Genomic DNA, 288,358 nt, shown 5'->3' with positions numbered 1-288,358 from the left:
CAGATAATGTAAGCATCTTATGTATAACCAGGGGTATCGTCTGTAGGTCCATGATATAAAGTAAGATATCATCCGCATATAATGATATGCCATGGGTTTCCGTCCCCAGTGGTATGCCCTATTAAACCTGCTGAATGTCGCAAGGTTAGTGCCAGCGGTTCTATGGCTAGAGAGAATATTAGTGGGAAAAGAGGGCACCCCTGTCTAGTTCCCCTTCCAATCAGTATGGACTTTAAGAAGAGGGTTCCCAGGCGAACTTGCACAGTTGGCATTTCGTGTAGTAGTTTAACGAAACTAAGAAAATACGTCCCGAACCCAAAACGGCGTAGCACCGCAACCATAAATGGCCATTCCACCGTATTGAAGGCCTTCTCCAAATCCAGCACGGCCAGGCTTCTACAGCACCCCTCATCACCCGAAAGAGCATGCGAATATTGAGGGATTTGTTGCGCTCTGGGACAAATCAATTCTGGACCTGATGGACCAGCTGCGGTGTGATCGGGGCCAATCTACCCGCCAGGACTCCCACCAATATTTTATAATCCCCATTCAAGAGTGCCAGAGGGAGATAAGCGCCTGTGCGAGTGGGATCTCTGCCCGGCTTCGGGAGGGAGATCAGAGTGACCTCAGTAATCGCAGCTGGAAGGGCAGCACCTTCTAGTGCCTCCTCGTACACCCACAACAACTGTGGACCTAAAATGTCAGTATAAGTCTTATAGAATTTATGCGTAAGCCATCTGGTCCCGGTACCTTACCAGGAGGCAGTGCCTGCATGGTACCTTTCACTTTCTCCAGTGTGATAGGTGAATCTAGATCTCGGCGCTCTTCAGGCGTAAGTGTGGGAAAAGGAAGACAATCAAGGAAGGACTGTATATCTATGTCAGATATGCTCAGGGCGGAGGTATATAACCGAGTGTAGTGCGTGGTCAGTTTACTGAATTTCGCGCTGTGTGTACTTAAGTCCACCATCTAGTGACTGAAGTGTAGCAATGAAGTCCCTGGACTGATCTCTTATGATTAACCAAGCTAGCAAAGCCCCAGAACGATCAGCCCTCGAATGCGCTGACACTGAATGCACTGCATAATTTAAACACTGTTGTCTCTCTAAAAGTTCTATGTGTCTTTTACGTGCCTCCAACAGTGCCGCTGAGTCTGGGGGAGCCTCTATTGCTCAAATTTCTAAGCTCGTCAGATCTTTTTCTATTGCAAACAACTCAGTTTCTACCTGCCTCCTCATACCACAGCCCAACCCTAGGCACCTCCCACGTATTGTGACTTTCATAGCTGCCCATTCCACCATGCTAGATGAGGCAGTCCCTGTGTTATTTGTGAAATACTCATTGAGGGCTTCCCCTATCTTGTCCCTAAATAACGGGTCTTCTAGTGCCGACGGTTGAAGCTGCCACGTAGGAACAATAGGAGGACCATTCTCTCAGCACAGTGTAACATGTGGGTTGTGATCGGAGTTTGTGCGACCTTGATAATCCGAGTCCATTATATAAGGGAGTAGTGAGGGGAAGCTGAGAAACCTGTCCAGCCAAACGTGCAAGTCATGTGGTACAGAATTGAAAGATTATATCCATGTAGTAGGATTCCAATGTCTCCAGACATCTGTCAGGTCCCACCCGTTTACTCAAGTGTTCAGGACCACAAAATTGATTGTAGCAGCTATATTTCTAAGGGGGGAAAGGATCTGTCTAACCCAGTGTTCATGACGCTATTAAAATCTCCCCCAATGAGCCACCGCAAGTCGCACCATTTAGTTAATAGAGGGCAAAGGGAACTAAGGAACTGTTCTAGTTCGGCTTTAGAGGCATATACTTTACCCAATAGTATATTTTTATATTAAAAATTATGCCTCCGGAATTGTTTCACATAGGTTAGCATTCGCGGCGCCATTTTGTGTACCGGCACCATTTCTTATTATAATCTAAACTAACTCTCTGCCATTTCTCGTAAACGGCCTTCTCTAGGTTAGGTATCTTTGGAGCTGAGTTTTGCTACGCTGATGAATATACTGCTCTTATTAGTGCATACCTTTCCTCTCTATGTAGCCCTCTCCCGCTTGTCTAGTGGAGGCACAGGCAGAGTAACCTTGGGAAATAGATAATGCCCGGCCTCAGAATTGAAACTTACTCTTTTGTAAGTTACTGTTCAGTTACGTCCCTCTGGAAAATTCCATGATGGGCGGGTTTTCGTTGATTCTGAAATGTACATAATCTATTGTTATGCTTGCTTAAGTCAGACTCTCTCTGCAACACTCTTAGCGACTTGGCAGACAGGGCTCGCTCTGAACGAACTTTGAATAATCTGTTATTGGTTTGTATTCTCTTCTGTCTGACCGACTCTTCATTTCGTAGAAGGCAGAGAGGTGGTCGTGAGTGGCCTGAGTGACCCGAATCGGGCCATTTCCTTCAGTTGGCACCTGAACAGGGACTCCATCGGGCGAGTGGCCGTTCCCCACCAGAGGACGGGTGGGGAGGTTGAGGCTATTGTCAGGTCGGACGGGCGGACCAGGGATCCCTGCACAAGAGAGTTCCTGAACTCACAGCTGCCCCGTCTGTCTGGCCGGTCAGTGTCTCTCCCAGCGGTCATCCCAAATGGAGTCCTGAACAGCGAAAACCTTGGATCTGACCGTTTGGTCTGAAGAGTCAGCAGTGGAGAATAAATTTGTTTGACCTGTGTGCACCAGGTGAGTTTGTTTTGGTTCTTTGTGGATATGGTACCATTTTGGTTTGTATTTGGCACGGTCTGAGGACCGATTTTGGTACAAAGTGTTTGTGAACACTTTTCCAGGCCACATAACGAATTTGGCTCTCTTTTAAAAATGTCTGGAATTAGCTGATTCTTGGTTTCTTGTCGTCGTTGTTGTTCTGCTGATGCTTGACTGGAAGAAAGTCAGCCGGCGCCTCCAGAAGGCACTCCGAACTTTCATATGTATGTGAAGCATGGCATTGGCCCTAATATGTTTAGTACGTTATGGCACAAATATACGAGGGACAATGCCGAGTTGCAGTGGCCATTGACAGGCACTTTTCATGAACAAAAAATTGGGGTTTTACAGGAAAAACTGTTTACAAGGCCAAGTAGACAGTCTATGTTTGATTCTCTTCGAACGTGGCAAAATAAGGCTAAACAGAGACGAATGAAAGCAGAGAAAGAGGCCCAGAAAGGTAGAATGAAAACAATGACTCAGAAAGCTGTAGCACATGATAGAGAGAAACAAGAGATAGGGATTGACCGTGAAGATAGTAGATTTCGATTGAATATTGATAAATCTTATGTGGTCCAAGAAGAAAATTATAGGTTTGTGGAACAATTGTTAGTTACTCGACCCCCACCCCCATATGCCCTGGAGAGGATATATCTAGCTCTTCCCTTACAGGCCCAGCCTGGCCGTTTCTTCTGTCTCTGCTGTTTCTGCTTCTGTTACTGTCGATCAGACTGCTTTAGCCACGGCACCTTCTGTCCTTTCTTTGTCCTCGCCGTCATTGGCAACAATGACTGTCAGTACTCCAGCCACACCTATTGTATGTGAAGCATGGCCTTGACCCTATTATGTTTAGTACGTTATGGCACAAATATACGAGGGACAATGCCAAGTTGCAGTGGCCATTGACAGGCACTTTTGATGAAAACAATATTGGGTTTTTACAGGAAAAGTTTCTTACAAGGTGAAGTAGACTGTCTTTGTATGATTCTCTTCGAACGTGGTAAAAGGAGGCTAAACAGAGACGAATGAAAGCAGAGAAAGAGGCCCAGAAAAGGAGAATGCAAACAATGACTCAGAAAGCTGTAGCACACGATAGAGAGAAACAAGAGATAGGGATTGAACATGAAGGTAGGAGATTTCTATTGAATATTGATAAATCTAATGTTGTCCAAGAAGAAAATGATACGTTTGTGCAACAACTGTTAGATACTCGACCCCCACGCCCATATGCCCCACAGAGGATATATCCCGCTCTTCCCTTACAGCCCCAGCCACCCGTTTCTTCTGTCTCTGCTGTTTCTGCTTCTGTTATTGTCGATCAGACTGCTTTGGCCTCGGCACCTCCTGTCCTTTCTTTGTCCTTGCCGTCGTTGGCCACTATGACTTTTAGTACTCCAGCCACAGCTATTGTTTCAGCGTCCCTTTCACCAGCTCTTACATCTGTGACGCGACCGGCAGCGACGTTAGTGCCTGCTACTTCTGTTTCTACTTCCACTGTGTTCTTGCACCCCAACATTACCGAGTAGTGGGACACCAGTACGTGGATTCGAGGATAGAGACTGGACAAAGTTTAAAGAGCAAATGGGTCCCTATGTGCGATCGAAGATGGGAGATGCAGAGAAACAGGTAGTGGCTGATCAGGCTGCGCAGTGGGCCCGAAACCCCTTTTATGGTGTGGAAGATGTGTGGAGTGTGATGAAAGATTATGAGCCTTTTGTACAACAGCACGCCTTAAGCATATGTCAGCTACTTTGATCAGTCTTTGGGAGCAGTGTTTCAACGATGCAGCACCACACATTTTATATGATATAAAGGATCATGTATATGTTACTGATATGGCGCCTGGTCAAGTTTTTAGTAATGTTGTGACGTTGGTTGTTTATCGGGGTAGACTGCTTGAGAAGAGCCCCACCCTGGTATCTCAGTTTCCAATGTGAGAGGTTCATCCTATCTATCACCCTGAAATACCAGAGCTAAGGGATCAGCACAATGTTTTTACTAGACCAGGGCAGCGGGCCGTTTCCAAGAACAATGGATTTATACTCCATGGAAAAGGAGTGAAGTCTTGTCTCTTAAGACTCAGTTACCTGATCCAAGGAAGAATCCGACTGCTTATTATAAAGAATTGACTGAAGCTGCCTCTTCTACAGTGATGACACTTGCTGATATTGAAATGTTCTTTGGCTTACTAGTTCCAGTTGATAATGGAGTCAAGTACACACACAGGATCATGCTGAGGAATTGGGTGGTACCTGGGATCAAATTAAAGTATGGGATCAGGAATGGAAGCCAGGTGATAAGCCTAGACCAGAGATACTTGCTTTGTCCAGCCGTATCATTACGTATATGCATTCTCTTATTCCTACGAGAAAAGTTGATTGGGACAAGTTATCGGCTTGTCATCAGAAGAAAGATGAGAGTGTGTTTCTAGATTATAGTGGACAGGTTTTGTCGATTGAGTGTGGTGCTCGATTGTTTGTCAATAGATTTGTTTCCAATTTGCTTCCTGAGATTGCGAACCGATTGCAGGCTTCCAAGAGCACCTTTTACACGTCTTCACCTTCTGTTATTTTGCATATGGCACACTATTACGAGCATAGGGAAAATTAGGATAAGGAGAGGACGGAGAAGAAGCAAAAGGTTTTGAAGACGAAGGTTTTGTCGCAGTATGCTTCTAGGGGGAATGATAGAGGATGTGGTGGTTCGGCCTGACAGCTTCCACGCACTAGCAGGCTGCCAAATACCCTGCCTTTAGGGCTGAATCAGTGTGCGTATTGTAAAGAGGAGGGACACTGGTGTGGCTAGTGTCCTGTGCTTTTGCAGAAGGTGGCGGTCCCGTGAGGACGAGGTTCTCGTGTACGGGGTCGAGGAGCTGGTGGTCAGGACGGGGCTCAGAATGCTGTGGCCTCGCAGGGTCGTTCTGATCAGAACTATTTCGATGACCCTCAGGCGAACAGTATTATCATGATGATTTTGATATGGATGACGTGACAGAAATGTCTTACAGCTAGGACAGCCAGGGTCAGAGTGAGGGACCAGTTCCTATACCTGTAGATCAACACGGTCCGTATGTTAGTGCGGATGTGCATGGCTTGGCTAAGGAGCTTTTAGTGGATACAGATGCAACTAACCGTTCTATTTCTCGTTCCTTGGTCCCTGGGGTGGCTCTGTCTGTCCATAATAATGTTTCGGTAGGTTTTTCTGGTGTACCGGTGTGAGCCCCATTTCAAAACCTCTTGCATTTACTATTGGTCCTTTCACTGTGTTGACAATAGTTGTGGAGAAAATCTGATGGGTTTGGAGTTGTTGAAAAAATTGCATGCTACGATTTACTGCTCCCCGACGGGTGTTTACATGACAATGGGTCTGGATGTAGTACGCACTACGCAGTACCCGTCCAAAGATGGGCCTCATCCTAAAGAGTTTAAAGATGTGCCACCAACCCTCTGGGCAACAGGTGACACAATTGTGGGACTATTACAAATCTCGCCAGTTTCGATCCAAGTTAAAGACAATGCTATTTTAACTCTCATTCCTCAGTATTTGTATTGTACAGGACTTAATTGAGAAAGGAGTGGTTGAGGAGATGACGGCTAATGTTTGTAATAGCCCTATTGTTCCCATTCTCAAACGCACACCTTTGGGTTCCTCTGATGATCATGCAGACGTTTATCGCTTTGCGATTGACTTGCGTGAAGTTAATAAAATATTGATTCCCCAGTTTCCGGTGGTACCTGACATTACCACTTTTTTGACGATGATTCCTTCTTCTGCTACATTCCTTTCTGCCATTGATTTGAAAAATGCATTCTTCAGTATTCCCATTCATCCTGACAGCAGGTATCTGTTTGGGTTCACCCTAGATCACAGCTTTCCAAACTTTTCATGTTGGTGACACACCTTTTTGGCAATCATTTTTTATGGACACGGTAACGCGTGAGAGCGCAGCGAGCGCGCCTGAACCACCTAAGAGGGATTCTGGGGGGGTTGTAATCCCCGAGAAATTTTTGAAAAAGTAATGGGCAAATGGTGCATTTCCAAGCAAATTTGAGAAAGCAGGAAGGTTAATAAAGCAATTGTGAATCCGTTCTAACAAAGACAGTGACTGGCAAAACTGAGTGTAAGCAAGGTTAGGTTTGTGCATGAAACAAGAATATAATCATGCACACATTGACACATGCCCCAGTGATTTATGGCACAAAATGGGTGGGTGCACGTGCTGCAGCGTGGAATGCAAAATCCCTCCGTCCATCACAGACCAATGATATCACAAACACACACATTCAATACATTCGCTGGTGGAGCCCATAACACCAACATTCACTCACCATCAATCTGTGTTTCCAGGAGGCGATTATCTTCCAAAATGAAAGGAAATACCTCTTTTACCCCAATGAGCAACACATCTACATTACCTTCCGTAACTCATTAGGCCCTAAATTCCACTTTTGGTATTCTTCTCATAATTTTGGCGGTGGATCTGCTAGTTGCTGGTTTAGGTAATTTCTAATTCTCTATTCACTTTAAAGTCAAAACATTTTCTATGAATAAACAACCCAACTCATTTGGTAATTAATCAATTCAATCTTGATCTAAATAATGCAAATTAAATCATTAATTTATTCAAGCCGCCAATCATCATATTTACCTATTCTGGCTAATTGTTGTCCTCCAAGTCAAAATTTGGGCATCAATTCAGTCTGTCAAAGATTCAGGGAAACAGCTGTCCTGCTGTGTCACCGTCCTCTCCGTCAGCATAACGTCAGGAAAATGGAAAGCGCGCCGTAGAGGGGCTCTTCACCTCACCATTCTACTGTAATTTATAGTGAAATCATTGTTAAAAGTAACAAATTTTGTTTTCCAATCAGAGATCATCCGACAGGGTTCTCACGAAATAATGTCTCTTAGGTTATGACTTTTGCTAGTTCCGGTTCACATAACAGTCTTTGTTCAAAAGTAGCTGGCTGGCTTCCCAGAGCGTCCTTGAAGGGTACATGTTCTTCTAGGGTCAGGTCCAGGCCACTGTTGCTAGCGATGACGCATGCACACTTCACCCAGAACCTCGTGTAACGGCGTTGATCATGTTAGATTCAGAAGGCAGCCATTTTGTAGTAGGCCCAAATGGTCAACTTAAGCAAAGAAACACAAAAACGTAATTAATACATAGGAATGGCTAATAAAATGTTATTTCCTCGCTAATTCCCGTATGTGTGTGTATTTATCTAGCAGAAAGCAACACTCAAGCCGTTTATACTCACTTAATAAAGCACGAATCACAATTACATCACAAAAGCAACATATATCATGCAGTATTCTAATTGTCTATAATTAGTATGCATACAGAATTTGGTTTACATATTAATTAAGCCATGCAAATGCAATTCCCACGTGTAATTCTCTTGTTAATACAGTTGGTGAATTATCACATCAAACAGATTAATAATATTACAATTAATTAATTATTCGGATTAATATAAACATGCAGAATGGGGAGGTATACAAAAATTTGCATTCCCCGCTCCAGCAATCCCCCCTTTGGTGATTTTATCACAAAACAACCACATTTTTTGTTCTTTCATTTTCGGTATTTAAAATGTTTTCTTGCTCTTAATCACAATTCAGTTTCCCCTGCGTCTTCTCTTTTTGCTGATTCATACATACTCTCCTTCCACTCTTCCAATTCTATCTCCTCAAACTCTCTTTCTTGTTTCTTATCTTTTCTTAGTCTTTTCTTGTTCTTATTATTTCTACAACAGATACAACCTAATCTTATCACTAATATTATGAAAATCACACATGTTAATGGAAATAATATTTTACCTACAAATGTACTACCTAATTGAACTATAGAATTTTTAATAGCACCTATTTTCTTTCCGATCTTTTCCCAAACACCTTCAACCTCCAGTGGTGCAATTTCATCATGCAATTCTGTAATATTCCTAATATAAATTTTCAGATCTTTACTTTCGTCAGGAATGTTGCACCTTCAGCATTCCACAGACTCCACCCTCTTTTGCCAATAATATATCAAGTGCAAAAAACACCACTGTGGCGTAGTGGGCAAAAGAACGATGGATTTAACCCAGATCTCTTGACTGGGGGAGACTGTCTGCATTGTCAGCATTCCGTCCATCATTTGTTTGTTGTAACGCTTTTCGCCCTAAGTGGGATGGGTATTCCCAGACGTGGGACCCGTGCTCACTACGCCACTGGAGTCAAGCTATCCTGGCTGATGACGGCTGATAGCCAGAAACCGGTCCTAGGATGCTTGATTCCGGTCCAGGGAAGACATGGCTTGGCAGTTCGGGCTGGACTGTTCCCATGAGGCACAGGGTCAAGACTGATTTGCATATGGCCATGTCTGAACTGGGGTGGCGTAGTGGGCAAAAGAACGATGGATTTAATCCAGATCTCTTGACTGGGGGAGAATGTCTGCATTGTCAGCATTCCGTCCATAATTTGTTTGTTGTAACGCTTTTCGCCCTAAGTGGGATGGGTATTCCCAGACGTGGGACCCGTGCTCACTACGCCACTGGAGTCAAGCTATCCTGGCTGATGACGGCTGATAGCCAGAAACCGGTCCTAGGATGCTTGATTCCGGTCCAGGGAAGACATGGCTTGGCAGTTCGGGCTGGACTGTTCCCATGAGGCAAATGGTCAAGACTGATTTGCATATGGCCATGTCTGAACTGGGGTGGCGTAGTGGGCAAAAGAACAATGGATTTAACCCAGATCTCTTGACTGGGGGAGAATGTCTGCACTGTCAGCATTCCGTCCATCATTTGTTTGTTGTAACGCTTTTCGCCCTAAGTGGGATGGGTATTCCCAGACGTGGGACCCGTGCTCACTACGCCACTGGAGTCAAGCTATCCTGGCTGATGACGGCTGATAGCCAGAAACCGGTCCTAGGATGCTTGATTCCGGTCCAGGGAAGACATGGCTTGGCAGTTCGGGCTGGACTGTTCCAATCAGGCACAGGGTCAAGACTGATTTGCATATGGCCATGTCTGAACTGGGGTGGCGTAGTGGGCAAAAGAACGATGGATTTAACCCAGATCTCTTGACTGGGGGAGAATGTCTGCACTGTCAGCATTCCGTCCATCATTTGTTTGTTGTAACGCCTTTCGCCCTAAGTGGGATGGGTATTCCCAGACGTGGGACCCGTGCTCACTACGCCACTGGAGTCAAGCTATCCTGGCTGATGACGGCTGATAGCCAGAAACCGGTCCTAGGATGCTTGATTCCGGTCCAGGGAAGACATGGCTTGGCAGTTCGGGCTGGACTGTTCCCATGAGGCACAGGGTCAAGACTGATTTGCATATGGCCATGTGTTGTAATATGCTAATTTTGTGTTATGTCATTTCTGACATCTCTGTGAGGTGATGGGGTTCTAGAGTGCCAACTCATCATGAGCTGGTTGTAAGAATGTTGGGTCAGAGATAGAGATGAATCTGCTGGCAGTTGGGTGGCTGAGCTGTAATACCTGCATCTTCAATTAAAGAACCTGTTTCATCTACAAATGATCTCTGGATTCTTATTCATCCCTCCAAAGTGTACCTTTTTAACACTGGCGACGACTGGGATTCTACAGCTCAACTCCAGACTACAGCATGAAGCGTTAATCAAGTAACGGTTTTCATCCTCTCTACTTTGCTGAACTTTCAAGTAAGACTATCTTTGTACTTATCTTGATTTCTGACACACCTCGTCTGGCAACATCAGCATTCCACATCAAACACCTTACAGCCCATCATAACGCTTCTGTCCTGAACGCTAATTGACTTCTCTACTATCTCTTATAATCAAATTACAAGCTAGCGTTTCTATGTGAGACTTATTTCAGCTCAGGAACATATGGTGTAAGAACACATGCCTATCGTTTGACTTATTATGGATTTAACTTCGTAGTTTTGCTGGTCCGGCTGTCAAACGATTTAAATTTGCGACTTACAGTTTTTTTTGTGACTCGCGCCTTTCCTCGAGCAAACTTCCAGTTCTCGTGCAGCATTGTTCTGATGAGTGAATCGCCATTGTTATCAGCAGCGTCACAGCGTTGGCAGCGTCTTCTGCCGAGCTTGGTGGAACGCATCGAACGTCACAGCGTCACAGCTTCCTGGAACACATTTAACGTCAGCTGCGTCTTCTTCTGAATGGCTTCCTTGGCAACGGCAAAGCAGCGTTTTCTTCCGAGTTTGCTGGAACGCATCTAATGACACAGCGTCACAGCTTCCTGCAACGCGGTGTGAGCAGCGTCTCTTTCCGATTTGGTTCTGTTCCTTAGCAACGGCAAAACAGACGTTTAAGACGCACCTTCTTCCTCGTTGTTTTATCAGACGACTCCATTGTCTGATTTGTTTGCCACACTGTGAAAACGATTCCTCAGCATTTACAGAGCAGCGCTGACACGCACAGCTATTTTCCAGTACGTGTTGTTTTCATTTCGTTGTAGTGTGTCCTTTTGTCTAGAGCAACGCTGACACGCACAGCCACTTACCAGTACGTGCTATTTACATTTCTTTATAGTGTGTCCTTTTGCCATGTTACGCTGACACGCACAGCTTTTGAGAAAAGTTAATTACTTTAAACTTGCTTATAACACAGCAAAGTGTGGACCACGTCGTGGGATCATCTTTCTGTCACTCTTAATGCAATGCTGTTATGCACAGCTATTTTCTAGATGGTACAATTACTTTGTTACTGCGTGTCATTTTGGTAAATAACGCGGACGCACACAGCTTCTAGCATTGGTGAACGTTATCACTGAGCTATACATCACAAATTCCAGTAGGAACTATTACAGTTGGTACTGCGTGTCAATTTGTCAGATTACGCTGGCACGCACAGCTCAATACACTTTACTGATACATGTGTTTTTTTGACACAAATGATTTTGTTGTAAATTACTATGTCTTTACAGTTTGTTCCCAGGTTCATACTTAATTGATACCTATGATATTAGCATTTGGTGAGGTTTGAGTGGTTACAAAAGTTAAGAATATTCATAATTTTCGAATATTCATAATTTTTTTTGTTTCTCTTCAAAGTTTCTGAGTCATGCAAAATGTTACGGCTGCACCGTTTTTTTTACAATCACCAGGTGATCCACCTATTAAGTGGTCTAAATGGAAAAAGGTATTTGAGCGTTATGCTCGGGTATGCGGTACCTCTCTCAGTATTGAGAGGAAAACGGCTCTGCTTATGCACTGTCTTGGATCTGAGGGTCAGGATGTCTTTGATCATCTGCCTGACGTTCCAGGCAGTGCTGCTGCGGGTTTAAATGAATTTGAACAATGCATATACAAGCTTGATGCTCATTACCTACCTAAAGTTAGTACTATTTTGGAACGCTATCACTTTGGAAGGCGGATGCAGAAAGAAGGTGAAAGTATAGAAAATTATGTAACAGATCTCAGACGTTTAGCCTCCACTTGCAAATTTGACATCCTGATTGAAGAAAGGATAAGAGATCAATTTATGCTTGGTTGCATCTCTGAGAAAGTGAGAGATGAACTGTGGTTAAAAGATGAACCATCTCTTGATGAAGTCTTAGTAATAGCTAAAAGAATAGAACACTCCTTAGCGTGTGTTAAAGAAATAAAAAAGGATCTTGACAAGGTTGTTTCTGATGTTACAGTTGTTAATACTAATGTGTCCCACAAATCTCCTGAGTCTGTAGGGAAATCCCTGACTAAGGACAAGTCAAGTAATAAGGCTCCAACTCAATTAAAAAAGAGTGGTAAGTGTTATAGGTGTAATAGCACAACTCACTGGGCGAATGATAAGTCTTGTCCTGCCCTAAATATTATATGTTCTTTCTGTAAAAAAAAGGGTCATATGGTGAGTGCATGTAGAATCAAGGCTTCTAAAAGCGCAATAAATGAAATTTCTCAAGAAAATTCAACCGATCTACATGATTTTGAATGTGGACAAATTATAGTTCAGGTTGGAAGTGATGGACCTTTGGATTTTATACTAGTAGAAGGTCATAGAACTAAAGTATTATTTGATTCAGGAGCTAAGATTACAATTGTTTCTAATAAATTCTTTAATGACAATTTGAGCTCCAAGGTAAAACTCTTGAAACCTGACATTCGTCCCACCGCATATGGTGGTGATCCCATTGAACTGAAAGGTTACTTTGTGGGATTAATTGAATTTGAGGATCGTTTTACCTCAGGGAAGATCTATGTTTCTAAAAAGGGGGACAGTATTATTAGCTGGTGGCACCAAAAAGACTTGGGTGTCATGTTAGATCCCAATAGTACACCTCCCATCATTATCAAAGATAGGAATGTCATTAAGTCAATAGACAACACATCCCTACTGTCACAACTTATGACAGAGTATCCCCTGGTCTTTGGTGAAAAGTTGGGTTGCCTTAAGGGTTACTGTCATAGAATAAAATTGATCCCGGGTTCGGTTCCGGTTTCCAGCAAGGTGCGGAATGTTCCTTTTACTGTCAAAGAAGATATGCTCAAAGAAATTGACAAACTTAAATCTCAGGGAATCATTGAAGAGGTTGAAGGGACATCTTGGTTGGCTCCAGTTGTAGCTGCTAGAAAACCGGATGGCTCTCTGAGGTTGTGTGTGGACCTGAGACAGCTTAACAAGTGTGTACTGGTAGACAAATATCCCCTTCCAAACATTTCTGAACTATTGAGCTTGGTGGCTGGAGCGAAAATATTTAGTACAATTGATCTGACGTCCGCATATCATCAAATTTTACTTGATGAATCTTCTAGAGATTTGACTGCATTTGTTACGCCTTTTGGGACGTTCAGATTTATAAGGCTTCCATTTGGCCTGGTTTCTGCTGCTTCAGTGTTTCAACGAGTCATGGAGAAGGTTTTGGTTGATGTTCCGGGGATTTGTGTATATCAAGATGATATATTGGTGTATGGATCCGATGTAGTGGAGCATGGGAAAAGAGTGAGGCAAGTGCTTAGTAGGCTTACTGCTCACAATTTGACTATTAAGCGGGAAAAGTGTAAGTTTGGTTTGGATAAGATTGACTACTTGGGACATACCATAAGTGCTGATGGGGTTGTTCCAAAAGCTGAGCTAGTAAACACTATTAAAGATCTGATGGCTCCCACATCTAAGGAGGAATTAATGCGCTTTCTTGGTATGGCTGAATACTACAATAAATTTATAAAGAATTTTGCAGACGTAATGTATCACATAAGGAATCTTCTAAAAAAGGGTGAGAAGTTTTGTTGGGATGATTCTTGTGAGAAAGAATTTTGTGAGTTGAAACTCATGCTGCAAAATGCACCCAATCTTAGAAATTATGATCCCACTAAAACGTCCATTATTTCCACTGATGCAAGTTTGAAAGGACTTGGTGCAGTTCTATATCAGGGAGGTACTGCTCCTGAGAACACCATTATGTTCATTTCGAGAAGTTTGAAAGGGGCTGAAACCAGATATTCAGTCATTGAGCGGGAAGCTTTAGCGGTTTACTGGGCCGTTAAGAAATTCAAAAAATGTTTGTGGGGTACATCTTTTGTTGTTAAGACAGATCACAAACCATTGCGCGAAGTGTTAACTAGTAAAGGCATTGATTCTATTTCGCCGCGTATTTCGAAATGGGTTGTTGGTTTGCAAGGTTTTGATTTTGTTGTCAAATACATTCCAGGTAGTGAGAATCTTGTGGCAGATGCACTTTCAAGATTGGTTCCGTCTGCTGAACCAAATCTACTTGACTCTGAGAAGGATGTTGATTTTGGTCATCCTCATGATTTTGTATGTGTGGTGGATTTTGAGGTGATTTCTCACAAACGGTGGATAGATGCTTGCAAGGCTGATGCATCTATTCAGGAGGTACTAAAACTAATTTGCAATGGTTGGCATCACAAGGAACAGGGTGGTTCTTTAGTGAAAGATTTTTGGTTGGTGAGGGATCAACTTTCTGATTGTGATGGTTTATTGTTGAGGGGTCACCGTTTGGTTCCACCCACATCTCTAAGAAAGGAATTGTTGAATTTAGCCCATGAGGCGCATCTAGGTATTTCCAAGACGAAGGAAAGAATACGCTCTAGTTATTGGTGGCCAGGTGTGGATACTCAAGTTGAACATCTGGTTCGAGAATGTGTTCAGTGTACCTTAAGTGAAAAAGGCCTTAAGACTAGAACTCAACCTATGGAAAAAAGATCTCGCCCTAGTGGTCCGTGGAAAGATATAGCTTTAGATATTTTAGGACCTATTCATGGGGATGGTTCAGACTCGTTTGTTATTGTAATTATGGATTTGTTTTCAAGGTGGCCGGAGATATTTGTTGTGAAAAGTATAGACACTAAGAGTGTTATAGGTTGCTTAAAGAAACTCATAGCTAAGGAAGGTATTCCTGAGACTATTTTGACTGACAATGGGGTTCAATTAGTCTCTGCTGAAATGGAAAATTTTCTTAGTGGTTGTGGTATTGTACATAAGAAGTGTGCTCTGTATCACCCAGAGTCAAATGGCACTGTAGAGAGATTTAATCGTGTTCTTAAAGATAGTATCTCTTTAGCCAAGCAGAATGGACTTGACTGGAGAGAGGAAATATCCAAAAGAGTCTGTATATATCGTTTTGCTCCTCATTCTACAACTGGAAAGTCTCCTTTTCTTTTGTTTCGGGGAAGGAATCCTGATACATTTCTAGAACCCCCTTGGGTGAACAAATTTCTGTCAACCAAGGGTGAAGTTGAGGGTTCTATTTCCTGGAAGGACAAGGAGGATTCCATGTGTATCAAGAGTAAAGAAAACTATGATATGCGACATGCCGTCAAAGTGACAAAAGTATTAGTTGGCGACATGGTTAGGATTAAAAAACCTGGGTTTTGTGTTGCTGGTGCTAAATTTTCCAAACCTATTAAAGTGATAAAAGTTTTTAATAATGCAATAAGAACTGCTGATCACAGAGTGTGGAATTTGAGTCGGGTAGCTTTGTGTAAAGGTAATGAGGAAGTGTCTTTTTCTCAGGATTTGCCAACAAAGAATGCAGTTCCTCGAGGGGAAATAAGACCTACCAGAATTTCACGACCTACCAGAGTTTCACGCACACCTTCTTATTTGAAGGATTATGTTGTATAATGTTATGTTGTTGATTGTATTTTCAATGTACATGTAAGGAGGGAGATATGTTGTAATATGCTAATTTTGTGTTATGTCATTTCTGACATCTCTGTGAGGTGATGGGGTTCTAGAGTGCCAACTCATCATGAGCTGGTTGTAAGAATGTTGGGTCAGAGATAGAGATGAATCTGCTGGCAGTTGGGTGGCTGAGCTGTAATACCTGCATCTTCAATTAAAGAACCTGTTTCATCTACAAATGATCTCTGGATTCTTATTCATCCCTCCAAAGTGTACCTTTTAACACCATGTCTGAACTGGGGTGGCGTAGTGGGCAAAAGAACGATGGATTTAACCCAGATCTCTTGACTGGGGGAGAATGTCTGCACTGTCAGCATTCCGTCCATCATTTGTTTGTTGTAACGCTTTTCGCCCTAAGTGGGATGGGTATTCCCAGACGTGGGACCCGTGCTCACTACGCCACTGGAGTCAAGCTATCCTGGCTGATGACGGCTGATAGCCAGAAACCGGTCCTAGGATGCTTGATTCCGGTCCAGGGAAGACATGGCTTGGCAGTTCGGGCTGGACTGTTCCCATGAGGCACAGGGTCAAGACTGATTTGCATATGGCCATGTCTGAACTGGGGTGGCGTAGTGGGCAAAAGAACGATGGATTTAACCCAGATCTCTTGACTGGGGGAGAATGTCTGCACTGTCAGCATTCCGTCCATCATTTGTTTGTTGTAACGCTTTTCTAAGAAAAATTCACATAATACCTTAGCAAGCTTCACCTTGTTTAGTTTGTTAATAGCAGGCACTTGTGCAAAAATTTTATCTACATCTGAAAAATAATATTCTAATTTTCCTGTCTGACAAAATAAACTAGCTATTACACTACATGTTATTCCATAAGTTGCTGGAAGGTGATGATAAGTCACTCCTTCTGAAACAGAGGCAGGTAACTGCATGCATACGTAGCAGTCCCTTACATCCATTGTCTTTACATATTCGTACAATAATTTTGAAAACACATCATTTGAAAAATCATTTATAGACCTATCTTTATGTAAATAATTATCTATTCTAGTCAGAACTACCTTTGGAATCTTCCCTATATTAGTTATGTTTTCACTGTGTCCTTCTAGCGTGTCTATGGTAACCTTAAAAGAAATCAAAAGAGCAAGTATCCACAGAAGCATTAATAATCCTGTACAACAACAACACATTTTACACCATCTTTTCATGAAGGTACATCTACCTTTGCTACTATCTATGTTAGCCATCTTCGTTAAAATAGACCGTATCTTTTGACTTAGCCTCTCGTACTCCACAACTAGTTTTCTAACCCAGAGCTCTAAGCTCCTACTTGGTTCTACCGATATCTATCTTTTGGCTTAATTTATTATTTCTCCATCGACAGTTTTCAGGATCTATTCAGTTTGGCATCTCATTGTTTTTCACTTCCCTCTCGTTATCCAAATACAGAATTTCCTGAACTTCCGTTTCTTCTTCCCCAATATCGGACAAGATAACTCTCAGGATTTCTGATTCTTCTTCTTCTTTAACCATTTTCAGTACAGCCTCCTCTGGATTTCCTTGACTATCTGCCTCTTCTCCTTTTTCAGGCAGAGCCACGTACGTCCATTCGGGTGACTTATACTTCTGGTTAGGTTTCCTTGTTCTTTTACTTTCTTTATTTACAATTGTTTCTTCTTCTTTTGATTTTTCTTGACTTGTCACTTCATTCACCTGTTAAGCTCTTGGTGAATTCACTCGTGTCAGCCGATATCTCAGTTTCTTTATTTTATTTGGCCAAACGTCCTCCCTTGTGACTCTTTTTACCTTCCTTCCTTTGTCGTTCTTTTCATTCCTCCAAGCTCTCTTTCTCAGAACTCGACCTTCAGGTATTTCATTCTCGCTTTCCTCAGACTCTGTCTCAACTTTCTTTTTCTTTTTGACAGTTTCCTTTTCCACCCCTGGTTTTGTTTTCCCTATTTCTGTTCCTCCTCGAGTCTCCGACACGCAATCTTCCTGCTGGCTACTTGTCCCTTCACCTAACTGGGTGTTGCAATTCCCTACACCTCCCGGGGGTCTTCCGCAGAAATCTGTCCCTCTCTCTGTACCTGTCCCTTGTTCGCTTATATTGGTTATTTCAGGTGGAATTTCTCTCAGTCTTTCATCTGGTACTTCTTTCTCACGAATTTCTTCTATTGTCTCTTCACTGTCCTTTCCCCTTTTCTTTTTGTGTTCTTTTCTGGAACTTTGCGTTTCCTGTTCGTTTCCAGAATCTGAACTAGTATCAGAAATCTGCAATCTTCTTCTCAGAGAGCTACTTCTGGGGACCAATGTTAAGCTTGGTTCTGTTTCCCCCCTTTCAGAATTTTCTTTTGTTTTTGTCTCTTCTTCATCTGACTCAGTACTTGATTCTGATTCATCAAAATATTCCTTTTCTGTGCTGTCCACTGGATTTGGAATTCTCAATGTGTGACTTGCATGGATCCAGTTTTTCAGTCCAGCACACTTCACAGCTGTTGTCGTGGTCAGAATGACTTGTCTTGGCTTTCCCCACCTTGGAACCAAACAGTTTCTTCTTCTGTGGACCTTTATCCTCACCCAGTCCCCTGGGCTCAGATCATGGGCTGGCTTTTTTTCAAGAGTGGTGGCATCCGCTCCAACCTGATGAAACACAGAATGAACTGCGTCAGCCAGGTTTTTACAGTATTCCAACACCATGTCATCAGTTTTAGTCATCAGCTTGTTGACTGGTATAAATACTTGTCTCATGGCACGTCCCATGATGATTTCATGTGGACTTAACCCTGTAGTTCTGTCTGGAATTGATCTAATTGTCATGAGTACCAGAGGCAAGACATCAGGCCATTTCATACCTGTGGCCAAACACATTTTCCCTATTCTATTTTTGATAGTACCATTCATCTGTTCGACTACACCAGAAGCCTCTGGTCGGTAGGCACAATGTAGTTTTTGTTGTACATTTAATGCTTCACAAATTAATTTTACAATCTCATTATGGAAATGTCCTCCTCTGTCTGATTCAATTGTCACTGGTAACCCAAACCTAGGGATAAACTCTCTCAACAATAGCTTGGCTTCTGTCATCCCGTCATTTCCCCTTGTTGGAAATGCTTCCATCCACCTAGAGAATAGGCAGACCATAACCAAAACATACCTCAGTCTGTTACAGGGAGGCATCTCAATGAAATCTACTTGCATTCTGGTAAAAGACCCTCCTTCTCGGCCTATTGTTCCTAGACTCACTACTGTCTTTCTTCCAGGATTCTATTGCTGACATATTAGGCATTTCTGACAAAGACTTTCTGCTACAAGTCTGAATTTTGCATTGTACCAGGTCTGCTTAAATGATCTGATCATGGCATCTCTCCCTACATGTCCCTGGCCATGATACATCCGTGCCATGGTAGACATCATGCTATCAGGCATAACTGGTCTTCCATCTCGATAGACCCACACATGATCCTTCACTCTTGGTGCACATCCTGCTTTTACCCACTGTTTCACTTCTTCATCTCCTGCCTCGTCTTGCAACTGTCTTACTTCTTCCCAAGTTCCTACAATGTTAGTGAACATCAATGAGCAAGAAGACATTTCTCTTTCCTTAGCCCGATTGACTGAATTCTGATTACGTGCACAATACTGTGCCATGTCATTTGCATATCGATTACCCGTGGCGATATAATCACCACCTTGACTATGAGCAGCACATTTTACAACAGCCAACTGTCTAGGCAGCTGTATCGCCTCAAGCAATTTTCCAACCACTTCTGCATTCTTAATAGGAGTTCCACTCGAGGTTAGGAAACCTCTTCGCAGCCACTGTTGGCCAAAGTCGTGGGCAACTCCGAAGCCACACTGGCTGTTAGTTATCACAGTCACTTTCATACTTTTCCCAATTTTACATGCTCTAGTCAGGGCCACTAGTTTTGCTACTTGGGCTGATTTCACTCCTTTCAGATAAGATGCTTCCATTACTGCTGCGACTGTGCATACTGCGTATGCTGCACTCAGCACTCCTTCATCTGTTCTCAAACAAGACCCATCAACAAACATCACAACATCACTCTCTGACAATGGTACATCTTTTATATCTGGTCGTGGATTTGTGCAAAAATCAAGTACATCCAAACAATCATGATCTGCTTCATCTCTTAGTTCCACATTCTCAGCATCTGGCAACAATGTTGCAGGGTTCACATTCAAACATCTCGCAAGACTCACATTAGTTGCACCTAATATGACCTTTCCATACTTAGTCAGCCGACTGTGTGTCATATACTGCGTACGACTCCTTGTTAACAGGATCGCCACATCATGAGTTACAAACACTTTTAATGGATATCCCATCACAATTCCTTCACTCTGCTCCAAACTTCGGCATGTTGCAGCTACCGCTTTCAAACATCCAGGTAAAGCTACAGCTACTGGATCAAGCATTGATGAAAAATATGCAATTGGTCTCCTCATCTTTCCATGCTTCTGTATTAACACAGAAAGTGCACATCCATTTCTCTCACTGCAATACAACTCAAACTCTTTCTCATAGTCAGGCATACCTAATGCAGGTGCTTCACACAAACCATCTTTCAATCGCTAGAATGCTGCCAATTCCTCCTTGTTCAACTCAATAGGATCTTTCACATCACTTCTCGTCAGTCGCACCAAAGGTTTTGTGATCAAGGAGAAGTTGCCAATCCACTGACGACAGTACCCCACCATTCCCAAGAACATTCTCACCTCTCTCTGAGTCATGGGAGCTCTCATTCCTTTTATGATTCTGATTCTGTCTATTGTTATTTTTCTCAGTCCTTTCTCAATGTTGTGTCCTAAATACTGTACTTCCTTTTTACAAAATTGCAACTTCGATGGTGACACTTTAAGTCCTCCATTTGCCAAATAATTCAGCAAGGCCATTGTGTCTACCTCACAAGCTTCACGTGTTTTTTTGACGCCACAAGGAGGTCGTCGATGTACTGAACTAGTACTGAACTTTCGGGCATTTCTAGACTTTCCAAAGACTTCTTCAGTAGCTGATTAAATATTTAGGGACTTTCAGTATACCCCTGTGGAATTCGGCACCATGCCAAAATACGCTCGCCAAAACGAAACGCAAAAATTTGCTGACTATCATGGTGCAATGGGATGGAAAAGAAAGCATGGCACAGATCAATCACTGTATACCATTCTGCATCATGGGGAATCTGATATAAGATCCCTGATGGATTTGGTACAATGGGACAACACGATACAACAGTTTTATTCACCCTTCTCAGATCTTGCACTATTCTGAACTTTCCATTAGGATTTTTCAGTCCCATTATTGGTGGATTACATGGACTACTCATTATTTCTCTCAAGATCCCTTGCCTGATAATTTTCTCTATTACGGGAGTTACTCCTTCCATTATCTCGGGTGTCAATTTATATTGGGGAACGTTTGGATATGTTACTCCTTCCTTTACTGTTATTGTTATTGGATCTACATTTCTCATTAATCCTACATCTTCTCCAGTGAAATCCCAAACTTCTGCTTTCACAGATTGTTTTAATTCTTTAGGTAATTCATCAGGGTTAAATACAGCATATGTTTCAGTAACCTCATTTTCTCTGTTAGCTATGGTCATCTTATATAGTACATCATCATCTGGTGTTTCAAATGCTATTCCATCCGGAGTACAGAAAATAGTGCAATTCATTTTGCACAACAGGTCCCTACCTAATAAATTCACAGGATTCTGTAGGTTTGTCTGGGCAAGATTTGTTTCATCTGATTTTTTGTGGAAGAAATTCCAATTCAGTACGAGTTTATCCAAAGTTTTGTAGTTATTTATTTGCACTCTATTTATAAGAGAGGGTTCGAAAAAAAAGAAGAGAAGAGAAAGACACAGCCAACACGTGTTTCGCCCCCTACAAGGCCATCCGGCCTGGGGCTTCCTCACCGTATCGCTGATAAATACTGAAAACGAATTTACCCGCCCTGAGGAAGCCCCAGGCTGGATGGCCTTGTAGGGGGAGAAAATTTGAAAGCTGGCTTAGTTCAGCAGTAAACATGTTAGCCCCGGAAACCATTAAACAACTCCATAATAAATGTGTTAGCTCACCTTGGTATACGACTGAACTTCGGCAAATTAAAATGACCTGTAGACGCAGTGTGCGCATTTGGAGATCAGATTACAATGCCGATCATAAAAAAACTATAATTGCACCTTAGAAGACTATAAGGCAACCATAAAACTTGCCAAATCTGTCTACTTTACCGCAAAAGTCTGGAGGCATAAAATTCCTCCAACGAGTTGTTTAAAACGGTGACGGCGCAATCAAAATGTCCGGGCGAGAGAGCATTTCTGCCGAACCCAAATTTTGTGGAACAAATGGCCACGTTCTTTCAGAATTAAGTTCAAATGGTATACGATGGGCTAGCCGTTGCTGCATGTGTCCCAAAAATGAACAGTGCTGATTCTTTGGATCACCGGGCATCTCTGCAAAGGTTGTCACATTTTTCCACTCTGGAGGAGGACAAATTTGCCAACCTGTTGTTAAATACTAAATCGGGCTCACCTCTGGACTCATGTCCTCCTCACATATTACACCTGGCATCGCAAGAAGTAAGTTCCTCCTTGACCCCTCTATTAAATGCGATTATCATCTCCGGGGAATGTCCCTCCTCGTGGAAAAAGGCATGCATTAGACCTATTATAAAAAAGGCCTCCTTAGACCCCTCAGAACCAAAACACTATCGCCCAATCTCCTGCCTCCCACTACCATAAAAAATATTGGTGCGTCGATTGAGGGATGTGGGTACTGAAGATGTGGCTCTGACTCTACTTACATAATTTTTTACATCACAAGAACAACTGATCCACTGGAATTGCCTGCAATCGGGAATTTTCCATCTCCCATGTGGAGTCCCACAGGGTTCAGCCTTGTCTCCAACATTATTTAATCTATATGTCAGTCCCCTGGCTCGGGTAATCAAAGAGCATGGCATAATGTTGGTGTCGTACGCTGACGACACTCAACTAGTGGTCTCTGTGACACAAAGTGTGGGGTTAACAGCCGAGAGGTTCCGTAATTGCCTCACAGATGTAATGGCGTGGATGAATTATTCAAACACATTAAAAATCCTGCGGAAAATTCTGCCCTTCATTCCTCTGTCACTTCGGAAAACAGTGGTCGGAGCTCTGGTTTTGTCCAGAATCGATTATTGTAATGCCCTATATTTGGGAGTTGGCAAGGGACAGATCAAAAAACTTCAATTGCTTCAGAATGCAGCGGCTCGGGTTCTACTTGGCTTACCTAAACATCACCTGACGTTAGCGGTGATTAAGGAGCTACATTGGCTCCCAGTCCGTCAGAGAGTGAACTTTAAAGCCCTATGCCTACTGCACAAGGCTATATACAGAGAAGGGGCTGCGGACATTCAAACCTTGTTTTCTGTATACCAGCCCCAACGCTCTCTCAGGTCTGCCAATACAGGATTGGTTTGTGTCCCCAGAACAAAAAGAGTTAGATGGGGAGGAACGGGTTTCTCTTACCAAGCATCCATCTTATGGAAGTCCTTCCCTGTGACAATCAGGTTAGAATCCAATAGGGCCTTGTTTAGGAAAATGATAAAGACCTGGCTCTTTTCAAGGTCTTAAGATCTGTTGTTGTCTGCATCATATTCACCCAGCGCCAAGACGCCTCGGTATAAGTGCGCTTTATAAGCCCTTCAGTCAGTCAGTCAGTCAATAAAATAGTAAGTGCTGTTGTTTTTATTCAAGGTTTTTCATTTTTGCACATATTTACATATTAATACTCATAAAGGACATCATGTTTTGGAAATGTATGTGTGTGATATTACAAATCATATTTTGAAAAAAAATCAATGAACGGTTTTCATGAGATATGTTGTGTCCCCATACGTTTTGATATATACAATTTCTATGACATATATGTATTTGTCCTTATCTCTTATATGCAGTTAATTCTACCTCAAAGTGCTGAATGGAAAAACATATGACTCGTCTTATTTTCTGTTGCCTTTTGGCGTGCTGCGCGGAGGATAGCGGTCCCACCTGAGTTCTATGCGCAGAGACCCGCTGATAAGTTGCATGATTGTTTTATCACTCACAATTCCCCCTTCCTGTACGGATTTTTGTATAACTCATATTCAGCAAGGCAGCAGGCAGATTTTGTGCGTGGTTGAAAGGGTTGGCAGTGCGTGTGCTCGAGCGGGGAATGCAAATTTTTGTATACCTCCCCATTCTGCATGTTTATATTGATCCGAATATTTAATCAAACAAAGACAAGGAAAGTAATATTTTTGTCATTAACCTTCCCATCTACAAATGGTCCTGTCTGGTCTGTTTCTGGCTGAGGTATTAGAGTCAGAAGTCAACTCCGGGGGATTCTTCTTGTGGGAAGTTGGCCTGATATATGATGTCACTAATTCTAGTGTACACCCTGTATCAGTCCAAACAACCCTTATGGTGATTAGTTGTAAAGTCAACCTTATAGACCAGCTATCCTAGTGGTAGCATGGACAAGAGCAGTCTTAGGCTAAACTCTGTATGACATGTGAAGCCAGCTGTTATACCATTTGCAATCCCTTGAATATCAAATGAAAGGACACCACAACAGATATATATAAAATAAAGTGTATTTATTCTAGTCAAAATACCCTCATCACTCTTTATGAGATTCGAGGTAAGTACAACACAATCTTATTCAAGCATACATAAGTCACACAGGTAAGTAATACAGTTAGGCCCTAGGGGCCACGCAAACCATATACTAAGTAAGTGGTATAAGAACCACTGTCACGAACAAAGAGTAGGCCTAGGCCTAGTGAATCGCTGGGGCTACACTATCCTACCAATTGCTAGGGAGTGGGAGGCCCACGGGATTCAGGTGCAGAGTGGAAACACTCCCGCGTAATGCGTAAAAGTCGATAGAAATAGTGATAGTTAGAATTTAAGAGTTTTAGGACACTTCTGAAGTAGCTAGGAGTTCGAGACTTGGAAACTAGACCCTAGGATAGTCAATACCCTTGTGAGCACCGGAGTACTCAAGTTACCTAGCCCACGGGCTGCGGGTGCATAGGTGTGAACTTGCGTCGGGTTTCGTCATTGACTCCTATGGATGCCTGAAGAAAAGTTGCTGACAGGCTGTCAGTGAAGAGTGTCCGGTGGATTCCGGGGATGGAATCAAGAAGAAGGAGTCCTGCAAGAAGAAGAGACAGAGTCTAGGCCACTAGCCCAAGACCCGGAGGGAACCAGGAAGGAGCCAGGCGATGTCGTGAAGATGCAGGTGAAGAGGTGAAGCTTGTCTCAGCAGCCACGGGTACCAGGAGGCGTCGATGATGACCAGAACCAGGAGGCGAGCTGTCGCACGAAGGCTCTTGCTGTCGGCGGCGTCGATGGCGAGTTAGGACCCAACAAGCCTTGGCAAGCGTAACCCACGCAGGATGGAGGACTTGCTTCTGTTGCAGACCAGGAAGGTCTGGGGTGCTTCCCTTTCACAGGGGAGCGAGTGCCAATCTGGAGGAGCCGGACCGGCAAAGCAAAATAGCAGGTTCATCGTCACAGAGATCACTAGCCAACGGGCCAGCAACCGGACAACGTGTCGAGCAGCTCAGGTGCAGAAGGGCCCCACGTAGAACACGTGAAGTGTGGGGAGCTGATCTTCTTTGCAGATGGTGCTTGGGAGTGGGGCTTCTCTATTCCCCAAGCACAACCTCGAGGGAGCCTCAGAAGTCGTGCTAGTCAGTTACTAGCCACTTTTCCCAAGTCGCCGGTCCCACATCCCTCGTCACCTCCACGGATCTCAGCTTTGCTGTAGATGTGGATCTGGTTCAGAGGTGTCTGGAAGTCACGGCGCTGGTCAGTCTCTGCAGTCGTTCCTCGTGGATCAGTCACAAAGCAAGCAGCGGTCGCTGGATGGTGCCTGGTTGCCCAGGGTGGTCACTCCTTGGCCACAAGGGAGATTCTTCAGTCTTCTTCCTGAGGTCGAATGTCGAAGGTCCAGAGTTTCTGTACAAGTTGCAGATTTTCAGAAAAATCTAATTCTGCAGGGCTCAGCTACCTCCTAATATACTAGGCTAATGGGCTAGGCTACCTGCAAGGTCCCTCCTATGGGTGGGACCAGGAAGGGGAGTGGCTACACCCACTTTCCTTTGTCCAGTTTCATGCCAGAGCTGGGGCTGGAGTGCCCCAGGACCGGTTTGAACTGGACTATGCATGGGACACCTTGTGTGCCCCAGGCAGTGTCTCATTCCTTTCAGCCCTCCCTGCCCCAATACACTAAAGTCTGTCTGGGGAGGTGCTAGCACATCCCCAAGCAGGAAACCTATTGTCCAGGCCTCCCTGGCTGGGAGGGCTCCAAGCTGCAGGTCAGACTCGTGTCTGTGGCAGCAGCATCCATTTTGTGATGTTGGGGCTTTGGTTAGAGTTAAACAGCAAAGTAGGATTTTAACATGTCTCTCCCTCTAGAAGGGAGGAATAATATCCTCATCACCAGAAATGGTATGGGGGTATTATTCCACAGTGTTAGACACCTTACACGACATGTTTTGATAAAGCCAAACCATAGTTACCATAACCGTTTAAGATTATAAGGCACTTAAGAGTATATGGTAGGCGATATCATAGAACAGCTATAAGGACATGGTTCCGAAAGCTGCAGACAGGCTCAGCTCATGCTAGAGCACCATCTAACATGTTACCAAGCACTCTGCCTCCAGGATTGTTAAGGCCTGCCATAGGAGTGAATGATAGGTACACATGTGTCTATTGTAAGTATAGATATAGGTATACTATATCTAAGCAAGGGGTGATTACACGACCTTGCCCCAGCTGAGTGATCAGCCAGTTGTGTCTGATTGTGAGGCCAGGCCAGGGGTGGCATAATACACGCTGCAGCCCCTGGTAGGCCTAGGGTACACCTATGCCCTGGGTACCTATGGTACACTGTACAGGGGCTGATAAGGTGATCCCTCCCAATTGTGTATGTTCCTAGGGTACATGGAGTCCATTTTACAGAGAGAGCAGACATCCTGAGACCCTGAATGGCAGGATCTCAGGCCAACTAAGTCGAAAAACCAGCTAGACACTAGGCAAAAAGTTGGGGGTAACCATAGTCAGATATTCACCTTCCCACACTTCTCCAATGCGGTTACCAAATCACTCTTTCGGATGGATTTCCAAGGACAAGATTTGAATATGCCTGACCTTTGCCTACGACCACTAGTTGTTGGAGGGAGCTTTATGCAAAAATGTATTGCAGAGTGATCCGACCATGATAGGGGTTGCACGCTATCTTAAGACGTTTGTTGTTAGTAAAAATACCATCTAACGTGTGGCCTGCTGAGTGTGTCGGCTCTGCTACAAGCTGCCTGAATCCAAAGCTTGCAAGATTATCCAACAAATGTGATGTATCAGGGTTATTGTTAGCCTCCAAATGGAAATTAAAATCCCCCAAAACAGTAAATGTTGGAGTATCCGAACAAGACTCCAAAAACGTCTGGAGCGAACTAGAGAAAGGCGATCTCGCCCCTGGTGGCCGATAGGTTAGTAGCCCCCGAAAAAATTCCAAACTTTTGTAGTGAGGATTGTGGCAGAATCCAAACTGAGAAGCAAGATCGATATATAATAGCTATCCCTCCTCCTTTCCATTGAGATGAATGAGGTGGATAGGATGAACACAGCTGGTCAATATTTGGTGGAATATTAGATCAAGACACTCGCATTTTCAAGCTTCCACGTTTCAGTGTCATGTTTTATTTCAGCTAATTCGTCTTCAGAAAGTGAAAAGTTCCCAGTTGCAGTTGAAAGAAATGGATTTCTGATGCAATCATAGTCTTGGATTTCAACATTTGGAAAGTAATGATGAAGGTTGTCTCCGAGCAATGTTAAATGGTCAACAATCAGCCGGCTGATGTCACATTTCAGCGGGCACTCAGCAGTTTTGGAAAACATTTCAAAATTTCCTTTGTTCACTTTGCTTTTCCAAATTGCTCTTTTGTCTCTCATAGCACAAGAATTACAAAATGTGAATAAAAAAAACAGCACTTGTCTTACTATTTTAATGAGATATATGAGGCTAATAGGATGAACACAGCTGGTCAATATTTGGTTGAATATTTGATAAAGACACTCGCATTTCATCATCAAGCATTTTCAAGCATCCACGTTTCAGTGTCTTTAAGTTTGTCATCGTTGAAAAGGATACTTCACAAATGTATGTAGTAGAAAACTGCAAGAAAAATGTTAACACTTTTTTACCTTTGTGTGGATGCATTTTTGTAACACAAACCCAAAAGCTGTCTAAATCACCCTCTGCATGCATCCTGAACATACTTCGATCATTTTTTATTTCAGCTAATTCTTCTTCTTCAGTAAGAGAGAAGTTCCCAGTTGCAGTTGAAAGAAATGGATTTCTGATCCAATCATAGTCTTGGATTGCAACATTTGTGTTGGACAGGCCACATGAAGGGCTCGCTCCCTCCCCGCATGACACGGCCCAAGCCCCGGACTCCTAGGTGTTACCCACAAGAGCAACCCGCACCCCGTCTCCCGACGGAACTCCTGCCCCCGGACATCCATGTATCATGGGGCCGAACCCCTACCGGCTCCCCCGGCCGGATCAGCCGCCATCTTGGACACTGCGCCACGAGGCCGCGTGGCCTCAGCTCGACCCTAACCCTGGGCCTGGCCCGGCCCCGACAGCCCGGCACCACCATCCACCCAGGAGGTGAACGGACCACTTGGCAGGTCAATGGGAGAAAGAAGTGTCGATGGCTCTTCCCCGCCAGGTGCCGATCGCCCTCCAGCTCCCCCGGGCGCTGGCTCCACCCCCTGCTGGGTGTCTGGACTCCCTCATCCCGGACCCCCCGACCTCCAAGTGCGAGGGTCCGGACATCAAAGGGCGCCAGACCTATAACTAGGGCAGCTCCAGAGCAGGAAGGCAGTTGTATCCTGGAGTCGAGAGACACCGAGAAGAACTCAGCCTTGACGGACTACTGGCGCTGCCGTAGCCCTGCCTTGTGAATTATCGTCCTGCCTGCTGGCGCTGCCTTCTGCATCATCCATCCTCGTCGAGACCTGCTGGCGCTGCCGCGGACCGTTGTAACGACAACCTTCATCGGGACCTGCTGGCGCTGCCGCGGACCGTGTAACGACCACCTTCATCGGGACCTGCTGGCGCTGCCGCGGACCGTGTAACGACCACCTTCACCGGGACCTGCTGGCGCTGCCGCGGCCCGTCCAAGCTAGAACACCGAGCTCGAGGATTGTGAGCTACCCACCATACCATCTCAGCTACCAGACTGGTAACCAGACTGTCCCGCTACCCCCTTTTCCCAAACCAAGAGACTAGAATCGAGGGGACCCCTGAGTCCAGACCTCCTTGTACCATTTCATCGTACCTCAAGAAATCGCCTTTAAAGAACGTTAAATCCTATCCTTGTGTGGTGTGTATCTGTGGGGGGGAAGTTACTCATCTGTACGATCGCTGGAGACGGCTCTCCCCGGAGACCTCTCCCCTTGTCCTCGGCCGACCCTCCCGGTCCGTCTAACATTGGTGGCCAGCGGCGCGATCCGAATCAACGCGTAATCGTACAGAGAGTAGCTCACCCCACGACAAAACCACGATGTCAACCAAAGAGAGCGGATCCACCGAGAAATTCCAGATGGATAAATTGGAAGAGTATAGCCATCGTGAACTGAAACAATTCTGCATGGAACTAGGCATTGCTACCACCGGCCTGAGTACCAAAGACGATTTTAAGCACGCCATTGAGTCGTGGGCAGAAACCGGGGTCGCCGGATCCCCAGACCAAAACGGTGCAGCATCGGAGAGGAACGCCACGGCTCCCGAGGAGCGAGGAACGGGCCTCTCGCAGGAAGAGATCCAAGAAAGAGAAAAAAACAGATTACATGAGTTGGAAATGGCACGACTCAAAATGGACGGTGAACTAAAATTAGCCGAGCAAAAACTGAACCTAGAACATCTGCGGCTCCGAGAAGAACGGGAAGAAAAACAGAGGCAGAGAGAGCTCGAAGAAAAAAGACTAACATTCGAACACGAGCGCAAACTGGCAGAAATAGAACTACGGAAGCAGAACAAAGAACCGGAGGTGCCCGAGCGACCGCGCACCCCGGGAGCGACAGAAAAGAAAGTCCACATCCCCAAGGATGTTGTCCGAGAGTATGTCCGAGAGGACGACATACAACAGTGGTTCAAGGCCTACGAGATCGCCATGACCTCCCACCGGATCGATCGGAGTGACTGGGGAGCCGGCCTATGGGGGAGGTTCGTCAACGAAGGCCGCGATGCCCTACTGCAGCTCCCAGACCATCAGATGTCATCCTATGACCACATGAAGGCTGCCCTCCTCACCCGATATGGGCTCACACCCGAAATGTACCGCCAGAGGTTTCGGGACTGCACCCGGATCCCGGGTACAACGTGGGTGGAATATGTCAACTATTTCAGCCGAGCCTTTGAGGGTTGGATCAAGGGAAGCCACGTAACGACCTACGAGCAACTTTTTAACCTCATGGTGTGGGAGCACCTGTCTAACAACTGCTTCGTCGAGCTCAGGCAGCACCTCTTCGACAGTAAATTGACTGACCCACGGCAACTCGCCGCCGAAGCTGACCGGTGGGAAAGCACCCGAGTGGGCCGGAGAGGGCCACACGAGCAAAACCGGAACACCCAAGGTCAGCACCGTCCCCGAGGAGGAGGCCAGGGGCGAGGGAGAGACACCGTCCCGGCCACTCCCGCTGCCAGCACCCCGCCCCCGGCCGGCCGGGGCAACCCCCTGATGCGCCCGGGGTTCCGAGCCAACGTCACGTGTCACCGATGCCAGCGAGTCGGCCACTACGCCAATGACCCGAACTGCCCGCAGAACCAAACGCCAAAACCCCGCCAGGTAGCTGCCGCCGCCCTGGGGGGAGAACAAATCTCCGAGGAACAAGAAGAATATGAGCAGGCACAACAAGAGTGGGAACCGGCCGCCATGGTTCTAGCGTGCCTAGGGGGAAAAGACATGGTCCCGCGGGCTCCCCTACCCGCTAACACCAGAAAATATAGCCAGTGGGTGAACATTAATGGGCGCCGGGCCGAAGCCCTACGTGACACAGGGGCCAGTGTGACGGCCGTCCGCTGTCACCTGGTAAAACCAGAGCAGATCCTGCCGAACATTCTCTGCCCCGTCCGCTCAGCCGACAATTCCGAGAGTCTATGTCAAATGGCCTGCGTCCCCTTCGAATGGGGAGGGGTCTCCGGCATGTTGAAGGTGACGGTCCGGGATGATGCCCCCGTGGACTGTCTCCTGGGGAATGATCTTGAGAGTTCCCCGTGGGCCGCCGTCGAAAGAAGAGAGCACCTGGGGATGCTGGGCCTCCCGGACTGGGCGTGCGTAACCACCCGGTCCATGGCCGCCCGTGCCATCCCCCGACCAGAAGAACCAGAATGGCCTGCACCTCCTCCCCCGATCGCTCCAGTAGAGTATACCGACCCCCCCAGAGCCAACCCCCGAAGGGGTCACCCAGCCCCAGGACCTTCCCGGCCTGGCTCAGTGGCGTCAAGAAGGGGGGCCCACCCAGGAACAGTTCCGCCAGGAGCAGAAGACCTGTCCCTCCCTCGAGGGACTCCGCCAGCAAGCCATCGCCCAGAGCGCAGGGGACTCCACCGGAGCCCATTGGGTCTATTGGGATAACGACCTGTTATACAGTGAACAGAGAATCGTGGAGTTAGGGGCCAGTCGAGTGCTGGTGGTGCCCCGCCGTTTCAGAGACTTCCTGCTAAATTTGGCCCACGATGTCCCTCTGGCGGGACACCTGGGCCAGGACAAAACCTACAGTCGCCTGGTGACCCACTTTTTCTGGCCGAGGATGCGAAACGACGTCCTCAACCACTGCCGGTCCTGCCCCACGTGCCAGGCCAGCGGGAAGAGCGGCCGCAAGCTCAAAGCACCTCTGCAACCCTTCCCAGTTGTCACCACCCCGTTCGAGAGGGTGGGAATAGACATTGTGGGGCCCCTGGACCCCCGCACAGCACAAGGACATCGGTTCATCCTGGTACTGGTGGACCACGCCACCCGCTACCCCGAGGCTGTGCCCCTGCGAACTGTAACAGCTCCGGTGGTCGGCCGGGCCTTAATGGGGATCTTCTCCCGGGTGGGCTTCCCCCGAGAAGTCGTCAGCGACCGAGGCACAAACTTTATCTCGAAATATATGAAGTCCCTCTGGCAACAGTGCGGGGTCACCTACCGATTCACGACCCCCTATCATCCTCAAGGAAACGGACTAGTTGAGCGATTCAACCGCACGCTCAAGGCAATGATTGGGGGATTGGAAGAGCCCCTCCGTCGCCAGTGGGATGTACTACTTCCGTGCCTCCTCTTCGCCTATCGAGAAGTTCCCCAGAAGTCCCTCGGTTTTAGCCCCTTCGAACTGTTGTACGGGCACCCTGTGCGAGGGCCCCTCAGCCTAGTCAAAGAAGGTTGGGAGATGGCCCCCCTAAAGACCCCTCCAGACGTCTTCAAGTACCTCCTGGCACTACGCAATCAGACCCGGCGATTCAGGGAAATGGCAAAAGCGAATCTTGAGGCCAGTCAGGAGGACATGAAGAAATGGTACGATCAAAATGCCTCCTCCGTCGAATTCGAACCTGGTCAACAAGTGTGGGTGATGTCCCCCACCGAACCATGTGCCTTGCAGGACAAGTGGAAGGGGCCCTTCAAAGTGGTCGAACGCAAGAGCCCCGTCACCTATCTCATCGATATGGAGTCTCCCCGGAACCCCCTCCGGGTCCTCCACACCAACAGACTCAAACCCCACTTTGTGCGCTCGGAACTCAGCCTCCTGATGGCTACAGACAGTGGGGCGGAAGAAGACTCCGAGCCTCTCCCTGATCTCCTGAAGACTCGGGAGAAAGACGGTTCCGTGGACGGGGTCTGGCTCTCCGATGCCCTCACCCCAGAGCAACGCCAAGGCTGCCGGGACCTCCTGCTGCAGTTTGCTACTCTGTTTTCCCTCACCCCAGGGGTCACCCCCTGGTGCTTGCACGACGTGGACACGGGGGACAGTCCCCCTATCAGACACCGGGCATACCGCGTACCAGATCGGGTGCGGGCCTGCATCCAAGAGGAAGTGTTCAAGATGCTCACGCTCGGGTCATCGAGCCCTCGGACAGCCCCTGGGCCAGCCCGGTCGTGCTGGTCCCCAAAGCCGCTGCCGCCGGCACCACTCCTGAACTCCGATTCTGCGTCGACTATCGGGGCTTGAATGCTGTCACCAGGACCGACGCTCATCCCATCCCCCGAGCGGATGAATTGATCGACCGCATGGGGGCTGCCCGCTACCTCAGCATCTTCGACCTGACAGCGGGCTACTGGCAGATCGGTCCCACACCCCGAGCCCAAGAACGGTCCGCCTTTTCTACCCCCGATGGCCACTACCACTTCAAGGTCATGCCCTTCGGCATGAAGAATGCCCCAGCTACTTTTCAGCGACTAGTGAACCAGGTCTTGGCGGGGCTCGAAGAGTTCAGCGCCGCCTACCTGGACGATATCGCTGTGTACACCTCCACCACCTCCGAGAGGTCCTGCAAGCCCTCCAGCGGGCCGGCCTCACAATCAAGGCCGGCAAGTGCCAAATTGGTCAGGGGTCCGTGACCTACCTCGGACACCAGGTGGGAAGCGGTCTGGTGGCCCCTCTGCAACTCAAAATCGCTGCCATCCAGTCCTGGCAACCCCCAGTCACGCAGACCGAGGTCCGGGCCTTCTTGGGACTCACCGGCTACTACCGGCGGTTCGTGAGGGACTATGGCAGCATTGTGGGGCCCCTCACGGGTCTCACGTCCAAAAACCAACCGAAGAAGATTAACTGGACCCCCGACTGTCAAGCGGCCTTCGAGAAGCTGAAAGCCGCCCTGTGCACCGCCCCTGTGCTCCAGGCCCCCGATTACAGTCGGGAGTTCATTGTGCAAACGGACGCCTCCGACCACGGCATCGGGGCGGTTCTCTCCCAGCTGAACCCCGAGGGTCTTGACCAGCCGGTGGCCTTCATCAGCAGACGCCTCCTGGCCCGAGAACAGCGCTGGAGCACAATCGAGAGGGATGCCTTCGCAGTGGTGTGGGCCCTCAAAAAGCTCCGGCCCTATCTCTTTGGTACCCACTTCCGGGTGCAAACCGATCATCGACCCCTGCAGTGGCTAATGCAGATGCGGGGGGAAAACCCAAAACTATTGCGCTGGTCCATCTCCCTGCAGGGGATGGACTTCACTGTGGAACATCGACCGGGCCAAGACCACGCCAACGCAGATGGCCTGTCACGCTTTTTCCGCCTCGACGAGGAGAGTCCCCAAGAGGATGGGTGACTCTCCCCGCCTTCAGCTGGGGGGGACGCATGTTGGACAGGCCACATGAAGGGCTCGCTCCCTCCCCGCATGACACGGCCCAAGCCCCGGACTCCTAGGTGTTACCCACAAGAGCAACCCGCACCCCGTCTCCCGACGGAACTCCTGCCCCCGGACATCCATGTATCATGGGGCCGAACCCCTACCGGCTCCCCCGGCCGGATCAGCCGCCATCTTGGACACTGCGCCACGAGGCCGCGTGGCCTCAGCTCGACCCTAACCCTGGGCCTGGCCCGGCCCCGACAGCCCGGCACCACCATCCACCCAGGAGGTGAACGGACCACTTGGCAGGTCAATGGGAGAAAGAAGTGTCGATGGCTCTTCCCCGCCAGGTGCCGATCGCCCTCCAGCCCTCCAGCTCCCCCGGGCGCTGGCTCCACCCCCTGCTGGGTGTCTGGACTCCCTCATCCCGGACCCCCCGACCTCCAAGTGCGAGGGTCCGGACATCAAAGGGCGCCAGACCTATAACTAGGGCAGCTCCAGAGCAGGAAGGCAGTTGTATCCTGGAGTCGAGAGACACCGAGAAGAACTCAGCCTTGACGGACTACTGGCGCTGCCGTAGCCCTGCCTTGTGAATTATCGTCCTGCCTGCTGGCGCTGCCGCGGCCTTCTGCATCATCCATCCTCGTCGAGACCTGCTGGCGCTGCCGCGGACCGTTGTAACGACCACCTTCATCGGGACCTGCTGGCTTTTCCGCGGACCGTTGTAACGACCACCTTCATCGGGACCTGCTGGCGCTGCCGCGGACCGTGTAACGACCACCTTCACCGGGACCTGCTGGCACTGCCGCGGCCCGTCCAAGCTAGAACACCGAGCTCGAGGATTGTGAGCTACCCACCATACCATCTCAGCTACCAGACTGGTAACCAGACTGTCCCGCTACCCCCTTTTCCCAAACCAAGAGACTAGAATCGAGGGGACCCCTGAGTCCAGACCTCCTTGTACCATTTCATCGTACCTCAAGAAATCGCCTATAAAGAACGTTAAATCCTATCCTTGTGTGGTGTGTATCTGTGGGGGGGAAGTTACTCATCTGTACGATCGCTGGAGACGGCTCTCCCCGGAGACCTCTCCCCTTTTCCTCGGCCGACCCTCCCGGTCCGTCTAACAATTTGGGAAGTAATGAGAAACTTTCTCTCCGAGCAATGTTAAATGGTCAACAATCAGCGGGCTGATATCACATTTCATCTGGCGCTCATCTGTTTTGGAAAACATTTCAAAACTTCCTTCTTTCACATTCTTTTCCCAAATTTTTATTTTGTCTCTCAAAGCACACATTTGATCTACTGCTGTTAAGATATTTTCTCCTTTTCCTTGCATACTGGTGTTAATTTTATTCAAATGTTCAAATATGTCATCAAGATATGCCAATTTTGTGCACCAAAGTTTGTTTTGAATTAGACCGCAGAATTCGTGCTGCTTATTGTCCTCAAAAAGTTTAAGCATCATTTCCCGCAATTCGTATACAAGACAAAGCACACGACCTCTTGAGAGCCAACGAACGTCTGTGTGCAGGAGGAGCTTTTTAAACCTGCCCCCATTTGTTCACAAATATGAGCAAATATTCTTGATTTAAGAGGTCGGCTTTTAATCTAATTGACAATTTGCATCACTTTGTCCATAACTTCCCTTAATTCATTCCCAATGGTTTGCGCGACTAGTGCCTTGCGATGTAAAAAGCAATGAGTAAATAGGATATTTTCATTTTCTTTCTTTGCTAAAGCTATAAAACCTTTTGTTGAGCCAACCATTGAGGGTGCACCATCCGTGCATATCCCGACACAATTTAACCAGCGCAAATTATTTTCCTTCATGAAGCAATCTAAAGTTTGAAATATATCCTCACCTCTAGTTCTCAGTGGAATTTCTATGCAACACAGGAATTGCTCAATAATTTTGTCAGTATGAATGAAACGTATAAAAACCAGTAATTGAGCTAACCACTGACATCCGTAGATTCGTCTAATTGCAATGTAAAGATCATATTGTCGTCTTGAAAAATATCCTTCATTTGCAGCTTAACGTTAGCAGACATATCTTGAATCTGTCTTCCAATTGTGTTATCTGCCAAAGGGATTTTATTAACTTCAATCTCAAATTCTGGCCCAAACATTGTTCGAACAATAGCACAGCAAGATTGCCTTATGGTGGTTTCGGCAAGAGTGTGTGGGTCCTTGTTTTTGGCAAATATTTGAGCAACCAAGTAAATTGCCTTTTGAGCTTTCTCTGATGTCTTCATTCTCTTTGGGCCCGATTCACAGAACTAACTTAAGACAAAATCCTAAACTTACTACCATTTTGGTATTCACAGAAGGCACTTACTCATTTCGTTATTCATAGAAGTTAGGAGTCCTAACTTTAGGACTCCTAAATGCCTTCTGTGAATACCAAAAGTCTTAAAATTAGGTAAGCTGATTTTCTTTCACTACTAGGAAATGCATAACTAAAAGTATATGTCCCACGTTTTACTTACACAGCACCCTGCCCTATGAGCTACCTAGGGCCTACCTTAGGGGTGACATATATGTAATAAAAGAGGAGTTTAAGGCTTTGCAAGTAGTTTTATTTGCCAAGTCAAAATGGCAGTTTAACTGCAGATACAGGCTTTGCAGTGGCAGAGGCCTGAGACATGGTTTAAAGGCTACTTAGGTGGGAGGCACATTCAGTGCTGCAGGCCCACTAGTGGCATTTAATTTACAGGCCCTGGACAAACGTAGTGCACTTTGCTAGTGATTTAAAAGTTAATTAACTATGACAATTGTAGATACACCAATATTACCATGTTTTAGGGAGAGGGCACTTGCACTTTAACACTCATTAGCAGGGGTAAAGTGCACAGAGTCCTAAAGCCAACAAAAACGGATTCAGCAAAAAAGTAGGAAGAGGAAGGCAAAATGTTTAGGGGTGACCCTGTAGAGAGGGCCATTCCCAACCAACAACTATGAAATTTGTTAAAACAAAAACGTTTTCAAAACTTACGGAATCTTAACATGTTGGGTTCTGCCTGAATACCGTTAGAAAGTTTATTCCAAGTTTGCACTATAATAACAGAGAAAGCTTGTCCACCACTTCAGACCATACGAAACTTGGATATGGCTACCTCATTAGAGGACGAGGAAGGCAAAGCCTTAACTGGTTTGTGCCGTATAAACATGTCAGAAATATCGGTAGGAACTATAGACTTGTGCCAGGAACAAAGACCTTTAAAAAGGCTCCTCTTCAGGACAGGGCTCTTCATTTTGATAAATACCGTCCTGGATAGTAGCATCTTCCTTCCATGCCATGGTGAACAAGCAGAAATGTTGCATTAGCTTTGCGTCATTTTTAAAACTGAATAGTGATGAAAAAACCTCTTGCATGACGCAACGATGACATGTGGCATGCAAATCTTATTTGTAGCGCGCAAGGATGAATAGTGTCAGTGCACGTTGTGCTATGCAGTGACATCTTAAGGATTTTGGGCCCCCCTGTTTGGAACAGCTTTGAATTTATGATCCAGTTTCAGCTCTTTCATGCCCTCTTTGGCCAAGTCACTGACACACTTGTCAACATTCTAAATGCGTTTACATCTAATATTCAGGGATAGTGACAATATTGTAACACAGCAGCAACTCACTCATGTTACTGCAAATAAACCCCATAACAACCTCTAATTTCTTCTACGAGAGTTCCCGTTTTGCACTAAAAGAAACGTTTTTATGTATGTTGATTGAAACTTGAACACAACAAATCTGCAAAATGTCTATAATAGACTCATACATCACCCACCTTAAAAAAATTAAAGGAAAACGGTACGGTAAGGAAAACTTAGAATACACTTCCTAATGGTATTCGGGCAAGACCCAACCTGTTAAGATTCCGTAAAACGGTATTGTTTTAACAAATGTCATAGTTGTTGGAATTGGTCACCCCTAAACCTTTTGCCTTCCTCCTACTACTGTTTGCTGAATTTGTTTTTGTTGGCTTTAGGACTCTTGGAACTTTGTTTAAGAATTATTTAAGGTCATCAGGGCAAGACTGTCTGCAGAACTGAGCTGGCTGTATCTGGGGCTCCCCTGAAAGGCTGGGTCCTGGTGTAGAAGTGGGCCTCAGCCAGGCCTACCAGTGCTAGGGGTTCACCCTTCTCTGCATGCAAGTCCTCAGGCAAGTAAATAGAAGTTGGCATGGAAGCTGAAAGGTTAAAGGAAAGATTTATTAAACCTTATGAGGTGGAACTACATTCACACAACACCCTTCGGTAGTGTATGAAGTAGCACAAGGAGTAGAAGAACCATGGGTCTTTTATATCCACACAGGGGCTCAAAAGAGGGCGGTACAAGCACACATAGGAGAATTACATACATTGATGGTCATACAGAAATGCACAGTCAACAGTAAAGGAGGAGCTAGCAGTTGCTGACTCCGGTAGAAACAACCTGACAGTTGCAGACTAAAAACAGATGTATGGACAGCTACAGATTCATCTGCGCATGTGCAGAGTAGCAGAGTTTAAGTATAGCCAGTCCTTTAAACAGAGCACAAGGGTAAACAACAGTGAAGAAGGAAACATCATGTGGTGAGCACATGGCAGACAAAATGGCTGCCGGAAACAAGATGGCTTCAGCTAAATGCTAACACCGATCTCTGTCAATTTTCCAGACTGAGCCAGACCCCACATTGCCTATGCCTTAAAACATCTCTGGTGCTATGACGCATAGCTTAGTGAGCCACATAGTAAATATGGCGCATTCCTGGTCCTAAAATGCAGCACAACCTTTGGAGACTCTCCATTATTCTGCTCCACGTAGACATTTTGGTAAAGTCTGTCCTGACTGCGGACACTTCCATGACAGCATTCAACAACACATCTTTTACTGCCACCAACGTAACATCCTCCATAGGGACCTGTCGCAGCCATGAACTTTACTGATATTCAGAGCTTGTATAAGCAGCATTCCACATGTCAGTGGTATGGTAGGAGAACTGTCTTTAAAATCTCCATAGAAAAAAAAGCAAGTGGCTGTCATTTTCTTGATATCAGGTTCAAAGGAGAGTTTGGAGTCAAAAACAAGACCCGAATTCCATGCCTTAGTAACTGGGATAGAACATGTACCCAGAGATTCCGACCACCAAGGAGCGGAGGAACTCCACAACCTGAATCACTGACCCTGGAACTGAAAGGCGGCAATTGAATTTATCTGCTTGTTTTCTAGACTTCAAAAAAGGATTCAAACCATAAAAGTACATTATCTTGAATGCCCATCTCCAGTAGCACGGTTAATAGGGTGGGATGTAAGCCTGTGTCAAACGCTGTAGAAAGATGTAAAAGATTAGGAGCTGAGGAAATATGAATTTTGTGATCAGTTATGTCCCCTATCGTAGACCCCAACGGCTCCATGTACATGCTATAAGTACATGTATGTTCCCTCCTGCTCCAGTTTTGAAGACGCAAATATATGTGCGTCCACCGTCAACATGTCCTCTTTCAGATCCGCCATGAATGGGTCAGATATTCCATTCCTAAGTATGAAAGGCCACCGACTTTATGTGGTTCACTTTCCACATTTTACAGATTCAGGCGAGTAGGCCCCGAATTCTGTCATCAAGCCTTTTCCTGCCTTCTGCCTCTGAAAGCTCCAGTCTGAGCCTGCATCTGTATCCATGAACTTTGTCCTACTCCCTGCGCGGTTAACGGTGCCTGATCCAGCCTATTGCTTGCCAAAAACTGTATTTCACCTTCAAGATTATCTCCTCCGCTCCCCATCCGATGCATTCCTGTCTAGCAGTTTAGGTAAACATTCCTCCAGCTACCGTGCAAAGGGGCCAGGCCTCGCTGTCCTCACGCAAGTAATTCATAGCCCCGTTACCATGGAATATTCCTACTCCCTCGCATCTAGTGTAGACACTTAGACGCTTGTACACGCACTAACAGTCAGTATAGAATAGATTCTATCCTAGAGACCTTTCCTTTTGGATAACACAGTTCTTTAAACATAGGATATTAGATATGATTTGGGATTAGGTTGACATAACCCCAGACTTCTGTCTCCACATGTAGAGCTAAAGGTCAAGTCCCCTTCACCCTCTAGTTGCACGTCAATCACACGTCATGCGGCTGCGCGCGCATCTCTGCCGAATATTTCTGCTGACATTGCAGGATTCTTTTATGGATCCACCCACTTATGACATCATGTTTAATGACGTATTTTAGTTACACCCATGTTTACGCCTCTATTAGTTACGTATGTACAGTTTATCTGAATTATCAGCTGTCACGCCTCTTGCATCTGTTTCACTGTAATGTATTTTCTATAAAACTGCCTATCTGTCAATAATATATGCCCCCTTCCTTCCTGAACTTTCGTGGTGATGGAATAGAAGGCCCACAATTCGAATTGTATTCCTTTGTATAGGAATAAAGCCTTTTAAAACCTCTAATACCACGGATTCTGCCTCTTATTTTTACTGAGTTATTCTCACTAAGACTTTACCGCATAAAAAATAGTACCGGTAACGAAATATTTACCACATAAATTGGCGCCCGAACAGGGACACTTTCTCATCTCACGCGCCGGCGGTGCGTTGCAGGCCCGGTCTCCTGCCACAGCTGAACGGACAAAAACGCGTACCCGCAGGATTTCCTGTATCTCCCTCCGGCCAAGCGGGAGCGACTGAGGCTGTGATCAACACCCAGACGAGGCGGTGAGAAGTGCGAAGTATCCCGACCAGAGCCTAGCTGAGAGAGCAAGATCCGAGGTATACAGAGGCCCACCAGGTTCCAAAGTTCCGAGCCCAGTCGAGTCGAGTCCAGTCCGGTCCAGTTTCAGTTCCGTTCCGAGGCCTTCCGTTCCGAGCTACCCGGTGAGTACCATTACCGGGGAGGCATTTAACGTGCACATAGTCTGTGCCGGTCAAGGCGGGTTTGGGTACACAAATCCGGTCTGCACTGTTTCAGCAGTGTATCTGTACTGTTTAGCAGTATATATAGTAAGTCTTGCATATAAATAAGTATTATCTAGTGTCAGTATTATGTCAGTAACTAGTTTTCTATTAGTTATCATTGTTCGTTAAAACTGTTAAATGTTAAATGTTTTAATACGTTCTATATATTGTGGTGTGAATGACTGTTCATTATTGTGTTCATCGTATAAAGTGTGTTCTAGAAACAAGATCTAAAAATGCCGCTCTTTTCGAAACTAAGACAGATCAAAACTAGAAAAGGTGTACTCGAAGAAGCTGTTCCCATTCCACCTAGGGACACTCCAGGATTCTTTATGTATCATAAGCATGGTCTAGATGCCGTATTATTTCTTGATTTATGGGTGGACTACACAAAAGAATTACCAGAGAACCAGAGATGGCCCGCAGCAGGGACCTGGGATGCAGATTGCATCATGAGAGTAGAAGAAGAATTATGGAAAAAGAAAGCCAGACAGTCACAGAAAGATGCCATTGAATTATGGCGTAAAGAATCATACAGACGTACAGAAAAAGCACACAGACAGGAAGAGAATTCAAATAAAACTCGAGAAAATCTATTACTTGAGGAAGGTACCCGAGTAAACTCAGAACAAGTAGATAGACAAAGAAACACTCTTATGAATGGTATGTATCCTCTTCTGGCCGAAGGGTTACCTAAGGCTACACCGGAAATACCAAAAGATTTAACTCCTCCATTGCTCCCGATAAAAGCACATCCCAAAACACATCCCAAAACAGCAAAGGACGTTTTCCTTTCCTCCTATTTAGATGACGTAGCTCCCGAGTATGCTAATGCCATACCACACATACCGCTTGCCGATGGTGTTCAACACCAAGAGCATCCGTCTGTATCCCCGCAACTACAAACTCCTACACAAGTTCCCACAGGTCCGTCCGTTTCTGCAGTTTTTCCCGCATCTACAATCTCTATCCTACGCCCAACGAATCCTTTCGTGCCTAGCACCTCAGACGGTGCTACCGGAGGTACGACAGACATGTTTGCTACCCCGCCGCGAAATAAACAGACTCTTAGAGATTTAGCACTCCAACGTACACCCCAATTAGCGACATCCGACATGTTTAAAGAACAACTTGTGGATTGTAGATACGACCCAGTACCAGGTAGACAGGATAAATTGCTCATATCATCACTACGTATAAGACGAGCTACATTATATTTAATGACGATACCAGGAATGGGTGAACACCTAGACGAAATATATCGCTTTGTCCACACAGGGCGAGGTCCAGAAAGTATTAACGAAGCTATGGAATATCAGAAAGTGGATGTCCAAAGACAACTACTACGTTTTTTCATAAATTGTGTAATTAGGAATCAAGACAGGCCCGGGGCAGATCACGATACCATGCAAAGACTTGTCAAATGGGGTCAGAACATATCAGAAGAGAAACACGATAGACAGGCGTGTATAATCGCCATGAGTCGAAAGATCCGCAAGGAAGTAGAATGAATACATAAAGAAAGACGAGAAACAGACAGAGTAGAATCAGAGGAGGAGGAGGAGCAAGAATCAGAACAAGTCGAAACAATAGCTTATGTAGGTAGAGGAAGACCCCATAATAATACTAGAGACTTTAAGGACCCGATACGTCCAATACGTCCAGAATATAATAGACATTTTCCAAACCCTATGTTAAATACAAAATCCCCCGAACACCTATTCCAAGCCGTTGATAAATTACTCCGAGATCGAAGAGGGTACCATATGCTCGATTCCATGGACGAACAAGAATTAGCTAGGTCAGCAGTACAATGGGCTGACAGTCCCAGCGACTACAATGATGATGTACTTGCACACACGTTTCTGAATCTTGACCCGTACGAACAGCGTTTAGCTAGTATATACATGATTCAACACCTCCTTGTATTATATAAAAGCCAACACTCCGATCCAGGACCCTTACCTGACATATTGACCGAACTGCTCACGAATATATGGAGAGGGTCAAGTACTGATTTGATTAAAGAAATTCTAGAATTCCGAAACCAATATTTAAATTTCGTATGCCCAGAACACGTTCCAGTTCCCATCAGGGGAAGAAAAATGTATCACATAGATAGACAGAACCCGTTACGCGAAGTGCACCCAATTAGAGGTGCCGGTGATAATTTTACACGCGTATTTGTGTACACGCCTATAACTAAATTAGAATTATTAGAAATGAAGAAAGTAGTACCCAGCCATGACAAGGACCCAGCAGGTTTCCACCGTGAAATAAAGGACATGTTACTCATGGGAGAGTATACCTATCCCGACATTATGAAAATATTAAAAGTCCTATTACCCGCCGGTGTTTATGAGAAACTCAAAGAAAAAGAATGGGAGGTGGGAGACCAAAAGATAGATTGGACAGCATTAGAAAACGAAGAAAAGGCCCGAGCTGCAGGATCAGGACTTGGGGAAAAGACTACAGCACTAGCAGGACTATTAGTGCAGGTACTACCACGTTTATTAACTACGAAAAAGGAAGACTGGGGTGCAATCTCAGCCTGTAAACAAAAGCCAGACGAAGACACTAGTGATTTTTATTCCCGATTTGAAAAATGTTTTGGTATAAATAGTGGCATAAAAGCCAGTAGTGAGTCATATCCACATCTGTTCGTGACAAAATTAGTTGAAAATTCTCTGCTACAAGTTAAGAATAGAGTATTGAAATTCGAAAGTACCTGGCAAGGTAATACCCCATCACAGATGTTACAGATGTTACAATCTCATCACAATAGAATTAGAGAAGAACAAGAACACGAACAAAGACGTATGAAAGATACAAAAATGAAAATGCTTGTTGCTCAGTCAGTCCCAGCCGATGGTCATCAAAAGGGTAATTCCGCAGGTCCTACGAAAGGGACATGCAACTATTGTAAACAACAAGGTCATTATATACACGATTGTCCAGTCCTGAAACATAATATTGCTACAGGTAAAACTCAGGAGAGACCACGTCCACCTAGACAGGATCAGAATACACAACAAATCCCTCAGCATGCACAACCTAGGTTAGCTCCGCAACAATTAGCTCCGCAACAGGGAGCTCCACAACAGACCATAGCACCACCACAAGCGCAGCCTATTGCTGCAACACAAGCAACAACACAACAGATGTATCAGTATGCACAAGCAGATTATCCCGATTATCAGCGATACTCATGAGATAGCCTAGAGAGGGAAGTTGGCTTACCCCTTATCGAGGTTCCTGTAGACCAAGAGGGACCTTATGTACATAGTGAACTATTAGGGGAAGACAGAAAGTTTTTACTTGATACAGGGGCAAGCAGAACAACTATAAGACGCAGTGAAGTTCCAGGGGCACCCCTCTCAGGCTCACAGAATATTTCCCTTGGATTTTCAGGAAAACCCATAATTAATGACGTAACACAACCTCTTTCACTTACGATAGGTCCATTGACACGTACTACAGATTTATTGCTTACTAAATCATGTCCAGAAAACTTGTTAGGTATAAAAACATTGAAAGCTCTAGGAGCTATAATATGTTGTTCTCCGGAAGGAGTACGACTATTTTTACGTGACTTTAAAGGTCACTACGTGTCCAGAGACATGGATCACCGACTGCAGAATTTACCTACACATTTATGGGCACAAGGCCCCACTGATGTTGGTTGCATGAATATTACACCATATCGTGTCACACTAAAAACAGGAGTAATACTACCACGAATACGACAATACAAGTTACCACCCGATGCTGTTGTGGCTTTACTGCAAATCATTGACGAGCTCATTGCACAAGGAGTGGTTGTCGAAACCGACTCCAATGTATGTAATTCCCCGATAATTCCGATTCTTAAAAGAACGGATCCAAAAGCACCACCAGTATATCGATTAGTTATTGATCTGCGCGAATTAAATAAATGTATTGTACCACAATACCCTGTGGTCCCCGATATCTCTTCATTACTAACAGCTATTGACTCAGAAGCAACGTTCTTCACTGTAATCGATCTCAAGAATGCTTTCTTTAGTGTCCCAATCGATCCGGAAAGTCAATATTTGTTCGGATTCAGTTTAAATGGACGAAGTTTTAAATTCACACGCGCACCTCAAGGATTTACAGAAAGCCCCAGCATCTATAGCCAAGCACTGAAATGAGAACTTGACAGTATCCACATGCCAGTTAACACTGCCTTGCTACAATATGTCGATGATCTACTGATCACCGCCCGAAGCGAACCTGAATGTGAAAAAGCGTCACTGACGGTTTTAAAATTTTTGGCTGACAAGGGGCACAAGGTGTCCCCTTCTAAGCTGCAATTCTGTGTCCAGCGAGTTGTTTACCTTGGGCACTCGCTGTCCAAGGAGGGAAGGCAGCTTACATCCGACCGCATCCAGTTAATCGCTAACATGCCACCACCCAAGACACAAAAGGAGGTGCGGGCTTTTATAGGCCTCACTTCATACTGTAGGCAGTGGATCCCTCAATATGCATTTCTAGCAAAACCACTCATCCAGTTGACAACACAGGAGGCAGCCACATCGACTGTCCTCCCTTGGACTCAAGAACATACACACGCCTTTGAAAGTTTAAAGAAAGCTTTATGCCAAGCACCTGTTTTAGCAACACCATGTTACAGCAAACAGTTTACACTCTTTGTTACAGAACGCGAAGGTACTGCTTTGTCAGTACTCACTCAGGAACAAGCAGGATCACACAAACCATGTGCTTATTTCTCTAGTACATTAGATCCAGTAGCTCAGGCTCTTCCTGCGTGCCTGAAATCGGTGGCAGCAACAGCTTTAGCTATCAGACAAAGCGATGCCATAGTGTTAGGACATCAATTGACAGTACAAGTACCACATACAGTAGAGGTTCTCTTGAACCGCACACAAACACAACACTTGACTATAGCGAGACTCACCGGTTACGAACTGACATTGTTTCAGCCACACATAGAAATCAGACGTTGCAATACGTTAAATCCTGCCACACTGTTACCAGTGAGCGGAACAGATCCATTGGCACATGATTGTGTCGAAGTCATTACTATCACGACGAAACCCAGACAAGACTTGACAGATATCCCTTTGTCAGATCCAGACTTGACATTGTATGTAGATGGGTCATGTATGAGAACAAGTACAGGAGAGTTAGTGGCTGCTTACGCAGTCACAACAGACACTGAAGTCATTGAAACAAATCGTATTAACACTTTGTCAGCTCAAGCAGCAGAGCTCATTGCTCTGACACAAGCCTGTATTCAAGCCAAAAATAAGAAAGTCAATATATACACAGATTCACGTTATGCATTCGGAGTCGTCCATGACTTCGGCGTACTATGGCGAGAGAGAGGTTATTTAACTTCTCACGGTGCCCACATCCAGCACGGACCCCTCATTCAAGCCCTATTAGACGCGATTCATCTACCTACTGCAATATCGATTATGAAATGCAAAGCCCATACAAAAGTTACCGATATCATTTCTCAGGGTAATGACCTAGCTGACAGATCAGCTAAACAGACTGCTCAGAATCAGACTCTCACAACTGACATGACAAAGACAATAGTTCCGACGCTAACACATTGCATGACAGTTAAGGATCCCGCCCTTGATGTAATTGACATACAGACACATGCTACACCAGAAGAAATAAAGAAATGGACTGAATTAGGAGGGATCCAAACGGATCAAGGATGGATGACGAAGGAAAAATCTATATGGTTTCTTCCCGACTCAATGGTTCAAGTTATCATTAACACAATACATAGTCCAGCACACCTAGGAGAGAAAGCTATGCTAGACAGCATTCAACACATTTGGTTCAACAAGCACTTGCGAGCAGCAGCTAAACAAAAAGTTCGTACCTGTATGATATGTTGTCAGTTTAATCCAGGTAAAAGCATCCCCGTAGAGCAGGGTGGATTTCAAACTCCCGATCATGCTTTTGAAGTCCTCCAGATGGATTATATCCAGATGGAACGATGTCGAGGATTCAAATATGTTCTCGTAGTTGTCTGTGCTCTTTCCCGTTGGACAGAAGCATACCCGGTTTCAGATTACACTGCTCCGACTACTGCCAAACAGTTAGTTCGAGAATTCTTCCCACGGTACGGTTTACCACGTGTTGTCTACTCAGATAACGGCCAGCCGTTCTCATCCGAACTAATGAAACACGTTTCCCTTTTGTTAGGCTACCAATGGAAATTCCACTGTGTCCGGCATCCCGAGGCCGCAGGTCTTGTGGAACGCCATAATCAAACGCTGAAAATTAGATTGTCCAAAATATGTAGGGAAAAAGGTGTCGACTGGATAGTAGCCTTACCAGTTGCGCTCTTTTACATGAGAATGGTAGCACATTCTCGAACTGGGCTATCCCCGTACGAGGTGATTTTCGGTAGACCACCAAATATGTGGGGGACGCCTATACCTCGCAAAATAACTGATGTTGACTGTAATATGCTGACAGATTACCTGGCTTCCTTGATGTCTGCACTACAATCTTGTCGTTCACAGGTAACCGCAGCTTTTCCTGATAATACTGAGGTGAAGCCCCATGACGTGGTTCCTGGTGACCTGGTTTTGGTCAGGAATTTCGACCGGAAGACCCAACTGGATCCTAGGTGGAAGTCGCCTAAGTTAGTTCTACTGACTACAAGGACAGCCGTGAAGATCGAAGGACGGAAAGGGTGGTTGCACTCGAGTCATATCAAAAAATTTTATGGACTACCAACCAGTGTGATTACTCAACCCTGTATTCCCTCACAGACAGACTCAAAGCTCCCCTTGGTTGAATTAACCAAACCAGAACTTTATAAACTAAAATTGAGGTCTAGTAAGTCAGACAATTTGATTGTTTAAGTCCTCTCCAAGGTGAATCGGTTGAATTTGTTTCTGACATGTATCCTCTAGACCGGAATAGAGAAAGAAATCATCAGATGCAGCTCAAAAAGCATGCGTATTGTAAATCACTTCGTAGTCACTGTACAGTAACCTTATTAATTTTGTTTTTTCTAAGTCTTCTGATCATTATTTTTAGCATACTATTGCATATGTATTACCCTATTCTTAAGCATGCTTACAACATAACTGCAGAACATTCTTTTAGCGAATTACCTCCGCATGAGTTGTCATATAGATTTGCGCTGCGCAACAACACATTCATTAGTATGTTACATCATTCCCATCAGACCAGCAATGCCACAAATTGTTGGATATGTGGCCGACTCCCTCCCTATCAGAACTATAAGGGAGTTTTGCCCCTCTTTCCATATCCGTTCACACACAATGGCTCCTGTGGAGCATGGTTTAGTTTGATTAATTCCCTAGATTCAAATTCCGCAGTTTATCAAGACAACTGGGTTTGGGGAAACCTGAACCTAGTTTTACTTAAAGTCTGCTACCCTAACAAGGAGGGACTCCCCAAAAGAACAGGAACTGATCTAGAAAATGAAGTATATGGATTAGGTAATTTTACACTTAACCTCATGATCCTGAACGTTGAATCTGAAGCTACACCAATCTTGCCCGCTATGTCAGTATTCCCAGTAAAAGGGGAATTATGTATAAGAAAGAATGGTTCCATACACATGGGCCATAGTAAATGTACCACTGTAATAAAATTCAGTGATCAAGGCAAGTCTACATTTAGAGCTTCCCATCATTCCTACTTCATATGTGGCCAGACCGCATATATATGTCTACCTCTAGATTGGGACGGTACCTGTTACATAGCATTCCTTCTGCCACCTGTTTTCCTAGCTCCTCCTGATTATCATAGAAATACCCATTTAGTACACAATAGGCAACAGAGAGATCTCCCAATTGTCGATTACACTGAAACAGCGTGGGAAAAATACACAGATTTCAATAAAGGATTCTTTCCCTATATAGGTACAGTCACTAATAGTAAGCTGATACGTAGATTAACCAGAACCCTTGAAGCAGTAGTGAATGAGACTATTTCCGCCTTAGGCAATTTAACAGAAGAGCAGTCTGCTATGCGGATTGTTGTGCTTCAAAATCGTCTTGTCCTTGACGTCATCCTGGCCGATAGGGGCGGAGCTTGTAGGGTCATCGGATCAAGTTGTTGCATTTTCATACCAGAAAATTCGCCGTCAGTATACAAAGCCATAACACGCCTTCATAAGATTATAAGCCAGATACACCAGAGTCCAGGCACCTGGACTTGGTCCGGTTGGTTCTGGGGCGTGTTGTCAGCCTGGGGATGGAGAATCCTATCCTTCCTAGGTATTGGCTTTCTCATACTATTCAGTTGCTGCTTATGTCTACAATGCGGGCCAGCGATTTGTGGTCTGTGTGCCACATCGTGTATCCCACATCCACGTTTTCATTCAAGATCCCGGAAGAAGAAAGAAGAACAAGTGATGCTATATGAACAGATCGATGGATTGATGAAGATCGATATCTCCTGAGGGTCCGTAGGGGACAAGGAGGGAATGAGGAAATATGAATTTTGTGATCAGTTATGTCCCCTATCGTAGACCCCAACGGCTCCATGTACATGCTATAAGTACATGTATGTTCCCTCCTGCTCCAGTTTTGAAGACGCAAATATATGTGCGTCCACCGTCAACATGTCCTCTTTCAGATCCGCCATGAATGGGTCAGATATTCCATTCCTAAGTATGAAAGGCCACCGACTTTATGTGGTTCACTTTCCACATTTTACAGATTCAGGCGAGTAGGCCCCGAATTCTGTCATCAAGCCTTTTCCTGCCTTCTGCCTCTGAAAGCTCCAGTCTGAGCCTGCATCTGTATCCATGAACTTTGTCCTACTCCCTGCGCGGTTAACGGTGCCTGATCCAGCCTATTGCTTGCCAAAAACTGTATTTCACCTTCAAGATTATCTCCTCCGCTCCCCATCCGATGCATTCCTGTCTAGCAGTTTAGGTAAACATTCCTCCAGCTACCGTGCAAAGGGGCCAGGCCTCGCTGTCCTCACGCAAGTAATTCATAGCCCCGTTACCATGGAATATTCCTACTCCCTCGCATCTAGTGTAGACACTTAGACGCTTGTACACGCACTAACAGTCAGTATAGAATAGATTCTATCCTAGAGACCTTTCCTTTTGGATAACACAGTTCTTTAAACATAGGATATTAGATATGATTTGGGATTAGGTTGACATAACCCCAGACTTCTGTCTCCACATGTAGAGCTAAATGTCAAGTCCCCTTCACCCTCTAGTTGCACGTCAATCACACGTCATGCGGCTGCGCGCGCATCTCTGCCGAATATTTCTGCTGACATTGCAGGATTCTTTTATGGATCCACCCACTTATGACATCATGTTTAATGACGTATTTTAGTTACACCCATGTTTACGCCTCTATTAGTTACGTATGTACAGTTTATCTGAATTATCAGCTGTCACGCCTCTTGCATCTGTTTCACTGTAATGTATTTTCTATAAAACTGCCTATCTGTCAATAATATATGCCCCCTTCCTTCCTGAACTTTCGTGGTGATGGAATAGAAGGCCCACAATTCGAATTGTATTCCTTTGTATAGGAATAAAGCCTTTTAAAACCTCTAATACCACGGATTCTGCCTCTTATTTTTACTGAGTTATTCTCACTAAGACTTTACCGCATAAAAAATAGTACCGGTAACGAAATATTTACCACAGAGCCACAGAACCCCCTGGATCAAGATGCATGCGGATGTCATTGGAGGTGGTGGTGAGCATGGTCTCACTGCTCCAACATAGCCTGAAACCTGATTGAAAGAATTTGAGGGCATCCATCTCCTCTTGGTACTGAAACAGCTGGAGTTGACTCAACCCTCAAGAATGCCTGTGGCAAAAGGAAGAAGAGAGATTGGACAATGGTTTGCTAAAATATTAGGATTAAGTGAAGGCTCCTTTAGGAGGGGTGTGACAAGAGTCTTTTTAATGGGTCATCACTTGTGAAATACTTATTGCAACGAGCATTATTAGCTGGAGTAACTGTATAAGTAATAGATTTTAACATTATGGCAGTACAATGATCTAACAGAGTTAATCTTGTTAATTTTAGCAAGAGTGATAACATCTGTCAGATGAATAAAATTAGATCAGGTAGAAAAAACTGAATTAGCAGGTCCTGTTTGAGCATCCAGCGTTGGAGTCTGGGAGGGAGAAGATAACAAATTAGAGATCTTGTTAAGGAAAATATCTGCAAGATCCAAGAATAGTTTTTGGATGGGACGGGTTTTGGCTGTGTGAAATTATTCTCCATTTGCCAGCGATCTATAAACCAAAAAAACTCTTTTGTTGGATTTGGAGCTGATAAAATTCTCATTTGATAGCACTGAGCTCAGATAGTGCGAAGTAAAATCTTTTATCCCCTCAATTCAGCTTCATCTACTATTTCATCTTTGAGGCAAAAGTGAGCCTCCAGGCTCCTTCTAAAATGTTACGCTTTTTTTGGCAAACACTAAGGGCCTAATTACAAGTTTGACGGTCTAAGCGCCGCAGTCTCCAGGACACTGCAGCGACGGCTGGCTTCCTCCAGCCGTATTTTGAGTTGCCCGCCGGCCCGGCGGTGTGCTAACAGTGGTCTTGCTGCAACTCACAGAGTGAGCCTGAAGGCAATGCTGCCGCACTGCAGCTCCTGCACTGTTGTGCGTGCACTGTTACCATGCCCCATGTCATGCATGGCACACATTGCACACACAACAATGCAGGCATAGGGGGACACAACATGTGCCTCCAGCCACCGAGTCCAATGGGTGAAAACGCACAGGGCCCTGTTTAGGGCCCCCTCCCTGGCTTTCTGCCAAACTTTCCATGGTTGGATACCCACCATGGAAAGGCTGTCCGAAAGCCAACTCGTAATATGCATGGCGGTGCCAGCATTGGCACTGTGCTCATTGTGCCCAGTTTCCCCAACCATCGCCTCCATGGGATCCAGGATCCTGACAGTGGTGGTGGGACTGTTGCGGCCTTTCAGTTTTGCAACTGCATGTCTCATAATACGGAGGACGGACTGCCAAGTTTGCAGCAAATGGCTTTCTACAAACGGGTACAGCGGTCTCAGGAACTGCCAAACTCTTAATAAGGCCCTAAGTCCGATGAGTACAATGAAGTAGAGGAAGTAGTGCGGTGATAATACATGGTTCAAAAGGAAAGACTTCATCCAGAGTTCTGGCAATTTAGTTGTTAAAATGATCTACAGTGAGTTTATTATTCATATAAAATTGCATATCTGATTTCAGTGTTGCCAAATGATTGCTTATCATTGTTTGGCTTTACTGTCACTTTCATTGTCTTGCTTCTTGTTCAGTGTCTCGACTTGTCATTGTTATGCCTGTCCCGTTCCTGAAACAAACTCCAATTTACTTGTGCCCTTCCATTGCTCACTTTTAGGGAACTACTTTTTCGTTTGTCTTAAGCACTCCATGAGATTGTGTTAGTTTTCCAGCTGTCTCCCTAGCATGCTGCTCCCCTGCCCCCTCCGTGATGCGCTCATCCTTGTGTGAATCTGTCTCCGCATTGCCTTCTTACCCACGTGGTTCTCTCTCCAAGATTCATGTTTCTCTCTCTTACCAATTTGCTTTTCTTCCCCTGCACTCCATGTTGCTCTGTCTGTCTCATTTGTTTGCTTTATTCCACCTCCACCCATGCCCTCTGTGTTGCGTCTCCCCACCTGCACCCTCCATGTCGCTTCCCTCTCCCACGCCCCGTGTTGCTTCCACTCCCTTCCGGCCTTCTGTGTTGCTTCCACCTTCTGTGATGTCTCCTCCACCTGCTTCTAAAAGCAAAACAACTTTTGCACATTTTTTACTCTTTATTTATTGGTCCAAATCAGATTGGCGATTCTGTATAGTATCACTAAAAACATTGGCAAAGCCAGTAGGACGAAAGGCAAGACCTTTGTTTGCTAGTTTCGCTACAGACAGCTTCAGATATCCACATATGCCTAGAGTGGGTTTTGGATCATCTCCTTGCTCTTGATTGGATGGCCTCGCTGGGTATCTCAGGGCCCTGTTCCTGACTCTGAGGCAATACCCCATTACTGTGTCCGCCCAGGGAGCAGTGCTGAGTTGTATCATTCCTCTGTTGACATCAAGGAACTATTTTTCCTTTTGAACCTTTTTGTACCATTTTACTTTTAGCATTTGTTGCCAGTGCAAGTGGTTGCTCTCGATTTTGCATTGTTAGGTCAGATGGGCAACAGGCTATGTAAAAAACACACGCAAACACACCCACCCACCCACAAGCACCCACATGTACCATCTCCATCCATAATGGGGAAAGTAGTCATGTCCTCTGTATGTTACTGGTGTAGTAAGTCGAGGCCCTGTATGTTTTGAATTTTATTTTCTCACAAGGGATATAGGTGGATATTCAGAAAAAATAAGACGTACAACACGGTGAGCTGTCTACGGGTCAGGCCTCGAGTCTACTCATATTTTGTGCTACTAGCTGTATCGCTCCTTGGTCTGCCTGCTGGCATTGGGAGCATCATCATACCCTCTGGCTTACATCCTCCAGGAGGAGGATCAGGAAGCAGCAAGGGCTACTGCTGATGCTTCTGTGATGTCCTTGAATACTATATGTGAGGAAAGCTAAGCACTGCTTATGCTACGCGTGAAGCTTGCACATCAGCTGCCTCTGTTAGCTGTGCTTACTTGGTGCCTAAGGAAAGTTTGCAATGATCCTCAGTTTGTTCCTGGTGTGTTGCTGTGTGTTGGAAGCTTGACACCTTCCCTGTTGTCTTGATGTGAGTGGGTTCAGTGGGGCAGGTCCAGAAGCAGGTGACTGGATGGAGACAGGAGGCACAGCAGGGGCAGGAGGGCCCACACTGGGGGTGCAGGTGTTCACCGGATTTTCTAGCTTAAGTTAAATTGCTACTAACACTTGTTTATAAATAATTTTTTACTTATATTGTGCCAATTTGGGTTTATTAAAAGCATACTGACTACGAAATCAGGTATAAGACATATAAGTGGTTGTGCTCTGTAGTTTGTATATTACTAAGCTTCAGATCATGGCAAGCTTCAGTAGGGCAGTCAGGCATGGCAGCTTGGAACTGATAACGGCAACTGCAGAGAGAGCCAAGCATGTGCCTGCAGCACTGTAAGGGCACACCATCCGCAGGGGAGGCAGCGGCGGGAACCGAGCGGGCGGGGGAAACAGAAGGCAAGGGGGACAGCGATAAAATAACAGTGCAGAACAGGAATAAGGCAAAACGATTATCACATTTCTCTCGTCGTAATTCAGAACAATGACAATTGTTAGCTCTGACTTTGCACTAAAATTTTGAAAATTACATTTTGCAACTATGTACAGGTTTTCTTTGGTTATAGCTGAACCTTTTATTCAAGTTGGTTTTACTTGGATTTTAGAATACGATTACTGGAGTATGAATGTACGATTTTATTCCGCCGCCTTTTTCCCCGCTTGGAATCACAACGCGGTTGTTACAACGACCGCGTTGAGATTGCGCATACCATTACTCCGCAAGTCGGAACAACGACTTGCGGAGGGGGGGCGCTGGATGATGGGATAGTATAATTTACTTTTCCAACTATAGTGTGTGCGGACACTAGGGAAGGTGTTGGATTTAAAATCCAACACCTCCCCCCCCCCCCACCCCCTCCGCAAGTCGTTCTTCACACTTGCGGAGTAATGGTATGCGGAATCACAACGCGGTAGTTGTAACAACCGCGTTGTGATTCCAAGCGGGGCAAAAGTTTCGGGGTAAACGTTGTTTACCCTTGAGTATAGCTCCCATCAGTTACTCTGAAATTCTATTTGGTTGCACCGTACACGAGAGGATTGCTGGTGCCATTACAACTGCCTAAGGTATGTTATTTTATGCGCTATTCTGATTGTTTTAAATAAACGAGGAAAAGTGGGCTTTGCCCATCTTGCTCCTGACGAAAAACTAGTCGTAGTCCGCTCTCTATTCTTGAGGTAACAAACTTCGGCTTAGAGTCAATTCAATTAAGGACAAACTCCAGAGATTATGACTCTTTTTGTGCCATTGGCGTTGTCATAATACTACCCGGTATTCGCGCATATATAGATCATGTCAGATTATTTTGCTCATTCTCTGCTACTTTAGCCACAATTGATTATTTGTGACGCATAAACAAATCTTTCTTTCATTGACAGTTACTTTGTATGCGATATAAATGGAACTCTTGTACTGACCTAGTGTACTACGGATCCTTTGAAATTTCGGGGTCTTTCAAAGAATACTTTCACCTACTGTTGTAGGAATACATTGTGAGGTATGTTTCTCGTTCTCTTCTTTCTCTTGCAAAGCACTGTGGTGGGTCTATGTGGTTGAATAAATTCTCTACACAATTGATGCTTTGATATAATCACTTCTGTACAAACTTTGTTGGGATGCACAGTTCTTGCGGAGCACCAACTTCTTGACGGTTGTTTCTTCCCTCTTTTTTGTTTATATTTTTCAATTTTTTTCTATTTCTTCTCAAATTGCTTACACTTGGTTTTGTGCGTTTTTTTCTATGATGGATGATAAATTCTGGCTCTACACGAAGGCTATGATAACATTTCAAAACCTTACCTTTTTTGATTAACATTGTCTTTCTAGAGTGCAAATGACACGTTTTAGCTGGTCTCGACAGGTATCTTGCTGTTTTATTTAAATATGTTGTATTAAGATTTGTAGCCTACAAATTTGGATGAATATTATAGAAAGTCAAAAAACTGTATGCTGTTTCAACAGCCTTGAAAAAGTCGTATCAAACTGTGGAAATATGGATTTTTCTGATCAGTTATGTCCCCTATCTTGGACCCCAACGGTTTCATGTATGAATCACAAGTACATGTATGTTCCCTCCAGTTCCAGTTATGAAGACGCAAACTCATGTGCGTCCACCGTTAACATGTCCTCTTTCAGATCCGCCATGAATAGACTGGATATTCCATTCCTAAGTATGAAAGGCCACCGGCTTTATATGGTTCACTTATGCCATTTTACAGTCCAGGCAAGTAGGCCCTGATTCTGTCATCAAGCTTTTCTTGCTTTCTGCCTCTGAAGCTCCAGTCTGAGCCTGCATCTGTGACCATGAACTTTGTCTCATTCCCTGCGCGGCTCACGATGCCTGACATCAGCCTGTTGCCTGCCAAGAAACTGTATTTCACCTTCGAAATTATCTGCTCCGCTCCCTGCCCAATGCATTCCTGTCTAGTAGTTTAAGTAAACATTCTTCCAGCTACCGAGCAAAGGCCCGGCTTCTCTGTCCTTATGCAAGTAATTCATAGCCCTGTTACTATGGAAGATTCCTGCCCTCGCATCTAGTGTAGACACTTAGACGCTTGTACACACACTAACAGTCAGTATAGTCAGTATAGAATAAGATTCTACTCCAAGAAGGCCTCTCTTTTGGATAACATAGTTCTTTAAACATAGGATGTTAGATATGATTTGGGATTAGGTTGACTTGACCCTCCAGACATCTGTCGCCACATGTAGAGCTAAATGTCAAGTCCCCTTCACCCCCTAGTTGCACGTCAATCACACGTCATGCTGCTGTGCGCGCATTTCTGCCAAGTATTTCTGCTGACATTGCGAAATTCTTTCATGGAACCACCCTATTATGACATCACACCTGATGACGTTCTTTAGTCACACCCAGTTACACCTACTTTTGCTACGTATGTATGTTTTATCTACACTATCAATTGTTACGCCTCTTGCATTTGCTTCACTGTAATGCCTATTGTATAAAAGTGATTAATTATCAATAATGTATGTACTTCACTTCCTGAACCTTCGTGGTGATGGAACTTGGAGCAACCGATTCGAATCGTCCATTGGAATAAAGCCCATTCCGAACCTCTAATACCACGGATTCTGCCTCTTATTTATTGAGCTATTTTTATTATGTTTCTGTATCAAATTAAGTCCCGGTAATTAAATTATTTACCACATGAATGGCGCCCGAACAGGGACACTTTCTCATCTCACGCGCCGGCGGTGCGTTGCAGGCCCGGTCTCCTGCCACAGCTGGACGGACAACAACGCGTACCAGCAGGATTTCCTGTATCTCCCTCCGGTCAAGCGGGGGCGACTGAGGCTGCGATCAACACCCAGACGAGGCGGTGAGAAGTGCGAAGTATCCCGACCAGAGCCTAGCTGAGAGAGCAAGATCCGAGGTATACAGAGGCCCACCAGGTTTCCGATGTCCCGAAGTGTCCGAAGTTTTCGAGTCGAGTCCAGTCCGGTCCAGTTCAGTTCAGTTCCGTTCCGAGGCCTTCCGTTCCGAGCTACCCGGTGAGTACCATTACTGGGGAGGCGTTCTGACGTGCACATAGGTTGTGCCGGTCAAGACGGGTTTGGGTACACAAATCCGGTCTGCACTGTTTTAGCAGTGTATCTGTACTGTTTAGCAGTATATCTAGTATATCAAGTATATAAATTCAGAATAATTCAGTTAATGCCGAGTATTATGTTTAGTGATTAAGTTTCCTTAGATCGTCATCATCATCGTTGCTCAGTTAAATGTTAAATGTTAAATGTTTTTAATACGTTCTGCATATTGTGGTGTGAATGACTGTTCATTATCGTGTTTTATTGTATTAAGTTTGTTCAAAATCAAGTACCAGATCAGTTCTCAATATGCCGCTCTTTTCGAAATTAAGACAGTTCACAACTAGAAAAGGGGTACTCGAAGAAGCTGTTCCTATTCCTCCTAGGGACACTCCAGGGTACTTCATGTATCATAAACACGGCTTAGACGCTATATTATTTCTTGATTTATGGGTAGACTACACCAAGGAATTACCAGAAAGTCAGAGGTGGCCCGCAGCTGGGACCTGGGATGCAGAGTGCATCATGAAAGTAGAGGAAGAGTTATGGAAAAGGAAAGCCAGACAGTCACAGAAAGACGCCGTTGAGTTATGGCGCAAAGAATCTCATAGACGTACAGAAAAAGCACTCCGACAGGAAGAGAAAAATAAAGAGAATTCAAATAAAGTCCGAGAAAATCTATTAATTGAAGAAGGTACACGAGTGAAATCAGAACAAGTAGACAGACAAAGAAATGCCCTTATGAAGGGTATGTATCCCCTTCTGGCCGAGGGATTACCTAAGGCTACTCCGGGGATACCAAAAGACTTGCCACCCCCATTATTTCCAATAAAAGTACATCCTAAGGGGCATCCTAGAACCGCAGAAGATGTTTTTCTTTCCTCATATTTAGATAACGCAGCTCCCGAGTATGCTAACCCCGCCCCACATAGACCGTCGGCCGGGGAGGTTCAACGCCAAGATCCTGTATCTGTATCTCTACAACAACAAATCCTGACACAAGTTCCGGCAAGCACATCTGTTTCCACATCTGTTCCTACAGCTACTTCTATAGCTGTGTCCACACCTATAGTTGCTGTATCGCGTTCTACGAATCCTTTCACGCCCGATACCCCAGACGGGGCTACCGGAGGTGCTACCAACATTTTTTCTACGCCACCCAGAATAAATAAACTTACTTTTCAAGAGTCAGCACATCCACGTACCCCCAAACTCATAAATTCCCGCACGCTTAAGGAACTTCTTGTAGATTGTAGATATGACCCTGTGCCCGGCAAAGAGGACGAAATGATCATGGCATCATTACGTATCAGACGAGCCGCAGTATATTTAGGGAAGTTACCAGGAATGACTGCGCATCTAGATAATATATATCATTTTGTCCAAACAGGGCGAGATTCTGAATGTATTAACAGAGCTATGGAATACCAGAAAGTGGAAATACAGGGGGAACTGTTACGTTTCCTCATAAATTGTGTGATCAGAAATCAAGACCGACCGGGGGTAGACCCGGAAACAATGGAAACTCTTACCAGATGGAGCCAGAATATATCAGAAGGGAGACATGATAGGCAAAAATGTATAATAGCCATGTGCAGAAAGATCCGTAAAGAAATAGAACGCCTACACGAAGAGAGATTAGCGGTAGACCAGTTTGAACAAAACGAGGAGGAGGAAGGATCAGGACTGTCCACAGGACAGTCAGAAACCATAGCCTATGTAGGTAGAGGAAGATCTTGTAATAGTACTAGATGTTTTACTGACCCGATCCGTCCGATATGTCCAGATAATAACAGGAATTTCCAAACACCTATAATAAATATAAGGTCCCCCGAGCATTCGTTCCAAGCCGCTGACAAATTACTGCGAGAACGAAGGGGTTATCATTTACTCAATTCTATGGATGAACAAGAATTAGCCAGGTCAGCCGTTCATTGGGTTGACAGTCCCGGAAAATATGGTGATGATACAGTAGCACACACATTTTTGAACCTCACCCCAGATGAACAGCGTTTAGCTGGGATTTATATGATTCAACAACTTCTTATACTATATAAAAGCCAACATTCAGATCCTGGTCCCTTACCTGATATATTGACTGAATTACTCACGAATAGATGGAGAGGTTCAGGTACTAAGCTAATTAAAGAAATACTAGAATCAAGAAAGCAGTACATTCTTTTTGTATGTCCAGAACATGTCTCACTGCCCATCAAGGAAAGACCGATGTATTACATGGACAGACAGAATCCCTTACGAGAAGTACACCCAATAAAGGGCGAGGACAATCAGTTTAAACGTGTATTTGTATATACGCCCATATCGAAAATAGAATTGTTAGAAATGAAGAAAGTGGTACCCAGTCATGACAAAGACCCAGCGGGTTTCCACCGAGAAATTAAAGACATGTTACTCATGGGAGAGTATACCTATCCCGACATTATGACAATATTAAAGGTATTAATGCCTGCTGGCATTTATGAAAAACTCAAGGAAAAAGAGTGGGAGGTGGGAGACCAAAAGATAGACTGGACAGCATTAGAAAATGAAGAAAAGGCCCGAGGTCCAGGTTCGGGGCTTGGGGACAAAACTAAAGCACTACCAGGTTTACTAGTACAGGTACTGCCGCGTTTATTAACTACGAAAAAGGAAGACTGGGGTGCAATCTCAGCTTGTAAACAAAAGCAAGATGAAGACACTAGTGATTTCTATGCCCGATTTGAAAAATGTTTTGGTATAAATAGTGGCATAAAAGCAAGTAGCGAATCATACCCACATCTGTTTGTGACAAAATTAGTTGAAAATTCCTTGCCCCAAGTGAAGAATAGAGTATTAAAATTCGAGAGTACCTGGCAAGGTAATACCCCATCACAAATGTTACAAATGTTACAGTACCATTACAATAGAATTAGAGAGGAACAAGAACATGAACAAAGACGCATGAAAGACACGAAAATGAAAATGCTAGTCTCTCAGACAGTTCCAGCTGAAGGACATAAAAAGGGTACGACACATTCCGGTGAGTCAGCAGGACCTGTAAAAGGGACATGCAACTATTGTAAACAGCCAGGACATTACATACACGATTGCCCAGTCCTGAAGCGTAATATCGCCACAGGTAAAACACAGGAAAGACCACGGCCACCTAGACAGGATCAGAATGAACAAGGAGCCCCGCAGCATGCACAGTCCATGCCAGCTCCACAACAGTCTATACAGTTTGTGCCAGCTGCACCAGCGCTGCCGGTTGCTGCCACACAAACCACGACACGACAGCTGTACCAGACCGCACAGTATGACTACCCTGATTATCAACGATATGCATGAACCAGCCTAGAGAGGGAAGTTGACTTACCCCTTATCGAGGTCCCTGTAGACCAAGAAGGACCTTATGTACATAGTGAATTATTAGGCCAAGATAGAAAATTTTTACTTGATACAGGGGCAAGTCGAACAACAATAAAACACAGTGAAGTTCCAGGGGCACCCCTCTCAGGCTCACAGAATATTTCCCTTGGTTTTTCAGGAAAACCTATTGTTAATGAAGTATCACAGCCTCTTCCACTTACGATAGGACCCTTGACCAGAACTACAGATTTATTGCTTACTAAATCATGTCCAGAAAACTTGTTAGGTATAAAAACAATGAAAGCTCTAGGAGCTATAATATGTTGTTCTCCGGAAGGAGTAAGATTGTTTTTACGTGATTTCAAAGGTCACTATGTGTCTCGAGACATGGATCCCCGACTGCAGACTTTACCTACACATTTATGGGCACAAGGCCCTACTGATGTTGGTTGCATGAATATTACACCATATCGAGTTACACTAAGGGCAGGAGTGGTATTACCACGAATGCGACAATACAAGTTACCACCAGATGCTGTAGTGGCTTTACTACAAATCATTGACGAGCTCATTGCCCAAGGAGTGGTTGTGGAAACAGACTCCAATGTATGTAATTCCCCGATAATTCCGATTCTTAAACGAACAGATCCAAAGGCCCCGCCAGTATATCGATTGGTTATTGATCTGCGCGAATTGAACAAATGCATTGTGCCACAATTCCCTGTGGTCCCAGATATCTCGTCATTACTGACAGCTATTGATTCTGAAGCAACATTCTTTACTGTAATTGATCTCAAGAATGCCTTTTTCAGCGTCCCTATAGATCCGGAAAGCCAATACTTGTTCGGATTTAGTTTAAATGGACGAAGCTTTAAATTCACACGCGCACCTCAAGGATTTACAGAAAGCCCCAGCATCTATAGCCAAGCACTGAAACGAGAACTCGACAGTATCCACATGCCAGTAAACACTGCCCTGCTTCAATATGTCGATGATCTGCTGATCACCGCTAGAAGCGAACCTGAATGTGAGAAAGCATCACTGACAGTTTTACAATTTCTAGCCGAAAAAGGGCACAAGGTGTCCCCTTCTAAGCTGCAATTCTGTGTCCAGCGAGTTGTTTATCTTGGACACTCGCTGTCCAAGGAGGGAAGGCAGCTTACACCCGACCGCATTCAGTTAATAGCTAACATGCCAATACCCAAGACACAAAAGGAGGTGCGGGCTTTTATAGGCCTCACTTCATATTGTAGGCAGTGGATCCCTCAGTATGCATTTCTAGCAAAACCACTCATTCAATTGACAACACAGGAGGCAGCCACATCGACTGTTCTCCCTTGGACTCAGGAACATGCACAAGCTTTTGAAAGCCTAAAGAAAGCCTTATGCCAAGCACCGGTTTTAGCAACACCATGTTACAATAAACAGTTTACACTCTTTGTTACAGAACGCGAAAGTACTGCCTTGTCAGTACTCACACAGGAACAGGCAGGATCCCACAAACCATGTGCTTATTTTTCTAGTACATTAGATCCCGTAGCTCAGGCTTTGCCTGCATGCCTGAAATCAGTGGCAGCAACAGCTTTAGCAATCAGACAAAGCGATGCCATAGTGTTAGGACATCCATTGACAGTTCAAGTACCACATGCAGTAGAGGTTCTTGTGAATCGAACGCAAACACAACATTTGACTATAGCGCGACTTACAGGGTATGAATTAACATTGTTTCAGCCACATATAGAAATCAGACGTTGTAACACATTGAATCCTGCCACACTTTTACCCGTAATCGGAACAGACCCACTAGCTCATGACTGTATTGAAGTTATTACAATCACGACGAAACCCAGACAAGACTTGACAGATGTCCCATTGTCAGACCCAGACCTAACGTTGTATGTAGATGGTTCATGTATGAGAACAAGTACAGGAGAGTTAGTGGCCGCTTACGCAGTCACAACAGACACTGAAATCATTGAAACAAATTGCATAAATACCTTGTCCGCTCAAGCAGCAGAGCTCGTCGCTCTGACACAAGCCTGTATTCAAGCCACAAATAAAAGAGTTAACATATACACTGATTCACGTTATGCATTCGGAGTTGTACATGACTTCGGCGTGCTGTGGCGAGAGAGAGGTTATTTAACTTCTCACGGTGCCCACATTCAGCACGGACCCCTCATTCATGCCTTATTAGATGCAATACATCTACCCACTGCAATATCAATTATGAAATGTAAAGCTCATACGAAAGTTACTGATATCATTTCTCAAGGCAATGATCTAGCTGACAGAACAGCTAAACAGACTGCTCAAACTCAAACATCCGACATGACAAAGACAAAAGTCCCGACGCCAACACATTGTATGACGGTTAAGGATCCCACTCTTGATGTAATTGACATACAGACACATGCTACTCCAGACGAAATAAAGAAATGGACTGAATTAGGAGGGATCCAAACGGATCAAGGATGGATGACGAAGGAAAAATCTGTGTGGTTCCTTCCTGATTCAATGGTCCAAGTCATTATTAACACTGTACATAGTCCAGCACATCTAGGAGAAAAAGCTATGCTAGACAGCATTCAACACATTTGGTTCAACAAACATTTACGAGCAGCAGCCAAACAGAAAGTTCGTACCTGTATGATCTGTTGTCAGTTCAACCCAGGAAAAAGCATTCCCGTAGAACAGGGTGGATTTCAGCCTCCTGATCACCCTTTTGAAGTCCTCCAGATGGATTATATCCAGATGGAACGATGTCGAGGATTCAAATATGTTCTCGTAGTTGTCTGTGCTCTTTCCCGTTGGACAGAGGCATACCCGGTTTCAGATTACACTGCCCCGACTACTGCCAAACAGTTAGTTCGAGAATTCTTCCCACGATACGGTTTACCACGTGTTGTCTACTCAGATAACGGCCAGCCGTTCTCATCCGAACTAATGAAACACGTTTCACTTTTGTTAGGTTATCAGTGGAAGTTTCACTGTGTCCGACACCCCGAGGCAGCAGGTCTCGTGGAAAGACATAATCAGACCCTGAAAATTAGATTGTCCAAAATATGCAGAGAGAAAGGTGTCGACTGGGTAGTAGCATTACCAGTTGCACTCTTTTACATGAGAATGGTAGCACACTCTCGAACAGGGCTATCCCCGTATGAGGTGATCTTTGGCAGACCACCAAATATGTGGGGGACGCCTATACCACGTAAAATAACTGATATTGACTGTAATATGCTGACAGATTATTTGGCTTCCTTGATGTCTGCACTACAATCTTGTCGTTCACAGGTAGCTGCAGCTTTTCCTGACAACACTGAGGTGAAACCCCATGACGTAGTTCCGGGGGACCTGGTCTTGGTGAGGAACTTTGATCGAAAGACTCAGCTGGATCCTAGGTGGAGGTCGCCGCAACTGGTCTTGCTCACCACAAGGACAGCCGTGAAGATCGAAGGCAGGAAAGGCTGGGTACATTCAAGTCATATCAAGAAATTTCATGGACTACCATCGGATGTAAATACCACACCTCGTGTGTCTTCACCCATTGACTCAAAACTTCCTTTGGTTGAAATGAGCAATCACGAACAATATAAACTAAAACTCAGGTCTAACCAGTCAGGCAATTTGATTGTTTAAGTCCTCTCCAAGGTGAAGCGGTTGAATTTGTCTCTGACATGTATCCCTTAGACCTGAATAGAGAAAAAACCCGAAAAATGTTGAAACGACATGCATACTGTAAATCACTGCGTAGTCATTGCACAGTGACGTTATTAATTTTGTTTTTCTTAAGTCTTTTAATAATTACTGCAAGTATATTGTTGCACATATATTATCCTATTTCTAGACATGTTTATAATGTTACTGCTGAACATTCTTTTAGTGAATTACCTCCGCATGAGTTGTCTTATAGATTTGCGCTGCGCAATAATACGTTTATTAGTATGTTACATCATTCCCATCAGGTTAGCAATGCTACAAATTGTTGGATATGTGGCCGACTCCCTCCCTATCAGAATTATAAAGGAATTCTACCTCTTTTTCCATACCCATTCACACACAACGGCTCCTGTGGAGCATGGTTTAGTTTAATTAATTCCCTAGATTCAAATTCTGCAGTTTATCAAGACAACTGGGTATGGCGAAATTTAAACTTAGTTTTACTTAAAGTCTGCTACCCTAACAAGGAGGGACTTCCCAAGAGAACAGGAACTGATCTAGAAAATGAAGTTTATGGATTAGGTAATTTTACGCCTAATCTTATGATCCTAAATATCGAATCCGAAGCTACTCCAATTTTGCCCGCCATGTCAGTATTTCCAGTAAAAGGTGAATTATGTGTAAGAAAGAATGGTTCCATACATATGGGCCATAGTAGATGCACCACTGTAATAGAATTCAGTGATCAAGGCAAGTCGACATTTAGAGCTTCCCGCCATTCCTATTTTATATGTGGTCAGACGGCATATGTACGTTTGCCTCTAGATTGGGATGGTACCTGCTACATTGGATTCCTTTTGCCACCTGTTTTCCTAGCTCCTCCCGATTATCACAGAAATACTCATTTAGTACACAATAGAGAAAGGAGAGATCTCCCAATAGTCGATTACACTGAAACAGCATGGGAAAAATACACAGATTTCAATAAAGGTCTCTTTCCCTATATAGGTACCGTTACTAATAGTAAGTTGATACGTAGATTAACTAGAACCCTTGAAGCAGTAGTGAACGAAACTATTTCCGCCTTAGGCAATTTAACAGAAGAACAGTCTGCTATGCGGATTGTTGTGCTTCAGAATCGTCTTGTCCTTGACGTCATCCTGGCCGATAGGGGCGGAGCTTGTAGGGTCATCGGATCAAGTTGTTGCATTTTCATACCAGAAAATTCGCCATCTGTATATAAAGCCATAACTCGCCTTCATAAGATTGTAAGCCAGATACACCAGAATCCAGGCACCTGGACTTGGTCCGGTTGGTTTTGGAGTGTATTATCTACCTTTGGATGGAAGGTCCTATCCTTCCTAGGTATTGGCTTTCTCATACTATTCAGTTGCTGTCTATGCCTACAATGTGGACCAGCGATTTGTGGTCTGTGTGCCACATCGTGTATTCCATCACCAAGATTTCATTCGTCCCAGAAGAAAAAAGAAGAACAAATGATGCTATATGAACAGATCAATGGATTGATGAAGATTGATATCTCTTGACGGGCAAGTAGGGGACAAGGAGGGAATGTGGAAATATGGATTTTTCTGATCAGTTATGTCCCCTATCTTGGACCCCAACGGTTTCATGTATGAATCACAAGTACATGTATGTTCCCTCCAGTTCCAGTTATGAAGACGCAAACTCATGTGCGTCCACCGTTAACATGTCCTCTTTCAGATCCGCCATGAATAGACTGGATATTCCATTCCTAAGTATGAAAGGCCACCGGCTTTATATGGTTCACTTATGCCATTTTACAGTCCAGGCAAGTAGGCCCTGATTCTGTCATCAAGCTTTTCTTGCTTTCTGCCTCTGAAGCTCCAGTCTGAGCCTGCATCTGTGACCATGAACTTTGTCTCATTCCCTGCGCGGCTCACGATGCCTGACATCAGCCTGTTGCCTGCCAAGAAACTGTATTTCACCTTCGAAATTATCTGCTCCGCTCCCTGCCCAATGCATTCCTGTCTAGTAGTTTAAGTAAACATTCTTCCAGCTACCGAGCAAAGGCCCGGCTTCTCTGTCCTTATGCAAGTAATTCATAGCCCTGTTACTATGGAAGATTCCTGCCCTCGCATCTAGTGTAGACACTTAGACGCTTGTACACACACTAACAGTCAGTATAGTCAGTATAGAATAAGATTCTACTCCAAGAAGGCCTCTCTTTTGGATAACATAGTTCTTTAAACATAGGATGTTAGATATGATTTGGGATTAGGTTGACTTGACCCTACAGACATCTGTCGCCACATGTAGAGCTAAATGTCAAGTCCCCTTCACCCCCTAGTTGCACGTCAATCACACGTCATGCTGCTGTGCGCGCATTTCTGCCAAGTATTTCTGCTGACATTGCGAAATTCTTTCATGGAACCACCCTATTATGACATCACACCTGATGACGTTCTTTAGTCACACCCAGTTACACCTACTTTTGCTACGTATGTATGTTTTATCTACACTATCAATTGTTACGCCTCTTGCATTTGCTTCACTGTAATGCCTATTGTATAAAAGTGATTAATTATCAATAATGTATGTACTTCACTTCCTGAACCTTCGTGGTGATGGAACTTGGAGCAACCGATTCGAATCGTCCATTGGAATAAAGCCCATTCCGAACCTCTAATACCACGGATTCTGCCTCTTATTTATTGAGCTATTTTTATTATGTTTCTGTATCAAATTAAGTCCCGGTAATTAAATTATTTACCACAAAACGACGAAACACGTGTCAGCTGTCTGCTTCTTCGATTTGTACTTCGAGTCAACCACATCAAGACTCCTAAGGATTTTCTAGCTTATGTTAAATTGCTACTAACACTTGTTTATAAATAATTTTTTACTTATATTGTGCCAATTTGGGTTTATTAAAAGCATACTGACTACGAAATCAGGTATAAGACTTATAAGTGGTTGTGCTCTGTAGTTTGTATATAACTAAGCTTCAGATCATGGCAAGCTTCAGTAGGGCAGTCAGGCATGGCAGCTTGGAACTGAGAACGGCAACTGCAGAGAGGGCACACCATCCTTCAGTGGCAGACTCAGAGGAGCAAGTGAGACTGGCGAAACGGGGGAGAGCATCTAACAGGCACGCTTTCATTTCCCAGGAGTGAATGCCTCAGATTGACCAGAGTGCCTAGAGTAAGGCTTCTAACCACTTCTACTGGGTTTCTCCGGAAACTTTAGCTCTCTTATTAAGATTCTTAAGTGTGGCTTCTTTCTACTTTCCCTGATGACTCTGGATGATAATCACAGTGATAGAGGTCTCTTATTCCTAATTCTTGCCACATTTCCTGAACTACAGAGGAAACAAAATGGGAGCCCCAATCACTGGAAAGGTGGAAGGGCAGCCAGAATTGTGGGATTAGGTCGATCAACAGTTTCTTAGCAAGAGTTACAGCTTCAGCACACAAAGGAGTATGTATCAACCCACCCCAAGAACATGCAGACAATTACAAGAACATGCAGACAATTACAAAAACATGCAGACAATTACAAGACCATGCAGACAATTACAAGACCATGCAGACAATTACAAGAACATGCAGACAATTACAAAAACATGCAGACAATTACAAGACCATGCAGACAATTACAAGAACATGCAGACAATTACAAAAACATGCAGACAATTACAAGAACATGCAGACAATTACAAGAACATGCAGACAATTACAAGAACATGCAGACAATTACAAGAACATGCAGACAGAGCAGCTCTTAGGCATCTGAATGAAGTCCATTTGGAGATAGACCAAGGGCCCAAGGAGGCGGGTGGCCAGTGGGTGGTGGTCTTGATCTCTCTCCCAATATTATGGGAAAGAAGGGCACATACGAGAGGCTCACCACAGCATGAATAATGCCATCCCTTCTGCATGGGCAATGCTATTGAACAGGTATAATAAATTGGGGAGCAAGAATTTGGAGGCCACCACTCTCACAGTACTTTCCCTTCACACACCTTTGGAGGCCCCTTTTAAAACTCTGTTTAATCCATGTTTGCTAGTCAAAACCATAAGGCTGCATCAAAAACAGATATCTGAAAGTGGGCAAGAAACACATTAGTTTGGAAAATATACATAGTGACTTCACTGTTTGGGCATGCCACAGCTTTCTCAGCATCATGGTTGGCTGGTAGGTTTCTTGAGACACTTCATCTTGAGTAGATTGGTGAGCAGCACACTTTACCACTGCAATCCTGAAGGGAACTTAAGAGCATTCAACAGGTTTTGGATGGGCGTATTTATTTATTAATTATTAATTAATTTATTTATTTAGTGTTTTGTATAGGGCGAACGTGACCCGTTAGGGTACTAGAGCGCTTTACAGCAATAGCAAGTTATTTACAAGATTTAGCAAAAACAAGTTAAATATAAATTGGAGCAGGCGAACATGAGAAGACAGTGCAGAGATAACAGGCTAGTTTCAGGGAGTAGGAGTGGCGGTCAGGGGTACAGTTGGGGGAGATAGCAAGAGGACGTTGGCAGGAGCAGAGGGAGACTGCACAGCACCAGCCTCTGCCCTTAGACTGACAATGAGGTGAAAAAGATGCAGAGTGGTAAGCAACGTCAATGAAAAAGTAATCACGTGGTTTACATATATGAGAACAAAGTCGGCAACCCCGGTAGAGTTCAAGTACAGAACACTAGCAAATCGCTGGGCTGCTGAAACTGTAGAAGCACTGAGAGAGTTTAGGGTCCACGCAGAAGTTAGGAGTCCCATTGCATCCACAACAGCCCATTTAGTCTAGGCCATTTGATAAGCTTAGGAATATGTAAATATAGTTAAAGAACTTTCCATGGCAAGAACATATTCTCTGATTAAAGCCATAAGGTTGGCTACTTAGGGTGAACAGACCTGGGGCAAATGTCAACTTTCAGCAATTTGATGTAAATTACATACAGCATATCCAGGTACAAGTTCCCCATTATTTTGTCTTCAACAAAAAACATCCACAAGGTAAAAAACCTCAAGGTTGGGTATTTGCGCATCTGACAAATCAATCTGTGGTTTGGTCAAGTGTTTGGAGGCTAAAGTGCATTAATGGCGTTCATCGTCTTGAGCAGTCGGCATCAATGAAGCAGGATTCCTAGTGGGACAGTGGATCAGAGTTTATGCAGGAAGCAGACAATTATAAAATCTTATATCAGGCTAACCTGGCTGTAGAAAGGTTTTGCATTTTTGTTTAAGAAGAAGCATAGCTACAAAATGGAGCAACGCAACAATCAGGAGGTGCCTAGCACAATATTTTCTGATGCCACTACAAGGTGGGCTGCAGTGGCGACAGAGTGCAAGCAGGATGGCAGCCCCACGGCCATAGGTTCAGGAGCAGAGAAGTAATACACAATGGCCTTTTTCTGATCACTGTGCTCTTGCACCAGTCCTCCAAGAGCATATCCTTTGTGTTCATAAAAATACAATGTAAAGGGTTTGCTGTAATTAGGGAGCTCTAGCGCAGGTGTGGAGACTAGCACCTGTTTCCCCTGCATCATCAGTTTATTGCAAAGGCTCTGATGAGTTGTTTTTAACATACTCCAGGAGGAGTCGCATCATGGTAGTAAAGCCCAACATCCATTGTCTACAATATCCCTGCATTCCCAAGTATGTGTGTATCGGGGAGACTGTAACGGGAAAGGGTAACTTACGGATGGCTTCTATCCCTGCAGTCAAAATATGGCACTCTTCAGAAGAGATGTCATGACCTAAATATTGCACACAGGGGAGAAAAAAAATGAATTTCTCATTATACCCCTTTTTGACCAATTTGGTAAACAAATACGAGTAAACTGTGCATTGTTCTAAAGGGGAAGATGCAAACCACAAGTCATCAACATATTGAAACAATGTTGAATTTTCAGAGAAGACCAAATGTCTAGATTTAATTTCATGGCTTAGAAAAAGATGGACAGAGACTCTGTAAAGCCCTGAAGGAGTCTCTGCCATGGTATTGGCTTGTGCTTAATTTGAACACGAAGGAAGACTCTCTTTGTGAATAGGGATGGAAAAGAAGGCCGAACATAGGTCCACCATGGCAAACTATTGAGCAGTGGCTGGGATACGGGAAAGGATAGTGTCAGGACTGGCCATTACAGGAAAGCTAGGAATCATCACACTAATATTTGTGCAGAGGTTTTGGACAAAGCGATACACATTGTGCTTTCCCACCTTTTTGATAGGGAGAATCGATGTATTACATGTGCTCACAGTCAGCACTAACACATGTTGTTTGATAAGATCAGCAATAACAGGTTAAATTCCAAAATCTGCCTCAGGGCACAAAGGGTACTCTGGAATATTGGGTAATTTCTTTTTGGGATTCACCTTAATCTTGACAGGGTCTATAAAAAGTATACATCCAACATCATTAGCATGGGTGACCGCAAGGTAGAAGGAACCTTTCCAATCAGTTTAGTTACATTTTTACAAATTTGCATTTCACATTTAACTTTCCTACAATCTGATTCACGTAACGTAGCTACAATTTCGGTTTCATTTATTAGTGAGACATTCAGAAGGGCTCTATGACTTGTGCAATAGACAGTAGAATTCAATTTCCATATCAAATCTCAAACCAAGCAATTTGCAGGCAAAGCGCTGCTCAACAAGAAAGCTTCGGGATACTGATTTTGGGTAACATGGATGAATTAGGGAGGATCTTACTGAGAACAAACACCTCAGGTTAGATTGGGGTAGTCTCTTTTCCAATGTCCTAATTCCCCACAATGAAAACATGATCCACCTGGAAGGTTGTGATTAAATCTTTCCCTTTTATTGCTTCGACCTGCCCATCTACCTCTTGCCTGACCCCCTTCCTGAACAACTTGATCACATCCTGTTTGATGACTTTCCTTCTCTTCCTTTCATGCTTTGTTAAAATGATTGCATATGTAAAGCCATCCACATAGATTCCTTCGGCTCTGTCCTTTTTTCTGTACAGCCACACAGTGATCAGCCACTGAGAACAATTTGGCTAAACCCTTGGTCTTCCAACCAAAGCAGAAGGTATGCAATTGATATTGTATAACCTGTAAAATTCCCAGCACAAAAGCGGCCCCTACAGCTTGCTGCGGTAGTTCTGTTGGACAGGCAATGTTGAGTATCTTTCAAACACAACCTTTAGCTTGTCTAAGAAATCAGCTAGAGACTTTACTTTACTCTGCTTCACATAGAAGTTTTGGTACAGGATGTCCTAACTGGGGATACTTCCATTACAGCGTTCAACAACACATCCTTTCCCACTCCAAATCAACATCATCCACAGGGACCTGTCTCTACCAACCTGATCTCTCGCTTCATTTGGCACCACCAATCGTAGCAGTTGATTCATTACCTCCAATCAGCTGGTGACCACGAAACAAGATGGGTGCAGCTAAACTTGATGGGTGTTTGTTAATTGCAAGATAAAATCAGTGTGAATCAATACTAGCCACATCATTTTGTTTTTGGGTGGCTGCTGATTGTTACTAAAACTGGTGGTTTTGAGCCAACACCAATATTAACATTTTGATGTCAGACTAGTGGGGCTTTTTGGGGACTTTTTAAAAACTAAGACCCAATTTTGCCATTTCTTTCCTGTTGAGCTGCTGCTCTTTTTTAGTAGGCTGCGCTGCCCCTTTCACTTTTACTGTAAAGTTGGATTTATTTTGTGTTGTTAAACTGAGGTAAACTCCTTGGGGCCTATTTGGCGTTACTCAATTGGGATTTGTTGTCAAAACATGGTAGACATTCTCTCCACTGTTCTTAAAAAGTACCAAAGGCTATAATGCACTTATGATACGCTAGACGGCACGTTTGCGATGCAGTATCCCATCTGCCAACTTCTAAATGAAGGCCGGTTGTCTTTTACCGCTGTACGGCAGCATTGAACTGTGAGATTTATTCGGAATGTTTTTCCTATGGATTCTATTTTTAGATTAGCTATACACTTATTACGAACAATTATGTACACCAATAGTGACAATATAAGCCACTTACAAAGGTATCATCTGCTTTACAACGTACCAGTTTAAAGCTTTTGCTCCAAAAAACTTACGACAGCAAAATATTCTATTTATAGTTGAATTAGCTTTAAAGATATCGAACAACAACACCGTAATAGCAGACTCAAATGTGGCAATTCTTGTAGACTGTCACTGTATTTGGTTAGGCATGTTCGCTGCTGCTACGCCTTCATGTTTTATATCTGTGTCTAGGATGAATGGGGCAGAGCTCTGACATTACTTCAATTGAAGGTGGCAGAACTTGTTGAAGAGTTGTTTACAACCATCTTACATTAAGAAAGCATCATCCTGTCAATTTCCACACTTGGTATTTCTCCAAAAGGCAAGTGTGGCCACTCAGGTTATTGACAATGTCTAAACCTGCAAACCGTACTGAAAGGAGATGAAAATAGTGATGCACAGGAAGAAACTCCAGTTGTTTTGGTGCCTACTGGCAAATAATTAGTACGTTTTGTAAATAAAAATGGCATCAAAGAAACATTTAATCGTAGGGTTTCTGAGAGGATAACATTTGCATGATAAATGTACGCGTCCTGCCAGTAACATATGAAACTAAAATATCTAGTGCATGATGATGCGAGTAGAGATTGGACGTCTTCATGTCATAGGCGTGTGGTTCCCCAGGAGGAATCTATTATCGTAAGGTATGAATGGGCCTAGTCCTTGGTGTCCTCTGTTGCCCCCTCGAGGTCTAATGTTAACATAGATCTTTTATGTTGATTAAGTGCAAAAAAAAAAAACTTACTTAGGCGCTACAGTCTACAATTCCTTCACAGCACTATGCCAGCCTGAAACCTTCAATTGAATATGTTCCATAACCTCCAAACCATGGATGTACTTTTCTTTATTCTTATTTCATTTTACTTCTTTCATTTTAATTTTTTCTTAAACTCGGTGTGGTCAGTGCATCTTTGCTACTTCTTACTGTCATGTAATATTGGTTTGATTTGCACGCTGCCTACATTCACTTTCCTTGATGTTTGCCCTCACCCTCAGGCCAGGCTACCAACGGTGAGCCAAGGTTCCCCTCTTTGGAAGTTCTCTACAGGGACTCGTGTATTTCCTCATGTCTTCTCGTTCTTGCAGTTTAGTAACAAGACTAGAGTTCTTATGCATAAGTGAGCTGAAGCATTTATAAATAGACCTAAAAACATGTCCAGTAAGATAGGTAGTGTCGCTAAAATCTCTTCTGAGGTAACCCGCTTAAGTACAACCCTGTTCCCAGACTGCATCACGTCACTGATCTCAGGAGGTGACTAGAAGAGGAGGGGGTTGGTTGGAGGGGGTGGGGAAGTTAGTTGATCAGCACTTTAGGCATTGACATATGCTTTGCCTTCCCTTCCTCAGTGGGTAACAGGAGGGATCAAGTGAGGGACAGAGGAGGGTATGTGGATGAGTGAGGAAGTCAGTGGGAAAGGGAGTTTTGTGAGTGTGGAACCAACACAGGGGCTTCAGTGACTGAAAGGGATACTACGGAAGTTAGGCAGGGATTGAATGAGTGTGTTATAGAGTGAATGATCCAGGAAATGAGTGTGTGAGTGAACTGAGGGAGCAAAGGACGGAGTTGGATGAGTAAGGAAATAAGTGAGGGAGTAAAGAAGGTAGTTGAGTGAGGGAGTGAGGTTTTGAGTGAGTGAATGAAGGAGGCAGAGAGCAAATGAGGGGATTAAGTGAATGAGGGAGTGACGGAGAGGGTAAGGGAGCTGGGTGAGTGAGGGAGTGAGTGAACCAGTAAGTGATCTAGTGAGCTGGGGGGGGAGAGAGAGAGAGGGAGTTGGGTACCATTGTAAGGACATGAGTGAGCAACTAAGAGATTTGAATGAGTGTTTAAGTGAGGGAGTTCTCATGTACAGCTCATACTACAAAGTGTATGGCATCATGCTGCTTTGGCACAGCCAGGCTGTCGATCTGTCAGTGGGTGATTGAATCTTGATGTGCTACCCTGATCTTTGGTCAGTGGAGTCACCAGAAGTGGTCACCCCTAGATACCATCAAGGAAGAGAAATAAGTTATCTGGACAAGGACTGGAAATGGGTTAAAAGCAGAGGAAACTGGTCCTGGGGAGAGAAAACCCAAAACCAGCACCATGCTGACAAAGATACCATTTATTCACATCAATCATGTCCTTCTCAGTCAGACCCCTGTACCCTTGCTCTGTTATGTCTAGTCATTTTTTTGCCAATGATTGTCCAAAATGTCACCTAAATTGTATATCCAGGGCTAAATTCTTGATGTGTTTAGGCCTAGACATGTGATAACATGGGAAGGATGTGGACATGGCACATGTGTACTCTGACCATGATACTTGCTCTGTATATCACGGTTTAGCTTGACCTGTTTCTTCTCCATATCTGTTTGTTGCAGAATCTTGTTACAGAGAAGTTAAAGACCCAGGATTCAATCTGTATGAAGATGAGAACCTCCTCCTGGTCTAAGATGGATGCCGCGTAGCCAAGATGGATGCCAAGTCCATCACCATGGGAATGGCGTGTGGATGAAACTCTGAAAGACCATGAGCTGGATCTTTCATGATCCTCTGCTTCCGGCCAAGAGTCGTCATCTATTGGTGCATGCACCAAAGCACCGCCAGTGATTGGGCGGTGTTGTGGCCTGGGTCAGGATTAGTCTTCTGATTCAATCTAGTGATTGAGTTGACTGTTTTCCTAATTTTTGCCAAGCAGCATCAGATGGGCCCTATAGAGAGGCCTTCCTCTCCGTATATACTGTAAACGTAGGTATTTTAGAATGTAGAATGTGGAATGTTAAGAAGGCATATATATATTCGTACAGTAGAATGTTGTGGTGGAAGCTGGTGGGATTCATTCAGAGACACTTCTTCAGCGTGCCGCTGCTTCTCGCTTGTGGGCCTTATTGTATATGGCTTAATTTAATAAATACTACTTTACTATTCATCAAAAGCTTCTTTTCAACAGAATTGACGAAGAGCTTGATTGGAGAAGTAAAGGCCCACGAGATCGGGAATCGGCCGTTTTGGGGATTAAATGTGGACCGATCTGCGGCACCTGGCTACCATTTTTCACAGCAAGTATTGTCATCTTTGTGAAATTAAGTGTATTGATTGAGACTTAAGGCACGTAAATTTACGTTCATTGTAGCCTAACGCACAGTGAAGGATCGGTTGCCCTTACTGTTTTTTCAACGGATCCTAGCGTACACTGTGTTCACGCCTGACAGGAGCTGGATGAGTTTAAAGGCTTCGTTTGTGTCAGTGGAATGCATGCACCACGCAGGATTGACCCGTAGGTCACGTACTGTGCCTGTGCGTGCCGCCAGCGTTGATGCTCATTTGGTCTGCGGCAGGCATGTCAGTTTCTAGTCTGAAGGAAAAGAAGGGGTTGGGCCTGATAGCACACCCAAACTAGGCCTCAACAATAGTTTTATACAACAAAGTGTTTGGGTGTGTGACTCAAGTTGATAACATTTTTAACAAAACCACTTTAAAAACTAAGGTGGTTTGGTGTTTTTATCACCCTCATGATTCAGTTACTTTTTAGTATACACATATAACATATATATCATGTCAAAACCAAGAAGAACAGTCAGTGGAAAAATATGTGAAAACATTAAACACAACGTAAATAGCGTGAATGACAACAGCACATTTAACATAAGACAGTTACAAGACTAATTAAAGAGAACAGCACAGAGATGCAAAACAATAACCAGTCCTTCAGTTGTACAAAAAACGATGGCGGCACAGATTATTTACAATTATCACAACTACAACCTGCCACCGACAGCTAGTCATATCTGATATGATGCAGTTACAACAGGCAAAATGCCATGTTTGAACACTATATTACTAATTGTGACTAGCTGAGTCGGGACGACGCGTTTCGGAACCCCTCTTTTCTTTAGAGTTCTCCTCAGGACTAGGTCGAGCACTAAAACATATATAAAAATATGGAAAGGTATGTCAGATTGTTGTCCCAAAAATGTGCTAGCCCTACTTAACTTGTTCCCAATAGAGGATAAATCCTTCAATTCGTAAGAGTAAGGTTAGCACAGTCACGGTGACCAATTAAAGGTACTTAAGACCGCTGTGTTTACCGGGAAGTTCTGGAAAGTAGAGAGAAGATTGAAAGTTTTAACTAGCCGTAAGACATATGGCTTATGTTTTTGGGTCCACTCTATTAAAACGCAACAGTGACTCAACATATATGTGTGTCAATACAGTCTTATGTCTGATAAACTCTTAACTTTTGAACTTGCCTCATGTGTGGCTGATAAAGACGCTGTCGGGCCATGTGAATTCTTTAACAGCGGGGATCTGCATGGTAAATTGAAATGTCAACTTGCTGATGGCGAATACAGCAAGCATTGCATACAAAATAAAAACCATCACTCACTTATCGTCTTTATGTTTATGATGGAGGACTGGAGTGGAGTTGATCGTGATGCGTACTGTTTAAACCGACCTATGTAAAACAATGTTTGAAGCTGTGTCAGCGCTTATATGTGAAAAGCGCGTTGTTATATCAGTGCCAAAAGCTTTATCAGTAGGTGAATTACCTAACAAATCAATAGCCATTACTCACTATTTTATTGAGTGTTCGTGCACTTCAGGAGAAGGGAGGCTGTGGATGATTCCTACAGTGTTAGGCAGGATACTTTTCAACTCTATGTCTGGCAGTTCTGTTACAGAACTGCCAGACATAGAGTTGAAAGGTTTCCTAGATGCTAGATGCTGCGTTTGGGGCAATTCTGAACCTTCCATGGTCACACTTAAAGAAATATATTAGAGGCTTTTTCTGCTAGCTATCTCAAAAATTGATGGACTTTTTATTTGATGATTTCACTGCCGTCCATACTTTCAAAAACGACATCTCGATTCAAGCCAAATACAGTCAAAGAACGCAATGAAGTTTTGCACAGGGTTTGAATACACTGGGTGATGGAGACATGACAGTGAGTAAAATAAAGTGTACGTTTTTACAAACAACAATAGAATACTTGGGTCATCATAATTTATCTGCAGAGGGTATAAATCCCAAAATAGACTTAGTTAAATCCATTAGAGACGCACCTAATCCAAGCGATAAAGACATGTTAAAATCCTTTTTAGGCCTAGGTGAATACTATTATGGTGCTGAGAGTTTGAGTTGGGGTCAGATCACACATGGATGGATGTGGTAGAGGCACGGCTAAGGCGTCTTCAAAACCTGTTAGATTTGTATCAAAATTGCAAGAATATAATTTCAGAGTACGTTACATTGAAGGGGGGTGGAATAAAGGAGCAGATTGTTTATTCAGACTACCGATTACAGAGGTAACTGAAGATACTATGGATGACGAGTGTGAATGTGTGGTGGCAGTGTTAGACGCCATTGGGCATTGTAATGGAGGTGTTTCAGAGAAAAGATGGATGGATAACTTTAATAAAGACATGGTATTGCAACAAGTCAGAAAATATGTCACAAATGGTTGGCCACTGATAAGAATTTGGATACAAGTTTAAAAAACTATTTTCAAATTGCTGATGAATTGACTATGGAAGGAGGACTTGATTTATTTTCTCCTCCGAATGCTTTAAGAAACCAGTTAACGAGGTTGGCTCACAAAGGACACCCAGGTACTAAAGCCACTAAGAAACTGTTGAGAAGTCATTATTGGTGGCTAGAGTTGAATTTTGATGTTTCATGTTTATTGACAGATGTGCTGAGTGTATCAGATCAAACAAGCATTGGATACTAGCAAAGAAGAAATGCATTTGGTTGAAATCCCAAATGGACCTTGGGTTAAATTAGCCATTGATTTCTCATGTCCTTTTATGTTATTGGGTGGAGACATGCATTTTTTTAGCTGTACTAATGGATTATTACACTGAGTGGATTCACTATGCATTTTAACCAAATGTCACAACAGATGTAGTTATACAAATTGTAGAAGGAATTTTTGCAGTTGAAGAGCTGCCATACATTTTGGTATCAGACAACAGGACACAGTTAGTATCATATAAAATTACTGAATTCCTAAAACTATGTGGCATCAAACCAAAAAAAAATGCTTTTATAATCTCTCTTTGAATGGATTAGTTGAGAGAGCTAACAGATTCATGAAAGAGGGTATTCAGACAGCGTTAGATTCTGGTCTCTCTGTGAGTAAATTTTTCCTGAAAATATTTGCACTTATAACAACGCACCTAATTCAGTTACTGGTCATTCTCCTTTTTATTTATTAAGAGGACGAAAAGGTAATACGTTGCTAACTTCTAGGTTTGGTAATAAGAAAGTTCAGCAGGGAGAAATGGAAGAAATGAATGATGATAAGTTACATGTAAAACAATATTGTAAAACATCACTTAAAAACAAATATTTGTCTTGATTTAGTTCACAAAGGAAAGTTACAAACTTTCAAAGAGGGTGATTGGGTAATTGTGAGACAACTTGTTAAAGTACAAAAGAGGAAATCGGTGTATTAGTCTCCTGTACAAGTTTTATAGACAACAAATAGTGCTTTGCTATTGAAGTATAAAGGGTGGTGGAACCAAAAGTGCTGTTGTCTTATTCAAACCTGGCCAACACTTTCTATTAAATAAACAGGGAAACATAGAAAATAACAATTTCTATGATTCTGATGATGGTTCATCAGCACACAGGTTTAATGAGAAAATAGATGTTTAATCTGAATTTGAGGTGATGTTCCTTCACACAGTAGTCCTATGAGTACTCTGCGCACCACTCTCTTCCCTGACCATAAAGGATTTGGAACAGCAGCGCAGTAGGATGGTTCGAGTCCCTCGCTTATACACAACTTCTGGACAGGGGGAGTGGGTCCACTGTTTCGAGCTGTAGAACCATTTGATATGGTTCTTCTTTCAAGTATTCTGCTCAGGCTGCTCTGCACACTCAGCCTTTGTGCAGAGTGATACTTCTCACAACAGGTAGCACTGGGGATGTGTCCAACTTGGAGCACCCCCAGCAGAGGCACAAAGAGGTGTGATATTTCTGCACCTGACTCTCATCAGCTCAACTGAAGGAGTAACCAGGGACAGACAAAAGGGCTGGCCTCTCGTAGAAATGTCCCCACCTTGAACAACAGAACACAGCCCCACCCATCACACTTACCATCCGCGAAACAACAGTGCTCAAGAAGACAGCAGCTCCATGCCAACAAAAGGTCTTGTGCACTTTCTAAAGTTAGTCCTGTCTCCAGCCTCCTCTCGTCAGTGTTTGCATCACCCCCCTCCAGCTTTAGAGATGCATTAGTACTCTTCCACTACTTAGGAGTACAATCCTCACCCTCCATTTTGTGCTATACCAGACTATAGGCAACCAAAATGGAACCCACTGGCCTCCATGAATCAGAGTCATTCACACATACTGTCTATCACTACACCTATCGCATACACATATACACACAGGATGCCAGTGCGCAATTCTAGGCATTCACAGAATAATTGAACTTTAAAGGCAAAAAGTTCTGGTTACCCAACTGATTTCTAAAAACAGGGCATGCTGCCACCACAGCTTTATGTTCAGTACCTAGAAGAAGAAATAGTAGTCTGTTGCTCCCGCTGAACGCATGCTTGGTGTGCCCCACAAGGTCACGGGACAGGTCCAGGACCTCACATAGTCAGAGACAGGCTTTGACCTCTGCTTGCACACTTAGGTTAATGTGACAACAGGGCCAAAAAAAAAGTCAGGGTATCAGATATACATGCAATTAGGCACTCAAGGCAGCGGAATTCACCCATATACCATACAGGTGTGTGGTATCCTGTCAAACTCCAGCAGGATACATTATGATAGTGCAAAATACTGTAGTTTATTCCACAGATACGACCTCATGCATCACACCAAGATGCTGAGGGTAACTGAGGGCACTGCAGTGCCCAAGCAACCTTTGGCCGATGACCGGTGGAGCTGTTCCACGCAGCTATAGAGGAGTTTGGATCTGGTTCCCACCTCGGCCGTCACCTACCCAGCCGGACGTCGGACACTGTTTTTCCTCGTCGCCCCATTGTGCCTCCTACACCCTCCCACTCCTCTTTCCTCCATTTTTTTCCGTCTACCTCCCCTATTCCTTTCCCTCTCTCCCCTAATTTTCTCTCCCCTTGCCTATTTTTTTCCTCATGTTTATGCTATGCTTTTGTACTCATGTAATTCCTGTAACTATGCTCCAGTAACTGATGTAACTTTGTAACCATGTTCTGAAAAATGTTTCTTCCTCATGTAAAGCGCTCTGATACCTCCAGGTCTAGCCAGCGCTATATAAAACTTGTCAAATAAAATAACTGTCACAGTTCTAACAGTCTTCCTTCAGCAATCCTAGGACAACTCTAATGACATACTCAGTGTTCCACTTGTAGGATGGCCGATGACCCACATAGTGTTCTAAGATGGCCAAGCGCCACACACCTCCCTCAAATAAATCCACTGGAAAATATTTACATAAAATATCAGATTAAACATAGTCTTCAAGATACACAGGCTTTCTCACAACCCTTTTAGACTTCCTGGTACCAACATTCTCCCCATTATCAATAGACACACCACCTTTCTCCCCCCAAAACATCAGAAGAATCAGTTTTTCTTTTGAACACAGCAACTCTGTTAAGAATCCAAATACGTTAGTGCTGGATTTTAATCTCATTTTTAAAAATCTTAATCACACGTACAGGCTTGGGGAATTTAGGACCACCTCTACACATTGCAGGATGGTTTATCATTACCAAGTCCCCTACTGGAAACCTCTGTCTTCTTCACTGGTTTACTCTCATAAAAAAAAAACCTGCCTTCCACTTGTGTCATGTCTCTAGCTTGTCAGTTTAACCCCCCACAAGTTTTTCCCTTCATCATCTCATATTTGCTTATGAGGTAGGTTCAGGAGAAGGGTGGGGAAGCCTCCCTCAAAATAGTTGAACGAGAGTTTTCACAGTAGTGCTACGGGGTGAAAATCTGTCCATTTCTATTTTTTTAAGTACCTCTTTCCTCTAGTTCAATTACTTAAACTTGGCCATACCCATCATTTTTATTTAACCTCTCGACTATACCATTGGTCTCGGGTGATAAAGGGCACATTTTTATAGCTAAATGCCTTTTTTACTCAAGAACTCTTCCATTTCCTTAGAAACGAGTTTCACCTCATTGTCAGTCAGAATAGTTTCTGGAGCCTCTTCTCTAGACAGTAAGTACATCTAGAAACATGGTAATATGGTTGGTATCAATTGCACTTGTAAAACAGACTTCTGGCCATCGAAAGTACGTGTCTATGACCACAATCACATACACTTGCTGTCCATCCCCATGAGTGGGCCCCAGAATATGTAGCTCAATAACCTTCCAAGGGCCTGTGGGACGTCCTCTCACAATCACGGGTTGCACTCTGGAGCTCTTTGACTTATCGCCCCTGGCAGATGGAAAACAGTCATGTATGACCCTCTTAACGTGTTTGTCCATTCCTAGCCACCAATATGAAGCCCCTAACCTCTCCTTGATTTTGGTAATACACTGGTGGGTCTCATCATCTACATCTATTAACTCCTCTCTAAGACTACAAGGGGTCACCAGCCTTGTTTCATGAAACAAAACGTTAATTAAAGACACTCAGCTCATCTTTTGATACCCAAAAAGGTTTAAAGACCTCTGAGCCTTGTTTTCCATTATGCCAGCCTTTATGAACCAGTAACAACACTTCTGCTAATACTAGATCGGCATTCATTTCTTACCGCCATCTCTGCTCAGAGATGGCCTCGCATTCCAAAAGGCACACAAATTCAGCCTCATCCTCCAAATGTCTCCTCATAATCCATTATCACAGAGTCTCCTTTGGGAACGAGTCTTAAAAGAGTGTCTGCTACTCCATTCTCCGCACTTGGAATGTACTTTGCAGTGAAACTGTATTCCTGTAGAGCAATAACCCATTTTGTAATCCGCCCAGAAACCAAGTCCAATCCCTTTTTATTAAAAATGTCAACAAGTGGGTTATGATCTAAGACTAATTTAAAATTAACACTGCACAAACATTTTTTTACCTTCTTGATTGCCCAATAGACGGCAAGTGCTGCCCTTTCCACCACAGTGTATCTGCACACTACATCTCCGAAACTCTGTTAAACTAACATAATGGTACTCATGCCATCTGGATCTTCCTGTAGTAGGACAGCACCCAATCCTTTTACACTTGCACCCGTGGTTATGATGGGTTTCTTTTTTGGATCACAATTCTTCAAATTCAGTGCAGCCCTGATTTTCTCCTTTAAACATAAGGAACTTATTCTCACAACTACAACCCCAACCAAAATCCACACCCTTCCATAAAAGACTTTTATTTGTACTAAATTCTGCAAAATCCCGGCCAACTTGCTATAGTATTCCACCATTCTTTAGATGGAGAACTCCTGCTTGGAATGGTGTGAACTAGTTTGTCCTTTTGGTTTGATACCCTCACCAGTAATGTTATTGCCTAGGTAATTAATGGTATCTATGAGAAACTTGAATTTCTCTACTTTGATTGTGAGGTTACAATCGCTCAACTTCCCCAAAACGTCCCTTAGGTGAATGTTGTGCTCCGTATCATCTCTTCCAAAGACTTTGGGCCCAATTCACAAAGGTGAACTGAGATGAAAGTCTAACTTTACGACTTTTGGTATTCACAAAGGGCATTTACTACTTGTAAATGCCCTTTGTGAATACCAAATGTGGAACTTTACGACTTTCGGTATTCACAAAGGGCATTTACGATTAGTAAATACCTTTTGTGAATACCAAAAGTCGTAAAGTTAGACTTTCGTGTCATTTTTCCTTCATGAATTGGGCCCTAAGATATCATCATGATAGATGCATACACCATCTGTACCTTTTAAGACCCTCTCCATGACACGCTGGAAGACCGACATTGCGTACATCAATTCAAACGGAAGTCTAATGAACCTATAAGTGCCAAATGATGTAATAAAATCTGTGTAATCCCTCCAACCCGACTTGATGATAGGCCGAGGTGAGATCGATGGTACTGAATACTCTTGCACCTCCCAGTAATAATAACAACTCTGTAATGTTAAATAGAGGGTACCTATCCGCAATTACATTCTTATTGAGCTGTCTTAAGTCCATGCATAAGCGTAAGTTTCCATTGGGCTTTCGGGCTGCTACGACCAGATCTAACCATTTAGTACCCTTCCCCTCTTCTATGATCCCAGTTTTTCATTCAGCATCTCTTCTCATAGAGCAATGGGCACATTCCTGACCTTACAGCAAACTTGTTGAGCATTCTGTATCAGGCTTCTCTTGTGTTTGTAACTTCTTAGGCATCGAAGTTCCTCTCTAAATAAGTTTCGAAAATCGCTCTTTAATACATCCAAAAAATCATTCTCATTGTGTCTCTACAGCACACATCTTAACCCTCTCCCTCCATAGGGATCACTGTTGGATTTCAGCATAATCCCCTAATCACCTTGATGCACCCAACTGATGACGCTGTGAGATACCAATCATTCCCTATATTCAATTAACCCTACAAAATATGAATGCAACTTTATGGGTTCCCCACCGTATGCTCAGAGTTTTATGTCTGGTTTGATTAAGGGGATCTTGTCATGGAGTTTACGATTGAAGAATTTATCAGAAATAATGGTGATTTTGACACCTGAATCAAATAAAACGTGAGTGACCTCTCCATTCACTGATATGGTATCAAGTGAGCTAGACTTGTTTTTACTCTCATCAGCAACTTGTAATACAATTTGCACACACATCTGTGTCCAGTGCCATCACTCTCCTAGTCATCCTCCACACCAACTCTCCTGACTTTGGGTTTGCCTTTAATCTTGTATACTAAAGCAAAATGCCTCTTCTTTTTGCATTTCACATGTGTGGCTTTTAGGGCTGAACATTTTTTATTGTTGGCCAGGTGACCAATCTTGTCACATCTATAACATTTGCGTTTTACTCTTGCTAGCTTCATTCTCCCCTTGACCTCTCACATGTTTGTTTTTTTACTGCCCTTTCACAACTATCACCTTAATTTCTTTCTCACTATATTTCTTAATTATCGCCGCACACCACATGAAGTGTTAATCCTCTTAACCACTAACAAAACCTCATAAAATGTGGGCTCATCTCGTTGTCACAGTTCCTCTCTCACCTTTTCCATGTTACATCCAAACATGAACTGGTCACGTATTCGTTCTTCAACTAAACCTGCAAATTTACACAAAGATCACGTTTCCTTAAATCTGTTACAGAACCTCCCTTTGTTTTCTCTTGGCAAAATGGTGTCTCTTTAAGATGGTGCTCATTTTTGGCAGGAAATGCTTGTCCAATTTTTTAATGCATACCTCATATTCATTAAGATCTTCAGCCTCCAGCATTGGTAGATCTGGAAGATGATCAAACATTTCCTGGCTATCAGAACGAAGGCAGTGAAAGAAGTAAGGACGTCTTCCTCTCTGCACTTCGTGTGGTCCCACACACTCTGGCTTACCTATCAAATACTTTTTTCTATTGTTGCCACTTCATGGGAGGTGTGCCTGGACTAGACAGAAAGAAAGGTGGAGCTGTTATATTCTGCATGCTTGACGGAATAAAGACCTGTTTTTATGTCAATAATCGCGTTGCCTAAAGCACATAAAGAAACTCCCCAGTATAATGTGCAACTGCAAAAGTCAACTTGAAATCCTGTGTGGTCGGAGAGTTGCCCTTCTGAAGATGCGTACTTCTGCTCACAAATTCAATGCAGGACACGCCAGGCGCATCAGTGTGCGTGTCACTGTAATTAGCAATGCAGAACAGGCCAGGAGCATCAGTGTGCATGCTACTGTAATGAGCAATGCAGGACACGCTAAAGGGCATCAGTGTGCGTGTCACTGTAATTAGCAATGCAGAACATGCCAGGAGCATCAGTGTGCATGCCACTGTAATGAGCAATGCAGGACACGCTAAAGGGCATCAGTGTGCGTGTCACTTTTAATTAGCAATGCAGAACATGCCAGGAGCATCATTGTGCATGTCACTGAACGAACTGGACTGCCACGCTAACGCTGTTATTTAAAAATCGCTGCCGCTTGCTGTAATTGCTGCCGAGCTCTTACCTTTTTAAAACATTGGAATCTGCTGTGCTTTTAATTGTATTAATTACACCTTTCTGTTTTCCCCAACGCCCGCATTGCTTGCACATTAAAATTTGTTCAGCACTACTCACCATTTGGGTGTTTATCTCGCTGCCTCACTCCCGACCGCCATTTTGGGTGTGGGTCTGAGACGCTCCCGAGACGCTTCCGGGGCTGCACTCTAGTCTGAACAAGCGCTCCTTGGCAAACTCTATTTAGGGACCAGATGGTCGGCGTGCGGTCAACGGACTGGACTGCCACGCTAACGCTGTTATTTAAAAATCGCTGCTGCTTGCTGTAATTGCTGCCGAGCTCTTACCTTTTTAAAACATTGGAATCTGCTGTGCTTTTAATTGTATTAATTACACCTTTCTGTTTTCCCCAATGCCCGCATTGCTTGCACATTAAAATTTGTTCAGCACTACTCACCATTTGGGTGTTTATCTCGCTGCCTCACTCCCGACCGCCATTTTGGGTGTGGGTTTGAGACGCTCCCGAGACGCTTCCGGGGCTGCGCTCTAGTCTGAACAAGCGCTCCTTGGCAAACTCTATTTATGTTTAAAACGTTTTTATTGAGACAAAACAAACCATGGGGGAGGGGGATAGGAGGGCAGGATACATGGAATACAGTCAAAGAAAAAGGGTGCAACTCCAGAGGGTTGGCAATAGGTAGCGCGGTGGGTCAGGGGGAAAAACACAGTAAATGAAAGCTAGAAATACAAGCTGTGGAATCCCCGCACGCGTATCCGACACCCCAAATCTAAGCAATAAAAACCCCCCCCAGCAACACCTCAATAGAACACAATCCCCCCCCCTCCCATCCCCCATCCTCCCAGTAACGAAACAACAACACTCCCCCCCCCCCCCGTCCTATGGTCCCGCATTAGAGTAATCCTAACCAGGAAGCCCCGCACCCCCCCCCCCCCCTCCCCGGGGGGTCCCCGTCTCACACATAAGCTAGTCCGCCGGGGTCACCGGCGGCGTCAGCCTGAGAAGCCTAAGATACCTCGGGCAGGTGAGCTCCCGGAATTCAGTGGACAGCAGCGCTAGAAAGGGTTGCCATAGCTCTTCAAATTGGTCTAACTCCCCCGCAACCGTAAGCGACAGCTTCTCCATCCCCAGCACATGCCAGAGCCTATGCAACCAACCGGTGATGGAGGGGACGGTGGTTGTGCGCCAGTGGATTAGAATGTTCTGAACCGCAGACCCCAGCGCGATTGCGATCTGCCTACCCCTACGGGACTTCAGTGGGTACATTAGGTCATTGGGGAGGCCCAACAGGACATACGCCGGGAGTCGCGGCAGCTCTATCCCAAAGTGCTTATCCACCTCGTCCAAGACTTCCTTCCAGTAGGCGGTCAGCACTGGGCAATCCCAAAGAATGTGTGTAAGGGTACCTTCCTGCCCGCAGCTCCGCCAGCACCCCCTGTCAGTGTGTTTATGCATTTCATACAGCCTCTCCGGGGTGTAGTACCAGTATGTGGACACCTTAGTAAAGGTCTCCGTAAGGCCCGTGTGATATGCAGAGTGCCGCGCCCGATACGCAATTTTGTCCCATTCCTTGTGGCTGAGTGTCCTACCCAATTCCCTGTGCCAACGCTCCCTCCCCGGGTTGTAATAGTGAAACGGCGGGGGTTGTAGGTATTTGTACAGATCGGTGATCAGTTTAGCGTCGGAGGTCCGAGTAGCCAACCACCTCTCATACGGTGTAATTGGACGGGCGGCGGTGGCACGCACCCGGGGCTGGAGGGCCCAATGCCGAACTTGCATGTAGCGCAATCTGTCCAGCTCCGTCAGGCCGAACTCCTGGCGGAGTTGTGGTAAATAAAAATTCCTTTACCGGGACTGAATTTGATACAGAAACATTATAAAATAGCTCAGTAAAATGAGAGGCAGAATCCGTGATATTAGAGTTTCGGAATGGGCTTTATTCCAATAATCGATTATAATCGGATGCTTCAAGTTCCATCACCACGGGGGTTCAGGAAGTGAAGTACATACTTTATTGACAAGAAGTAACTTTTATAGTACATACATTATAATGAAGTGAATACAGTAGGCGTAACAATTGATAAGGACATTGACGTTTGGTCTGCGTAACCGAAAATGGGTGTAATAATGAGTAAAAAGGAACATGATTGGTTATGATGTAATACATAGGTGGATCTATAAGATAATAATTGGCATAGATGCGCGCGCAGCAGTATGACGTGTAATTGACGTGTAACTAGGGGGTGACGGGAACTTGACATTTAGCTCTATATGTGGAGACGAGAAGTCTGGGGGGTCAAGTCAACCTAATCCCAAATCATATCTAACATCCTATGTTTAAAGAACTATGTTATCCATAAAAGAAGGACTCTCGGACAGAATCTATTCTATACTGACTGTGCGTGCGTGTACAAGCGTCTAAGTGTCTACACTGAATGCGAGGGGGTAGGAATATTCCATGGTAACAGGGCTATGAATTACTTGCATGAGGACAGAGAAGATGGGCCTTTTTGCTTGGTAACTGGAAGAATGTTTACTTAAACTACTAGGCATGAATGCATCGGCTGAGGGGGAGGCAGATAATTCGAAGGTGAAATACAGTTCTTGGCAGAGAATAGGCTGATGTCAGGCTTCGTGAGCCGCGCAGAGAATGAGACAAAGTTCATGGTCACAGATGCAGGCTCGGACTGGAGCTTTCAGAGGCAGAAGGCAAGAAGAGTTTGATGACAGAATCAGGGCCTACTTGCCTGGACTGTAAAATGGCATAAGTGAACCATATAAAGCCGGTGGCCTTTCATACTTAGGAATGGAATATCCGGCCTATTCATGGCGGATCTGACAGAGGACATGTTGACGGTGGACGCACATGTGTTTGCGTCTTCATAACTGGAACTGGAGGGAACATACATGTACTTGTGATTCATACATGAAACCGTTGGGGTCCAAGATAGGGGACATAACTGACCAGGAAAATTCATATTTCCACATTCCCTCCTTGTCCCCTACTTGCCCTTCAAGAGATATCAATCTTCATCAATCCATTGATCTGTTCATATAGCATCATTTGTTCTTCTTTCTTCTTCCGGGATCTTGAATGAAAATCTTGATGTGGAATGCACGATGTGGCACACAGACCACAAATCGCTGGTCCACATTGTAGACATAGACAGCAACTGAATAGTATGAGAAGGCCAATACCTAGGAAGGATAAAACTCTCCATCCCCAGGCTGATACCGCATTCCAAAACCAACTGGACCAAGTCCAAGTGCCTGGGTTCTGGTGTATCTGGCTTACAATCTTATGAAGGCGAGTGATGGCTTTATATACAGATGGCGAATTTTCTGGTATGAATACGCAGCAGCTTGATCCGATGACCCTACAAGCTCCGCCCCTATCAGCCAGGATGACGTCAAGGACAAGACGATTTTGAAGCACAACAATCCGCATAGCAGACTGCTCTTCCGTTAAATTGCCTAAGGCGGAAATAGTCTCATTCACTACTGCTTCAAGGGTTCTAGTTAATCTACGTATCAGCTTACTATTAGTAACAGTACCTATATAGGGAAAGATGCCTTTATTAAAATCTACATACTTGTCCCATGCCGTCTCAGTGTAATCGACAATGGGGAGATCTCTCCGTTCTCTGTTGTGTACTAAATGAATATTTCTGTAATAATCAGGAGGAGCTAGGAAAACAGGTGGCAAAAGGAATGCTATGTAGCAGGTACCATCCCAATCTAGAGGTAGACGCATATATGCAGTCTGACCACATATAAAGTAGGAGTGGCGAGAAGCTCTAAATGAAGATTTTCCTTGATCACTGAATTCTACTATAGTAGTGCATTTACTATGGCCCATATGTATGGAACCAACCTTTCTTACACATAATTCACCCCTCGCTGGGAATACTGACATGGTGGGTAAGACTAGTTCAATTTCATTTACGACATTTAGAATCATGAGATTAGGTGTAAAATTACCCAATCCATATACTTCATTTTCTAGATCAGTTCCTGTTCTTTTGGGGCGACCCTCCTTGTCGGGGTAACAGACCTTGAGTAAAGCTAGGTTCAGATTTCCCCATACCCAATGATCTTGGTAAACTGCTGTGTCTGAGTCTATGGAATTAATTAAGCTAAACCATGCTCCACAGGAGCCATTATGTGTAAATGGATGTGGAAAGAAAGGCAGGACTCCTTCATAATTCTGATAGGGAGGGAGTCGGCCACACACCCAACAATTGGTGGCATTACTAGTCTGATGGGAATGATGTAACATACTAATGAAAGTGTTATTGCGCAGCGCAAGTCTATAAGACAATTCATGCGGAGGTAAATCACTAAAAGAATGTTCAGCAGCAACATTATAAACATGTCTAGAAATAGGGTAATATATGTGCAACAACATACTTGTAATAATTATTAAAAGACTCAATAAAAACAAAATTAATAATGTCACTATGCAGTGGCTACGCAGTGATTTACAATACGCCTGTCGTTTCAACATTTTTCGGGTATTTTCTCTACTCAGGTCCAAGGGATACATGTCAGAGACAATTCAACCGCTTCACCTTGGAGAGGACTTAAACAATCAAATTGCTCGACTTGGTGGGCCTAAGCTTTAGTTTGTAATTTTCAGATTTGTTCGGTTCAACAAAAGGGAGTTTTGTATCAGTCTGTGAGGGAGTGCAGGGCACAATGTCTATATCCGAGGATAGTCCATGAAATTTCTTGATGTGGCTTGAATGAATCCAGCCCTTGCGGCCCTCGATTTTCACGGCTGTTCTTGTGGTCAGCAGGACCAACTTGGGTGCTTTCCACCTGGGCTCCAGCTGAGTCTTTCGGTCAAAATTCCTCACAAAGACAAGATTACCCGGAACAACGTCATGGGGTTTCACCTCAGTGTTGTCGGGAAAGGCTGCAGCTACCTGTGAACGAGAAGATTGTAGTGCAGACATCAAGGAAGCCAAGTAATCGGTCAGCATATTACAGTCAATATCAGTTATTTTGCGTGGTATAGGCGTCCCCCACATATTCGGTGGTCTACCGAAGATCACCTCATACGGGGATAGCCCTGTTCGAGAGTGTGCTACCATTCTCATGTAAAAGAGTGCAACTGGTAACGCTACTACCCAGTCGACACCTTTCTCTCTGCATATTTTGGACATTCTGATTTTCAGTATCTGGTTATGTCTTTCTACGAGACCTGCTGCCTCGGGGTGTCGGACACAGTGGAATTTCCACTGATAACCTAACAGAAGTGAAACGTGTTTCATTAATTCGGATGAGAACGGCTGGCCGTTATCTGAGTGAACAACACGTGGTAAACCGTATCGTGGGAAGAATTCTCGAACCAACTGTTTGGCAGTAGTCGGGGCAGTGTAATCTGAAACCGGGTACGCCTCTGTCCAACGGGACAGAGCGCAGACAACTACGAGAACATATTTGAATCCTCGACATCGTTCCATCTGGATATAATCCATCTGTAGGACTTCAAAAGGGTGATCAGGAGGATGAAATCCACCCTGTTCTACGGGAACACTTTTTCCTGGGTTGAACTGGCAACAGATCATACAGGTACGGACCTTTTGTTTGGCTGCTGCTCGTAAATGTTTATTAAACCAAATGTGTTGAATGCTGTCTAGCATAGCTTTTTCTCCTAGATGTGCCGGACTATGTATAGTGTTAATTATAACTTGGACCATTGAATCAGGAAGGAACCATACAGACTTTTCCTTCATCATCCATCCTTGGTCCGTTTGGATCCCTCCTAATTCAGTCCATTTCTTTATTTCGTCTGGTGTAGCATGTGTCTGTATGTCAATTACGTCAAGAGTAGGATCTTTAACTGTCATACAATGTGTCGGCATCGGGACTATTGTCTTTGTCATGTCGGGAGTTTGAGTTTGAGCAGTCAGTTTAGCTGCTCTGTCAGCTAGATCATTGCCTTGGGAAATGATATCAGTAACCTTTGTATGGGCCTTACATTTCATAATTGATATTTCAGTGGGTAGATGTATTGCATCTAATAATGCATGAATGAGGGGTCCGTGCTGAATGTGGGCACCGTGGGAAGTTAAATAACCTCTCTCTCGCCACAGCACGCCGAAGTCATGTACAACTCCGAATGCATAACGTGAATCAGTGTATATGTTGACTTTTTTATTCATGGCTTGAATACAGGCTTGTGTCAGAGCGATAAGTTCTGCGGCTTGAGCTGACAAAGTATTTATACGATTAGTTTCAATGACCTCAGTATCTGTTGTGACTGCGTAGGCGGCTACTAACTCTCCTGTACTTGTTCTCATGCATGAACCATCTACATACAAGGTCAGGTCTGGATCTGACAATGGGACATCTGTCAAGTCTTGTCTGGGTTTTGTCGTTATAGTAATAACTTCAATACAGTCGTGGGCTAGTGGGTCTGTTCCGACTACTGGTAAAAGTGTGGCAGGATTCAATGTGTTACAGCGTCTGATTTCTATATGTGGCTGAAACAATGTAAGTTCATACCCTGTAAGTCGTGCTATAGTCAAGTGTTGTGTTTGCGTTCTATTTACAAGAACCTCTACTGCGTGTGGTACTTGAACTGTCAATGGATGTCCTAACACTATGGCATCGCTTTGTCTGATTGCTAAAGCTGTTGCTGCTACTGATGTTAGGCATGCAGGCAAATCCTGAGCTACGGGATCTAATGTACTAGAAAAATAAGCACATGGTTTGTGTGCTCCTGCTTGTTCCTGTGTGAGTACTGACAAGGCAGTACCTTCGCGTTCTGTAACAAAGAGTGTAAACTGTTTTCTGTAACATGGCGTTGCTAAAACAGGTGCTTGACATAAAGCTTTCTTTAAGCTTTCAAAAGCTTGTGTGTGTTCCTGAGTCCAAGGGAGAACAGTCGGTGTGGCTGCCTCCTGTGTTGTCAATTGAATGAGTGGTTTTGCTAGAAATGCATACTGAGGGATCCACTGCCTACAATATGAAGTGAGGCCTATGAAAGCCCGTACCTCCTTTTGTGTCTTGGGCATTGGCATGTTAGCTATCAACTGAATGCGGTCGGGTGTAAGCTGCCTTCCCTCCTTGTCCAGCGAGTGTCCAAGATAAACAACTCGCTGGACACAGAATTGCAGCTTAGAAGGGGACACCTTGTGCCCCTTTTCGGCTAGAAATTGTAAAACTGTCAGTGATGCTTTTTCACATTTGAGTTCGCTTCGGGCGGTGATCAGCAGATCATCGACGTATTGAAGCAGAGCAGTGTTAACTGGCATGTGGATACTGTCAAGTTCTCGTTTCAGTGCTTGGCTATAGATGCTGGGGCTTTCTGTAAATCCTTGAGGTGCGCGGGTGAATTTAAAGCTACGCCCATTTAAACTAAATCCGAACAAATATTGGCTTTCCGGATCTATTGGGACGCTGAAAAAGGCATTTTTGAGATCAATTACAGTAAAGAATGTTGCTTCGGAATCAATAGCTGTCAATAATGACGAGATATCTGGGACCACAGGAAATTGTGGCACAATGCATTTGTTTAACTCGCGCAGATCAATAACCAATCGATATATTGGCGGCGCTGTAGGATCTGTTCGTTTAAGAATCGGAATTATCGGTGAATTACATACATTGGAGTCTGTTTCTACAACTACTCCTTGGGCAATAAGCTCGTCAATGATTTGTAGTAAAGCCGTTACAGCATCTGGTGGTAGCTTGTATTGTCGCATTCGTGGTAGCACCACTCCTGCCTTTAGGGTGACTCGATATGGTGTAATATTCATGCAACCAACATCAGTAGGGCCTTGTGCCCATAGATGTGTAGGTAAAGTCTGCAGTCGGGGATCCATGTCTCTAGATACATAGTGACCTTTAAAATCACGTAAAAACAACCTTACTCCTTCCGGAGAACAACATATTATGGCTCCTAGGGCTTTCAACGTTTTTATTCCTAACAAGTTTTCTGGACATGATTTAGTAAGCAATAAATCTGTAGTTCGGGTCAGAGGTCCTATCGTAAGTGGAAGAGGCTGTGATACTTCATTAACAATAGGTTTTCCTGAAAAACCAAGGGAAATATTCTGAGAGCCTGAGAGGGGTGCCCCTGGAACTTCACTACGTTTTATAGTTGTTCGACTTGCCCCTGTATCGAGTAAAAATTTTCTATCTTGACCTAATAATTCACTATGTACATAAGGTCCTTCTTGATCTACAGGAATCTCGATAAGGGGTAAGTCAACTTCCCTCTCTAGGCTAGTTCATGCGTAACGCTGATACTCGGGATATTCATACTGTGCGGTCTGATACATTTGTCGTGTTGTTGTCTGTGTGGCAGCAACAGGCAACGGTGGTGCAGCTGGCACAAACTGTATTGGCTGTTGTGCGGCTGGCATGGCCTGGGCATGCTGCATAGCTCCTTGTTCATTCTGATCTTGTCTTAGTGGCCGTGATCTTTCTTGTGTTTTACCTATGGCGATATTATGTTTTAGCACTGGACAATCGTGTACGTAATGACCTGGCTTTTTACAATAATTGCATGTCCCTTTTACAGGTCCTGCTGAATCGGAATGTGTCATACCCTTTTTATGTCCTTCAGCTGGAACTGTCTGGGAAACTAGCATTTTCATTTTCGTGTCTTTCATGCGTCTGTGTTCATGTTCTTGTTCCTCTCTAATTCTATTGTGGTGGTACTGTAACATTTGTAACATTTGTGTTGGAGTGTTACCTTGCCAGGTACTCTCGAATTTTAATACTCTATTCTTTACTGGGTGCAGGGCATTTTCCACTAATTTTGTTACAAACATATGCGGGTATGATTCGCTACTTGCTCTTATGCCACTATTTATACCAAAACATTTCTCGAATCGGGCATAGTAATCGCTAGTGTCTTCATCTTGCTTCTGTTTACAGGCTGAAATTGTACCCCAATCTTCCTTTTTCGTAGTTAATAAACGTGGCAGTACCTGTACTAGTAGACCTGGTAGTGCTTTAGTTTTGTCCCCAAGCCCCGAACCTGGACCTCGGGCCCTTTCTTCTGCTTCTAATGCTGACCATTCTATCTTTTGATCACCTACCTCCCACTCTTTTTCCTTGAGTTTCTCATAAATGCCAGCAGGCATCAACACCTTTAATATTGTCATAATGTCAGGGTAGGTATACTCTCCCATGAGTAACATGTCTTTAATTTCTCGGTGAAAACCCGCTGGGTCTTTGTCATGACTGGGTACCACTTTCTTCATTTCTAACAATTCTATTTTCGATATGGGCGTATATACAAATACACGTTTAAACTGATTGTCCTCGCCTTTTATTGGGTGTACTTCTCGTAAGGGATTCTGTCTATCCAGGTGATACGTGGTTCTTTCCTTGACAGGCAATGAGACATGCTCTGAGCATACAAAAAGAATATACTGCTTTCTTGATACTAGAATTTCTTTAATTAATTTAGTACCTGGACCTCTCCATTTATTCATAAGCAATTCAGTCAATATGTCAGGTAAGGGACCAGGGTCCGAATGCTGACTTTGATATAGTATAATGAGTTGTTGAATCATATAAATCCCAGCTAACCTCTGCTCATCTGGGGTGAGATTCAAAAATGTGCGTACTACTGTCTCATCACTATATTTTCCGGGACTGTCCACCCAATGGACAGCTGCCCTTGCTAAATCTTGTTCATCCATAGAATCGAGAAAATGATAACCCCTTCGTTCTCGGAGTAGTTTGTCGGCGGTTTGGAACGAATGCTCGTTAGACCTTATATTAATTATAGGTATTTGAAAATTCCTGTTATTATCTGGACATATCGGATGTATTGAGTCAGTATGATATCTAGTCTGATTCCTATTACAAGATCTTCCTCTACCTACATAGGCTATGGTGTCTGACTGTCCTGTGGGCAGTCCTGACCCTTCTTCCTCGTTTTGTTCGAACTCGTCTACCTCTAATCGCTCTTCGTGTAGGCGTTCTATTTCTTTACGGATCTTTCGGCACATGGCTATTATACAATTTTGTTTATCATGTCTCCCTTCTGATATATTCTGGCTCCATCTTGTAAGAATTTTCATTGCTTCCGGGTCTACCCCCGGTCGGTCTTGATTTCTGATCACACAGTTTATGAGGAAACGTAACAGTTCCCCCTGTATCTCTACTTTCTGGTATTCCATAGCTCTGTAAATACATTCTGGATCTCGCCCTGTTTGGACAAAATGATATATATTATCTAGATGCGCAGTCATTCCTGGTAGCTTCGCTAAATACCCTGCGGCTCGTCTGATACGTAATGATGCCAGGATCATTTCGTCCTCTTTACCGAGCACCGGGTCATATCTACAATCTATAAGAAGTTCCTTAAGCGTACGATCACTTACGAATTTGGGTGTACGTGAATGCGCTGACTCTTGGAAAATAAGTTTATTTATTCTAGGTGGCGTAGAAAAAATATTGGTAGCACCTCCCGTGGCCCCGTCTGGTGTGAAAGGATTCGTCGAACGTGACACAGCAACTATAGGCGTGGACTCAGCTATAGAAGTACCTGTAGGAACAGATGCAGAAACAGATGTGCTTGCCGGAACTTGTGACTCGATTTGTTGCTGTAGGGATACGGGTGCTGGATCTTGGCGTTGGACCTCCCTGGTATGCGGTCTACGTGGGGCGGAATTAGCATACTCGGGAGCTGCGTCATCTAAATATGAGGAAAGAAAAACATCTTCTGCGGTTCTAGGATGCCCCTTAGGATGTACCTTGATTGGGAATAATGGGGGTGGCAAGTCTTTCGGTATCTCTGGAGTAGCCTTAGGTAATCCTTCGGCCAGAAGGGGATACATACCATTCATAAGGGCATTTCTTTGTCTGTCTACTTGTTCTGATTTCACTCGGATACCTTCCTTAATTAATAGATGGTCTTGAACTTTGCTCGAACTTTCTTTACTCTTCTCTTCCTGTCTACGTGCTTTTTCCGTACGTCTATGAGATTCTTTACGCCATAACTCAACGGCGTCTTTCTGTGACTGTCTGACTTTCCTTTTCCATAACTCTTCCTCGACTTTCATGATGCACTCTGCATCCCAGGTTCCCGCTGCGGGCCATCTCTGACTTTCTGGTAATCCCTTGGTGTAGTCTACCCATAAATCAAGAAATAATATAGCGTCTAAGCCATGTTTGTGATACATGAAGTGCCCTGGAGTATCCCTAGGAGGAATAGGGACGGCTTCTTCAAGTACCCCTTTTCTAGTAGTGATCTGTCTTAATTTCGAAAAGAGCGGCATATTGACAACTGATCTGATACTTAATCTTGAACACACTTAATAAAAAAAGCACACTTAATGAACAACCATTCATACCACAATATGCAGGACGTTTAACACATTAAACATTAAAACATTAAACCTTTAACTGAAACAACAATGATGATCGTCTGCATAACTAAATCACCATGCTTAATTCTTGACACTTACTAGATACTTCGGAATACTTGATATACTGCTAAACAGTACAGATACACTGCTAAAACAGTGCAGACCGGATTTGTGTACCCAAACCCGTCTTGACCGGCACAACCTATGTGCACGTCAGAAATGCCTCCCCAGTAATGGTACTCACCGGGTAGCTTCGGAAACGGAAGGCCTCAGTAACTTGAACTTGAACCGGACTGGACTCGACTCGACTCGACTCGTCGGACACTGGGCTTGACTTCGGACTGGTGGGTCTCTGTATACCTCGGGTCTTGCTCTCTCAGCTAGGCTCTGGTCGGGATACTTCGCACTTCTCACCGCCTCGTCTGGGTGTTGATCGCAGTCTCAGTCGCCCCCGCTTGACTGGAGGGAGATACAGGAAATCCTGCTGGTACGCGTTATTGTCCGTCCAGCTGTGGCAGGAGACCGGGCCTGCAACGCACCGCCGGCGCGTGAGATGAGAAAGTGTCCCTGTTCGGGCGCCATCATGTGGTAAATAAAAATTCCTTTACCGGGACTGAATTTGATACAGAAACATTATAAAATAGCTCAGTAAAATGAGAGGCAGAATCCGTGATATTAGAGTTTCGGAATGGGCTTTATTCCAATAATCGATTATAATCGGATGCTTCAAGTTCCATCACCACGGGGGTTCAGGAAGTGAAGTACATACTTTATTGACAAGAAGTAACTTTTATAGTACATACATTATAATGAAGTGAATACAGTAGGCGTAACAATTGATAAGGACATTGACGTTTGGTCTGCGTAACCGAAAATGGGTGTAATAATGAGTAAAAAGGAACATGATTGGTTATGATGTAATACATAGGTGGATCTATAAGATAATACTTGGCATAGATGCGCGCGCAGCAGTATGACGTGTAATTGACGTGTAACTAGGGGGTGACGGGAACTTGACATTTAGCTCTATATGTGGAGACGAGAAGTCTGGGGGGTCAAGTCAACCTAATCCCAAATCATATCTAACATCCTATGTTTAAAGAACTATGTTATCCATAAAAGAAGGACTCTCGGACAGAATCTATTCTATACTGACTGTGCGTGCGTGTACAAGCGTCTAAGTGTCTACACTGAATGCGAGGGGGTAGGAATATTCCATGGTAACAGGGCTATGAATTACTTGCATGAGGACAGAGAAGATGGGCCTTTTTGCTTGGTAACTGGAAGAATGTTTACTTAAACTACTAGGCAGGAATGCATCGGCTGAGGGGGAGGCAGATAATTCGAAGGTGAAATACAGTTCTTGGCAGAGAATAGGCTGATGTCAGGCTTCGTGAGCCGCGCAGAGAATGAGACAAAGTTCATGGTCACAGATGCAGGCTCGGACTGGAGCTTTCAGAGGCAGAAGGCAAGAAGAGTTTGATGACAGAATCAGGGCCTACTTGCCTGGACTGTAAAATGGCATAAGTGAACCATATAAAGCCGGTGGCCTTTCATACTTAGGAATGGAATATCCGGCCTATTCATGGCGGATCTGACAGAGGACATGTTGACGGTGGACGCACATGTGTTTGCGTCTTCATAACTGGAACTGGAGGGAACATACATGTACTTGTGATTCATACATGAAACCGTTGGGGTCCAAGATAGGGGACATAACTGACCAGGAAAATTCATATTTCCACAGAGTTGCTGAAAAGGAACCACTCCTTCCGGGCCATAGATCTGGAAGAGTGCCCTGCAGCCCGCCTGCACCCAGTGGGAGAAAACCCCCGGCTCCATCCCTGGGGAGAAGTCCGGGTTGCCCGCAATGGGCGTGAGCGGCGAAGGGAAGGTGGTAAGGCCCCGGGCCTCACAGACCGCGTCCCACACACGCAGGGGGACCCGCGTAACAAAGGAAGCGTAAAGATTAGGGGGGCGATGCGCGCGGCGCAGGAATGGAACCTCTTGTAAGGTGCGGCCCGCCACTGCCTGGTCTTGGAAGAGCCAATGTTTGTCGGACTCCCACCTGCTCCACTCCACCAGATAGCGGAGCTGTGCCGCCTGAAAGTACTTACGGAGGTCCGGAATGCCGAGACCCCCCGCTTCCGGAGCAAGCGTGGAGAGGACCCTCTTCATGCGTGGCCTGCGGCCCTGCCAGACAAAGCGGGAGATGTCAGCCTGCATTTGTCGTATCCAGCCCACCGGGGGTTGGAGCGGAAGGGCCCGGAAAAGATATAGTATCTGGGGCAACACCGTCATCTTGACCGCCGCGATTCGCCCCAGCCAGGACAGCAGGCCTTTGTTCCAGCGGCCAAGCTCGTCCTTGATCTTCCTGCTGAGGGAGGCATAATTGGCCGTAACCATCTCCGGTAATGTAGGCGCCAGCAGAATCCCCAGATACGGCACCGTGGACGAGGACCACTGCATGGGGAAGAGCCGCTGAAGATCCCTCCTGGTTTCCGCAGCCAGGGACACGTCTAATGCCATCGACTTGCTCATATTCATTTTGAAGCCGGCCATCCCCGCAAAGGCGTCCAGCTCTCGGAGGCAAGCAGGCAGCGACCTCCTAGGGTCGTCCAAAGTCAGCAGGACATCGTCCGCGTAGAGACTGACGGTGTGGACGTACTGGCCCATCCGGACCCCGACAGCATCCGGATTATTACGAATCCTCTGAGCAAACGGCTCCATGTAGAGGGCAAACAAGAGCGGCGAAAGAGGGCAGCCCTGCCGCGTGCCGCGCTCGATGGCAAAGCCACCGGAGCTACACCCGTTGACCCGCACCGACGCTGAAGGATGCTTATAGCAGTTAAAGACCATGGTGCGGAACTTATCGCCGATTCCCAGTTTCTTGAGGACCAGCTCAAGATACGGCCAGTGAACTCTGTCGAAGGCCTTCTCCGCATCAACGGACAGCAACATCCGCTCCCCCGAGATCCTTGAGGCCTTCTCCAGAACATGCGTCACCCTCTTGGTGTTGTCAACCGTCTGTCTGCCGGGCACAAAACCAGCCTGGTCCGCCTCCACCAGGTCGGGGAGGTGTGGACTCAGCCTGGATGCGAGAATCCCCGTGTACAACTTGAGGTCGACATTTAAAAGCGAGATGGGTCGGTACGAGCCGCAGAGGGCCCGGTCCTTCCCAGGTTTCGGGATTACCGCGACTGTCGCCCTCAGGAGATCCGGGGGGATGGCTCCCGGTTCGGAGAAAGAGTTAAATAGCCGAGTAAGGACAGGGGCCACGGCCGTGCAAAAAGTCTTGTAAAATAGCGACGTGTACCCGTCCGGGCCCGGGGCCTTGCCATGTTTCAGCCGCGGGATAGCTGAAATCACTTCCTCAACATGGATGTCCCGCTCCAGGTGGTCAGCCTGAGCCGGATCCAGTACCGGGAGGGTCACCGACTCCAAATAGCCGTCGGCATCCCGTGGCGAGGAGGGCTCCGCAGCATACAGCGCCTCGTAGAAGCCGCGGAAAGACTCCGCTACCTCCGCGTCCCCGGAGACAACCCCCCCGTCCGCGCCCACCAATTCTTTCACAACGCTGCGCTGTTGCGCGACCCGGAGCCGGTGTGCTAGGAGCTTGCCACATCTGTCCCCCCCAGTGTAGTAGGCATGTTTCAAGCGTAGGGCGGCGTACTCCGCCCTGTCAAGATCCAGAGCCGACAGGAGCTTCCTCGCTGCCTTCAACTGCCTCCACACCCTCGGCGCCCCCGTACGGCGGTGGACCTGCTCAAGCTCCCGGACTTGAGCTGTCAGCTCATCCCTCTTCAGTTGCCGCTCCTTATTCTCAGCTGCAGAGATAGAGATGAATTCCCCCCGGAGGACGGCCTTCAATGCCGCCCACTGTGTCGCCTGCGAGGTGTCAGTGTTGCTATTGTGGGTGAGATAGTCCTGTATGACCTCCCCGATGCGTTGCACCACCGACTTTTTGTGTAGAAGTGTATCCCGGAGGCGCCACACCCCCCGAGAGGGGGAGGCCGCCGGCCACTGGAAAACGCCGGTGACTGGGGAGTGGTCAGACAGGGTCAGGACCCCGATGTCCGCCGCCGTGGCAGCGGCACGCATCGGTCCACTCACCAGGAGGTAGTCCAGCCGTGAGTAGGTTCGGTGTGCGTGCGAGAAGTAAGAATAGTCCCTATCCGTGGGGTGTATGGAGCGCCAGAGGTCGTGCAGATCCATTTCCGCAATCCGGGCCCTCCCAGCCTGGGACAGTTCCCCCGTCTGCGGGAAGCGCTGCGCCGATCTGTCCATCACAGAGTCAAAGACAATGTTGAGGTCTCCCCCCAAGATAATGTGGCGGTCGGGGGAAGCAGTGACATCCACCAGCGCAGAATCTAGGAAGCGCTCTTGGTGATCGTTTGGGCTATAAACGGAGCCGACCGTAAATGCTATGCCTCCCAGGCGCATGCGATACGCAAGGAGCCTCCCCTTCTGTTCAGCACACTTATGCAACACCTCCCCCCGAAAGGAGCTCGCTAGGAGAATGGCTACCCCCGCCGTCTTGTTCGCTGCCGAGGAAAAGAACTGGGTAGGGAACTTAGCAGAGCGCATCCTATGGCAATCTCGGGGCAATAAGTGTGTCTCCTGCAAAAGGCAAATGTCCGCCTGCGTCCCCTCCAGCAACGACAGGATCGCTCTGCGCTTCACCGGGTTGTTCAGACCCTGAACATTAAGGGTCACTACCTTTAGGCCCGGCATTCCTCGCGGGGGTCGGGAGCGCCATGCAATGGGCAGAGAATCAGCGGGTGGGGCGCGCGGGGCCGCAGCGCAGGACAAGCCAAAACAAAGCGGGCATAGACAACATCGGACGGGACCTTCCCAACCCCAAAACAACCCCCTCCCCCCCCCAAAACACAACCCTGGCAACTAGCCACCCACAAACTCAAACACCCCATAGTCTCAGTCAAGCCCCAAAACGGGCAAGTCCGTAGAAAAGAGCGAAATGGACGTCCAGCCACTCACCTCCAACCGCTCCCCCCCAACCCCCCCGCCCCGTACCAAGCATGTAAAGAAGCTAAAGACATCTCCCCCCAGAGTGTGTGTTAGGCCGTCAAGGCCACGCTAGAGGAGCCGGTCGAGTCCCCGGCGGCCGCCCTCAGGGCGTCGGCCATGTCCGCTCTGATGGTAGGGGAGTCCGGGCGCCCCACACTGGTCGCTGAGCGCCGCCTCGTTGACCTCCGCCGGTTCCGTCTCTCCGAGGACCTCCACGACGGCGTAGCTCCCTCCTCCTCCGCCGCCGTGAGCCCCAGGACACCACAAATGTCTTGCAAGGAGCGTAGCTGGTGTAACACTCCGTTCCACCGAAAAATCAGGCGGAAGGGGTGACCCCAAGAGTACGGCGTCTCATGCTCGCGCAAAAAGTCAGTGGCAATCCTAAAGGACCTGCGTTTCTGCAGAGTGATGGCGGAGAGGTCCTGGTAAAGCGCCACCGGCTGATCCCGGAAAGTCAGGGGCTGTTTCCTGCGGGCTTCAGCCATGATGCGTTCCTTTAGTGGAAAGTCGGGCAGGAAGGCCAGAATGTCCGGTGGAGGTGCCGATGACTGGCGCTGCCGGCCAACCCTATGCGCCCTGTCAATGCTGATGGGAAAGTCCGCAGCTTCCCCCAGGATCTCTCGGAACAGGGCCCGCAGGTAGCTCCCCAGATCGGACCCCTCGTCCGCAGTCGGCACGCCACGCACTCGGATGTTGTTCCTCCGAGATCTGTTCTCAAGGTCCTCAGAGTGGGCCTGGAGCTCCACACACTGTTCCCGGAGGCGAAGAACGTCCTGCTGGAGGTGGACTATCTCCTCCGCTCGCTGTTGGCCCTCCGTCTCCACCGCTTCCACACGCTCGCCAAGGCCCTCCACCTCCCTGCGCACTTCTCGGACCTCGCTGGCCACCTCCCGCTTCAGTGTCTGGAAGTCCTCCCTGAGGGAGCTGAACAGTTCCTCCATAAAGGCCCTCGTGACGGGTGGCTCCCCTCCAGTCACATCCGCCGGAGCCCGGGAGGGCCCCGGTGAGGGCTGCGTCCTGTCCCGCAAGTGCTGGGCCCTGCCAAGCATGTCCGGCAGGGTACGGTCCCCTTTCTTCGGGCCTCCTCTTCCAGACATCGCTAGCTCCGCAGTCGGGCACCGATCCAGGCGCTCCAGGGATGCTCAGCCGCCGGCTAGCACTCGACCTGGGTATCCCCCACGAGTGAAGTCGCTGCGTCACAGGTGACAAAATGGCGGCCCAGTCCGGTCACCGTCAGCCGCAAGAGCTTGTGTGAGATAACCAAGGGGGCCGCAGCAGAGGGGTCTCATCAGCACATCCCTCCGGTAATCAGCCCAGCAGCAGCGGGGGTCGCTTGCATCCAGCAGCCAGGACTCCGGCGAAGGCTGCCACCACTGCTCCTTCGGGGACAAAATGGCGGCCGGGCGGAGCAGGCCAAAACGACCAGGCCCAACGACACCACCGGGGCCCCCGAGGCACCCCACAGTAAAATAAGTTCCACCCCCGGCCCCCGTCTGTCACGCACAGGGGCCCAGATGGTCCAACCCCATCAGGGAGTCCGCTGTACCTCGGCTAGGGTTAGGGCCTCCGCAGTGCGAGGTGTCGCCGTCACCAGTCTGAGTGCCGGGGCACCCGTCCCAAGCCTTCCACACCGTCGGGTCCCTTCCCGCAAGGCTCCTTCAGTCACCGTCGAACGGCGGGCCAGATCCCCTCCAGATCGCAACTTTCAGCACCAGGCCCAGCCGAGGCGCCGGGACAGCTCTCCAATGCGCTCCGCCCCTCGGGCTCGCCGTCGTCGTTCCTTGGTCTCGATCGAACTTTTGGGGGGGTTCCCCCGAGGCGATCCGAACCAAAACAGCACCAATGTGCACCCCTGATGCTCCGCCACGCTCCTCTCCCGCGCTGAGCCTCAGCGGGGGGAGAAAAGCATAAGAAAAGGGCTCTAGCTTGGCCGGGCCGGAGGAGCTACGGGAGGAAGCGTCCGCTCACTCCGCCATCTTGGCCACGCACCCGCAAACTCTATTTAGGGACCAGATGGTCGGCGTGCGGTCAACGGACTGGACTGCCACGCTAACGCTGTTATTTAAAAATCGCTGCCGCTTGCTGTAATTGCTGCCGAGCTCTTACCTTTTTAAAACATTGGAATCTGTTGTGCTTTTAATTGTATTAATTACACCTTTCTGTTTTCCCCAACACCCGCATTGCTTGCACATTAAAATTTGTTCAGCACTACTCACCATTTGGGTGTTTATCTCGCTGCCTCACTCCCGACTGCCATTTTGGGTTTGGGTCTAAGACGCTCCTGAGACGCTTCCGGGGCTGCGCTCTAGTCTGAACATGCGCTCCTTGCCACACGCTATTTAGGGGCCATGATGGTCGCGCGCAGCGTCGCGCCAGAGGAGCGCCAGAGGAAAGCCCGTCTGTGCCTGTCCGGGCCAGGACGGGCCCAGGGGCTGCTGGAGCAGGGTTTTCTATTTAAACCCAAACATCAGTTTATATTTTTGTATGTTATAATTAAAATTACTAATAATTAATTATTAAGTACTAAGGTTTTTTTGTTGAGTTTTCATTAACCAACCTTACTAATGAAAGAATTACACGTGGGAATGCAATTACATGGCTGAACTAATAAGTGAATTAAGTTGGTGAGCAAATTAATTAAATAAGTGTGGCTTATGTGATATTTGTTATGTGTTTGCGCTTTAAAATAATATGCTTTAATGCTTTTTTATGTCGCAAATGGCTAGATAAATACATACACATAAGGGTATTAGTGGGAATTAACACTGTATAATGAATACAATGTAGTAACGTTGTTTATGTTTCTTTTTTAATTAAGTTGTCCATTGTGGCCTGCTAAGAAAATGGCCGACATCTACAGCCTGCATTTGAGTAGATGAAATATGAAGAGAGGCCTCGCTGATTGTGACCGCGGCCTCTGCCTGAACTAAAAGTTATGAAAAAGATGACAACTCTGGGATGACCGCCAGTTATCCTTGGTAGAGAACATTTGTCACAAATGAACATTTTGATAAACTTGTGGTGGCTTTACTGCGAGTGATACAATTCCGGAGAAGAGCATCCATGGATGTTACAAATTAGTTTTGGACTTCCTATTTCCTTGTTTTGAATTTTTAGATATCCGAGAGCAAAGATTTTCCTAATGTTGCAAGCTAACATCCTTTCCTGCTCAACGGACGTTTTAGAGCTTTGTTTGTAACTTTTAGTATGTAAATTTCAGTATAAATATTACTAGACTAGAGAGGGTCTGCGCGCCACTTCTTCCTGAACTTATGCTCAAGAGGATCGATGCTGACTGAGAGGACGGTGACTCTACATGACAGCTTGAGAGACTTTAATTCTTTGCTGAGAGACCTGTCCTGCCTTAGAGAACGACATTTAGCCAGACTAGGTAAATATGAGAATAATGATCTTGCAATTGAATGGCTTTTCATATGAACTAATTTAGATAAAATAATTCTTGTTTGAATTACAGTGTCGGGTGGTTATTTCTTAGTCATGTTATTGAGATCTCAAATGTGTTTAGATTGTTTTTATCAAGACTCAAGATAATTCAATTTGGTTGCATTGACCTCAAATTAGGTGCAGATTGATTAAAGAGTTCTTTCTTATATTCAGTGTGCATAGAGTAATAGAATGAATGTTGGTGTAATGGGCCCCACCAGCGTATGATGAGTGTATGTGCGTATGACTGTAAAATTACTCTATCCGTGGAAGTAGGGAGAATTTATAAGCTCTGATCTGCAGCAGGGCCACCCCCCCTGGCCGACCACGGGTATACTCGCCCGCTACCCTTAGAACTCTTAGCGCAGGTAACACTGTGTTAGATGGGATAACCCATGCCAAATTACGGTCTGAAGCCTTGCTTGCAGGGAGAGGACGTACTCACCCATACCAGGACACAAGGCCTTATAATTGCAACGTTAAACAGACGCTCCCTGCACAAGCATCACTTAGCAGTTTTTTCACTTCTGGCTGAGGGCGAGATAGACATTCTTGCACTTTCAGAGACATGGCTGGGCACGTCATCAACACCGGACGTTTTAGCAGCCCTGCCTCCCGACTTTGATGCACTTTGGTATAATCGCCCTAAGGACAGCAGAGGGGGAGGTGTGGCCATTTTGTTTAAAAAGAGTCTCAAGGTGATACAGATCATAGCAGAAAATTGTGATTGCGCAGAACTGCTAGAGATAAAAATATCACTCAAATCCTCATGCATCCTGCTGTTGCTAGTATATCGCCCACCCCAGAGCTCACCTGATTTTAATGATATCTTTTTTGAACTGCTGACAGACTTGGTCTCTAGATATAAGTCCCTCATAGTGGTAGGTGATTTCAATTACCATTGGGATAAGGTTCCCAGGGGGCCCACTGAGACAGAGTTTGAAACTAATCTCTCTGCTCTTAACTTACAACAACTTGTAATGGGCCCCACCCACGTGAAGGGCCACACTCTTGACCTTGTCTGGTCCTCCCTGTCCCTCATGGAAATTATTGAAGTTAGCCCTTGCATCTGGTCAGACCATTCTCTGATCAAGTGCTGGGTTCCGGGAGATCCTTTGTCAGCTGTTGCAAAACAAATGCGGAGGAAAGTTCGGTCCTGGAAAAAGATTGAGGCCGACTCTTTAATCTTCTCCCCACCCCCAAGACGACGCAGACGAACCTGGACTTGTACACTACGACCCTGATGACCTGGATCCGGTCTGCTCTAGATTAGCTCACTCCTGAGCGACTGGAGATGACCCGAAAAAAAGGAAAGGGAGCTCCATGGTTTGACGCCTCACTTAAGGAAAAGAAGCAAGCCCTCCGCAAGGCGGAACGTAGGTGGAGACTCAATTACTGTCCAGCAGAGTCATTAACTTTTAAGTCACTTCTTGCCAGTTATAAGAGGGATATCCTGGCGAGGAAATCCGCCTTTTATGAAAATAGAACTAGGGAGGCCACAAACAAACAAAGGGAGACCTTTGTGATTTTAAGGGAACCTACGCAGCTAGGCGACAAAAGTCTTGCGGGTGACCAACCCGACTGTGATACCTTTCAAGGCTTCTTCCTTCAGAAGGTACAGGATATCCTGACGGATATTGCCACGCTCTCAGCTGGATTGTCTTTGCCATCCTGCCCAGATAGTCAGCTGCAAATTGGGACCTTGAATAGCTTCCCATATATCAATGGAAAGCGATTGGCGGAGCTTGTCGTCCATGTTAAATCAGGCTCCAGCACAGATCCCTGTCCCCCGAAAATTTTCAAATTGGCCTTGCCTGGTATTCAGCCTCAGCTGCTGCACTTACTGAATGCCTCAATAGAAGCGGGCTACCTTCCAGCCCAGCTGAAGGAAGCCAGAGTCTCCCCACTCCTCAAGAAAGCGGGAGACGATGCTAAGGTACTGAAAAACTATAGGCCTATCTCCCAGCTGCCACTTCTGAGTAAAATCTTAGAAAAACACGTCCTGAACACCTTAGCCAGCTATCTGGAGAAACACCATCTACTCCATGCCAGGCAGGCTGGTTTCCGGCCACAGCATAGTACAGAACTGGTTATGGCTACGGTTACCGATGAGTTGAGAGCCAGAGCAGACAAGAAACAGCCGTGCGCCCTGATTCTTCTAGACCTGTCGGCAGCATTTGATACGGTCAGCCATACCATCTTGCTGGACCGTATCGCTAAGCTGGGGATAACAGGACAGGCGCTCAAGTGGTTAGAATCCTTCCTGTCTGGACGCACTCAGAGGGTCCAGATGGGGGATCAGCTGTCTGGGATTAGGGAGGTGACATGGGGTGTGCCCCAGGGGTCTGCACTATCCCCCTTACTTTTTAACATCTACTTACAACCACTGATGGAGGAGCTCACGCGTAGGAATTGCGAAATCTTTAATTATGCTGATGATACTCAGCTGCTGGTGCAGCTGAAAGAAACAAGGGAAGGGCAAGAAATCAGTGTGGAATTTGCTCAGATTCACGGTCAATTGGACGACCAGCAACTTCCTGAAGGTGAATGCTGAGAAAACGGAGGTACTGGTGCTCACCAACCAGGCCAATCCCTGGGGTGATCTGTATTGGCCCCCAGAATTAGGAAAAACTCCCACTCCTGGGACCGTGGTAAAGAGCCTTGGTCTAAAGATTGATGCGGATCTTACCATGGCCCCTCAAGTCTCGGCTGTGGTGGGCTCCTGCACGGCCGTGATGCGGCAATTACACAAGCTGATCCCTATTCTTTCAGCCCCCACCTTACAAACCATCGTTTCAGCGACTGTCCTTTCGAGGCTGGACTACGGCAACTGTCTGTATCTCGGCTTGCCACAGAAGCTGCTGAGGAAGCTGCAGGTCGTGCAGAACGACGCAGCCAGATTGATTTTTTCCCTACCGAGAAACTCACATGCAACCCCACTCCTCCGGAAGCTGCACTGGCTGCCGGTGAAGTTCAGGGTTCAGTCCAAATGTCTCTGTGTGGCCCATAAGGCACTCTTTGGCAAAGCCCCAGAGTACATTAAGCAGCGCCTGAGGAGGTATGTTCCCGGCAGAACCTTGCGTTCAGGTCAGGCCTCCAATCTGACTCAACCCAGATTTAAATTAAAAACTAAAGGAGGCAGTGCCCTCTCAGTGATTCTTCCACAACTTTGGAATGAGCTACCGGCCAGTCTGAAGAAAGAATCACAGCTACTTTCCTTCAGGAAAAAACTCAAGACGCACCTATTTAAAAAGCCAATATTCCCGGCCTAATCAGAGATGGCGGAGGGTATCGAGGTGACAGTATGCTATGTTCTTTCTGTTGAGCGCTTAGAGACCGGCGGTGATAGGCGCTATATAAAAACCTTATAACATAACATAACATAACTGTAATAATATGCAGAACACTTCAGGAGTATCAGTGTGTGTGTGTGTCACTGTAATTAGCAATGCAAAACATGCCAGGAGCATCAGTGTGCGTGTCACTGTAATTAGCAATGCAGAACATGCCAGGAGTATCAGTGTGCATGTCACTGTAATTAGCAATGCAGAACATGCCAGGAGCATCATTGTGCATGTCACTGTAATAATATGCAGAACACTTCAGGAGTATCAGTGTGTGTGTGTGTCACTGTAATTAGCAATGCAAAACATGCCAGGAGCATCAGTGTGCGTGTCACTGTAATTAGCAATGCAGAACATGCCAGGAGTATCAGTGTGCATGTCACTGTAATTAGCAATGCAGAACATGCCAGGAGCATCATTGTGCATGTCACTGTAATAATATGCAGAACACTTCAGGAGTATCAGTGTGTGTGTGTGTCACTGTAATTAGCAATGCAAAACATGCCAGGAGCATCAGTTTGCGTGTCACTGTAATTAGCAATGCAGAACATGCCAGGAGTATCAGTGTGCATGTCACTGTAATTAGCAATGCAGAACATGCCAGGAGCATCATTGTGCATGTCACTGTAATAATATGCAGAACACTTCAGGAGTATCAGTGTGTGTGCGTGTCACTGTAATTAGCAATGCAAAACATGCCAGGAGCATCAGTGTGCATGCCACTGTAATGAGCAATGCAGGACACGCTAAAGGGCATCAGTGTGCGTGTCACTGTAATTAGCAATGCAGAACATGCCAGGAGCATCAGTGTGCATGTCACTTTAATTAGCAATGCAGGATACACAAGGTGCATCAGTGTGCGTGTCACTGTGTTAAAGGGCAGGACACACCATGAGCATCAGTGTGCGTGTCACTGTAATTAGCAATGCAGAACATGCCAGGAGCATCAGTGTGCGTGTCACTGTAATAATATGCAGAACACTTCAGGAGTATCAGTGTGTGTGCGTGTCACTGTAATTAGCAATGCAGAACATGCCAGGAGCATCAGTGTGCATGTCACTGTAATAATATGCAGAACACTTCAGGAGTTTCAGTGTGTGTGTCACTGTAATTAGCAATGCAGAACATGCCAGGAGCATCAGTGTGCATGTCACTTTAATTAGCAATGCAGGACACGCCAGCGGCATCATTGTGCATGTCAATGTAATAATAATATTCAGAACACTTCAGGAGTATCAGTGTGTGTGTGTGTCACTGTGAAACAATGCAGGACACGTGTGTAACTGCCCAAAAGAGGAATGTGAGTGTGTCACTGAAGGTAAATGAATTACAGGACATGCCAAGAACATTAAAAGTGTGCATGTCACTGTACACAGCCTGGAGTTGGGAACCCAGAGAAGAAAAGGGAGCATGTCACTGAAGATATATAAATTACAGGACACGCTAGTAGCTTTAATAGTGTGTGTGTGTGTGTGTGTCACTGTAAACAGCCTGGAGTTGATAACATGACTTCCAAAGCAACTGGAATGTAGACATCAAGGGTTAGTGCCCCAGCAGCCTGCATGGCCACATGTAGACCACACCCCTTTCAATCTAAACGAGGCTTCACAAATTGAAGCACAGCCGTCCTGACACACAGAAGGATGTTCCCGCACATAAGAGGAAAGTAAGTGAGGCAACATATTTGAGCGGCAGTTCCTGAAAACCAGGGTCTGATTAGAGCACGTCTCACCAGAGCAAGAGAACGCTTTTATAATGTCCGCGTGGCAGAGACCGCAAGACAGAAGTGTGCTTTAAAGTACCAGTGATGTAGTTCCCAGGAATCAGGGATGTAATACAGCGCGGTCTCCCAGAGTGCAAGAACGCTTTTGTTAAACCCGTGTGACAGTGTGTCCGTGAAGCAGCACAAGAGACACGTTCCCCCAGTGAGAGGCCAAGGCACTCGAGACAGAGCGAGATGCATTCCACAATGGGAGGCCACAGCACGCGTGCAACTGTCTTGCCACCTCGCACGCTACAGGCCACAAGTACAGCCGTTGGCTTCACAAGACCCTCATAACAAAACACTTGGTGAAAAACACGATAGGAACACACACGCAACAGCCGTTCCCTTTGTAAAGCGTGGATATTGAGGGTAAATCAGGGAAATGAGGAGACGTAGCAGGTAAGTTTCAGTGAAGCTTTATTCTGTCTCAGCAGCATATCACGGGAGCACAGCTGTCCTCGAAGAAGCGCAACTGTTGAATGGCTTATTCGACAGATGGAGCTTCAGTGGAGAACAGAACCACAAGCGATGCACCTTCAAACATAAACATGTTTGGAGGTGCGCACGCTGAGGTTGTTTCATAGGATGCATAACGTGGTGAGCAGAATTAACATGAAAAACGGACTAAACCATAACAGCGAACAGTGTAACACAATATAGGAGAATAACCCTTTACATCATCTCACTTTCCATGAAAATGAAGGAGTGACCTGTATGAAGAAAATAGTTAATTAAGACATATAAAAATCCTTAAACCCCACAGGAACAGAACAATTGCGAAATGTCCTATTTCACCGTGGAGCTGAAGTCATAATTGTCTGCAAAGGAATGCTTAGAAGAGAGAATTTCTGTTGGCTTGTTCAGGCAATAATTTGACTATAGCTCTCTTATTCCACCACCCCTTCTTATCCAAGAAGAGGGAACCGTCGGAAGTCTTTAGGACCTGAGTGGGTAAAGAAAATTTAGAAGCACCCTTCTTGACTTTGTGGGATTCTTAATTAAGACCCAATCTCCAATTTGGAAATCATGTGAGGCTGAGGAGTAAGAGGAATCAAAATGGACAGCGGGAAATATCGGACCGGCTGTTCATGGAGGAGGCTTTTCGCGGCCTTAGCTGATAATGCAAAACTAGGAACAAATAGATACTGTGGAGCGGTGGATTCTGTGGGAAACTACGTACGAAGACCGAATATGTATGTGTATATATTAAGGGTCGTTGGACTTGAATACCAAGGTAGCTGGAATAGAGTATAAGCTGATACAGCAATTCATAAGAATTTAATATTATTCTGGCTAGAATTGTCTGGAGAGCCAGATGAGGTTGACCGAATAATTAAAGATTAATATATATAATTAGAATTGTTCATCATTTAGACTTAATTGAATGGAGAACAAGAAGAAACCAACTGAATAATTATTAAGACTGCAATCTATCAATACTGGTTGTAATATTTGAATAAAGAGCCCTGATGACGTCCGGTATAGGACGAAACGCGTAGGCTGAAAAGACTTCATGAATATGTGACATATTGATTCATCTGCAACAATTTTGGAATAAAAATTTGAATATTTTATTGGAACTTGGCCTGCTGACTGTTTGCTGAAGAAATACAATCATACATTCATACATTTTTGAGAGCCCACGAGTGGATTGGGACAACTGGGCGCAAGGCAAGGTAGATCGGTCAGTGAAAGACGGGTTGCCTTTTTATAAAAACAAGGTATTCCTGCCGTCCAAAGAACTACAGAAAAAGGCATTCGAATGGTGTCACGTCTCCCCATTAACAGGACATCCAGGAAGAAAAAAGACCATGCAAATAGTACAACGCCACTTCTGGTGGACATCTCTCCCTAAAGACATCACATCCTGGGTGGCGCAATGTGAAGTGTGTGCGAGAGCAAAAACTGACACACGGGGAAGACAAGGAAGGCTCATGCCTTTACCCACTCCACGTCGCCCCTGGCAGAACATCAGTATGGACTTTGTTACAGGCTTACCCCAGGAGAAAGGAAACACCGCCATCATGGTGGTAGTGGATGGGCTCACGAAGATGGGGCATTTCATCCCTTGTGTTAACCTCCCCACCGCCAGTGCCACGGCACAACTCCTCTTAACCCATGTGGTCCGGTTGCACGGCCTACCAGAAGTCATCATTTCGGACAGAGGCCCGCAATTCATAGCGAGGTTTTGGAAAGGATGGTGTAAGGCCCTACACATCGAGTCATCTCTATCAACCAGCTTCCACCCTCAGACAGATGGACAAACGGAGAGGTTGATCCAAACCCTAAAAAAGTACCTTCGATGTTACGCCCGAGAGGCTCAGGATTCATGGATGGACATGCTCTGGATGGCGGAACTAGCCTACAACAATGCATGGCACAGCTCCCTTGGCCTCTCTCCGTTCCATGCCACATTTGGATTTGAAGCGAAGGTTCTGCCTATCTCCATTCCCGAAGAAGTACGAAACCAGCCCATGGTACTGTCACGAGCCAAGAAACTTCTTTCGGTACATCGTCAGGTGAGAAAACACCTAATGCAAGCCAAAGCAACTTACAAAAGATGGGAAGACCGACACAGAAGAGAGGAACCGCATTACCAGATCGGGGAACGAGTCTGGTTGTCAACAAAGAACATCCGATTGAAGATGCGAAGCATCTTTCATCCGCGCTACATAGGGCCCTACCAGGTACTCCGGCAAATCAATCCAGTGACGTATAAATTGAAGTTACCGGGTACGCTACGCATTCACCCGGTGTTCCATTGCAGCCTTCTAAAGCCGGCACGAGGGGCCCGCCAACAAGCACCACCTCCGGTACTGCAGGATGAAGGCCTGGAATACGAAGTCCGAAGCATAAAAGATTCAAAACTCAAGAGAGGAGAGTTGTGGTATCTCATCTCCTGGAAAGGATATCCTGCAGAAGATGACTCATGGGAACCAGGGAGCAATGTACACGCGCCCAGAGCCATCCGCTCCTTTCACCGCCGATTCCCTCTGAAACCCGGGCCTGGATGGCGCTAGGGGAGGGGGACCAACTGTCAGGATCCGACCGTGCCGATCCACCCGAGAACTACAATACCCATGAGCCTCGGGGGCTCACAGGATATAGGAAGCGCGGGCGCACAGGAAGCTGCGCGTAATTTTGGGACTCAGGATTATTCTCATCCTCGGCGGCGAGCGGAGGAGGGAGAACGCTGATCGCCGTTGGAGTCACGGCGCTGAGCAGGAAGAAGCCTACGAGGAGGGCGCGAGCGGAAGACGCGAACCGCCATTGGGAGGAGCAGACCGTTGGTGTGAGCAGCCCCGGAGGCATGCCCTTACTGGTCGAGGGCGTCTCCTTGAGAGGCACGCACTAGAGAGAGACAGAGCGTCTCGGCAGAGGCAACGGCATCGGCCGCCAGGTGAGAAGAAACCGCGGCTGGGTGCCCTCTTACCCGGAAAGCCGGCGCTAGAACCAAATAGGATTGCAGCCTGGGTGAAGCAACCGAGTGTATTTTGCAATCCGCCTGTCCTAGACCACATAACGAGACAATAGCCCAAGGGGAACAGGGCGCCTAGGGTGGAACATTGGAGTCACAGGTACAGGCTGGAAAGGGCCGACCTGGGGAATAAAGAATCAGGGAGAGACAATAGGGGGTGCAGCGAGGGAGAGCTTCTTCATCTCCAGTGGATCTTATGTTTGTGACTTTTTGAGCGGGACAAGGGGTGAGCCCTGAGAGGCATATCAGGAGGGTCTCCCATACGCTCGAACTATTCAGGTCCCAAGAGGGCATTAAGAGATCCGGCTGGTTTCTGGTGTTGAGATTTTGGTTAAGACAGGTATACCTCCTTCCTAGTGAGACCTTATTGAGAGTAGTGTGGTATTGTATGTTATCCCTGTCTGTTTTGTTGATTCAGATCCTTTTATCCACTGCTGTCCTTTCCCTTCCTTTCCCCCGCCTGATCTTTCACACACCCAGTTCCCTTTAGTGGTTGGGTGTGGGTCATATCTGGAGGTGGACCATTTTCTGCTGCAACCGGATCCTGCGAAGCTGGGCTTGACATATAGTGGAGTGGCGTAGAGTGGAGTGGTGTGGTGTAGAGCGGGATTGTGTGGTGTGGAGTGGCATTGTGTTAGTGTGGAGTAGTGAAGAGTGACACTGTGTGGAGTGGAGTGGTCTGGAGTAACATGGAGTGAAGTAGAGTAGAGAAGAGTAGAGTTGAGTGGAGTAGAGTAGAGTGACATGAGATTGCATAGAATAGCGCAAAGGGGCGTGAAATGAAGTGGTGTGGTGTAGCGCGGCATTGTGTGGTGGAGTGGTGAAGAGTGGCACTGTGTGGAGTGGAGTGTTGTGAAGTGGCGTAAAGTGGAGTGACTTAGAGTAGAATGGCATACAGTGGAGTAGAGTTAAGTGAAGTAGAGTGACATAAGGTGGCAGAGAATAGCGCAGAGTGTTGTGAAATGGAGTGGCATGACATATAGAGGTGTAGATTGTAGTGGCATAGAGTGGGGTGGAGTTGAGTGACATGGAGTAGTGGCATGGAGTCGAGTGGCAGAGTCGAGTGGCATAGAGTCGAGTGGCATGGAGTCGAGTGGCGTAGAGTGGCACACCCTGGAAATTAGGAGTCAGCAAAGAAAAGTGATAATGAAGCCAATGAATGGTAAACAATGGGCGCACTCCACACCCTTTATTGTAAACGATACTCGCAGGCAAGGGTGCAGCGAAAATTATTATGACAGGACAAGTGAAATTGAATGTCCATATATTCGAACAGCCTACAATACTTTTGGTTTATTAGCCATTTGTAGGGAAATGATGCCAAAGAAAAGTGCATAATTTTTAATACCTTTGATGTATTAGCTATTTTTTACAAAAATTGTACGGAAAAAGATTGCACTCGTTGGCCACTATATTTCAAAGGTTTCTCCAAGGGGGCAAAACCCACAATATCAGTCTGTGCTTGCATGACGCAACATGGCCATATTGGAGCATGTGATTTATACCTTTAGATATATTGCTTTGTTGCCAATTTATGTTAAGAATGTGACCTAAATGGATTTTTACAAAAGAGGTGTAGATTGGGGTAGAATGAAGTGGGGTAGATTGGGCAAGAGTAGAGTGGTGTAAAGTGGAATGGGGTAGAGTTGGAAGAAGTAGGATAGACTGTAGTGGAGTAGATTGGGGTAGAGTGGAGGGGGGTAGAGTTGGACAGAGTGGGGTACATTAGAGTGGGTACAGTAGGTTAGATTAGAATGGAGTAGAGTGGGTAAATTGGAGTTGAATGGGAAAGATTGGAGTGGGGAAAACTGAAGTGGAGGAGAGGGGTAGATTAGAGTGGGGTCGATTGGTACGGGTAGATTGGGGTCAATTGTTATGTTATGTTATAGAACTTGTAAAGCGCAACTGTTACCCGCAGGTGTCCTGGCGCTATAGCGGAAGTCCTCCTTTGATTGAGTCGAATATAAACGATACCAATTAAAGAGCGAATAGCCCGGTTTTCAAAGCCTTCCTGAAGCTAAGGTGGTTTGAGATGTCTGTGAGGTGTCGTGGTAACGCGTTCCAGGCCTTAGTTGCTCCCACCAAAAAACTTCGTCCTCCTCAGTTCATTTTTTTAGCTAGAGGGGTTGTGCCCAATTTAGCCTCAGCGGAGCGTAATGCTCTTCTGGGTGTATACCACCGAATGTGCTTAGTCAGATATGAAGGCCCCTTACCCTGAAGTGACCTGTGCACTATACACATGGCTTTAAACAGTATACGTTTTTTCACTGGAAGCCAGTGTAGTTTTGTTGATTTCGGATGAGATGGCAGCATATTTTGGAATCCCTGAAATCAGTCGGGCGGCTGCATTTTGTAGTAGTTGGAGTTTTTTCAGTAGCCCTTCCCTAATATTTAAATAAAGGCTATTACAATAGTCCAATTTTGAAAGGGCAAGGGCTGAAACCACTATTCTTAGACTCTCTTTGGGAAGCAGGGGCAAGATTTTTTTGCAAGACCTCAAAGTAAATGAGGTGGCCGAAACCACCGCATTAACTTGATCTTTATAAGCCAGCTGGTTATCTAACATTATCCCTAGGTTTTTAACTTTCCTACTGCGTGATGGAAGTGGTCCCAGTGAACCTGGCCACCATTCTGGGGTCCAGAAGTTTAGATCGTTACCAAAAAGAACCACCTCGGTTTGGCTGGAATTCAACTTGAGGCAATTTTGAGCCATCCAATTACCAACCTCCATCATACAATCTTTAAACCCAGAGATAATATTCTGCTGTCCCCCCGGGAGCAGAGACACCACAATCTGGGTATCATCTGCATAAGATGTAAGATAGAACCCGAAGGATTCTACCAAAGGGGCCAGCTGTTTTACGTAAACATTAAAAAGTGTTGGACTGATGGAAGAGCCCTGTGGAACCCCACAAGGGAAGGAGAAGGGTTTGGCGGAGAAATCTCCCTGAGTGACCGTTTGAACTCTGTCTTCTAAGAAGGATTTTATCAGGTTCCGGGCCTTGCCTCGAACTCCAATTTCCTCTAGGCGGTCCATCAGCAGCCCATGATGGACCGTATCAAAGGCTGCTGATGGATCCAACATAATCAGTGCAGCTTTTCCTCCTTGGTCCAGTGTGGCTCTTATCTCTTCCGTAGATTTAAGAAGTGCCGATTCCGTGCTATGTCCTGCCCGGAAGCCGTATTGAGTGGGATCCAATACCCGACCTTCCTCCAGATAACTACTGAGATGGGTGTTCATAATTTTTTCCGCAATTTTAGCGGGCAGCGGAAGCCTAGATATGGGCCTAAAGTTATTAGGATCATTGGTGTCCAGTTGAGGTTTTTTTTAGAAGTGGAAGAATGGAGGCAGATTTCCAATCTAAAGGGAAGTGGCCTTTTCAAACATAGCATTGATGATGGGTGCTAAGAGTGCCGTAACTGGTTCGTGAGCAAGTTTCAACACTGAGGAGGGACAGGGGTCCAAAGGAGATCCTGATCTAAGTTTAGCCAGTATTTTTCCAACTACTGGAACTGTGATAGGGGTCAAATTAAGTAACTGATCCGAAGAGGTTTCCAAGTTATTCTGATCTGGCAAGCTCAGTAGGGAATTTTTAGATGAATGTGAAAAGGAAGAAAATATCACATTGACCTTGTCAAAGAGGTGGTTGGCTATCTTATCGCAAAGCTCTTGGGAGACATTTAAAGTGGGGGGAACTGGGTGAGACAGCATCATTACTGTTTTAAATAATTCTTTGGACAAGTTTTTTGCCTCATTGATTTTAAGAGCAAAGAATTCTTGTTTCGTTTTGAACACCAGTTTCTTATATTCATTAAGACATTCTTTGTATAATGGTTTCCCTGCTTCCTCGTAGTTCCTTCGCCAGTTTCTTTCAAGAAGTTTGCAACAGAGTTTTTTTCTCTTAGTTCCGGCGAGTACCAAGGGGACGTTGGTCGTCTCCTAGTGTTACTGTATTTTTTTGAGGGGGCCAATTTGTTGCTGGCAGCTTCAACCCAGTTAAAATAGCATATAGCGGCTTTGTCTAGATTGGTAGGGAGGATAGGAAGGGTATCAGCTAGCAAGTTACTTAAGTCCTGTTCCCTTACCTTACTCCAGGGGCGGTTTAGCCGTTGTTTAGTCTTGCCTTGTATTGGGTTAGGTGAGGGAGAGGTAACCGAAAATATCACTGCGTTATGGTCTGACCAAATGACAGGATATGTATCAATAAAGTTAACATGTTCGTTGTTAGAAAAGATTCCATCCAGGGTATGACCCGCTATGTGTGTGGGCCCCGAGACCAACTGTTTCAGATCAATTGTGTTCATAAGATCAATTAGTGTACTAGTGTCTGAATCTACCTCTGTTTCTAAATGAAAATTAAAATCCCCTAAAATCGTGTAGGATTTTGTCCCTAGTTCATTCTCGACCCAGCTACTAGCTTGGGTGAAGAACTGAGATTTAGGACCAGGAGGCCGATAAACCAATGTACCTTTGAACGTATGGTGATGGGAGAGATAGAAACAAAAGTCCAATGTTTCACATTCTGGCTTTAGCGAATACTTAAACATAGCGTTCAAAGATTCATGAAAGATTATTGCCAGCCCCCCTCCTTTCTTGTTCACCCTGTTAAGTGTATGACAGCTAAACCCCAGGGGTGTGGCTTTAACCAAGTCTGGACCTGATGCCTCATTCATCCAGGTCTCGGTAATGAAAGCGATCTTAATCTCTTCATTTTCCAAGAGCTGCGCGCATTCCAGGCTGTGTTTGACTAATGATCTGGTATTAAGCAGGAGGCATTTAAACGTCTTGTTTTCATAAACTCCCCTACTTATTTTGGGCCGGGACTGTGTACTCACTGAGGCATGATGGTGATATAATGAAATCCTAGAGCTACAGTTAGGACAAATTAACTGGTCTAAACCAGGAAGTGTATTCGGGAAAAGACCGATACAGCCAGAGGTATGTAACTTACTATTTTATTCATGCAGCAGAGGGCTTGAGTATGTCCGCCGTATCCTTTCTATAGCTGTAGCGCCAACATTCGGACTGGCGCTGGTCGCGGATTGTGCGCGGATGGGCGCAGACGGGCTTGCCTTGGGCGCGCCGGTGGCGCGCCCGCTGCGCGCGTTCGCTCCAGCTTCCGGCTAAAATAGCCTGAAGGAGCGAAGAACTAGACCGTCAACCTGCCTCCCTCGGGAAATGGCGGTCGAATCTGCTAGCATACGGACCCCCGAGGGGCAGAAAGGTCTGTGCAAGCTAAAAGGACCAAAATACACTCACCATACGATGTTAGAATAAAGATTAAAAAAGGTTAAAATGCCTGTGTTGCGCTAAATACAAACGTCAACCCGGCTCAAGCCTCAGGTGACGACCAGACGCGTTCGCTCCAGCTTCTGGCTAAAATAGCCTGAAGGAGCGAAGAACTAGACCGTCAACCCGCCTCCCTCAGGAAATGGCGGTCGACTCTGCTAGCATACGGACCCCCGAGGGGCAGAAAGGTCTGTGCAAGCTAAAATGACCAAAATACACACACCTTACGATGTTAAAATAAAGATTAAAAAAGGTTAAAATGCCTGTGTTGCGCTAAATACAAACGTCAACCCGGCTCAAGCCTCAGGTGACGACCAGACGCGTTCGCTCCAGCGTCCGGCTAAAATAGCCTGAAGGAGCGAACATCTAGACCGTCAACCCGCCTCCCTCAGGAAATGGCGGTCGACTCTGCTAGCATACGGACCCCCGAGGGACAGAAAGGTCTGTGCAAGCTAAAATGACCAAAATACACACACCATACGATGTTAAAATAAAGATTAAAAAAGGTTAAAATGCCTGTGTTGCGCTAAATACAAACGTCAACCCGGCTCAAGCCTCAGGTGACGACCTGGGGTATAGGAATTGGGGTAAAGGGAGGTAGGGTGGAGTAGATTGGGGTACAGTCGAGTGAGGTAGATTGGAGTAGAGAGGGGTAGATTGGAGTAGGGTAATCTGGAGTGAGTTGGATTGGAGTGGAGTGAAGAGGGTTAGATTGGAGTAGGGTAGATTGTAGTTGATTGGAGTGAAGTGGGGTAGATTGGAGTGCTGTAAACTGGAATGGGGTAGATTGGATTGGAGTGGAGTGGGGTAGATTACGTTAGAGTGGAGTGGGGTGGATTGGACTAGACTAGGGTGGAGTGAGGTAGATTAGGATAGAGTGAACTTTTTTGCTAGCCTACACACCAATCAGCATCACCCGGGCACACATCATCAACACCTCCATCATGTCCTCCACTTTTCCGGATGACTGGAAACTTGCAGAAATCAACACCATCCTCGAGGAGCCCACAGCTAACCACATCAACTGAGCGACTTCCAACCCATCTCCCTGCTCCCCTACCCAGCCAAAGTGATTAAGAAAGCCATCAATAAGCAACTCCATGAGATTGGCATACTAGGATCTGCTCCTTCCTCATGGGAAGATCCCAAGGGTCACCCTTTACATCAGGCAAAAGACTTATATGGAGAGTCCCACAGGGATCCTCCCTCATCCCACTATCATCTTCTTTCCTGATGACACCCAACTCATCCGCTCCCTGATGGACAAGACAACCACCACCAGGACCAACTCCACCAACTGCATGACAATGGTAGCATACTGATTGCACCAACTATCTGCAGCTCAACTTCGACAAGATGATAGCACTGGTCTTTGGCAACAAGACCTCCCCATGGGACTCCAGCTGGTGACTGTCGGAGCTAGGACTAACACCCACAAACCACACAAAACATCTAGGGTTCCTCCTAGGCGACAAGCTCAACATGACGGCCAAGTCAACGCAGTGTGCACCTCCTGCTTTCACACCCTGTGCATGGAAGGAAAGGTCTTCAAATAGTTGCCTCAGAACACGACGGACCATCACGCAACCACTCATCGTCAGCAGGCTGGACAGTGGCAATATTCTCTATGCCGGAATCTCCAAACAACTACTACACAGACGCCAGGACATCCAGAACACTGCTGCAAGACTCATACTCGAACTCCCATGCCATGCTGCACCAATTCACAACGCACTTCAAGAAGCTTCACTGGCTCCCAATTCACTAGCTCAGCCTACACAACACAGGACCAGAATAACTGAACAGCTGCATACACTTTCACCAACCCACCAGACACCTATGCTCTACCTCACTCTCACTTGCACACATTCCAACACATTTGCAAAAGCAAAACTGTAAGTCGCTTATTCTCCTACACCCCACCCAAGACATGGAACAACCTCCCTCAACACATCAGATACTCCTCCTCTCTTCTTGAGTTCTGCAAGAAGTTGAATACCTGGCTTTTGGTATAAGCACCCAGGGGACCACACACTTGCCCAAGCACCTGGATAAACTCTTGGGTGATTAGTGTGCTATATAATTCAATATTATATGACATAACAGTGGAGTCAGTAGATTGGGGTGGATTGGAGTAAGGTATATTGAAGTGGAGTGGGTTATCCTGGAGTGGAGTGGGGTAGTATGGAGTGGAGTGGGGTGGAATGTAGTGAAGTGGGTTGGGGTATATTGAAGTGTAGTGGACTGTGTTAGATTGGAGTGGGGTAGATTGGAATGAAGTGGGGTAGATTGGACTGGGGTAGATTTGAATGGAGTGTGGTAGGGGTAGATTGGAGTGGGTTAGATTGGGTGATTTGGAGTGGGATAGATTAGAATGGAGTGGAGTAGATTGGGGTGCAGTTGGGTGGGATAGATTGGAATGGAGCAGCGTCGATTGGGGTACATCAGAATGAGAAAGATTGATGTGGGGTAAATTAGAGTGGATTGGGGTAGAGTGGAGTGGGGTAGATTGGGGTAGAGTGGGATAGAATGGGGTATAGTGAGGTGGACTGCTATTTTGGAGGGGAGTGGGGAATATACTGGAGTAGAGTGGGGTAGGTAGGATTGAAGTTGGATAGACTGGGGTAGACAGGTGTGGGGCAGATTGGAGTGGAGTAGGGTAGAGTGGAGTGGGTGGGTTGAGGTAGAGGGGAGTGGGGTGGGGTAGACCGGAGTGGAGTAGGGTAGATTAGGTGGATTGGAGTGGGGTAGATTGGAGTGGGGTGGATTAGAGTAGATTGGGGTAGATTGAACTGGGGTAGATTGGGGTAGAATGGAGTGTAGTGGGGTAGATTAGGTGGATTGGGGTAGAATGGAGTGTAGTAGGATAGATTAGGTGGATTGGAGTGGGGTTTATTGGGTAGAATGGAGTGGGGTAGATTAGAGTAGATCGGGGTAGATTGAACTGGAGTAGATTAGGGTAGAATGGAGTGGAGTGTGGTTGATTGGAGTGGGATAGAATGGAGTAGAGTGGAGTAGGGTAGATTAGAGTGGAGTAGATTGAAGTGGAGTAGATTGGGCGCAATGGAGTAGATTGGAGTGGAGCTGGATAGATTGGAGTGGAGTAGATTGGAGTGTGTGCAGTGGAGTAGATTGGAATGGGGTAGATTGGAGTGAAGTGCGGTAGATTGGCGTGACGTGGGGTGGAGTAGATTAGAATGGAGTGGGGTAAATTGTACTGGGATAGATTGGAGTGGGGTAAATTGGAGTGGAGTGGGGTAGATTGAATTGGGGTGGAGTGGAGTGGGGTAGATTAGAGTAGAGTGGGGTAGGTTATGTAGATTGGAGTGAATTGGGGTAGACTGGGTGGATTGGAGTGGTTAGATTGGAGTGGAGTAGGATAGATAGGAATGGAGCAAGGTAGGTTGGAGCAGATAGGAGTGGGATAGATTGGAGTGGGGTTGATTGGAGTATAATGAGGTAGATTGTGAGGGGAGTGGTGAAGAGTGGAGTGGATATGGGTAGAGTGTGGTAGAGTGGAGTGGGGTAGATTGGTTGAATTGGGGTGGAATGGAGCATATTGGAGTGGAGAGGGGTAGATTGGAGTGGGGTTGATTGGAGTGGATTGAGATAGATTGGAATGGAGTGGTGTAGAGTGGTAGGGGTAGATATGGGTAGAGTGGGGTGGGGTTGATTGGTTGATTTTGGGTGAAATGGAGCATATTGGAGTGGAGAGGGGTAGATTGGATTGGGGTAAATTGGAGTGGAGTGGATTAGGGGAGAATGGGGTAGATTAGAGTGGGGGAGACTGGGGTGGAGTGGGGTAGATTGTACTGGGGTTGATTTTGGTAGGTTGGAGTGGGGTAGACTGGGGTAAATTAGAGCAGAGTGGGGTAGATTGGAGTGGGGGTGGTATTGTTGGAATGGGCAAATATGATGTCAATGAATACTGTGATCTGTGCAGGCCCATCAACGGAATACCAACAAAGGCAGTATCAACGTGTGCCTGTGCCTGCACAATCCTGCTGATACCGACAATCCACATATGAATGACAATGCTGTTACCAGTAAAAGCAATGTCGATGTACGTCATGATCTAGGAATGCATAACTATGTCAATATCAGTAAAGACAATATCAATGAACGCTATGACAACTGTACATGTAGTGTTGAGAATGTTGATAAAAATGACACCAGGTATTGTCATATTATTTTCAGGAGTTCCAGTGAACTTTCATCATTGCTGCTGGATTCCCAAGGTGACCTCCCCATGGACCCTGAGTCAGAAATACGCGGTCAGGCAGGCCCAGCGACCCACACACACGCCTATTCAATAACAGGTCACAGGTGGGGCCTCTCTTAAGCCAAAGACAAACGCGCACCCAGGGAAAACCCTGACCGGTCCCACAGATGGATAGTTGCACCACAAATAAATCTGAGGCAATTGGTCCCAATAAAACACGTTTGGCCAAAGGCTTGCATTCCTCAAAAATACCACAAAGCTAGATACCACATGGAGATAGGAACACTCAGCCAATCAAGACACGACATGCACACCACACATAGTGATCATGTGTTCTTTATGCCAGACATCTGGACACATACACACTGGTCCCCAAGGTCGAGAGCCATCTGAGTCCTTATCAGATGGGCAAGCTTTTTCATTTATGGTTGAGATGCCTTTTCGGGAATGCAGAAATGATTTATTGTACCTCACAGGTGTATATAATGTCAGCCAAAACCTTTTACACTGAGAGACTTTCCTTGGACTCAGTTTAAGTTTATTGTTTCAGGTGATTAAAACCATAACAATTTTGCATCTTAAAACCATAAAATATTACAGTTAATAGCATAATGAAATAACACAACCTAGGAAAAAGTGCAACCAGTCATTTTACCCTAAGATTACATGATTACTGCTACACTATATTTTAAAACCAATTAGTGTACTTACAAATTTTTTTTTTTAAATATAGTCAACATCCATACTATTTTTATATCCTTGGACTCATTCTTTCAAGACTCTCCTGGCTGCTGCATTTAATTAAGCCAGTTTGTTCCTGTTTAGCCAAACGCCTCTTGTCTTTTCATTTTTTAAGGTAAATTCATATCCGAGCAACAGTATATTGTGGAGTTAAATAGTTTAGAGTGGAGATTGGAGTGGAGTAGATTGGGGTGGTTTACAGTGGGGTAGATTGGACTGGATTAGAGTACGATAGATTGGGGTGAAGTTGAGTAAATTGGAGTGGAGTTGGGAAGAGTGGAGTGGAGTGGTGTAGTTTGAGTGTAGTGAGGTAGATTGGAGTGGAGTAGGCTAGATTGGCGTGCAGTGGCTTAGAGAGGCGTAGGCTAGATTTAAGTGGAGTGGGGTAGATTGGCATTGGGTAGATGGGGTACACTGGGGTGGATTGGAGTGTGGTAGATTGTACAAGGGTAGATTGTGATAAATTTGAGTTAGGTAGATTGGAGTGAGGTGCAGTAGATTAGAGTGGAGCTGGGTAGATTGGAGTGGAGTAGGATACATTGAAGTGTAGTGGAGAATGGAGTGGAGTGGTGTAGGATGGAGTGGAGTGGTGCAGAATGGAGTGGGGTAGATTGGGATAGTTTGAAAATGGGTAGATTGGGGTAGATTGGAGTGCAATGGGGTAGATTGGGGTGAATTGGAGTGGGGTGGGGCACATTGGGAAAGACTGGAGTGGAGTGGTGTGAGGTACATTGAGTGGACTGAGGTTCATTGGACTGAAGTAGGGTATATTGGAGTGGAGTGGGGTGGACTAGATTGGAGTGGGGTATATTGGAGTGGGGTAGATGGTGTAGATTGGGATGGAGTGAGATTTGGATAGATTGTAGTGGAGTGGGGTAAGTGGTGTGGAGTGGAGTAGAGGGGCGTAAAGTGGAGGGATGTAGAGTAGACTGAAGTAGAGTGGAGAGGCATGTTGAAGAACAGTGTGGAGTGGCATGTCGCAGAATGGCGTGATATAGCGTGAAGGGGTGTAGAGTGACATTGCCGGCAGGGGAGTAAGGTGGCGTAGAGTGGATTGTTATAGAGTAGAGTGACATGGAGTGTTGTAGAGTGGAATGGCATGTCGTTGAGTGGAGTGGAGTGGCTCGAAGTGGAGGGGCCTAGAGTGGAGTGGTGGTGTGAAGTATGCATGGTTTGGTAGCACACACCTATTACAGACAACACATTTTCAGTTGAAATGCCCATTACATCTACACAGACATGCAGTTTTAATGTGCACAGATGATAATCTGTGGAAATGTCATCACCTAGTGTATTGGTGTCTTTTGATTGTATTCAAAAATATGTTTTCACCACATTTCAGAATTATAAAAAAAAAGTGCTTCATTTGTACTTTCCTAATTCTGATATGTTCTGAAATATCAGCACAGTTCTTTTACAGACATTTAAATGTTGTTGTGTGTTAGAAAATAGCCTTTCCTTTAACAGCAAGATTGTCACATACATTCTCCCACTTTGAAGTCAGAGAGATAAAAAAGTAAACACCAATCTCCCTTGGAAGACAGAGCTTGAAATGTGACCTGTGTCTTTGAATGCACAGCATATGTGACAAAATAAGAAAAAGATTTAAAAGTCTGGTTACAGAAAGCGAGCACTGTGGAAGAATACTGTAGATAAGGTATTCTCCAGGGGAGTGACTAACTCAAGCTGGACAAACTAAAACAAATAAAGCCAGCATATAGAAAGTAAACTCTGAGTTACAAACCGATAGTAAGCAAAACTCGGAGTGCCTTCCCAAGGAAGCTTTGAGAATAACACAGGAAGTTGTTAGCAAACAAGCTTTGACCTAAAAGGACCACATGTTGGAGCACAAGGTGGAGGGTAGGAAAGGCCAGAGTGGCACGTGGGGAGTGTGAGAAGGTGGCCTGATATATGCTGTCCACTAGTTCTAGTGGGCACCTTAGATCAGTTCAAACAACCCCTTATGGTGATAGGTTAAAGGCAACCTTATGTGAAAGCTATCCTAGTGGTAGCTATGGAGAGCAGCCTTCAGGCTAAGTCTTGAAGGAATGTAAAGCAGCTTGTTTTACCAGTCTATAATCTCTTGAATGATCAAATGAAAAGACAACCACACCAGGTATATATTCAAAATATATGTATTTAAAATAATACACACCCCTCTAGTCTCTTTATGAGACTGGAGTTCGAAGTACTTCAGTTACAAGTGTTTAAGCATCAGTAAAAGCACAAATACACGTTTGGGCCCTAGCGGCGTACTAAACCATATACTAAAATAGTGGTATAAGAACCACGACTGAAATAGGCAAGGTACCTATTACCTCTAGAATCGCTGGGACCCCAAGGAACCACCCAAGGTAGTGACACAGGGGACCCATGGGAGCCGTATGCAGTGTGGAAACACAACTGCGGGTTCCCATTACTTTCTATGGGGAATGTCGCAGTTGGAATTTTAAAGATTAGGGACACTTCTAATCGAACTAGGACCAAACCCTTTTGGACTTAGACAGTTCTAGGGCTAGCACCCTAGAGAGTACCGGAGTCCTTGTGTTACCTCACCCAGGGAAGCCGGTGCATAGGTGTCTTTTGGTGTCGGGTCACGTCGTCGATTCCAATGGAAGCCTGCAAAGAACTGCTGCTGCCGTGAAGAGGAGAAGTGTCCGGAGAGATCCAAGCCTGGATCTAGGATGTAAGGAACCTGAAAGCAGAGGGGACAGAGTTTGGGTCACTTGCCAGTGACCTAGGGCAGGATGGACCAATGCCAACAGATGTCGGGTGCTTCAGGTGAGTTGACGGGTGTCTTGACTCTTCAGCCACGAGGTCCAGGAGGCGTTGACGAAGTCCACGAGCCGGATTCGAGCTGTCCCACGAAGTCTGTCGAGTGCTGCGGTGTCGGCGACCAGGAAGGACCCAACAAGCCTTGGCAACGGCAAGACTCAGGAAATTAGAGAAAGGACTGCGGTGCAGACCAGCAAGGTCTGATGGACTCACCCAGCAAGGGTAAGTCAGAGCAAGTCTGGAGCAACCAGAAAAGCACAAGTAGATGTGGAGTTGCCTTCGTGGGGACCTGCTAGCCAACGGGCTAGTGATCGTGAAGGAGCCCCGAGCTGTCGCACTTGAAGCTGGCCCATGGGTCACTCGTGGAGTGGAGGCCAACAATCTTCAGTGCAGGAGGTGCTCAAGGCTGGGGCTACTCGGAGCCCAAAGCACAACTTCGAGGATGACCAAGAAGGTGTTGTTGCTGCAAAAGTTCACGGTGTCCAGGGGTCATGGTTCAACGTTACCCACGATAGCCACGGGCCTCAGCTTTGCTGTGGACTCAAGGTAGCCTCGGGGAAGTCTGGAAATCCACCTCTGGGGATGCAGAGACTTCACCGTCCGGCGGGAGCTTCAGTAATGCAGACCGGTCAGTTGCTTCTTTGGTGCCTGCCAAGCAGGGGAGTCACTCCTTGACCCCAACGGAGATTTCTTCCGTCTACTAGTCGTGAAAGAAAGTTGAAGGTCTAGGATATATGGTTCAGAGGTTCGTCCAGGGTAATCTAAAGTCCTAGGGACTGGATTCCTATACTTATACTAAGTTTAGGTGATGGACTAACTCTAAGGCTCCACCTATGGGTGGGCCTGGGGTGGGGGTGGTTACACCCCTTCCCCTTTGTCCTGTTTCGCGCCAGAGCAGGGGCTGAGTGCCCCTGCAACCAGTTTGAACCGGGCTATGCACAGGGACACCTTGTGTGCCCCAGGCAGTGTCTCAAAAGCATTCTGTGAATGCACCCACCATGCCCCAATACACATCTGCCTGTCTGGGGAGGTGGTTACACCTCCCTGTGACAGGAAACCTATTGTCCAGGCCTCCCCTGCCGGAGTTTCGGTCAGCAGCAGGAGGCCAGACCCATGTCTGTGGCAGTGGCATCCATTTTGTGATGCCAGGGCTTTGAAAGGATTTAACCGGGTTAAGCCAGTGTAAACATGTCTCTCCCTCTAGAAGGGTGGAATGCTACCCCCGCCGCCAGGACTGGCGGGGGGGGGGAGGGGGTAGTATTCCAAAGCGTTTAACACCAAATACGACTTCTTTTGATACAGCCATCCCAAAGTTAGCATTTACCACGACGTTATAATGCACTTAAGAGTATATGGTATGGCTGTATCACAGAACAGGCATAAGGAAGTATTTCCGAAAGCTGCAGAGGGGCTCCGCTCATGTTTGGGCACCCTCTTGCATAAAACCAAACACTCTGCCTTCAGGATTGTCAAGGCCTGCCATAGGAGTGGCTTATAGGTTTATATGTGTCTGTATAAGGTAGCGATATAGGTAGGCTGTACCACAGTAAGGGGTGCAAGCACACCCTTACCCAGGTTGCTGTGGTGTCATTTTGGAGTGCTTCCCAGGGGTGGCATAATACATGCTTCAGCCCCTGGTAGGCCTCTGAGGTACCTATGCCCTGGGTACATAGTATACCATATACTAGAGACTGATAAGGCACTCCAGAATCCAATTAGAGATGTACCAAATGTACATGGAAACCATTTTAGAGAGGAAGCAGCTAGGCTGTGGTCCTGATTAGCAGGGCCACAGCCAGACTAAGGTCGAAAAACAGTGAAACACCAGCAAAAAGTGGGGGTACCCATGTGAAGCAGATCCTACTCTCCTACAGGGAGGTGTGGGGGGCACAAGAGGGAGAGAACACCACAGATGAGCAGGAGAGTGCGAGAACATGGCGCGTGAAAGGGGGAGAACGAGAGAGCGCAACCTCAAGCCCTGCGATTTAAGGACACGTGTAAACAGTAAATACTTGTGGTGGGGCGGGGGGTGAAGATGGACACGGCAAGCCATCCAATAAGAAGTGTATCTAGAGCGAAATTTCGGGGGGTGGAGGCTAATTCTTCCAGCAATTTTTATTTTATGTGATTTTATATAGCACGAACATTACCCGAAGGTGTCAGAGCGCTTTACAAAAGAACCAGTTGCGTTACATAAGGACTTTGGATTACATGAGTTACATAACAGAAATAAACAGCAAAAGAATTGCAAATGTACAAGTGGACCGAAAGGAGGGACAAAATTGCAAATGTACAAGTGGACCGAAAGGAGGGACAAAATTGCAAATGTACAAGTCGTAAAGTCACTCATGGAAAAGATACAAACAGATAAACTCTAAAATCACATAGGAATGGTAGTAAGTACAAAGGTCTACTACATATACGAGTGGTTAGAAATCAATATAAATACAAAATGCAATCGGCAGAGCGGAGCTGCAGGGGCTCTAAGAAGGGGTGAAGGAACAACAAAGCCTCTTTACCAAGTAAATGGTCTTTTAAAGACGTGTGAAGTACCGGGTGCGTGCGGCTGTGTGGGTACCCGGGAAGCTGTCAGCCCGGGCTGACACACACGACGGGGGCTGAAGCCCCTTGAGCCCAATGGGCGTTGCGCGCCTGAATCCAACCAATGGAAGCAATGGGAGGGCTTCACGACCACTGTTGGTCTCGGGAAGCTGGCGATGGTCAGTCGCGGCCAGACAGCTCGCGCTGCCTGGTCCTCTCGACCCAAACAAACCAGGAGTGAGTGAGTTACTCCTGCATGGACATGGGGAACTCGAATGTGTTGCATTAGCCCGCCTCCGGTTGTGCTGCTGTCAGACCCCACGCTTCCCCTGACCCCCACCAGTCCCACCCCCTCAATGAGCTGTAGGTAAAGTTGAACGCGCTCCAGTTCGCCACTCCCAGGCACCAACATCAGCCAATGCAGGCGTGTGGCTTTGCACGCCGAAAGTTTTAGTCATGATCATATTGGAGGTTAAACAGCACTACAAGTCCCAGAATGCACCTAACACAGTCCTACACGTGCAACTCGAGCACGTCCTGGTGAACATGCACGTCTTGTGTTTGTCCCCCCTACTCACACCTCCCGCTGCTCTTAGAGGCCGCACCTCCGTGGCAGGGCCTGGACGGGAGGGGAAGGGCTCGCCTTACCACCTCTGGGGGTGTGCCCGCGGGGTGTACTTTCACTTCCAACATGGAGGAGTGAGCAGTAGTCCCTCCCCAAGAATCCCCGCCCACTCTCCGCCAGACCATTATAACAACTCTGCGGCTGCGTGTTCAGTGTCTGGATTTGTTGTGCACCGGGTGTTGGTGATCAATGGAGTCTAAGAACGCCCCGCAGGTACAAGCGCCAGCTGCAGCGCGGAGGGGCACAGCTGGGCTGATACAGGCGCCTGCTGCAGCGCGAAGGGGCACAGTTGGGCTGGTACAGGCGCCTGCTGCAGCACAAAGGGGGCCACAGCTGGGCTGTAGAGGCGCTTGCTGCAGCGCGGAGAGGCACAGCTGGGTTGGGACAGGCGCCTGCTGCAGCGCGGAGGGGCACAGCTGGGCTGGTACCAGCGCCTGCTGCCGCACGAAGGGGGCCACAGCTGGGCTGGTACAGGCGCCTGCTGCAGCACGAAGGGTGCCACAGCTGGGCTGGTGGAGGCGCCTGCTGCAGCGCGAAGGGGCACGGCTGGGCTGGTGGAGGCGCCTGCTGCATAAAAATAGTTTTTCACTAACAGGACATGTGAAACTTAAGAATACCTGTTCAACTCTTGAAATAAAGCAAACATAAAGAGATGATGGACAGAGCGCTGACATTTTTCAGACACTCGCCCCCAGTCACAGATCTGGCTTTAATCCCTCATCGTTCTTTAGCTCACTTCGCTGCCCCAGTTCAGATCCAGCCATATGCAAATCAGTCTTGACCCTGTCCCTCATGGGAACAGTCCAGCCCGAATTGCCGAGCCAGGTCCTCCCTGGACCGGAAATAAGCATCCTTGGACCGGTTTTGGGTAAACACCCCTCATCAGCTGGGCGAGCTTGAATCCGGTGGCAAAGTGAACAGTCAATCAGGGATTTGTGAAGCGTGCTACTCACCTGTGAGGGCCTCAAGGCGCTGTGGGGGGTGGGGGAGGGACTGCAGCTTAGTCAGCTGAAGAGCTAGGTCTTGAGGCTCTTCCTGAAGGTGTGCAGAGTGGTCGAGCATCTGATGTTAATTGGGAGCTGGTTCCAGGTCTTTGCTGCGATGTAGAAGGCTTTTCCACCAGTTCTGGCTCTGCGGATGCATGGGGTTTCGGCGAGGTCGGCGGACCAGAGGTCTCTTGGGAACGTGGAAGAAGACTTTCGTTGAGGTATTGGGGTCCGGTGTTGTGGAGGGATTTGTAGGCGTAAGTGAGTAGCTTGAAGGTTACTCTCTTCTCGACGGGGACACAGTGGAGGTCTCGCAGGTGCTGGGTGATGTGTTCATGTCGTGGTATGTCGAGGACGAGTCTGGCTGTGGTGTTCTGGATGGTCTGGAGTTTGCGGAGCAGGGATTTGTTGATTCCGGCATAGAGGGTATTACCGTAATCCAGTCTGCTGTTATGAGTCTGTGGGTGACAGTATTTCTGCCCTGGGGGGGGTTCCATTTGAGGGTGTTGAAGCAAGTGGAGGCAACGGCGTTGATCTGTTGGGTCATGGTGAGGGAGGAGTTGAGTATGATGCCGATGTTCCGGGCGTGGTCCGTAGGAGTTTGGGAGGTTGTTGCAGAGGGCAGTGGGCCACCAGGTGTTGTCCCATGCTGAGGGGGAGGGTCCCACGATTTCTGTCTTCTCTGAGCTGAGCTTCAGACAGCTGCTGCTCATCCAGATGTAAAGTTTTTCATTCCTTCCTGGAAGCTGAGTCTGGTGGTGTGGGGTCCTTTGTGAGGGAGCGGATGAGCTGGGTGTCATTGGTGTAGGATACTATGATGTGGCCCTGGTCGAGGAGAGTGCAGATGTCGTCTGTGCCGAGGAGGGCGGTCTTGGTGCTGTGCTTGCTGCAGAATACGGATTGGGAAGGGTTGAGGATGGAGTTGTCTTCAATGAAGTACATTAGCTGGATGTTGACGAGCAAGGGACCCAAGTCTTGGCATTGTATTGTATATAACATAGAGCGCGACAAACACCCCAAGGGTACCCTGGCGCTAAAGATACGTGAACACTAACCAGCAGGGAGCAAGAAAGACAGAGCCTAAGATGAACATTACTCAGACCACAAAATCAGTGTCTGGGGAACAGCCATGTTTTGATCCTTTTCCTGAACAGGGACAAGGTACTACATTGTCTGATTTCGAGTGAAAGTTCATTCCAGAGTTTTTCAGCAGCAAAACTAAAGGATCTTCCTCCCAGTCTGGCCCTGTAGAATCTGGGTACCTTTGCCAGATAGGCGGAAGAGGAACTTCGGGTAGTCGGATACCCTGCCAACTTAGGGCAAACATAGCAAACACAAGGAGATGATGGACGGAGCGCTGAAACTTTTCAGACACTGAACTGGGGTGGCGAAGTGAGCTAAAGAATGATGATGGATTCAACCCAGATCTGTGACTGGGGGTGAGTGTCTGAAAGTTTTCAGTGCTCCGTCCATCATCTCTCTGTGTTAACTCTTGAAATACCCTACCTTAGGGGTGACATATGTATTAAAAAGGAAGGTTTGGGCCTGGCATGAGGGTTACATTGCCAGGTCGAAATGGTAATTTAAAACTGCACACACAAGCTCTGTAATGGTAGGCCATAGACCTGTTGACAGGGCTACTTAAGCGGATGACATAATCAGTGCTGCATGCCCACTAGTAGCCTTTAATTTACAGGCCCTGAGCACATGTAGCACACTTAACTAGGGGCTTATAAGTAAATTAAATATATTCATTGCGGATAAGCCAATATTGCCGTGTTTCAAGTAGAGAGCACATGCACTTAAGCACTGGTTAGTAGTAAAAGTGGGGAGAGTCCTAAAGCCAACAAAAACAAGGTCATAAAAAGAGGAGGAGGAAGGCAAAAAGTTTGGGGTGACCCTGCAGAAAGGGCCATTTCCAACACTACCCCCCTCCTGCCTAAAGCCAGGGTAGACAAATTATTACCTTTATGGACTTCCCTGCCCAAGGCCAGACGTGCTGTAGCGGGTACCAGGCGTTTTACCAGAGCACTGGAAGGGTGGGGGGTGGTTTTCGATCAGTTGGGGCCGGTTACGGGGGGCCAGGTTTGCAGCAGTGCTGCACTATCACCCCCGTAACCGAAGCAGCACTGCTGCGCTTTTGACTAGCGACTCTGACCCTCCCCTTCCTTGTTTGCGAGTGGCACCCCCAGAAAACTGAACTTTTAGGTCACCTGTGGGGGTGCCCCTTCCTGTTCCCCTGACACTGGCGGCAACTCATTCCCCAAAATGCAGTCTGTGGGCATCTGGGCACTAACTATGACCCTCTTCTGAGTCCACCTTCCAACTAAGGGCTATCACCGCATGGTATGTGACCTGCCCCTGGGGACTACTACTACGATGGGTCTCGCAGCGTAGTGGACTAATGCATCAACTTTAGGGGCCCGTGTTTGCCCGTATGGTCACAGGTTCAAAGCCCAGCAGGCACACTCGGCTTATCATCCTTCCGAGGTTGATAAAATAGGTACCATTGAGTTTAGCAATAATAAACATCTGTTATTCGGCTCCAAGATACCTTTCTGTGTGAACCTGCGCTTTACAAATGCACATCATGTTACCTACCCCTAAGGACACAATGGCCACCCCTATAGAGGTACCACCAGTGGGCGGTTTCTTGGGACAGACCGTGTCCCTTGCCTGTGTCTTAGCTGGGAACAATCAAAGCAGCCGGGTTAGAAATGGGACGTCCTGGACCAGAGCCCACCAGAACCTCCCTCCTTTTCAGAAGCGACATGGGAACCCTTCCCTTCCCCCACCATACTCTGGGACCTTTCGGTTCTTCCCTTCACCTCCACTCACTCTGCTGGGGGAGCCTGCACCACCCTTCTTAGGGTCACTCCTAGGTACATTCTTTTGGACCCTGGTGCTGGCCCAGAGGTCCGCCTCCTTAGCAAGCTCGTTTTCGGTCAGAGAGCCTACTATGTTATGTTATGTTATTGGGGTTGCTTATATAGCGCACAGCTACTCCAGGGAGTGTCCCGGCGCTTTCTGACCCCAAACTGAGAAAGAAGATGGAAGAAAACACAAACATAACAAGTTACTGCTTGTAAAGCCAAGTTTTCAGGGCCTTTCTAAAGGCAAGCAGATTAGAAGTACGGCGCAGATCCACAGGCAAGGAGTTCCATAGTTTTGGGGCAAGATGTGTAAAGGAACGACCACCTATCCTGACCCTTCTAATGGGAGGAACCGTTGCCAGGCCAAGACCTTCAGATCGGAGAGATCTGGTGGGTTTATAGAAAAGAAGCCGTTTCTGAATGTACGAGGCCCCAACCAAATGGAGTGCCTTGTGGGCTAAAGTGAGAGCCTTGAAAGTAATCTGCTTCTTAACTGGGAGCCAATGAAGGGAAGAAAGCAGCTCTGAAGCCCGAGCTTGTCGAGGTAGGCCAAAGATCGCCCTTGCTGCGGAGTTTTGAACTACCTGAAGTTGGTGCAGGAGGTAGTCCGGTAAACCCAGGTAGAGGACATTTGAGTAGTCAATCCTGGAGCAAATCAAAGCCTGTACCGTCAGCTTCCTGTGGACTAAAGGGAGCAGAGGAAGAAATTTTCGCAGCATTTTTAACAGACCAAAACAGGTGCTGGAGAGACCTGTGATCTGTGTTTTCAGCGAAAGGGTGTTGTCGATTTTGATCCCCAAGTTTTTTGCAACCACAGAGGAAGAGGAAGGGGGTGACATACACACCGGCCACCATTCCTGCCACGGTGGATCTGCTTGACAGCCGAAGAAAAGCACCTCAGATTTATCAGGGTTGCATTTGAGGCTGCTTCGCTGAAACCAGTCGAAGACAGCCCCCAGGCAACCACGGATGCTCTCCCCGTCAAACTCCATGCCCTTCTTGCAGGTGAAGAGAAGCTGGGTGTCGTCAGTGTATGATATGATCTGGGCACCCATGGACTCCGCAAGTACCGCCAGTGGAGTCATGAAGATGTTAAAAAGGGTCGGGCTCAGCACCGACCCTTGTGGGACTCCAACATCCATAGGCGGCACCTCTGCGGAGTACGGCGGGGCCCAGACCACTTGTCGACGACCCGCTAGGTAAGATCTCAACCAGCTCAACACCGTTCCACGGAGACCAATCTCGTGAAGTCTTCTCAAGAGGGCCTCATGCGGGACGGTGTCGAAGGCCGCCGACAGATCCAACATCACCAGCATAGCTCTTCCCCCTGCGTCGAGAACTTCCTTAATGGCTTCGTTTACTTCCAAAAGAGCGGTCTCGGTGCTCAAATTGGAGCGGAAGCCAGATTGGGTAGAGTGGAGTAACCCCTGATCTTCCAAGAAGGAAGAAAGCACAGAGTGGACGTGCTTCTCGACGATCTTAGCCAGACTGGGCAGGAGAGATATGGGCCTATAGTTCGCGTGTATCTCTGGATCAAGGCCTGGTTTTTTTAGAAGGGGAACAACCATTGCCTTCTTCCATGCTGGCGGAACCATGCCACTGGACAGGGATGAATTCAAGACAGGGTAGATCAGGGAATTAAGAATCTTGGCATTCCTAGCTAGAAAACTCGCCGGACAGGGGTCAAGCGGAGAGCCTGATTTAATTCTGAGTAGGAGATCCAAAGAAGTAGATTCCGATAAAGGTGGGAACTCCGATAGAGTGGGGCACGTATCAGATGGAAAAGACAACAGATTTGAATCAATCATAGGTACATTGGGGACAGCAGGAGGAAAGGATTCTTGAATGAGTTTGATTTTCATATTAAAAAAGATGGCCAGCTCCTTTACCCAAGGTTCAGAGAACTTATGCTGGACTGAACTCGATTTAGGAGAAACAAACTCTTTGACAATGGAAAAAATTTCTTTACACGAGTTTGACGCAGCTTCAATTCTGTTGGCGAAATAATTCTTTTTGGCCTCTAGGATAGCCGCATGATAAGATTTGATAGATGCTTTGTAAGCGGACTTAGCTTCCTGATCGTACTGTTTCCGCCAGAGTCTTTCGGCTAACTTACAGTTTCGCCTAGCAAGAGTCAGTGATTTAGAGAACCAAGGAGCCGAGCTACGCTTAATGGATGAGCGAGGCGTAGAAAGAGGAGCAAGATCATCAAGCCTATCCGTAAGCCATTTCTGAAAAGTTTCAAGGTCTCTTTCGAGATGGCCGGATAGGATACAAGGATGTTCTTGATACGCTTGAACAAGGCTCTCCTGAGTAATTTTATGAAAGGGTCTACTGGGGTGCCTCAGTTGGTCAGAGTTAGTACAAGAGATTTTGCTTCTACCTTGAATTAGAAAGCTGAGCAGGGAGTGGTCAGACCACAAAACAGGAGTGGGACGGGACATAATGAGGGGAATGGTGGAGAACACTTGGTCAAGAGTGTGACCCTTATCATGAGTTGCACTAAAGATGTAGGGAGTTAGACCAAGGGGAGCAGTGATGTCCGTGATTTTAATAGCTTCACTCTCCGACTCGACATCCATGTGAATGTTAAAATCCCCAAGCATTATGCAGTGTTCCACCTTCAGGCATAGAGTGGAAATAGCTGATTGAAGCTCATCGAAGAAGGAACCACGCAGACCAGGAGGTCTATAAACTAGGAACCCTGAGAATGATTGGTGTGGGGAAAGTGTAATAGAGAAGGCGAGGGATTCGCAGCCAGAGATCGGTGAGGAAGGAATGATTGCACAAGCAAAGGATCTTTGAACTGCAAGAGCCACACCCCCACCTTTACCCAGTGCCCTATCCTGTCTATAGACTATATAGTCGGGAGGAATGGCTGCCGCAATATCAGGGTTAGAAGACTCATTGAGCCAGGTTTCTGTAAGCATTAGACAAAGTGGTTTCTCAACGGTCAATAGCTCAAAAATGTCCAGAGCGTGTCTATGCAAAGAGCGGGTATTTAACAGTAAACACTTAAAATTATTTACGGGGAGAGAGTGGGGTCCCTCAGAAACCCGGTAGATGTTAGGGTACCATCCACAGCCAGGGCAGCGACATTTACCTTTGTAACGGCCTGGAAAGACAGGCCGACAGGACGTAATATTCAAGTTATAGGATAATAAATCCGTTGCGGAGTAGGTAAGCCTATGGCCAGAGTCTGCCGCCGCGCCGGTCGCTGCCGTGACGCGGACGGGCGCAGACGGGCAGGACTCTGGCACGACTCCGGCACAGATCCGGCGCGTCCGCTGCTCGCGTCCGCTGCGCGGAGACATCCCTGCCCGTTTTTATGACGCTGCCAATCGCGTCACGAACCACAACCCGACCCAAGATGGCCGCCAAAACCGGTGCTCTGCTCTCGGCGTCAACACTCGGCCGAGAGCAGGACCGGAGCAAGAGGGGAGGGGGTGAAAGGGATCTGAAGCGCTACTGAGCGCAGGGGGACACAGCACATCAAATACTGCTCAGATGTAGCCACAGTGAAAAATACACAATTCGATTTTTAAAAACAGCTAAAATAGCTAAAATAAAGTGGAAAGGCAAGAGACCTCCCGGCTTCCGCCTCAGGAGGGGGAAAAGTGCGTTTGCAACCAGAGTTTGGCGTAGACCTGGAAAACAGAATGAACGTGTGCTCTTTTGTAAATTATACAGCCCCTGGTAATGCTTTGCCTCCGTGCCCTTCACCCGACCACCCAGTGCCTTGCTAATGGAATGCACACAATCCAGAAAGGTCTGTTGGGATAGCTTCTGACTCTCCCTGCAATTCTGTCTGTACTTCTCTGGGGTCAGACCAAACTTTATGGTTAGGGTCTCCTTCATGTGTGTGTGGGGGGCATGCCTCATCCTGTCACCCCCTTGTAGGGCCAGTAGGGTGTCCCTCACCCCCACTAGGGATGTGCCTCCACAGACTAGCTCCCCAATCCTCCTGAGGGACCTTGTCTATCTGTAAAGCAATCTCGTAGGCCTCAAACTGTCTGTCTGCCGTCTCTCACAACATATTCAGACACCAGACCCTTGGGTATGTGGACCCTCCTGTCTGAGGACACTGAAGAATTGCTGCTGCCACTAGACTCTACTTGCTTAATCTTTAAATCCAGTTCCTTTAGGCTCAACTCATGAGTCCACATGAACTTCCTCTCCTCTATGGCCAGTTTCGTTTCCCTGCCTCCAATGTGAGCCTAGCGAGCTCCAATTTAAATTTTCTTGTTTCATTGGTGTCGGTGTCGCTGGCCTGTAGGTTTTTGACACTGCCTTTGGGCTTCCGGGTGTCTGTATATATAATTCGGTGTATGTGTGCCGTTAGTTTCTAGTACTGCTTGTGAATTTCTGTGGGTGTCCGTGATTGTGTGGGATCATGGGAGAGTCAGTGGGACTGTCCCAGCCTCACAAGTTTTACACTTTCTGTGCCCACAGTCTTCCCTCCGCCCCCATGGAATCTCTTTAGTGGCGATATAGGCAACCTCCCCCGCAAGAAGAACATAGCATGCACAGCAATACAATAAACACACCAGACATGTTTGTTCGGATACATTTTGCTTCAGGTTTATTTCATACAAGAGATATGTGCCAACATGGTGGGTTAACTTATGGGCGATCCAAGGGCAGGAAGCGGTGACTAACCTAAGCTGCCCTACCCGTTTGAGCCAACTGCACCGTGGCCAACCCAATCGGTGCTACCATTTTGTGGGGATTATCCCCCTTAAATACTGTGGACCACCAGTCCATTCCTTTACTCACGCCTTTTTAGGGGCGGAGCGTGTCCAGGCAAGCCCCCGATTGCCCAGGCTTACAACCACCCGAAGGACTAGCGGGGCACCGTTACTTTCCTCCAGGGTCTTGCCGTAAAGTCTCCTGGGGTGGTATGGCTTCTGCACCACTAGTTTGCTCCTGAAGAGGGTACCCCTATGTACCATTCAGCCTTCGGATTGCCCTGTAACTCTGCAAAAGCCCTGGATGTGTCCGCCGTCATATCCGGGGCCCCCCTACCATGGTAGGCTCCATAACCTCCTGCAATCTGCAGACACCAGTCCTTCCAGCTGGACTAATTCCCTCTCAACCTCTGGCAAGTGTGACCCGTCCCTATCTGGGTACCCTGTTTGCGCTAAAGAGGCCATGCCTAATTTACCAAGCCCTTCTTATTTGACTTGATTTAGAATTCAGGTTGAACCAGGCCCTCCTGCTTGGTGGCTTGTACTAGGCTTAATTTACCGTTCTGTAGGAAAGTTCGATGGCCTCCCCGGAAGATGGGAACCGCTCTTCTCCTCATTAACCGCAGTTCCAAGATATGTCCCTCTGATGCCCTCTGTACTAATGGGCCTTCTGATTAGAGTTTGGCTGGGCCCCGAATATACCCCTCACTGCCCGACCCGACTTCAGGCTTCACTGGTAAATGTAGAGGTGTCCGCCTTCAAGGCCACAAGTATGTTTAATAAGTTATTGTTGTAGCCAACATAATACCCTTATCTTTACCCACTCCTCCATTTGTTTAATTGTGCAGCACCGGCCGGGAATAGAACCCCATGGGGGATATAAAACCGCTCTCTTCGTAACCACAGTTCTGTGTGATACCAAACATAACGCACTGTGTGCAAGTTTGTGCATCTTCTTTGGGGGGGGGGGGGGCTAAGCCCTTTTTGCCCCTTTACTTGGAGGGTCCCATATACGAGCGTTCAGCCTCATGACCAAGTGCCGCTCCAGCAAGTGAACATGTAGCCGTGCATTGGATTGAAACTGCGTCATGTCCTTTCGAGGACGCCTGGTGCTCCTCTTCCCCCCCTAAAACACGACAAAGGCGGATCTAAAAGGGGGGGTGAGGCTGAGGTCCCCCAAGTGTACTCCAAATATTCTGCTACACATCACGTCCATATTGCCTGCAAAAACCCATCAGCCTGACTGCGATCTGTAGATGCTGTGTCCGCATGCTGGCGTCCCCAGCGTATGCAGCCCATAGCCAGGCATTTGCCAAAGGTATACCAGTGTGCAGAAGAGATGCCGATGCCTTTGGATAGTGAGAACCAAGGGTAAAACGTATGAACAAATGTACCTGCACCTTCCTAACTAGGCATGCTAGGTGTGTTCTGGTGATAGTCCGCATATCTGCTCCAAGCCCAATTTCTCAACACTGTTGAAGCCACAGCACACCTTTTAGAATGACCAACAAACCCCTGCCCTGGCCTGAGTAGCCCAGGGCCAGACTCCTGCTGATGTATACCAGCATGCAGGAATGTGGATGGAAAAGCTGCTGCGATGGAGAGAACAATACGTGCAGACCACCTGCCCTCTCTTAAATTATGGGAATATTGAATGTCCAATACACTGTAGCCTTTGTGCTGTAACCGAGTCTTTTCCAAAACTTTCGAACCCCAACACACTTCTTAGACCAGAGGTCTTCAAACTTTTGGATGCCGAGACCCCCCTGTCAACATTTTGAGGCGTAAGGACCCCCTCTTGACAAAAATGTCTAAACCTGTTGACTAAATTGCGTGGGATAAAAATGTAAATAAGGTTATGTGATGCCGCGTATTTTGGGATAGCATTGCTTCATTATTTTGATATTTGTTACACACAGTAACGCTGAGGAAAGATTTCACCCAATCAGTACCCATTTATAACCAAAATACAGCAATTATCATCAGAAAGATTTCAAGTCAACCTTTGTGAAGGGCCTTCCACTCTGCAGCAATACGTGCTGCCACATTAGAAGCTCACCTGGCCCTGACCGGAAGAAGCAGGGGTCCCTTAAAACCCTGGCGGTTTTGTGTAGAGTTAAGCCTTTTACCCATGCAGCTTTCCTCTCACCCCCTCCCTTCCATCCCTCTCTCCTCTCCTAACCCCGGATCCCTCTCTCACTTTGCAGGTCATTTTCTTTCACCCCTTTTTACAACTTCTGAACTCTCCCCATTCAACCTCTCACTTCACCTTTAATCACCTCTTGCCATTCTGTCCTTTCACTGCCCTCATCTCTAACAGTCTCTCACATTTATCTCATGGCCTCTCTGGCCCCGTCACCTCCCGTGCCCCTCAGCACTTCTCATTCACCTCGTCTCTTCATTCAAATTTTTGTCTATTTGTATCTTACACCTCTCCAGTCCCCCCATTCCTCTTTCACATCTCCCCTTTGTTCTAACAGAAGCCCTCACCTTTGGATCACACTCACTTCTTGCGTGTCCACACTTCTCTTCGGCAATTCACATTTCTCCTCATCCCTGACCTCTTCAATCAAATTCTCTCACTCCCTTGCTGTCCTCTCTCATTTTGGGTGCGGATGCAAGTTCAGAATGGGATGAATGAATGTATGATTACTGATGGGCTTGTTTGAGTGAGTTGCATATTGAGTAGTGAGGGGGACAGGTGAGTGAAGTGTCACATGAGTGCAGGATGAGTAGTGTACTCGTGTGACTGCAGGTTGAGGTATAGTGTGAGCAGGACAAGTGCATTGTGAGTGCAGAGTGATCACTGTGAGTGCAAGGTGAGCGGGTGAATGGTGCAAGTGCATGGTGGTCAGTGTGAGTGCATTGTGTTCACTGTGAGTGCAAGGTGAGCGGGTGAATGGTGCAAGTGCATGGTGATCAGTGTGAGTGCATTGTGATCGCTGTGAGTGCAGGGTGAGCGGGTGAATGGTGCAAGTGCATGGTGATCAGTGTGAGTGCATTGTGATCGCTGTGAGTGCAAGGTGAGCGGGTGAATGGTGCAAGTGCATGGTGATCAGTGTGAGTGCATTGTGATCACTGTGAGTGCAGGGTGAGCGTTACAATGAAGGGCGAGAATGAGGAATGAGTTGTCTGAATGCAGGGTGCATTCCCAGACCCATGAAGTAACTCAGCATGTTATTGACGGGGGCGTAGACTTTAATATCCAAGTTAAACTATTGCGGCATTAATCGGGGATCGAGGGTGAAGGAAATAAATAATGTGCTGATCCTGCAACAAACTTCCAGTCCTATGGTTAGGGTTGCCAGCAGATTATTTTGGTGGCCCAGTCGGTACAAAAAAAAAGCAGTCACCTAAAGCGGTATTTTCAGCGCTTATCTGTGCATACTTCCCAGGGCCGGCTTTAGTGCTGGTGGCGCCCTGTGCGACAATGTTTGTTGGCGCCCCCACAATGACCACCCCCACCATGGATTCTCTCACTAGCACCCTTTAGCAGTGACCAAGTCTCCATAACCCCACACTCTCAGATGCATTGAATTAGTTATATAGCGCCACTCATACCAGTGTAGGGTGTCCGAGCACTTTGCATCACACACACATTACACAGAGACAATCAATCATAAGTGTGTAAATCAGTGTATAGGAAATGTTACATAAGCCAAAAGACTAAAAGTATAGGAGTCACATGTCATCCATACTGGTAGGCAGTATAGTTCAAGAGTGCTTGGTGTGGAGAAGCACAAACTCAGAGTCGAAAAAGAAACAGCATAGTTGGGAGTTTCCTTTAATAATAAGAATTGATTTCTAGCCAAATTAACCCTTTTTGCAACATTAATCAATGGTCTAATAATGTATTCTTTGCAGTGTGCATGCTGTTCTAGGATGAAAGTTAATAGCTCACTATTCTCTATTAGGACTTTAAGTTATAAATTGCAAGTAACAAAAGGATGTCTCTTTTGAAAGCAGTAACCTGCTGATCTCTTCACATCATACGCACTCTGTAATCTACTTGGTACACGTTCTTTGCAGCAGGCATATTAACCCTGTGCACTAACTTCACCTAAGTCAAAACCTCAACTATACAACATTCTGATCTCTCTCCAGGAAGATAATTAATCACACAAGTTATCTTGACATTTATGTGAGGCCTGGTAATTGCCGGGGAAAGAAACGCTGCAGCAGGTGCTTCAAAAGCACAATAAACTTTCACTCATGGCGCCCCCAGGAAGCCAACGTTGTATTCCTTTCCATGAAATGCATTCTCACACTAAGGCAGTGAATGTAAAATCCAAATGTAAGGAATAGGCACAGTGGGGACCCAGGGGGTACTGGAACCAGCAAAAACACCTAAGCCTCTGTAACCAGTTTACAAAGGCATGTTAAATGGTCTTTAAAGACCTGTGAAAAAACACGGGGGTGCCAGAGATAGGAATCCAGACACTGCCCAGCTGAGCCCCCAGCAGCTCAAGTTTCACTGCAGCAGCCCGGGCTGACTGGGAAGGCGCGACCCCCTTTGCATCACTCCACGGCCCCCCTGGGGGTCGCGCCCCACAGTTTGAAGACCCCTGTCTTAGACCGACACAATGACGCAACCCGCTGAACTGCAGTGTCGATAATGCGGGAGCATTCGGCTTCTCTACCATTTCTGGTGCAATGACCAGTCTGTTTGCACAGACAGTTTTCTTGATACTTTGACAAACAGATTAATGTCATATCCGGTTTCAGTGAATGTTGGTCTTATTTTCAACAATCCCAGGATGAGGGCGAATGTAACGCCAATAGCATTGAAACTACCAGCATGGCGCTACTAGGATGGTGAGAACAGGAGGATAACCGTATTTGCAGTTTACTTTTCTTTTCTTGTGAGTGCTGAATATTTTCTAATAACTGTGGCCATGTTGCTCCAACGCAGTGTTTCCCCAAAACTTTGGAACCACTGCATACTTTTAGGATGACCAACTTAAGCAACCCGCCTAGCTGCAGTGGGGGTAGGCGGGCAACCAGTAACTCGCACTCGTTTAGCGCATTTTTTGTTGAACTGAAAACTACATTTACACAAACCGGTTTCATTGCTAAACTATGGCGAACAAGTTATTGATGTGTCCTTCGGTTTCTTGAATGTTTGTCTTATGTGCATTTGCCAGTAAGTAAGCACTTTGCTTTGTTTGGCTGTAACTCGCACATTTACCGCAAGCACTTCTTCTGTAGCAGTGACATAAACATTTTTACAGACTGTTTTAATGACAAACTTTGGCCAACAAATGAATACTGTGTCAAGTCCGGTTTCAGTGAATTTCTGTCTAGGATTCATCTGACAGTGAGTCCCTAGATTTGTTTTTGCTGTGATAAAATATTTGCTTCCGTCACAGTTCAGGGTTACAAGACGTGCAAGATCTTTTAGCTTTGACTGCTGAGTGTGCCCAATCGGTTCACCGGTAGCGCGTTGCAACTTCCTAGACCGTAAAATAGCAGTAGATAGTCCGCCCCAAACCCCGTGCTAATATAAAATGTCCTGGCCTATTCTGTCGGGGGACGCAGCCCCATGTTCACTCACAAAGGTGTGATCTGGACTGCTTTGACTACGTGCCACTGAAGGCTTCGGCAAGGAAAATTGTACTAGATGCTACAAAACATATTACTCGGCATAATGCTGTCAGTCTTAAGGAGCCATCCCCCGTCCCGTGCCCCTTTAGAAATCGCCATCCATCTTCCTTGCTCAAGTGGCATTTTCCAAAGAACATGGTGGTCAACGACCTCAGCGGGGTGACCGGCTGAGAGAACCCAACAGGGTTTGATCCGTGCCCCAGAGGTCGATCCCAGGTCCCCGCAGTGGAAGCTGTAATCCACTGAGCCAACGGCATCCAACAATGATAGGTCCTGGTCGGCTGCTGGTAAAAGCTGAGTTGGATAACAGTTCTGTGTAAAAATCTGGTACTCCGCATTTTATCCACCATGGAGGCTCCTCTGAGATTAGAATAATGGGGCCTTAGTAGTGGAAGTCTATGTTCAATTACCATATGACCCCGATTCCAACGAGGAATTTCCCCACCTGCAGTAACTACTATGCAGATCTGCCCCCAATCTTCCCAGGCTGTTAACGTGTTAGTGTGAGTTGTCCATTGACATTGATGTTGGAATCTAAGATTCGCCGTGTATATTTAAATGCCCCTCGGTGAAGGGGATTGGAGTCCAAACGTACCATGTTCAGTGCAGCTAGAAGTCCCAGGCTACAATATATTAGTCGCCTAATACTGGCCATTGGTATTGCCGTGACCTATGTCGTTTGTGGCTGTGTGCTGCTTCTGTGCGACCAGGCTTGCTGTGCTACTCTTTTATTTTAACTTGCTCAACGCATTCGTGAGGTGGACCTCCAATGCCGTTACCGAGGGTGTACTCTGTGAGGGTGGCAGGGAAGTGAGTTTGTTTGCTGCTAATGCTGTTTCAACTCCAGATATTAAACCTTCTTGAAATGTTGCCCCCCGTAACTCGCAGACGAATTTGGAGAAGAGACGTTTAAATTCAGACACTGTAGAAATGGCCAAATGCAACCATATTATGGTATACCTAGCGCTACAGATCGTTTAATCTATCTCCGAGCAGAGTCTGGAGGTGCTACTATCTGTATGTGGTTCCTGTCGTTACCCCAGGAGGGAAGGTGGCATATCATAGGAGCTAGTGACCACCTACCAGAGTTGTGATTGACATTGGCTGTACCACCCCTAACATGAGTATTTGTGTGCACGCCCACCCGACAGGTACCGTGGCGCTGCACAACAGGTGCTTATTGCTGCTCACATAATGGTACTTGTTAGATCAACCTCAAGGATGAAAGGCTGAGTGGACCTGCTGAGGTTTAAACCTGTGACCATGAGGTCACCCACCGCCCCCTACTGCTCTTTGTATTTCTAAAGCCAGGAATGACCGCACACGTGCTCCATTACAACTGCGCGTTGATGATCTGCGCTGGCCAGCTGAAAAGGGAATGCAGCCAATGACGCCAGCTACGGAAGACCTTGCCTCTGAGCTGCAGGTCCTGAAAGCAGCCCAATTACTTCCCGGATATGAATAAATAAGACGCAGTGACTGCCCCCATTGCGGCACTCTGAGCCACTAAATTATGAAATCCTATATCGAAGCATTACTTTAGAAGCTGAAGCTAATGGCTTCCTATGGCACAATGTGAGTTTGTTGACTGTAGCCTTAAAGGGATGCCCCTAACAAATGCATATGGCTGCATTCCCATCGTAACCATGTGGAATCACCATTAAACTGGTGGCAATTGACCGTAATGATCTAAAACTGGGGTGCTAATCTACAATTCAATTGGTCCCTAGGAGCCGCTTTCCTAGCGGAACACCTGGGCCAGGCATCAGAAATTGTCACGTTGTGTTTGACAACCTCCGTGTCCAAACTGCAAATGAGCATCACAACCTCCACAAACAAATGTCCTCGGCTGCCTCCCCGTCGCAACAACGTGGGAACCGACACAAACCAACAGCAATCCTCCCTAGCAAACCATGGTTGGGATGCCAGTTCACAATTCAACTAGGTCCCCAACACCAATCAACCAACAACTCCGAGTCCCAAAATTCATTCAAAATGACACAGAAGGGAGGAGGAGCCAAGATGGCGACCGGGACGGCAGCGTAGACTCCCGGCTCCGTGAACCTCCGCATCCCGCACGGATATCCTGCCTGAGATCCTCAACCTGTGCTGCGTGGTCGTGTCTCTGAAGGAGAGGGGCTCCCGACTGTGTGACTCCGAGGTTTCTAGCTGCGGTATCGCCGGAGAAAACTGCATCGGAACTTTGCGGCCTGTGCGGCCCTGGAGCCGGGACCTCGAGTGGACGTCGTGGCCGGGTGGCAGTGCAACAACAGCGGCCGGTTGTGACTGGGTGGAGTCGGCCCACCGGAGCGGTGCCAAACTCGTCCTACATTTCGGCGTGGTCACTTCTACTGCCAAGCGTAGCGGACCGAGTGCATGTCCGGGGGTGCAATTCTTAGATCCTCCGGTGACTGCCCCTGCCTTGATGGTGAGCTGCCCGGCCGCCGTCCGTATCCTGCCCTGATCATTGCGGGCCGCCCCCGGATCTACGGGAGCTGGTCCGTGGTGGGGACGACTGTTGCCCGTGACCACGCAACGGATAGTTTTTTGCCTGCCCCCGGAACCCGGTCACCCGCGACGTGGACATCGCGACGCTTGTCCCAGGGTCCCGGCCCCGGTGAGGGTCGGGCATACTTGGCGGCCATCTTGTTACGATGAAGCCTACCATCCTGTCCGCTGGGTCGCAGCGGGCCTGTGAGGGTGCGACTTTTGGGAGTGTGGCGGCGCGATCGCAGAGAGCTGTGCTGGGGTACGGCGACCTCCTCGAGGCTCTTGGTGCTCTTCACTCCTCCTTGGTTCATGGTTTCGGGGTCTTGGGGAGTAAGCTCGACGGTGTTGCGTCAGAGTTGGGGCAGTGGCGGCCCGCCTGTCCGCACGCACACAGGGACTACTCACACTGCGCACAGGAGGACACGGTGGCGGCCACCCCTGAGGTTAGTGCACAGCTGTACGCTCCGGCCAGTATACTACAGTGTGTTCGTCCTGCTGAGGGCCTGATCTGTCCCGGAGGCGTTGGACCTGAGTGGGATGTGGTGGCCTCGTCCCGTACGTGCCCTCCTGCGACCCAGAGACAACTCCAGCAACTATTGTCTGCTTTGGCTGCTTCTGCCTTCCTGGACCTTGAGTGCAGTGCACATCCTAGGGCAGCACTGGGAAGCCTGTTTCTCCACGCGGCGGACTGTGTTGATGCTCAGAGACTTCCACCCCACCTGTGTGCGTCGCTTCTCGGTCGTTTTTGGACACTCCTCTACCGTGGAACATTGGATATGGTGCTGGGTCGAGGGGTTGACATGGGCAGAATTCCAAGGAGTGGTCAGGGATAAGGCTGATCCTTCAGGGGTGGTCATCTAGTGGACGGGCGGGCTCAGGGGTTGCGTGCTCTCCTGGCATGACTACTAGCATAATAGGTGCCTAATGCTCCCCATCTTGTTTTGAGACGATTGACTTTGTGCTGTTCATTGTTCACGCTGGGGGAAACTTACCGTGCGGGAGGGAGAAGCCGGGGGTATGTTTTTAAGGCCCTCCTCCAGTTTATTAATACTCTCTCTACCCCCCCGTCCGGGGGGGTTCTTTTCCTACTTCTTTTTCCCTATTCTCCTATATTTCGGGTCTGGTTCCAGGGCGACAGGCACACTGCTGGGGGGGGGCCATACTCATCTGCAGAGGTGCGGGGTGGGGGTTGGGGGAGGGGATTCTGTACTCTTTCATCTCTTTTTCCATGGCCTCCTTTTTCTTCTCTGATTCTTTTTGTTTTTCTTTTTCTGGGATCAGCGTGATACACCTCCTTTGCTATGATTTGTTGCCGTTTCCTGTGTTCCACAACTTCTGGGGTGTTCTCGGGGAGTTCGGCGGGGGACTGCGGGCGCAACTGTCTATGCTATTCTTCCCCATCCTGATGTTCTTGTGTTTGCGCCATTGACCTAATAGATTGCTGTAAATCGCTAACGTCTATTACTCTGCATACTTGTACTCGCTGTTTGAAAATTGTTTGTCACCTGATCCTTCTACCTTGTTTGATTATAAAATGAAAACCTTTTTCTCCTGGTGCCCTACTTATGCTGTCCACAGTATTAGCATTACGATTCTGCTCCCCGAAGTGCTGCCTGTGTTTATACTTGCCCGTTTTTGATCTGATTGCTTAGCGGCCGGCCCCGGGGGGTTGTAGGCCCATACTTGTTCTTATTGAAATGTCAATAAAGGTTTTCAAAAAAAAAAAAAAAAAAAGACACAGAAGGGAGGATCCCATGTAGGAGCCTCCACAAGAATGTCCACCCGAGCGGTGTCTGCACCACTTCTCCTTGCAAAATTCACTTCCATATGATTACTGCCTTTGGGCGCGATAATCGATGGTAACCACGCAAGTGACGAGCCTTAACTGTGCCCGCAGGCCAAAAAGAAACCGGATACCAGGCCTGCCCATGGAGACTCTGTCGACTAGAACACATCAGGGTGACGAATAGAGAGAATCCGAAGCAAACTCCAGAATCTTCAACAGTCAACGGTTGTCCCGGCTCCAGGGAGCCAGCAACTGGCGGACCCTGGCCTGCCAACCTTATTGTACTTGCTTAGCTTGAGACATACACCGGTGAAGGACGCAGTGTTGCGACCCATGAGTCAACTTGTTGCTAAATATTTTGACGCGTGGCCCCAGGAGCCCACTCAAAGAGCTCTCACACAGATTCATATTTGTGATTTGAAAAACCAGGTAAAATTCAGGCCGGTGGATGAATCAGTAGAGCAGTGCCGCCTTGTGGTCTGACACTTTATGCCGTCGGGGGAATACAACAACTTCCTTTACGGCAAATCTACATGTTGTGCCCTACCGCAAACCTGTAAATTATTTACAAACATTGCTTTCTCTGGTTGAGTTACCGTGTTTTGCAAACTATACAGACAATAGCCTATTTACGTATAAGCGATGTTATTGTCACTTCATTATGTCTGTACTGTGTAATAACATTTACGCTGGAAATATATAACCACCATTAATGCGAACAACAGAACTCAAGCGGTAGGGCTCCCGGCACTAGCGCACTAGGCGTATTCAATGTTAAAAACCGTTAAGTAATAAGGAAAAAAGTGCTCACTTCTATCGTGGTTTACCGCTAAACACCCACACTAACACATACTTAATTACAAGAAGGAGCAACACAGATTGGAATATAGAATAAGCTCCCATTGGAAATGAGACATTTGGTCGATCTCTTGCCTTTTTAGGAAGAGATTAATATGGTTATTCTAGCGTCTGCCCGAAACAGTAGTCTCTTAGTGCACGTATATGCCAGTGCCAGGATGCCTAATAGGTGATTGTGCGCTCTATAAATGCAAGAAATAAATACATTTAAATACAATAATGTCTATATTAGAATCAAATCTTCAAAACGAAAGTCATTAGGCAGATGGTTCATAATGTAGATCCATTCTTCTTTATTGTAATTCAAATCAAGTTTTTTCTTAGAAATGGTCATTCGATTTTTCAAATTAAAGACTTGCAGCTTTGTTGTATATATCAGATCTTTCTTTGTTGCGATACTTAATTCAGCCAACGCGTTTCGTCTTAAAAAGACGTCATCAGGCCATAGTAATTTAAGGTGAATCTCCTCGTTAAAAAGTTCAAATGCACCGCATGAATCTAATTTTGAGTGTGCTAGTACTCCTTGAGGAGTTTCATCTATTTAATCTGTTATTTTTGCGCGTCTATTTTTCAAGCAAGTGATCTTATTCAAATCTTTCTATGATGTGAAATTCTCAGTAATAGTAGTAGTTGACCATCAGCGTGGTGGCCCGATAAATCCCACTGCCATAAAATTCAGGCCGGTTGAGAAAACAGTAGAACAGCGCCGCCTTGTGGTCTGACACTTTATGCCGTGGGGAATACAACAACTTCCTTTACGGCAAACCTACATGTTGTGCCCTACCGCAAACCTGTAAATTGTTTACAAACATTAGTTACTCTGAGTTACCATGTTATGCAAACTATACAGACAATAGCCTATTTACGTATAAGCGATGTTATTGTCACTTCATTATGCCTGTACTGTGTAATAACATTTACGCTAGAAATATATAACCGCCATTAATACTGGTTAGAACATTTAAAAACGTATGGGCCAAAACCCTGCCACGGCCATATTTCCTCAGTTGGATAAAGGAATAAACCTATTGCAAACTAAAGCCCAGTGACTGCCCAAAACCGTGACTGCTCACGGAGCATGTGGCACCTGACTAAACAATCACCCAAGCTACCGTGCACTTACAAAACCGATGCAACATTGAAAGTGCCTCGGCCGTAGTGAACTGCAGAGCAATCCTCTGCCCTGGACAGCCAGGTCACCCCTCCCCATTGCCCGATAATACCTTTTGCTGACTCAAAGTAAGCTCCTTGGGTGGGATCGAACCGCCGGCACTACAGACTTTACCTGTCCATCTGCCTCCCTTCCCGGCCGTACTATCGACTGAAGATGGGACCCAAATATGTATGTGTACACTAGTTCACGCATTGTCCATCTGGTCTGATTCTCACCATCCACAGAGCAAGCTCGACCACTTGAATAAAATTAAGGTTGAGGGACAGCAGGGACTTTTAAAATTGGACTTTCTTCCCCTTGGACGGACTCGCATCCGGAGAGAAACAGTGCCCGAACAAAAGCACGAGGGGGTGGGGGGTGGGGGGGGGGGGGTTCAGGGGGAACATGGGAAATGCATTTTGGCAAGCCCTGAAACCACACGTTTATGTAACCCTCGCTTCAAATGTTACCCGATGAAACGCCTTTTCATGAAATGATGCTACGAAGTTCTCTTCACCAAAGAACTTGCTACAAATAACGAAGCTTGGCTGCCTTTATTCTGAATATAAAAAAAAAAAAGAATTGGTAACCTTGTTAAAAACAAGAGTCATAGACCCAGGGCACAAGTCGGGGGTACACGTTGCTGAACAGCGTCCACCCACTACTTTCACAAGAAGTTGGGGCCCCACTGAAAAATATGCTGCATTCGTCCCGGTGTAATTTGTAAACACCAGGATACTTTTTCAGCAGCGCCTGCACGTTGTTGTCTGCTTTCGATCTGCAACAATGTGCAGGTGGGGAGGGGGCTTTCTTAGTTCAGACTCCTGCTGGGCCCATAACAAAGGCCGAATCTAGGGGGACCACAGGCCTCCTCTTGTTTGAGTCTCTTGGCTGGGAGCAGTCAGGAGCCTCACACCTGATGCAAATGAAGCGGAGGGGAAACAAAGGCTCACACCTTGTTAGCACTTCACACATACATTAAGGAGACAGCTTTTCACTTTGTTCAGTCCCTGTTTAGGAGATATACATGCACTGCAAGAATGTCAGATGTGTTGCTCTTTCCCAGTATTTATACAAAATAAATAGAGTTTATAAAGTGCTTACTATCCCTGAGGCGTTACAACAAACAAATGATGGACGGAATGCTGACAATGCAGACATTCTCCCCCAGTCAAGAGATCTGGGTTAAATCCATCGTTCTTTTGCCCACTACGCCACCCCAGTTCAGACATGGCCATATGCAAATCAGTCTTGACCCTGTGCCTCATGGGAACAGTCCAGCCCGAACTGCCAAGCCATGTCTTCCCTGGACCGGAATCAAGCATCCTAGGACCGGTTTCTGGCTATCAGCCGTCATCAGCCAGGATAGCTTGACTCCAGTGGCGTAGTGAGCACAGGCGGCGTAATAATTTAAATATCACTGTTTGTTCTTGTAAAGCACTACGGGTAGAGGAAGATTACGCTGACAAAATGCAACACTGTTTTATGTGTAGCTTAGAGAAGTGCCCAGATTTAGGAGGGTTTCCCTGTATACTCTAAATGTGCTCAAATGTACTCCTGATAGAGAGGTTAAACATATATGTAAGGGCTTAAGATCTAATGCCACTTCCTGTGATGTCATGCACTGTGATGTCACGCTCAATGACACACGCCGTGATGCCACTTGCATACTGATTAACTAGGTTAGTGCCCCCCCCCCCCCACTTCTTTTTAGGTCGATGCGCTGCTCTAGGAGGTGACCTTTTGGAATCTGTCTGCACTTTTCAAGCATTCGTGCTTGTGGCGGCATCCACCTTGCGGGCACGAGCAGCGGCACGCAGGGCCATCTGTTTCCAGTTAACGTGGCCGCGCACGCGTCTGCACTTTTCAAGTACTCGTGCTTCTCTTAGCTGATGACTTCCTGTGATCAGGCTGGTTACTTCAATAGCCTTGGCTTGGAAGCAAAAGCGCTCCTCAGACAATGGGGGGGAAAAATCAGAAAGGTGTATGTAATTTATAAGAAGCATTTGCAAAGAGGTATTTAACTTACTCCGAGCTAAAACGTATTAAACGCGATGTCTGTATTAATATCCTTCAGAATTTTTTTAAAAAATCTAGAAGTACAGCCTTTATTTGCCGAATATTTATTTTGTGCACGAATGCCCTGAAAGGTTATGAATGAAAATTTTAGGAACCTTCTGCGACCGTCAGAATATCCGCCTCTTCATCTGCGCACAGTTAGCCTTCAAGCGTTGCCATCTGTTTAAACACAAAATAATGACACCGCTTCCTGTGTTTCAAGGTGAACAGGAAACGAAGTAAAAAAAAAAAACGGCCTCCTTGGCTTTACATGACTGTTTAAAGAAATAAATAAAACTCAAATTGGCTACTAGAAACTGATGCAGAACACTCCGTGTAACAGAACTGTCAGACAATTTAAAACATTAGCACCAAATGATAACTCACTGGACAAGTAAGTAAAGCATTAGAGAAGAAACACTAGAAACCACATCAATGTGCAAATTAGAATAACTGGAAATGGCAAGTGCTGAGCATATTGTAACACTTCTACGGATTATTTCCTGATGAAGTCCCATATAAGAGACGAAATGCGTTGGCTGGGCTAGCATCTACGACTGCAAGTAAAGAGAAGACAGAAGAATGGCGGATTGAAAAATACATCCGTCTTTGATGGCCTCTTCAATTGAATTGTCATAAAAATGTTCACAATCATCTTGAGAATGTAACGTGTTACGAGTAAGAAAATACCGGAAGCAGTATCTGTTGATTTACAGGTCATGTTCTCCCTTTAGCTGTGTAGCACATACTCACAGTAAGGAAACAGAACTTCAAATTGGTAGGAGACAAGATGTTATTGTTGGTTAATATGAACAAAGACAGACTGTTCTGCTTTATGGAAAGGGTGCAGTGCTTTCAGTTATGTAGAAGCTTTTTCAGTTTACAAGAAATGTTCTCCAGAGAACCAACTTTTATCTTGGAGGGCAGACAAAAAATAATATTTGGAGGGTGCATTACATTATCTCACCTGCTAGCATCGGCCTCCCCTTCTGTGCTGCTCATCCAGCCTCATAAGTATTTAGTTATGCAGCACAATATCCTTGGTGCAACATCAACTGTTGCAGGGCTAAACACTTATAAGGTCCCAAAGGCGAGACCCATTGGCTATGCCAATGCTTGTTTAGGTCTTGTGCCCTGCATAGAACAAAGAAAGGGCCTGCTGGGAAGAACATTGGCATGGGAGAACTAGTGAACGCATATGCTTTGCCACCCGGCAGGTCGAGGGAATGATGAAAGGCGGAGCGTGTCCCCTATTTCGCCTGCACTCAGGAAGCAGAAAGCGGCAAGTGCACCATCACTGAGATGTGAGCTAAAAGTATTTTTGAATTAATCCAGCTTCAGATGTTGAAGGGTTTCCTGTTGCATAATTTTGCTCCGGAGAAAGTGTCCCTCAAAGATTTTGAGTAAAGGTTCCTGAGGTAGTTTAAACTTGACAGCTATGCAGCAACCGGGATCGGATCGCACTAGAGGGGCCGATAGGTGATTGCTGCCACAACCGATCTGCTTGCTCCCTTGACCCCCGGTAACGTAGTTTAAGAAGGGGGGGGGGGGGGGGACTACAGAGAGTGCGGATTTTTCAAAACCCTTGGGGGCAGGGAGTTCAGCCCCAAAACACCTTTTCATGGGAAGAAGGAAACTGCCCAAAGAACCCGGACTCAGCGCGGAACGAACACCGATTCTATTACAGGACCGGAGGCTTCAGATTATGCTTCTCTTTCTATTTTATTGCCACTGACAGCAGCCAATTAAAACGCTTTTGTATGCAAAAAACACTACATGATGCTTTAGGTACACATCACTTCCTGTATGACACTATAAGAGCCACCATAACTATTATGTGAGCCTCTTTCTTTGCTGCTCACGCAGGAAGTTAAGTGCCCAAAGTTTTATTCATGATTAATGTGCTAGAGTGCATATGCTGATAATTGAAATGACTTAATGCATGTTACTATTGTACACGTACATCACGCTGCTGTTCATATTTCCATTTGCTGTATATTTGCGCATACCGCGCTAATGTCTTAAACGCTCCGTTTGTATGTACTCGCGACTTGCGCTGAGGTTATCGCCTCGTTGAAAGGTCAGTGCGTTCATCGCACTGGTGTTCTCAGCCCCCGAGCGCTCTGCCAACCTCCCACTAAGCAGCGGTAAGTAAAGTGTATGCGGGCGGCCCGGTCGGGCTGTTGTGTGATCCCACGCTAGATATTTAAGTGCCGTGCTGCCGTCGGCAGTGAATCAGCTTTAATATTAACGTGACAGGCTTTGCCTAATCGCCGGTGCGTTTTTTATGAGAGCTTTTCACCGATTCGACGTGTGTAGCCCAATTGGGCTAGTTTTTGGTAAGACTGGGCTATGCACGATGTATTGGTCCCTAAACTACTCCCAGAGCGCATTTGGAAAAGAGACCCTGCTTACGACTGATGTGGCTGAAAGTTATCTGGCCTTGGAGTGTGAACAAACTCCTTTGAAATCTTTGTTCTCTTGGCTCTCCCTACGCCCTGTGGGCTGTAAGAATATCTATACAGCTTTGTTGAGGACCTAAGCACTTTATTGGTGTGTATCGTGGGTCGGCTCCCCCTCTTACTCCTCTTTTCTGTCCAATATTGTTATAAGTCTGCCCTGCCATGGAAGATTGGGTCAGTTATGAGGATGACAACCTATATGAAGAGGAAGTGACAACCCCTTCCTTGGGGGATAATATTGTGGAGGCTCTGGACGCTACCGTCCAGGAGTCCGTGAATAAGACTGTGGAGAAGGCAGTCCCTGGGACTGCGCAGCAAGCGTTGGCTGCTGCGCTGAAGCCGATAACAAAACAACTAGAGCCATTTGCCAAACGTCATGGCTTTACTACCCCTGCTGAACCAGCTAAGGATACCACGATTAGTGGGTCCCAGTCTCAGGCTTGGCCTAATGCTGATGCTCTCTTCACTACCTCCTTCTGGTAAGACCAAGCGTCCTGACCCTGATACAGACACGGACACTGATACCACAGGGTCTCACAACCCTGATGAGGCTCCCCCGAAGAAGAAGGCTAGGAAGACAAAACATGTGGCGCAAGACCTATCTCAAACTATGTCTACCCCGTTTACTTTCAACCCTGCCGACATAGTCCATCCTAGGTCTTCGGACTGGGCTCCTGCGCCAGAAGTGGCGGCGTATCTGCATGACAATCTCCGACGGAGTTTTGATAAGGAGGTGCGAAATAGGTTACGCTCGGAATGCCCCAGGCCCGATATTCCGGACAAGGTTGCAGACACCCCGGATATCGACGCAAGTCTACTTACCTTCCTCAAGAAGCTCGCGAAGGACCCAAAGAAAGGTATTGATCGGGCCTGGCGAGGCTGCCAGGACAAACTCCTGGACGTGGCAGGCCATCTTGCCAAGATCCTAGAAATGGCCTTAGCTGCGCAAGAGTCAGGCACCGTGGTGGACCCAGATGTCCTTGCAGGGTGGACCCAGCGGGCCATATGTCTATTGGGCAACGCGAATTGTGCTATATCCACGGAACGGCGCAAGTCGCTTCTCATGCGGATGGACTCCAACCTTACTGAATTAGCTGCAGCGGAACCGGGCCCCTTGGAAGAAGGCAATGTCTTCTGAGAACGTTTTGTCAAAGATGTTTCCAAGTATGTGGGCACGTTCACGACACTTGATAAGGCTCAGTCTGGCATCAAGCGAGTCTTTCAGGCTGCCCTTTTTTACCGGGCCGGCCGAGAATGCTCGCCAGGCTGTCAATTTTTCCCAAGGTCCTCAGCAAGGAGATTACAGTAGAGGCCGTGGAGAGTGCGATTCCACTCCCGGGGGAACCTTCTACCCCACCAGACAGCGCTTTAATCGGAGGCGTTTCCACAGAGGTGGCCACAGAGTGGGCTTCCAAGCTCCAGACTCTGCTGGTAAGTGCTCCCGACAAATTTCTAATACCCTTCGTGGGACGCAGTAAGTTTTTCAATCACAACTGGTTTCAAATTTCACAAGATGCATGGATCCTACAGACAATTCAGGTTTTCAATCTAGATTTTTATCAGACTCCTTATCAGGACAAACGACCCAGACCGCTTTCTTTTTCCCAACTAGAATGCGATTTTATAGATTCCGAACTGGACGGATTGCTGCAGAAACACGCGATAGCGTACAGCAACGAGGGCCCTCGCCGTTTTTGCAGCAATATTTTCTTAGTACAGAAGAAAGGCGGAGGTCACAGGTTAATATTGAATTTGAAGGAGTTCAAACAATTCATGACCTACAAGCACTTCAAGATGGAGGGCATCCATCTTTTGGCGGATCTTCTGAAAGGAGAAGACTGGATGGTCCGGTTGGACCTTAAGGATGCATATCGGTCAATACCTATCTTTCCTCCTCACCGCCGTTTCCTACAATTTCAATGGCGGAACCAGTGGTTCGAGTACTTGGTCCTTCCTTTCGGGCTCTCCTCAGCACCATGGTGCTTCACCAAGGTGATGAAACCGGTGATAGCTCACTTGCGAGGACAAGGTATTCGCATGATAGTTTATCTGGACGATATACTCATCATGGCGCATTCTCCAGCGGTAGCTGTTCAGCATTTACACACAACCATAACTACTTTGCAAAACCTGGGGTTCGTGATCAACGAATCCAAATACGGTCTATCTCCCTCCCCGACTATGGACTTTCTGGGGTTCATCATAAATTCTCAGACAGTCCAGTTGAGTCTTCCCCGCTCCAAACTGAAAGTCATCAGAAAGGAGCTCTCCACACTGTTGTCCAAGCAAACCGTCTCACTGCGAGTGATTGCCAGGATCGTGGGTCTTCTGGCAGCCTCCATACAAGCAATCTTTTCGGGTCCTCTTCACTATCGGGCCCTTCAAAGACCAAAGATACAACATCTTCAGAAAGGTCTCTCTTACAAGGACGTTGTCCCTCTCTCCCAGGAAGTGCGGGAAGAGATACAGTGGTGGCTGAGCCACATGGAGGCATGGAACGGCAGAGCCATTTTCGGGACTCAGCCAGAGGTGGTTATAGAGTCCGATGCCAGCCGTTGGGGCTGGGGTGCGCACTGGGGAGACATCTCCACAGGCGGGCGTTGGTCCCTGCGTGAACTCTATCTTCACATCAACTGCCTAGAACTCTTAGCGGGATCGTTCGTGATCCGGACACTGTCACTCAAACAACTCTTGTGCTGCATCCTACTTCGGATGGACAACATCTCTGCAGTAAGGTACATCAACAAGTTGGGAGACACAAGGTCCTCCATGCTTGCAGAGATAGCGAAGGGCTTTTGGCATTACTGCCTAAGTTGTCAGATATCCGTGATAGCTGAATATATCCCGGGGCACTCAAACATAGTAGCGTACTGGAACTCCTGGCACCTCAAGGATTACAGCGATTGGCAACTCCAACCCCAGATAGTCAGTTGGTTGCAAGCGATCTGGGGCAGTTGCGAGCTCTACCTTTCTCCGTCCAGGCTGAATCGACCGATGGAGAAGTTCTTCAGCTGGAGGCCGGATCCGTTAGCTACGAATGCTTTTTCTCAGGACTGTTCCACGCGCCTGAATCATACTGATTCCCAGGGTGACAACACAAGTCACTCGCCACCTGGCAGAAGTGATTTTAGTAACCCCCATGTGGAAGTTGCAGCTTTGGTTCCCAATATTATTGGAGATGAGCTGCGACTCCCAGGATGATCCTGTCGTCCTTGACGATGCTCCAGGTCCCTCATGGAGAAATGCACTCTGTTATCGGGACAGTTGTCCCTGATGGCCTGGAGGCTTTCAGGCAAAGATGGGAAATGCCAGGATTTTCGGACGAAGTTGCGGCTTTCATCAACCAAGCCTGGGCTCCCTCCACCAGGAAACTATATTCTTCCTCCTGGAAGGGTTGGGTTCGTTGGTGCGTGGAACATGTGGATCCCGTGGGGGCTGACTTACACCATGTTGTACATTTTTTGTCTTAAGTAGCATCGGAAGGTCTGGCGTACCGTTCGATTAACAATTTTCGTTCAGCCATTTCGGCTGGTCATTCTCAGATAGACAAGCCAGTAGGTATGCATCTGGTGATTGGTTAGATATTAAAAGGTATTAGGGTAGCGAACCCCCCTCCCCATAACCAAATTATTCCTCTCTTTGGGATGTGTGTCTAGTCCTTTCGTTATTTCATAAATGACCACATAATAACATGATGACAAGGAAACCACTATTGTGTAAGTTAGCCATGCTATTATGCCTGTCGGCGACCTTCCGATGTTAAAGCCCTGGATCTTACAGGTAGAGTATTTACTCCAGAAGGAGTTCCTTTAATGTTATGGCCAGAACTAAGACTTTGTCAAGAAGTGTTGAGTACCATGCTTTTCCTGGTAATGCCAAGCTATGTGTATTTCAATGTCTAAAGGCTTCTGAAGAATGTACAAGCTCTATTCGACCTGATGGTGTGGATCAATTGCTAATTCCACTGCAGAAACCTTATAAACCAGTTTCGGCGGCTACTATAGCCAGATGGTTAAAGTCAGTCATGCAAGAAGCGGGTATATGGAGCTCATTCTGTGTGCGGGCCGTGGCCTCAAACCTTTATTTTGGGTTCTACTATTCAATATATTGTTCGATCTGCCGACTGGTCTTCTGAAACAACTTTTAAACCGTTTTATTATAAACCGGTGGGTGATATAGCTTCAGTTGTGTTTGCTAAGCGTTAAACTAGCATAATCTGAACCCTCCGGTCCTGTAATAGAATACAAAATTAGCTAGCATTTGCGCCAAGAATTTTCAATTCTATTAAGGACACGGGGCGAGGATTATCCCACCTGGTTATATTACAATATTTGTAATGTTTTTCCCACCCGTATGTATTGATTATTCTGTTTCAGCAGAAGTTACGGGTTACTTATATCTCCTTCCTTCCAGGTTCTGAGAAGAAGATGGAGTAGCCGTACTTCTGGTTAAGAAGAGGTTAACGTTACAGTTGGCTTCTTTCATGTTGGAGGATGTTTGTTTGGACTTGTATTATTCTTGGGACTAAAACGTTCGAGCAAAGAAAGAGGCTCACGTAATAGTTGTGGTTGCTCTTATAGGGTCACACAGGAAGAGATGTGTACCTAAAGCATCATGGGATGTGTAGTGTTTTTTGCATACAAAAACGTTTTGATTGGCTGCTGTGAGTGGCAATAAAATAGAAAGAGAAGCGTAATCCTTGCCTCCGTGTCCTTAATAGAATTGAAAATTCTTGGCGTGAATGCTAGCTAATGTTGTACTCTGCATCCAACCAGACACGCAACTAGGGGTCAGACGTCTGTGAATGGTGACAAACCTAATGCGCAATTGCAGACGTTTGGGTCCCGCACAGAAAACATGCCTGGAAACAGTCGCATGCATCGCTCCCCACCAAGAGCCACAAGGAAACTCCTCACCGCACCGGTGCATACAAGGTCACATACGCCCATATGCCATACCCCCACGCGTGGTCCCACTGGCCACTCGGACCGTGCTCTTGTCGGTCCCTCCACCAAAACGCCAACAACGAGAATGCGGCGCCTGTGAGGACCGCACACCTGCAAAATGCATTGACTCGCACCCATGGGGCTGTCCCCCACTGTGGGAAATAGGGGCCGGACCCCTGCAAACCAGAAGAGGCCGGCCACCGATCGCGAGATGGGGATGTAACCAGCACGCAGCCGACGCCAGACCAGACGGCGTGACCAGAAGGAACCAAAAGGACGGCCAGATGGGCGGGGGCAGGTATAAGTACCTCGTCCCAACCCTCTAATGCGCCGTGACGCGGAATCTGCGCCGGACTTTAGGGACTCCCAGGGGGGCCCCACGACTAGAAGTGGGGATGTGCCTAATGTGGCACTAAGGTGGCCATCCTTTGGAGCGGGCACACTGCCTTGTGCCCTGGGCAGCCTCCTCTCTCCCATCCTGGGGAAGTTTGTGATTTTCCTGAAGCAGTCAGTGTGGCCTCCATTGGTTTCCTCAAGTTGATACAGTGGATAGGGGGAGCAGTGGCGTCGGGCCAGAGCAGCCGACTCTGGAAGGGGTGGAGCTAGGCTCCTGACCCAGCGTTGACCCAACAACATCCAGTGATTCTGGGAATTCTCCCAATCTCCCCGCGCCAAATAAAATCCAGAAAGAATGAGACCTTTTGTATTGTAACTGGTGCGAAGGTAAAGCGCTGTAATGCCCTTGGCCGAGTTGGCGCTATGCACAACAGCAAACAATAGCGGTCTTCTGCGTGCCCTCGAGGCGTCTGCATTCCTGCACATGGGGGTGGTTTGTGTACAGAGTCTCTGGTTTCCTCGTCCAGTAACCAGGTTGAAGCTGCGCCAGGTGAGGTTTGGGAAAGTCCATCTTTGCACAATCTGAAATCGAGGGTAGACGACCAAACAAGTTAAACCGTGTCATCAGAACATCAAGCCTTGATAGAAGCAAATAGAAGTGATTTGTTTCGAAACAATAATTTTCAAAGCTTCTTGTAATGTCTCTAATCCGTAGGGGAGCCAGTGAGTAATGTGCCTCGTGCAAGGAAGAAACGGGTCTCCTGGCTGCTCTGTGAATGATAAGACAACAGTAATTAAAGAGAAGTGGGCCTCTCTGGGCGCCGGTGCCACTGCACCCGGTGCAACAATTGGAGCTACGCTCCTTCCCTTTTTTGCCCCCAAGAATATATGTAAAGTTTGTAATGGAACTGTTACGGTTTTGTGCATGATCGTGGCGCACATTTCATCAACCTCGAGATGATGAAATGGCGGAGCAACGTCCTGGGGATATGAACGTGTCACTTGGAAGTTACAGATGACCTTCAGTAGCTGGCCCTTGGCCCGTTGTTAACCCCTTCATAGAGGAGTTTTTAACCTGGAAACTCGAGGCCAGAGTGGAGCGAAGATTTGTGTTCCACCGGTGGGGACGAGTAAACTAACTAACTTTTTAGGAAAATATCAACCTTTTGCTGAATTTAGCATTACTGTAGTAAATATTTTGTCTTCAAAAAAGCCTCTAGAATCATCCTCGCGCCCCCTCCCGGCTCACGACCCAGCCTGGGTTACACCACGCTCCTTCCTTCGCCCCCACCCATGGCTTCATCCTGCAATATCAACACCATCGCGTCACTTGGCATAGAAGCAAAGAACGTCCGTTCCTTGCCCAAACCCCTCACAGCATGGATGAACTCTGACCCTGCCACTAACACACTGCACTGCCTCCAACCCAAGAGCTCCGCGACTAGAACGTCGCAGCAGGATGCTGAATGGATGAAAATCTCCTGTCCTTAATACCCCCAGCCCCTCCTCCGCTCAAACGGGAGCATGAACACCTCTCGCCCTCCTAACTAACCACCATCCAACCCAACCATCCTGAACCGAGACCTGCACCACGCCCCGCTGCCTGCCTGCCTGCCTCCCACGCCCCGCTGCCTGCCTCCCACGCCCCGCTGCCTGCCTCCCACGCCCCGCTGCCTGCCTGCCTGCCTGCCACCCACACCCTCCTGCCTGCCTGCCACCCACACCCCCCACACCCTCCTGCCTGCCTGCCTGCCACCCACACCCTGCTGCCTGCCTGCCACCCACACCCTGCTGCCTGCCTGCCACCCACACCCTGCTGCCTGCCTGCCTGCCACCCACACCCTGCTGCCTGCCTGCCTCCCACACCCTGCTGCCTGCCTGCCTCCCACACCCCGCTGCCTGCCTGCCTGCCTCCCACACCCCGCTGCCTGCCTGCCTGCCTCCCACACCCCGCTGCCTGCCTGCCTGCCTCCCACGCCCCGCTGCCTGCCTGCCTCCCACGCCCCGCTGCCTGCCTGCCTGCCTCCCACGCCCCGCTGCCTGCCTGCCTGCCTCCCACGCCCCGCTGCCTGCCTGCCTGCCTCCCACGCCCCGCTGCCTGCCTGCCTGCCTCCCACGCCCCGCTGCCTGCCTGCCTGCCTCCCACGCCCCGCTGCCTGCCTGCCTGCCTCCCACGCCCCACTGCCTGCCTGCCTGCCTCCCACGCCCCGCTGCCTGCCTGCCTGCCTGCCTCCCACGCCCCGCTGCCTGCCTGCCTGCCTCCCACGCCCCGCTGCCTGCCTGCCTGCCTCCCACGCCCAGCTGCCTGCCTGCCTCCCACGCCCCGCTGCCTGCCTGCCTGCCTCCCACGCCCCGCTGCCTGCCTGCCTGCCTGCCTCCCACGCCCCGCTGCCTGCCTGCCTGCCTCCCACGCCCCGCTGCCTGCCTGCCTCCCACGCCCCGCTGCCTGCCTGCCTGCCTCCCACGCCCCGCTGCCTGCCTGCCTCCCACGCCCCGCTGCCTGCCTGCCTCCCACGCCCCGCTGCCTGCCTGCCTCCCACGCCCCGCTGCCTGCCTGCCTCCCACGCCCCGCTGCCTGCCTGCCTCCCACGCCCCGCTGCCTGCCTGCCTCCCATGCCCCGCTGCCTGCCTGCCTCCCACGCCCCGCTGCCTGCCTGCCTGCCTCCCACGCCCCGCTGCCTGCCTGCCTCCCAGCCTCCCACGCCCCGCTGCCTGCCTGCCTGCCTGCCTGCCTCCCACGCCCCGCTGCCTGCCTGCCTGCCTGCCTCCCACGCCCCGCTGCCTGCCTGCCTCCCACGCCCCGCTGCCTGCCTGCCTCCCACGCCCCGCTGCCTGCCTGCCTGCCTCCCACGCCCCGCTGCCTGCCTGCCTGCCTCCCACACCCCGCTGCCTGCCTGCCTGCCTCCCACGCCCCGCTGCCTGCCTGCCTGCCTCCCACGCCCCGCTGCCTGCCTGCCTCCCACGCCCCGCTGCCTGCCTGCCTGCCTCCCACGCCCCGCTGCCTGCCTGCCTGCCTCCCACGCCCCCCTGCCTGCCTCCCACGCCCCGCTGCCTGCCTGCCTGCCTGCCTCCCACGCCCCGCTGCCTGCCTGCCTGCCTGCCTCCCACGCCCCGCTGCCTGCCTGCCTGCCTCCCACGCCCCGCTGCCTGCCTGCCTGCCTCCCACGCCCCGCTGCCTGCCTGCCTGCCTCCCACGCCCCGCTGCCTGCCTGCCTGCCTGCCTCCCACGCCCCGCTGCCTGCCTGCCTGCCTCCCACGCCCCGCTGCCTGCCTGCCTGCCTCCCACGCCCCGCTGCCTGCCTGCCTGCCTCCCACGCCCCGCTGCCTGCCTGCCTGCCTCCCACGCCCCGCTGCCTGCCTGCCTCCCACGCCCCGCTGCCTGCCTGCCTCCCACGCCCCGCTGCCTGCCTGCCTCCCACGCCCCGCTGCCTGCCTGCCTGCCTCCCACGCCCGCTGCCTGCCTGCCTGCCTCCCACGCCCCGCTGCCTGCCTGCCTGCCACCCACACCCTGCTGCCTGCCTGCCTCCCACACCCCGCTGCCTGCCTGCCTCCCACACCCCGCTGCCTGCCTGCCTCACCCCGCTGCCTGCCTGCCTGCCTCCCACACCCCGCTGCCTGCCTGCCTGCCTCCCACACCCCGCTGCCTGCCTGCCTGCCTCCCACACCCCGCTGCCTGCCTGCCTGCCTCCCACACCCCCCTGCCTGCCTGCCTGCCTCCCACACCCCGCTGCCTGCCTGCCTGCCTCCCACGCCCCGCTGCCTGCCTGCCTGCCTCCCACGCCCCGCTGCCTGCCTGCCTGCCTCCCACGCCCCGCTGCCTGCCTGCCTGCCTCCCACGCCCCGCTGCCTGCCTGCCTGCCTCCCACGCCCCGCTGCCTGCCTGCCTGCCTCCCACGCCCCGCTGCCTGCCTGCCTGCCTCCCACGCCCGCTGCCTGCCTGCCTGCCTCCCACGCCCCGCTGCCTGCCTGCCTGCCTCCCACGCCCCGCTGCCTGCCTGCCTGCCTCCCACGCCCCGCTGCCTGCCTCCCACGCCCCGCTGCCTGCCTGCCTGCCTCCCACGCCCCGCTGCCTGCCTGCCTGCCTCCCACGCCCTGCTGCCTGCCTGCCTGCCTCGCCCCGCTGCCTGCCTGCCTGCCTCCCACGCCCCGCTGCCTGCCTGCCTGCCTCCCACGCCCCGCTGCCTGCCTGCCTGCCTCCCACGCCCCGCTGCCTGCCTGCCTGCCTCCCACGCCCCGCTGCCTGCCTGCCTGCCTCCCACGCCCCGCTGCCTGCCTGCCTGCCTCCCACGCCCCGCTGCCTGCCTGCCTGCCTGCCTCCCACGCCCCGCTGCCTGCCTGCCTGCCTGCCTCCCACGCCCCGCTGCCTGCCTGCCTGCCTGCCTCCCACGCCCCGCTGCCTGCCTGCCTGCCTCCCACGCCCCGCTGCCTGCCTGCCTGCCTGCCTCCCACGCCCCGCTGCCTGCCTGCCTGCCTCCCACGCCCCGCTGCCTGCCTGCCTGCCTGCCTCCCACGCCCCGCTGCCTGCCTGCCTGCCTGCCTGCCTCCCACGCCCCGCTGCCTGCCTGCCTCCCACGCCCCGCTGCCTGCCTGCCTGCCTGCCTCCCACGCCCCGCTGCCTGCCTGCCTCCCACGCCCCGCTGCCTGCCTGCCTCCCACGCCCCGCTGCCTGCCTGCCTCCCACGCCCCGCTGCCTGCCTGCCTGCCTCCCACGCCCCGCTGCCTGCCTGCCTGCCTCCCACGCCCCGCTGCCTGCCTGCCTGCCTCCCACGCCCCGCTGCCTGCCTGCCTGCCTGCCTCCCACGCCCCGCTGCCTGCCTGCCTCCCACGCCCCACTGCCTGCCTGCCTGCCTCCCACGCCCCACTGCCTGCCTGCCTGCCTGCCTCCCACGCCCCGCTGCCTGCCTGCCTGCCTCCCACGCCCCGCTGCCTGCCTGCCTGCCTGCCTCCCACGCCCCGCTGCCTGCCTGCCTCCCACGCCCCGCTGCCTGCCTGCCTCCCACGCCCCGCTGCCTGCCTGCCTGCCTCCCACGCCCCGCTGCCTGCCTGCCTGCCTCCCACGCCCCGCTGCCTGCCTGCCTGCCTCCCACGCCCCGCTGCCTGCCTGCCTGCCTCCCACGCCCCCCTGCCTGCCTCCCACGCCCCGCTGCCTGCCTGCCTGCCTCCCACGCCCCGCTGCCTGCCTGCCTGCCTCCCACGCCCCGCTGCCTGCCTGCCTGCCTCCCACTCCCCGCTGCCTGCCTGCCTGCCTGCCTCCCACGCCCCGCTGCCTGCCTGCCTCCCACGCCCCGCTGCCTGCCTGCCTGCCTCCCACGCCCCGCTGCCTGCCTCCCACGCCCCGCTGCCTGCCTGCCTGCCTCCCACGCCCCGCTGCCTGCCTGCCTGCCTGCCTCCCACGCCCCGCTGCCTGCCTGCCTGCCTCCCACGCCCCGCTGCCTGCCTGCCTGCCTCCCACGCCCCGCTGCCTGCCTGCCTCCCACGCCCCGCTGCCTGCCTGCCTGCCTCCCACGCCCCGCTGCCTGCTTGCCTGCCTGCCTCCCACGCCCCGCTGCCTGCCTGCCTCCCACGCCCCGCTGCCTGCCTGCCTGCCTCCCACGCCCCGCTGCCTGCCTCCCACGCCCCGCTGCCTGCCTGCCTCCCACGCCCCGCTGCCTGCCTGCCTCCCACGCCCCGCTGCCTGCCTGCCTGCCTCCCACGCCCCGCTGCCTGCCTGCCTGCCTCCCACGCCCCGCTATCTGCCTGCCTGCCTCCCACGCCCCGCTGCCTGCCTGCCTGCCTCCCACTCCCCGCTGCCTGCCTGCCTGCCTCCCACGCCCGCTGCCTGCCTGCCTCCCACGCCCCGCTGCCTGCCTGCCTGCCTGCCTCCCACGCCCCGCTGCCTGCCTGCCTGCCTGCCTCCCACGCCCCGCTGCCTGCCTGCCTGCCTCCCACGCCCCGCTGCCTGCCTGCCTGCCTCCCACGCCCCGCTGCCTGCCTGCCTGCCTCCCACGCCCCGCTGCCTGCCTGCCTCCCACGCCCCGCTGCCTGCCTGCCTGCCTCCCACGCCCCGCTGCCTGCCTGCCTGCCACCCACGCCCCGCTGCCTGCCTGCCTGCCACCCACGCCCCGCTGCCTGCCTGCCTGCCACCCACGCCCCGTTGCCTGCCTGCCACCCACGCCCCGTTGCCTGCCTGCCACCCACGCCCCGCTGCCTGCTTATGAACTGCAGATAAGCCATCGAGCATGCTACTGATAAAGCCGATACCATCTTACAGCATAACACGGACATCTGCTTTCCAACAGAAACCTGGCTAAACGTCCACTTGTCACCTCCCCCGCCCCACCAAATTCCACGTCATCTGTCACCCTTCTGGCAAAAAAAATCACAATTCTTTGAAGACCTAGAAGGCCTAATATTGCAAACCTCACTAAAAGACAGTAACCGCATTATATTAGGAGACCTAAACTTGCACCTGAACTGCAATAAAGACCCCACAGTACAAGCCCACTCCACCCTCTTGGAAGCGAATGAGCTCACTGAAAACTGCAAGATGCAAACACAACAAGGGCTCCACCGTTGACGCAATCCTTTCCAAGCACGACACGCTGTCTCTGCTCTCTATAATACCATCCAACTGGTCAGATCTCTATCAAATTCTCTTCGATATCAATTCAAAGCAGTCGCCTCAAGCGCTGGGTAAGAAACCTCCACCAAATCCCCAAAGAGGAGCTTGAAGCACTAGAAAATACCCAAATCCTACCTCTACCCGACCCGAAGACGTCACCACCCACTACAACACACAATTTACAGCACGCGTGGAAACAATCGCCCCACTGAAAATCAAGAAATCCAGAAAGATCCCCTCAGGAGCCCGGCTCAAGAAAGACCTGAACAAAAAGGGGACAACTCCGTTTAGCTGAAAGACACTGGAGACAACAGCCGTCCGGATTCCAATCTCTCATTCCTTCAGGCTGAACGCCAAAAATACAAAACCCTTTTCAAAGAAAAATCTGACACTTTCAGGATCAACTTGACCTGTCTAGGAACAGACCCTAAATACCTTTTCACCATCAGCAAACCTTCTCCGGCATTCAAGTAACAACAATCCAGAGTGCTGTGAAGAATCGCTGCATTCTTTGCGGAAAAAATATAGAACATCCTACTATCTCTCAAGCCATCGCCCCACCCTGCTCTAAAAAGGGCAGGGCTCACCCCTAACCCTACTGTAAATGAATGGATGCCCCCCCCCCTCTCTCTCTCTCTCCAACTCAGCTCGTCAACCTCCTTCCCCTGCAACTGAAACATTGCACCCTGGTCAAAGTTTAACTGCACCCCTGAAGCAGAAGTACTCAAGTTACTCTCGAGCATGAGGTCGGCATGTCACATCTCTGACCCCCCCCCCGCCCCCCCCCTGCTGCGATGGTGAAAAATCTCAGGCACATCCTCTCTCCGATTTGGCCCAAAATCATCAACTCCTCTCTATCAAGCGGCTCTATGCCGGCTCCCCTCAAACTCTGCCAAGTCACCCCCTCATCGAAAAAACAAACCGACAATGACCTTAATAACTACAATCCCATTACCAACCCCCCCCCCCCCCCCCTCGCCAAAACCATGGAAAAACATGTGCTTCTTGAACTCCTCAACCATATCGAAAATTACAACCTGCTTGACACCTTCAATCTGGATTCAGGAAAGGCCGCAGTACAGAGACTGCTATACTGAACATCATGTACGACCTATACAGACCTTTGGTCGGCGGTCAGGTATGCCTCCTAGACCTCTCGGCCGCCTTTGAGACTGTCAACCGCTCATCCTCCTAAACACACGCTCTCAACATGCAGGCATCAATAGGACTGTCCTTAATTAGTTTACCTTCTTTCTAAACCAACGCTCGCAACTAATGCAGCTCAACAATTTTACCTAAAAAAATCCAGCCTCCCAAGGAGTCCCTCAAGGGTCGGTCCTGTCTCCTACACTATTTTACCTCTATATGGAACCCCTTGCACTGATCCTGAAGCGAGCTCGAATAGACTACCATCTATATGCAGATGACACCCCACTCTACATGAAAATCGTGTCAGTCAAATACATCCAGTATCTAAATAACACTCCTCGCAGTTCAAGCCTGGTTGACCAGTAACCAACTTAAACTCCAACCCGAGCAAATCTGAACTCCTCATTCATCCCAAAGAAAAATCCTTTCCCGTAGACTGCTGGCTCGGCAACCTCGCTGCTTTAAACTGCAAACTGACCATCTCCAACACTGTTAAATCCCTGGGGATTACACTCCAATCCCATCTAAGCATGAAAGACCACATCAGTGCCTAAGCAAAAAGCACATTCTACCCGCTGAAAAACCTGAAACTCAAACCCTTCATTCCCAGTGAAGGCCTAAAGACGGTGGTGCAATCCTTAGTCTTGCCCAAGCTCAAACCGATGGTGAGAGTGACGCTGGCGGTGAGAGTGACGCTGGCGGTGAGAGTGACGCTGGCGGTGAGAGTGACGCTGGCGGTGGTTCAGGGAGGGTGACGCAGGCGGTGGTTCAGGGAGGGTGACGCATGCTCTGAGAGTGACGCAGGCGGTGGTGCTGTGAATGATGCAGGCGGTGGTGCAGGGAGGGTGACGCAGGCGGTGAGTAACGCTGGTGGTGGTGCAGGGAGAGTGGCTGTGGTGGTGGTGCAGGGGGAGTGGCTGTGGTGGTGCAGGGGGAGTGGCTGTGGTGGTGGTGCAGGGGGAGTGACGCTGGTGGTGGTGGTGGTGCAGGGGGAGTGGCTGTGGTGGTGGTGCAGGGGGAGTGACGCTGGTGGTGGTGGTAGTGCAGGGGGAGTGACGCTGGTGGTAGTGCAGGGGAAGTGACGCTGGTGGTAGTGCAGGGGGAGTGACGCTGGCGGTGAGGGTAGGGGGAGTGACGCTGGCGGTGAGGGTGACGCTGGCGGTGGTGCAGGGAAGGTGGCGCTGGCGGTGGTGCAGGGAGGGTGATGCAGGCAGTGAGAGTGGGTGATGCAGGGAGAGTGACGCAGGCGGTGGTGCAGGGAGGGGGATGCAGGCGGTGAGTGAGGGACGCAGGTGTTGGTGCAGTTAGAGGTGCAGGAAGAGAGATGATTAGTGAGTAATGGGGCAAGGTGCAAAGGAGTGTCTCTTGTATTTACCCCCCCCCCCCCCCCCATCCCCACCCGATCAGAGCTCCTTGTCACAGGCCAACACATTTCAGTTGCTGAACTTTGTTTTTAAATATCATTGTAATCGGGTGTGTAGTCCTATTGGCTTTAACCAAGACTACAACTCCCAGAATGCATCGTTATGGTAAATCAAAACTCAAGACTGGTAATGTTATGACGGTCATCCGACGGAGGCTCAGGGACAGGCTCAGGCAGGTAGTGGCCTCGGGAGCAAGACAAACGAGCATTGGCATAGCCAATAGGTCTCGCTTTTGGGACCTTATAAGTATTTAGTTAGGCAGCACAATATCCTTGGTGCAACACTATCAACTGTTGCATGGCTAAACACTTATAAGGTCCCAATTGCGAGACCTATTGGCTATGCCAGTGCTTGTTTTTTAACTGAAGTAAAATAGTGTTCAAAAGTTGCCTAGGCTAAGAATCACTGTTTTCTGCAGACCAAAATTGACCTGCCGTTGCTATTTAAATGTGGAGTGGCGATGGTCAGGATCCAATTTGTAAAACAGTCGCAATTGAGCCAAATCGCGAATCTGATGACAAAAGTGACTCTTCTGTGAGGCGCAATCCGGCATGAATAAGATGACTTGAAACTTGTTGCACGTCGTTTTAATGCAGTTCAAAATGGAGCAGCATTGAGCTTTCTGACTGGGATTACGACATTCGCGCACATCATATAAAACTGGTCCTTGCTGTACAAATCTGTGTCAGTGGAGTTTTGGCTTTTTGTGAAAACGAGGGTGGTCTGTTAGGCCAGTGCCGCAGCAAGGCCAGTAAGGCTGCTAAAGAGTTAATCTCACCTCTGAAATGCTTGGTAGTTTTTGGAGCAGTATGTGCGACGCGCCATCGCCAGGCCGGTGTGCATGTTGTAGCAGCCAGTAAATCAAAAGTGTAAAGAGTTAGGAATAAAACTAATAAAATAAATAAAAATAAATATTGCAGCGCCACAATCCCAGGTGTAAAACAAGCAACGACATCACACCTATAACAATGTGAAGAAATGTAGATTGTCTGATTTCGTTTTAGCCCAGCATGTTACGCACAGTGTCTGCATCCTCTTCAGCGCGCATGCCGTTAAAAAAAGAAAAGACGGCAAAAGTTAAAGCAGGGGTGCGCGTGCGCCAGCAAACACGTGAGTGGTGCGTGCGCAGCACCACCAAAAGTAATCACGCGCTGAAAGCTGGCAGCTGTGCACGTAAGCTTTAGGCCAGCAAAAGCCAGTGGGTAGCACTTTTGAAACCCACTTACATAATGTCTCACAGAGCATCGCATGCATGCGCGGACTCGGCAAGACCTAAAAAGGAGTTCTGGAGGCAAAAGGTTTAAGGAGAACCACACCAAGAATGCCTGTTCTAACACTCCCACCCATATTTCTGTTGCACCCGTTGAAGCTTCTATGCTATAATGTGTTCACGACATGTACCTAAAGAAACTGTACAGTAACTATAACCAGACCTCAATGTCAGTGAACTGCAGCTTGATGGAAATGCAAGTGCACTTTGGAAAAGTATTGTGAATAGTCTGCCTTCTTGGCAGGTCTACTTACCTGTGGTGGAGTGTCCTTAAGTACTTACAGTCTAGTGAAGAAGCTGTGTAAATAAAGATAGCTGGATGCAGGATAGGATGTAATGAGGAGGCTAAACTGCACCCCATCAAGACAGACACTGTGCTTGGCTCTCCAATGATGTAGCACACAGGTAAGGCCAGGCCGCAGCTGAAGATGCTAAGCACTGTAGAGAGGGCAACACAAGTCTTGAACATACATCCCAACTCCTTTGGTTGAAGGTGGTTTGGAAGCTAGGGCCATGCTGATAAAATGATGAGCCCTTCACGTGCCGATGGTAAATAAAGGCTTTAGGGCCCAAAGACTAGAGATTTGCTGATTTTCAGTCTCTGGTTTTAGTAACTGCTTGCAGTGTCCTGAGAAATAACCCTAACCCCTCCCTTAACTGCCTGAGATAGTAAAATGTCCAATTGTTAGAAACTTAAATAGCCTTTAGGCATCAAGATCCTCGCCTCAGCCCACTTCCATGTGTGGCTGTCCAATCACATCCTCCACCTATTGTGGAAACAACAAGGTCTTCCAGCGTCGTTGGATGGAGATGATGACTATTGAGTGCAAGTGATTTCAGGAGAGCAAGCACAGCAGGTGCAGGCTGCGTTCAGAGGCAGCCTATCGAGCTGGAGAACGGGTGCAGTGGCAGGGGTTGCTCTAAAGGCAGAGGCGTAATGGCAAGCTGCATTTGGCTCCACCGTACCCCTGGGTTTGGGTCATGTTGAGGTGTGACCGAGGTACGGGTGGGGTAATGTAGACAGAGGGCTAGAAGAAGGCAGAAGGTATGAGCAGCCATTGGTTGATCTGGCCCTTACGCACTCTGTACACCCTAACATTACACCTAGCAGGCTAGACACATCTAGCCCTGCCCAACCGCAATGACAAGCGCAGAGTGGCCGCTTCAACAAACCAGCAGAAACCAGGGAGGCGAGCGTGGTTGGCCAAAGGCCGTAGAAGCCACGATGGGCCCTTAGGTCAATTCTGCTGCATTTGGAGCAAACATCGGCTTGAGAGCAAACCTAAGCAGCTGGACTTGGCACTATCCTTCCATGCTAGACGCAAAATGTGAAGGAACCAGAGTGGAGTTAATGTGCAACTCCTAAAGAGAGCTCATCGGAGAGCGAATCCAACCGTGTCCGCAGTGTACAGACTTGCGCTGCAATTCAAAATTTGAAAATATTCCACAGATTCTGGATTCCCCCGAGGCATGGCGAGGATCTGGAACCCGCAGCACTCCCAAGCAGGTAGTTATGTTTGTTGCCCTGCATTTAAAGTCAGTGACTGCTGCCATCCTGCATTTCCATTAGTGCTGGTTTAGGAGTGCACCAATCGTCTATGAAACATCAGGAGCGTTCACTTAACCAAACAAGCTGCCAAACGCCTGGGTCTTGTCCGTGAAAACGTGCAGGTGCTGGCTCTTGTTTCATTGTAACGCAGACACCCGTCATCGCACAAAGTCTTTAAAAATAAATGTGCGCGGGGCGTCCAAGCCAAAACTGAATAGAAGGGAGCAATTGTTTAAAAAATACGATGGAGGCTAAGATTAACGCGTAAATATTTTGTTGGCAGTGTAGGTTTTTTTGCTAAGGCACGTTAAAACATGCGGCCGCGAAAGTGATCGCGGGTGCGATCAAACATCAAAGCGGCAGTGCGGCCGCGAAAGTAATTGCGGTCAAGAGCGGCTCGCGCACCTGCGCACAGGCACTGTAGCTCTAGGCTGGCCTGGTAGCACTTTTTGGAGCCCTCAAAATGTCTCGCCAGACGAGTACATGCGCTGGGTCAGGCGAGACCTAAAAACATGGAGTGGCACTGGGAGAAGGGTTGCAAGCAGCAGTGTAGCACTGGGAGAAGGGTTACAGGCAGCAGTGTGGCACTGGGAGAAGGGTTGCAAGCAGCAGTGTGGCACTGGGAGAAGGGTTGCAGGCAGCAGTGTAGCACTGGGAGAAGGGTTGCAGGCAGCAGTGTAGCCCTGGGAGAAGGGTTGCAGGCAGCAGTGTGGCACTGGGAGAAGGGTTGCAAGCAGCAGTGTGGCACTGGGAGAAGGGTTGCAGGCAGCACTGTGGCACTGGGAGAAGGGTTGCAAGCAGCAGTGTGGCACTGGGAGAAGGGTTGCAAGCAGCAGTGTGGCACTGGGAGAAGGGTTGCATGCAGCAGTGTGGCACTGTGGCACTGGGAGAAGGGTTGCGGGCAGCAGTGTGGCACTGGGAGAAGGGTTGCAGGCAGCAGTGTGGCACTGGGAGAAGGGTTGCAGGCAGCAGTGTGGCACTGGGAGAAGGGTTGCAGGCAGCAGTGTGGCCCTGGGAGAAGGGTTGCAGGCTGTTAGACCTGGCACCTTGGCGTGAGTCTCCCTTCCACTTTTTGCTGATGTGCCTCAGGTGTTTTGTTGGTGTTGGCTCCTCAGGGCACTGTGCCACTGCCAATCAGTGCTACAGTGCAAGTGCTCCCTATGAAAAGTGTGCCTGTAATTGATTTCCATGATTGGCTTATTTGGTTTACTGTCAGTCCCCAGTAAAGTGCACCAGGAGTGCCAGGGCTTGTAAATACAAATGCTGCTAGTGGGCCTGCAGCACTGGTCGTGCCACCCACAGAAGCGGCCTTTTAAAAATATGTCTAAGGTCTGCCATTGCAGAACCTGCGTGCAGTCTGGTATTGTCATGCTGGCTGGGCAAGTGCACACACTTGCCAGCCCCTAAACCTTCCCTTTACTTCATGTGAGTCACCCCTAAGGTAGGCCCAAGGGCAGGGTGCATTGTAAGCATAAGGTAGGACAAGCGCTGATGTGTGTGGCATGTCCTAATAGTGAATTACCGCCATTTTCGTTTTTCACTATTGAAAGGCTACCTTTTCTCATAGGCCAGAATGGGCTGCTGGAATTATTACACTCTATAATCCCAGCAGGCTCAGGGAACATGGTAGAAAGTCAAGTTTAGTATGCCTGGACTCAGAATAATAAAATACTTATTTTAGTAAAGTTTATTTTAATATCCTGGGTTTGCAAATGCTATTTTTCGAAATTTAGCATTTGCTTGCCTGATTGTTTCAGCCCGCCTCTGCTGGGATGTGTATCTGCTGTCTGGTTTCTGTGAGTGACGGGGCTGGGGGATTCCAGAGGACAGTCTGGGCTGCCAGGTGGTGAATAGAGGGATTACCCCCAGGATAGGTGGGAGGAGTGCCCCCTGACTCTGAATAGGGCTGTGCTCTGCCACCTCAATGCTGGCTCCACCTCCTGCGGAGCGTCTGGTGTCCCTGCCCTGCACCTTGAAAGAAACAGCAAGAGGCTCAACAACAAAGTGCTCCAAAACTGGGTTGAACCAGGCTCAGGCCCCCTGGCCTGGAAAGACCAAAGAAACTGGGTATAAAGGTAGGAGCCCTGCTCCTAAACAGTAGATCCTGCTTGTGAACCAAGAACCCCCCCGCTATCAACACTGAGGAAGAAACCCCACAAAGACTTGCTGCTTTTGAAAGACTGGCTAGGCTCTAAAAAGAACTGGCACTCACATCGATCTCCAAGGGCCTGAAAGCGAGCTGGCCCCCTGACCTGAGTCCCAGGAACATTGGACTCTGCCTGCCTGCATCCGAGCCGCGAAGAAATCGCTGAACTCTCCCCCTGCTGCTGGAGCCGCCCAAGTGCGTACCCGTATCGCTGGACTGCCGTGCAGCCGAAGCGGACCCTCTCCCTGACGTTGCGCTACGAGGAAACAAAGCATTTCCCCGCTCAGACGGGCATCTACCGAGGTACGCGCCATACGCCTGAAGCGTACTACTTCGCACCTTGTCCCCGAGGCCGCGCCGCACAAAGGGAGCTGCGCTGTATTTATTTTATTTATTTTTAGCATTTATTAAGCGCGAACAATTGCCCGCAGGCGTCTCGGCGCTGTACTTTTGTTGCTCTCCTGAATGATCTTATGAATTTTTCAGAGGTTAAATAACCATGTCTTCAGTTTCTTCCTAAAGGACATGAGATTTGGGCTGGATCTTACGGTTTGCGGGAGTGTATTCCATAGTCGTGGGGCGACAACTAGGAAACGTCTGTCTCCCCAGTTGACCAGCCTAGTCCGTGGCACTACCAGGTCATTCTGTCTTGCTGATCGTAACGTTCGAGTGGGAATGTGTGGGACAAGATGGTCGCACAAGAATTGAGGCGCTTGATGGTGTAGTGACTTGTAAACGATGCATAATGTTTTGAATTTAATTCTATTCCTAACAGGAAGCCAGTGGAGACTCCTTAAGGTCTCAGCTATTGGCTTGAATTTAGGGATGTTAAGGAGAAGTCTGGCTGCTGCATTTTGGATTGTCTGCATTTTCTTGATAATCCTGACTTGAGCATTAGCGAACAAGCCATTGCAGTAATCCAGTGCTGATAGGACCAAAGCGCTGACCAATGTCTTTCCCACGTTTTTGGGAAGAAAAGAAAGGATCTTCCTGACGAGTCGTAACTTATAGAAGGCAGTGGAGGCCGTCTGATTGGCATGAGCCATGAAATTTAGATTGTCATCAAAGATGACACCCAAATTTCTCACTTTCGTGACTGGTTTGGGTACAGCTCCAAAAGAAGAAGGCCACCAAGTTGGGGACCAGCTAGGGCTGAGATGGCCAAAAGAGACCACCTCCGTTTTATCGGAATTTAATTTCAGACAGTTTGCTGACATCCATTTTCCTATGGCCAGCATACCTGTTTTGAAACTTTCCGCCACTGTTTCCCCATTTCTGACAGCCAGTATCAGCTGTGTATCATCTGCATATGAGGTAAGGTTCATCCCGTGCGTTTTGATGGTTTTTGCGAGGTCCGACACGTATATATTAAATAGTGTCGGACTAAGGGATGAACCTTGAGGTACCCCACATGGCAGTGATAACTCAGCAGATTCAAACTGGCCCAGTATAACTGCCTGGGATCTCTCTGCCAGAAAAGACGCCAGTAGATCTTTTGCTAGGCCTTGCACGCCCATCTTTTCGACACGGTTGACTAAGATCTTATGGTCAACCGTGTCGAAAGCAGCCGATAAATCTAGAAGCACCAATAGTGCTGTGCCACCTTGGTCTCTGATTAATCGGATATCGTCCGCCGCTTTAATGAGCGCTGTTTCCGTTCCATGAAACTTGCGGAATCCGAATTGTGTTTCGTCGAGCAGATGATATTGCTCGATGAATTCCGCAAGTTGGGTGTTCATGGCTTTTTCGACTATCTTAGCAAGAAAGGGTAAGTTCGCGATGGGCCTGTAATTTTTAAGTTCTGCTTTATCTAAGCCGGGTTTTTTCAGGAGGGGTTTGAGTAAGGTCTTTTTTAACTGGTTAGGGAAGATGCCTGTGCGAAACATTAGATTGCTTATTTGGGTAATAACTGGAATGACGGTGTCCATTAGTGAACAAAGGGTATTTAGAGGACAGGGATCCAGAGCTGATCCAGATTTAATAGTTTTAATAATATCCTGGATTTGATCTTCAGTGACCTCTGCAAAGCAAGAAAAATTATTGCTTGAAGATGGTATATTTATTTTTTCAATGCATTGGTTATCACCTAGGTTGAATGCTGAAAATATGTCATTCACCTTGGTGAAAAAGAAGGATGCCAATGAATCACAGAAATCTTGTGAGCAAGGGGGGTTAAGGTCTGGGACACATCCCGCAAGATATTTCAAAGAGCTTTTTATTTGAATTTTTAGCGCTTTCCTCAGTGTAGTACTTCTTTTTTGTCTCTGTGATCAAAAGTTTATATTGAGTTAACAATTCCTTACACACTTTCCTATTTTCATTATCATACTTTTTCCTCCAGTTTCTCTTTGTTTCTGCACTGCTGTTTTAGTTTTTTAAGCTCCTCGGTGTACCATGGTGCTGAAGGGGAGTTTCTATTCCTGGACAATATTTTTACTGGTACCAGTTTATTAGCAGCCTGGCCCACCCATGTGTGGTATTGCTCAATAGCAGTTTCTGGGTCGGTGGCCCATATGGGTGTTGAATTATGTAACGCCTCCTTGAACCAGGGAATGTTGATGTCTTTCCAGACCTTGAACAATTCTCGTTTGAGGGAGGATGTTGTGGCGGTAGATGTTTTATTAATTTGTATTGTAGCTAATACCAGGTGGTGGTCGGACCAAGTCATTGGCAAGACATCGGTCACTAGGATATTTTCCAAATTAGTAAAGATACCATCTAAGGTATGGCCTGCAGTATGAGTAGGTCCTTTCACCAACTGCGATAGACCAAAAACCTCCATTTCAGATTGCAGAGATATGGTGTCCTTGTCTTCACTACAGTCCAAATGGAAATTGAAATCACCTAACAGTGTTACAGATTTATCAGTAGCTGAGGTTTCTAGAATGGTGAGAATTTCTGTGAGGAATTCCGACCGGGTTTCTGGTCTTCTATATAATAGTACGCCTTTAAAGTTGTATGAGGGGGACAGATAGATATCAAATTGAAGCGCCTCGCATGTCGTAGAAGGAATTGCAGTAGTACGAATTTTAAAAGAGTCACGGGCAATTATAGCAATCCCACCGCCTTTTTTACCAGTTCTGTCTAGTCTATAGCATTTAAATCCTTGTGGAACGGCTATCACGAGGTCTGGGTCGGAAGCTTTATCCAACCAAGTCTCCGTCAGGAACATTATGTCTATGTTCCTGTCTGTGAGTACATCGGCTATCTCTTGCCTATGCTTGGCTAATGAGCGCACATTAATGAGGGCTATAGTAAACATTTGCTTTATCTGGTTAGAATTATCACTACGTACCCTTTTATTTAATAGGGGGATGGGCGTTTGACAGTGTTTACAATCCAGAGCCGTTTTAAATGATATGGAGTCAGGACTATACCTTGTGCATTTTTCCATAGTTTGTGGGCGGAGGTCAATCAGCGCAGAGCGCGGGTATGATGTAAGGCATGCGAGAGCAGTCTGACCAGGGGGGGTGGCCCTAGACCCGTGTCCAGCGCGGACGGGCGCAGACGGGCTTGCCTTTGGCGCGCCTTCGGCGTGCCGCCGGCGCGCCCGCTGCGCCCGCCCGCTGCGCGGACGGAATGGCCTCATCATTTTATATTCTGTAGAGGAGGGTGGGAGGCGTCCTGCCACTGGACCGCCAACCCTTCCTCCCTCCAAGATGGCGCCTTTCCCCGCGATGTTAGCCCCTATTCGGCCACGCCGGGAGGAGAAAGGTGAGCAGAATGTGCCTCGGTGCAATGTAGTCTTGCACACGAGAGCGCGGTGATACAGTGCTAATTTAAAAACGATACTGTTTAAAATAATTACAGTGTTTAAAAAACCGCTTTCATCACCAACAAAGAACAGAAGGTAGAACCCCCGGCTTTCCGCCTCAGGGGAGAGTAATCTAGTACAGGCCGCCCTGTGCCGTATTTGCCGCCTCTGGGGAGATCGGACCTCTGCCCTGTGCGCACCGGACCCGAGAGTCCGCCCGTGGCAGAGTCCCTCCTGTGGCTGCACTTTTAATCCCACCATGTCCCGCACAGTCAGGACGACGCGCACGAGCGCAGAAGAGCCGCTTTTGCTCCTAACAAAGACATGCCTATTCTGGCCTGAAACGAACTGCGGACATCTAAGGACGTTATCCATGATTTAGAGACACTGTTTGGAAAAGACACATATCCCGGCATAAAACGAGGTATTGTGTGCAACACGTTATTTATGGTCTTGTAATTAAGCCTGCATCATAATTCATATTTTTACATAAAGTCTACGTATTTTGTTACAAAGCACAGCCTGGTGCCCATTTGTGGTGGGGTTATCTTGATTACTGTATGTATGTTACAAATGCTTAGCCTATGACTCCCAGAGATTAGCCTTGTCTGCTTGCGCCACACTACCCAAAGGGTGAGCAGGGGTTATTTGAAAGGGTGATTCCCCTTATCCTGACTAGAGGAGAGGGTCCCTGCTTGTCACAAGTTCCCACCTGTGCCAACCAGAAACCCCCAACTCTAACATTGGTGGTCAGCGGTGAGGATTTCGAATTTGCATTTGTGATTTGTGTACAGTGATTATTTGATCACCACGTAGTGAGAGCAGACCTATAACGTAGCCACATAATGTCTGTGGTTATTTTTTTTTAATTTTTTTTTTTTTACTAAGATCTCCATTTTTAAAGAAAAGTCTTGCCTGGCCCAAACTCTGTAGAGAAGGCAGCATCCATAGTCTCTGATGGAAGTGAAATTGAATGGGAAGAGGAGAGACTGGAGAGCTACACCATGGCCCAGCTGCAAGGCTTCTGCAAAAAGTTTGGAGTTTCCCTGTCTGGATGTAGAACCAAACCACAATACCAAAAGGCGCTGAGGGCCTGGATTGAGTCAAGAGCACCAGAGAATAGAGGGGAAATTGTACCCCCAGACAGCATCCATGATGTTGGCAGAGTCCTGTCGCCAGAGGAGTTGGCAGACAGGGCAGCAACCAGGGCACAATAAGTGGAGATGGCAAAACTCAATGGACAGATGGAAATGGAGAAACAAAGGTTAGCAATGGAAAGCCAAAGGTTGGCAATGGAAGAGAAAGATCCAAATGGAACATGAGATGAAATTGAAGGAGTTGGAGCTGAAAGGCAAAAGTTTGGACAATACTCCTTCTGGTGGCAGCGCAACGCCGGTGCAGGTAGAATCAAGAGTGTACATGCCAAAAGATGTGGTGAAGGAATATTTTAAGGGAGATGACATAGGGCAGTGGTTCAAGCCCTATGAGGTAGCCATGTCCTCCCACTGGGTCCCTGAGCGAGATTGGGGAGTGGGGTTGTGGGGGCGGTTCCTTAGTGAGGGACGGGACACCCTGCTAGATTTACCCTCTGAAGATTATAATTCTTATCCCCACATGAAGGAAGCTTTGATGACCAGGTATGGGTTGACTCCTGAATTATATAGACAGAGGTTCAGGGGGTGTACAAAGATTCCTGGAAGTACCTATGTTGAATATGTAACCTTTTTCTGCAGACCACTGGATGGTTGGGTGAAGGGTAGCAAAGTGAATGATTTTCAAGGTCTCTTTGATTTAATTGCGTGTGAGCACTTGTCCAGTAATTGTTTTCCTGAGCTACGCCAGCACCTGATTGATAGCAAGCTGACTAACCCTAGGAAGCTTGCTGAGGAGGCGGACCGCTGGGTCAGCACAAGGGTCACGTGGGAGACTCCTCCAGGGGTGGGCAGGGTCCCCAGCAGAGGAGTGGGGGGGACAAGGGTAAACAGAAGGAGTTCCAAAGAAAGCCCCAAAGTAATCCCCAAGGGAACGGTCCTCCGTCTCCCCCACCCCAGAGGCAGACCGGGGCCCCAACAGGTAATCTTGTTCAAGGAGGGCCCATAAAATGTTTCAAGTGTGGTGAACTAGGTCATGTTGCCAGTAATCCCTAGTGTCGTTTTTTTGTTAAACCAGCACCCACTTGTGCCCCCCTCCTCGGCAGGTGGCTAATATAGCCTTTGGGGAGGAGGGATAAGTACAAGAAGGGTGGGAGCCAGTTCAGATGTCCCTAGTCTCTTTAGGAGACAGTGCAATGGTCCCTGAGAACTACCTGCCCTCCAACACTAAGAAATATGGGCAGGTAGTGTCCATCAACGGCAAGAAGGCAGAAGCTCTTAGAGACACAGGAGCCAGTGTGACTGCCGTCCAGCAGCACCTGGTGTCTCAAGAGCAGGTTGTACCCCATGCATACTGCCGGGTTGTCAATGCTGACAACTCGGAGAGCCAGTGTCCAATGGCTCAGGTTCCCTTTGAGTGGGAGGGGGGGGTCTCTGGTACTCTGCAGGTTGCAGTGAGAACCGACATGCCTGTGGATTGTTTGCTAGGGAATGACTTGGAGAGCTCCCCTTGGAAAAAGGTGGAGAAGACCACTCACCTGAAGATGGTGGGTTTACCTGACTGGGCGTGCGTGACCACCCGGTCAATGGCAGCCAGTAGGGGTGCTCAAGAGGTCCTGGAGCCTGAGGGAGAGGCCAGATACCGGCCTTAGAGGGAAGGCATGGGGAGCGCGGGAAACCGGCCCCTGAAGTTCCCACGGCCCAGTAGGAAGCAGACCTTGAGGGGGATGCCCTGGAGCCTACCGAGGAACAGATTGCTGAACTGGGGGACCTGCCTGAGCTGACCCATTGGCAGCAGGAAGGGGGCCCCTCCAGGGAAGAATTCTGCAGGGAGCAGAAAGAATGCCCTTCTCTCGTGGGTCTGCGGCAGCAGGCTGCAGACCAGGCCAATGGTTATCAGTCCGGTACACACTTCATTTACTGGGAGAATGAGCTCCTGTATTCAGAGCCTAAGGTTGCTGAACCTGGCTCAGCCCGTGCGCTGGTGGTACCCCAGAAGTTCAGAGCCTTCCTACTGGGGCTGGCTCATGATGTGCCTTTAGTAGGACATTTGGGGATGGACAAGACCTATGACAGGCTTGTCACCCACTTTTATTGGCCCCAAATGCACAGGAGCTCAGATGCTCATTGTAGGTCATGCCAAACTTGCAAGGCAAGTGGGAAGAGTGGGAGGAAGCAGAAGGCTCCTCTTCAGCCCTTCCCTGTGGTCAGTACACCATTCCAGCGAGTGGGAATTGACATTGTGGGGCCTCTGGACCCCAGGAGAGCCATGGGCAACAGGTTCATCCTGGTCCTGGTGGATCATGCCACCCGGTACCCTGAAGCCATCCCTCTGAGGACAGTGACTGCCCCCATGGTGGGATGGGCACTGATGGGAATTTTCTCCAGAGTAGGATTCCCTCTAGAGGTGGTGTCTGACAGGGGTACCAATTTCATATCCAAGTATATGAAATCCCTTTGGCAAGAGTGTGGTGTAACCTACAAGTTCACCACCCCTTACCACCCCCAAGGAAATGGGTTGGTTGAGAGATTCAACCGAACTCTGAAGGGCATGATTATGGGTCTGGAAGAACCCATGAGGCGTAAGTGGGACGTCATCTTGCCATGCCTTCTCTTTGCATACCGTGAGGTGCCACAAAAGTCTCTAGGGTTCAGCCCCTTTGAGCTTCTGTATGGCCACCCAGTGAGAGGAACTCTGAGTCTGGTTAAGGAAGGCTGGGAGCAATCTCCCAGGAAACCTCCCCAGAATGTATACAGTTACATGCTGGCCTTCAGAAACCAGACTAGGCGATTCAGGCAACTTGCTGAGGCAAATCTGGAAGCCAGCCAGGAAGAGATGAAGCGGTGGTACGACCAGAATGCCACCCTGGTAGAGCTGCAACCTGGACAAAAGTGTGGGTCTTGGCCCCAGTGGAGCCTTGTGCACTTAAGGATAAGTGGACCGGCCCATTTGAGGTTGTGGAGCGCAGGAGTCCGGTCACCTACTTGGTGGACATGCAGTCTCCCAGGAACCCCTTGAGGGTCCTACATGTTAACCGCCTTAAGCCCCACTTGGAGAGGTCCGAAGTGGGCATGCTCTTGGCAACCGATGATGGCATGGAGGAGGAGACCGAGCCTCTTCCTGACCTCTTGGTAGCCTCAGAACGAGATGGGTCAGTGGATGGAGTTAACCTCTCACCCACCCTGACTCCTGAACAACAGGAAGATTGCCGCCAATTGCTGGGGCAGTTTCCTGATCTGTTCTCCCTTGTTCCTGGTGTCAAAGATTGGTGCGTCCATGATCTGGACATAGGAGACATCTTGCCTGTGAAGCACAAGGCTTACAGAGTAACTGACCGGGTCAGAGCCTGCATCAAAGAGGAGGTCTCAAAGATGCTTGCTCTTGGAGTGGTTGAGTCCTCCAGCAGTCATTGGGCCAGCCCAGTGATCTTGGTCCCAAAGGCTGCAGCGCCGGGAGCCACACCTGAACTCCGGTTTTGTGTGGACTACAGAGTACTCAATTCAGTCACCAAGACTGACGCGCACCCCTTCCCCAGAGCTGATGAGCTCATCGATCGGTTAGGGGCTGCCCAGTTCCTCAGCACGTTTGATTTGACGTCTGGGTACTGGCAGATCGCCTTGACTGATGGGGCCAAAGAGGTCCGGATTCTCCACACCAGATGGGCATTTCCAGTTCCGGGTTATGCCACCTTCCAGAGGTTGGTCAACCAGGTGTTGGCCGGGCTGACTGAGTTCAGCGCCGCCTACCTGGATGACATTGCAGTGTTCAGTGGTACATGGGCAGAACACCTGCGCCACCTCTGGGTAGTGTTGATGGCACTGCGCAAGGCAGGCCTCATGATCAAGGCAAGCAAGTGTCAGATCGGGCAGGGTTCAGTGGTGTACTTGGGACACCAAGTGGGGAGAGGCAAGGTGGCACCCCTGCAACCAAAGATTGAAACCATCCTGGCTTGGGAGCCCCCCAAAACCCAAACTGCAGTGAGAGCCTTCTTAGGACTCACAGGGTACTACAGGAGGTTTGTCAAGGGGTATGGCAGCATTGTTGCCCCCTTGACAGAACTGACTTCTAAGAAGCAGCCCAGGAAAGTGATCTGGACTGACACCTGTCAAAGCTTTTGACACCCTGAAGACTGTCATGTGCACGGCGCCCGTGCTCCTGGCCCCTGATTTCTCCAAGGAATTTCTAGTGCAAACAGACGCTTCAGAGCATGGTGTAGGGGCTGTTCTCTCACAGATGACTGAGGAGGGCTGGGACCAACCTGTATCCTTCATCAGTAGGAGGTTACTTCTACGGGAACAGAGGTGGAGTGCCATTGAGCGATAAGCTTTTGCTGTGGTCTGGGCATTGAAGAAGCTAAGACCCTACTTGTTTGGGCCTCACTTCCGGGTTCAGACAGACCACAGGCCCCTCAGATGGTTGATGCAGATGAGGGGTGAGAACCCAAAACTGTTGTGGTCCATTTCCCTACAGGGTATGGACTTCGCGGTGGCACATCGCCCTGGTATAGATCACGCCAATGCTGACGGTCTATCCAGGTTTTTCCGCCGTAGTGATGAGGAACTCCCTGGGGTAGGGTAGTTCTCCCCACATTTCAGCTGGAGGGGACACGTGTTAGACCTGGCACCTTGGCGTGAGTCTCCCTTCCACTTTTTGCTGATGTGCCTCAGATGTGTTGCTGGTGTTAGCTGCTCAAGGCACTGTGCCACTGCCAATCAGTGCCACAGTGCAAGTGCTCCCTATGAAAAGTGTGCCTGTAATTGATTTCCATGATTGGCTTATTTGGTTTACTGTCAGTCCCCAGTAAAGTGCTCCAGGAGTGCCAGGGCTTGTAAATACAAATGCTGCTAGTGGGCCTGCAGCACTGGTCGTGCCACCCACAGAAGCAGCCTTTTAAAAATGTTTAAGGTCTGCCATTGCAGAACCTGCGTGCAGTCTGGTACTGTCATGCTGGCTGGGCAAGTGCACCTACTTGCCAGCCCCTAAACCTTCCCTTTACTTCATGTGAGTCACCCCTATGGTAGGCCCAAGGGCAGGGTGCATTGTAAGCATAAGGTAGGACAAGCGCTGATGTGTGTGGCATGTCCTAATAGTGAATTACCGCCATTTTCGTTTTTCACTATTGTAAGGCTACCTGTTCTCATAGGCCAGAATGGGCTGCTGGAATTATTACACTCTATGATCCCAGCAGGCTCAGGGAACATGGTAGAAAGTCAAGTTTAGTATGCCTGGACTCAGAATAATAAAATACTTATTTTAGTAAAGTTTATTTTAATATCCTGGGTTTGCAAATGCTATTTTTCGAAAGTTAGCATTTGCTTGCCTGATTGTTTCAGCCCGCCTCTGCTGGGATGTGTATCTGCTGTCTGGTTTCTGTGAGTGACGGGGCTGGGGGATTCCAGGGGACAGTCTGGGCTGCCAGGTGGTGAATAGAGGGATTAACCCCAGGATAGGTGGGAGGAGTGCCCCCTGACTCTGAATAAGGCTGTGCTCTGCCACCTCAATGCTGGCTCCACCTCCTGCGGAGCGTCTGGTGTCCCTGCCCTGCACCTTGAAAGAAACAGCAAGAGGCTCAACAACGAAGTGCTCCAAAACTGGGTTGAACCAGGCTCAGGCCCCCTGGCCTGGAAAGACCAAAGAAACTGGGTATAAAGGTAGGAGCCCTGCTCCTAAACAGTAGATCCTGCTTGTGAACCAAGAAGAACCCGCTATCAACACTGAGGAAGAAACCCCACAAAGACTTGCTGCTTTTGAAAGACTGGCTAGGCTCTAAAAAGAACTGGCACTCAGAACGATCTCCAAGGGCCTGGAAGCGAGCTGGCCCCCTGACCGGAGTCCCAGGAACATTGGACTCTGCCTTCCTGCATCCGACTCGCGAAGAAATCGCTGAACTCTTCCCCCTGCTGCTGGAGCCGCCCAAGTGCATCCCTGTATCGCTGGACTGCCGTGAAGCCGACCTGTGCCTGCCCGCCCCGTGTGACCCGCTCTGACCCCGAGCCGTACCCACACCGTGTCGCTGGGCTGCCCACACCCGCTTCACCCTCCTCTGAAGGGCGCACTGTTCTGCCTGCTGTATCCCCACTGGGGGGAGAGACCTTCAAAGATCAGCGCATCGCCCCAGAGACGCCTCGTATGCTGAAGCGTACCCTCTCCCCGACGTCGCGCTACGAGGAAACAAAGCATTTCCGTGCTCAGACGGGCATCTCCCGAGGTACGCGCCGTATGCCTGAAGCCTACTACTTCGCACCTTGTTCCCGAGGCCGCGCCGCACAAAGGGAGCCGCGCTGTACGTTGAGTACAGGCTGCCGCATTTGCCACCTCTGGGGAGATCGGACCTCTGCCCTGTGCGCACCGGACCCGAGAGTCTGCCCGTGGCAGAGTCCCTCCTGTGGCTGCACTTTTAATCCCGCCACGTCCCGCACAGTCAGGACGACGCGCACGAGCACAGAAGAGCCGCTTTTGCTCCTAACAAAGAGACACGCCTATCCTGGCCTGAAACGAACTGTGGACATCTATGGACGTTATCCATGATTTAGAGACACTGTTTGGAAAAGGCACATATCCCCACATAAAACGAGGTATTGTGTGCAACACGTTATTTATGGTCTTGTAATTAAGCCTGCATCACAATTCATATTTTTACATAAAGTCTATGTATTTTGTTACAAAAAAACACAGCCTGGTGTCCGTTTGTGGTGGGTTCCTCTTGATTACTGTATGTATGTTGCAAATGCTTAGCCTATGACGCCCAGAGATTAGCCTTGTCTGCTTGCGCCACACTACCCAAAGGGTGAGCAGGGGTTATTTGAAAGGGTGATCCCCCTTATCCTGACTAGAGGAGAGGGTCCCTGCTTGTCACAAGTTCCCACCTGTGCCAACCAGAGACCCCCCAACTCTAACACAGGCAGTGTGGCCCTGGGAGAAGGGCTGCAGGCAGTGACCAGTGACAGAGAACGATGCTTACACAGCGTCACTACCAGAGCCGGCCGCAGGAGGGCGCCAGAGCCTTAACAGAAGGCCCCGCTCCTCATCTTTCCACTTCCGGCTGAAGAAGGCAGCTGGACCTCGGCCACAAGCCCAGCCCACCTCACCCGAGGCTGACCCGAGAGTCTGAAAGAGACGGTGCCTACCCGAGACAGGGGAACACAGCCGGCAGAGGAGGAGTGCTGTGCAGGTGAGGGGCTGGCGGGGGTGTAAAGAGCAGTGCTGGTGACGTGGCAGATCCCTCCCTCCCTACCTCTGTTAGTGTGAAGAGGGGGGCGTGCTAGTGAAGGGGAGAACTCTGCAGGAGAGTTGGAGGGTGGGGAGGGATCCAGGTCTATAGCGGGAGAGCTGTGCAGGTGAGGAGGGACTGCTAGTGAAGAGCAGGATGGCTGTGTAGGTGTCCAGGTCAGGAGAGGGAGAAGTGGTCCAGAGAAAGAGCAGGGGAGCTGTGCAGGTGAGGAGGGGATCCTAGTGAAGAGCAGGAGAGCTGTGCAGGTGTGGAGGGGTCCAGGTCTATAGCAGGAGAGTGGTGCAGGTGAGGAGGAGTTCAGGTCAAGAGCAGGAGAGCTGTGCAGGTGAGGAGGGAGTCCAGGTCAGGAGCCGGAGAGCTGTGCAGGTGAAGGGCAAGAGAGCTGAAGAGCTGTGCAGGTGAGGAGGGTGCCCAGATCAAGAGCAGAAGAGCTGTGCAGGTGAGGGAGCCCAGATCCAGAGCAGGAGAGCTGTGCAGGTGAGCAGTGGTCCAAATCGAGAGCAGGAGAGCTGTGCAGATGAGCAGTGGTCCAGATCAAGAGCAGGAGAGCTGTGCAGGTGAGGAGGGGTCCAGGCCAAGAGCAGGAGAGCTGTGCAGGTGAGGAGGGGTCCAGGGAAAGAGCAGGAGAGCTGTGGAGGGGAGGTGGGAGTCCAGGTTAAGAGCAGGAGAGCTGTGCAGGTTGAGGGGCGAGTGCAGGTTAAGAGCAGGAGAGCTGTGCAGGTGAGGAGGGAGTCCAGATCGAGAGCAGGAGAGCTGTGCAGGGGAGGAGTCTAGATCAAGAGCAGGAGAGCTGTGCAGGTGAGATGGGGTCCAGGTGAAGAGCAGGAGAGCTTTGCAGGTGAGGAGGGGTCCAGGTGAGGAGGGGGAGAGCTTTGCAGGTGAGGAGGGGTCCAGATAAAGAGCAGGAGAGCTGTGGAGGGGAGGTGGGAGTCCAGGTCCAGGTCAAGAGCAGGAGAGCTGTGCAGGTGAGGAGGGGTCCAGGTCAAGAGCAGGAAAGCTGTGCAGGTGAGGAGGGAGTCCAGATCGAGAGCAGGAGAGCTGTGCAGGTGAGCAGTGGTCCAGATCGAGAGCAGGAGAGCTGTGCAGGTGAGGAGGGGTCAGGGCAAGAGCAGGAGAGCTGTGCATGTGACCAGTGGTCCAGATAGAGAGCAGGAGAGCTGTGCAGGTGAGGAGGGGTCCAGGTGAAGAGCAGGAGAGCTGTGCAGGTTGAGGGGCGAGTCCAGGTTAAGAGCAGGAGAGCTGTGCAGGTGAGGAGGGAGTCCAGATCAAGAGCAGGAGAGCTGTGCAGGTTGAGGGGCGAGTCCAGGCCAAGAGCAGGAGAGCTGTGCAGGTGAGGAGGGGTCCAGGGAAAGAGCAAGAGAGCTGTGGAGGGGAGGTGGGAGTCCAGGTTAAGAGCAGGAGAGCTGTGCAGGTTGAGGGGCGAGTCCAGGTTAAGAGCAGGAGAGCTGTGCAAGTGAGGAGTGGCCCAGATCAAGAGCAGGAGAGCTGTGCAAGTGAGGAGGGAGTCCAGATTGAGAGCAGGAGAGCTGTGGAGGGGAGGAGGGAGTCCAGATCAAGAGCAGGAGAGCTGTGCAGGTTGAGGCGGGAGTCCAGGTCTAGAGTGAGAGAGCTCTGCTTGTGAAAGGTTGTCAAAGTCAGAAGTGGGAGAGGAAACGACGAGGACGGGTTCGAGGTTGCAGGGGCCCCCGGCGATGGGTAGGATGGAGAGTTGGTTTGCAGAGGCAACTGAGGGTTTTGGACTGAAAGGAGATGGAGAGAAGCGAGGGTGCAGGCAGGGCATCCTCCTCTGGGGGGGGGGGCGGCCCAGGCGCCGCGAGCACTTCTGCCTTCAGCATTGTAGGAGCCCCTTTAATTCCTCCCAGTGGCAGGTCCAGACTACAACTCCCAGAAAGCGCCGGGAGGTCTTGGGAAGGCGTCTGTCTTGGCGGTGCACACCGCCGTTCAGGAGCAGCTCCGAGCTCTCTTGTGACGCCCATTCGAAGGCCTGACATGTAATATTCAAAACGCCTCATATTGGCCACACTTCAGCCCTCAAAGGTGCCTTCTGAGGGTGATGATCGGTGCACCTGGGAGACGGTAGGAGGCAGCTAGGACCAGCTGATCCTACATCCTAAAACAGCCGTGCACTATCACCCTGAGGTCACAAAGGCCACGGTTTGACAGCTGTAAGGTATTTTTTTTTTTAAAAGGGACGGGGCGAGCAGGGGTCGGGTATTTGTAAAAAAAAAAAAAAAAAAAAAAGGGCGGGGTTGCGACCAGGACCAGTTTTAGGGTTCAGGGCAGGGGGCTGGGAACACCTTTAACATGCATATGCCTTTAATATTAGTGCTTTTACAACGAACTTTGTGGTAAAGGCGTGCGTGGTAAAGGCATATTCGTTGTTATAAAATGTGTGGTAATGGTTATGCCTGGCAAAGGCATTTCCCGTAGCAACGCACGTGTGGTGAAGGCATTCCCGTTGCAATGCACGCGTGGTGAAGGCATTCCCGTTGCAATGCACGCGTGGTGAAGGCATTTCCCGTAGCAACGCACGTGTGGTGAAGGCATTCCCGTTGCAATGCACGCGTGGTGAAGGCATTTCCCGTAGCAACGCACGTGTGGTGAAGGCATTCCCGTTGCAATGCACGCGTGGTGAAGGCATTCCCGTTGCAATGCACGCGTGGTGAAGGCATTTCCCGTAGCAACGCACGCGTGGTGAAGGCATTCCCGTTGCAATGCACGCGTGGTGAAGGCATTTCCCGTAGCAACGCACGCGTGGTGAAGGCATTTCCCGTTGCAATGCACGCGTGGTGAAGGCATTCCCGTTGCAATGCACGCGTGGTGAAGGCATTCCCGTTGCAATGCACGCATGGTAAAGGCATTCCCGTTGCAATGGAATGCGTTGTTCCGTCATACAACCAATAATGGATATACTGGGAATGACCTATGCAGTGTCGCACGTCAAGTGAGACAGTAACCTGGAAAAATAGAAAAGCATTTTAAAGGCGTGTCCTAAGAATTGCCCAAGCGCTTGTCATTGGCCACCAACCTCTTTGATTGGTCCGGGTTTGCTTCGTTCTTTCATGTTTTTGAACGCAAACGTTGTTTTTGGTCTCAAGAAGTGCTCCTTGCCACAGGGGTCCCTGGCACTTAAGGCAACTACTTTGTGTGCGGATATCTGCACCTTGTAACGGGGCAGAATGCCCTCGCTCACATGGAGTTAGTCAATGGTTGAACCACTGACTACAGTGTAGTGGACAGATGAAGACCTATGATTTACACCACAGCAGACCAATGAAATAATATGCTTGGGTGAAAGCCCCTAATCATGCCAACCCCCCACCCACAGTCCTTCATAGAGGTTTCAGAATTGCATTGCCATTAGATACTCAACACACAAGCTTCCTTTCTTATGTTTAAAAAAAAAAAAATGTTCTGTGTGGTCATGGAGAGATTGAGTCTTTGAGCATTTCATGTTTCCACCATTGACAAATCCCCTGAGTAAGGCGAGGCTACCCCCCCCGTATGTTGTGCGCTACCCAAATGCACAGATCAGGGTCCGCCATCCGCCTTCCAGATGTTCACTCTTAAACTTGACTGCTCTGCTCTTCTCTGGGTTTGACTTGTGCTGGTGCTAACACCATGTGTTCATGTCTCCTCCTAGGTGGACGCCATGTATTCCAGTGTCCTCTCTTGTGCTAACACCATGTGTTCATGTCTCCTCCTAGGTGGACGGCATGTATTCCGCTGTCCTCTCTTGTGCTAACACCATGTGTTCATGTCTCCTCCTAGGTGGACGCCATGTATTCCAGTGTCCTCTCTTGTGCTAACACCATGTGTTCATGTCTCCTCCTAGGTGGACGCCATGTATTCCAGTGTCCTCTCTTGTGCTAACACCATGTGTTCATGTCTCCTCCTAGGTGGACGCCATGTATTCCAGTGTCCTCTCTTGTGCTAACACCATGTGTTCATGTCTCCTCCTAGGCGGACGGCATGTATTCCGCTGTCCTCTCTTGTGCTAACACCATGTGTTCATGTCTCCTCCTAGGTGGACGCCATGTATTCCGCTGTCCTCTCTTGTGCTAACACCATGTGTTCATGTCTCCTCCTAGGTGGACGCCATGTATTCCGCTGTCCTCTCTTGTGCTAACACCATGCGTTCATGTCTTCTCCTAGGTGGACGGCATGTATTCCGCTGTCCTCTCTTGTGCTAACACCATGTGTTCATGTCTCCTCCTAGGCGGACGGCATGTATTCCGCTGTCCTCTCTTGTGCTAACACCATGTGTTCATGTCTCCTCCTAGGCGGACGGCATGTATTCCGCTGTCCTCTCTTGTGCTAACACCATGTGTTCATGTCTCCTCCTAGGTGGACGCCATGTATTCCGCTGTCCTCTCTTGTGCTAACACCATGTGTTCATGTCTCCTCCTAGGTGGACGCCATGTATTCCGCTGTCCTCTCTTGTGCTAACACCATGCGTTCATGTCTTCTCCTAGGTGGACGGCATGTATTCCGCTGTCCTCTCTTGTGCTAACACCATGTGTTCATGTCTCCTCCTAGGTGGACGGCATGTATTCCGCTGTCCTCTCTTGTGCTAACACCATGTGTTCATGTCTCCTCCTAGGTGGACGGCATGTATTCCACTGTCCTCTCTTGTGCTAACACCATATCTTCATGTCTCCTCCTAGGTGGACGCATGTATTCCGCTGTCCTCTCTTGTGCTAACACCATGTGTTCATGTCTCCTCCTAGGTGGACGGCATGTATTCCACTGTCCTCTCTTGTGCTAACACCATATCTTCATGTCTCCTCCTAGGTGGACGCCATGTATTCCGCTGTCCTCTCTTGTGCTAACACCATGTGTTCATGTCTCCTCCTAGGTGGACGGCATGTATTCCGCTGTCCTCTCTTGTGCTAACACCATGTGTTCATGTCTCCTCCTAGGCGGACGGCATGTATTCCGCTGTCCTCTCTTGTGCTAACACCATGTGTTCATGTCTCCTCCTAGGTGGACGCCATGTATTCCGCTGTCCTCTCTTGTGCTAACACCATGTGTTCATGTCTCCTCCTAGGTGGACGCCATGTATTCCGCTGTCCTCTCTTGTGCTAACACCATGCGTTCATGTCTTCTCCTAGGTGGACGGCATGTATTCCGCTGTCCTCTCTTGTGCTAACACCATGTGTTCATGTCTCCTCCTAGGTGGACGCCATGTATTCCGCTGTCCTCTCTTGTGCTAACACCATGTGTTCATGTCTCCTCCTAGGTGGACGCCATGTATTCCGCTGTCCTCTCTTGTGCTAACACCATGTGTTCATGTCTCCTCCTAGGTGGACGGCATGTATTCCACTGTCCTCTCTTGTGCTAACACCATGCGTTCATGTCTCCTCCTAGGTGGACGCCATGTATTCCGCTGTCCTCCGAGTTAATGGGCTCGAGGTGACCTCGGGCATCTCGCAGCCGACAGTTATCAACATCAACATTAACCAGCCCTCTGGATTCTACAGTCTGTTCGAGATGGTGAAGTCCCAGCTGAAGGGGAAGACAGCCTCCCCAGCAGTACCCAAAGGGGAGCAGAAGGTGTTGGGGGTACGTATGACCATGGGTGGAATACGTAAGCATTGTTGTGAGGTTGAACCACCCAAGCAAGGTGCGTAAAGGATCACTCGGCAGAAGACTCTATTTTGCCATTCTATGCAGAAGAGGTGGTTTTAGGTGTATGGCTTTTAGGCGGCACATTGGCCTTCCATTGGACAATCTACGGCATATTAATCTATGAAAACTGTGTGTCGTCGTGAAACTGGCTGCAGAGGAGGTATTTTTCATCAGTGTACAAGGAGCACACATGGCTCTTTTAGATTTTGTAGAATTTCACATTAACCAGGGTTACTTCATATATGTAGTATATTGTTCGTCGTGCTGAAGTCTCGGATACACACTCTTCCTGCAATACATTTGAACTGTTGGGTAACATTCACCAAACACCAGGTGCTCAATGAATGGAGCATTTTCTTTAATTTTGCAGTTTCATGTAGCGTGAACTCGACCCAAAGTTACTGTAGCGCTTTACATAAGTAGCAGTTGCATTACAGACAGACATTTAGGCATTGAGAGATTAAGTGATTTGCCCAGAATCACAGGATGTTGAGCTGTTGCCTGGACTCGAACCAGGTTCCCCATAGTTGGCGCTCTAGCAGTTGCGCCACATCCTCCTCTGCAGAAACTCAATCCACTTGGTTTAAAAAAAGTACATTAAGTATGTTGCTAGCTACGTGTACTATGGCATGTAGCCTGCCAAAATGCGCCATAAACTCAAAAGGAGTGTTTGTTCACACGCAGGTAAAATATGTGCTTTAAAAAAAAAAAAAAAAAAAAAAAAAAAAAATATATATATATATATTATATTTCGCGAAGATTCTTCAATCGGCGCCAACGTTATTCCAAATAGAATGTTGCGGATTTCCTATGGAAAATAGGTCCGAACTATAACTACCTACTGGCAACTGCCAGTAGGTAATGTATATGAATTTTCTGCAATCATATCCTACAACCTAATTAAGAGATGTTGTTTCTAGCGGTCTTGTAAATGACAACCAAACGTAAACCACAAATTATAATAAATGCAACTGTCATGAGAATATTTCATTATTAAATCTATATCCCTGTGATCTATTGTATGCAACAGGCAAAAAAGAAAAACATAAGAGTAGAGACTCCCTTCTACGTGTTTCCAATTAGGAGGACTTCCTAAGGTCCCCCTTGGTGCTTGCTCTGGTGTTTGAACCTCCTGAGACAGACAATCCAATCTAGGCCTAGAGAAGAGGGAATGTTAGTCCAGAACACATGGCATATTGTATCTCTATGTGACCTATTGCAGATGCTTGAGAATGCATCTAAAACTGGTAGCAGCCTAGAGAATACACTGAGGGAGACTTTCTTTCGGGTTTAAAATTAAATGTAATCGGTTCTGTACCCCTTTAGTGGTTTTGATTCTGGAGACCTCACCTGACTCCAGTTAACACCGCAAATGACTGTATAAAAGTTTGGGCAGACACACAGATGTGTGAAGATCTAGTAACCGTGTATAAAAATAACACGGTGGCACCATGTGAGGCAAGTGCAACCAAGTGGTTAAAGTTTCCAGTGTCACTAATGGACACAGTTACTCTGAGCTAAATGATAGTAACTCCCGTAGTACTATATAATCAACACATGCCTATGTGAATCCCTTGAACTCCTTCACAGACTTGACTTATTGATGTTAGTTATATTGGGGAGCAGGTGCTAGAACTGCCCTGGGAAAGGTAGGAATGTTAACCCCTGATTTTTAAAGGTTAATTTACCCCTTGACTGCCCTACCAGGGATTCTGAAGGAGCTCGTTAGAACAATACCGGTCCAGAGTGAGTCAAGACAACTGTAAATACATGGATATACCACCGTTAACGTTATGCTGCATGATTCTGTGCCTAAAATGTTTGGCAAAAATTGGTACTGAGGAGGAAAAGCTGCAGGTAATGGAGGGCAATTAATAGGATTTTCAGAATTCTGCACGGACTGGGCCATCAGCATTGTCGGCTTCCTTACGTCTGCAAAAATTGCAATTAGTCATTCGAAAAAGCTGTTCCGCCTTCTCAAAACAACCAGCCATTTCTCGGGTCAAAAAAAGTCTAATCTGAGGGGGGCGGGAGAACGCCCACTTGTCTCCTCATTATATGAGGCATGAATACTGACTAGGTCAAATGTTCTACCGTATTAGGGAGCCGGGATACAAACACATGCGAAGAAATAAGGGCACAGAAGTGGCACTCAAATCAAATCAAATTTGTAACTTTATTTGATTGTGAATGAATACAATCATAAAAGTGTAAAATAACAACAATACAGTTCGTTATAAAAAGGAGATTATTAAAAAGACACATCATATGGAAAATACATTAACAAGAGAGGGAATAGGGAGAGAAACCATTTACACGATAATCCTATTTCTAATAAAAATCACTTTCTTTAAGTACAATGTGATAGTTGCAACACAAAGGCAATTGTCCAACCGTTGAATTTCATACATGGCCGGGCGACATTGCCGATGAGCAATCTCTCTTAAAAAAGGTAACAAATGGGCACTCCTCATTTGATGGTAAAATTTACAAAATAAAACAACATGCATTGTGCTTTGGGGAGAACTTCCATCACAGGGGACAAGGAGATAATATATGGGACCAGTTATTAACTGATGGGAAGCTTACCAATCTGTGAAATAGGCCCAGCCTAAAACGGGTTAATAAAAATCTGTCATAGTTACTTGTAACATGGATCAAATAGGGCTGAATATTAAAAGAAGTTAAGATTAAATGATGATTTAAAACAGTGGGTTTTGTAATCTCAGCAGTAATTCTTAGGGATTCTAGAAAGAGCAACCCCTCTTTTTTGAGCTCTTTCCGTGAAATATTGGACATGGTATGGGGTTTTAAAAAATAGTCCAATTTGCCAATGTCACTTAAGAATTTTTGAACATAATTCAACCACGGTATCCTCGAGTATCCATCTAATTTTAAAACATCTGCCAGTATGACTCTGTTAAGTTTGGGTTCTTCTTTTGTCCAAACCCTATGCCAAAGTAGCACCGGTTCCAACTTGATAAGGTCAGATATAAAAGAAAGACCCAGTTCCGAGTGGCAAATTGTTGGACCCGGCCTCGTGGCGTGGTCCTGACTTCCCTGGGGTTGGGCCCGTTCCCCTCCCTGGCCTCCACGGGCCACCCGTTCGAGCCGCACGAGGTCGCATACACCTCGGGGCTCCACCATTTTTGTTGCCTGCCACGTGACCCTGCACACCAGTCCACCGGACTCCGCTCAACCCAGCCTCGGCCCCAGCGAGGCCCAGACATTGAGGCACCAAGAACTGGCCAGGGGGTATCATGTGAACACCTCATCGCCCTGGCGGAGGGCGGTATCGATGGGACCCCCAACCGTCCCCACACACCGAGGTGCGATCGGCCTCCATCTCTCCTGGGCCCGGCGCCTCTCCTGCTGGGCGTCTGGCCGCTCCCACCCCGGCTTCTCCGCCCCTCCGGGCGCAAGGGTCCGGACTTCAAAGGGCTCCAGGCCTATATCTGGGGCGACCCCGCAACAGACCGGAGTTGTATCCCGGAGTCGAGAGCCCTGCTGATTGAATCGCGGCCGACCCTACGGAGAAGAACTCTTGCTTAAAACCACCACGAGCCCTGCAGACTGCGTCGCGGCTCCTTCTTGCTGAAACCTTGAAGCCCCCCGGAACATCGGGGCCCTGCTGACGCTGTCGCAGCCCAACCTCGCTGAAACCTCCCTCGGAGCCCTGCTGACGACGTCGCGGCTCGAGCTGAGCAGAAACCATCTTGAGAGCCCCGCTGACCTGGTCGCGGCTCCCCACGAACTGAACGCCAGAGCCCTGCTGACGCCGTCGCGGCTCGATCCCTCCGAGTTCCGGAGGCCCTCCAGCTTGAGGATAAGAACTGGGCCCCAGGTACCCTCGTACCAAGCTCCTGCCAAAGACTGTCCCGCTACCCCTTCCCTTCTAAAGAGACAGACTTTTGTGGATCCCTTGATCCCTTTTCGTGTAAATATTGATCCCGTAACCTTTAAGTGCTGATAAAGAATTGCTCGTCTTGAGACAACCTCCTTGAGTCCTGTGTGGTGGTGTTACTGTGCTAGTACATAATCGGAGAAGGATCTCCCAGGAGGCTTCTCTGCAGCGCTCGGCTACTTCGTGCAGTGTGGGGGCCCCCCCGGAGTGGTCTCGCCGACTTCTCGGGGTCCGCCTTCCAACATTTGGTGGCCAGCGACGGGATCCGAGCTGAACGCAGTACGTACAAGCCAGTAACCCACTAGCTACCCATCCATACAACCGGAAGTCATGAGCAACCAAGAGAACAACACGACCACGGAGTTCCAGCCCGAACGGTTGGAGGAATACACGCACAAAGAGTTGAAACAGTTCTGCAAAGACAAGGGCATTGCAACCACCGGCCTAGGTACCAAAGAAGAGATGCAGAAAGCCCTGAGGACCTGGCTAGAGGCCGGGGCAGGCCCCTCCCAGGACGAAGGTCCACTGCCCCGGACTGTGGCCACATCAACCGCACCGACTCCGGCAACCGGAGGAAGAAACAGCCTAGAAACCGGCCTCTCCGAAGAAGAGATACGAGAACGGGAGAAGGTCCGGAACCACGAACTAGAGCTCGCACGACTACGGCTGGACGGCGAACTCCAGCTAGCAGAAAAGAAACTGGCCCTAGAGCAGCTACGGCTACAAGAGGAGATAGAAGAGAAGAGACGGCACCGAGAGTTGGAGGAAAAAAGACTGACCCTTGAGCACGAGCGAAGTCTCAAAGAGCTCGAAATCAAGGCAAAGAACGGGGGGACCGACACCCCCAGTAATAGAGACACCCTACCGCCTGCCGAAAACAAGGTACATATCCCTAAAGATGTCGTCAAGGAGTACTACAAAAAATGACGACATCCAACAATGGTTCAAAGCATACGAGGTGGCCATGACCTCCCATCGGGTGCCCCGAAAGGACTGGGGCGCCGGCCTGTGGGGTCGGTTCCTTAGTGAAGGTCGAGACACACTGCTCCAGCTGCCAGAGGAGGTGATGACCTCCTACGACCACATGAAGGAGGCCCTGCTCACCCGCTACGGGCTAACCGCGGAAATGTACCGCCAGCGGTTCAGAGACTGTAAGAAGATCCCGGGCACTACCTGGGTGGAATATGTGGACTTTTTCAGCCGGGCCCTAGAAGGATGGATCAAGGGTAGCAAGGTCACCACCTACGGGCAGCTGGTCGACCTCATTGTTTGGGAACATCTCTCCAACAATTGCTTCGTGGAGCTAAGGCAACACCTCCTCGACAGCAAGATGACTGACCCACGTAAACTCGCCGTCGAGGCCGATCGATGGGTCAACACCCGCGTCTCCCGGAACTCGATAGGGGAGTACCAGAGGAACCCCACCGGACCTCCACGCCAACGCGGTGGAGGGCCGAACCGGAATCGGGTCCCCCCTGCCGGGTCCCCCAGGAGCCCGCCTCGAGGGCCGCCGCCGCAACACCTCTCCCCGAGCCTAGCCCGAAGAGGGGCAACCTCAGCCAGAACCGGACCACGGCCCCCAGTAACCTGCTACGGCTGTCAACAAACCGGACACTATGCCAGCGATCCGGTATGCCCCCTGAACCGAAGAAGCGGGGCCGGCGGGCCCCCGCCCCGACAGCTGGTGGCCGCCGCCCTGGGGGAAGGAGAGGAGGAAGAAGAAATCCTCGACCGAGGAACCACCGAATGGGAGCCGGCGGCCATGTCCCTGGTCTGCCTGGGCAGCCGAGAAATGGTGCCCCGCACACCAATCCCAAGCAACACCCAGAAATACCGGCAGCAGGTCACCATCAATGGCCGACGGGCCGAAGCCCTTCGTGACACCGGCGCCAGTGTCACCGCTGTCCGCTGCCACCTGGTGACCCCCGAACAAATCCTACCCGATGTGCTGTGCCCCGTCCGGACGGCCGACAACAGCGAAAGCCTGTGCCAGATGGCCCTGGTCCCCTTCGAGTGGGGAGGGGTGACAGGCCTACTGAAAGTGACTGTCCGGGACGACGCACCCGTGGACTGCCTCCTGGGGAACGACCTAGAGAGTTCCCCCTGGGCTCAAGTGGAGCGACGAGAGCACCTCCGAATGCTGGGACTATCCGAATGGGCCTGCGCCATTACCCGGTCCATGGCCGCCCAGGCCCCCCGCTCATCCCAGGCCCCCGGTACCGCCCAGCCCGAGGGGCTCGCACCAACCCCCGCCTGCAGCGAGGGGGAGGCGGACACCGACACTGGACCAACTGAACCCTCCCCCGAAGAGATTGCGTCCCTAGGCGCCCTACCAGAACTTACACAATGGCGCCACGAAGGGGGCCCCTCGCGAGAACAGTTTCAGCAAGAACAGCAGTCCTGTTCCCCTCTCGAAGGGGTCCGACGACAAGCGTCCGCCCAAGCCAACGGTTACCAGACCGGCACCCACTGGGTCTACTGGGCCGAAGGCCTATTGTACAGTGAACAGAAAGTGGCAGAACTCGGGGCCAGCCGCGTGTTGGTGGTCCCTCTCCGCTTCCGAGAGTTCCTTCTCAACCTGGCACATGACGTGCCCCTCGCCGGGCACCTGGGACAAGACAAAACTTACAGCCGTCTGGTGACCCACTTCTACTGGCCCCGGATGCGAAAAGACGTGGACAACCACTGCCGGTCCTGTCAGACCTGCCAAGCCAGCGGGAAGACCGGGGGTCAGGTCAAGGCCCCCCTCCAGCCCTTTCCAGCCGTCAGCACCCCGTTCGAACGAGTCGGGATCGACATTGTGGGGCCCCTGGACCCCCGGACCGCCCTGGGCCACCGCTTCATCCTGGTCCTCGTGGACCACGCCACCAGGTACCCGGAGGCTGTCCCGCTAAGAACTGTAACGGCCCCCGTGGTGGGCCGGGCCTTAATGGGAATCTTCTCCCGAGTGGGATTTCCCCGCGAAATGGTGAGCGACCGGGGGACAAACTTCATCTCCAAATACATGCGGTCCCTGTGGCAGCAGTGCGGGGTCACGTACAAATTCACAACCCCCTATCACCCCCAAGGGAACGGGCTGGTAGAGCGCTTTAACCGAACCCTAAAGGGGATGATCCAGGGCTTGGAAGAGCCCCTCCGGCGGAGATGGGATGTCCTATTGCCATGCCTCCTGTTCGCCTACCGGGAAGTCCCGCAGAAGTCCCTGGGGTTCAGCCCGTTTGAACTATTGTATGGACATCCGGTCCGCGGGCCCCTCAGCCTGGTCAAGGAGGGCTGGGAGACGAAGCTCCAGGGCGCCCCTCCTGACGTCTACCGATACCTCCTGACCCTACGTAACCAGACCCGCAAGTTCCGAGCCCTGGCCGAAGCCAACCTCGAAGCCAGCCAGGAGGACATGAAGCGGTGGTACGATCGGAACGCCTCGACAATCGAGTTTGAGCCAGGCCAGCGAGTCTGGGTCATGGCCCCTGTTGAGCCCTGCGCCCTCCAGGACAAGTGGACTGGGCCCTTCAAGGTGGTGGAAAAGAAGAGCCCCGTCACCTACCTAGTTGACCTAGAGTCCCCCCGGAACCCCCTCCGGGTTCTACATGCTAACAGGCTCAAACCCTACTTCGCCCGGACCGAACTGAGCCTGCTGCTGGCGACTGACGAGGGGGCGAGGACGACTCCGAGCCCCTACCCGACCTCTTGCAGAACGACGTCCACGACGGATCCATCAAAGGTGTCCAGCTCGCCTCCTCCCTGACCCTGAAACAGCGCATCGACTGTCAACAACTGCTGCAGGATTACGCAACCCTCTTCTCCCTCACCCCGGGGGTGACCCACTGGTGCGTCCACGACGTCGACACCGGGGACAGCCCCCCCCCCGTGCGACACCGAGCCTACAGGGTACCCGACCGAGTACGGGCATGCATCCAGGCCGAAGTAGCGAAGATGTTGGCCCTCGGGGTCATCGAGCCCTCTGACAGCCCGTGGGCCAGCCCTTTCGTCCTGGTACCAAAGGCCGCAGCCCCCGGCCATCCCCCGGAGCTGCGATTTTGTGTAGACTACCGGGCCCTGAATGCTGTGACCAAGACGGACGCCCATCCTATACCCCGGGCCGACGAACTCATCGATCGCTTGGGGTCCGCCCGCTACCTGAGCACGCTGGACCTCACCGCTGGGTACTGGCAGATTCAGCTTACCCCCGGCGCCCGAGAAAGATCCGCCTTTTCTACCCCTGATGGGCATTACCACTTTCGGGTGATGCCCTTCGGCATGAAGAATGCCCCGGCCACTTTTCAGAGACTCGTAAACAAGGTCCTGGCCGGGCTCGAGGCCTTCAGCGCGGCCTATTTGGATGACATTGCCGTGTACAGCAACCACTGGGTTGAGCACCTAGTTCACCTCAAAGCCGTCCTGGCCGCCCTCCAAAGGGCTGGGCTCACGATTAAGGCCAGCAAATGCCAGGTCGGCCAAGGATCGGTGACCTACCTGGGCCATCAGGTGGGAAGCGGTCAGGTGGCCCCCCTCCAACCAAAAATCGATGCCATCCAGGCATGGGAACCTCCCACTACCCAGACCGCTGTGCGGGCCTTCCTTGGCCTCACCGGATACTACCGGCGGTTCATCTGGGACTATGGGAGCATTGTGGGGCCTCTCACGGAGCTCACCTCGAAGAAACCGCCCAAGAAGGTGCACTGGACTCCCCGCTGCCAATCAGCTTTCGAGACTCTCAAGGCCGCAATGTGCACTGCCCCGGTGCTCCAGGCCCCTGACTACAGTAAAGAGTTTATCGTACAGACTGACGCCTCCGAATATGGGATCGGGGCCGTCCTGTCTCAGGTTGATGAGAAGGGACTCGACCGCCCGGTGGCCTTCATCAGCCGACGGTTGCTGCCCCGGGAGCAACGATGGAGCACCATCGAGCGCGAGGCCTTAGCTGTAGTGTGGGCCCTTAAGAAGCTCCGGCCCTATCTCTTCGGTACCCACTTTCGGGTCCAGACCGACCACCGGCCTTTGCGGTGGTTAATGCAAATGAGAGGCGAGAATCCCAAGCTGCTGCGATGGTCCATTGCCCTGCAAGGGATGGACTTTTCGGTTGAGCACCGACCCGGCAATGACCACGCCAACGCTGACGGCCTGTCCCGCTTCTTCCGCCTTGACGAGGAGAATCCCCAAGAAGATGGGTGACTCTCCCTGCCTTCGGCTGGGGGGGACGCCTGTTGGACCTGGCCTCGTGGCGTGGTCCTGACTTCCCTGGGGTTGGGCCCGTTCCCCGCCCTGGCCTCCACGGGCCACCCGTTCGAGCCGCACGAGGTCGCATACACCTCGGGGCTCCACCATTTTTGTTGCCTGCCACGTGACCCTGCACACCAGTCCACCGGACTCCGCTCAACCCGGCCTCGGCCCCAGCGAGGCCCAGACATTGAGGCACCAAGAACTGGCCAGGGGGTATTACGTGAACACCTCATCGCCCTGGCGGAGGGCGGTATCGATGGGACCCCCAACCGTCCCCACACACCGAGGTGCGATCGGCCTCCATCTCTCCTGGGCCCGGCGCCTCTCCTGCTGGGCGTCTGGCCGCTCCCACCCCGGCTTCTCCGACCCTCCGGGCGCAAGGGTCCGGACTTCAAAGGGCTCCAGGCCTATATCTGGGGCGACCCCGCAACAGACCGGAGTTGTATCCCGGAGTCGAGAGCCCTGCTGATTGAATCGCGGCCGACCCTACGGAGAAGAACTCTTGCTTAAAACCACCACGAGCCCTGCAGACTGCGTCGCGGCTCCTTCTTGCTGAAACCTTGAAGCCCCCCGGAACATCGGGGCCCTGCTGACGCTGTCGCGGCCCAACCTCGCTGAAACCTCCCTCGGAGCCCTGCTGACGACGTCGCGGCTCGAGCTGAGCAGAAACCATCTTGTGAGCCCCGCTGACCTGGTCGCGGCTCCCCACGAACTGAACGCCAGAGCCCTGCTGACGCCGTCGCGGCTCGACCCCTCCGAGTTCCGGAGGCCCTCCAGCTTGAGGATAAGAACTGGGCCCCAGGTACCCTCGTACCAAGCTCCTGCCAAAGACTGTCCCGCTACCCCTTCCCTTCTAAAGAGTCACTGAGACTTTTGTGGATCCCTTGATCCCTTTTCGTGTAAATATTGATCCCGTAACCTTTAAGTGCTGATAAAGAATTGCTTGTCTTGAGACAACCTCCTTGAGTCCTGTGTGGTGGTGTTACTGTGCTAGTACATAATCGGAGAAGGATCTCCCAGGAGGCTTCTCTGCAGCGCTCGGCTACTTCGTGCAGTGTGGGGGCCCCCCCCCCGGAGTGGTCTCGCCGACTTCTCGGGGTCCGCCTTCCAACACAAATAAAGTTAGAGGAACTCCTAGGAACAGCGAGAATGAATTTTAAGAAGGAATTTTCAAGAACCTGAAGCTGAGAAACATCAGCATTGCCCCAGATCCCACTACCATACATTGCGGCCGAAACACTTTTGGCTTTATAGATCTTAATTAATTCAACAGGTGGTCTGGTGCCTAAGGTGATCTAAGGGCGGCAATTGCACGACTCATTACCAATTTTTTAGCTAATATAGCCTCGCTCCAAGCATCCTTCGCGGTAAATAAAATACCCAGGTAGGAGAATTGCTTTGTACAAGATAACTGCTGACCCTCAATAAATAGTCTTTTTAACTTTTGCACTTCTACCACAGCGCATGATGAAAGTTTTTGATATATTGACTCGTAAGCCCAAATCTTTCATAAAAAGGGCAAAATTCTCAACCATGCGTTGTAGACCCACTTGGGTGCGAGACATTAGTGCGGCATCGTCCGCATACATTAATAACGGAATAGGACGACCAGCTGCATGTGGAGGATCAAAGCTTGTATTACACAGGGCGTTCTCTAATCCGTTAATATACAAGTTAAAAGAGTGGTGCCAGGACACAACCCTGCCTAACACCACACCTAATGGGGATTTTGCCCGTGCACTCTCCCGTTCGTCCAAAACGGACACGAGCAGATGCATCACTATAAAAGCATTTAAGAAAATAAATATTTTCTTCAACCCCAATTTGATCCAAGAGTGTCCATAGTTTAAAATGTACCACACAGTCAAAAGCGGCTGAGAGGTCAACAAAAGCCACGAACAGGTTCTCCCTCTTAGCCCTGGTATACTTCCCGGTGAGCATTAAAAAGTTAAGGCCCTGTTCCACTGTACCCAGGCCGGGACGAAATCTGTATTGTAAATCGGATAAAATAGAATTAGTCTCAACCCATGAAAGTAAACGGTCCAGGATAACACGTCCAGCTATTTTAGTATAGGAATCTAAAAGGGAAATAGGTCTATAGCAACCCGGGTCAAGTCTATCCCCCTTTTTGTAAATTGGGACTATAATCGACTCCACCCAGGTAGGCAATAAGTCCGTCCTACAGCTTTCGTTTAGCACCTGAACCAAAAGAGGGGCCCACAGAGATGGAAGAGACTTAAACACATCTATAGGCACGCCATCAGGACCGGGGGCCTTCCCACCTTTACTCATTAATATGGCTTTTTCAACCTCGTCTAAGCGAAACTGCATATTGCCAAAAAGCGGGTAATCCAAGGGTTTGCAAGGGGGATGAAACAAGCAATCACCCTTGTAAACATTAGAGAAGTGATCAATCCATTTATTCTCTGGGATGGCTATCTCTATAGAGGGGCAGGCTGCTTCTGTAAGAAAGGGGCTTCTAATGATTTTCCAAAACCTTGCGCAGTCATTGGTGACCGAAGCCTGATGGAGGGCATCCCAAGATTCTTTCCTTAACTCGTCTTTTCGCTCCTTTAAAGCTAATTTATAGGTTTTCCTAGCTTCACGAATATCTTCCATAGATCGAGGATGGATAGATAACATTTTCTTTAGATTTGAATATGCTCTAGTGCAACTAGAGTTAAACCAACCAACCATCCCTTCGTTCGGAATTACTTTTACATTTCCTCGTTAAGGAAGATTTAATTTCGTCACAGATTGTCGAAAAGGAAGCAAGGATATTAGCTGGTAGAGCATCCTCTGAAAGGCAAGTCTGGAATTCCGGGACACATTTACTTAATACAGAAGTTAGTACTTGAGATTGATCGACCATATCCCATATAAGTGTGTAACCATTGGTACAACCAATGGTCAGATTTTTCCACAATATATCCCTGGGGCTATTCTCAGAAACAGATCCCTTGGGAATAGAGATGGTTAAACATAATGGGAAATGATCACTCAACGCCATATCGGAAACGTTAACGTTAACAATCCTACCCGCATGGCGAATTGTGGTTAATGCAAAGTCTATGGTTGAAAAGCAACCACGACCGTTAAAACTTGGTGAAGAGGGAAGGGATTTGTACAAATGTCATTTAAAAAGCCCAGGTCAAATTGACCCAAAAATTAATTATAATGTTCTCCCAAATGAGTGATTTAAAATGTAAGGAGCTCGTGCCGTCTTCTCTCCCTATATTACATCTCTTGTCGGTAACCATATTGCACAAAGTACAATTAAAATCACCCAAAAGGAGGATCATTAAATTGTGGCCGAAGATTTTTCTTGAGAAGACACTAGGTTGGCCAGTTTGTTAATTATAATAGGAGCCTCCTCTAGGGGAAAATTATTATAAAAATTGATTAAAACAATCGGAGAGGTTGTAGTAAAAACCAATATCAGGAGTTGAAAGTGAGAATCTTTGACTGGCACAAGAACCTTTTGATATGAGCAGTTTATTGGATACATAAATTAGCAGACCTCCTTTTGCTCTGCCATGTGCAGAGTTTACTGCTGGAGTATGATATGTTATGAACCCGTTAATATGAACTGGATCCCCTGTCCATGTCTCTTGGAAACATAGAAGTTCTTGCTGGTAAATAAAATTCTGCCATAGGGGGTTGCCAATTTTGGATTTAATTCCAGCAATATTCCAGGAGCAGACGTTACAAATTAAAGTATCAGTCAAAGGACAAGTAATAGGAGCCTGGGATGTATCTGTCCTCAGTGGAGATAAACTACTCGCTCTTGGATCTTCAATAGGCTCTGCGGTCCTCACAACCCCTCCCAAGAAACCATCAATTCCGAAACACAAACTGTCCATAGTAAGTGCATCATTGGTAATGATCAGTGAGTCAGAAGGCAGCACAACTGGCATAACAGGTAGGCAGGAGTTAGGTAGGGCGTTAATTTGCTGTCGATCATTATTGTCCAATCCACTTAGGATATCAAAACGGTTGTAAATTGGGATAGCATAACTCCTGCCCTCTAAATACCCCCGAGTAGGGGGTAGAGGGCGAAAACCTTGCGTTCTTTCCTGCCGAGAGGATGGATAAAAATAGGCAAGTGGGACAATACTAACATAATCGGTGAGAGGTTGACCTAAAAACATGACTCTATGATATCATTAACCAGAAGAGGTGACCGAAATGAAAGTATCACGCAGTCACCTCTTAATGATTTGGGAGCTGGACCAACCCATGCAACTCTTGTGGCCATCTTAAAATTAGAGAACAAAGCGGTATTTAACCCAGATTTGACTGATAAGAAATGTAAAGATTTGTTTCTCAAGGTGGACCAATATTCACGTACATTAGGAAGAAGGGGAGGGACGTTAGTTAATACCACAGTGTAAGGTAAAGCCTCCGGGGGCAGATTGATGATGGGTAACCTAGGAGTGGGAATGGTCTCCCAAACATCGACTGCCCCTATAGCAGATGGAAGAATGTTTGGAAAAGATAAGGGAGGCCCTGGTAATGCTAGCCCTGTCGAATCGGTATTTTCCAATCTGGCAGATGTCTGCTGAACGGAAGGTTCAACCAACTGAGGTAGTATATTAGGGTTACAATTCGTTGTGAGCAACAAATCGTGTGGTACATGGTCATTCACCCGTATTGGATGTAATTCCGCCTTTATCACATCTTCCAAGTGGTCAACCCTGGCTTCCATATTTATTAATTTTGCCATAATGTGTTCCATAAGAGTCGTTAGTAATTTCTCCATTTTCCCCCAAAATTCCTCCTCCCCCCCCCCCCCAATAACGAGTCGCTAGTATTGGAAATAGGGGGAATAGCTGGGGTACTATTAGTGGCCTTTTTCCCTTTTTCAGTTGGTTTATTGGTAATGGTACGTGGTTTGTGGGGTCCCTTTCCCTTTAAGTTAATCGAAGGTGTCCCCTCCTTAATGCAATGATTATGTTTCCTTTTTGCCTTTTGCCCTCTAGTTGTCATACGTAATGGATAGTTATTAGTAAACTGTTCGGAACCAGAAATTTCAATTATGTTTGGCGGTGGTATTACTCCCTCCCCAACTGTGGGGTTCTCCTGTAAGGAATGTTCAGAAAGTTGGTCACTAGGAAAAATGACAGGGGACAAAGATAACCTAGGTTCCGCAGGAATAGGATCTGATTGTACCAGCGGAAGAGGAATTAAATTATCCCCGGGTATTTGCGTTGAACGAACTTCCGGGAGTCCAATAAAGGATGGAGCTAATAGTGACTCCTGTAGATTAGAAATAAAAGTGGATTCATTGTTGGCAGAAAGGGGGGGAAGCGTACCCGCTGGGAGAGAGAGACGCCTCTCAGTACTTTCAATGGCTGGTGAAACCACCCCGATGGTCTTTTGCAACATCCGATCGATGGCAGTCAAACTGGGAAGGGGGGTGTTTAGAGGATTTGCAGGTTGCGGGCCATTATGTACAAACCCGGACCTGGGCTTGCTCATAGTTAGAAAGAACAGTGCAAATAGTGACACAAGTAATTATACAACAACACCAAATGGGACGCAGCAACTAGTCACTAACTATAGGAATCAAGCTCACGTAGTGCAATATATACAGCCCAGAAGTATGGCCCAGCCCTGCCACGTCCTGCCTCGTCCTGCCCCGGACGGCCACAGACGGCCCGCCCTTTGCCCGGGCTTAGCCCGGCGCCACCCGCGCGCGGTCCCGTGATGTGGGGGGTGGAGTAGTTTTTGTAGCGCCTTCGGGCGCGAAATGCCGGGTGCCTGCTTCCACTGAGCTGGCACTAGGAAGCCTGGGAGTTGTGGTTTTGAGCTCCCACCACACAGCGGTCGCCAAGGTTACCAATGCGATGGCGGGAGGGAGCATCCAGTACAGCAACGAAGGGAGAAGACCCACCAAACGGGTAGGCACAGCGCCAGCAATGATGCGGGGAATGTGAATCAGACCAGCGGTTCATAGGCTTTATCGTTTTAAAGGATAAGAAGGGCGGTATGAACATTAGACGTTAGCGGCCCTGAAGGGTGGCACTCAGTATTTGTGAAATAAAGACTGGTCACTAGAAATACCAAATATAAATTGATCAACTTTGAATGTATACAGAGAGAGCATTTGATGCCAGAACCAATAAACACATTAAATTCAAATGAACCAATTAAATTCCAGGAAAAGTCCTCACTGCCCCAAGTGTAAACACTGGCACAATCAGACATGTGGTGGGAACGCATTGGGTTTGGAAAATTCTTCCAGGAAGAAACCCAAACTAAGCACACTCACTAGTATTACATTACAACCACCTATACTCCAGTTCCTACTAGGTTTGTTTACAGGTAACAAAAGGAACTCAGTAGTGTGGAAGGTTGTGGAGCTGGGCAGGTGCTGCCTCCCATAACGATGGTGAGCCACTGGAAAGACCCGGGTGCCGCAGAGGATGGGGGGCAGGCATGGCTGGATGGTGACCCGAAGAATGTAGGGTGAGGAAGGAACTGCAGCATCAAAGGGGAGGAGTTAATGAAGCCCCAATTTAATAAAAGGCCTTGAACATCCGAATGAATTCAAAGAAGCCGTCCGCACTCAGGCAGTGAGTCAGAGTGAAGCCAGAGACTGATCATGGGGTGGGAGGGGGGGTTGGGCGAGGAGGTAGCTGATGTTTGTGATTGTACATAAAATAGAAAACAATAAAATCAATCTAAATAAAGAGAACTTCCCTTGACCGCAGCGAGTAGCCGTCCATGACGGCAGAACTCGGCACTGAAAGTAAATTGTTTTTTCATTAATCGAAGTTCCTTGTTTGGGCATAAACCTCCCCCCGTCCCCTGCCCCCCCCCCCCCCCCCCCCGGGCGGAGCTAGACTGTTCTTTGTTTTTCTAGGGTTTTACGCATACCTTAATACATACAGGTCCCAAAATGGCTAATTCACGCCGGTTTTGAATGATGATAAGGAAAGCACATCACTTTATTTAAGGCTTGGCCTAAACTCTAGGTTGGGTGATCTCACAGACTATTACTAGCATGACGTTTAACTTGTGTTATCACGGAGACGCTCACTAATGTTGTAAAAATAAATGTGTGGCAGTGACAAGCACTCGATGCAGAGACGTTCCCATCACATTTAAATTTGTGTATATAGGAAGTGATGTCACATAAAAACGTCAGTGTTGTTTGAAACCATCTCACAGGATCTTTCTGCCCAGTGAAGCTTCCTTCCCCTGAATGCCATACGTTTCCACCCCATTGTGGGTTTGTACCGCCAGTTTTCTCTGCCCCTTTAGGAGGGGGGGCCTTGTTGCTAAGGCTTTTTAATTAGTTCGTGATTAGCATAGGCCCGGCGTGTCTTAAGTGGAATTACTAAAGCACAGCGTCTGAGTTTACTTGCCTTTACGTGTTCATGAACCTTCAGCAGAATCGAGGATTTACGCCCTTGAAAGACACAGCAGGAAAATAGCCCTTTCGTTTTTTAAGACGTGCAACTGGTTAAAGACTGCTGAAGTATTAAAGGTGTTCTAACTGGATGGGTCGTGTTCTAGTTAATAACATGTAAACAGTCTAGTGTAGTTATTAATAGCACAGGTCTCTTTTTTTGCATACTTGTCTGCGTAACAGATTCACTTAATGTGCACTGTTCGTTGCGTGCAGCATTGATGATTTGCTTTGCTTAGGTTTGTTCTGTTTCTTCTCCTTTTGATGCTTAGATTAGTTTGGGCGGTTGTGTCGGAAGAGCAGGAGGAATCCCTTTTACCTAACCGATCCCCTTTTACTTGTATCCTAACTTGCCTTCCATTGCCAGTTCTAGTACGTGTGCCAGTCCTTGTACCCGCTGGGAGTTGGCAAGAAGTACTAGCGGGCTGATGGCCGCCCTTTCCTTAGCCGCTAGTTTTAAGATTTCTCTTGTTGAACCCGACCCTCAAACAACGGACATTGAGAACTCTTCGAGTGGGGCCCTCGCTTTCCCTTGACAAGGCATGGCAAAGCTATGGTTTGAACTGCTTTGAAATGAATGGTTTTGGCACAAAAATCATTTTTAATGGTGTGAGAATGACCATTTTTGTGTGGTCACTCCCATTCTGCTCGCTGAATGTTATTGCTGGTTTTTAGACTCTGCACACTGGAGCGTTGTGGCGGTCCAGCACCCCGTGGTTCAATGTATGAAATACGTGCAAAGTTGCTGGTTCCTGATCGGGATGCTTAACTGTTCTGTAATGCTGTAATATATGGTGTAGAAAGTCCCATTGTGGCACGGGAAGTTGATCGTTCCCTATGGACTGCAGCCCTTATTGTGTCATCCGCTAGTATGGCGAGGCAAACATGGCTTCCATGCCTACAGTGAAGCGTAACTGCTTCCTTTAAACCAGCCATCTGACCTGTTAAAAGAACCCTTTCCATAGGGGCAAACTTTCCTTTTAAATCACAAGTGACCCCCTATGTAGGACACACAGCCCACAAGATGGAGTGTATGGTTTTTAAAAGTGGGAGCCGTAGAAATATAATGTTTCCCTGTCCCTACATTAACAAGCCACTAAAAGCTATTTTCACTGCAGAAGGCTCTGGCTGTCCTATGAAGAAATTTAGAGTGCAAATTAATATATTTTGTGATTTCTGACTTGAAACCAGCTAGATAACTGTTCAAACGCCATTTTTGATATTAAAAACCAAATTCTTTGGCGACGTTGCATGTTTAATAAAAATTTAGTAAGTGTCTTTTAGCAAATGACCTTCTCCCTGCCTGAAGTAATTTTCATTAGCAAGTCACCAGCTGCCCCACCAGTACTTGACCTTCACAAGCGGTGAGAACTCCTCCCAGAGTACACAACGCCGTCGTCCTGGCGACCGGATGGGCTGGGTGTGAAGAATATGATGCACATCCACTCGAAGGGTAACTAGGGAGGGTCCAGGAACTTCTTGAACGGCAAAGGGGCAAGGTGAGGTCTTCCCATTGTTAATTTAGTGTAAGGGAGACCTGAGGAAGGTCTTTTGTCTTTGGGCATTGGACAGCTAGTTGAGCACCCGCCCAATAGTAGGATGGCCTGTTCCCAGAAGGAGTTTGATGTATCTGAAGAGTAAGTATGGGGTTGCTGATTGTCCCTAAACCTCCCCTGGCTGGCTCACAACCAGAAGAAAAGAACAATAACTGAACCTGCTGTTTGAGACCTAAAGGGCTAGGCCTTCTCCATCTTGTAACTAGAACAAAGTTGTGGACTCTTGTGGCTACAGGAACATCCAAATCTACAGGAGTCCTTCATCTAAAAAGACCAGTTACAACTGGACCTGCTCTGGACCCCTCTGGTGGTCTCTGTTGGAGTGAGAGCTGGCCTCTAAGTGCAGTCCCCCTCAGAGCCGGGGAGCCTTAGCCGTGTACAGATTAACTTCTCCTGCAGTCTCTGAAAAGTTGGGACTTGAAAGGATTTGGACTTCTTAGACCTCCAGAGGACCAGCATCAACCACCCAGGCTGATCTGATCAAGGTGCAACCTTGGCGGGCAAGACAATCAAGTTGGTCCCCTTGGGGAGTTTTGTTGCTCCCTGAAAATTCAGTTCAGCGGATCCTTCTAGCCCTAAGTGCTTTAAATGCGCAGCAATAGTCAGGCACTGAGCACATTCCCTTCTTTAATTTTAAATGACCATTTCAGTCACTGCTGACACATATACTGGCACCTGGCCTGTGACGTTGCTTAGTTGCTTGTGAATTCAGGTAAGTGAGAGGCGGTGACCGCCTCGTTTAGTATCAGAGGTGTGGTAAGTGATGATGGTGAGCAGCGCTGTGTGCATGTGTTGAAACTCGAAGTCCTTTTGTATACGCTGTCCTCTCCACGGAGGCTGTTCAGAGAGAGGCTGGTGTGTTCAAGGGAGCTCTTGGGTGTGTGCACCTCCAAAGGTGTGACATGTTGGTTTGTTTTTAAAGAGGATACTTGGGACCAAGTGTTGAAGGACATACACAGGACCTGCGTTTGTAGGTGTAATGAGGGCAGCGAAGACCTGTTTAGAGCAGGCAAATGGGGTTGAAGTAAAGGGAGGCATTTCTATTACAATATGGTGCACATTTTAAAGTTTTCTAGGAGTCTGAATATAGTTACTGAGTCCTTTCTTGTGCCAACAGGCAGTACTGATCATGATTGGGCTTGTGTGTGTGTCCATCGGTGTGCTCCTCTGCTTCCCGGAAAGAACAAACATGTACTGGAGCGGCTCCTGCTTCTGGACCGGTGTTCCGGTGAGTATGTTCAGTCTTTTCATGCAGAAAGTTAAGAGGTGTTTATGGAGTCCACTGAAACAACCCTTGGCCAGAGAATCTCGGCCAGGAACAACCAGAGCTCTTCTTCCTGCTGAGTAGCCACCTTCAGACAGTGGTGGTAGCGTTGTGACCTGGGCTTGTATTGGGGATGGAGATGAAAGGGGCTTTCCCTGGGATGTACTGAACCCCCAAATCAAGCTCTTGGAGAGCTGTGTTTGTGCCTGATTTGATGGACTGGTTTCCTCCTTGTTTCTCCTTCAGCTCTGGTTCATGCCATGGATAATGTGTTGGTGGTGTTATAACCGTTAATAGATTCAGGTGATTCCCTGCGTAGACTGTGCACTGATAGCTGATGCTAACACTGGATTCAGGCTCAAGTTTGCATTCAGTCAATGAGTATTATCAATAATATATTAATCTTGCAGCAGAGGTCAGGTTTACTCAATACTTCTGTTTTTTTAAAAGTATTTCTTTCAAATGAACAAGTAAATTGTATACTTCCACGAGAGGTACATTTTTACTTTAAAAGGAAGTGCTCTCATCAGCAACATTAACGTCATCACACTTTCAACCAACATGAACTTCCACTCTAGTACTCATTCACTCGGAGATAATCGTCTGTAGCAAGCACACTTGTGTTACCCACTGAGTTCTCTCCGAATGTGACGAGTCCAATGGTTCCTCAGTCCATAATCATGTCATTGTTGATCTGCATCTCCATAATTTCCACTTTAGGAGTGATATCAACATGTTTCGTCTGTAGGTTGTTATTCACATAACCTTCTTCAGGACAATCAAGAATAGAACTTAGCTACTGTTTCCCATGTCAGCGCTATCCTGCTATGGTGGATGATACAGGATCCTCTGTCGTACTTCTCCAGAGGTTTCAGCTTGGCACATGCCACCCAATGGCTGACATACAATCTCCTGAATGAAATATTGGTTTGCCTATTAAAATACTCTGAAGCACTGTGTGATTTGGGCTCCGCTCAATCGGTCATAGATTTCCACTTGTCAAGTAAATAAAGAGTGCATCTATCGGCGTATAGTGATATTAGCTTGGGTTATAGCACCTAGATATTGAAAAAAAGTTGTTGGTATTACAATTTCATATATATTTAAATTGCATACTTTAAATTGACAAAACATAAGTAATCCATTAAAAATATTTAAAGAGCCACTTCAGCAACTTGATTCACTTAGTTTTGCTTAGGAGACAAGCCCAGCTCTTGACCAGCTTTCTCTAAAAGATTAAAAAAAAAAAAAAAGCATTTCAGCCCCCTCTGCTCCATAATGACTACTTGAGGCGTCAGCAGCGTTAGACCACGTGGACATGCCATGAGTAGTGGTGTTAATCACTTGAGCATGCCCCTGGCCAGACAGACCTGTGGAACTCCCCGCCAGGTTATGCTCTTATCCACAATATCTGAAATATCGACCTCAGGTTTTTACTTCTTATGCACTTTCTTCAAAGAGTCGTTGTACTTTACTGAGGCAGATATTTTCCAAATGAGCATTAAACCTACATCCTGCCACAACAATACATTCAACCATCAGTCTGACCGCTCATGAGCACGGAAGCTGAGCCCCGGGTGAGGCACACAGCTTCCCTCATCATTACACACTAGCATCTGCTTCGGTTTTGCATCTCGGCTGTGCACTTCTTGGGGTGTCCGACCAATCCTATGTGAAGCCCCTTTACTTCTTCACCACTAACCGTATTATAATAAATTTAACAAGAAGCGTCCAGTTGTCCTATTTTCTGGTCAAAGTGCCCCTGCAATCTTTGTGGCTAGTGTTTGTCCCTGGTGAGTGATGGGAGAGAATATAGTCCTGCACTGTGAGGGGGAGGTATTCAAGATATTCCGATATGATCAGCGCAGTATATCTAATGATAGTTTACCTCGTTATGGTGTATTAAACGGTTCGAAATCCCCGATTATGTTTAATACGACAAAAAGGGCCGAGAAACCGAACCGCCTCCATCTTGGATTGCGGCTCTCTCTCTCACTTGGGAGTCACGTGGTCTTTTCCGCACACCCTCTGCTTTCCCCTTTCCTTGCATCTAATTAGGAGACCGGCTGAGTTGCTGAGAAGCAAGGTCACATCTGCTAAAAGGGAGTATCAGGCAAATTCCTCTAGGCCTGGGACGAGAAGGGAGTCACCCTTTCGACCTTCTCTGTAAAGATAGTAACCCTTTGTATGTGTAACCGAAACTAGAAATAGGCATGAGCTCATTAGGGGCGCCAGGACTAACTGGTACTTTTCCACATATATGGTTTTGTATGCTGTACTGATAATGTATAAAAGTGTGTTACTGTCAAGGAGCCAGCAGTCTTCCTCGGCGCACCTGATGGGTGAGGATCGACGAGGCTCCTCTATATAGAGTTCTGTGGTGGCTAATAAACGTTTGAACCTTCCACGTTGCCAACTGCTCCTTCTTGCATAATATTTGCGGGCCAATGGTAAGTGTGGCCCTTGGAATAATTATTTGGACACAACAGGGGGCGGTGGGCCACAGTATGTCGATTTCACTACAGTCTTGCCCCTCTACTGCTTGGCCCTCCTCTGGAGTAATCTTGTTAAATCGATGTACAGCAGATGAGCAGCAGAGGCGCGTCCTCGGGGTGTCTGGGTGGCTCTTGTGCCTGCTCTGGTGCGGCTTCAGTTTCAACATCCAGCATCACTGCACAGGTGAACTGCTGCTGCCCCTTCTATGGGCAGTATAACCAGTCTGGCACTGAAAGCGTGCTCTTTCCACGTGCATGTGTTTCTCACATGTAGTCTGTTTCCCCTTCAGTTTATTGTCACCGGAGCAGTAGCTGTACTCAGTGAGAGACGTCCCAGCTGCTTATCGGTAAGTGTATGCCTTCACTGCTTGCTCCTTTCATCTGCCTGCGGATTCTTCCTAAGCCCTCGGGCATCTTTTGTTTCCCTCTGAGGACATTAACCACCTTATTTCCCTGCTGGCGTCTTCCACTGCTTCCTCCATCCTCTGGTGTATTTCTCTGCCTCTTTTGCTCTCTGGTATGTTTCTGTGCCCCCTTGCCTTCGAAGTCCCTGTGCTTGTTCAGCTCTCTGGTTGTGTATGCCCACCTGGCGGGTGTCTTTGCCCCCTAAGACCTCTGGCCTGTTTCTGTGCCCCTTTTGCCCTCTGCATGTTTATGCCTCTGTCTGTGTGTTATTTCTGGTGTGTGCCTGTCCACCTCTGGAGTGTGACTGTGTCCCATTGTCCTCTAGACTGTTTCTGTGAAACTGTCCTCTAGTGTCTGTGCCCCTCTGGTGTGTCTGGGCCCCTTTTGCCCTGTGATGTGTGTCTGGCCCCCCTTTTGCCCTGTGATGTGTGTCTGGCCCCCCTTTTGCCCTGTGATGTGTGTCTGGCCCCCCTTTTGCCCTGTGATGTGTGTCTGGCCCCCCTTTTGCCCTGTGATGTGTGCCTGGCCCCCCCTTTTGCTTTGTGGTGTGTGCCTGGCCCCCCCTTTTGCTTTGTGGTGTGTCTGGCCCCCCTTTTGCCTTGTGGTGTGTGTCTGGCCCCCCCTTTTGCCTTGTGGTGTGTGTCTGGCCCCCCCTTTTGCCTTGTGGTGTGTCTGCCCCCCCCCCCTTTGCCTTGTGGTGTGTCTGCCCCCCCCTTTTGCCTTGTGGTGTGTGTCTGCCCCCCCCCTTTTGCCTTGTGGTGTGTGTCTGCCCCCCCCCCTTTTGCCTTGTGGTGTGTGTCTGCCCCCCCCCCCTTTTGCCTTGTGGTGTGTGTCTGCTCCCCCCTTTTGCCTTGTGGTGTGTGTCTGCCCCCCCTTTTGCCTTGTGGTGTGTGTCTGCCCCCCCCCTTTTGCCTTGTGGTGTGTGTCTGCCCCCCCTTTTGCCTTGTGGTGTGTGTCTGCCCCCCCCTTTTGCCTTGTGGTGTGTCTGGCCCCCCCTTTTTGCCTTGTGGTGTGTGTCTGGCCCCCCCTTTTGCCTTGTGGTGTGTGTGTCTGGCCCCCCCCTTTTGCCTTGTGGTGTGTGTCTGGCCCCCCCCTTTTGCCTTGTGGTGTGTGTGTCTGCCCCCCCCTTTTGCCTTGTGGTGTGTGTGTCTGCCCCCCCCTTTTGCCTTGTGGTGTGTGTGTCTGCCCCCCCCCTTTTGCCTTGTGGTGTGTGTGTCTGCCCCCCCCTTTTGCCTTGTGGTGTGTGTGTGCCCCCCCCTTTTGCCTTGTGGTGTGTGTGTCTGCCCCCCCCTTTTGCCTTGTGGTGTGTGTGTCTGCCCCCCCCCTTTTGCCTTGTGGTGTGTGTGTCTGCCCCCCCCTTTTGCCTTGTGGTGTGTGTGTCTGCCCCCCCCCCTTTTGCCTTGTGGTGTGTGTGTCTGGCCCCCCCCCTTTTGCCTTGTGGTGTGTGTGTCTGGCCCCCCCCTTTTGCCTTGTGGTGTGTGTGTCTGCCCCCCCTTTTGCCTTGTGGTGTGTGTCTGGCCCCCCCTTTTGCCTTGTGGTGTGTCTGGCCCCCCCTTTTGCCTTGTGGTGTGTGTGTGCCCCCCCCCTTTTGCCTTGTGGTGTGTGTGTCTGGCCCCCCCCTTTTGCCTTGTGGTGTGTGTGTCTGCCCCCCCCCTTTTGCCTTGTGGTGTGTGTGTGTCTGCCCCCCCCCTTTTGCCTTGTGGTGTGTGTGTGTCTGGCCCCCCCCTTTTGCCTTGTGGTGTGTGTGTGTCTGGGCCCCCCCCCTTTTGCCTTGTGGTGTGTGTGTGTCTGGGCCCCCCCCTTTTGCCTTGTGGTGTGTGTGTGTCTGGGCCCCCCCCCTTTTGCCTTGTGGTGTGTGTGTGTCTGGCCCCCCCCCCTTTTGCCTTGTGGTGTGTGTCTGCCCCCCCCTTTTGCCTTGTGGTGTGTGTGTCTGCCCCCCCCCCTTTTGCCTTGTGGTGTGTGTGTCTGCCCCCCCCCCTTTTGCCTTGTGGTGTGTGTGTCTGCCCCCCCCCTTTTGCCTTGTGGTGTGTCTGCCCCCCCCTTTTGCCTTGTGGTGTGTGTGTCTGCCCCCCCCCTTTTGCCTTGTGGTGTGTGTGTCTGCCCCCCCCCTTTTGCCTTGTGGTGTGTGTGTCTGCCCCCCCCCTTTTGCCTTGTGGTGTGTGTGTCTGCCCCCCCCCCTTTTGCCTTGTGGTGTGTGTCTGGCCCCCCCTTTTGCCTTGTGGTGTGTGTCTGGCCCCCCCTTTTGCCTTGTGGTGTGTGTCTGCCCCCCCCTTTTGCCTTGTGGTGTGTGTCTGGCCCCCCCTTTTGCCTTGTGGTGTGTGTCTGGCCCCCCCTTTTGCCTTGTGGTGTGTGTGTCTGGGCCCCCCCCTTTTGCCTTGTGGTGTGTGTGTCTGGCCCCCCCTTTTGCCTTGTGGTGTGTGTGTGTGTGTGTGTCTGGCCCCCCCTTTTGCCTTGTGGTGTGTGTGTGTGTGTGTGTCTGGCCCCCCCTTTTGCCCTGTGGGGTGTGTGTGTGTGTGGGTCCAGCCCCCCCTTTTGCCCTGTGGGGTGTGTGTGTGTGTGGGTCTGGGCCCCCATTGCCCTGTGGTGTGTGTGTGGGTCTGGGCCCCCATTGCCCTCTGGGGGTGTCTGGGCCCCCATTGCCCTCTGGGGGGGGGGGGGTGTGTGTGTGTGGGCCCTCATTGCCTTCTGTGTGTGTGTCTGGGCCCTCATTGCCTTCTGTGTGTGTGGGCCCTCATTGCCTTCTATGTGTGTGTGTGTGTGTGGGCCCTCATTGCCTTCTGTGTGTGTGTGTGGGCCCTCATTGCCTTCTGTGTGTGTGTCTGGGCCCTCATTGCCTTCTGTGTGTGTGTGTCTGGGCCCTCATTGCCTTCTGTGTGTGTGTGGGCCCTCATTGCCTTCTGTGTGTGTGTGTGTGGGCCCTCATTGCCCTCTGGTGTGTGTGTGTGTGGTGTCCCCCATTGCCCTCTGGGTGTGTGTGTGTGGGTGTGTGGTCCCCCATTGCCCTCTGTGTGTGTGTGTGTGTGTGGGCCCCCATTGCCCTGTGGGGGTGGGGGCCCCCATTGCCCTGTGGGTGGGTGTGTGTGTGTGGGCCCGCATTGCCCTCTGGGGGGTTGTGTGTGTGGGCCCCCATTGCCCTCTGGGGGGTTGTGTGTGTGGGCCCCCATTGCCCTCTGGGGGGGTTGTGTGTGTGTGTGGGCCCCCATTGCCCTCTGGGGGGGTTGTGTGTGTGTGTGGGCCCCCATTGCCCTCTGGGGGGGTTGTGTGTGTGTGTGGGCCCCCATTGCCCTCTGGGGGGGTTGTGTGTGTTTGGGCCCCCATTGCCCTCTGGGCGTTGTGTGTGTGGGCCCTCATTGGGGGGGGGGGGTGGGCCCCCATTGCCTTCTGTGTGTGTCTGGGCCCTCATTGCCTTCTGTGTGTGTCTGGGCCCTCATTGCCTTCTGTGTGTGTGTGTGTGTGTGTGTGTGTGTGTCTGGGCCCTCATTGCCTTCTGTGTGTGTGTGTGTCTGGGCCCTCATTGCCTTCTGTGTGTGTGTGTGTCTGGGCCCTCATTGCCTTCTGTGTGTGTGTGTGTGTGTGTGTGTCTGGGCCCTCATTGCCTTCTGTGTGTGTGTGTGTGTGTGTGTCTGGGCCCTCATTGCCTTCTGTGTGTGTGTGTGTCTGGGCCCTCGTTGCCTTCTGTGTGTGTGTGTCTGGGCCCTCATTGCCTTCTGTGTGTGTGTGTGTGTGTATGGGCCCTCATTGCCTTCTGTGTGTGTGTGTGTGTGTGTATGGGCCCTCATTGCCTTCTGTGTGTGTGTGTCTGGGCCCTCACTGCCTTCTGTGTGTGTCTGGGCCCTCATTGCCTTCTGTGTGTGTGTGTGTGTGTGTGTGTGTCTGGGCCCTCATTGCCTTCTCTGTGTGTGTGTGTGTGTGTCTGGGCCCTCATTGCCTTCTCTGTGTGTGTGTGTGTGTGTCTGGGCCCTCATTGCCTTCTGTGTGTGTGTGTGTGTGTCTGGGCCCTCATTGCCTTCTGTGTGTGTGTGTGTGTGTGTGTGTCTGGGCCCTCATTGCCTTCTGTGTGTGTGTGTGTCTGCCCCCCCCTTTTGCCTTTTGGTGTGTGTCTGGGCCCCCCCTTTTGCCTTGTGGTGTGTGTGTCTGCCCCCCCCCCTTTTGCCTTGTGGTGTGTGTCTGGCCCCCCCTTTTGCCTTGTGGTGTGTGTCTGGCCCCCCTTTTGCCTTGTGGTGTGTGTCTGGCCCCCCCTTTTGCCTTGTGGTGTGTGTCTGGCCCCCCCTTTTGCCTTGTGGTGTGTGTCTGGCCCCCCTTTTGCCTTGTGGTGTGTGTGTCTGGGCCCCCCCTTTTGCCTTGTGGTGTGTGTGTCTGGCCCCCCCTTTTGCCTTGTGGTGTGTGTGGGTGTGTGTGTCTGGCCCCCCCTTTTGCCTTGTGGTGTGTGTGTGTGTGTCTGGCCCCCCCTTTTGCCCTGTGGGGTGTGTGTGTGTGTGGGTCTGGGCCCCCATTGCCCTGTGGTGTGTGTGGGGGTCTGGGCCCCCATTGCCCTCTGGGGGTGTCTGGGCCCCCATTGCCCTCTGGGGGGGGGGGTGTGTGGGCCCTCATTGCCTTCTGTGTGTGTGTCTGGGCCCTCATTGCCTTCTGTGTATGTCTGGGCCCTCATTGCCTTCTATGTGTGTGTGTGTGTGTGGGCCCTCATTGCCTTCTATGTGTGTGTGTGTGTGTGGGCCCTCATTGCCTTCTATGTGTGTGTGTGTGTGTGGGCCCTCATTGCCTTCTGTGTGTGTGTGTGTGGGCCCTCATTGCCTTCTGTGTGTGTGTCTGGGCCCTCATTGCCTTCTGTGTGTGTGTGTCTGGGCCCTCATTGCCTTCTGTGTGTGTGTGGGCCCTCATTGCCTTCTGTGTGTGTGTGTGGGCCCTCATTGCCCTCTGGTGTGTGTGTGTGGTGTCCCCCATTGCCCTCTGGGGGTGTGTGTGTGGGTGTGTGGTCCCCCATTGCCCTCTGTGTGTGTGTGTGTGTGGGCCCCCATTGCCCTGTGGGGGTGGGGGCCCCCATTGCCCTGTGGGTGGGTGTGTGTGTGTGGGCCCGCATTGCCCTCTGGGGGGTTGTGTGTGTGGGCCCCCATTGCCCTCTGGGGGGTTGTGTGTGTGGGCCCCCATTGCCCTCTGGGGGGTTGTGTGTGTGTGTGGGCCCCATTGCCCTCTGGGGGGGTTGTGTGTGTGTGTGGGCCCCCATTGACCTCTGGGGGGTTGTGTGTGTGTGTGGGCCCCCATTGCCCTCTGGGGGGGGGGGTGGGCCCCCATTGCCTTCTGTGTGTGTCTGGGCCCTCATTGCCTTCTGTGTGTGTCTGGGCCCTCATTGCCTTGTGTGTGTGTCTGGGCCCTCATTGCCTTCTGTGTGTGTGTGTGTGTGTGTGTGTGTCTGGGCCCTCATTGCCTTCTGTGTGTGTGTGTCTGGGCCCTCATTGCCTTCTGTGTGTGTGTGTGTGTGTGTCTGGGCCCTCATTGCCTTCTGTGTGTGTGTGTGTGTGTGTATGGGCCCTCATTGCCTTCTGTGTGTGTGTGTGTGTGTGTGTGTGTGTCTGGGCCCTCATTGCCTTCTCTGTGTGTGTGTGTGTCTGGGCCCTCATTGCCTTCTCTGTGTGTGTGTGTGTCTGGGCCCTCATTGCCTTCTGTGTGTGTGTGTGTGTGTCTGGGCCCTCATTGCCTTCTGTGTGTGTGTGTGTGTGTGTGTGTGTCTGGGCCCTCATTGCCTTCTGTGTGTGTGTGTGTGTCTGGGCCCTCATTGCCTTCTGTGTGTGTGTGTGTGTGTGTGTGTGTGTGTCTGGGCCCTCATTGCCTTCTGTGTGTGTGTGTCTGGGCCCTCATTGCCTTCTGTGTGTGTGTGTCTGGGCCCTCATTGCTTTCTGTGTGTGTGTGTGTCTGGGCCCTCATTGCCTTCTGTGTGTGTGTGTCTGGGCCCTCATTGCCTTCTGTGTGTGTGTGTCTGGGCCCTCATTGCCTTCTGTGTGTGTGTGTGTCTGGGCCCTCATTGCCTTCTGTGTGTGTGTGTGTCTGGGCCCTCATTGCCTTCTGTGTGTGTGTCTGGGCCCCGATTGCCCTCGGGTGGGTGTGTGTGTGTGTGTGTCTGGGCCCCCATTGCCCTCGGGTGGGTGTGTGTGTGTGTGTCTGGACCCCCATTGCCCTCGGGTGGGTGTGTGTGTGTGTGTGTCTGGGCCCCCATTGCCCTTGGGTGGGTGTGTGTGTGTGTGTCTGGGCCCCCTTTTGCCCTTGTGTGTGTGTGTGTGTCTGGGCCCCCTTTTGCCCTCGTGTGTGTGTCTGGGCCCCCTTTTGCCCTCGTGTGTGTGTCTGGGCCCCCTTTTTCCCTCGTGGGTGTGTGTCTGGGCCCCCTTTTTCCCTCGTGGGTGTGTGTCTGGGCCCCCTTTTTCCCTCGTGGGTGGGTGGGTGTCTGGGCCCCCTTTTTCCCTCGTGGGTGGGTGTGTGTCTGGGCCGCCTTTTGCCCTCGTGGGTGTGTGTGTCTGGGCCGCCTTTTGCCCTCGTGGGTGTGTGTGTCTGGGCCGCCTTTTGCCCTCGTGGGTGTGTGTGTCTGGGCCCCCTTTTGCCCTCGTGGGTGTGTGTGTCTGGGCCCCCTTTTGCCCTCGTGGGTGTGTGTGTCTGGGCCCCCTTTTGCCCTCGTGGGTGTGTGTGTCTGGGCCCCCTTTTGCCCTCGTGGGTGTGTGTGTCTGGGCCCCCTTTTGCCCTCGTGGGTGTGTGTGTCTGGGCCGCCTTTTGCGCTCGTGGGTGTGTGTGTGTCTGGGCCCCCTTTTGCCCTCGTGGGTGTGTGTGTGTCTGGGCCCCCTTTTGCCCTTGTGTGTGTGTCTGGGCCCCCTTTTGCCCTCGTGGGTGTGTGTGTGTGTCTGGGCCCCCTTTTGCCATCTGGTGGGTGTGTGTGTGTCTGGGCCCCCTTTTGCCATCTGGTGGGTGTGTGTGTCTGGGCCCCCTTTTGCCATCTGGTGGGTGTGTGTGTCTGGTCCCCCATTGCCATCTGGTGGGTGTGTGAGTCTGTCTGGGCCCCCAGTGCCATCTGGTGGGTGTGTGTGTGTGTCTGGGCCCCCAGTGCCATCTGGTGGGTGTGTGTGTGTGTCTGGCCCCCCTTTGCCATCTGGTGGGTGTGTGTGTCTGGGCCCCCCATTGCCATCTGGTGTGTGTGTGTGTCTGGGCCCCCTTTTGCCCTTGTGTGTGCGTGTCTGGGCCCCCTTTTGCCCGTGTGTGTCTGGGCTACCTTTTGCCCTCTGGTGTGTGTGTCTGGGCCACCCATTGCCCTCGGGTGTGTGTGTGTGTCTGGGCCCCCTTTGCCCTTGTGTGTGTGTGTGTGTGTGTGTCTGGGCCCCCATTGCCCTCTGGTGGGTGTGTGTGTCTGGGCCCCCATTGCCCTCTGGTGGGTGTGTGTGTCTGGGCCCCCATTGCCCTCTGGTGGGTGTGTGTGTCTGGGCCCCCATTGCCCTCTGGTGGGTGTGTGTGTCTGGGCCCTGTTAGACCCGGCCCTCGTAACATAGTCAGACCTGACCCCTGCACCTCACACCAGCCCCGAGCCCCTGGCCTGGCCGATCCTTCCCACCAGAACACACACACCCGACCCGGACTTCCCCCGTCCGCAGGCCTTCCCCCCCCTTCGGCCACCCCGGGCCCGCGTGCCCACTTCATGCACCAAGATGGCCGCCCGGCCCCAGCGCGACCCTAGCCTACAGGCGCCACTCCGGCTGGAGGACATCGCGCTCCCCTTGGGATGAGAAAGGGAGGAGCAGTTTCCATCACACCTCTGCGCTTCCCTGGGAAGGTGGGTTTCGATCGACCCACCGGCCTCCCCGAGGGCTGGCTCCACGCCTGCTGGGTGTCTGGGGCTCCTCCCGACCCGGCCCTGAACGGATCAAAGGACCATGGCAGGAAACCCCCAACAAGCGACCCCCAGGTGACAAGACCCCTGCCTGCACAGACTCCGGACATCAAAGGGGAGTCGCCCTATAACAAGGGGGTGCCCTGGGACTGTCCGGCAGATTCGCCTTGGAAACACCTGAGCCCTGCTGAGTGACTCGCGGCTCCCTGAAGATCGTAAGACCTCCGAACCTGTGCTTGAGCCCTGCTGAGTGACTCGCGGCTCCCTGAAGATCGTAAGACCTCCGAACTTGTACTCGAGCCTGCTGAGTATCTCGCAGCGCCCCCAGACTCCCGCCGGACCCCACGACGACAAGCGCATCCCCCAGCTCGAGGATTGTGAGCTGTGCGCCGGATACGCGCCTGCATTTGATCCATTCCCCCAAAGACTGTCCCGCTACCTCCTAACCCCCCTCCAAGACTTTGTGAGCCCGCGCTCTACTTGTATATATATTGCCTTGCTGATTGTGAGACCGGCCTCACGGCGTTGCCCTCTCCATCATCCAGCCAACCTGCAACCACCCTCAAGACACGACATCTCCGACTCCGGCCGCCCCAGCCACCCCCGATCCACGGGCCGGCCAGAGGCCTGACAGACTCAATACCCTACCACGCATGCCCAACCGAGGGAGCGGGAACCCTCGAGCCAGACCCAGAGGCGCCAGCCCAGTCACACCTCGGGTCGCCTTCCCCGGGAGGACTCAATCGGCCACCAGGCCCCTGGGGAGCAGGCACCTCCCCTACCGAGCGTCTGGGGTCCCTCCCAGACCCACCTGAAAAGACCAAAGAAGTGAGCGGCAGGAAATCCCGCCGAACCCCCTCCGTCACCCCAGTCCCCCCTCTGCGAGCACTCCGGACTTCAAAGAACCAGCGGAGTATAACAAGGGGTGCCGGAGAAACAAGGACAGAGAAGACCTGGAACCATCTGAGCCTGCTGACGCTGTCGCGGCTCCAGAACCCTGAAGTCACCTGGGCCTGCTGAGTGACTCGCGGCCTCTTGCTATTGAACCATCTGAGCCCTGCGGATGATGTCGCGGCTCCCGAACACTGAACCACCTAGGCCTGCTGAGTGACTCGCGGCCCCCAGCTATTGAACCATCTGAGCCCTGCTGACGAGGTCGCGGCTCCCGAACACTGAACCACCTAGGCCTGCTGAGTGACTCGCGGCCCCCAGCTATTGAACCATCTGAGCCCTGCTGACGGAATCGCGGCTCCCGAACTCCGACCACCTGTGCCTGCTGAGAGACTCGCGGCGCTCCCCTTGAGGACGACTCGGTAAGAGATCGCCCAGAGATACGACACCCTCCAGCTCGAGGATTGTGAGCTTCCGCAGGGTATTTCGCAGAGACACTATCTTGAAAGACTGTCCCGCTACCCCCATTCCCCACGACTGATTTGTGGTACGTTGTGCCACTGCTGTACTACTTGCCTTTTGGATCATAAAGATCCCTTGAAATCATCGATAAAAGAACCTATCGTCCTACAAAGAACACGTGTGGTGTCACTCTGTTCGTAGTGCATCTCAGGGTGTGCGCGCCTGGTTCGGCTTACTTGGGAGAGGTGGGTCAAAGGGGTGGGCAAGACTTGTATCGAACCCCCCTCCGGCGAACGCCTTTCCAACACTGATCATAAAGATCTTACCACTCCGACATGATAAAGATTTGTTCTTAAGAACTCTCGGTGTGGTGTCTCTTTGTCGTGTGGTGCCGAGTGTACGATCCTAGATACGAGATTCCTCCCCTGAGGAGTCTCCCGCCAGTGCCCGGCTACAATACCTCAAGGGTTGGTCTCAGGACAGTCAGGGCCCCCCTCCGGGCCCCTCTGAGGTCGCCTTCTAACAGGCCCCCATTGCCCTCTGGTGGGTGTGTGTGTCTGGGCCCCCATTGCCCTCTGGTGGGTGTGTGTGTCTGGGCCCCCATTGCCCTCTGGTGGGTGTGTGTGTCTGGGTCCCCATTGCCCTCGAGGTGTGTGTGTGTGTCTGGGTCCCCATTGCCCTCGGGTGGGGGGGTGTGTGTCTGGGCCCCCTTTGCCCTCTGGTGGGTGTGTGTGTCTGGGCCCCCTTTGCCCTCTGGTGGGTGTGTGTGTCTGGGCCCCCTTTGCCCTCTGGTGGGTGGGTGTGTCTGGGCCCCCATTGCCCTCTGGTGGGGGTGTGTGTCTGGGCCCCCATTGCCCTCTGGTGGGGGTGTGTGTCTGGGCCCCTGTTGGAAAGGCGTTCGCCGGAGGGGGGTTCGATACACGTCTTGCCCACCCCTTTGACCCACCTCTCCCAAGTAAGCCGAACCAGGCGCGCACACCCTGAGATGCACTACGAACAGAGTGACACCACACGTATTCTTTGTAGGACGATAGGTTCTTTTATCGATGATTTCAAGGGATCTTTATGATCCAAAAGGCAAGTACTACAGCAGTGGCACAACGTACCACAAATCAGTCGTGGGGAATGGGGGTAGCGGGACAGTCTTTCAAGATAGTGTCTCTGCGAAATACCCTGCGGAAGCTCACAATCCTCGAGCTGGAGGGTGTCGTATCTCTGGGCGATCTCTTACCGAGTCGTCCTCAAGGGGAGCGCCGCGAGTCTCTCAGCAGGCACAGGTGGTCGGAGTTCGGGAGCCGCGATTCCGTCAGCAGGGCTCAGATGGTTCAATAGCTGGGGGCCGCGAGTCACTCAGCAGGCCTAGGTGGTTCCGTGTTCGGGAGCCGCGACCTCGTCAGCAGGGCTCAGATGGTTCAATAGCTGGGGGCCGCGAGTCACTCAGCAGGCCTAGGTGGTTCAGTGTTCGGGAGCCGCGACCTCGTCCGCAGGGCTCAGATGGTTCAATAGCAAGAGGCCGCGAGTCACTCAGCAGGCCCAGGTGACTTCAGCGTTCAGGAGCCGCGACAGCGTCAGCAGGCTCAGATGGTTCCAGGTCTTCTCTGTCCTTGTTTCTCCGGCACCCCTTGTTATACTCCGCTGGTTCTTTGAAGTCCGGAGTGCTCGCAGAGGGGGGACTGGGGTGACGGAGGGGGTTCGGCGGGATTTCCTGCCGCTCACTTCTTTGGTCTTTTTAGGTGGGTCTGGGAGGGACCCCAGACGCTCGGTAGGGGAGGCGCCTGCTCCCCAGGGGCCTGGTGGCCGATTGAGTCCTCCCGGGGAAGGCGACCCGAGGTGTGACTGGGCTGGCGCCTCTGGGTCTGGCTCGAGGGTTCCCGCTCCCTCGGTTGGGCATGCGTGGTAGGGTGTTGAGTCTGTCAGGCCTCTGGCCGGCCCGTGGATCGGGGGTGGCTGGGGCGGCCGGAGTCGGAGATGTCGTGTCTTGAGGGTGGTTGCAGGTTGGCTGAATGATGGAGAGGGCAACGCCGTGAGGCCGGTCTCACAGCCCCCATTGCCCTCTGGTGGGGGTGTGTGTCTGGGCCCCCATTGCCCTCTGGTGGGGGTGTGTCTGGGCCCCCATTGCCCTCTGGTGGGTGTGTGTGTGTCTGGGCCCCCATTGCCCTCTGGTGGGTGTGTGTCTGGGCCCCCATTGCCCTCTGGTGGGTGTGTGTCTGGGCCCCCATTGCCCTCCGGTGTGTGTGTGTGTCTGGGCCCCCCATTGCCCTCTGATGGATGTGTGTGTGTGTGTCTTGGCCCCCATTGCCCTCTGATGGATGTGTGTGTGTGTGGGCCCCCATTGCCCTGTGTGTGTGTGTGTGTGTGTGTGTGTGGGCCCCCATTGCCCTCTGGTGGGGGTGTGTCTGGGCCCCCATTGCCCTCTGGTGGGTGTGTGTGTGTCTGGGCCCCCATTGCCCTCTGGTGGGTGTGTGTCTGGGCCCCCATTGCCCTCTGGTGGGTGTGTGTCTGGGCCCCCATTGCCCTCCGGTGTGTGTGTGTGTCTGGGCCCCCCATTGCCCTCTGATGGATGTGTGTGTGTGTCTTGGCCCCCATTGCCCTCTGATGGATGTGTGTGTGTGTGGGCCCCCATTGCCCTCTGTGTGTGTGTGTGTGTGTGTGTGTGTGTGGGCCCCCATTGCCTTCTGTGTGTGTGTGTGTCTGGGCCCTCATTGCCCTCTAGAGTGTGTGTGTCTGGGCCCCCATTGCCCTCTAGTGTGTGTGTGTGTCTGGGCCCCCATTGCCCTCTGGTGGGGGTGTGTGTCTGGGCCCCCATTGCCCTCTGGTGGGGGTGTGTGTCTGGGCCCCTGTTGGAAAGGCGTTCGCCGGAGGGGGGTTCGATACACGTCTTGCCCACCCCTTTGACCCACCTCTCCCAAGTAAGCCGAACCAGGCGCGCACACCCTGAGATGCACTACGAACAGAGTGACACCACACGTATTCTTTGTAGGACGATAGGTTCTTTTATCGATGATTTCAAGGGATCTTTATGATCCAAAAGGCAAGTACTACAGCAGTGGCACAACGTACCACAAATCAGTCGTGGGGAATGGGGGTAGCGGGACAGTCTTTCAAGATAGTGTCTCTGCGAAATACCCTGCGGAAGCTCACAATCCTCGAGCTGGAGGGTGTCGTATCTCTGGGCGATCTCTTACCGAGTCGTCCTCAAGGGGAGCGCCGCGAGTCTCTCAGCAGGCACAGGTGGTCGGAGTTCGGGAGCCGCGATTCCGTCAGCAGGGCTCAGATGGTTCAATAGCTGGGGGCCGCGAGTCACTCAGCAGGCCTAGGTGGTTCCGTGTTCGGGAGCCGCGACCTCGTCAGCAGGGCTCAGATGGTTCAATAGCTGGGGGCCGCGAGTCACTCAGCAGGCCTAGGTGGTTCAGTGTTCGGGAGCCGCGACCTCGTCCGCAGGGCTCAGATGGTTCAATAGCAAGAGGCCGCGAGTCACTCAGCAGGCCCAGGTGACTTCAGCGTTCAGGAGCCGCGACAGCGTCAGCAGGCTCAGATGGTTCCAGGTCTTCTCTGTCCTTGTTTCTCCGGCACCCCTTGTTATACTCCGCTGGTTCTTTGAAGTCCGGAGTGCTCGCAGAGGGGGGACTGGGGTGACGGAGGGGGTTCGGCGGGATTTCCTGCCGCTCACTTCTTTGGTCTTTTTAGGTGGGTCTGGGAGGGACCCCAGACGCTCGGTAGGGGAGGCGCCTGCTCCCCAGGGGCCTGGTGGCCGATTGAGTCCTCCCGGGGAAGGCGACCCGAGGTGTGACTGGGCTGGCGCCTCTGGGTCTGGCTCGAGGGTTCCCGCTCCCTCGGTTGGGCATGCGTGGTAGGGTGTTGAGTCTGTCAGGCCTCTGGCCGGCCCGTGGATCGGGGGTGGCTGGGGCGGCCGGAGTCGGAGATGTCGTGTCTTGAGGGTGGTTGCAGGTTGGCTGAATGATGGAGAGGGCAACGCCGTGAGGCCGGTCTCACAGCCCCCATTGCCCTCTGGTGGGGGTGTGTGTCTGGGCCCCCATTGCCCTCTGGTGGGGGTGTGTCTGGGCCCCCATTGCCCTCTGGTGGGTGTGTGTGTGTCTGGGCCCCCATTGCCCTTTGGTGGGTGTGTGTCTGGGCCCCCATTGCCCTCTGGTGGGTGTGTGTCTGGGCCCCCATTGCCCTCCGGTGTGTGTGTGTGTCTGGGCCCCCCATTGCCCTCTGATGGATGTGTGTGTGTGTGTCTTGGCCCCCATTGCCCTCTGATGGATGTGTGTGTGTGTGGGCCCCCATTGCCCTGTGTGTGTGTGTGTGTGTGTGTGTGTGTGGGCCCCCATTGCCCTCTGGTGGGGGTGTGTCTGGGCCCCCATTGCCCTCTGGTGGGTGTGTGTGTGTCTGGGCCCCCATTGCCCTCTGGTGGGTGTGTGTCTGGGCCCCCATTGCCCTCTGGTGGGTGTGTGTCTGGGCCCCCATTGCCCTCCGGTGTGTGTGTGTGTCTGGGCCCCCCATTGCCCTCTGATGGATGTGTGTGTGTGTCTTGGCCCCCATTGCCCTCTGATGGATGTGTGTGTGTGTGGGCCCCCATTGCCCTCTGTGTGTGTGTGTGTGTGTGTGTGTGTGGGCCCCCATTGCCTTCTGTGTGTGTGTGTGTCTGGGCCCTCATTGCCCTCTAGAGTGTGTGTGTCTGGGCCCCCATTGCCCTCTAGTGTGTGTGTGTGTCTGGGCCCCCATTGCCCTCTAGTGGGTGTGTGTATCTGGGCCCCCATTGCCCTCTGGTGTGTGTGTGTGTGTCTGGGCCCCCATTGCCCTCTGGTGTGTGTGTGTCTGGGCCCCCTTTTGCCCTGTGGGGTGTGTGTGTGTGTGTCTGGGCTCCCTTTTGCCCTTGTGTGTGTGTGTGTGTTTGGGCTCCCTTTTGCCCTTGTTTGTGTGTGTGTGTCTGGGCCCCCTTTTGCCCTTGTGTGTGTGTGTGTGCGTGTGTGTCTGGGCCCCCTTTTGCCCTTGTGTGTGCGTGTCTGGGCCCCCTTTTGCCCGTGTGTGTCTGGGCTACCTTGTGCCCTCGGGTGGGTGTGTGTGTGTCTGGGCCCCCATTGCCCTCTGGTGGGTGTGTGTGTCTGGGCCCCCATTGCCCTCTGGTGGGTGTGTGTGTCTGGGCCCCCATTGCCCTCTGGTGGGTGTGTGTCTGGGCCCCCATTGCCCTCTGGTGTGTGTGTGTGTGTCTGGGCCCCCATTGCCCTCTGGTGTGTGTGTGTCTGGGCCCCCATTGCCCTCTGGTGTGTGTGTGTCTGGGCCCCCATTGCCCTCTGGTGTGTGTGTGTCTGGGCCCCCATTGCCCTCTGGGGTGTGTGTGTCTGGGCCCCCCTTGCCCTCTGGGGTGTGTGTGTGTGTCTGGGCCCCCCATTGCCCTCTGGGTGTGTGGGCCCCCATTGCCCTCTGGGGGTGTGTGTGTGTGTGTCTCTCTCTCTCTCTCTCTGGGCCCCCATTGCCCTCTGGGGGTGTGTGTCTGGGCTCTCATTGCCTTCTGTGTGTGTGTGTGTGTCTGGGCCCTCATTGCCTTGTGTGTGTGTGTCTGGGCCCTCATTGCCTTGTGTGTGTGTGTGTGTGTGTGTGCGTCTAGGGCCCTCATTGCCTAGTGTGTGTGTGTGTGTGTGTGTGTGTGTGTGTGTGTGTGGGCCCCCATTGCCCTCTGGTGTGTGTGTGTGTGTGTGTGTCTGGGCCCCCATTGCCCTCTGGTGGGTGTGTGTGTGTGTGTGTGTGTGTGTGTCTGGGCCCCATTGTCGTCTGGTGTGTGTGTGTGTGTGTCTGGGCCCCCATTGTCGTCTGGTGGGTGTGTGTGTGTGTCTGGGCCCCCATTGTCGTCTGGTGGGTGTGTGTGTGTGTCTGGGCCCCCATTGTCGTCTGGTGGGTGTGTTTGTGTGTCTGGGCCCCCATTGCCCTCTGGTGTGTGTGTATGGGGGGGGGCATTGCCATCTGATGTGTGTGTGTCTGGGCCCCTGTTAGACCTGTCAGCCCTAGGGTGGTCTACCCCGTTTTTTTGCCCTTGTTGCCTTATTTTTGCCGCCGTCTTTTTGTTGGCCCTAGGCCTTTGGGCACCTTACTACTGCCAAAGAGTGCTGAGGTGCAGGTGCTCTCTCCTAATAACATGGCTGCCACAGGCCCCTGCTACTGCGGAGTGGCCATTGAACATACACGCATTAGTAGTTAGGAGCAGGCTGGGACATCCTGATACTGTATCTCCGCCGTCCCGCCTTTTTGTCCAATAGAAAGACATGTGGAAGCTCCTGGAACCTTCCAGCCCTGGGAGGGGTTATGCATTGCCGCCTTTACAAGAGGGTCACCTGACCTGGGGGTATAAGAGGAAAGGAGGGAAACTGAACTAGTCAGTTGGGGCACCACTGGACCTGGGGGAACCTCTGCCGGAGCGTAGGCGGTTGGGCCTAGGGGAGGAACCTACACTACTGGGACTGACTGACCTTGGGCCCTGCTGTACCCAAGTTAGATGAGGGACTCTGCCAGCCTGCTGATCTTGCCCAGTGAGGGGGAAACCCAGGGGACCAACTCCAGTGTGCTGCAGGGAACCATCCTGCCTCTCATGCCTGCCAACTCAACCCCCTTCTTCCCCCTCAGAAACATGCAACTAAGACCTGCCATCCCCCACCTCTTCCCCCCCCGAGACAAGCACTGTACTGAAGGCGTGGACTGCCTGCTGTGAGCACTGCTGATGGGGATCAAGAGGTAACCAGCATTGGCATAGCCAATAGGTCTCGCTTTTGGGACCTTATAAGTGTTTAGCCATGCAACAGTTGCATAACTAAATACTTGTAAGGTCCCAAAAGTGAGACCTATTGGCTATGCCAATGCTTGTTTCTGTTTATTACTGCTCTGTAGTAATGGTGGCGCATGGGTGTCACCATTACTACATAGAAGTAATAAACAGGAAACAAAAGCGAAGAGAACATCAAAGTGGCCGCTAAAGTGAGGCGCGCGACCGTGCACATGCACTGTTGCTCTAGGCTACTGTGCCCAATCTGCTGCACTCCTGCCAAGCGCTTTATTGTAGAGCCTGGCTCCTGTGCTAACCGAACTGCTGCAAGAACTGTACCCCCCAGTGCTGTGCTACTTAAGCGCTGTTATTCAAGCGCTATATCGCCGATCACCGCCGCAGCCTAGGACTGGTACGAACTGCTACTGGGCCCCTGCCTGCCGTGACTCCTGAGTGCTTGATTGCCACCAGTAATGTATCCCAATTGCGCTGGGCCATCTGCGTGCTAATTGGACCGAATTCGCCCCCCTGGTGAGCGCTGAGCTAGTGCGCTCGTGTTGTGCTCCCGACGGTGCCGAGGAATCGAGCGCGGGCTGCCCAAGATCACCGCCGCTGCCCGGGTACCTTAGGGTGGCGCTGGGACTACTTTGCGTGTTGTAAGAGGCGCTGCGGTCGAAGTCATCGCTGCGGTCCCGGGGCTGCCACCAACGAAGATCCGGCGGTCCAGTCCACCTCTGCGGCCCCCCCGTAGGCTGGGGAGGGCCGCCATGGCGGTAGAGAAGGCAGAGGGCGCGAAGAGCGCGTGTTGCATGGTAACCAGGGCGCTGGCCGTGTCATAGGCTGCGCCCCCGGAACGCCACGCTCCCATTGGTTGCCGCGCTGGGAGCTGTGGAAGGAGTCCGGAGCCCGGCCGGGCATCGCCAAGGCCCGCGTTGTGGAGAGCGGCGCCCGGACTGGCCCCGACCGGGCCTCCAGAGTGAATACTACAGAGAGTGAGGCCGCCTTCACCAGTCCTGGCCCCAAGGGTCGAAGGGGGCTGACTGGTGGGGGGGGGGGCGGCCTCCATCCATCAGGACAACGCTGTTGTGGGGCCTACCTCCTTCGACCTCCACAGACAGAGCAGTGAGTGCGAGGAAGCTGGGGCCTGCCCAGATGCCCCTATGCACTAGGTGCACACTGAATTGCCTCTCTGCCTGGGGTTTGTGAACTGTAACTGCCAACAGCCTCGCACATTGGACTGGGCCACCACTCCTATGCCCTCAGTATGCCTGGCTGCCTGTAATTACCATGTGAAGGAGGGCCGGGTACGTGGAGGAAGCTCCTGCCGGAAAAGTTAAGTTGTAGTATTTGCATTCCATCTGCGAATAGGAAGTGAGCCCCCTCTCCCCCCAGGGGACGTGCACAAGTGATGTCAACTGGATCAATATCATATAAGGAATGGTGCCTTTATTATTTCCCTACCTAGGGGATTTTTGCTGTCATGTTCATGCCTGATGTCCATGAATGAGTTTATTGTTGCCCTGAGATTATTTGCTTTGTTTACCGAAATTAATTTACTCTTGCCCTGAGATTCTCATTCAGGTCATAGCAAATAAATTCAGTTCAGTAATAGAGCAGATAAAGGGTCTTGTTTTACAAATCTGCCTGGTGTAGTGTCTCTTCATTGTGTGCGCATTACTGAGTCCGTGTGAGAGTGTGCTGCACAACTGCTTTACACATTGCCTTTGGGTGCCTTCCTGCCTCGCGCCAAGCTACCGTGTCGGAATTGGTGACCCCAGTTCTAACCGCCCCCATTGCCCTCTGTGTGTGTGTGTGTGTGTGTGTGTTTGGGCCCCCTTTGCCATGTTTATAAGCATGTGAGTATGGGGTTTCCCTTTGCCCGTGTGTGTGTGTGTGGCTGGGCCCCTTTTGCCCACGTGTGTGTGTGGCTGGGCCCCTTTTGCCCGCGTGTGTGTGTGGCTGGACCCCTTTTGCCCGCGTGTGTGTGTGGCTGGACCCCTTTTGCCTGTGTCTGTCTGGGCCCCTTTTGCCTGTGTGTTGTGTGTGGGCCCCTTTTGCCTGTGTGTTGTGTGTGGGCCCCTTTTGCCTGTGTGTTGTGTGTGGGCCCCTTTTGCCTGTGTGTTGTGTCTGGGCCCCTGTTGCCTTTTTGTGTGTGTGTATGTGTGTGTGTGTGTCAGTCAAAGCAAACACAAGGAGATGATGGACAGAGTGCTGAAACTTTCAAACACTCACCCCCAGTCACAGATCTGGGTTGAATGCATAATCATTCTTTAGCTCACTTTGCCAACCCATTTCAGACACAGCTATATGCAAATCAGTCTTGACCCTGTGCCTCATGGGAACAGTCCAGCCCTGTTGGAAAGGCGTTCGCCGGAGGGGGGTTCGATACACGTCCTGCCCACCCCTTTGACCCACCTCTCCCAAATAAGCCGAACCAGGCGCGCACACCCTGAACTGCACTGTGAACAGAGGGACACCACACGTATTCTTTGTAGGACGATAAGTTCTTTTATCGATGATTTCAAGGGATCTTTATGACCCAAAAGGCGAATAGTACAGCAGTGGCACAACGTACCACCAGTCAGGCGTGGGGAATGGGGGTAGCGGGACAGTCTTTCAAGATAGTGTCTCTGCGAAATACCCTGCGGAAGCTCACAATCCTCGAGCCGGAGGGTGTCGTGTCTCTGGGCGATCTCTTCCCGAGTGGTTCTCAAGGGGAGCGCCGCGAGTCTCTCAGCAGGCACAGGTGGTCGGAGTTCAGGAGCCGCGATTCCGTCAGCAGGGCTCAGATGGTTCAATAGCTGGGGGCCGCGAGTCACTCAGCAGGCCTAGGTGGTTCAGTGTTCGGGAGCCGCGACCTAGTCCGCAGGGCTCAGGTGGTTCAATAGCAAGAGGCCGCGAGTCACTCAGCAGGCCCAGGTGACTTCAGCGTTCAGGAGCCGCGACAGCGTCTGCAGGCTCAGATGGTTCCAGGTCTTCTCTGTCCTTGTTTCTCCGGCACCCCTTGTTATACTCCGCTGGTTCTTTGAAGTCCGGAGTGCTCGCAGAGGGGGGACTGGGGTGACGGAGGGGGTTCGGCGGGATTTCCTGCCGCTCACTTCTTTGGTCTTTTCAGGTGGGCCTGGGAGGGACCCCAGACGCTCGGTAGGGGAGGCGCCTGCTCCCCAGGGGCCTGGTGGCCGATTGAGTCCTCCCGGGGAAGGCGACCTGAGGTGTGACTGGGCTGGCGCCTCTGGGTCTGTGTTGAGGCTCCCGCTTCCTTGGTTGGACATGCGTGGTAGGGTGGTGAGTTGGTCAGGCCTCTGGCCAGCCCGCGGATCGGGGGTGGCTGGGGCGGCCGGAGTCGGGGATGTCGTGTCTTGAGGGTGGTTGCAGGTTGGCTGGATGATGGAGAGGGCCACGCCGTGAGGCCGGTCTCACACGCGTCCCCCCCAGCTGAAAGGCGTGGAGAACTACCCATCCACTGGGGGGTTCTCCTCGCCGAAGCGGAAGAACCGGGACAGGCCGTCGGCGTTGGCATGATCCGTCCCGGGGCGATGTTCGACAGTGAAATCCATCCCTTGGAGGGAGATGGACCATCGTAGTAGCTTGGGGTTCTCCCCCCATATCCGCATTAGCCATTGCAAGGGCCGGTGGTCCGTCTGTACTCGAAAATGGGTTCCGAACAAGTAGGGCCGCAGTTTCTTGAGGGCCCAGACTACGGCAAAGGCCTCTCGCTCTATAGTACTCCAACGCTGCTCTCTCGGCAGCAGCCTTCGGCTGATGAAAGCTATGGGCTGATCAATGCCCTTGTCATCGAACTGTGAGAGCACGGCCCCGATGCCATGTTCGGATGCGTCGGTCTGGACCACGAACTCTTGGGAGTAGTCGGGGGCCGTGAGTACGGGAGCGGTGCACATGGTGGTTTTCAAGGCGTCGAACGCCTGCTGGCACTGGGGGGTCCACTGCACCTTCTGCGGAAGCTTCTTGGAGGTCAATTCTGTGAGGGGCCCTGCGATACTACCATAATTTTTAATGAACCTCCGGTAGTACCCCGTAAGGCCCAGACCTCTGTCTGCGTGGTGGGGGGCTCCCAGGACTTGATGGCATCGATCTTCGGCTGGAGAGGGGCGACCTGGCCGCTGCCCACCTGATGCCCCAGGTAGACCACGGAGCCTTGTCCGAGCTGGCATTTGCTGGCTTTCACTGTCAGGCCTGCTCGGCGCAGGGCCATTAATACTTGTCGGAGGTGCTGGAGGTGCTCGTGCCATTGAGAGCTGAATACGGCGATGTCGTCAAGGTACGCTGCGCTGAACTCCTAGAGTCCGGCCAGGACCTTGTTCACCAACCGCTGGAACGTGGCTGGGGCGTTTTTCATTCCGAACGGCATGACCCTGAAGCGGTAGTGGCCATCTGGCGTGGAGAAGGCAGAGCGCTCTTTCGCCCCTTCCGTGAGAGCGATCTGCCAGTACCCGCAGGTCAGGTCGAAAGTGCTGAGGAACTGGGCGGCCCCCAGGCGGTCGATGAGCTCGTCGGCTCGGGGAATAGGGTGAGCGTCTGCCCGGGTGACCGCGTTGAGCCCCCGATAGTCTACACAGAATCTTAGTTCGGGGGCGACCCCTGGGGAGGCCGCCTTCGGGACCAGAACCACCGGGCTGGCCCAGGGGCTGTCGGAGGGCTCGATGACCCCTAGGTTGAGCATTTTCTGTACCTCGGTCTTGATGCAGGTGCGGACCCGGTCAGGCACCCGGTAGGCTCGGTGTCTCACAGGCGGGCAGTCGCCGGTGTCCACGTCGTGGACACACCAGTCGGTCACCCTTGGAATGAGGGAGAAGAGGTCTGCGAATTGTCCGAGCAGCTGGCGGCAGTCGTCGGCCTGCTGGGGAGTGAGGGTGGCCGACAGTGTCACACCCTCCACGGAACCGTCCAGTTCTTTCGTGCACAGGAGGTCGGGCAGGGGTTCAGTGTCTTCTTCTGCCCCCTCGTCGGTGGCCAGTAGTAAACTCAATTCTGTCCTTACGAAGTGGGGCTTGAGACGGTTTACGTGGAGGACCCGGAGGGGGTTCCGTGGGGACTGTACGTCGACCAGATACGTGACCTGGCTCTTCCGTTCGACCACCTTGAATGGGCCAGTCCATTTGTCTTGTAGGGCGCAGGGTTTCACAGGAGCCATGACCCAAACCTGCTGGCCCGGCTGGAACTCGACCAGGGTTGCGTTCTGGTCATACCAGCGCTTCATTTCTTCTTGGCTGGCCTCGAGGTTAGCCTGTGCAAGTTCTCTAAACTTCCTTGTCTGGTTGCGGAGCGCCAGGATGTAGCGGAACACATCCGGGGGTGTCCCCCGGGGGCTTGTCTCCCAGCCCTCTTTGACCAGGCTCAGGGGCCCTCGAACGGGATGTCCGTACAGCAGTTCGAAGGGGCTGAACCCCAGAGACTTTTGGGGAACCTCCCGGTACGCGAATAGGAGGCAAGGGAGGAGGACGTCCCATTTCCGGCGCAGGGGCTCTTCGAGGCCCAGGATCATTCCCTTCAGAGTTCGGTTGAAGCGTTCCACCAGGCCGTTGCCCTGGGGGTGGTAGGGGGTCGTGAACTTATACGTGACTCCGCACTGCTGCCACAGGGACTTCATGTAGCGGGATATAAAGTTCGTGCCGCGATCACTCACAACCTCGCGGGGAAATCCGACACGGGAGAAGATCCCCATGAGAGCCCGGCCCACCACGGGAGCCGTCACGGTGCGGAGGGGGATGGCCTCGGGGTAGCGGGTGGCATGGTCCACCAGGACAAGGATGAATCTGTGGCCCTGGGCGGTCTTCGGATCCAGGGGTCCCACGATGTCGATGCCGACCCCGCTCGAACGGGGTACTCACAACGGGGAACGGTTGTAAGGGAGCTTTGCGTTTTCCGCCACTCTTCCCACTGCCCTGGCACGTGAGGCATGATTTGCAGTGTGCTTCTACATTCGCTCGCATCTTGGGCCAATAGAAGTGGGTAACCAATCGCTGATATGTCTTGTCTTGGCCTAAGTGGCCTGCCAAGGGTACATCGTGGGCCAGGCCCAGGAGGAGGCTCCGGAACCGCAGGGGTACCACCAGTACTCGTGCTGCGCCGAGCTCGGCGGACTTTTGCTCGCTGTAGAGGAGGCCATTGTCCCAATAGACCCAATGGGTTCCGGTTTGGTCACCGGCGACCTGGGCTTCGGCTTGTTGTCTAAGTCCCTCGAGGGAGGGGCAAGTGGTCTGTTCCTGGCAGAATACATAGAAAGAAGAAGCAGCCGGGTCACAGAAGACTGCACCACCAAAGTCAGTCACTAGTAATGTAGAATATTGCCCACCTCAAACGTTCTGCTGCCTGTAGAACGTGAATAAATACTTGAAAACAAATTGGATGAGAGGCAATATAATGGCACAAATAGCTCAAATGCAACACAGAACAGATCAAAAATAGAGATGTATTATATCTTCCGTCTTTTATTGTTCTTGTTGTACTTCGTACAAAACAGTCAGCCAACGCGTTTCGCCCAAACACGGGCTTCTTCAGGGCAAAATTATTAAGAGTGTAGGATATTTCTTTGAGGATCAGCAAACAGAGAAACGTCAAATCCGTCAGTCTTGGTACGGGACGTGAAGTACGGAGACGGTGTCGGATACTCAATCTTGGACGTGGCTAATACCACCGTTCGAATTAAGACCTCAGACAAAGATCGCTTACTCTTGGGTCTCTGAGGTCGTTGTGTCTCATTGTCGTTACACATTGGCTTGACGGATTTGACGTTTCTCTGTTTGCTGATCATCAAAGAAATATCCTACACTCTTAATAATTTTGCCCTGAAGAAGCCCGTGTTTGGGCGAAACGCGTTGGCTGACTGTTTTGTACGAAGTACAACAAGAACAATAAAAGACGGAAGATATAATACATCTCTATTTTTGATCTGTTCTGTGTTGCATTTGAGCTATTTGTGCCATTATATTGCCTCTCATCCAATTTGTTTTCATGTTCCTGGCAGAACTCTTCGCGGGAGGGCCCCCCTTCGCAGTGCCACTGGGCCAACTCGGGCAGTTCTTCGAGTTCCATCGGGGCTTCTGGGGCGGAAGGTTCCGGTCCTTCCCCTGGGTTAGTGTCTCCTTCTTCCTCGGAAGGAGGGTTGTCTGCTTCTGGTAGGGGGTCCCTGCTCTCGGGGAAAGTGTTCGGTAAGAGGGCTTCACCGCCCTTGGAGGGGGCCACTCGTGCGGTCATGGAGCGCGTGGTGGCGCAGACCCATTCTGGTAGGCCCATCATCTCCAGGTGGGCTCTTCGTTCTACCTGCCCCCACGGGGAACTCTCCAGGTCGTTGCCCAGGAGGCAGTCTACGGGCTGCGAGGTCCGGACCGCTACCTTCAGTTCTCCGGAGACCCCTCCCCACTCGAAGGGCACCAGGGCCATCTGGCAGAGGCTCTCAGAATTGTCGGAGGATACGACCGGACAGAGGGCTCCGGCTAGGATCTGGTCTTCGGAAATTAGGCTGCAGTGGACCGCGGTGACACTCGCCCCGGTGTCGCGAAGGCCCTCGACTCGGTGGCCGTTGATGGTCACCCGCTGTCGGTACTTTTCTGTGTTGGCGGGCAAGGGTGTCCCGGGGACCATTTCTCGATCACCAAGGGAGACCAGGGCCATGGCCGCTGGCTCCCATTCCTCGGAGTCTTCCATTTCTTCCCCCAGAGCCACGGAGGCCATCTGCCGGGTCGGGGGGTTGGTCGTGGTGGTTCGCTGATACTGGGGACACTGGGGGTCATTGGCGTAGTGTCCGGGCTGCTGGCAGCGGAAGCAGGTGATCCTAGCTCGTGGACCTGGTCGTCCTGGGGCTCCGGTGCTGGCTGGAGACTGGGCCGAACCCGCCGTTGGTGGGCTGCTGGGGGGGCTGGTGGAGGACGCCCCGGCAAAGTCTCTTGGTCGGCCGTGGTTCCCTCCGCCCCTCTGGCGGGGGGGACCCTGACTGTGGCGGTCATAGTCCCCCACGGGGCCCCGGGTGGCCCGGGTGTTCACCCAACGATCAGCCTCAGCGGCCAGCTTCCGAGGGTCGGTGAGTTTACTGTCTAGGAGATGCTGGCGCAGTTCTATAAAACAATTGGCCGCTAAATGTTCCCAGGCGATCAGATCGAACAGTTCTTCGAAGGTGGAGACCTTGCTGCCCTTGATCCACCCGTCCAAGGCTCGGCTGTAAAAGTTCACGTATTCGACCCACGTGGTGCCCGGTATCTTTTTGCAATCTCGGAACCGTTGTCGGTACATTTCGGGGGTGAGTCCGTACCGGCCCACGAGGGCTTCCTTCATGTGGCTGTAGGAGTTCATGACCGCGGAGGGCAGATCGAGCAGAGTGTCCCTTCCTTCGCTTAAGAACCGGCCCCATAGGCCAGCCCCCCAATCCTTCTGCGGGACTCGGTGAGAGGTCATGGCGACTTCGTAGGCCTTAAACCACTGCTGGATATCATCGTTCTTATAATACTCCTTGACCACATCCTTGGGGATGTGAACTTTGGTTTCCCCGGCGGGAGCGGGCTGTGGATTCCCGTGCGGCTGTGACTTTTCGTGTCTAGCCCGCCACTCAATCTCCTTCAGGCCGCGTTCATGTTCTAGTTGGAGTTTCTTTTCGTCGTGCTCCCTTTGGAGTCTCTTCTCTTCGAGTTCCCCTTGCAGCCGTAACTGCTCGACGGCTAACTTCTTCTCTGCCAGTTTTATCTCTCCCTCGATTTTTAGTTTTGCCAGTTCCAGTTCGTGGTTGCGGCTTCTCTCTCGGTCCGCTAGTTCCTCGGAGGACAGGTTCCCCTCTGGCCCGTTGTTTGCCGGGGTGCTTGTTTGTTCATGGGCAGAGTCTTCTTCCGTTTGCATCGGGGGCGCCCCCGTCTCGACCCAGGCTTTCAGTACTTTCTGGAAGTCTTCCTTTGTGCTTAGGCCGGTGGTAGCGATGCCAAGGTCTTTGCAAAACTGTTTGAGTTCTCTATGCGTGTAATAGTCCAATTGATCCTCTCGGAACGGTGAGCTTATTTCGGTACCTGCGGCACCCAGGGGGGTTTCTCCTTCCATCTCTGTTTGGTAGTGCGTCAGTCGTTCACTGCACGCTCTCTTTCGGTGTCGGCTCGGATCCCGTCGTCTGCCACCAAATGTTGGAAAGGCGTTCGCCGGAGGGGGGTTCGATACACGTGCTGCCCACCCCTTTGACCCACCTCTCCCAAATAAGCCGAACCAGGGGCGCACACCCTGAACTGCACTGTGAACAGAGGGACACCACACGTATTCTTTGTAGGACGATAAGTTCTTTTATCGATGATTTCAAGGGATCTTTATGACCCAAAAGGCGAATAGTACAGCAGTGGCACAACGTACCACCAGTCAGGCGTGGGGAATGGGGGTAGCGGGACAGTCTTTCAAGATAGTGTCTCTGCGAAATACCCTGCGGAAGCTCACAATCCTCGAGCCGGAGGGTGTCGTGTCTCTGGGCGATCTCTTCCCGAGTCGTCCTCAAGGGGAGCGCCGCGAGTCTCTCAGCAGGCACAGGTGGTCGGAGTTCAGGAGCCGCGATTCCGTCAGCAGGGCTCAGATGGTTCAATAGCTGGGGGCCGCGAGTCACTCAGCAGGCCTAGGTGGTTCAGTGTTCGGGAGCCGCGACCTAGTCCGCAGGGCTCAGATGGTTCAATAGCTGGGGGCCGCGAGTCACTCAGCAGGCCCAGGTGACTTCAGCGTTCAGGAGCCGCGACAGCGTCTGCAGGCTCAGATGGTTCCAGGTCTTCTCTGTCCTTGTTTCTCCGGCACCCCTTGTTATACTCCGCTGGTTCTTTGAAGTCCGGAGTGCTCGCAGAGGGGGGACTGGGGTGACGGAGGGGGTTCGGCGGGATTTCCTGCCGCTCACTTCTTTGGTCTTTTCAGGTGGGCCTGGGAGGGACCCCAGACGCTCGGTAGGGGAGGCGCCTGCTCCCCAGGGGCCTGGTGGCTGATTGAGTCCTCCCGGGGAAGGCGACCCGAGGTGTGACTGGGCTGGCGCCTCTGGGTCTGTGTTGAGGCTCCCGCTTCCTTGGTTGGACATGCGTGGTAGGGTGGTGAGTTGGTCAGGCCTCTGGCCGGCCCGCGGATCGGGGGTGGCTGGGGCGGCCGGAGTCGGGGATGTCGTGTCTTGAGGGTGGTTGCAGGTGGGCTGGATGATGGAGAGGGCCACGCCGTGAGGCCGGTCTCACAAGCCCAAACTGCCAAGCCAGGTATTCCTTGGACCGTAAACCAGCATCCTTGGACTGGTTTCGGGTAGCACCCTTCATCAGCCTGGCTAGCTTGAGTTCAGTGCAAAGTGAGCAAGGGACCCACGTCTGGACATACTCTGCCAACTTGTGGCATACAAAGCAGACACAAGGAGATGGACGGAGTGCAGAAACTTATCAGACCCTCACCCCCAGTCACAGATCTGGGTTGAACCCATCATCGTTCTTTAGCTCACTTTGCCACCCTAGTTCAGACCCAGCTATATGCAAATCCGTCTTGACCCTGTGCCTCATGGCCTTTGGTGTGACTCTGCACCCCCTCTGTTGTGTGTGTCTGGGCTCCCATTGCCCTCTGGTGTATTTCTACAGCCCCATTGCCCTCTGGTGTGCTTCTGTGCCCCTTTTGCCCTAAGGTGTGTTTTGGGTTGCATTTCTTACACAACGTGTGTCTAGTACAGGAGGAAGCAATTAATTAACTTTGTCAGGTAGAATTGCAGAAACCATGACCTGTACTGAAAAATGTATACAAGTGTACTGTTGAAGACAGCATTTTTTAAAGTCTTCATAATTGAAATAGATTTGCAAGGAGGAAAAGAGTTTCATGAAATTGGGAGGTTACTCAAACTTGTTTTCTAAACCTGCAAGGTGTCTTGCGTGATTGTGTGCCTCGTTGGTCACCTGTGTTTCCTTCCTTCTCTGTAGCGCACGGCTGCCTTGCTGCGCCATCTTGTCAGCTTTGTTGTTCACCTGTTTCCTTCCTCCTCTGTAGCGCACAGCTGCCTTGTCCCTCCATCTTGTCAGCTTTGTTGTTCACCTGTTTCCTTCCTTCTCTGTAGCGCACAGCTGCCTTGTTCCTCCATCTTGTCAGCTTTGTTGTTCACCTGTTTCCTTCCTTCTCTGTAGCGCACAGCTGCCTTGTCCCTCCATCTGGTCAGCCTCGTTGGTCACCTGTGTTTCCTTCCTTCTCTGTAGCGCACAGCTGCCATGTTCTTCCATCTCGTCAGCTTTGGTGTGGCCATCGGAGGGATCACGGTGGCTTCAAGTGATCTAAGTCCATACGAGTGGTCAGGGGGGTGGCCTTGGAATGTGGATCGACTGTGCAAGTCTCAGCGCGACAATGACGACTACAGACGCTTCTATGGAACTACGACCCCGGAGCCTTATGACTATAGGGCAGAGGAGTGCAGGAATGCGTTCTACTCACTCTTGGTAAGTTGGGGCCTTCACTGTGTGTGGGGGGTGGCATCTTATCGCCTTATTCATAGTGCAGCTGAAGGCGGGCATGTTCATAGCGTTGTATCTGGCCTTGGGATGGGGCAGTAGTCCCCCACACTCTTTTCACTATTGGAAAGCAACTTTGATTGACTTTATTAAGGATTGGAGCATTGTGCCGCGCTGACTGCCTGTGCTGCGTCTCAGAAGCGGATCATGCGCATGTTCGTTGGTGGCATGGAGGCTGTGGGCAGTGCCATGGCACTCTGACATGCAGTAGGGCGAGGCTTTCCAAACAGCCCTGCTATACCTCTCTATACTGGGGTTGTGAGTTTGTAGACGTGAGCGTAGGGGTTGTGGTGAGAGTGTTGGAGGGAAGCTTTATTAAAGGTCAAGAGGGCAGGGGGCTGTGCAAAGAGACCCCTGGAGCCTTCAGAGTGAGAGAGAGGGAGTGAGTTAGGGACAAAAGGGGCACCTTAATTTGAGCCGGGGTGTCTGGGAATGCTCGCTCCAAAAATGAAGGAAACAGATATGTGAGCCATGGAAACTGAGGCTGAAAGCTTAACAGATTTATTTAGAAGGTGCAACTTCAAGAAACGTCAAGAAAAAGACATAAAAATACAAAATACAGAATCCTGATTGTACTGTCACAGAGAGAGGGAGACTAAATCTAAAACTACATCTATAAATGCACCATGAATACAGCATAAATGAAGTATAAATATGTCTCGGCATACATAACTCTTTTACCTAGGAACATTCACGTTTACCCAAGAGTGAGCAATCCTGCAATTACGATACGACATATTTTAAATGCAAAGGTGAAGAGAACAATGATATAACATGACATTTCATATAGGTTAAATAGAACAAGATACTTCAAGCAAAGCAGAGCAAGACATTTTAAGCAAAGGACGACAAGAGCTCTTAGCTCTTGGGGGGGAAAAACCTGCACAGCCTGTTACCTAACTACATACAGACAGCGAGGTAGTCCGCCGATGACGATGTGGGCTCCACTTTTATATCCTTTTTAGGCTATGAGAGGCATCCTCTCGCGCCACTTCTACCTACATCAGGCTACCCCAAAAAGCTTTGTCTGCAATTTTTACCAGACATCTCGTCATTTACCCACTTAATGCTGACCGTAAACTAGGTGAAAAGGTCAGTTTCTCAGGCCAATCGCTTCGCTTGTCGTAAGTTGCATATGCAAGCAGAAATATGGGTATTGTACGGGAATTCAATATATACATGTATAAATCTCCTCTGTTCTCTAACTTGACACATCTGTGGTGGCCACGTCCTTAAAAGCATGTACCAGCCCAGGAAGCAGTCTGCTGCATGTCGAAAGAACAGGGGATGTTGAACTTTGCGCTAGTGCACTTGGCACACGGGTAGGGTGGGGGCTACTAGTTTGGAGCAGGAGGCCTCGCAGAAAGAGGAGCTGGATATGATTTGGGTCAGACCTGCCTTCAGGCTGCTATACAGTAAAATGGCAGAACAGTGGTCAATTTAACAAAGAGGCCTACATATTGAACAGAAGGGCCTACACAGGGGTTTTATGCTGGCTGAGTGGTAAGCATGTCCCAGGGTATTTGTCATATAGTAACACAGGACCCGCTGGTCAATTTAATACGGCCTACAAATTAGGCTGGCAGGGCAAGGACAAGGGTCTCATACTTCAGGTGTGGACAGAACGGGCCTGGGGCCCCCTATGATACAAAATCTACCCTCTCTCAAGAGGAGACTGGTTTAAATGGGACATGAGGTCCGCTAGAGAATGAGGGGGGCTGGGTCATGTTTTCAGTTTTGGGCCCTAGGACCCTCCAGAATAGGCACCTCCCATCAAAAGGTGACCAGGTCAGGAGGGAGACATGTGGACAACGGCAGGATAGACGCGTCCCACCACGACGAGTCAAGATGGTAAAGCGTTGATCTTAAAGCGTCTTGGCACCAAGGTGCGGGGGTGTACCTGCTTTTATCACGTAGACTCTGAAGATAGCAGAGTGGAGAGGACAGAAGAAAGTTGGGTGAAATGAGGGGAAGTTAACCATTAGAGAACAGTTTGTGGTGAACAGGAGGAAAGTGAGAATTAGGGGAGACACAAAACAGGGGTGTGAAGGGCCAGGATTATACTGAGAAGGGAAGGACAACATTTAATAATTGGGAGGGGGTATGTGGAGAATGAAGGCACAGCGTGAGTAGACGAGACACACATTGTGATCAAGAAGCAGAGACACTGCACAGGAGGTGTGAAGAAGGCAGAGACCAGAATCAAGACAACAGACGGGCCAAGACCTTCTGTAGGCAGCAGAGGAAGACTTTTGAGCAAGCAAGTGCATTACTATGTTGGTTTTCATGCAGTGCATGTTGACGACCAAGGGTGCGCTATTACGGTCTGCGGTTCTTGTTTGTGACTGTCGTTACATCATATCTTATTCAACGCCAAGATACCCATGGGTGAACATGCGCTTTACAAATACATGTTATGCTACATTATATCTTTGATGTGCACAGGAAGGGCCACTAATGATCGGTGTCTGCTTATTCTGGCGTTTATGCACTGATGTTGCAGGGGCAAGAAAATTGCAGCCGAATATCACACAGTGACGCAACTACTAGTCTGGCTTGGGTCACGCTGCATTACCCAGACTGCTACCTTACACATTATAGACGATGCCCTCTCGACCACAGATGAAGACGACCGCTGCTCCCTGATATTGCTGGATCTCTCGGCTGCCTTCGACATAGTCGACCATCCCACCCTCCTATGTACTCTGGATTTGTGAATGGGATTCAATGTCAATGTCCTTCACTGGTTCTCCTCCTATCTTTCCAGCCACAACTAGTTTGTTTCTAAAGTCTCATCAAGATCTCAAAAGATCCCTATCATCTTTGGAATCGGACAGGGTTCAATATAGCCCTCCTGCCGGTTCGGTCTTCTAAAGAATGTCAAACCATTTCTTCCAGAAAGACAAACTTCATAACTGCAGTTCAAGCCATCGTACTCTCAGGCTTGACGTTCACCGGGGAACGGGTGTTATGACAATCCTCAGAAAGGGAGGGACGTCAAGGAGAAATGAGGACGAGGCCTTAACTCCATACAAGCCAGCCTTTCCAAGAGTGCAATGCAATTTTTTGGTAAGGGTGTACGTGCACTGGGGAAATCTGGAAGCCTGCAGCCAGTACCAGACGATGGTGGACAACGACCATGTAAATTTATCTTTTTTCTAATAGATGTACACTTCCTGAAACCAGGTAGAGCACGTGCCGGGGATCTGAGCAAAGAAACCGTGGGGAGATCGAACATAAATTCATAGTTACTTGGAGCTCGGAATATCTGGCCGTGAACATCTAAAGAATGTGGACCAGGGCTGTGAGCATGCTCAGTCTGAGACCCCTGGCACCATCACTCACCAGCTTCCATCCTGGGGGTCCTGCCCAGTGTGCCATGGAGTCATAGTGCACAATTTTGTCACACCTTTTCTGTCCGAGAACACAGGCTCCACAATCGTATTGTCTATCAGGAATTTCCTTTTTCTCCAGCCAAAGTACATCTGGGGCCGTATTACATAAGGTGCCCCAGGGGCGCAACGGGCATTTGCGCCGCCTTTGCGCCCCACCGGGACACTTTGGTATTATAGAAGGGGGCGCAGACTCTTGTGTTCCCTTCTATAATAACTATAGCGCTGGCACACTTATTGCGCCAGCGCTACCGTCGGAGGGTTCCCCTCATTTGCATAGGGGTGTGGCCTATGCAAATGAGGGAATTCCTTTGACTCTGCACCCGCGCCATATTCGACGCGGGCGCAGATTCAAAGAAACCCTCAGTAGGTGCACTGACAGTGCGCCATTTAAAAAGTGGCGCTCTGTCAGTACGCCTCCTGACAACAGCCCTCTGCAGGTGGTATAGGGGGTCCCATGGACCCCCCCCCCCCCCGACATCCCCTTGCAGGCGCAACATTGTAATTCTTGAAAGTGTTGGTTGTATGCGTGGCAGTTCAGGACTCTTCCTTAGCTCCGAAGTGGGAGTGACCTCAACGCGCTATGCAAATGCTCTCAACCTTGCAGTGCATTGAAGCTGCAGAGGATGCAGAATCCACTACCTCATTCTTACATTCGGATAAAGGACCCTCCCTCCCCAGCCATGGTTTCAGTACATGCACTTCCAGTTCAAAGCTAATGCCGAGATGTTCAGAGCTCTGCTGAAGTTAATGAAATGAGTGTTGGCAAATAATGGACCGTAATGGCCAGTGGTGCAACACTCCAAAGTTTCTATTTTTGTTTCTTTGTTTAATTCAGAATAGTCTTCCCTGACTGGGTCGAATGGTATATTCGTATTCTAGCTGCCATGTTGTCGGATGTAGTAGTTTTTGAAGAGTTGCTCTCAATTTAATGTGGTAGGGATTTGGCTTTCAGGAAGTAGTTTAATCGTTTCAGCCACCTGCAGTGAGTGATGACGCTACAATACCGCACTTGTACAATTCAGAGTGGGAAAGCTAATCTGTATCCTCATACTGATGTTTATCTGTGACCTCAGTCACCACAGACTGGTAAATTTGTAGAGGGTTGTGAGAAAGTGTCTAGAAAAGACACTACATTCATGTGCTTCTCGTGTTACACAGCGTGGCATTTGTCAGTAAGTAGCTATCATCCCTTACCCTCCTCGACCGCTCTGTTGTGGCTTCAGCCCACAAGTCATGCGAGGGCCAATAACCAGCACTTGTGATTCTCCCCCTCCCCCCTCTCCACCCCCACCCCGATATGTTCTTTGTCTCTATTAGGTTATCGCCTTGTTGAATGGCCCAGAACTTTGCTTTGTGCCAGCTGAGGCCGGCACTTGCCACACATAAGTGGTGGTAGGACCGTTACGTTCCAGCTAGCACACGTCTGCATTTCATTGCTGCTGTTCATAACGGCAACTGAGGAGAACCTGGGATTTTCTGAGTCACTTAAGATTGGTCACTTAAGCGTGTACAGCCTGGAACGACACTACGTGTTTTTCTCTTCACTAGACAATAGTATTTAATGATAAGATGTTGATTATATTCAGCCTTGCCTGTCCTACAATTGACGTGGGGGTCTTTGATTCTCTTAGGATTAATCGTCGTGATCTTCGAATCCCCCATGCTTTAACCCAAGGGTTTTGAGATGTCCTGTGTCTAGCCATGGTTTTGTCTTTTATAGCCTTAAAATCCTTACGTTCGATAGGCTTGGTTTAAAAACCTTGGTGTTACATCAGAGTGACCTTCAGAACCATGGCCTTTTGATCACTGGTATTGAAAACCCTCTGATTTGGTTCTCTGCTCTTGAACTCTTGCTCTCGCTTCTCGTGGTCTTGTAGGCCTCTTTTGATGGATCTGGTAGACTGGCTTTGTTGCTGTCATTACAACTAGTAATTGGTAGTTATTCAGAGCAATTACTTACTCTTCGATACTGTTGATATGGCTCACTCAAGCAGTAGATTTGTAGAGCGCTGCTTGTCACCTGTGAGTAGGTGCGGGCAGGGACAAGTTGATTAGCCGTATAGCCAAGTCTTCAGGAACTTTTGGAACTCTGTAAGGGATGGGGAGGTCCATAGATGAAAGGGCAGCTCGTCTAATGTCTTCGCTGCGAAGTAGGAGAAGGAGCAGCCTCCGCATTTGCTACGTCCGGTGGGGTGAGGGTTGGGAAGGGATGTGGAGTCTAGGGAGGCACATGGTGTGCTGATGGAAGTTCAGGTGTTGTTTCAAGTAGGTGTGTCTGCAGTTGTTTAGGGCCCTGTGTGCATGGGTCAGGAGCTTGAACTGGCATGGTTTCTGAACAGGGAGCCACTGGAGGTTTGAGGTAAGGTGTGATATAGATTTGTATAAGTAGATCCAGGACGAGTCCAGCTGCGGTGCTCTGTATGATCTGTATTCTGAGGAAGATGTGAGCTGCGATCCCTGCGTAGAGCGTCGCTGTAGCCCAGTCGTTTGGAGATGAGGTCGTGGGTGATGGTGCGTCTTGAGCTTTGAGATAGTGATTTGAATATCTTACAAAGCATGCAGAGGATGAAGAAGCAGGCGGAAGAGAGAGCTGACCGTAGTCGTCATGATTAGCTTGTTGTCCAGAACGATGCTTATGTTCCAAGCGTGGTCAGTGGGGGTAGGAGTAGGTCAGGGTTCTGAGGGCCCTCAGAATGCCTCCCATGGTTAGCTTATGTATCTGAAAATCAGTACCACTTTCTTGTCCGTGTTGAGCTTTAGACAGTTGTCGTGCAGTTGTGAAAGTTGGTCTTGGTAGTGTCTTTAGAGAAGGAGAAGACTAGTTGTGTTTCGTTGGCGTAGGATATGATCAGTCTGGGTTTTGTCGATGCGGGCTAGAGGTGCCATATACGTTTTGAAGAAGGTGGGACTGAGCGAGAATCCTTGGGGTACTCTGCAGATGATTTCCTTGCATTTGGCGGTGAAGGCAGACTGTTTACATTCTTCCGGTGAGGAAAGAGGTGATTCATCTGAGAGCAGCTCCTTGGATGCCTATGTTGTGCAGCCTTATGATGAGTGTGTGATGTGAGACCGTATCAAAGGCTTCTGAGAAGTCTTGGAGGATCAAAGCTGCAGTCTCTCCTTGGTCGAGTAGGGCTCGATGTTGTTGGTAGCCGCTAAGAAGGCTGTCCCTGTGCTGTGGTTGAGGTAGAATACAGATTGAGAGAAGTCGTGTAGGAGGCTCCCTTTAAGATGTGAGGAGAGTTGTTGGCTGATGGCTTTTTGTAATACTTTGCCAGGAAACGGGAGCAGGGAGATCAGTCAGTAGTTATTGAGTTTGCTGGGGTCTGTCGATGGTTTTGTTAGAAGGGCGTTTACTTCTGCATATTTTCAGTCCTCTGGGAAGGTGACCATGGCAATTGAGGTGGTGAACAAAGTGGTGAGTATGTGGCTGATTCTGGCTTCACCTAGGTTGAAGATATGGTGAGAGCTTGGGGTGATTGGGGTCCCCAAGTGGACCAGGTTTATGATGGAGACAGTGTCCTGTGGGGCGAGCCGGCTCCATTTGGTTGGTCTGTCTGTGGTGGTAGCAGGTTATTGTGTTGCTTTAAGTTGGTGGCCTTGGGATGGCGTTTGAAGTTTCAGTAGATGTTGGCGATCTTCTCATGGAAGACATTTGCAAGGTTGTCACAGATTTCCTATGAGGGGGTAATGTTTGTTTCAGTTGAGGGGTTGGCGAATTCTTTGACGATGTTGAAGAGTTCTTTGCTGGACTAGATTAACGTATTTCTAATATTGGGTCACAAAAATAGCAAATGGATGTGTGATGGGGTTAACATACGGTGTGCCGTTATTGTGATGTGGTGTAATGTGATCACTGTATTAGTTTGAACTCTAATGACACCTTCATGAACAATGGTAGAGCCCGTGCTTGCCATGCATGTGACCTCTTGTTTTGACTTGTGTTGGGTGTACTATTGGGTGAGGCGTGTAGAAATGAGGGTAATATCTGTCTGAAGTAGTGGTGTGTGTGTGTGTGTGAATGTGTACGGGGTGTGTGTTTCTTGCAGAATCTACACATCTATAATACACAGCCCATGAAGTTCTAAGGCAGTGGAGCTTTCGTATGAAAATCTAGCTTTTTTCGCAGGCGTTTTTGTAGAAGAGTGCAATTTGTGTAGTCACTGGTGGATCAGTCTAAGCAATGTATTCAGGAAAAGTGGGAAGCTCTACAAAGTACTGGTCGATAATCGGGAGCTACATGGGTCTGTACTCGCCTTTTGAAACCTTTGCACACTCCTTGTATAGCCCCCGCGTTGGAAGTGTTTTCCCTAATTTGTGACCTGAACGGAATCACATTTTCAAAGATGAATGCTCTTTGTTTCAGCTTTCCTTCCAGAGAGATGAATTTACTTCAAGCTAATCTTGTGTGAAACTCCCCAAAAATTCCCATGTGTTTCATCCAAGAAAGTAAGATTCTGTTCAAGTGTTTCTTTGTAATACAAAACATGATGCCCAGTGGAAGGCAGGCTGAGACCAAAAGTCTCATGTTACTAATGAGGTCACTGTTGTAATAATGTAATAATGAAACTACTGGCCTTTAATATTCTTATTCAGGCTCTAGTCACTGCAAATCCCTGTGTAGTTCTCATGTCCACTCTGAGGTACGTGGCCAGGGCTTCAGAGGGTCGGGGCACCAGAAGAGTCCACTCTGAGGTTTGTGGCCAGGGCTTCAGAGGGTCAGGGGCACATGAAGATCCATGCGCGCTGCGCACATGAGAATGTGGCTTATTTCTTGAGCTGAACCATGATCTGGCTCTCCTGTACAAAGGTGAAAGGCACGTTTAAACCCCTGAAGCTGGGGTTTCCAGAGAAGAGAATTTCCCTTGGAGAGAATTGCAAACCTCCATAGATTGGGTCAACATTTAGCAGGCTCGACTCTAGGGTTATTCTACTGTGACCTTCCAAAATATCCAGGCAAAGATGACGTTTTGCTTTCAAATGACCCTCAGTTCAGCTGTAGGAGGGAGTGCTCAGGGTATAGAAGGTCTGTTGATGCTTTGATTCTGAAGTGGGAAGAGCAACGTAACTGACACACTACCTTAAGGGCTTAAAATGTGACCCCAGAGGCTAGTTAGTGCCCAATGTGCCGTGGCACCACTCAAATGGGATGAAGTATATGGAATAGACAACCCCCCAACTTTAATAACCTGAATACTGCATCATCAGAGTTTTGACAACTTTTGAAAGAAATTGGGTGTGCACCCCCATGTTTATGATTAGGATAAATCCCTGGTAATTGGTGGTATTTGGGTTACCCATGTTTGGGGGCACATTATCCCATGTATGTTTATTCTGTGATGGATGATCCAAGTGCCCATTTATGGACCACTGCATGAGTGAAAGTAGTGTCCTCGGTGCTCTCCATTAATGTGAGTAAAGGTGTTGGAGTTGCTGCTCGCTTGATACTGTTCATTGTATCTTTTGCAGATCGTGCTTAATAGTGTGAAGGTGGTGGTGCTGGTGTTCACCTGCCTGGCTCTGTGCATTTCCCTGTACTCTCTGGGCTCTGGAATCAAGGGCCTCTGCTGCACATGTCCCCCTAAGAAGGTAACTATGAGAATGCAGATTGTTTTCCTATCATATCTGCACAATTGACTGCTGACAGTGAGACTGGAGAGCGCCGCAGAGTCTGGTAAATCTCTCTTGGGCACCTTGGTCGTACTCTGCGATGGGGGTGCAGGGTTTGTTCTTCCAGACTGCACTGCGCTACTTCGGCTCTGCACCTAACCCTGCCACCTCATTCTATTCTCTTGACCACACTCCTCTTTCTCCGTCACTTTATTGCCTGTTTACACTCCCGGCTGCTCCAAGGACTGAATCTCTTTAGCTCCCTGTCCCTGAAAATGTGGATGCGTTTCATATGGGACACTCGGATTGAACCGGAGTTTAATTCCATCATGGCTGCCAGAGTTCTATCTCCATATGCTCTGTTACCACAAGGTATTCTAACACCAGAAGTTTGTGTGTTCCACAGCTGTGTTCTCCTACTTTGCGTGCTGTTAGTGTTTCGTCATGCAACTTCTTCAGAGGGAGATGTTTGGCAGTACGTGTGCAAGGACCAGGAATTTGATGCAGTTAATTTCTTGTGGCAATTGCTGGTGATCCATTCCAGAAGAAGGGTCTTTTTGTCTGCCTCTTGCTACAAAGTTTCAGCAGCAGGAGGTTCTCCTACCAGCAGAGAGAGATGCGTTTATGTGAAACCCCAAAACATTCACATTCGCAAACTTTCTTAGCTAACGCAAAGTGATGGTAATACAAAAATGACTGACACTCCTTGGGAGGCAGACTGAGATCAGAATCCTCTTGTCCGACATCTACACAGCCAATGTTGGGTTTGAACCAAGCAGACTTTCATCAAGAACAAGATCCACACCAACGCTAAAGAGCTTTTCAACCTCATACAGCAATTCAACAAACCCCCAGCGAAGCAACAGACAGCACACCATCCCAGGAACTCTGCAACAAGCTCAGCTCGTACTTCCATCTGAAAATCAAGGCCCTCTACGACAACTTGTGTCCAGACCCATCCCCCCCTCACCCTTCACCACCAACGAGCCGACCATCACAACCTGGAATCCTGCCACCATTGAACACACCACCGCGACCATGAAGAACACCCACTCAGGAGCCCTCACGGACCCCTGCCCACCGCACATCTACCACAGGGCCGCCAATGCCATTGCACATGAATTGGGACAGACCAACGCCTCCTTCGAATCTGGAATCTTCCCAGGTGACTGTAATGACAAGCTTTAGATCTCCCCTGGACCAAGGAATGTACCGTCACTTTCCCAGGGAGAGTATCAGTTCCAAACTTATGGAATATAACATATACACAGCACTTTCTAAGATGGGCAAACTTTCAACACTCCCCCAAAGGCAAGGCAAGAAAACAATAATTTGCGCATCACTTGTCAGGAGTAAGTAGCACAACTTCCTGTAACACAATTACCTGCTAGAAGGGAATTCACCCATCCTTCTACAACATAATACTTGGACAAGAAGAGTCCACACCTCCTGCTACAAGGAAAAGACGAATTGGTATATCTGGGATGTATTTATTAGTAAATAGCATCACACAGTAAGCCAAATGCACCTATAATAGCAGACTCTAACATATCAATCAAATATATATGTAGAAATATGTGTGTGTATATATATATATATATATATATTACCTACTGGCGGTCGCCAGTAGGTAGTTATAGTTAGGACCACGTTTCCATAGGAAATCCGCAACATTCTATTTTGAATAACTTTGGCGCCGGTCGACGAATCCTCGCGAATTTTTCAAAATAGGTGGGGCGCTACGCTCCGCTCCTACCCTGAAAGTCTCGGGGGGATTCGTCAAGCGGGGGCTGAGATAAAAGGGGGGTCCCAAAACGCGTTTTTCCCATGCATTTTTCCATAGGACCTTTAGACAGGGCTACAGCCCGAACGGCTGAACAGAATTACTAGAAATTTGGCAGAGAGGTAGTCCTCAGGTCAAGGAAGTGCCTTTTGTAGGTTTGGTGTAAATCTGTTCAGTAGATTCTGAGAAAATAGCCTTTAAATCAATATATATATCTGAGCCAGCTTACGGTGCGCTTACAGTACGCTTACCGTACGCGTACGGTGGCGTGCGCGAGCGCGATTCTGATTGGCTCTTAGATCTTAGTAAACATTCGAATCGGCCGAAACCAGGAAGCGGCGGCCGGCATTTTCTCTCTCGCACTGAGTGATTTTTTAAATATAAAGCCCAAAAACATGTAAAGGGGCTGTTTAGACAGCTCCGACACACATAGCCATGTTGAGGGAGTCCCCAAAGATCCCCCAAGGCCAAAAACGGAATTTTTTTTTTTTCGGTAATTTCGCCGATTACGCTTACCGTACGCGTACGGTAAAAAATTAAAAAAAAAAAAAATTATCCACACTTTCTCCTCCCCGTGTGCAGTTGGTGCCCGAAGGGCACCAATTGTGCATGGCTTATTACACATGAGATAAACTAAAATATTTTTTAAAAAAAATAATAAAAAAAAAAATTATCCACACTCTCACCACCGCGTGTGCCAATGTTGCACGAAGGGCACCATTTGTGCATGGCTTATAAAATATACGAAAAATTAAAATATTACCTTTCAAAACGAAGTGCATCATATGTCCTCCATGTGAGCACGGTGCGCGAAGCGCATCGTGCGTACATGGCCCATCTAGCGTAACGTGGGCACGCGGTGTGCGTAGCGCACCGCGTGCCCATCGTGCGTGCACGGCACTAACTGCGTAAAGTGGGCGCGCGGTGCGCAAAGCACACCGCGTGCTCACTGTGCGCGCACGGTGCGCGTGCTCACTGTGCGCGCACGGTGCGCGAAGCGCACCGTGCGCGCACGGAACGAACTGCATTAAGTGGGCGCGCACGCCACGAATGGCGTAAAGTAACTTAGCATTTAAAAAAACGTACAAATTCACTGAAAAAACCATAGGTTTCACACACGTTATAGTTAGGAATTAGCATTTAAAAAAACCTTGCAAATTCACTGAAAAAACCATAGGTTTCACACATGTTATAGTTAGCGGAAATTTTACTGATAAAAAAACCAATGAAATTCCCCCGTTATAGTTAGTGCAGGCAACTATAACTCACGCGACCGCAATCTTCTGCTGATGACATATGTGTCTTTATGAAAAAAAAATATTTGTAATATATGTATAGCTAAAAATGTATGGAAGAAGACATGGGCAAATAAGTGTCTAAATACAGTATTAGCATCAGCAGAGGATTGCGGTCGCGTGAGTTATAGTTGCCTGCACTAACTATAACGGGGGAATTTCATTGGTTTTTTATCAGTAAAATTTCCGCTAACTATAACATGTGTGAAACCTATGGTTTTTTCAGTGAATATATATATATATATATATATATATATATATATATATATATATATATATATATATATATATATATATATACTCCAGTTGCCCCTCTCGGCAGGAACGCACTCACACACTGAACGGAAATGAATCCTTTATTGGTCAAAATTGCCTCCAATGTGCAGATCGCATTACACAGCAATGGTTGTCGTTTCAGCCTGACTCGTTTCAAAGCCGTGATGCTTCTTTCTCAAAGGCTCGACAGCCACGTGCATTTTCAGGACACACCTTCATTTATAGTAATACCACGCCCTTCAATGGGCAAAGACTTCTGGATCTCGTAGTATGTCTTGCATCAAACCCTGTATGGGTGCACTTATATCCGCTGTTTCTTGCACAGTTCAAAGCCCTCAAATGGGCCTCCGCACCGGGAGACAATTAAAAACCATAGTCAGTGTTCCATATTCGGAGCCAGGTCGAATACCAAGCCCCATGGCACCCAATCTTCACGGGTTGGTGCGTGCCTCGCGGCCATGGGGCTTGGTATTAGACTTCATTTCCGATCAGTGTGTGAGTGCGTTCCTGCCGAGAGGGGCAACTGGAGCTTGAATATATATGTAGATGTATATATAGATGTAGATGTGTGTGTAGATATAAGAATCAGAAATAAGAAGGAAAGGAAAGAATTCAGAAAAGAAACAAGAGACAGTAGCAGAGACACCTCACCTAATGCTCCATCATTTCACCCCGCTTTGCTCAAGGGGAGTCCATTGCTTGAACCGGGCGAAAGCTCAGAGGTGACACCACTTTTTCCATGACAGCACGTCTGCTCCATGGATGAACTTCCACCAGGCCAGTGTAGACTCCCCTTTTTAATACACATTCAAACACGCGAAGCTTCTAGCAAACTCCGCCCCCTAGTTCTCATGAGAGCCCGTACCAGCTTGCTTCAAGGTCACAGCAAATGGTTGATCAGGCCCTTGCTATGGCTACGAGTCAAACCATGTACATTCCTCTGATAAGAACCAGTTCTCTCTAGTCAGTAAAAACAGGAGGAAAGCAAAACATGCCCTCTTCTTCGTGCAGGCACAGAAAGTTAGTTAAGCCATGCACACAAAGTCCCAAAGCAAGATGGAATCAGAAAAGCAAGGCACCTATAATTCTCATCCACACAACTTACAAGCACCACTGTGCACACAGAAAAGTTTGAAGCAAGGTAAAGGCAGAATGACATTAGACCACGTCAAAGCCAATAGGTCAAAGTCATAATTCACCTAACCCAAATAACATTATACACTTAATCCCTCAGTATACAACATTGAGCACATGTGTGCACCACCACCCACAAGACTGCACCTCAACATCCCATACCTTTTATTCTTGGAAAGACTATTCCACTAAAAGACAGAAGAAAAGCGGGCATATGCAAACCCATCCTACATTAAGGCTAAGGTAACATAACACACTTAAGTCAGTACAAAATGGTGGTGGTTGAGGGTCATCATAGGGTGTCGGACCACAAAGGTGGCTCATTCACCACAATGACTGGAAGCGGGCGGAGGTTAAACCCCTCCTCAAGAAGCCCACTGCCGAACGGACGGACCTGAAAAACTACCGGCCCATCTCTCTCCTCCCCTTCGCTGCCAAAGTCACCGAGAGACTGTTAAACACTCAGCTGAACGCCTTGTTCGAAGAGAACTCCATCCTACACCCCTCCCAGTCCGGATTCCGCAGCAACCACAGCACAGAGACCGCCCTCCTAGCAGTCACCGACATCCGCATGTTACTCGACCAGGGTTACGCTGCAGCCCTCATCCTACTAGACCTCTCTGCAGCCTTCGACAACGTCACATCGCAATCTCGCAGCCAGACTCCACGATGCTGGAGTACGAGGAACCGCCCTCCACTGGATCCAATCCTTTCTCTCTGACATAACCCAGAGGATCAGACTCCCTCCCTTCCTCGCCGAACCCACACAGATCAACTGCGGAGTACCCCAAGGATCATCGCTCAGCCCCATGCTCTTCAACATCTACATGACCCCCCACCCCCACCCCCTCACCGCCATCGTCAGGCAACTTGGGCTCAGCATAGCCCAAGTGGAGAAGTGTGGCTCAGGGGTTAGAGGCGGCAGACCCGGAAGCTGAGATCGGTCCTGGACCAGGGTTCAATTCCCCGCCTCGGCGGGTCTTGGGCTAAAAATTCCACGGACTCGGTAATTCTCGCCCCGGTGCCTCCTCGACTCACGGGTTCACACTCTGCGACTCTGGGCAATAGCTTGCTTAATCTCCACAACGGCCCCTCGCGGCGGGATGCCTGACTTTCACCTTGTGGATACCCTGCTATCTCACAGGGGAATACCAGGACGGGTTCCCTAAGCAAGCGCCGGGAAACCCACTGCGGGTAGCTGTGCGCTATATAAGCTCAACTACATTTACATTTACATTTACATAGTGTCATACACAGGCGACACCCAGCTCATCCTCTCCTGCATGAAGAACCCAGAAGACACCAGACTCTGCTTCCTGGAAGGAATGAAGGATGTCTTTGCCTAGATGAAAAATAGCTGCCTGAAGCTCAACTCTGAGAAGACTGAGGTCCTCATCGTCGGACCCTCCACCTCTGCCTGAGAAAGCACCTGGTGGCCCACCGCCCTTGGGAGCCCTCCCACAGACCACACACGGAACCTCGGCATCATCCTGGACTCCGCCCTCAGCATGACCCGCCAAATCAACTCCGTCACCTCCACCAGCTTCAACTGCCTTTGCATCCTCCAAGACCTTCAAATGGATACCCTCGAATGGAGGAAAACCGTCACCCTCGCACTCATAACCAACAGACTGGACTACGGCAATGTCCTCTACGCCAGAATCAACAGACCTCTCCTACACAAGCTCCAAACCATCCAGAACTCCGCAGCTAGACTAATCCTCGGGACTCCGTGGCACGAACACATGACCCAACACCTACATGACCTGCACTGGCTCCTTGTCGAGAAAAGAGTAACCTTCATACAACTCGCCCACGCCTACAAATTTCTTGCCAAATACCTCAACGAGAGTGTCTCCTTCCACGTATCCAAAAGGAACCTCCACTCTGCCGACCTCACCCTGGCAGAGACCACCCCCCATCCCCCCCCCCCCGCCCCGCATCCGCAAAAGCAGAGCAGGCGGGAGCGCCTTCTCCTAGGACGCAGCCAAGACCTGGAACGAGCTCCATATCAACATCAGACCCCCCCCCCCCCCCTCCCTACCCTGCACACCTTCAGGAAGAACCTCAAGAGCTGGCCCCCTAGCTCCTTGAGACCCTCACGGGTGAGTAGCGCGGTCCATAAAATCCCTGATTTGATTGACTCTGTGCATCTAGTGGTGAAAGGCTTCCAGCACACCAGTGTTATGCCACAGCGGATTCTGTGTATAAATCATATTTTGGAATTTTACAACCATGCATGGAAACTAAGATGCCAAAAACCTATACCTCGGTGAGGAAATGCAACAGGAAGTGAGTGAGTGAGTGAGACCACATTGGGCTGGGAACCTTGAGCAGGCAATCCTGATTGGACTTCTCATCCTGTGTAGGGTTAGAGCTACTTTCCACCACCACCCTCCCCCCAAACCTCAGGCAGGTCTTGGCCAGTCCAAACTATCCCCTGTTCCCACTACAGGGGACTTCTAGGTCCAGTTCTCTGGGATTTATATTCCCCTCCCCCCCCCCCCCCCCCTCAAGTTAACCACCCCTGCCGTCTGGTTTATGATCCCATCGGCTCCTCTTCCAGATCTCCCCTTCTCTCTCCATTGTCTTCACATCTGCCTCCTGCACTTAACTTCCGCTCTGTTTTTTTACAGGAAGAGGGGGAGGAGCAGCCCGCCCCGGGGCAGTACAGCAAGCCGCTGCTGGCAGCCGAGCCCCCCGCATACGAGGAGAAGGGCTCAGAGGTGGAAACCGTTTAGACGCTCTGTTTTTTTGGATGCGAGTGAGGCAAGCGCTGACGGCAAGATTCTAAATGCTGGCAGAGGATGTCGCTTGCTTTCACCTTCGTCACTCTCGCCAGCTTTACCAATAATGATTTTAATTCATGATTCATGTTAAATGAGTGCCATGTATAACCTTGCAGTGCTGTCCCACAGTAGTTTGTACTTCCAAAAAAAATAAAGGATTTAGTTAAGCAGTTTTGTATTCTGATATTTATTTTCAGTTATTTCTTCTTTTGATGTAACTTTCTCCCTTTAGTCAATTCCAGGCTTTGAAAGCAGTGCTTCAAAGAGGATGTGAAAGAGGTGTTTGTGGCAGGGGGAGGGGCTTCTAGATAGGTCGTGGCCTAAGAATCTGATCCAATCCAGAGTCCAGGCCTCTGTCGCTAAGGTTGAGGCTTAAGAAACGTATTCAACAGTTTTTAGAACATTGGAATGTTGGGAGCTCCATTGAAGACCATGGAGTGCTCCCTGCTTCTTCGGCCCAAAAGTAACATTCCAATGTTTTCAAAGGCCTCTCCGAGCCCGAGGGAATTTAAACCACTCTAACTCCGAGAGGCCTTTGTTTTATTTGTTGGAACATTCTGCACTCTAGCGGCAGAATGGTCTAATGGCCTTATAGCCCTTTGTAGCTGGGCTATACCGGCTATTAAAGTCCCGCTCCCTTGTTAAAGTCCCTCCCCTTCGGCTCGGGCCTTTAATGCTGGAGCGGGCCTTTAATAGCCGGTATAGCCCGCTACGGCGGGCTATAAGGCTAGAATATAGCGCCATTTAGTCTGCTATAACTGAAAAGCACTTCTAGGGAGTGCGCCAGCTCCCTCCCTGTGATGTCAAGACCTCCTTAAACGTGACTTCAGGGCCCCCAAAGTGCATACAATAATGGGGTGTGTATGGGTGCACCCTGTTGTACCTCTGAGGTAGCGTGGTTGGATGGTTGTAGGATGCGAGATCCAGGAAAGTCTGCATACACCTCAGTGAAGCAGCCCCTATTGTTGCATACAGCTTGCATGGTGGTGTAGGTCCAGCGGTGTCTGTTGTGGAAAATGTGTGGTGAGGCCGCTAAAGCGCCATGTCGGTGAAGTTCAAGGCACAGACCCAATAATGGAACTGGGAAAAGGCATGACCTATCCTTGCCACCCTTTACGCCAGTGAGTGTGGCAAGTTTATAAACTGCTGCACTCTCTGAGGCGACTTAGTACCTGATGCAAGCATTGAGACCTGTGTGATACCAATGTTGTCATAGGCGACCCTCTGGCACACTCTTGTAGCCATGAAATGGAGTGCAGCCAGTCTCTTGACGTAGGCAGGATAGCCTGCGTGCTGGCAGTAGGGGACCCGGGTTCCTGCCTCCAGTCTGCAGCCATGTCGAGGAGCCCTCCAGGTGAGGAGCAGCATCTGGCAACGACGTGTTTCCTGGACATTCCAAAGATGTTGATCCTTTGCCCTCTCTCTCCTCTTGAAATGTCCCTCCAAATGAGTGACCAAGGAACAACCATGTCCACAGATGCAATGAAGGCAGATGGAAGTGTCTGTGAGTAAATTTCTGATGTGGTCAGCCTGGCTGTGACTAGTTGATGTTGAAATGTGTTTCACTCCTTGCATTACCAGGTGTCTCAAGTGTTGTATACCTTATTATAAAATGTAGCAGAAACTATGATAGTACCCAAATAAAATATAGCCTTGTTATAAACCTCTACAGTATTCCATTTGAAGAAGAAATGGACCTTAAATACAATAAGCCGTGTTATGCTTATTAACAGAATTTACTAACAAAAAATAAAAATTGTATAATTGATAAAGAGACATCACACAAACTTTCAGCTGTTAGGCTTTTGAAAAAGCCCAAAACTATTTTCCAATACACTACTACAGTAATTATTTTCTATAGGGGTTTGTTGCAGTACCAGTGCTTGGCCATGTGTGTTGCTGGGCTCACACTGAGGCTGAGCTGGAGTAGATTCACTACTGTGTGGGCCTTTTCTGGCTGCAGTAATTTTAGGAGTGCAGTTGGTGATTAGCAATGGTGTTTCTCTTTTGTTGGTGGGTGCAAGTCCCTCCTAAAACTCCCCCTTGTCCCTCCGTAATGCCTCCCTAGCCCTACCCAAACCTCTCTCCTGTTGTAGTAAGATTCCAAATTTTCCATCCAAAAGCTAGACCTAAACATATTTACTACAAAAACGTGTGTGTTCTTGTGTGGAGACTCCACACTGGGTGGGGAACTCCGCGTATCAACATATTAGCAGCGAAGGCTGAGACTTCCACACAAGATTGGTAAAAGTATTTTGTAGTGTGTGAGCTGTACTATGTTAGTACTACCAAATCTGCTAAAAAATTCAGTTTTTTAAACCGGCCCGAGTGCTGTTATATCGTAGGCGACACTTCAAGTCAAAACATCAAGGTTATATTTTTCCCCTCCCTCCCCCTCCTTCCATTCTCCCTTATGTTATCTAGGTATTCTTGCTAAATAATATTTTATGTGTTGTCTTTATTAGTTGTATAGGATCAAAAAATTCAATAAAATATTCTGAACACACAAACTATAGTGATAATAAGCTTTTTTTGATTTTTAGATGGGACCGTTCTGGCATGTGACAATATCTAGTGTCTCTGTTATCTCTTGTCGCTTTTCCCCGGCCTACTGGACAACGCCACAATGGTATTGTAAAGTTGGCGGATTGTAGAAAATATCCGTGCTCTTGTGTCCTGACAAAATCTACTTACACAAAACGTACTTGCAAGACTTTGAGTTCTTCATGAACTCTTGTTACTATGGGCCAGATGTACGAAGCCCTAGTCACAAAATACTGGTCGCAATTTGCAACCAGCATTTCTGGGACTACTGCGGTATTTTGCTAATCAACCAATGTACTAAAAGGTCGGTTCGCAATATAAACATTCCCAGTGGGCCACAAATCAACCTACTTCTGGGATATTATTGAGGTAGGTTGCAATTTGCGACCCACTAGGAATCGCAGCCATTGCAGGGATGGTGGCCTGCTGGGGTCAGCCGACCTGATTGCTTTTAAATAAAGCAATCTTTTTTTTTTTCCCCCCCTCCAATGCAACCCGTTTTCTTTAAAGGAAAAAGGCAGTTCTGATTCATGTGTCTTGGTAAAAGCAGCGATCGATTTCTTGCCTGAATACTTGCCTCCAATGCAAACAATTGTACATTTAATTGTAAATTTTTAACTTGCTGAAAGTCACTTGCCTGAATACTTGACTCCATTATGAAAACTGTAAATTCATAACTTGCTGTAAGTCACGTTTGCGTTTTTAAACTTAAACATTTGACTCGCTTCCTGTTAGCCGTCACTTCCGCTTTGGTTGCGGTCTAGTGCTGTGAGGGAGGGAGTTAGCAGCTGCTGCACAGCAGAGCTGATTGGTTGGAGGGCGGTAGGGAAAGAGATATCAGCGCGCTGACGCGGACGCGTGCAGCGGGCGCGCAGCGGGCGCACCAAAGGCGCGCCTAAGGCAAGCCCGTCTGCGCCCGTCCGCACCCTGACGGGACCCGGGGCCATAAACCCTGGCCCTACGCTGATATACTCATTCTGCGAGCTGTGGTCTCTTGCCACCTCGTCTTACCCTCCCAAGCCCTCTACCCTGGTGTTACTAGAAACGGAAAACCTCCTTAGGACCCCCGCCATAACCCTAGTCCACTCTGATGCTCCTCCAGTCCTCCCTTCACCTAGACCAGTGAAACCGCCGGGACTGACAGTAGCCCTCCTGAATACTAGATCCCTGCACAAGCATCGCCTTGAGATTTTTACCCTCCTCCAGGATGGTGATATCGACATCCTGTCTTTAACAGAAACATGGATGGGGGATGCATCAGCCCCTGACCTCATCTCTTCTCTGCCAGCTAATTTCGATGCCTTCTGGCACAATAGGCAAGATAACAGAAGAGGTGGGGGGGTGGCGACCTTCTTTAAATCTAGTTTAAAGGCCACCATGATATTATCAGAAAGCTCGGACAATTCTGAGATCTTAGGAGTCAAGTTCATTCTTGACTCCTTTTGCTTTGTTCTCCTGACAGTTTATCGCCCCCCGGACGCCTCACCAGGCTTTTGTAACCATTTCAGCGAAACTATATCAGATCTTAGTACGCGATATCAAAAGCTTATGGTTGTGGGTGACTTTAATTTCCACTGGGACAGCAGCCCCCGCGAGCCCCATGCCAGTCAGCTGGATAGGACTATGGCTAACCTAGGATTCCATCAGTTGGTAAATGGCCCCACTCACTCTAAGGGACACACCCTTGACTTGGTTTGGTCAACTAGCCAGCATGATAGACTTTTAAACTGTCTTCCATGTGTCTGGTCGGACCACTTTCTTATCTCCTGCTGGGTCCCCCTGGACTGTCCTTCCACCCGTCCACCTCCAGAGTGGAGGAGAGTGCGAAGTTGGCATAAAATCAAGTCGGACAATCTTACCGACTTCCTTCAGACTCTTCCCTTACATAGGCCAGAGGAGGGCTACACTAATATTGACTTAGCCAGCCAATCTCTTAATGATACTCTCCTCTCAGCCATCGACCATCTAGCACCTGAACGCAGGGAAAGAATTAAGCCCAAAAATAAAGGGGCCCTCTGGTTCAATGAGGCCTTACGGATACATAGACAGTCTGCGTAAGGTTGAGAGACAGTGGAGAAGAACATATAAGGCTTCCGACCTGGTCCTTTATAAAGCTGCTCTGGCCCTGTATAAGAAAGCTATCACGTCCAGGAAAGCAGTTTTTTACGAGGCTCGAATTACTGGTGCCCCTAATAAACCAAAGGAAACCTTCAAGATCCTAAAAGAACTTAGTAGAAAGGTCGATGTGTCATCAACCTTAATACCTTTTGACGTTGACACCCTGCAGTCTTTCTTCTTGAAGAAAGTGATGGACATTTTGCTTGAAATTAATAGATCTCATGCAACTGCTGCAAGTCAAGGATTGGCGTCACCTCAACCTTTACCAGCTCAATTCCTGGCCCAATTTCCTCCGCTGGACTCAGAAACATTGGCTCTCCTGACTAATAAAGTTAAATCCGGTTCGCCGGCTGACCCCTGCCCTCCCAGGATTTTTCAGCTTGCCTGCCCAATCTTGGAATGTAAGATCCTTCCGCTCCTCAACATCTCCCTGGCCACTGGTCAGGTGCCAAGTAACCTGAAAGAGGCCAGAGTTATCCCCCTACTAAAAAAGACAGGAGCTGATAAGGCGGATTTGAAAAACTACAGGCCAATTTCACAACTCCCTTTTCTGGCCAAAGTAATGGAGCAACATGTCCTAAAAAATCTGACTTTTTGGACACATTTAAGCTGCTGCACCCACGTCAGGCAGGTTTCAGAGCTTATCATAGCACAGAGCTTGTCATGTTGTCCGTCCTTGACGACCTTAGATTGAATGCTGATAAGAGACCCGAGCGCACTGGTGCTATTGGATCTCTCTGCAGCATTCGATACGGTCAGCCATTCCATCTTGCTGACCCGTCTGATGGATTTGGGACTTAGGGGCTCGGCCCTTGCCTGGCTAAAATCCTTTCTCTTTGATCGCTCGCAAAGGGTGCAGCTTGGTGACTGTGTCTCCAAGAGAGGTGTCATTCCATGTGGTGTACCACAGGGCTCTGCACTGTCCCCTCTGCTCTTTAATATCTATTTGCAACCCTTAGTGTCCGCTCTATCCAATATGGACTGTCGTGTTTTTAATTATGCTGACGACACCCAGCTTATTCTGAGGATCGACAATTCAGCCTATGCCCAAGAGACGGCTCAAAACATCTTAAGGTTCACAACTAATTGGATGACAGCTAACTCTTTAAAAATCAATCCCGATAAAACGGAGGTTCTCATTGTCCCTACCATTAATAACTCCTGGGGTGGCCTGTTTTGGCCCAAAGAGCTTGGGCCTCCTCCTTGTCCTTCCCCAGTGGTGAAAAGTTTGGGAATTAAGATCGACGCAGAACTCTCGTTAAGTCATCAAGTCTCCTCAGTGGTGGGCACCTGCTCTGGTATCTTGAGGCAATTGAGGAAGCTGGTCCCCATTTTATCCACCTCTTCCATGAAAACCATAGTCTCGGCCACTATTTTATCACGCCTCGACTATGGGAATGCGCTGTATCTAGGCCTTCCTCAGAAACTCACTAACCGGCTCCAGGTGGTTCAGAATGATGCTGCTAGGCTGATTTTTAGCCTTCCTAGGAGGTCTCGTGCATCTCCTCTGCTTTCAAAACTACACTGGTTGCCCGTTAGACAACGCGCAAAATTCAAGGTCCTGTGTATCGCCCACAAATCCCTCTATGGCCAAGCCCCTAGTTTCATTAGGGATCGCCTGACTCAGTATGTGCCAGGACGCCTCCTTCGATCTGCTGATGCTGCCCAGCTGATCTGCCCCCGAAGTAATCTGGTTTCCAAGGGCGGACGGGCTTTCTCTGTTATTCTGCCTTGTCTTTGGAACCAGTTGCCGGATACTTTACGAAAGGAACCAGGCTTACTTCCCTTTCGAAAGCTACTAAAAACGCTGCTTTTCAGAGACTCCTCCTAAGACCCATGTCATCTGGACTGTTTTGCCTGGCTTTTTTTTTGCTAATCTCCTTCGCCCAGCGCTAAGAGACCTGTCGGTATATATGCGCTATATAAATCCCCCTACAAATACAAATACAAATGTATCTTTTTTTTTTTTTTTTATCAATTTTTAAGAGCATACTCTTATAAAAATGTTTTGTCATTCTCAAAGGAGAAAGTGTCACCTGGGGACCCCTCTTCATTTGAGAATAGCTTATCAGTACATGTTTGTAGTTAGTAAAGTATTAATCTTTGCAATCCCATTTCGGTAGCAAAACAATAATACATACCATTCAAACTTGCTATTTGGAAGGGGCTCCCTAAACACTCTGCTTATAAATAATGAACTGGTATTAAGTTGCAAAATTGCAAATCAAAAGTTTTTCATGAATCATAATTTATGGTTTGCACATATCAAAAGGCAGTTTTACAAGTGCAAACGGCTCACATCTGCGAATTGGGCTCATGGTGACCCCAAAAGGCCTTCGTACATCTGGCCCTATGTCTTTCACGACCTTTCTCGTTATTCTGTCCACGCTGCTCCTCTGTTATCTATACTGCCCCTCCGTGAGGTCAGTATAGCCCAGGATCCACCTCCTTGCATCTCATGTTGTGTACAAAGCTCTGCTGGCCACATGGCTACATCTAAACTACACAAGCTGATGGAACTGATCAAATGAACACATTGGATGAATGCATCTGTCTTGTAGGGCAAACGCAGCCTCCCCAGTTCTACGGAGGCAAATCTAAGCGTTGCATAATGAGCACCATGTACAAATAATCTCTATTCATTGGTCTTGGGAGCAGGGATTAGAAAACGTTAAATTCGGACACGGACAAACAAGCAAGTCTTGGCAATCACATTGGGACATTGGCTGGTGTCCCCTTGAAAGACCGGTTACACCAGCTATTGCACCACACCGGTGTGATATTCAGTGTCAACAAATAAAGTTCGCCATTGTAGCTTCATTTCCTGTTACTACAATATTTAGGAGTGTTCACTCCAGTTTATTATGTTGTTAAATGTGCATCTCTTTATTGCCATGGGTATGACGTACATTTGCAGTCCCAAGGTCAGTGTACCTTTTGAACAGGAGCCGAGCCACAGTCCTCTCCTGTCGGCTCCTCGCAGCAAAAAGCTCCCAGGTCATGTCTGCCAGAGAGTCCTGCCCTGTGTCCCAACTCTTCCCATTATCCGCCGTGAAACAGCGATGCCTCCAATCCAAGGCGGAGGGCGGGGTTTACTATTCTAACCCAGCCCCTTAAACGCTACATAAAGATCATATATTTGATTCGGTTTACAATTCTGACTCCAATTGCAGATACATTATGGAAAGTGCTTGGGGGGGGGGGGGGGGGGGGGTTGGGTTAGATTGTCTATTCTAACGAATGCCCTACAAATAACAGGGAAAGTGCATCTATTTTGGGTGGGGGAGGGGTCAGAATAAATATTCCAACTCTAGTCCTTCAATCATTGTGATAAGGGGGCGGGCATATTTAATATTGTAACTGCCGTCCCACCCATGATGAGGACAATGCATATTGAGGGGTTGAGGTCAGCTTTAGTTCACTTCCATAAGACTATAGAGAATACATGTATTGGGGAGGGTTCGATTTTTACTTCTCTTATTTCAGTTCCGCTGACATTGGATAGAGATTCTGCATTGGTGTGGTGTGACAGATTAACTCTTCCAGCTCCAGTTAAACCTATATTAGAGAAAGTTCATATAGAAGGGGTGAGGGTAGATATATATATTATACTAACTCCAAATATATTGTTTTTCAAAGTCGCCAAAAAAGCGTGGCTCGCTTTCGTGACTGGTGCCGCTACTCGCGGAGGCAACGCTGCGTTCTATTCTAAAACTTCCAACAGAGATCGTAGCGCACTCCATGGGGGGGGGGATGGGGGGGGGGGGATAGGGTTGGTGGTATGTTTTCCAAAATTCTTTCAACTTGACAGAGTTGCATTCTTTGCTACATTTGGGATCCGAGATGAGGGGAGCTTTACAAAGAAAAGTCAGGGAGTTTAATATCTTCAATAAATTATATTGAAGAGGAGAATGTTATAAGTGAGTGAAAGCTATGATCAAGACATTTTTGGCTCAATAAAATCCAGAGATTTCCATATGACGAATCAGAATTTGATGGAAATTGCAATCTAAATTATTTATTGAAGTCCATATAATTATTGTAAAAAGTTATTTTCCCAAATGAATTTCTACAAGACAGGATGAATGTCTCCCATTTTCATTCAATTTTACAAATTCCAATGGTCATTCAGATTCATTGTTAGAAACGACTATCGTTAATTTTTGTTGGTATTGTAGGCTTCTTTCAGTTCCGTTCAGCATCACACACAGTAGTTTAGGCCCTGTGGTCTCCAGCTTGATCCGGAGTCCTGTATTACAGGCTTCCCTATTTAGGGAAATTAAATGTGCCCGGGATAAGGCAAATGTATCAGTCCGATCAGTATTGCTGCACAAGATCCGAATTAACCCTTGCATTCTCAACCGGGCATTCATTGTATGTTTTTTGCATCTCCGTTAACTCCTTTACACTGCTAAAATCACAATGTTTTACTTAAGCCTTCAATACACCCCATCCCAATCATCCAGGTTAAAAAAAGAAATCTCGAACTACATTAAATCAAACCGGGGCCTTCACTATGAATACCTAATGCAATTCAATTACACAAAGTCACAGAACCAAGTCCTCGTTTGAACTAAGACCGCAGACCTCATCACAGCATGCTTTGGACCATTTATTCACCAATATCCAACACCGTCAACGTCCTGCGACATACAGATCCCAGAAATCTACACTCTGAACCACAAAGACTGGCCCAATAAGAATGGTGATGGAGTAGCTATCATCGACAGGAAACCTGTTCTGCTTATCCATTGGCTCCCACAAATTCTCTTCAGTAGAACACACCTCGCGATCCCTCAGACCAAACTCAAAGATCACATACTTGTTTACACATAATCTACTGCCTGCTCGGCCATGATTTTAACTTCATCAAACCCTTCAATTACGTGACTTTACCATACTTTGGAAAATGAATCTCTCTTCAAACTTAAAAGAAATGTTTGATGTAGATGATCTATGTCAATTGATCGCATCGCCAACTCACAAAACGCCAATATACTTGACCTGATGTTTTCAACCCTTACCTCACAAACATTGAAGACCCAATCAAAATGGACTTGCCGTACCACTTCTCACTACTTCCTCACTCTGGCTCTAATCAACAAAGGTCGAAGCCAATAGAAGACTTGCAGCGACCTCTGAATGATGCAGCCGACGGGAAACCATTTCAGGAGCTCAAAAGATGGTCAATGATTTATAGATTCATAGAGGATCTCACAAACTAATACAATCAGGCACCCTTAAAATTAATGGGTGGAGCACCCCCGTACAGATTGAAATCAACCACTAAAAAATCCTTCCCTCATGCTGCAATTCTAGTAAAAGAGTAATGTGAACACTTAAAAAACGTATCTATTATCTAGACTGTCAAACAGAACTGAAAGATCATTCATTATCACAACAACTGGATATTTCACATTCAGGCTGCATTCTCACAAAAAGACATTAGAAGCCCTGAACTACCATAGAACCTTTTTTATTTCAAATGCTTTATTGATTTTGAGATAGAGAGAGAAACGGGAACAACCCATGGGTGTGTAGCAATGTTAAGATAAGGACATGGTGTGCAGACGCCAAAAGATCGACATTGGAATGGCAAAAACACGTAGTCTGCGCAAAATTTAAGCCTGAGCGATACCTCTAACAATCGTTCCTGAGAGAGAGAGAGAAAAGTTGAAGAAAGGAAAGAATAAAGAGAATGAAAAGAAATATGAGCAGAGGAGAAGCAAGAGTTCATACATAAGAAATTTCCTTGAAGTTCTTGTCAACAGGATAATCCAGCTATAATATAGAACCATTTTTAAACCAGTGAAACATTCCATGAAGCCCGTGTCGACGATGAATACTCTTAGGTCGACGCCAATGTCTAAAAATGTTGGCAACTTAATCGCAGAAAAGGTACTAAAATATACAATAATACAAAGCAAAACACCACAACTTTTCCCTGACCCCTCATCCCTGGAAGAAATAAGCCCATTTAACCCATCGATGCCGACACCCTGATGAAGATACAAGCTGCAACAAAACCATCATGTTACACGGATACCTCTATCCCAGCACATCATATACAATGCACCTCTGGTTCTCAGCATCATCACTAGCTCGGTAAGATTAAAAAAGAATGTTTTTTCCACTCTCTGATAATTGGCTAGAGCACAGTAATGATGGAAAACCCCAAAAGAAGATTCCAAAGACCTGAAAAATCCTGGAAAAAGCTGTTTCATTGCAACTTCATGCGACAACTTCCTGCACCTATTCTAATCCAGATGGTGCCCTGACGCCGATAGGAAAGCCGTCTTCCTGCAAGTCCAGGATGATGCTGAATGCCTACTAGATCATAAAGAGGATTGCTTGTTGAGACCAAGTAGCTTGGGCACATTCAATGATAATTATCCTGGCTCTCTAGCAGAATGCTGATGGCCAACACGGCTATAAATGTTGTGTGTCAGACAGAATCCAAATGGTGAAATTGGACCTTTTTTGGACAAAGGGATTTAAACTCGGCAATGGTGTCTCTTGGGTAGACTATGGCCGCTTCTTTTTAATGCGTGCATGGATACCCTGGAGGAAGGTGAAGCACTGAATAAATGATAATATATCAATACAGCAAAGATACCCAACTCTGTCAAACTTTCCAACTCAGCAGACATTGATACCATAAAAATATTCTTCCTACTGCTCTATTCCATCGCACCATGTCTCCTGTCAAAAAGATTGGTTCTTAAGCACAAAAGAATTTGGATTCATCCCAAAACTGTTCTCTTCAGTAAAGTTTTTAGGTTTAACATGATATATACTTTATTTCAGTCCATAGGAAGTTACATTATAATTTAATATTTGTAGTGTGTAAGAGAAAATGTACATACTTAGTAACTTTTTTATGTTTATGAATTAAAGGTGTGATCTAAATTGGGCATAATGACCTCAATTTGAGATAGGCTTGCGGAAGCCGAAATGTGTCACATTACAGTGGAATACATGAGATTGTCTGGGGTGCCGGCAATTGTCTCCTTTTTTAGGGGGGCTGCACCCATGGATGTGCCCCAGCACTTCTGGTGGAAGTGGCAGCTCTTGCAGATTACAGTGGATGGATGAATCCAAAGCTGCCTCTGCCACTTTCATTCAACTTCGCTATGAAGAAGTAGATACATTGTGAACTGAGCAACAAGTAAAGGGAACGCAACGGGAGGTTGTTCGAGCACACCGTGCACGGGGCCAGAGGACACCGAGACCTCAGCTAACTCCCACCCACCTGTGTCCCACTTGGCTCCCTGGACTGACAAACCCCGGCAAGACCACCGAATGAGCGTACTCAATTTACTTATTTATTTATTTATCTCACTTGTAAAGCGCACTATCACCTAGCAGGCATCCTGGCGTATTTACATTTACATGTGCGTGCTATAGTAAGCTATAATAACATAACATCGTTACTCGGATCTGGATGAACAAGTCGGAAGGAGCACTTTGGGAGAAGAAAATCCCCCAAGTTACTCTATTCTTTTTGATATATTCAGGTTAGTAAGATCTGAGCGCACCACAGACCGATGACCACGAAGAGGCAGGTCAAGAAATCGAGGCGCAAGCAGTGGAAGAGGTAACACCAGAAGGGGTGGCCATGGCAAAAGTCAAAGACCAAAATCCTTGTTGGAAAAAGAAGGTGACAGAAGCAGGACAGTTATGGGGGAAGGTGATCATGAGTTAACTGTCACCAACCTCTCACAACATAGACTAACAGCTGATTAAGTTTAGTGTCTTGAAATTGGGGTTATCTTTTGTCAAGAAATGGGTTTTATTTATGGCGCGTGCTCAATTACTCAAAGCAGACAAAGGCGCCTAGAAAGGAAAATTTGAAACCATTTGAAAAAAAAGACAGAGGACCAGAATTATGCATAAGTGATTCCGGACTCCTGACATCATTACTGAGTCTAAATGAATGATTGGGAGAACGAGAGACGCCAATAGAGTTGGACATAAAAACTGATCAATCTCATTGTAGTTGTTTCAAGGCCACTTACAATCCCAGCATGCCCCATGGCAACTTGGTTGTCTTTTCAGACTTGGACCCAGAATTACAAAGGGATTGCAGTGCCCTTGTATCCCGCAAGGTGAAGCAAGGCAACGTAGGCCCTTTAAGGGGATTTATGAGCCACGCAAAGCCACCTCGCGTGGCTTAGTAAACTGTAATATCGTCAGGTAATGCAAATTGCTGCCTGCATTACCCTGTGTTGCGAAGGCATTCCATGGGTGGAGCATGGGTGTTTCTATCCATTCACCCATGGATTTTGGCGCATTCCCAGATTTAGAAAGACTTGTAAATGCGTCAAAATGGTAAGCATAATGAGGAGAAATATCTTTCTTTTTCTATGTTTTTTACTCTTTCTACGTGTGCTACGAGGATAGCACTTCAAGGGATTGTTTTGTGCAGGAAGGTGTCCCTTCCTGCACATAAACAATCCTGCCCATAATACAGGCACCCTTGCACCATGGCGCAAGGGTGCCTGCATTGGCGCTAAGCAGCACTCAGTTTGCCAGTGCATGGAAAGAGCAGGAACAGGTCATATCTTAGTAGATACAGCGCATTATTTCTCTCTCTGTCACGCAACACAGGGAAACCTGTGTTTGCTCAATTTTCAAAACTCCTGCCATGCAGGAGCAAACACAAATTCTACTCCCTGCGGGCAGGAACTTTGAAAATGCTCACGCCGGCCGGGAGCAGACCTTTGGCCTGCTTCTCTGCCAGCACTGATTCAGGTGTGGAAACAGATCAACATATTGCTCCTGCCTGGAGAAAGCAGCACAAATAGCAGAGCAGCCCCCCTCCCATTTTTTTGTGTAAAATTCATAGGATCCTGGGAGTAGGGTTCGCAGGTCCTAATGAGTCACGGGGCAGGGAGCATGCGGCCCCCCTCCAATTAAAAAAAAAAAAGGCTCTGGGATTTGGGGTCCCTAGGGCCTAATAAGGCTGGGGAGGGGAGCCCTGTGGCCACCTCCCGTTTAAAATGCACAGGGCCCTGGGTGATTGCATACCCAGGGCCTTATGAGCCAAGTGGCCCCCCAACCCGATTAAAAAAACAAAATACAAAAAAGGGAATGGGGTGCACAGAGCCTAATAAGGTTTGGAGAGGGGAGAGCCACGTGGCCCTTCCCCTTTTTTAATATATTTGGCCCCACAGGATCGGTTTCCTTGGGCTTAATAAGTCTCGGCGGGGGGAGCTGCACTACCCTCCCCTTAGATTTTGGCCCCAGAGATGGCGTTTATGGGGCCTGAAAATGTCCCTCTACCCTTTTTTCTGGTGTTCAGCCCTGGTGGGGTCCCGGGGCCGGAAGGACAACCTTATGATGCACACTGGAAAGGCTGTGCACAGCTGAGATTGGTTGTCTACTTCTTTTACACACACTGCTCTATAAACTAGTATGGCATTAGAAAGTAAGTACAAAATAGCTCAGAATAATATGAAGCATATTTAATATCATCCCAGACACAACTTCCTTGGGTGTAGCAATGATGGGTTATGTGCAACACTGACCCTATGCCACACCCTTCACGGGTAGCCTAGTTCACGTTAACTATTAGCAACAGATATATGGGAAACCCTCATTGCACATTGTGCTCAATCTGTATATAACTGTTCGTAGAAAGATACTCGACATCTGTTCCAAAATTAATGCCCTACTATGCACAGCTTTTATCTGTATCAGACTCCTCACAGTCACGGAACCAGCATGGAGAAATGAAGTTCAGATAAGTAGAAAAGTGGCAACTGTAAATAGTGTTTATTCTATGGAGAGAGTTTACTCTGTTTGCAGAGAGTGACCCTCTCATTGCGAAATACTCCACAGAGTATTAAAACGTATCTACCAAAAACAGTGTACGCTCTACGCAACACTTGTCACAAAATACACTAATCACCTAAAATGACCAAGGTCTGAAGTTGATAAAGACGAAGCGACCTGCAGCCTTCATACTGTGGTGAAAACGTGTCATATAGCCCAAATTCTGAAGCAAAAGAAGCCCATCACATAGGTTATTAACTGGTGCACACAGTCTTCTATGTTTTTAGAACAAAAGCACAGAGTACAGCGGCAGAGCTTCCTCCAATACAGCTGTATTAGAGGAAGCTCTGCTGCTGTACTCTCTCATCGATCGTGACTACTGAATCACGGTCCAGTAATAATGTCATGAATAATTTAGATATTTATCTTACGAACTTGATGATTTCATTAAGATCTTATGTGCGATTGACTTCATGAAGATTTTTCTGAATGGGACTATGATATTGAGATTATCATTTCTCTTTTATCCTCCTTTACTTATGAAGATATTTTGATTTATATACAGTGCCCTGAAGAAGTCCTGTAACAGGACGAAACGCGTCGGCTATATGCGTTTCTATGTCAACATTATATGAATATGGCATAAAGAGATAAAATTAAAGAACTTTCATCGCTTTTATCGACTGGACCTGGACTTTATAATTGTTCCAATTAACTTGTTTGTTGTAGCATGGTGCACCTGTGCTTTTGTTCTAAAATCATAGAGTTCCTGTAGGAACAAGCATTGTGATGGTGGGTGCTGATCGGTGTGCACACATACCCTCGAAAGTATAAAAGGGATATGAATCTGGGAGTAATATTTTGATTAGGTGCTGGCAGTTAGAAGGCTCCACTGTCATTTTCAGATTTGTTCTTACAGTGTTCTATGTTATGTAGAAATTGTCAACCGAGACAATTCTGTCTAATAACTCCAGGCTGCTTACAATAGTTAGTATCTACTACGTAGAATCTTTGCCCTATTGTAAATGTTTTCCGCAGAACCCAAAACCTTGTATGGAAAATACTGGACACATGTCATCAACTGGCATCTGCACACAGAGTTACTCTTCAATGCAAAGGTTTATAACATGTTCATTAATTCTGCACACCTATGATGCATTAACAGCACATGCGTATGGCAAACACTTACACCCATTAGCTGAACACCGGCTGTACAAAATAAGATAGAAAAGTAATATGGCAGTTACCCACCACTATGTAAACTATAAAACAAAGTAGCACACTCATTGGATGATATAATCAGTGATGTCATAAATGATGGCATAGAACAGGTCATGAGTGATGTAATATGTGAGGTCATAAGCAGTGCATGGTGGGGGCACAAGTTATAGTTGGCTCTGCTAACTATAATATTGTCACTGATATATTCACCTAACTATAGTGTTACTTAAAAAAAACCTCCGTGGATATATAAATTCTGCTGCTGTTTCTACAGGCTGTGTTTTGACGAGTAGGATCAACGGTGATCGTAATGGTATTGGGTCCTATGAGAACTGAGTGGTCCTGTGGAGATGATGCTCTTTGTAGCTTGGGGCTCATGTGGCTGTTTAATCGCTCTATTCATGTGCCATTTTGTCTTTTAGAAGTAGACGGGTTTGATGTATGAGTTTACCAACATTGGCCATGTCCTTCACTGTGTCCACGATGTAGAGCTGACGGACGGCTTCCTTTGCTGTGCGAATTCCCTGTTGGAGGAAGATGGGCCTGAGATGGATTTGGCAGGCTTTTCGCAGTGCTGGGCAGCATAGTAGTGTGTGTACCAGAGATTCCCTTTTGTATTTGCATAGTCTGCACTCTGTGATGCCTGTGAGTGATTTCCAGGTTGGGTAAAATTCTTTTAAGGGAAGTGGGTGTTGTCTTGCGGGAAAAATCTGGTTTAGTGCCTATCTCCCCACGGCTTAAATGAGGTGAGGCTTAGTTGTTTGAAATATTTGTGGGAGACATGAGGTTTCGTGAAGGTCCCTTGTCGCGAGAGAATCCACATCTAGAGTGCGGAACAAGAGGCACAGTTGTTTTCTTATTGATGTTTTGACGGTTGTGTAGTCAATCAATCAAAGATATGTTTATTGAGACCAATGGCCTTTAAACAACACAACATTAAAAAATGATCGCAAATACATATATAATGATACATTTCATCTAATAAAACCATAAAAAATTTCCCATATAAAATATATGTTCCAATAAAATCTGCAGGTAGTCATATAAAATACATCAGCATTCCTACTAATTCTCAATAAACACTGCACTTGCTGCCCTCATGAGTCTTCCAATAGCACATGCCATGTCTAAAAAGCGCATATCGGTTAAAAATTCTACAGCGTGCCCACGAGTCATAATTCCATATTTCAGGAATATTGGGCATAACCACTATCTCCGCTGTTGCTTAATTTTTAGACAATCCAACAAAATATGCAACATATCACATTTCTTATTCAACCGACAAGTACAATTTCCTCCTATGCAGATCATTTTTGCTTTTACCATATCACTTATCTTGCACGGGTTGAGTCCCATTCTTACTCTCAACACCTTATTTCCTATCAGCTGATTTGATAGAATATCCACATATGGATAACTCACTTTATTCCGCAACGCTTTTTATCATAAAATGCCCGATTGTTTTCTCTCTTGATAATCACTTTTGTTGGGCTGTTCTTTGCCTAGCGCTTTTAGCTCACTCTTGGAGATTTCTATTTGTAAAGTTTGTGGGAGCAGCATTACATTCAGATCTTTACAGACGGCAACCAAATTGGTCTTAACCCTTTTTGCCCATTTTAATTCACTTTGCACAATTTCATTCTTGCACCACTGAGAAACTTTCTGTCCACCCTCCCCACTCAATTTTCCTTTTTCCTTTTGCAGCCAAAATATTCCATGGAATCATGCCAGTTTCTAATCTTATTGCTTGGATGATGGCAGAACTTGGAAGTGAAAGTAAATACTTCAGGCCCTTCCCCTCCACGGCATCCCACCTGTTTTTGCCACTGATATATAACAATTCACTCTGTATTGAAGTTGCGGGGATCATTGCTACATAGGCTTTTAGGGCTGGTCTACATGACATTTCTCCATAGGCCTCATTCCTTAACCACGGTTGTGTATTCAATAATATTTGGATCCCAGTTCTCGATAGCCAGTTGCAGTGATTCTTTGGCTGTTGTAGGTTTTGCAGACCAGGGGTTGTTTGGTCTAGCAAAAATGTTTTTTATAAGTGCCTTCAAGCAGTTATCTGGGGCCGCGTTTACCAGGTAGAAGTAGTTCGCTAAAACAGCCAGTCCTTCTAGTTTTTGTTGAATGAGGTCGAATTCAAGACTGATCAAGTTGTTTCTAGTACAAGCGGGCAGATGGAATAATTTTTTGTACGCTGCTCATTGTATTTTTTCCAGGTACTCAGCTAGCATTCCTGGGAATGCCTACTTGGTGTAGTTGAGTGACCGGAGCAGTTTAGCCCGTAGTACCCTTTGAATTGCTGCTGTCGTTGGGCTGTCAAGGGTAGCATGTAGCTTACAAAGGGAGTGTATGATCATCTTTCCTTTCAGCCTAATTTGTGTAGGTGGAGTGAGGGGCGGCCAGTTTCACTCAGCTAAGCACCTAGAAATTGTAACTTTGTACACAGTCCAGGCTAAGTGTGCCCAGCTCCACTTTGTCAATCAATCAATCAGGGAATTGTAAGCACGCTACTAACCCGTGAGGGTCTCAAGGCGCTGGGGGGGGGGGGGGGGGGTCCTCAGATCTGTTTAGCCAAAGAGCCAGGTCTTGAGGGTCTTCCTGAAGGTGTTCAGGGAGGTGGTGTGTCTTATATCTGCCGGTAGGTTGTTCCAGGTCTTGGCTGCAATGTGAGAGAAGGATCTTCCGCCTGCTCTGGCTCTGTGGATGCGCGGGGTTTCGGCCAGTGCGAGGTTGGAAGATAGGAGGTTTCTTTTGGGTACGTGGAAGTTGATTCTGTTGTTGAGGTATTTGTGTCCATTGTTGTGTAGTCATTTGACGGCATGAGTTGGGATTTTGAAAGTGACTCTTTTCTCCACGGGGAGCCAGTGGAGACTTTGTAGGTGTTGACTGATGTGTTTGTGTCGGGGGATGCCGAGGACGAGTCTGGCGGCGGTGTTCTGTATTGTCTGGAGTTTGCGGAGTAGGGACTTGCTGATTCCGACATAGAGTGCGTTTCCATAGTCCAGCCTGCTGGTGATGAGTGTGTGGGTGACTGTCTTCCTTGACTCAGGGGGGATCCACTTGAAGGTCTTGCGGAGGATGCGGAGGGTGTTGAAGCAGCTGGAGGTGATGGCGTTGACCCATCGGTTCATGGTGAGTGATGAGTCGAGTACGATGCCAAGGTTCTTGGCGTGGTCTGAGGGGGTAGGTTGGCTTCCTGGGGCAGTCTGCCACCAGGTGCTGTCCCATGCTCGGTGTTGAGCTTCAGGCAGCTGTTGGTCATCCAGACTGCGACGTCTTGCATTCCTTTCTGGAAGTTGAGTTTGGCAGTGGTGGGGTCTTTGGTGAGGGAGAGGATGAGCTGGGTGTCATTGGCGTAGGATACGATGTTGAGGCCGTGTTGTTGGACGATGGCTGCGAGGGGGGCCATATAGATGTTGAAGAGGGTGGGGCTCAGGGATGAACCCTCTGGGGCTCCGTAGGTGATTATCGTGGGGTCAGAGAGGAAGGATGGGAGTCTGATACTTTGGCTTCTTCCGGTGAGGAATGATCGGATCCAGTCCATGGCTGTTCCTTGTATGCCTACGTCGTGTAGTCTAGCGACTAGTGTGCAGTGGGAGACAGTGTCGAAGGTCGCTGATAGGTCGAATAGGATGAGGGCTGCGGAGTGGCCTTGGTCCAGGAGGGTGTGGATGTCATCTGTGGCAGTGAGTAGGGCGGTCTCTGTGCTGTGGTTGCTTCGGAATCTGGATTGGGACGGGTCGAGGACTGCGTTCTCTTTAATGAATCGTGTCAGTTTCCTGTTGACTGTTTTCTCTGCAACTTTGACTGCGAAGGGGAGGTGCGAGATGGGCCGATAGTTCTTGAGGTCGGTGGGGTCAGCTGTGGGCTTCTTGAGCAGAGGTCTGACTTCTGCACGCTTCCAGTCGTCTGGGAAGGTGCCTGTTTAGAAGGTGGTGTTGATGGTGCGTTGTAGTTCGGGTGCGATGGCGGCCGCGGCACTGTGGTAGATGTGAGAGGGGCAGGGGTCGGTGGAGGCCCCCGAGTGAATGCTTTTCATGGTCGAGGCGGTGTCTTCTGCCGTGCCAAGATGGTGGGCTGGCTGGTGTTTCTGGGGGGCAGGGGCCATCTGTGGCACCTTATGGATGGTCGATGAAGTTGTCGTAGAGGTTTTTGATCTTGAGGTAGAAATAGGTTCCAAACTTGTCGCAGAGGTCTTGGGATGGGGTGATGTCTGTGCCTTTGCTGCGTGGGATGGTGAATTCTTGAATGACACTGAAAAGTTCCTTGGAGTTGGTGGAGTTGGCCAGGATTTTGTTGTGGATGAAGTTCCTCTTGGTGGCTCTGATCTGGTTGTGGTAGTCCGTCATGGCGTCCTTGTAGGTGGTGTGGTTTTCGGTTGTCTTGGTGTTTCTTGAGTTCTTCTCCAGGCGTCTGCAGGTGCGTCTGGCTTCTTGGAGAGTGGTGGTGAACCAGGCGGCTTTCCTGGGGCGTTGTCTGTCGGGGTTGCGTAGCGGGGCGAGCTCGTCTGCGCAGTCGGAGATCCAGGTGTGGAGTTCTCTGGCTGCGTCATTTGCGTCGGTTGCCCATGTGTGGTTGTCTCGGGTGAGGGTGGAGTTAAATTGCTCGTTGGTAACCTTGCTCCAGTTCCTTCGTGGTGGGCGTGGGGCTGGTTTGGGTGCTTTGGGTTTGTTGATGGCGAAGTGTACACCGTGGTGGTCAGTCCATGGCAGCTGCGTTGTATGGCTGAATTAGACGCTGTTTCCTTCTGCGAAGATGGAGTCGAGGGTGTGTCCTGATCTGTGGGTTGGTGTGTTGATGAGTTGATTAAGTCCGATGCTGGCGAGGTTGTCACGAAGGAGAGTGGAGCTGGGGTCGCTGAGTTTGTCGAGGTGGAAGTTCAGGTCTCCAATGAGTATGTAGTTTGTTGAGGCGATGGCGTGGGGTCCGATGAAGTCGGTGATGGTTGTGGCAAAGGGTGTTCGGGGGCCGGGGGGTCTGTAGATGAGGGTTCCTTGGAGTGCGGCTTTGGGGGTGGTCTGGATCTGGAAGTGCAGGTGTTCGGCAGAGAGGAAGGTTTCGCTGGAGGTTTTGAGGCGGAGGGTGCTCTTGTGGGTGACGGCAAGGCCCCCTCCTGGGTGTTTGGGGAAGTCTTTCCCCTGGATCTTGTATCCATGTGGGATGGCGGTGCTGATGTCGGGGGCGGAGGATTCATTGGTTCAGGTCTCTGTGAAGAAGGCGATGTCGAGCGAGAGAGAGTCGAGTAGGTTCCAGATTTCCATGGCGTGTTTGTGTAAGGAGCGTACGTTGAGGAGGATGCATTTTAGGGTGGCGTCGGCGGTGTTGGAGGCCGGGGTGGGGGTGATGGTCTGGTGGCAGTGGCAGTGGAGGCAGGAGAACTGGCCGTGGTTCGTGTTTGGCCAGGCCTGTTGGCATTCTCTAAGTCTTCCAGGGTTGAGTGTGAGGAGGGTTGTGGTGTCGTAATGATGGGTAGTGGGAGGTCCAGGGTTCCTGGCGCTGGTCGCGGACGGGCGCAGACGGGCTTGCCTTCGGCGCGGCAGCGGCGTGCCCACTGCGCGACCGCGCAGCGGCCGCCATTAAGTAGGGGAGGTGGGAGGGAGGAGAGGTTGGGTGGTGGGTGCGGGGGAATTCCGGGGGAGAGGGGCCGCAGGGGCAGCAGCTGCGAAAAGCCAAAGGAACAGGCAGGCACGACGAGAAAATAAAAACAGTGGTGGAATTAGAGCAAGACACAGATGGGCACAATAACAGTGGCACAACTGGGAAAAAATAAGAAAAAAAACGGCTGAGAAAGGTTACGGCGGTTGCAGGCAGTGTGGCCCCAGTTGCAGCGGGCAGCAGGCGCAGGAGCGGACAGCAGCCTCGAACCTCCCAAGGAGCAGGTCTGGGACTTGAGGCAAGAAACGGCACAGCAGAGCTGCTGGGAGAGAGTGGACTTAGACCGAGGGTCGGAGGTCTTACTCCGACTTAGTGAGCCTTTTTTTTTTGGGTGGCTGCCAGAGATCACGATTTTGGATTTACTCGTTTTGACAACCAGCTCATTCTTGATGTTATATTCGGTCAGTGCAATAAGGGCTTTTTGAAGACCTATTTTTCTGTGGTCTAAAAGAACTAGGTCGTCAGCATTCTGCATCAGGTTGATTTTTTTATTTCCAGTTTTTGGTGTGATGAGGGACTCCCCACACAGCACCGGGCCCAGATCGGCAGGGTACAGGTTGAATAATAATGGTGCCTGGACACACACCTGCTTTAGCCCTCGATCTGTAGCAATTGTTTCCGTGGCAGACTCCCTGGTGAATTTGATCCTTACCAATACAGCGACCTGATGGCTGGCAGTAAATTCGGGCAGATGTTCCACCCCTCCAGTTTCTGCAAGAGGATGTTGCAGACTATCTCTTCAAAGGATGCTGAGTAGTCAATAAAACAGGCGAAGACTGGGGGGGAGCAGCGGACTTCTGCTTGTTGGGCTAAATAAGAGAGGACTGTGATATTATCGACTGTCGAACCCCCTTGTCTGAACCCAGTCTGATAGGATGGTAAGAGACCTTGGGTATGTGCCCAGTCCGCTAGTTCCTGCAGGAGTGTGCTTGCATAGGTCTTTCCCTCAATATCCAGCACGGCAATCATCCGATAGTTTTTTGGGTCGGTATTTGCCCCTTTCTTAAAAATTGGCTGCAGAAGTGAGCCCCTCCATGAATCTGGTGCATCTTCCAGGAGCCCGCATTTGGCTTACATCAATCTGAGGTGTGAAGCCCAGAAGTGTATATCCTCCCTGAAGAGGGAGCTGTGCAGGCCATTAGGGCCTGGGGCTCAAGATTTTCAGATCCTTTTTAAGGCGATGCGTACTGCTGCTGCGCATGGGCCCACGTGTGCCGCTGGAGATCTGGGCACCTCAGCTTTAATTTTTTTCTGATATGTTCTGCGGGACTTATCCATTTGGCAGATGGTTTTCTGATCACTAGTATAAAGTGACTTCACGTGTGCAACCCATGACTCTACTGGGACCGAGTTCCCTCTGTTTGAGGCCCCGTGTATTGGGTTGTTCCAATATTGCCAGAATTGCTGCATTTTACTGGGGGCCAGCTTTTCAAAGATCTCTATCCATTTCTCCTCGTATACTTTCCGTTACAGTTTCCGGATGAGTTGTGTGTGTTGCTTTGCTGCTGAATTTAACTGCTTTTTGTGGACTTCAGATCTTATTTTCTTATGTGCCCTTTGTTTTATTTTTAAAAGCTGCGTAGTTTGTTTGATCTCCGGAACTGAACCAAGGGTGTGGGTTGACGTGCTTGTTTTCATGCATGGCATCTTTCCTTGGAGCAGCGTGCCCAGTCCTAGTGCAAGCTTTTCCCAAACCCCTATAATGGCCAACTTATTTGTCACTGTCTGCCAGCCTATCCAGGTGGATACCCATCTATCGAATGTGGTAATGGTTGTCTGTGCCCATTTTATTCTCCTCAAGCGTCTGTGTTGTTCCTCCCTATTTGACCTCCTGAGGGGGCCGAAAATATGGCGTGTTCCAGATGTGGCCTTTAGGTGGAGCAAAAGAGCTGCTGGTCACTTTCATTCCGTGGGAGCATGTCGTAACTTAGCGTGATTTTGCCTAAACGCTGGCTCTGTAGGATGTAGTTGATGGTTGTTTGGTTATTAGGTCTCGCCTGATCCAGCGCATGCGCTGGTCTGGCTGAGACATTTTGTATATGGCTTTTCAAAGTGCTGCCTGTGGCCTAAAGCTTGAGTGCACGTGATCGTGCACGCGCGCAGCACCATGTGTCTTTCCTCCGCCGCGCTCGCAGCGCGTAATCGCAATCGCGATCACTTTCACGGCCGCGTAGCCAAAGTTTGTTTATTTTAATGCTTTTGTCATTCGCGGCCGCCTCACTTTCGCGGCCGCGTGGCCAATGCTTGGTTGCAATTTCCATTCATCCCCTTTATTGCATTTAATGGGCAATCTGCTCAAAATAAACGCATTTTGTTTCTGCGTATGTCTCTCTTTTTTATGTGAATTGAATTGTTTTGTTGGTGGTAGTTTTTTGGGTATCTGCATCTTTAAGTCACAATATTCATGCAGTTTCTGTTTTTCAGGCCTGACGATTCAGCTAGCTGCGGAATCTTCTATTTGTGGGAGACAACTTGTTCGTTGAAGCCCGAACATTAAACTCCACTGTGAAAGTAGCACAGCCTGCGATATATGTACAAACTTTGCATTTCAATTCTCAACCCACACCGAACAATCCTTTTGTTTTGACAGTCAATTAAATGCCGACTTTCGAGTGGTTTTGTCAGTGAAAACAAAGCTTCATATTGCAATGCCGGAAGGACGATTACCACTTTAGAATTTTACAGCTCAAAGTAAGGTGCCTATGTTTGTTCCTTAAACATGTTTTACTCTTATCAGGGAAAACTCGTTTTTTGGCTGGAGTTCTGCACCTTTAACATTCAAACATGTTCTGTCTAGAGAAACAGCTGAAACCTCCCGAGTCAGTTCACGTTCCTTCTTTAGAGCTGGCAGACGTTCAGTCGGCTGTGGAGTGCCATTGACATCACTGCACTCTTAATACTGCAGACGGGACATCCGTCACTTCCTGTCAGATATCCCACTTCCGCTCAACTCGAAGTAAGCCCTTAGACTTAGAGATTTCCCAACGAAGGAACTTCAAAAATGAGGCTTCAAGTTTTTACATTAATAATCATACTTGGTGGTCTTATGGTATTTTTAACTTCATTTTAATTATGCATTCATATGATACAGTTAATGCAAATGTAGAACCCCTATTTTTCGTTTATATAACGATAACAAAAGTGAACAAGGTCAACAGTCACGCGCACAAACAGAATAATAAATTACACTGCATTCTGGGTATCACAATTACCGGGTACAAGAGAATTACTTTTGTTATCGTTATATAAACGAAAAATGGGGGTTCTACATTTGCACTGCCTCTTTAGCAGGGAAAATATCATACTGTCAGAAATAGGCCATTAAAGAACCATGCTGCTCAACAAATGTATCTCCTCCAGATGGAGACACCGATTGGTAAAGAGGCAGTGGCAGTGTATCAGGCGGGTACAGTAAATCGTCATTGTGTGCATTCCCCTCCATTAGATCTTTTCCAGCTCTAGATGGACCTGCTGTATGGCTATCTCTTCTGCGTGGGACGAATCCTCCACACCCCTGTCCATCCCTGTTCAGTGAGTAGGAGGCTCTACTCTCATTTGATGGGTCTGGCTAGTAGTAAGGATAACAGTGCTGCCCTTTTCATTATTTGGGCTTTGGTCTTAATCATTTATGTTCACCGTCATTGCCGCGACTCGAGCCCAGTTCCCCAGATTCGAAGTCGACCGCCCTAGCCGTTAGGCCAACTCCTCTCCCCTTGTAGTAATCCCTTGTGCTGTACAAATGTGCTCTAGGTCCACCTGAAATGGTTCCCTTGCCCTCTGAGAGTGATGTCTCAATTTAACATAGGTCACCCATCCCAGGAGTCTCCAGGATGTCCATTGTGCTGGTCAACGTCCGTCTTGCATTGCACTAACCAAATGCAGCAAGCGCCAAAGAGTCGCACGTGTGGCATACAGTGGTGAATAATTGTAAAATGTCACTGCCCCTTCCATTCACCTTCCATTATTGTCCGGTGGGAGACTATTGTGGCTTGTTACTTAATAAACAATTACTTAGCGGGATCTGGCATTAGTGTGAATTTCTCAACAGTCCTCTGTCTACACTGTGACTCTGGCAGGCATCTAGCCACAAACATCATTTGAGACTTAAGGGTCTAGTAGTCAATGTCTGGTATATACACCCTTCCATCTTCTTATGTTAGATGCATGTGTTTTGAGAGCTTCTCTTGCCACCCCATATTAATCTAGTCATTATGTCCTTTAGATCTTTCAATGGCATTTTAGAGAATGGGTACATTCTGCATCGAAATAAATACAGACAGCTGGGTAACAGCATTATCTTACTCAAAGCCGCTCTTTCCGTCAGCGTTGTTGTAAGTGTAATCTAGAAGTCAGGAGGCTTTAAGACCCCCAACAGACCTGTCCATGTTTAGAGCACTACAGTCTCACTCCGTTTCTGGTATCTGCACCCCAAGGTGTCAAAAAGTATGATATGCCTACTTTTTTTTTTTTTAAACAAACTTTATTGGTTGTTTACAGGCCTGACACATATAGTCTACGAAAGATTCATATTATGATACAGACAGTGGGGTGAGCAACATCGCCATCGTGGATGGCGCAATTATATTAACCAGCCCATACAGAATAGTACCCACCCACCACCCCAAAAAATCACATGTTGTGTAAGAGTCGTTGGCACTCATTTCAGACATTTATCTTAAATCAATTCTAGTCTCTCATAACTACCCCCCCCCCCCCCACCAATCCCTCCCCCAGGCATGTCCCACGCAATCAACAGCGTAAGCTAGTGTAGTCTACTGCACGTTAGTATCTCAAATGTACCAAGAATAAAACTTTAATAACTATTCCACAATATAGGCTGGGTCGCCCTGCATGTTGCACATAGGACCTCCATGATCCGCAGAGCACAGGGGTAGACTACCTATCCTGCTACCTCAGGAGTTGCAATCATGGGAATTTCGTCACTGTCTGGGATCTTTAGGAGCAGCACTAAGGTTTCCCACGCCTTTGCTGGTTCTAGTGCCCTCTCACTTGCCGCCTTATGTCTAATGTTGGGCAAACTAGTTCTGTCTGACTGTCCGTAGGTGTGGTAAGAATAACTGAGCTCAATAATTGTGGAGCTATTTTTATGGGTATTATTGCACAATGTATAAGTGACAACCAGGACATAATCTCAGCCTTGGTGATGGATTTAGGGCTTCATTTAGAGTCTAGCAGACAAATACTCTGTCCCAAACATGACCGATATGCTGTCCACCTTATTACAAGTACATTATAGTATAATGCACTAGTAATAAGACAGATATGGGGTCCACCTTATTACAAGTGCATTACAGTCTAATGCGCTTGTATTGTAATAAGACAGATAGAATAACTGTCACGTTTGTGACAGAATACAATAGGCCACACGTTCAACCATTCCCTTATTTTTAGGTCTCGCTGAGCCCAGCGCAGGCGCTGGCTCGGAGAGACATTTTGTAAGTGAGTTTTCAAAGTGCTGCTGGCTGGCCTAGCGCTTGCGTTCACGCAATCGTGCACGCACGTTCCGCCAGCCTTCAGCAGCACTTTGAAAACTTATCAAAGCAGGCATCCTTCCCTGCAGCGACCATCTGGCTCGCCTCTCTGCTCCTCCCTCCTGGCTCCTGCGCATCTTCATTTATTACCTCTCAGTAAACCAGCTTCAAAGGGGCTGCTATCATCATTCACACCTCCCATGCTTAGCAGGCAGAGCGGTGGCCATTTGCCTTGCATACCATGCTCCTTCTGGCCGGCGACCACAAAGCTGAAGCCATTAATCCAGTAGTCTAACAAGCTGCTCCCACACGGGCGACTCCAGGCTCTACAATGTTTCACTTTACTTCCGAAGTCTTTTTTGGGGTGCGTTTGCAGTTTTGTGTAGGGGTTTCAGTCTCCAGGTCGGTAATAACCATGTCCACCTGTAATTACCGGTTCCCTTGCCGCTGGCTTATACCTCATTTCAGGGACATCTCTGCTACCATTTACCATATGCTTTAAGCGCGCACGCGCTTGTTGGGTTGCACACTTGTTGGGTTTTGCTGTGTATTAAACTTTACAGTGAAGCTAAGAAGAGCGTCTAGACACCAGCATAATTCGTGTTCGTGTCAGATAGGAAGGTTAATGTGTGTTCACGTTTTGACCTCTAGCAGTGGTCTGTGAGGACGATGCCGCCGCCTCGTCGCCTTTCATGTTGGCTATAGACGGAATTCTAGGCACTGACGCGCACCCAGCTGCCACTCGCAAACGCTTCTATGTGCATGCACAGACATACATTGCTATTCAGGCTGCATCAATACTTTCCTGTTGCACACAACTCACACATTCTGGGCTCACAGACAAACACCCACCTGCGAGGGGCACACATGTACATTTCTAGACGAGAACACACATCTTATGCCCAAACCTCGTGGCCGCGCATTTAAACACACATACAGCAGTTCAGTGAGCACAAGGACTCCTTCAAGGCGTGCACACACCATTCAGAGGCGCATGCACAATGCTTGAAGGAGCACAACGCTGGCACTTTCAATGCACGATAATGCACACAACACCTTCAGAATGTCAGCAAACACGCGTACAAAGGCGCACACTCGCCCACAAACTGCCAAAGCACTTTTAGGGTTTACTCACGCAGCTGCACCCGGACACCAGCCGCATGCTCACCCCTCAAGGTACTCACAGCACATATTTAACCTTTGCCCTCATCCATCCATTCATACAAGCTGGACGCATGAATACATACTTACAGGCACACCCTTGGTAGATGCATAGATGCGTGTGCACCCACACCGCCAAACTTTCGCGCATGTCTTGGCCCCCACTCTGCTCCTCACTCCTTTTGGCTTCACTCTGCCAGCCCCGCCTCCCTCGGCATCCTTCCTCCCAATCTCTTGCTCCCTCCGTCCTCTCACCTCACTGTACCCTTTCTCTCCCCAGCCCCTCCTCTCTGCCCACACTCCTCTCGGCTCTACTTCCTATGGTCACGGGGCGCCGAGGCTTCCATCTCCCCCTTTCCACCCCCCACTTCCCCCACCCCTTTTTAGGTCTCGCCTGGCTATCGCGTAAGCGATCGCTCAGCGAGACTTATGTAGGGGCTTCAGAAAATGCTCCCAAAGGCTTCCCAGGTGGATCGGGTGGCGGTTACGCGCACAACCACACGCATTCAATTTGCCACCAGCTACTTCCTGCGCGTGCGCCGCCTCATGCATTCAGAGAGATTTAGTAAGGGGCACAAGACCTAAGGAATGCGCTTTATGGCCAGTGTGTGAGGCATTCAAGCGCGAAGCTGGCATCTGACTTGAAAGCAGCAGACTGCTTTCGCCAGCGCACGCTCGGCCTCACTTCCTGCATCCCCTCTTACAACAATTAACTTTCGTTATAACTCACACCCCATATGCTCGTTCCCTCCCACCCTTCCTTTGATGTCTGCTTTTCTTGTTGTTTACAAACCACGCCACACACTGCTGCACGCCACACACTGCTGCACGCCACACACTGCTGCACGCCGCACACTGCTGCACGCCGCACACTACCGCATGCCACACACTGCTGCGCACACTGCTGCGCACACTGCTACATTACACACTGCTGCACGCCGCACACTGCTGTACGCCGCACACTGCTGCACGCCTCACACTGCTACACGAAACACTGCTACACGAAACACTGCTGCACGCCACACACTGCTGCACGCCTCACACTGCTGCACGCCTCACACTGCTGCACGCCTCACACTGCTGCACGCCGCACACTGCGGCACGCCTCACACTGGTGCACGCCTCACACTGCTGCACGCCGCACACTGCTGCACGCCGCACACTGATGCACGCCGCACACTGCTGCACGCCGCACACTGCTGCACGCCACACACTGCTGCACGCCACACACTGCTGCACGCCGCACACTGCTGCACGCCACACACTGCTGCATGCCACACACTGCTGCACGCAGCACACTGCTGCACGCCGCACACTGCTGCACACCGCACACTGCTACACGAAACACTGCTGCACGCCACACACTGCTGCACGCCACACACTGCTGCACGCCACACACTGCTGCACGCCGCACAATGCTACATGAAACACTGCTGCACGCCACACACTGCTGCACGCAGCACACTGCTGCACGCCGCACACTGCTGTACGCCGCACACTGCTGCACGCCGCTGTATGCCACACACTGCTGCATGCCTCACACTGCTACATGAAAAACTGCTGCATGCCACACACTGTTGCACGCCACACACTGTTGCACGCCACACACTGCTGCACGCCGTACACTGCTGCACGTCGTACACTGCTGCACGCCTCACACTGCTGCACGCCACACACTGCTGCACGCCGCACACTGCTGCACGTCGTACACTGCTGCACGCCTCACACTGCTGCACGCCACACACTGCTGCACACCGCACACTGCTGCACGCCGCACACTGCTGCACGCCGCTGCATGCCACACACTGCTGCATGCCTCACACTGCTACATGAAAAACTGCTGCATGCCACACACTGCTGCACGCCACACACTGCTGCATGCCACACACTGCTGCACGCCACACACTGCTGCACGCCGCACACTGCTGCACGCCGTACACTGCTGCACGCCTCACACTGCTGCATGCCTCACACTGCTGCACGCCACACACTGCTGCACGCCGCACACTGCTGCACGCCGCACACTGCTGCACGCCGCACACTGCTGCACGCTGCACACTGCTGCACGCCGCACACTGCTTCACTCCACACACTGCTTTTATGCAAGTTTATGCTTTTGACATTGTAAATGACAATGCCTTTTAT

General features: G+C 48.8%; 1 protein-coding gene across 4 annotated transcripts; it reads left to right on the top strand.

Moving 5' to 3' along the window:
• Positions 1-130,051: 130,051 nt before the first annotated feature.
• LOC146839442 (transmembrane protein 176B-like) lies at positions 130,052-258,403 on the top strand. 4 transcript variants are annotated; one of them, XM_085651493.1, is made up of 7 exons: positions 130,052-130,368; positions 191,982-192,176; positions 211,457-211,567; positions 214,389-214,445; positions 241,643-241,879; positions 250,816-250,935; positions 258,081-258,403. In XM_085651493.1, the coding sequence occupies exons 1-7, from the start codon at positions 130,345-130,347 to the stop codon at positions 258,183-258,185; spliced, it is 849 nt and encodes a 282-aa protein (XP_085507619.1). In that variant the 5' UTR covers positions 130,052-130,344; the 3' UTR covers positions 258,186-258,403. The 4 variants fall into 4 exon arrangements, with proteins under 4 accessions (XP_085507619.1, XP_085507621.1, XP_085507623.1 ...); XM_085651495.1 differs by lacking the exon at positions 130,052-130,368 and adding an exon at positions 186,384-186,551; XM_085651497.1 differs by lacking the exon at positions 130,052-130,368 and adding an exon at positions 186,618-186,717.
• The last annotated feature ends 29,955 nt before the right edge of the window (positions 258,404-288,358 follow it).

Source organism: Triturus cristatus, chromosome 4_1, assembly GCF_964204655.1.
Source record: "Triturus cristatus chromosome 4_1, aTriCri1.1, whole genome shotgun sequence".
In the NCBI taxonomy this organism is placed as follows: Eukaryota; Metazoa; Chordata; class Amphibia; order Caudata; family Salamandridae; genus Triturus; species Triturus cristatus.
This window is presented reverse-complemented; position numbering and strand designations above follow the sequence as displayed.

What these genes read in the sequence shown, in the direction of transcription:
- LOC146839442 (XM_085651493.1), top strand. Translation starts at nt 130,345, where the DNA reads ATGGAGTCTAAGAACGCCCCGCAG. An exon ending in ATGCGTTCTACTCACTCTTG is followed by an intron (nt 241,880 to 250,815) that starts GTAAGTTGGGGC and finishes TATCTTTTGCAG; the next exon opens with ATCGTGCTTAATAGTGTGAA. An exon ending in GCACATGTCCCCCTAAGAAG is followed by an intron (nt 250,936 to 258,080) that starts GTAACTATGAGA and finishes GTTTTTTTACAG; the next exon opens with GAAGAGGGGGAGGAGCAGCC.